This window comes from Corythoichthys intestinalis, chromosome 17 (assembly GCF_030265065.1).
Source record: "Corythoichthys intestinalis isolate RoL2023-P3 chromosome 17, ASM3026506v1, whole genome shotgun sequence".
Taxonomy (NCBI): Eukaryota; Metazoa; Chordata; class Actinopteri; order Syngnathiformes; family Syngnathidae; genus Corythoichthys; species Corythoichthys intestinalis.
This window is the reverse complement of record NC_080411.1, coordinates 17,366,625-17,645,000: the sequence shown is the minus strand read 5'-3', so window position 1 is coordinate 17,645,000 and position 278,376 is coordinate 17,366,625. Positions and strand designations below refer to the sequence as shown.

The window sequence follows — 278,376 nt, the reverse complement described above, 5'->3', positions numbered from 1 at the left end:
TACCGTATATCATACAATGTATTATACTTCCAAACTGTCGTATTCAATGCACGGTCATGAATAAAACAAATACACACCAAGTTTTACGGCAGACTACAGTCATTTCCATGGCATTAAACGCATCGTCTGGAAATGTAATACCTTCTGCAATTTTCCATTAGATTTAAGACTATTTAAGACCTTGCGATCCTGGTTTTTTAAATGTAAGGCATTTTAAGACTTTAAGGACCTGCAGGAACCCCGTTCTTTTTTCATTCTAGGGTCTGATTGCGCTGGATGGACGGGGTCATGCTACACACCTGTGGCACATTTGGAGCACATTGTTTTTAAGGACGCTTGTGTCTGTAAGCTGTGTCCGACAATTGCCTATGTGCATCCTCCTCATCATAATATCATTACAGTGATCCCTCGCAACTTCGCAGCCTCAGTCCATCGCTGATTTTTTTTTCAATAAAAAAATAAATAAATGCAGTATTTTATAGAGCTGTCCCGATCCGATCATGTAGTCTCTCACTCTCGCTCCTGCTGCTTTTCTTGTTTAGTCAGTGCACTGGAGTTGCTGATTAAAGTTAACGATGATTGACAGATGTTAAGGTTTGATCTTGCCAGAGACGCACGGAAGCCGAAACTTCAAAACGCCCCATGCGTCAATCATCGTTTAACTTGTTTAACAGTTGCTGTGGCAACTCATTGTGTGTAAGTGAGCAGCTTGAGCAGATTTGAGTGGACTCACTCAATGAAGCATTTAATAAAGACAAGCATTGTTCTGCTTTATTCTTGTTAAAAAAAATAATTCGGTGGGACAGTAACATGTTTGAAACTTATCACAATTATTACATTTGAAGTGCTTTAAAACTATTAATATATATATATATATATATATATATATATACATATATATATGGCTGAAAACACTCTAACACACTGACTTTAAGTTCCGCTCTGAGACCCCCAATTTGGCCAAATTTCAGAATTGTCCGATTTGCATGTGTGATACAACAATGGAAAACTTAAAGTCTCCATTTTCTGGGAGAAGAAAAATTTTGAACAGGAGGACATTTAAAAAAAAATTATTTTTTTTTTTTTCAACAGCAAAACCCTATCTGGAGGCGAGAGCACACGAGAGCAGAATTACAGACAGCATGACTTTAACGAGATATTATTGCTAACTTACCTTGTTTAGACCCAAAAACTCCATGTAGCATGTATCACTGAGTGTCAAGACACAGCTGTGAATGGCCACAGCTGGATTTATGGGGAATTTTATGGGTGAAACATGGCAATATAACAAGGGTCGCAGAACTTGCAGACATCAAGGAGTGGTCAAGATGTTCTTTTTCATAGATTTACCCTTTTAAACTTTATTTTTCAATTTTTCTTTTTTTTGGATCGATTATTTATCATCTAAAATGTCAGAGAAAATGCGACAGTAACAAAAAAATACAATTAAGCGATAGTTCTGAGGTAGATACCATGACTTTTTTACATACGCCATTTTTTTTCATTGTGACATAATTTGTTTAAAAGTTTAAAATATGTGAGTGAATAATTCTTGAAGTTTTTTTTTTTTTTTTTTTAAATGAAAAGTGAGACATCAATGAATGATTCTAAGGTAGAAACGACAGACATTTTTAATAATAAATATAATTAACTACCTTCTTTTTACGGCTGGGTTGAAACAAAAGCGGTTGCGCGAAGTCTGTAAACGGGGGTTTTCAGGGTAAAACGGACAAATTAAAAATGGTTCGGGGGTTTAATGTGCTATGAATCTGCTATGGCAGCATATAGACATATTGTTCTATCAAACACAACAGTTGTTTTGGCTTAAAATACAGCAGTTTCTTTTAAAGAGGAGTGCAAGAGCAGAAACTGCTTTTTCAATCTTGTCTGTGTTTTCCGCCATCAATGTATCTATATCTAGATAGATAGATAGATAGATAGATAGATAGATAGATAGATAGATAGATAGATAGATAGATAGATAGATAGATAGATAGATAGATAGATAGATAGATAGATAGATAGATACACTTACACAGTGAATACACAAAAGTGAGTACACCCCTCGTATTTCTGCAGATATTTAATTATATCTTTTCCTTTCACACAGACAAAATGACACTTAGACACAATGAAAAGTAGTCTGTGTGCAGCTTATATAATAGAGTTCATTTATTTTCCCCTCAAAACAACTCAAAATATAGCCATTAATATCTAAACCCCTGGCAACAAAAGTGAGTACACGCCTATGAAAAAATGTACATCCCTAAATGTCCAAATTGAGTACTGCTTGTCATTTTCCCTCCAAAATGTCATGTGACTTGTTACATCTGCGTTGTCAGCATTGCTGCATAAATTGAAGAGGTGGGGGGTCAGCCTGTTAGTGCTCAGACCATACGCCGCACTCTACATAAAATTGGTGTGCATGACTGTCACCCCAGGAGGAAGATTCTTCTGAAGACCTTGCACAAGAAAGCCTACCCGTCTCATCAGACCATAGGACATGGTTCCAGTAATCCATGAGCTTTGTTCACATATTTTCAGCAAACTGTTTGCCGGGGGGGGCACTTCGTAGTTTTTCACTTATCGTGGCGGATTCTCGTCCCAACCGTGAAAAACAAGAGATTACTCTATTAATATTTGTGCTCCCCGACCTTTCCATGGTTGTATTCAAGTTTTGATTTGCTCTAATTTTTTGTGTCATTTTCTGTTGGACTTTGTGATTGTTTACATGGTGACGCCGCAACACCAAGTGTGTGGTGCGATGGCCTCACCTATCCATAGAGAAAGCGCAAACTTTTGATTCCGGCCTCCAAAGCGGAATAATTCGATTGCGGGTATTGCTCCCCAACCATATGAATGGTACGCTCTCGCTCCGATGACGTCAGCACTCGCACATGTCACTTTGAGCGTGCGCAGTCGCTGCTAGCAAACATTCAAAACAGCAAACATGGCGGAATGTTGGCTTTAATTGACTGTTTTTATAATATATTTAATTCAAATATATTTGATGTATGCTTTTTGTGCCTATTGAAGCAAAAGAATAAAACATGTGGACACCATTGCTTCAAGCGGGCGGGTATGTTGTCTTCCAGGCTTAGGGAGGTGAGTCTGACTATAGCCCAGAACCAAGCGACAGCCGCTACAAACCACGCCTGCTGTTGGTACGGTGGCATGAAGAATTTGTTTACTATGTAAAGTTCAAAGGGTTTTTGGGACAATAGACCTTAGTCCAATTCCTTACCCTAAACTTAAGTAGACAGAGGGGCATGCCTAAACATAACTAGATTGTAACCTTTGCTATGTTTGGAACTTGAAAGTCATTTAATGTTGTGAGTCAACCGTTAAAGTTGTTAAAATTGCTCCCGTTATTGCATTATTGCTTTATTTCCCTTCTGTTTACTTTCGACATGTCAAAGTGTTAAAATTGTTTCAGCATTAAACAATATATTCAAGTCAAGATTTTGCCGATTTAGGAATATTTTAGATTAAAAGTGACTAACCTTTAGTTCGCAACAGCAGAACCTGCCTGAGGAGTCTACTGCTTTAAGATGGCGGCTGTTTACTAACGCCGCCTGTGATATATTTATGTCACACTGCTGTTGCCATAGTGTGCACTTCCTGTGGGTTCGGTATTACAGTACAAAAGGGGATCTCTGTTATGTCTCTGTGACATATATGCTGAAAAGCACACTAAATAAAGAAGTGTTGTTCCATTCAAGTCTCGGCCTTACATGTACTTAGATTAAGGAAGTACATAACACCGACGAGTCTGTCATTTCGCATCTAGTTCTATAAACATGTGATATCTATGTGACATCATGTGGGCGTAGTTTGTAGGGGCGTGGTTTGTAGTGGCTGTCTCTTGGCCCTTAACTGCAATCAGGTATTATTGGGCTGAGGTTGTTGCTGTCAAAGAAGTGCATCATTGGTTGTCGCTTTCTAAAACTGCAATGCCCCCTCGGCCCTGGCATGAATACTAAATCGTATTCACGCAGAATTGCGTCATCGTTCGAATGGAGACGGAACTATGTAAATGCAAACATGAAATGTGACGTATTCTCGGAGCGTAACCATGTAAACATCTCTCAGTTATACTCGCGTTTTTCGGCGTGCTCCTTCGGTTTTACTTCTTTTTATAAACTCATTTGCTCCCAAAAACGTATAAATAAGTTCTATTTTTAATTGTTTCAGTATCCCAAAGACGTATTTATACGTCTTTTACGTTCTATAAAAAAAAAAAAAAGACACCTCTGGGTCTTGATTCAATTTTGCTCCGAAGCACAGAGCTGAAAATCCATTTTAAAGCAATACAACTTGCCACTGGAGGGCAGTAGCGCATTTGGTAAGATGATTCAACAACAACGAACGGCCAAGCCGCACGGCCAGGTGCCGGCGGAAGACAACCAAATGGATGCCAGGCAGCGGACGACTGAGCAGAACAACCGGTAGGACGCCCGAGATGCCAGGCACTGGATGACCGAGCTGAACGACCGGGACCACTAGTGCAGTGGACGTAGCCTTTGAGTCTGTGCTGCTCGCGAGCAAAGCCCGCAGAGATTAAAAAAAATTCATCTTTATGAGACGGACGGCGATGAGGGAAAGGTTTAACCAGCTGTCGCGGCCAGAACAGCGTCATCTTTCAGTTAGTTATGTGTAAATAAATTGTTACTTTGCTATCAAAACCTCTATTTGTCTTGTTTATCTTATTTTGTAAAAGGAAAACATTATTCAGATGTTTGGGATGTAACGAAAGCAAAAAATAGCGGTGTGTAAGTCAAAGTTATGTTTGAAATGTATGCTTTCACAAAAAGCTCAATGTCTCCGTTTTTTTCATCACAAATTGGTAAATTGCTCAAACTAAGCTATTTTCTAATGCTGATTTCTAAAGAATGGAAAAAGATATGAACCAGCTTTTTTTTCTGCTGAAAGAAGAGAGTCTAATCTTTCTTTTGGTGGGTTCCATGTTTATATAGCAATAGAAAAGAATTTTCTGTGGGCCTTGCAAAATCAGTCAAAATCCAGTAAAACGGCCGGGAACGAAGGGCCTTGTTCCAGTGAAAATGGCTGGGAGTGAATGAGTTAAAAACAAGCATATTAACTAATCCTTGCCTCTGATTCTGTGATTGGGATCCATATCAACGGCTTGCCGTTCTTTACAAAGAAGGGGGGAACAATCCAACCTAATGATAACTTCTGAATAGATGCCCACTGTCGTGCAGCCTTGCAAGCAAGACGGTACTTCCTGATTCATTGATTTATCAAGCAGTACCATCTTGCAAACCTGTCCAAACGCTTCTCCATCTGATGTTCCAGTCAATCAGATAGGCGTGACCAGGAAGCAACTAGCTGCATGAATACAATATCAGAGTGTAAAGCGGTTCCATTTCAGAAGTTTTGTCGGAAATACACTTCATTAAAAGAAGAAGAAAGAGCGTCACCAAAAGCTTTTTTTGACGGGAAACCATGTTTTTGCTCTTCCGCAAACCAATATGTCATACTATGGCTTTGTGCGGAATGGTCACTTTCTAGTAGCGAGCCAATCAGGGGAAAGACGCGGGAGCTTCAGAGGTGACCAGGAAGAAACTATCTGTTTGAATTCTATGGCCAAAGAAGTCAATTTCCCAAGTTTTGTCTGAAATACAATACATTTCATCATTATAAGAAGAGCAAAGAACATCACTAAAGGCTTTTTTTTTTGTGACGAGAAGCGCCATCGTTCAATCAGATCATTCCCAGATTGATATGTGCAATATATTCATGACGGATACATGGAACAATTAATATGGCGTGCTAGGTTAACTGTAGTGACCACTGTCCCTGAAAGGGTTGAATAATTTTTTTTTTAAATTCTGTCCATTTTCCTGTTAATATTAATAACGCAGCATGAACAGAGCAGTAGTATGTCAAAAAACACACACACACACTCTGTTGAACTTTTTTTTTCTTTTTTTGGTATCCTTTCCTTCTTTATTTGTAATTTTCACACCGAAAGGGTTGATTGAATGGATGTTTGAATAGAAATAATGTACCCCTGAGTCTGTCAGAGTGACCTTGAGAAGAGGCGACGAGCTAGCGCGGAAAGGGGGGGGGCGGTGGTATAAAGGCGAGTCAGCCCACCACAAAAGAAAGCGAGCCGCAGATGAAGGGTTTTGTCCTCAGTGTGTACCAAGAGAGACTCATTGAAGACTTGAAATTGTCTTCCGTGTTAACGACAACAAAACGCCCACTTCAGGTGCATTCAGGAGGAAAAGCAGTCTTTGATGTTTGCAAACACATGGACATCAAGTTCTAAGATTCGATTGTCTTCTGTTGATAAAAACAACACGAGCATGTTGGATCAGGGCTAAATTAAATCTTTACAAAAATGGACACTAGGTCAATCTAAGACTTGAATTTAGACAGATGTCCGGCCCATTTGCAATGGGAGGGTTGTCAGTATCGCCATCAGTGGCACTGAAACGTCATCATGAGTGTCAAAACCTGTCCAGTCTTTTTGAATTAAAATGAAAAGCTCGTTAAATGAAAATTATGATCTTTAATGAATTAATCTAATGAACCTTAATTTTAATCTCACCCAAAAATTGTTGAAAAGCAGCCTAAATTTGAGGTCACTTTCAATTATCAATGACCGCCTTGGATGACAATGGACATCCAATACATTTGGAATTTTAAAAAAAATTTAATCTAATTAATCTCATTTTTTTTAATTCACCTAAAAACTGATGAAAAGCGCCCTCAAATTGAGCTCAATTTTATGTAACTCATTGGCTGCCAAAGTCATATCCATTTAGGCATCCCTTACAACTTTGTGCTTCAAACGTCATGCCCTCAGTCCATCGCAGATTTTTTTCAATAAATTAAAAAAAAAAAAAAAAAAAAAAAAAAAAAGGTATTTTATTTTAAAATGTGAAGATAAATGCATGTATAGATGTACAAATTTTTATGGGGCGTTTAGGTCCCTCCTTAACCGCAAAAAATGAAAGATCACTGTAAACCGGAATAAAAATGACCTAATATTTAAAATCCGTAAAGAATTATTGTAATCATTTCTAATCTTACCTAACAATTATCTTCAATTTAAGAAAAAAAAAAAACCAACTAATTTGCTTCCATTCACGCTGATGGACATCCACTCCATTTGTATTAAAAAGACAAAAATGTATGGCCCAGAATGATTAGTTAATCCAATTAATCTCAATTTTAATCGCACGTAAAAATGGCTGATAAGTGTCCTCAAACTGAGGACATTTTATTTTTAACTCTGCGATGGCGACCCAGTCCTTTTGAATTGAGATGGAAAAAAAGAATAAATCATGAAAATAAATAAATAATAATTATCTGTAATGAAAACTAATCTCATTTTTAATCTCACCAGAAATTTGCTAAGAAACACCCTCTACTTGAGGTCATTTTCTAAAACATAATTGCTCCAAAAATTAGCACCACGAGTGAGCGGCATCAAAAGCGTTTCCTTCCGGATTTGTTTACAGAAAGACTGATTGGAATAAACAGGTTCATCCTCTCAACTGTGACAGGTGACAGTGACAAACGGTAAATGTATTTTTTTTTTTTTATATATGACAGGGTTTTGCTTGCATCTGTTTTGTCACTCGTGACATTTTGTTGTTGTTTTTTTTCCCCAAGACATAAAAATTCCGTTTTTACCTCCGTAGTAGCCGTAGGCAGCAGGTCCCAGGATGTCGGGGTCCTCCAGCCGGCCCCCCAAGGTTCTCATCCTCCGGGGTCCCCGGAAGAAGGCGTGTCTGCGGGCCCCCAAAGCGCTCAGTTGCTTCATCCGTCGCTCTTTGGATCTTCGGTTCTGGAACCAAACCTGCAAACAGAGAGTCGCATTTGAAAACGTATGCTTTTATTTTGAAAGTGACGCTTTTGTAAACTCTACGAGTGTCATGCACATAGGCGGAGTTTGACTACTGGGGCAGGGGGAGGCACAACATGTTGATGACCCCAAAACGCAGTGTCAGCAATAAAATTACCCGACAAGAATATTTATAATAATAAGTTGACAATGAGCGTTTTTGTTTCCCATCATTCTTGAGTGGAATTCTAAATCAGGGTGCTTAGGCAATGGCCAATGGGCCGAGCCATAAGGAGGTAGATTTGTGTCTTTATTATTCAATCAAAATTAGGGCTGTCAAACGATTAAAATTTTTTAATCGAGTTAATTACAGCTTAAAAATTAATTAATCGTAATTAATCGCAATTAATCGCAATTCAAACCATCTATAAAATATGCCATATTTTTCTGTAAATTATATATATATTCTGTAAAATAAATTGTTGGAATGGAAAGATAAGACACAAGATGGATATATACATTCAACATACGGTATATAAGGACTGTAGTGGGCATTTCACTCTACTGTCATTTAAATCTGTCTATGCTGTCCTCACTCCGAAGCGTCTACTTTTTCCAAAGCTAGACAGCTAGTGAACGACGCCTTAATAATCAGACTTCTTCCTTTTTCATCTGATCTATTAATGAAATGGCCTCAAACCATTGTTCTCTTTAGACCGTAGTGAAACTACAAAAAAAAAAGTACACAAGCATTGCATTAGCAACAACGTTAGCTTAGCACGCTATACTGGTTCACTAAACATAAACAAAAAGCGTCTCATACAAAAAATATAACATTTCGCTTACTAACATAATATGTAAATTCTTTACAACAACCATACTTACGGACAAATCTTGTCCAAGGATCATATAAGCACAACATTACAACGTAGGCGTCAGCCCGAGACGTCATGCAGCCATACTGAACTGGCAAGAAAGCAATAAACCATGTCGCAAAGCGACCACAAGAGTTCGCTGTTAGACAGCACAAAAAACCTTGCTGTAAAACTTACCAAAAGGCAGAATACTGTCTGACATGGGACAGTGCGGGACATGTGCGTTAATTGCGTCAAATACTTTAACGTGATTAATTTTAAAAAATAATTACCGCGCGTTAACGCGATAATTTTGACAGCCCTAATCAAAATATATATATTTTTTTTTTAAAAAGTCGCTTCAATAAAAAAAAAATGTGTTTGGATGCAAAAATAAATTTTAAACAAAAAAAAAAAAAAAAATGCATGTGAAAGCTATTTTCCCTTGATTTATTTATTTATTTTGGATTGGAGTCAAGTTTTTTTTGATTGAAGCAATTTTTTTGATTGAAGTAATGTTGATATGTGTCTGGGCCACATTTCGGCTAGGACGTTTTTGTCTTTATGATTCAATCAAAAAATAAGTTTCTTCAAAAAATGTATATTTTCAAAAAGAAAAATCACTTCAATCAAAAACAGATTATAACTTTTAACCATAGAAAACATTTTTGAACGCTAAAAAATATTTGAGATTGAAAAATTTGCATTCGAACACACACATTTTTCATTGAAAAAGTTTTCTTTGATTGAAGCTTTTTGTGTTTGGGCCATTTATGGGTAGGACATTTGTGTCTAAATCATTCAATCCCCCCTAAAAAAGTTGCTTCAATAAAAAAAAAAGTATTTTCCATCAGAGAAAAAAAATCATTTGAAAAAAAAAAATTGCCCTCCCCTAATTTTATTTTATTTTTTTATTTTATGCAAAGCAAATGATTGTCTAAGGTGCTAGTCACGTGATCTGTTCGAAAAATAATTTTGACCCATTGTGAAAATATGTATTTTTGTTTTACTGCTTTATTTTATTGCTTTACATCTTTTATTTACTGTATTGGCCCGAATATAAGACGGTGTTTTTTGCATTGAAATAAGACTGAAAAAGTAGGGGTTGTCTTATATTCGCAGTCAAGACATTAGACCCATTCACGACGCTAGATGGCGCCAGATATCATTGAAGCGAATGCTAAACTTGAGGAGTAATGTTCTGTCATGACAGATCCCAGCTACTCTCAAGTTTAACCAGTTTGCATTATTTTATTGCAATGTTTTTCTTTATTCAGAATTTCAGATTTGTTTCAAGACTACAGTTACAGTTAGACCTCACTTTGATGGTTATTGCAGTTATTGAAATTTTGTTGTTTTATCACAATAGATTGGTTTATTTACATTTCAAAAACCAGAAGCCATTCATTTACGAATGTGATTGCACTTTAGTTTACATATTTAAAGGTTCAGATATTAAGATTTGAACGAGGCAGAATAACATGCTTTTTCTCTCAAATATATTGTTATAATCATTTTTTTTTTCCAGATGTACTGTAATTATTTTCTGTATAAAAATTAATTTTGTGTTCAAAAAGTTTTTTTTCCAACTTGAGTCTTGAAAAAGAGGGGGTCGTCTTATAAACAGGGCCATCTTATATTCGGGCCAACAGGTATATAGGAAAGTCAGTTTTATGCAATGACACTTTTCGGCTACCGGGGGGCTATCCCCCCCCCCCCCCCCCCTTAAAATCTGCTTATGGTCATGCAATGAATAAAAATGCCAGTATATTCTTCCTTACTATTGGATTTGTCCTTCGATGAGATTGACATATAGGTAAAGCAGTGTTAGCGGAGGAACCATTGTTGGAGCCCCTTTAGCCTATTACCAACCCTCGTGTGATGGACAAGCAAGACAGCAAGTCAGAGCCCGTTTTTGAATTTTAGTAATTTTCCGCCATATTGTGGGTAAAAAGTGTTTAGCAAATTTATCACTTCCTAAATTACCTCACCAACACAATGTCATATTGGGGTGTTAGACTTTTCATAACAGATGACACTAAGAGAGCTGACATAGAGACGGGTGAAAATCATGCATGTCCAGACAGCAGTCAATCTCTTTTATCGGGACTGACTTTTTGAATATATTCATTCCAAGTGAGTTTAAGGTCGTCACAGCAAAAGTATTCTCAAATATTGCAAAATACAATATATTGCAGTTATTCTCAAAGTATGGTACAAGTGCCACCATCTCTCTCTTAAGAGTCGCACTAAAGTAAATACAGTTATCACAATTGATCTTTGCCATTGAAATGGAGAATAGAGGAGGTTTAACAAAAAAAACCCCAGTACATTTGTTACTTTTCAAGTAGTACATGAGTTTGATTATACAGTGGTACCGCTACTCACGAAATGAATTGGTTCTGTAAGTAGTTTCGTAACTTGAAAATTCTGTGAGAAGAGACGTTTTCCATGTAAATGCCCTAATCTGTTCCAAGGCCCCCACAATTCAGACAGGAATCTTTTATAATGCATAAAAATGCATCAAAACATGTAGATTATTGCACAATAAACATAAAATCAGAGTTGTGCATCATGTAAAAAACCATGAATAGAGTAAAGAGAAGTTAATACACATATGTTAAGGTGTCAGAAGATGAGGGGCGAATGAAGAGGACGCTGGGATACATACATACACATACAGTAAAGGTGCCTCTTAGCCAAGTGAATGCCAGGAATGCTAGGCAATAGATAGCCAATGGCAGAATATAAATCTTACATTCATTAGACTCTGGGGGCTGCGAGTACCAGCTATACTGTATTTTTGTCTTTCATATCCTGAAATTTCTTTCATAACAAGAGGCAATATTTTCTCGTTGAGGCGTGTCTTAACCAGAAAATTCTGTATGTAGAGACTTTCGTAAGTAAAGGTACCACTGTATTTCAGTACAATTCAAGACATTTAATCTTTAATTTAAACATTTTTTTTCATAAAGTGTAACTATTGATAAAGATGTGAAAATATAATGTTCAGTACTTTTTTTTTTTTTTTTTAAATAAAAGTACAGTTTTAATGTTCCTGTGCCTTGAAATAATAAATATGGATTTAATGAAGTCCCAGGTCTACTACTATATATTAATGTACTGTTGATCTTTTATGGTAATACTAGGAGAGTTAAGTACTTTTTAAAGTGGTACTTTGTGTATAATGCTTGAGAACAACATGGTATATTGTATCTACAGTCAATACATAGTGATATATACAGTCATGTGTTGCATGGAGTTTGGTACATGCAGTAAAATATTACAAAAAAAAAACGTTTTTTGGAGGATAACTCACACTTGAGTATAAGTTGCACCAGACAAAGAATACACAATGAAGAGGGGGAAAAAGGACGTATAAGTCACATTTTTCGGGGCAATTTTTTATTTGATCCGCAGAAACCAAAAACCGTTAACGTATTAATAGTGAAATGCAGAACAACAGGCTAAATAGGCATCTACTCCCAAAACATGAACAGTTACTGTATTCAGATAACTATACCCAGATAGCACACCGACGTTGAAAAGATGTTGGATCAACATTCCGCTGTCGATCGTATATTGTCAAATCAACGTCACTTTTGCACCCTCAATTAATGTTGTTTCAACGTTGAAATCCTAACAAATTTAAACGTCATTTCGATTATCAATAATATTGGAACAATGCTGAATCTAGGGCTGCAACGATTAATCGATTAACTCGAGTATTTGATTAGAAAAAAAGATTCAAATTAAATTATGCTGCTTCGAGTATTCGTTTAATGAAAGTGGCATTGCAATGGTTTATTTTGAAAAGTATTTGCATTTAGTTTTATTGATTTGGCTGGATACACTGCCCTCTAGTCTGCCTCATTTCACATGGCTGAATCCAGCTGCTCTATGTTAAGACCAACATAAGCTAAGTTTTTGTTTGAGGTAATTATTTTTTTATGCATTCGTAATTTAGTTTATAGGTATATTTAGCCATTTATTGTGGGAATATGTGTCTGAACCATTTGTTAAGAGCTTGGTACAAAAAAAAAAAAAAGTTAGCATTTCATAGCATTTAAACTAGCGGACTTTTGCTACGTAAGTTAGCCAGTTGTTCTATTGTTGTACATATATTCGTATTTATTTATTTATTTATTTTTAGGGCTGTCAAAATTATCGCGTTAAAGGGCGGTAATTAATTTTAAAAATTAATCACATTAAAAGATTTGACGCAATTAACGCACATGCCCCGCTCAAACAGATTAAAATGACAGCACAGTATCATGTCTACTTTTTACTTGTGTTTTTTGGTGTTTTGTCGCCCTCTGCTGGCGCTTGGGTGCGACTGATTTTATGGGTTTCAGCACCATGACCATTGTGTTATTATTGACATCAACAATGGCGACCTACTAGTTTACTTTTTTGACTGAAAATTTTACAAATTTTATTAAAACGAAAACATTAAGAGCGGTTTTAATATAAAATTTCTATAACTTGTACTAACATTTATCTTTTAAGGACTACAAGTCTTTCTATCCATGGATCTCTTTAACAGAATGTTAATAATGTTAATGCCATCTTGTTGATTTATTGTTATAATAAGCAGATACACTACTTATGTACAGTATGTTAAATGTATATATCCGTTTGTGTCTTATCTATCCATTGCAACAATAATTTACAGAAAAATGTGGCATATTTTATAGATGGTTTGAATTGCGATTAATTATGATTAATTAATTTTTAGGCTATAATTAACTCGATTAAAATTTTTAATCGTTTGACAGCCCTAGTTTTAATATAAAATTTCGATAACTTGTACTCAAATTTATTTTTTAAGAACTACAAGTCGTTCTATCCGTGGATCCCTTTAACAGAAAGAATGTTAATAATGTTGACGCCATCTTGTTGATTTATTGTTATAATTAACAACAGTACTTATGTACAGTATGTTGAATGTATATATCCATCTTGTGTCTTATCTTTCCATTCCAACAATAATTTACAGAAAAATATGGCATATTTTAGAGATGGTTTGAATTGCGATTAATTACGATTAATTCATTTTTAAGCTGTGATTAACTCGATTAAATATTTTAATCGTTTAACAGCCCTATTTTTTTTTTTATACCATTTGAAGCTCAGCTCAGGTATTTAAATTTTTCATGTTCCTTATCCGATTACTCGATTATTCGAACTAAGTGGATCATCGATTAATCGACTACTAAAATAATCGATAGCTGCAGCCCTGGCTGAATCAATGTTATGATATTGACCAAAATTCCCGCTCATCCATAAGTCAATGAATTTTCAATCATATTGAATCATAAATCAACTATTTGTCAACATTAGTTCATCAACTATAAAACAATGTTAACCCAACCATCGCCTGACATACCATAGAAAAACGTTGTTTCAACGACTCTTGACGTCGAAAATTTCGCAGTCAACCATATTGATGATTTTGATGGAAAATCAACGTTTATTCAAGGTCGCTCTGCTATCTGGGTAGCCTCCAAAACACAATAAAACAGGCTTTGCGACTTATAGTCCGGAAAATACACTACGTGCAAAGAAAAGGAAAATAACGGCATCGAATCCAAGTGCCAATCCTTATCTCGCTTTGGCCTATGTCGCGAAATCAGCCCGCTGCGATGCACATTAACAAAACGCAGGCATAAGGCAGCACGCGGAGGCAACACCTGCTTATTGAGAACAATCGTCAACGTGTTGGGTACATTTTTATGGAAATGCTCTCGCTCCCCTCGAGACGCACACGCACGCACACGCTGGGGGAGCGTTGCTATTTAACACAAGCGGCGAGGCCCAAACAGCGCCTCCATTTTGGCTCACGCTGCCATAAACACGAGGCTACAAACACACGGATGGACGCACGCGCGCGTACGGGTGGATGGAGTTGCGCACATGCACGCACGTATGTGTGAGGTGGGAAAATGGGAGGGTGCATGGGGCATATGTAAATGTGTGAAATCAGCGATAATCACAGCCAGCGCACAAAAAGCCACATCACACTTGGCAGAGACGGCGCTAATCATCCCGACATTGTGCACGCACGCGATCGCGCGCACGCGGGAGGGGTTCCCGCATGCGTGCGGTGGCCCCTCAGCTAAAACAAGACCACCACCTATGACTAATTTCACGGCTGTGTGACTGAAACAAACACGAGAGGGGGGGCGCATTAAAAAAAAACACATATTGTGTCGTAATTGTGTGTTTTTGTCAAGCCGGGTGTGTAGATGGTAATTGGAAAAAAAATGAAATGGAATGCCTGGAGACATGGAGATGCATGGCGGAAAGAACCAGACGATGTGTTCAGGAAAGGTCAGAAAAATGAGATTGCGTGTGAAGAAACAATTCAGACAAATGTTGCCTTTATGTTATCGGCATGACTGCATTTATGGCATAATTTAGTAGCTAGAATTTTTGTTCATTAAGTCATTAGCTGCCATTGACGGTGAGAGACGTCCTATCCATTTTGACTGGGAGGGACTGGCAGTGATTGATCACTATCAATAGCACTGAAACACGATCATCCGATACAAAACTTCTATCCAAGCATGAAGAAAACATACGTTTTTGGAGGATTATAATGATTTTGAAGGAGTTTTTCGAAGCGAAGTGCCAAATATTTTAAAAATAAAACGATGTTTTTCCTATTCATGCATGATTAAAAAAAAAAAAAAAAGAGTAAAAGATTGATGCAAAATTTGTATGGGTGTGAATTATTGCTTCTGTCAGAAATATTAGAAACAATAAAATGTGTGGTTAGTTCTTGTTTTCTAAACAAACATAATTGTCACCATATTTTGGGGTAAAATACACAAAAGAAATATTTATATTTGTAGGATTGTCATGATTTTAAAAGAGTTTTCCCAAACAAAGTGTAATATATTTAAAAAGAGAAAATGATGTTTTTCTATTTAAAGCATGAAGCAAAAGGTCACATTTTCCCACATAAGGTGGTTTTATGTTATATGTGTATATGTGTGTGAATTATTGCCTGAGTCAAAAAAATATAATAAATGATCAAATTTGTGGTTAAGTGTTGTTTCTTTAAGCAAACATTATTCTAGCCACTGTTTTGTAAAATATACAAATGAAATATTCATCTTTGGACTACGATCATGATTTTAAAGTTCTCAATATAATTTGAGGTTCGTTTTTTCCCAGGCAACAAAAGCTCATTTTATTTTTCGCAAACAATAATCGCATCTGGAATGACTATTTTTATGTATGTGAAAACAAAGCATATACGAATGAGTGAGGCGTTTATTGGTTGTATTTTTCCCAGTCAAAGCATGGAGCAAATTGGGCGTCTATCATCGTCAATGGGAGCAATTGAGTTAATGACTCTCAAAGACAAATGCAAAGTGTTAAATATATATATATATATAAAAAAAAAAATCCTGAAAATGTAGAAAACGAATAGGCTAAAAATTAGGAATCGTATTGACACAATCAAATTAATCTCATTTTTAATCTCGCCTAAAAACAACAGTATAGACCTTCAATTTGAGGTCATTTCCCTTTAACTCATAGGCTGCCATTAACAACGATGGATGTGCAATCCATTTGAACTGAAATGAAATAATGATTTAACTATAATCTGTAATGAAATAATCGAATTAATCAGATTTTTAGTCCCACTTTCAAATTGCATAAAGTGCCCTCAATTTGAAGTCATTTTCATTTAACTCATTGGCTGCCATGAAGTATGTCCAATCCATTTGTAACAAAATGAAAAACAATAATTAACTAATCATTATGATCCGTAATTTATCGAATTCATCTCATTTTTTTAACCCCACCTACAATTTGCCAAGAAAACGCGCCCTCAATTTGAGGTTATTTTCATGTATCTCATTTGCTGCTGTTGACGTTGATGGGTACTAAAAATAATGAAATGAAATAATCATGACAATTAACCTCGCTTTTAATGAAAACCTAAATTATGTCATGTTTCAGTGCCATTGACAGTGATAGACATCCCAGCGATCATTCAATTCCAGTTTAAATGCATCGGACGTCTATCAACGTCAGTGGCAGCCAGTGAGTTCTTGAGTTTCAAACAAACAAAAAGAGGAACAAAAACTATAAGGTAAAACAAAGCCGCACGTGTATGTAAAAATATATTTTAAAGTCATTTTAAAAGAAGGCAAGAAAATCCAATTTTCCTGAATGCGTCTCCTTACCTGGATGACCCTCATATTGAGGCCGGTCTCTTGCGCCAGCTGCTCCCGGATGTGTCGCGTCGGTTTGGGCGTGGCGACGAAGGCGGCCTTGAGGGTCTCCAACTGCTTGGCCTTGATGGTGGTCCGGGGGCCCCTCCGCTTGGCGCCCGAGTTCTGCTCCTCGTTCTCGATGTTGTTGGTCTCCTTATCCGAGGACGTGCAGTTGTCCGTCTCCTTCAGCTCGTCGTGCAGGCCGCCGTCCTGGAGGTCCGGCGAGAGGCTGCGGTCCGTGCATGACGACACTACAATACACATTGACGTCATTTATACATGCATTTTATTTGGTGTGCTATATGATTGATTTTTTTATTTATTTATGAGTTTTTCTTGGTCCTTACCCGAGTTGAGGCTGACCTCTTTGATAGTGGCCGAGCTCAGGTAGTCGTCTTTGCAGACGAATTTGTTCTCGTCGATGACGTAGAGCTCCTCGCCGGTGGACAGCTGCTTGTGGCACACCATGCACGTGAAGCAGTTGAGGTGGAAGACCTTGCTGCGCGCCTTGCGCACCAGGTCGCTGGGCGAGATGCCCTGCAGGCACCCGGCGCACTTGGTACCGAACCGCCTGCAAAGCGCACGAGGAACAAGAGGGAGAAATGTTTTGGTAGAGTGACAAGGATCTGATTTAGTCTTTGTTTGCGTCGCCGATTGTTTATTAGTGAGCGGGCTGACCCAAACGGCACCAAGGCGGGAAACATTGCAGGATAGTGCAGGCGAGGGACAAGCGACATGAAGTTGAATTTTCAAGCAAAATAAACAAAAAGAGATTTCATTTATCGCTGATAAAATACGTTCAAAATATGCATTTTAGGGAATGAATGAAAGCACAAATACGTCAAATGAAAGTGTGTTTATCAAATGCGACATACAAATCAGAGAATTAAAATAACCTTAACGTTTGTTGATATTGAATCCTTTTAGTAATCCATATATTCTAACTAAATATTTCAGATGTGCAGTTTTAATTTTGCACCATATGTTCACACCTTTAAAATAAAATGATCTAACATATGTATAATAATTTTTTTAAAAAAATGTATACGGGGAACGCCGATTAAAAATATTACTATGATGTAGGAAAAGCCTTGAGCATTATATTTAACTTTATACATCAAATTCAAATTTTATACTTGTATACACATATACGACATATATACGCGTCTTCCCTTATTTAAACAACACACACATAGATGAAATACACATATGAACTAATAAAAATAATCTCTTTTTTTGGGGTGAAAATCCAGTTTGGTTGCCAATCAAACCACGCGAAAGACATTAGTGGCAATCAGCACATTGTAGCCAAGGATATGAGACGGGATTAAGCAGAGTGGGATGTATTTTAGGCGTGGAAATCTTCTCTTAATCCATCCAAGACGTGCGTGGGAGGACTTTCACCCACCCTCGCCCCCCTTCCCAATCTCTTTCAAAATGCCCTCAAAACAGCCAAAATAAATAAAGCAGCTGTTTCAGGCCCACCTGTGTGTGTATGCGCGCGCGTGAAGTGGGGGTGCGAATGCAACCCCCCTTTCTATTGTTTTAACACTAATGCGGGCCGTGCATGGTATCGCCTTTCACATGCACGCAAGTCCACTATACACAACAAATGGATACATTAGCCTGATTAGTCTTGCCGTTCGCTAATGGGACGCTCATTTGCATGCGTGCAGGTACGCCGGTCCGGGCTGGCCCGGGACGAGCCCCACTTGGCTCATTCACAATACGTGACGTGTTTGGGGAGGGCGACATATTTACAGCAAACGAAAATGAAGCTGCTTAATGGATTATTTGCTAGTCTGAATATGCATTTCTGGAAATAGGAAAAGTCGTCAATTAAAAAATTCGATTTGGATTTCTTAAGGATTACTTTTTTTAAGCTGATTACGGGATCGCCTGGGTGGAGAATAAGCATAAATATGCATTTTTAAAAATGTAACGCTCAAATGATTTGGATTACATTTTGTTTTGAAATCGTTTGAGTGATTTGTAAACACACGTGCCTTTAAAAAAAAACGTGTTAATTGCGTTGGTTGGTCGATTTTCGTGGCTGTTTTTTCCCCCCATTTAAATAAGGATAAAAGGATTAAATTGGTTTAAAAAAAAAAAAAAAAGAAATTACGAATTTAGCACAAGAATGGCCCATGACTACTTTTTTTTTGTTAAATTGGAAAATGATAAATTATTACGTGTTCAAATGATCAAGCAGTTTGTCTTGAATTATAACGAGTTATCAAGGTGACGTCATCCAATTATGTTTATATTTGTATTTAAGGATCAGAAATTTAAAAAACTGAATATAGTTTGATGTCAAACAATGTGTTGATTTCCTATTGCTTTCAACAGAAACGCCAACATTGGAAATACTACTTCCTCAATAACAACAACAAAAATATATATACGTAATAAAAAATGAAGGTTTATATGCTCTACATACAAAACCTACTTTTTTCCTCGCTTCTTAGTCCTTTTAAATGATATTTTTATATTTTAAAAAAACAAACAGTAAATTTGTTTTTAAGAAATGATTTCTATGATAAAAAAAAAAAAAACGAATAATAAATAAAGAATAATAATTTTGAGATCACTTTCTCCTAAATTGTTTTTTTGTTTTTTGTTTTTTTTTTTGCGCCTACCGGAAGAAGTCCACCTTGCAGTAGAGCTTTCCGTCCCGCGAGAAGCACTTGTCCGTGAGCTTGCATCCGCACTCGCAGCACTGCACGCACTTGGCGTGCCAGGCCCGGTCGAGCACGTTGAGCAGGAAGCGGTCCAGGATGGGCCGCTCGCAGCCGGCGCAGTGGACCATCATGTCTGCCTGCGGCCCGCGGAGAGCCGACGGCCGACCTCCGCCTTCGTAGGACTGCTTCGGCTCGGCTCCACACGGAAGCCCGTCTCGGATCCTCCTGCCCCCCGTGGGCTGTCAAAAAAAAAAGTCCCGGTACCGGCTCGGTTCTATATCCGCAATCCACACTTGTTTGGCCCCGATCAGGCGCGCGCACCTGACTTGCTCCAAAGCATAACAAGAAGAATATCCCGCAAAAGTGCGCGTGCTCGTGAGTTTTTTGGACAGCGGGGGTTCCGCGCGTGTCCTGCGGGCTCCTCGCCACCACTGTGGCCGCTTGTCACGCGGTGTGGAGCAGCAAGGCACCCCTCCACCTCGACACCTTCGTCGCCGCCATCACCAAGCGACCATCCCCGCGAACGCACATTGGCTGACGCGCGCCTTAATTCCCTCGCAGGGAGAGCCAATCACGGCCTGGCTTTGGTTGGCATGGATACCGAGCTCACGGCTTCTCAGCTGGACCTGGATGGTACGGGCCAGGACCATTTGCCACTTTAAAATATACCCATTCGCCACCGTTGACGGTAATACACGTCCGATTTGGACTAGGGAGCTCCCAGTCCAAATGGATCGGACGTCTATTGCCGTCAACGGCACCAGCCCCACTCAGTTCTAATGGCAAGGGCGTAGGTTAGCCTAGGGACGGTAGGGACATAACACTAGCAACTTTTCAGGATGCTCAAATTGTCCCCACCAACTTTTAAGCAACCTTATTTGCATTATACAATGAGTTCAGCTATAAAGGTCATTTAGATTGTCTTCCCTTGTGTTGTTCGGATTGCATTGACCCTATCATTATTAAGTGAATTACTTTCATTATGTTCAGACTTACCCCTTTTCACTTGCGGAATGTGCCGGTCCATTTTTTCCCTCTAATGCACGTTTGATTGGCTGATGACTAGAACCCCCACAGTCACACAATCCCGATAGAAATACATGTCAATATGACGACTCCTCTGCCCCCTTTGAAGAGGAGGGATATTAGATTTTTTTTTTTTTCCGGCCAGCAGCAGCAGCCACTGTCATGTAAAAAGCTGTCAATGTTGTGGAGGTGGGGAACACACCACACATTTTTCGACTGAAAGTCCAACCTGCATCATTTAGCATAACATTAAACTGTGTGAACTAGAGCTGAAACGAATACTCGAGCAACTCGAGTTTAAAAATTGATCCGAGTAATTTTATTCACCTCGAGTAATCGTTTGACAGCTCTAAGCATCACGTTTTGCTCGGACTACTTTTAATGCGGGACAACGCGCTGATTTCACATGCGTAGAGGAAGAAACAAAAAAAAAACAACCAAACAAACAAAATTTACTGCAGCCGACAGCCGCTACAAACGACGCCGATGTTGCTAAATACTAGCCCGCACGATGCTACGTTGGTAGCAGTTAGCATCTGATGAGTCTCATAGAGATCACATGTATGTTGAACTAGATGCGAAATGACAGACTCGGCCGCGTCTGGGCAGCGTTAGTAAACAGCCGCCATCTTAAAGCAGTAGAGCGCTAAGCGCTAATAATTGATCGGCATCCCGATCGATCGGGACATCTCTAATTGAAACCAATAGACGTCAAATTAATGATCATGCTTCACTACCCATAACGGAAATAGATTTGGACTTCTGTCGCTGTTCATGCCAGCTAATAAGTAAATAGAAATTCTTTGACGCTTTGTTACATTTTGCTCTGAAATCTGCAGAAACGCGTGAAAACATATGGATCCGTGAAATAGTGCAAACAAGGACAAATAGTGCAATAGTACAGGGTTTTCTTTTTAATCTCCCAATTAACTAAAAAACAATCCCAGAGCCTGAAAATTAGGGACTTAATTAAAAAAAAAAAAATCACACAAGGAACCAAAACCTTTCTTTGGATAGGTAAACAGTCTTTTTTTTTTCTTTTAAAGGGGATTGTTAATTTTTGGAACTTGTTTTTCTGAAGATAAGATTTTGAATGCTCTTAATGCCAGCTTTAAGTAAAGTACGAGTAAATTGATATCATAGAGTAAGTTTTATTTTATTTATCTTTTAAAGATAAATAATTGTGTATTTTTGGGGGCTTGTCACACCGTGGTCAGGTTTGCTGTGTGGTGGCGTCATTTCCTTCTTTATTTTGACGGTTTACCCTCCTACCAGGGATGAGTTGTTTGACCGAATGTGACCATATCGTAGACGCTGACACCTCTTTGTGTGATACCATATTTGAATGATGGTCCCAACAAAATAGGCATTCATTCAACTTCCATGCCGCTTATTCTCATGAGGGTCACAGGGGTGCTGGAGCCTCTCTCAGCTAACTACAGCACATAGGCAGAGCATACCCTGAATTGGTTGCCAGCCAATTGCGGGGAGTAGAAAGTCTAAAACAAAGCGAACTTATAAGAAATACCGCACGTATGCAAATACGAGGAAAGGAGGTTCCAAACAAGGGCTAAGGCAACAGTGACCGCATGACATTACGCACAGTGGCCGCTGAGGTGACTGGAGGGGGCCCTTTTCACATGCGCGAGCGCTATTTACAGGGAAATGCCATGCACGGATTAGTCAGCAGCTTCATCAATAAAAGGGGAGAGGCCGGGGGCCGCTCCAAGGACCCAATCTCAATATTTACAGAGCGGACATACGCGTGGGGTTAGTTTGCACTATTTGCCCTTTGCGTCAATGAAGACAGACAAATATTCAACGTCATTCTCACTCCTGTCAGCGAAGGGAGATGCGTTCAGGTGTGAACGAGTGGTAAGAATTTATTGATGAATCTGCAAATGGCATATTATTCGGACGATTTTTCCCTCCATTTGAACGCTAACGCTAAATAACTCAGGGGCTAATTCAGGGGTGTCCAAACTTTTTGCAAAGGGGGCCAGATTTGGCGTGGTAAAAATGTGGGGCGCTGACCTTGGCTGACGTCCTTTACATAGAACAATATATTTTAGCAAATTTAGCAAGCCATTCAGTGTGTCACATTTGCTTTATTATTTTTTTTTTAATGAATAATTTCAACAATCTCGCATCTAGCCTTTGCGGCATTCTCTTTCGACTCTCGGGCTCTTGCGAAATACTACTGCTGTGCAATTAAACTGGCTTCAAGTTGCTTCAATTTCTCACTGCGTATCTTCCCTGTAATCTTGTCGTACATGTCAGCGTGTCTTGTTTGGTAATATTGCCTCACATTGAAATCTTTAAAAACAGCGACTGTCTCTTTGCAAATGAGGCAAGACACAGTTGTTGCATATTTAGTGAAGAGATATAGAGAGTCCAATTTCCACCTATCCTTGAAGCGTCGGCCGTCACAGTCAACTTTTTTTTGTTGATTGTCGCCATTTTAGAAAATTTGAAGTAGAGGGTCACACGGAGTAATGTTGCTTAGCCCTTAAATACCTGCAACATGAAGCAATTATCAGAGAATCCCAAAATTTGAAAAATAAGGTCCTAACGAAACCTTTTTTTCAAATTTGTGAAAAGTCAAAATGAATGTGTGTAATAAGCGCTGTAATATCTATGCTAAATACCCATGCTAAATCATGTTTTTTTCTCATGGAACCTGCAGATGCATGTGTCGACTTGCAGCCATCATTTTTTTTTTCAAAAAGAAATGTCAAAATTCTAAATTAGTCTGAAAATCATAAATTTTAAGTGTATGAAATGTGATACATTTTGCAAAAAAGGGTTAAAGTGCTGCTGCCTTTTAGTGGGTAAATGAGGATTAGCATTTCGTGTGTAAGCTACTTCATTTGCTGGTTGCAGTACTGCTGACCAATTTATTAAGTCTGTGTGCGGGCCAGATGTTATTGATTTTATGATAGAGGCTGGGGGCCGGATGAAATTTGACCACGGGCCGCATTTGGCCCCCGGGCCGGACTCTGGACATGTCTGGGCTAATTCATAGAACTTTATGAGGTAACTAGCGTCATTTAGCTGAGCGTCGCAGTGACGATCAGGGTATTAAAATGTATTGATGAATTTTTTTTTCAAGAATGAACTCATTGACGGCGATAGACGTCCAATGTATTTTAACTGGGAGGAAATACGAATAACTGAGGCTAACCATTGGTAGTTTGTCAATTTTTTCAATTAAAAAAGGATGCTGTTTGCTACAAAGAAGCTGTTGTGCTAACTAGAATGCTGCTAGGCACTATTTTATAGCCACATAAGGTATTATCCCAGGCCTGTTGGCATGACAGTCAAACAAATTAAGCCTATCATGAGTGCTTTGACAGATGAAAAATAATATGCACAGTGTGCTACTGCTTTGCTAGCACTGACAACCATTAATCAATAGTTCATCAAGCACTATGAAGAGGACTCTGTCCAGAGCAAGCTATGAAATTAAGGTAGAGTGAATTTGATTTTTGTCTTCTTTGTAATTGTAGTGATCTGCTTTTTTAAAGTGAAGTCCTCTTTTGGTTTCAGACTGCTTGTGACCACACCAGCGGGGCTTGTGACACTGTTTGACTACATACGATTCAGGACGTAACTTGGCTTGTTGGCAATGTTAATGTTTCTGTGCAACAACATTTCATGGCTGTATCTCACATTAGAATGTGTCTTATGTGTGCATTTTTTTCTTCAATTTGATTAAATTTGGGTAGTGCGGCTTGTAGTTAGGTGTTTCCTATTGACAAGTTTCTGATGTACTTCCACTTTACTTTGTTATGTCTGCTAGCAACTTCCGTTTTAGAATTTCACCACCCAAAACAACAGTGGAGCTGGAGTAGCATTACCCATCAAAATCCCCTAAATTTGGAAATACCGCATACATCTGCCATCGTCACAACAGGGAACGACAACATGTTGCCACCACAAAGACTATGGAAGGTATGTTCTTGCTATCCCTGCATTTTCGTGTGTCCGGAGCTCAAAAAATACTAAAGCTAAAATCTTACGCATGAAACGACTTGTTGCCTTTGATATTGTTATTACGATGATGATTGTAATTATGATGATCTTTAATAGTATTTACTACAACTACTCGGGGGCGGCCGAGAGGCTGGGACTGACGGTGGCTCGCGGCAGACCGTCAGCTCGATCCCGAAATCCAACTACGAGCTTTTTTTACTGCACCAACTTTAAGATACCCTATTGGAGCTGGAGTTACTGAGGACAGCGGGAGAAAACCCGTCTGTAGGCCGCCGAGGGTCTGCGATAATGTTGGGTCAAAGTTTGGCGAAGATCTCAAGCCACTCCGGATCTCTACTGTCTGATATCACAATTTCGTATACAATTTTTTTGTAATAATTTTATAAATTGTGATTTATTGACCGGTTTTGAACATGCACTAATCGTGTTAAATAAAACAAGAAATGGAATCAAATGTTTTATTGCGATCAATATCTGCAATAAAAAAGAATGACATACTATTTTTGTTTATATGTAAATACCTTGTAGTATTTCCTTGTAACAACCAAATCCGTGTCAGCCCTTCTGCATTCGGCAAATGTAATAATAATTTGGAATTTCACCTCATTTTGGCCACTCAAGTGGCCCGCGTATCGGTCTATAACTCACGTCAACACAGGCTGACAGGTTGCTATAATTTTGTCCATGAATGATCAACGAAGTGATAAGAACAATCATACAATCTCATCTACGTCTCATCTACGTCGTGCTGAATCCATTTTTGGAGATTCTGTGGTTTCCTCTGGCTTGATTTTGCAGTTTTAACTTTGTCAACACACTGCTTACTTCAACCGCAATTCATGTTGTTCTTTCTAAACCGGATGTTCATAGCAGACATTTTGCAAAATGGCGCTGCCCATACTTCGCTCAGGAAACTTGTCTATAGAGCGGAATTTACAATACGTACAATGTTCAGAGCAATGTTGTTTTCGTCAATGATGGTGACAACGAAAAATATTTAGTCAACGAACCATTTGTTCATGACGAGGCAGCAAAGAGCTATAATCGTGTCTTGGGAAACTAAGCCATTACGGGAAGAATGCCACTTTTTGTCTGACGAGACAAAAATGCGCCATAGTTTCCGGTGGCAGTGTTTGGTTCGTGCCACTCATGTGACATATCCTGCGCCTCCCTCCCATCCTGACTGTTACCGGTGACTGGTGGTTAATTAATTCATTACCAACGACATATAAAAAATGTCCAGGCTTGCTTGATTTTGCAGCAAATTTTGTCTTTCTTTTTTTTTTTTCTTTCTCTACATCGACAGTTGCCAGAGAGAAAATAACACCACGTTTTACCACTGCTAGACACACTAAACACACTCGAGTTAACTGTAGCTGCTGGGAAACATTCAAGATAGAAGATAGGAGGATAGAAGATAAGTTTTAGTTTTGTATAAATGCGAAACCATATTGAAGGTATTGCCTCCACGGCAGCCACCGTCCGCAAACATGTTTCACTAGTCGGTTGGCCCTCCTCCTCAAAGCCGCCGCCGTCTGTCAGTTTTCTGTAGTCGAAGTATTCCCATACCAGCAATTTCATTTCAAAACACACAGCTAGATTTTTTTAACTTGGCAAGAGACAATATGCAATGCTGCTTTAGCCTTGTGCTTAATCACGATCACTCAATAAATGTAACCTGTAGCATTAGCATAGCATTCACTTTAGCACTATGAGCATTAACTTTAGCGTAGCGAGGGTCCTCTTTATACCTGCAATGATTAATCGATTAACTCGAGTAATTCGATTAGAAAAAAAGGTTCAAATCAAATTTTGCTGTTTCGAAGATTGGTTTGATTAGAGTTGCGTTGTAATGGTTTGTTTTGAAAGTGTTTGCATTTTGATTTATTGATTTGGGTTGATACACTGCCCTCTAGGGCCAACAGTGAATATGACATAACTCATCTAACATGGCTGGATCCAGCTGCTCCCTGTTAAGACCAACATAAGGTTGTAAGTTTTTGTTTGAGCTAATATGAATGTTTATGCATTCGTAATTTAGTTTGGAGATATATTAACTTTTTTTTTTTTTTTTTGTGGGAATATGTGTTTGAACGATTTGTTACGAGCAATGTAAAAAGAGTTAGCATTTTATAGCATTTAAGCTAGTGGACTTTTGCAATGTAAATTAGCCAACTATTCTTTTGTTGTATTTTGATTCTCATTTATCAAGACTAAGCTCAGGTATTTGAATTTATTTTTAAACGCATGTATTGCTTATTTGAAATGAAAGTGCAACTCTGCATATTTTGCAAAAAATACTCTGGAATTTTATTTTGTATTTGCTAGTAAGGGGACAAAAACCTTTGAATTTCAATGGAAGAAAAAATTTTGAGTATTCGTTAACTAAAATTAGATGTAGACGAAAACATTTTTAATGACTAAAATATGACTAAAAAGTATTTCATTTAGAAGACTAAGATAAAAATTTAAAGGGCTGCTAAAAGCAAGACTGGTTCAGAACCATTTTTTTAACTGAAAACTCCCCACATCCGCCGATTCAGTCCCGCAACAATAAATATGGTCACATATTTGAAGTCCATCCTAAAAGCAGAATGAATTATGCTTTGTATTTAACCCTTTCAGTGAGAATGCCGAGAAAACTTGTCAACCATGGTGATACGAGTCAAGAAACTGTCGGTCGGAGGTGTTATTCCTCCACGCCGGAACCAAGGCCGCTGCTTTTCAACGCCTTGAAAGGAGGCTTGCTTCTGTTTCTGACTGACAGCTTGGCGGCGACCTGGCAGTAGCTGAGAAAAAAAAAAAGGACCTAAACACTTTTTTCTTTGACTTCATTCAAGGACGCCATTTCTGCACTTCTATTTGAATGGAAACTCGAGCCCCCCGGACGTGAGATGGCGAGACTCCGATTCCAGTTTTATGGCGATCGATAGTAGGCCAATGATTGTGAGTAACACCTGGGAAAGTTGTGGCACTTGAAAGAAAGAGAACCTGACCACAGGCGAATAAAAGACATGATTTTGATAACGCGGAGAAAATTGTCACTTGGCTGAAATCATTACTTGAAGCATTTTCTTGTGCCTGTGTACCCAGAAGGAAACCACATCGAATAAACGCTTGCCTCAGAAACCTTCACAACATTGTATTTAAACATGCTTTTCATCGATGATGTTTATTCGGCACTGTCCATTGGAAGTAAAGCAATATTTTTCAATTTAATGATGGCAATGTAAATATTTTTAATATTTAACTTGTTGCTTGCCCCTGACTCACGGTCAAAATGGATTGGACATCCATTGCCGTCAATGGCAGCCAATTAGCATATTAAAAAACAACGATAGATTAATCTATTATAAAATCAATCATTAGTTTCAGTTGGTTTTACGAACAAAAAATTAAGAGCGATGCGCAGTTTATTAGACGCTAATGCTAATCTGTGAATTTCAGCAAATATCAGCGCAGCTCTGCTTACCTATTGTCTCTGACACCAGAAGAGGGGCGATTGACATTTTGGATATATAGAAGGCATTTTTTTATTCACAATTAAGACATAATTCCGGCCGAAACAAAAGCAAAGTCACGTTAAGAGGGAGCCAGATTTCAAGTGCACTCAAAGGAAATGCTTGTGTAAGAATGTAGTACATTACTTGCACTGTGTAGTAGTGCCGTGCTTCACAAAAGCGTCTTCTCAGGAGAGTTGACACCATGTAGGAAAGGATGGCCGCCATTCAGAACGTGATAAAAACAAAGAAAGCCCTCCATTGAGTCCAAGTAAAGTTTGATAGTTCATAATTAAGAATCACAACGGCCAAGGTCCATATCAGACTTTAGGAAAACAAAACGGCAAGGTTACTTGGTGAACAATCAAAAATTTAGCCCCGTAACCCCAAAAATTGCAGGAATTGTCTCAATTTGAGATCATTAAGAGCGATTTTCAGCATTCTGACTTTGAAACATTCCAAAAATTCAAACGACTCTTTTACTTTTGGAGTTTTTCAACACAAAAAAAAGCCTTATTCATTTCCAATGGATCTATTGCAAAGCCCCGCCCCCATGTAAAATTCACTGACAGTGATTGAGTGAATGGATGATGGCGGGAGTTCAAATTTCTGAATTTGCACTACCACAGCTTGCAGTTAAAACAGTTTTTTGTTTTTATTTTTTAATTAATTTTGCCGTGTGGTTAATGCAGTGGAGCGCAGTCTTGTTTATGGCACCCCCTTTAATTTTTGTCTTTGTCTAATGGAAGAAAATATTCATTAGAGATATTTTAGACATTTCAAAAGGTTTTCGTCTTTGTCTAGTTTTAGTTGTCAGTCGACAGTTACTCAAATGTTTCCGTCTGTAAAATTCAAACGTTTTAATCAGTTTCCAACAATTTTGAATGAACATAGACGGATGAACACATATTGTAGCGTCTACAAGGACAATGCCAACTTTGTGATGATAACACACTCAGCAGGAAAAGCAGTACATCATTTTCAATTAAACCTACCTAGAAGCCACGAATTGTATGTAAAAAATAATTGTCTGAGAGTTTAACATCGTCTAGACTTACTGACCAGAAAAGCCAAGTGGCTCTGCTTTAGACTAGCCAGTGTTTTAAGAGGACACTCGCCATACTGAAGCTAATGCTAATGTAACTAATACGCCAATGCTAAGAGTGACATTTAGCATCTGAGGTTCACTCAGCAGAGATCTTTAAAAGCTAAAACAACATTGCGTATTCTCTCTTGCCAAGATAAGAAAACAAATCTTACCGTGTTTCCAAACAAGCAAGATGGAGCTGAGCCTAGCTTGAGATACATCTAAACTCCGGTGAGGAGGAAGCGACGCAGCACAATTCACATGAGTGACATGACCCAAACACTGGTAAGATGCAAGGTGACGTACTCCATGTACAATATGGAAATATCAAGCATTGTAAACATATGACGGAAAAGATGTTGCATTTTCGTCTCGTCAGATAAAAACTGGTATTCGTCCCGTTATGTTCTAGTCTCCCGAGCCACATTTTTAGCCCGTCATCGTCATGTCATCGAAAAAATTTATCGTCGACGAAATATTTTCGTCATTGTTGACGAAATATTTTCGTCATTGTTGACGAAAACAACACTGGTGGAGCGGTATGTCCATGGTATTAAACTGTACTGAGAGGAGACCATTATTATAATCGAGTGAAATTCTACCACTCGCAGCTTAAAAACGAGAAACCCCCCACAGGCCGAATATCTATCCAGCAAGAACGTTAGCTACTTATTAATGTTATGTCACGTGTTCTGTCAAATTTTTCTCCCGAAGTTCTTGTGGCAATGAATGCCTTTTACATTCAGTTGTATTCTCAATATTATCCATAAGTGCTAAATAAACAGCTTACATCATAAACATACATACACAACATGAATACGAAAAAAAAAAAGAAAAAAAAATGCTCAACGTTGAGAGAGTGGCGTGCATTTGAGTTGACCACAGCCAAATTCTACAAAAGGTGTGTGCGTGAGGAGAACTTTCCTTCGTGTGCGTCTGTGACCATATATATATATATCTTCCTTTTCTATTTTTATATATGGCGGAAAACACTCAGGTGACTTGAAGTTCCGCTCTGAGACCCCCAATTTGACCAAATTTTCAAAATTGTCCTATATGCATGTGTGATACATCATTGGAAAGCTTAAAATCTATTTTCTGGAGGAAGACAAATTTTGAACAAGAGGACATTTTAAAAAACTAACATTTTTTTTAAACAGCAAAACCCTAACTGGAGGCAAGAGCACGCGAGAGCAGAATTAAAGACGCCATGATTCTAACGAGATATTATCGCGTACTTACCTTGTTTCAATCCAAAAACTCCATGTAGCATGTATCATCGAGTGTCAAGAAACAGATGTGAATGGCCACAGCCGGATTTTTGGGGGTTTTATGGGTGAAATATGGGAATATAACAAGGGTCGCGATGCAGAAATCGCAGACATCAAGGAGCGGTCGAGATGTTCTTATTCATATATTTACCCTTTAAAATGTTTTTTTTTTTCCAAATTTTCTTTGTTTGGATCGATTATTTATAATCTAACATATTGGGGGAAATGTGACAGTAACAAAAAAATACAATTAATCGATAGTTATGAGGTAGATATCCGTGACTTTTACAGACACCATTTTTTTCATTGTGATGTAATTTGTTTAAAAGTTTAAAATATGCGATTGAAGAATTTTTAAAAGTCTTTTTTTTTTAAATGAAATATTAGACATCGATTAATGATTCTAAGCTAAAAACTACATTTTGAAAAATAAATATAATTATTTCCATAGACATATTGTTCTATCAAACACAACAGTTCTTTTGACTTAAAATACAGCAGTTTATTTTAAAGAGGGGTGCAAGAGCAGAAACTGCTTTTTCAGTCTTGTCTGTGTTTTCTGCCATATAGAAAGTTTGTGGTGTTTACTTTGGATTTTCAGTGCTGTGGTCTTGACAGCATAGATTAGTTATATTTTATTCTATTTGTGTAGTGACAGGCTAGTAAAAAAGTAGGCAGTCAAATGTAGTTAAAGTGGAAGTTCAGGATTTTTGACATTAGGCTTAATCTTCCGAGGTAGTAGGGGTTTAGCTAGTTGGTGGAGTTGATTTCAACAAATTCTGTGTCGTTTGCAAGTTATTTGTTAGTGTCAGGGCTCTGGAGTGGCTAAGCTAGCGCAAGTCAATGGCACCATTATAGCATGCCAATAAAAAACAACAATACACATCTACGAACGTATCCAACATAGTCAAAATAATTCAAAACACAGATCATTTTTTTCAAAACACCCATTCAGCCAAAACAAACAAATCACACCAAACTACTGTAATTCATTTCATTCTGCAGGACTATTTTTTTAGATGCGTAATTCGCCCCCAATAAAGAGGAGTGCTTCGGTCACTCGTTCTCACGCTGCATTCAAGGAAGGTGGGAAGTCGGAATTATCCCGTTCAGAGGGTACCAGTTGCGACCTTAAAGACTTCCTGGCGAATGCAAACAGCAAAGATGGCTGATCGTCACAAGTTGTTTTTTATTTTGGCCTTCAAAAGACATTTTGACCTCCAGTGAACCTGACTTCTCATAAGCGATTAAATAGCGGAGGCATACTAATGATATTTTTCCAGATCAGAGGTTGGACACTCTGACTTCCCACCTTCCTCGAATGCAGCATTAGTCTACTGAGTTAACTGACGGCTGGCAACATAGCGAAATGTGGATTTAGAGGCTGTGGAAACATACAGGAGAAACGGGCAAAGGAATGTTTTCACAAATCCCCTGAAAAAACAAGGAAAAATATAAACTGTTCACTTGCTGCTGGCTACGACTTGAAAAATCAGCTGTGAAAAAAAAACTGATGTGATATTACTGTGCCCCGCTCCTCTGCAGAGCTTCTGGATTACAAATGTTGCTGTTCATACTGCAGTTATTGACATGCAATGGTAAATTTTAATAACTTTATCCTGAAAACATAGCCAAAACTATTGATTACATGGGTCATCGATGATTTTCATGTGTACATATGTTGTTTTTTATTGGAATGCTATAATGATGCCATTGACTCGCGCTAGCTTAGCCACTCCGGAGCCCTGGAACTAACAAATAACTTCATAACAATCTAAATGGAATTTGATGAAATCAACTCTACCAACTAACTAAACCCAGATAACTCAAAGATTAAGCCTAATGTCAAAAATCCTGAACTTCAGCTTTAAGTCTACGTTTTTACTTCATGTAAATATATATGGCGGAAAACACTCAGGTGACTTGAAGTTCTGCTCTGAGACCCCCAATTTGACCAAATTTCAAAATTGTCTTATATGCACATGTGATGCATCCTTGGAAAGCTTTAAATCTCTATTTCCTGGGGGAAGAAAAATTTTGAACAGGAGGGCATTTAAAAAACAAAAACAAAAAAAAAACATTAAACCGCAAAACCCTACCAGGAGGCAAGAGCACGCAAGTGCAGAATTAAAGACGCCATGATTTTAACGAGATATTATCGCGTACTTACCTAGTTTCGATCCAAAAACTCCATGTCGCATGTATCATCGAGTATCAAGACACAGATGCGAATGGCCGCAGCCAGATTTTTGGGGGATTTTATGGGTGAAACATGGTAATATAACAAGGGTCGTGATGCAGAAATCGCAGACATCAAGGAGTATTCGAGATGTTGTTTTTCATATATTTACCCTTTTTTTCAATTTTTCTTTGTTTGGATTGATTATTTATCATCTAACATATTGGGGGAAATGTGACAGTAACAAAAAAATACAATTAATCGATAGTTATGAGGTACATATCGGTGACTTTTTTACAGACGCCATTTTTTTCATTGTGACGTAATTTGTTTAAAAGTTTAAAATATGCAAGTGAATAATTTTTTAAAGTCATTTTTTGTTAAACGAAATATTAGATATCAATTAATGATTCTAAGCTATGACATTTTGATTAATAAATATAATTACCTTCTTTTTATGGCTGGGTTGAAACAAAAGCGGTTGCGCGACGTCTGTAAACGGGGGTTTCCAGGGTAAAAGGGACACATTAAAAATAGTTTGGGGGCTTAATGTGCCACGAATCTGCTATGGCAGCATATAGAGATATTGTTCTATCAAACACAACTGTTCTTTTGGCTTAAAATACAGCAGTTTATTTTAAAGAGGAGTGCAAGAGCAGAAACTGCTTTTTCAGTCTTGTCTGTGTTTTCCGCCATATATATTTACAAATGGATCATTAACTTACCTTTGAGCAAGCATAAATGTCCTTGGGTGTCTGTCTTGACATTCAGTTGTTTATGTGGTCGACGACAGAGCCTTATTCATAACATAGTATGCATTTGGTGAGCCTTCTTTTAGGCTTTGAAAGGACACCAAAAAGATTCCTCCCCCCAATCTTTCAGGGTACCTGGTGTCGGAATGACAGGTACCCCATGCAAACAATCAGGTTTTTGCTATTTTAAAGTTAGAAAAAAAGATGTTTAAAATAACGACCACACAGTATTCCTATTGAACTCTACGGCCAGGTGTGCTACTTTTGTGATTTGGGGCCGTGGTTTCACGGTAGGTCCACTGCAAATACATTGAAAATTTTAACATTTCAAAATGTATCTCATCCTACATTTCTGATCCAATTCACCATTAGTTACTCATCCAAAAATTCAGGAAAGGTTTTTGCCAAAAACATGCGATTCCATCTAAATTTGACGAAACCATCCACATTTATTTCAAATGGGCCTATTCTTTTCCAACAATAGACAACATTAGACATTAGGGTTGTTCCGATCATGTTTTTTTGCTCCCGATCCCGATCGTTTTAGTTTGAGTATCTGCCGATCCCGATATTTCCCGATCCGATTGCTTTTTTTTTTTTGCTCCCAATTCAATTCCAATCATTCTCGATAATTTTTCCCGATCATATACATTTTGGCAATGCATTAAGAAAAAAATGAATAAAACTCGGACGAATATATACATTCAACATACAGTACATAAGTACTGTATTTGTTTATTATGACAATAAATCCTCAAGATGGCATTTACATTATTAACATTATTTCTGTGAGAGGGATCCACGGATAGAAAGACTTGTGACTTTGTATATTGTGACTAAATGTTGCCATGTAGTGTATTTGTTGAGCTTCCAGTAAATGATACTGTAGCCATGCCCAAAGGCAGGATGGGAAGTGGAACCATGACTGTGCGTAGTGCTACCAATTGATATATCTTCTCTGCGTTGGGAAATAACATACGGTGTTAAGAAAAAGATCAATTGCTACCTTGCTTCCCCACATTGCTTCCCATGATATTTCTAATCGTAGGGAGAGGGATTGTAAGGCTTTAGCCAATTAAAAAAAGGCGCCAAAGGCTGCCAAAATTCACTCTACTCATTTTACGCTGCCTTTTGTCTCTCTTTATAGGTAAACCGGCTTAATTACCGCCGTTATCGGGATAAATTTGATAACCCTACCTTAAGCCTTAACTAAAGACTCTGGATAAGTGTAACATATTATGTCTGTAATGCTAAATACAATTAGAAAACGATTTAATAAAAAAAAAAAAAAATATATATATATATATATATATATAATTTTAAAAAAAGGCATGGCCGATATTTTTTTGCCGATTCCGATACTTTCGATCGATCGGGACATCTCTATTAGACATCCAATTTATTGAAACCAGAGAACTGACTGTGAACGCTCATGTTTTAGTGCCATTGACGGCCCTAGATGTCCAATCAATGTTGACTGGGAGGAGCGAATGAACAATTGTCAATGGCACTCAAACATGAGTTAACAATGACGAGAACTGATGATGCTTCAAAATGAATTTCTAGTATAAGTTTTTGCAGAGGATAAAGAATCTATGCCTGTACTGTTGATGGTTATCTGTCTAAATTCACTCCACAATGTGGCCACGACGTAAAAGATGGCGGCGTGCGCGCTCACGCACGGCTCCGACCACCTTCAGGGCACCTCTTTTGGCAGGGCCACTCCCAAGGGAGAGGTTAGCGTGATGGATGTCTGATTGGTAGCCCTCCCCCGGGGCCTCCCTCGCCGTCACCTCTCCGCGCTCTGAATTAAAAGGCCGTTTGTCTCCTGCGAGTCCTCAGCTGTAGAGCGCCGGTCGGCAATTTCACAGCACTCAGAGAGCGAGAGGGGAAGGGGAAAGAGGGGGGGCGCCATTACACGGGAGCTTGTCAGGGGAGCCATCAGAACCCGGACACGCCTGAGGGACTCTCTCTTTCCCGCCTCCTCCTCCCGCCGCTCACCTCCATCCCCACCGACCTCACCGGGGGAAAAAAAAAATAAAGGCATCAATATTCAAGCCCCGCGCGAAGGCACAGCGCCACCTCGCTCTCGTTAACACCCAAATCAGGAGTGCGGCGACGAGGGTCCGCCCGGGCCGGCGTTGTTGCTTTTAACGGCCGCCCGAACGCACGCGCGAGCCGCTTTATTGGGACATTTGTCATGTTGGCGGCCCGTGAGCTGCTTTGAAAGCGATCAGTCAGGCGTCGGTCACTCATTTGAATATAAAGGTACAGATTTGGAAAAGTGCTCAAGGTATTTTGAGGCCTTAAAAGAGTGGAGAACTGGAGGGAAGATAACTCTTTCCACACGTTGAAAGGGCTTGCAAAATGTCTGGGAATGACTTTGCTTGGACTTTTCATATTCGCGTGGGATTATTATGACCTGTGGACCTTTGGTGATTTATAATAATTGCGGAGGATGCCGGAGGATGCATTGTTAAAGCTGTGTGACCATATACTGTCTGCTGCAAATGACATACTACAGTAGTTCTCAAGTGCGGTAAAGTACCGCAGGTGATAGGCAGGCTCCCTCCAGTGGTATGTGAAAATAAACTGAATTAAATGTTATTATTATGTTATAATCATAGGCGGAGTTTGACTTTTGGGGCAGGGGGGGCACAACATGTTGATGAACCTGAAACGCAAAAACATCGGTTACAAAGTAAACCCTACAAACTTAAAGGAATATTTACTTACGTTTGATCATGGACGGACATGTAGTAAAGTTCTCCTCAGACACATTCTGCCATGTTAGCTGCACACAACAACTGCACGCCGCTCTCTTACTGTTTACGTCTTTGCTGTGTAGTTAAGCATTAATTTACGCTATATTCGTATAGAACATGTACGTTTACGATGTTACGTGTTAATTTAGCACCTGTGGATAAGATTAAGAATCCAGTTGAATGTAGAAGAGCAGAATATGATAAGGGTGCAAAATTTGTTGTACAATTAGCATTTTTGGTGGGGCAAATTGAAACTCCGCTCACAATTCTTGGCGGTTGCTCTGGCCTTTCATGGTCCACATTTTCAATCCTATACTACCTTAATCGAGTTAATTACAGCTTAAAAATTAATTAATCGTAATTAATCGCAATTCAAACCATCTAAAATAAAAATAAAATATGCCATATTTTTCTGTAAATTATTGTTGGAATGGAAAGATGAGACACAAGATGGATATATACATTCAACATACGGTACATAAGTACTGTATTTGTTTGTCATAACAATAAATCAATAAGATGGCATTACCATTATTAACATTCTGTTAAAGCTAACCTTGGATAGAAAGACTTGTAGTTCTTAAAAGATAAATGCTAGTACAAGTTATAGAAATTTTATTTTAAAACCCTTCTTAATGTTTTCGTTTTAATAAAATTTGTAAAATTTTCAATAAAAAAATTAATTAGTAGCCAATAATTACTTACACAATGCTCATGGGTGCTGAAGCCTATAAAATCAGTCGCACCCAAGCGCCAGCAGAGGGCGACAAAACTCCGAAAAACACAACAAGTACACATTTCACTGTGCTGTCATTTTAATGTTTGAGCGGGGCATGTGCGTTAATTACGTCAAATATTTTAACGTGATTAATTAAAAAACTTAATTACCGCTTGTTAACGCGATAATTTTGACAGCCCTAAAATATATATTATAATACAGTGGTACCTCTACATACGAATTTAATTCGTTCCAGGACCTTGTTTGTAAGTCGAAATGGTCGTATGTCGAGCAGGATTTTCCCATAGGAATACATTATAATTCCATTAATTCGTTCCAAAGCCTAAAAACATACACTAAATTCTTAATAAATACTGCTGGCACTGTTACAAATGGCAATTAAACATAGAAAAACAAATAAGTTATAAATAAATAAGTCAGAATAATATAATAAGAAGAAGAATAATTAATAATTATTCCTGTAAATAATGTAACGAATTGGATTCTAATATGGCGGACACTTTTTACTGTCCCTGAACGCACCGCAAAGCTGACGTCACGGTGAGATAGGTCGGTGCGGTAGAGATAATACTTTCGTTTTCTTGAGAGCAGTCAACTGCTTAAGACAATGGGCGTTTTGTGTTGGATAAGTTCTTAAATAAATGATAAAAACGTGACGAAGCTGGCGATTTCCTTGGCAATGTTACCACAATAATAATTGTCACCTTAACTTATAAATAGTGGCGAACGGTGGTCGGAAGAGGACCATGGAGCTGTATTGTTGAGCCAGTTCAGGGACGCGCACACCAAGCTCATATTTTTCTATAACTTGCATCTTCATTTCAAAGGTAAGCATCACTTTTTTCCTTGTTTCTCCAACTGTATCAACTTTTTTTTAAAAACTGTGTTGATTTCTCACACAAGAAAATCCACCGTGCGTTCGTTTGCAGTGCTGTCATGTCGTCGTATTTCGAGCAACTCGTCGGATGTAGAAACAAATGGCGGCTCAAATTTTACGTCGGATGTCGAAAAGATCGTGTGTCGAAGTGATCGTATGTAGAGGTACCACTGTATACTAATCATATACTGTATATACCAACATCAACATGAACTGTCCACTGGCAGGCTGTTTATCAGCTGTCTCGAGCTTGCTGCGTATCTCTGACTTCAGTGTGCTGTGACGAGCAGACATTAATAATCAAACATTCAGATACAATTTGCTTATATCATTACAATAGTTACATGATCTGTTCGAAAAATAATTTTGACCCATTATATATTTTTTTTGTTCATTTCATTCGTTTTTTTTTGTTTGTTTGTTTGTTTGTTTTATTGCTTTACAACTTTTATAGACAATATTTTACCGGATTTTTTTTTTTTTTTTTTTTAAATCATACGGCAAAGTCAATTACATGCAATGACACTTTTCAGCCACCAGTGGGGCCTGGCCCCTCTGCCCCCCCCCCCCCCCCTTAAAATCCACTTATGGTTATAATTAAACAATCTTTAATCCACTACAGCACTTATCAAGTACAGTTCAATTCTAATCAGTGTTCTTTTTAGCAACCCTTTTTCATTTTTGTCTTAGGGCGCTTTCACACCTAACACTGTTTAGTCCGTTTTAAATAGACCCGAGTTCTTTTTCCAATATAGTCTGCTTCGTCTTGTAAATGTGAACGTGCATCCGAACTCTCTAGTTTGGATCAAACACACAAACTCTGGTCCGCTCAAAAATTGTGGGTCTCGGTCCCGATTAAGAGTACCCTGCTGTGCTTGTGAATGCAACCGGAGCAGGGTGCGCTTTTGCTACTTTATGTGCAGCGACACAGCCTGGAGCTGTGATGCTCCAAGCTGTGACGCTACTGCATACGCGGGGCATCCTTGGAAGCGGAAGTACAGTGTGCACGCTATAAATCAACAATGGCAAGATGACAGATGATTACCCATGGCCAAATGTTGTTGTGTTGCGCTAAGCAGTTGCATTTGATGCACAGAATCGGGTTCTAATGTGGGTATTGTGTTTTGCATGCTGTTCCTAAACGCACCATTTGAGAGTGACAGTGGCTGAGGCAGGCGGAGCCTCTCGGGGCGGCTGTTTCGTGAGTGTCGCTCTCCTGGAAGTGGCGACAATTTGACAGTCCCAAAAGTCAAAGTGAGAGCGATCGTGCGCCTGTGTGACTTGGGGTACCACGCGGTTTTCTTTCTTAGTTTAATTAGTCGCTTATTCATTTTTTTATATACTCCAGTTTGCTCGGCATCGAGTCGGGAGGGAGCGATCCCGGTGATGGCCGAGCGGCAACGTAATTTATGATACACTACGTCACGCTGTAACTGGTCCTCTTAGTCTAATGTGAACGCGCTTTTAGTCTTTTGGACGAAAATGCTTCTTAGTCTTACTCAAATGCTTCTTAGTCTTAGTCCTATTTTAGTCATTTCAAAATGTGCTCATCTTCATCTAGTTTTAGTCGACCAATACTGAAAATATTACCACCTGGAAAATTCAAGCTTTAGTCCCAAAGATGAATTATTAAAGGTTTCCAACAATTTGGAATGAACATTGACGGACGAGCACATATTGGTAATGATAAGCCACTCAGCAGGAAAACAGCATATTATTGTAAATGAATTACACCCACCTGGACACTACCAACTGTGTGTAAAAAAAAAAAAAAAAGGTACAGGGTTTTAATGCTAATGTTAATGCTACAAGTTACATTTACTGTGTGATGATGACTCAGCACAGACCTTAAAAGGCTAACGCAACATTGCATATTCTCTTTTGCCAAGATACAATAACAAATCTTACCATGTGTTCCAAAACAAGCAAGCCCAGAGCCTGGAGAGGACACTGGTGAGTGTGTGTAGGGGGTTGCAGCACTTCACATGAGTGACACAACAAAACACTCGTACGATGCAAGCTAACTACACATACAATAAGAAAATGTTACACATTGTGAACATATGACGGGAACTATGGCGCATTTTCATTTGTCAAAACTGGCATTGTTCTCTTTATGGTTTTGTCTCCCAAGACACGTTTTTAGCTCGTATTATCACGAAAAAATTGTTACTATTGTCACTGTTGATGATAACAATAATGGTTGTAATCCATTTACACTACATATAATTCAAATTTAATGGACAATTTGAGATACTCACATTTGATTGGCTAAAAGTGTACCAGCATTTAAGTCATTGCTTGCAATTGGTGCTGATAGGCATCCAATTAATTTCAACTGGAAAGACTGGCTATCAATGCTCTTGACCATGCTAGACGTCCGATTGGACATCAAGCGCTCCAAATGGCAAACAGGAGAGATCGGACGATTTCTCCATAATACGCGAATGGTTACGAAAACCACTCCAGATGAGTTTTTAATGTAGGAATGACCACAAAACACAACTAAAAGCTCAAAAAGTCATTTTTGCGTCACTTTAAAGTACCTGTGACAGCATCAAAAAATCTTAAATAGCATTATTATGTGAATTACAATCATATTTTGAGACAAATCAACTACATACAACAATTTGGTGAAGCGCAGATGATGAGAAATTAGTCATTTAATCTGCTGTTTAGCCCTGCCTGCCATTATAGAGCTCTATGCTCCCCCGCTGGAGGATGACGTCGGCTGGGTCACGATTTCTTCTGATTTAGAATTCAGCCCATTGAGGGGGAATTATTCAAAACGAGGAAAATGGGACGAAGGGAGCAGCAAAATGTCATAGTTTCAATCTCTCTACGCCAATATTTTCACAGGATATTCTTTTTATGTAAGTATTTTCCCCAATTGCTAAATAAATGGTATGGTCATGACATGGCAAAATTACTCCATAATGGTTATAACTGTCGGCTTCTTGCACCTCCCGAACGATATGCCATCGGAGTTAGTCAGGCTTTTGTCATTTCCCTGCCCCGGCTTCGGAGAGCGTAAACAAACCAGGAGACATGGCAACTAGCCAACATGCTAACCTGAACCGAGCGGCGTTTCTAAGTCTTATTCTCGCCTTTCGAAGGAAAAAAAAATCACACAAAACTTCCCCAGATCATGTCACGCGGCGGTGGAGTTGTCGATTGTCTTCGCCGATTGGCAATCCCTGTGACGGCGAGCATGTTGCAGCTCGTCGTTCCCCTGCTGCGGGCAGGAGAGCTCATTTGCCGGGGAAGCAGCTGGAGAATGACTGCCGGACAAACCGGCCGACGTCGGAGGAGCGTGTAGCTGCCTGAGCCCAACCCGATTATAGTGGTCTCTTGCCGGGCACACGAAGAGGGCAGAGGGGGCTGGAAGTCTGGAAAATATGGAGACCCGCACGAGCATAAGCCGAGTATAGCGCTCTCCCGGTAGGCACGCGAAGAGGACCGAAGGGAGTGTGCGACAAGCCGCCAGTCGTCGGCCGAGTGGCCTTCTCGGTGAACAGGAAGCATTGTCACCCACAAAATGCAAGCCACCTCCTTATTAAAACGTGTGCCATGATCCCAGTATTTGACATCATACAAAAGCACGATGTTTACTCACTTCCTAGTAAGTCCAATGGTCCCACATTTGTCAGACTTATTTTGGCCAATCTTAGCGATTAATGAGAATTTTTGAAACCCAAAATGGCTTACATGCCTCTCCATGGTGCAGCAACAAAACCCTGCAGCACATTTGGCTGGCATGATGCGAAAAATAAACGAATTAATCCGCAAAATCAGCTGAATCCGTATACTATAAACCAATGCTGTATTGTTAGATGCTGACCCGGGTGACGTCACATTAGCATTCCTCCTTAATACATCACTTCCACACACATCCAAGCGGTCCATTTAATTCAGGAGCATAAAATACCACGTGAAATATGAAATAAACATGCTTTTTGCTGTCATAGGTACTTTCAGCGGGAATCTCGAGTCGCGAAGTCGCTGCTCTTGCGTTAACAGCTAATTGGGGCTTTATTTATCTACAGCTGAACAAAAATCCACATGTTTAATCTTACCAGGAAGGAAAAAAAAAACTCACACTCACCCTGCATCACACTGTTCAGGTGACATACAGGTGCGCGTTGTCACTATTCACTATTCTCCATTGGTGTATAATGAGGAAACTCACCTCACACCACGCCGGGCCTTCTAATGAGGTAATGCAAGGGGAGTGGGGGGAGGGGGGTACTTGGGCACCTTTGGCCATACCTACTCTATTAATCAGAGTGGGGTCACACGCCAGGCAGCTGCCAGCGCTAATAGAGAACAGGCAGTGCTAAGGAGGGCTGGAGAATGAGGAAGGTAGAAGAGCAAGTTGGAGGCGAGAGGAAAAGATGATTTGCATTTTTTTTTTTTTTTTTTTAAAAACACTTTTTGCAAAGACAATTTGAGAAAATAAAGTATTCGTCCCAAAAAAAAAACAGAAAAAAAAAAAAAAAAAAGAACTCATTGACCGCCATTGACGGCGATAGACATCTAATCTATTTTGACTGGAAAAGGCTGCCAGCGATGGATCATTGAAATATGATCATGAATTAGATGTCTATTGCTGTGAATAGCACTGAAATATCATATGCTGCTGGCAACTCTTATTTCAATGGCAGCCTGTGATGGGTCCCTTCCCAGTCAATTGATTTGGACATCTAACACCGTCAATGGCACTGAAAAATGAGCATTCGAAGCCATTCTCCCAGTTTAAATGAATTGGACGTCTATCGTTTTCAATATCTGACAAGGTCCAAGTCCAAAATAGTATCAAATGTCAACCAAAATGTCAATGTCGGTAAATAAAAATAAATAAATTCAAGAAGTCACCATTTTTAGCCTAATTGCTAAAACATCTTCTTGGCGAAATGACAAATAGAGTTGAGCCATATGAGTAATAATTGTGAAAACCTTTCCCCGAACCTTTCAGCCATCTTGTCTTCTTCTTTCCTCGAGGAGGAGCTTGTCGGGGTGCGATGTGGGGGAGGAGGCGGCGAAAAAAATATATATAATCTGAGGCGCGTATGTGTTGTCAGCGTCGCGGCCACGGCGGCCACTTGAATTAGCAGCGGAGGATTATGGGCCGAGAGCCTCATTAATCTGGCCAACAAACATGGGCCGCTGAGGATATTTGCACCCCGAAATTGAAAAGATTAAGTTCTATTTGGCCGTGACTGGCGGACCTCCGCGTGCACGCCGCTCTTCAATATTCATGGACGCCCAAATGCACGAAGGGCAGGTGAGCTTGGCATCAAATGTACGCAATGTGCAAATATTTTGGGACAACACTACACCCCCAAAAAAAAAAAAAAGTATATATATAAATATATCGCAGTGTTTTTGCGACATAAGCACTGCTGATTTACTTGACTTGGATCATATATTCAAAATGGATGCTGTCATCAAATTTAGCTTCCACAGGTTGAGAAAAAAACTGCAATGTAGTGGTCCACGTCCCAACGTTTGGCAGATCTATTTATAGTTCATGAATGACGGTCAATAAGCATGGTTTACCTGCTAATGTCAATTTCTGGGATGCTGTTGCAGGAGGTGAAGAATAGGAGTTAGCCCAGTGACCAGGTGTAATAAAGTAATGGCAAATGAGGAGATTTAGACCAGTTGACCGATAATATTGGCCTACAACAGCATTTGTATGAAAATATAATGAATGTCATGCCTGTAGCCTGGCACTTTTGTGGCACTTTTTCTATAACTTCAGTTAAAGTTAATATTTTACAGAATGTTTATTTGGACAAACCTTGAAGTTGTTACTTTTATCATTATTAAAGCATCCTGATGGCTGATGGTGATGGCTGCAAGCCGGGAACCTGGCAGCCACGGTAATAGGGTGGTAGGTGGGTCCCACACTTTTTCCCTATGGCGTGGCTCCTGGGGCGTGGCCTCCCCTCTGCGTGGGGTGGATGGTGCGTCCCCTCTTGCCATCCCTGAAGGCCGGTTGATGGGTGCGCGGGTGGCCCAGGGGACCGCCCTGGATCCCGGGGTGTTGGGGGATGATGGCTCCTTTGCTGGGCTGCAGGAGGAGTGATGGGCTGTGCTGAACCCCCTGACCGCCCGCCCTCCCCGGGCTGGCTAGGTGGGGGCTGTGGCCCTGGGTTGGTGGAGCTCGCGTGCGGCTGGATGAGATAGGGTGCGCTCGGATGGGGGGTCCCAGTGCCGGATTGGCGATGGGGCGGTGTAGGGTTGGTCACCAACGGGCTTACATTCACAAGGGATTCACTCGATTACTGGGTTCTAGATCACGGAGCTGACTTGTGTACACAGTACCCCTTGCAATGATTTAGTTTATAGCAGGGGTCCCCAAACTTTTTCCTGTGAGGGCCACATAACTTTTCCCTTCTCCAATGGGGGGCCGGGGTCAGTTTGTAACAGAAAAGGTGTGACGATTGCAGGAGTGCTTAAATGTAAAAATTAGGGCTGTCAAACGATTATAATTTTTAATCGAGTTAATTACAGATTAAAAATTAATTAATCGTAATTAACCGCAATTCAAACCATCTCTAAAATATGCCATATTTTTCTGTAAATTATTGTTGGAATGGAAAGATAAAACACAAGATGGATATATGCATTCAACATACGGTACATAAGTACTGTATTTGTTTATTATAACAGTAAATCAACAAGATGGCATTAACATTATTAACATTCTGTTAAAGAGATCCATGGATAGAAAGACTTGTAGTTCTTAAAAAAATGTTCGTACAAGTTATAGAAATTTTATATTAAAACCCCTCTTAAGTTTTTTGTTTTAATAAAATTTGTAAAACTTCCAATTAAATAATAAACTAGTAGCCCGCCATTGTTGATTTCAATAATTACACAATGCTCATGGGTGCTTAAGACCATAAAATCAGTCGCACCCAAGCACCAGCAGAGGGCGACAAAACTCCAAAAAACACAAGTAGCACGTTGACATTGCACTGTGCTGTCATTTTAATCTGTTTGAGCCGGGCATGTGCGTTAATTGCGTCAAATATTTTAAAGTGATTAATTAATTACCGCCCGTTAACGCGATAATTTTGACAGCCCTAGTAAAAATGGATTGTTTTTCAGAAAGCCACAATCAAATAACCCTTTCTGATTTCTTCACGGAACAAAAGTAAATATAAATAAACAAATGAATAAAGAAATAAATAATAATAAAACTATTAATTAAATAGATAATAACCAACTAACCCTCTCTGGGATCTTCACAGAAAAAGCCAGGAAATAAATAACACTATTTTTAACACAATTTTTGTTTTTGTTTTTTTTGTTCAGGGGGCCGGACCAAATGTGGCCGCGGGCTGTAGTTTGGGGACCCCTGGCTTATAGACTCCCCCATCCCCCTCTTTCCCTGGTCAACAGGCCCTCCACATGGTGTCAACAGGAAATACATCTAGCTGACGATAGCACCAACATATTAGTAGTTAGTCTAGATGTTCAATGTATTTCTTGTTTTAGTTCGTGGTTTTCTTTCTTCTCTTGTGTTTCTTTTCTGCTGTTCCCCCATAAACTCTTCCTGTTCGCTGCTTTGTCATAATAAACGAGGTATGTTGAATGATCACAATGGGAGTATGTCAGACTCTCAATGTGAAACATTAAACTCTTCAGACCATCCGGGCACTAAGACTTCCATTCTCTGTGTCAAACAGTTGAACAGGACAGGTTTTAAAAAAATAATTAAATAAATAAAACTATTAAAGCATCCTGTGGGGCATCACAATACAATTAGCAATAATAAATTCAGTCCACGACCGCATATATCGGTTATCGGTTGGATATCATATCTGCTTTTCGACAACACTGAGATATCGGTTAAAAAGTCATTATTGGCTAACCTTAGTTTTGAGCACAAGAGTAATTTATATTTAGTGTAAACAGAATATGCACTGAGTAATGAGGTAGGACAACGTGGGAAAAGTGAGAAAAGAACTTGCACCTACTGTGCTATTCATATGGTGGCAGAAAGCATATTTAGCCGCCTCTAGCCTGGCCTGTCGCTAATGTTTCCCCTTCTGCAGGAGATCAATATGTTTGGAAGCAGACAAACAGCCTCTCTCCGGCAAGCCCCCCCCCCCCCCGCCTCAAATCACATCCACTTCCCCTCACCCATGCACCATCACAGCAGACCACCGCCGGAGGCCTCGACAGCACGCGAGCAGCCGAGCAAACAAGCCGCCTTGCTTCTCCAGAGTCAACAGTGCACACTATCAAGTGCGCCATCTACTGTATTGACAATAAGTCCACCATGTGCGCCCGGGAGCCCGATCGGGTCAGCGCCGTCGATTTGAGCGAGCTCGGCCGGGAACAAAGTGACGGCACCAGAGCGCGACGTTTACGGCTGACATAAGCCTGAGTAAACAGCGGTATACAGTGCAGACAACCCAAACACGGCAGAGCCAGACTAAACCAACAATCGGGACCCTCGGGGGGACCCTCCGCTCCCCTCCTCAATTCATCATTTATTCCAAACCTTATTTGAAGGTTTTTTTTCATATAGAAAAGCTGGTGTGCTGCAAATAATGTTTGCATTTCTGTTTGCTTCATGAAATTTTAAAAATGATTGAAATAAAGAAAAATATTAGCACAAATGATGAGGTGGAATCTATACAGATGAGGAAAAAAATAAATCAAAACAGAAAGCTATTGGGGGGAAAAAAGTTGGATGAACATATCGGATTATATTGACCAACACAGGATAAAAAAGTACGAAACCCAAAATGATTTGGCATAAAAACGAAAATAATGATTTAGAACAGTACTTCTCAAATAGTGGGGCGTGCCCCCCTGGGGGGGCGCAGAGCAATGCCAGGGGGGGGGCGCATGTGACCTCGGGGAACATGTTTTTTTTTGTTTCGTTTTTTGCCGTACTGGAATAAAGTGTATTTGCTCATCCACTCAGTAGGTGGCGGTGGCGCTCTCATTTTCAGAGTGCGCGCAGTATTTTTGAACTAAGGAAGAGCACTCAGCGCACACAGACAACAGATATGAAGATCAGTGTGCCGCCGCCGTTTTCGAAAGCCGTTTTCCGACCTGACTCACTCACGCAGCGACCCACTGTCTTGTCCGGTTCTCACGACGACGCCCGAGAAGTGCCATTTTCGGCTTGGGATCGTCACGACGACCGCCTTCACCTACGGTTCTACCTCGGCCACCGTGAATGCGCTTTTTTCGTGCCGTTTGCCTTTTAGCTTTGACTTTTAATACAGTGGGTGATGATGAAAGACCACTGTTTGCTGTGTCTAAAAATAATTATAGCAGACAGCCAGAAGCCAAATCAATTAAGACGCCACTTAAAGACATTAGACCCCAATCTCATTGTTAAGCCGCTTGATTTTTTCAGTGAAAACGTGCCGAATATTGCCAACAATCATCCTGCTTTGTCAATGTTATATCAGTAAACCAGTGAGCATTGTTAGCATGCTCATTGTAAAATAACTCCACACCATTGCAAAGGAGGTAAATACTGTGAGCAGCAAAAATAAAAACTGTCCTGTCCCAGGACACTTTTTTTTTCTCTTTTATTCAGTTTTGTTTTTTCGGTCAAATTTTTTGGCATATTGTCCTCATGAGAGAATGTTTCTAATGAATTTTAATTTGTTATTATTTACTGATTTTATTACATTTTATTTTTCTGTATCAAATGGTCAAAAATGTACCTTGAGTGTATTTTTTAGTTTGGATGTGAATTTTGCACGTCAAGTCTTCTCTGTTACAAACAAAACAATGTTAATAAAGTTATACTTCATTATAAGTTGATCTATGTGACTTTTTTTCTTTATTAGAAAAAAAGGACACAATGTTAGGCAGATGCGTATTTATAATAGTAATTTTATAGACAAATGATACTATTTACAGTGGTGGCAGAGAGTTTGGGGGGGCGCGAAACATTTACGTCTTCCTTGGGGGGGCGTGACAGAAAATAATTGAGAAGCACTGATTTAGAAAAAAAATCTGAAATTATTTGATGACAAAAAAAATGTAACACTTAAAAAAAAAAATACAAACATACAAAGGATACAAAAGACTTCAAATACATTATCGGTTGTTAGTCGCTACTCCTGAATGTAACATAACTATAGCTGCTCTGCCATTGGCTATTGCCTAGCATCTTCCTGGCATCCAATTAGTTAAGAGGGACCTCTACTGTATGTGTATATGTGTATCCCAGCGTCCTCTACATTCGCCTCTTGTGTCCCGAAAGCTTTACATTAGTGTATTAACTTTTATTATTTACTCAATCCTTTGTCTTTTACAGTCTCTCATTTCATATTTATTGTGCATTAATTCAAGTGTAACATGTATTTGTTACAAACTTAACAAAAGATTTATGTCTGAATTTTTGGGGCTTGGAACGGATTACGGCATTTCCATGGAAAATACGCCGACTTACGGAATTTTCAGTTTAGTAGCAGTTAGAGGTAGCACTGTAAAAGTTTTACGAATATTAATTGAAAAATTCTTGACTTTATAACGTAGGTAGGAAGAAATAATGCGCAATTCTCGCAGTCGGGCTGGGCATTAATGATGTCACCAGCCACAACAAAGTGTCGCCATATTGAAATGGGGGTAAAACACGAGTCACAAGCAGTTGCTATGTCGTGTATTGTTGTACAAACGCGTTGAACTTTTGTCTTATTTGCGGTCTTTTTTTCAGTCGGAATGACTAAAAGTTACCGTGTTGCGGGTTGTAACACAACTTCATTGTTATCGTGAGAAGAAAAGGACAATCAAATGGCTGAAAGCAATCAATCCAGGAACAGTAAAAGAAGACGGTTCCGTGGACCATTCTCACCAGTGGGAACCTAAATCCAGGCACATTTACGTTTGCAGCCGACATTTTATTACTGGTGAGCAGTGTTGGGAGTAACGCCGTTATAAATAACGCCGTTACGTAACGGCGTTATTTTTTCAGTAACGGGGTAATCTAACTAATTACTTTTTCCGCCGTTACAACGCCGTTACCGTTGCTGACGGTCAAAAGCGGTGCGTTACTTACTCTGAATAAATTGGAGAAACTACCAGCCGTGTCTAGTGACTCTCTGCTCTGTTGATTTGCCATCCAAGACTTGGGGTGCGTTCAGGTTCGAGAATAGCGCACGTACTTCTGACTCCAAGATGTTTGTCCCTGCTCATTCAATTAGACAATGCTTTCCAAAGTTTGGTAACGTTTCTCTGTTTGCTACACCTGATGCTAGCCTTGTTCCCATGTCAGCCAGCAATAATTCTGCTTCCATCTTGAGGACGGCAGACGCTTTGAAGGTGACATGAATTGTCGGGAAACGAGCCTACCTAAATGCATCCCCTCAAGAGATGCGATGGAAGTGATTGTGATTGGCGGAGGGTTAGAGTCATGTGTCGTAGTAAGCCAATCAGAGCCGGTGATTTCACAAGGAAACCGGATCAGCGAGTGCGGCAAACACACACACGCAAAACAGATGCACAGGGTCGGGATGGCAGAGCATTCAGAAGAAAAATTGTCCTTTAAGAGGTGGAGATATAGACACTATTTCAAGTTTGTCGAAATTAAAGGAAAGAACCTACATGTAATGTGTAATTTATGTCCCGGGGCAAAGCTTTTGTCGACATCTGTGGTAAGCAATTCAAATCTGCTGAAGCACCTAACAAGTTAACTACCTGTCTGTTTTTGAACCAAACCTACACCCTTGTGATAATGTGAAAGTCCTTAAATAAAATCATGATACTTATGTAAAAACGTGAAAACCCTCATGTAAAAGCTGGAAAAGCGTAAAAACTAACGTCAAAACGTATCATATTCATGTAGAAATGTGTAATCTGTCATGTAAAAAAGTGACAATTATCATGCAAAAACAATAATAATCATGTAAACACATGATAATTATCATGTAAAAATGCGAAAACTATCATGTAAAAACATGAAAAATGTAAAAACTATCATGTCAAAATGTGATCATTATGTAAAAAAACATTAAATCTATCATGTAAAAATGTGACAAATATCATGTAAAAACCTAATAATTACCTTGTAAACACGTGATAATTATCATGTAAAAATATAAAAAACGTAAAAACTATCATGTCAAAAAATGATCATTATCATGTAAAAAGAACATTAAATTTATCATGTAAAAATGTGACAGTTATCATGTGAAACCAACATAATTATCATGTAAAAACGTAAAAACTAACATGTCAAAACATGAAAAACGTAAAAACTATCATGTCAAAACATGATCATTATCATGTAAAAAATGTGAAATCTATCATGTAAGAATCTCACAATTATCATGTAAAACCAACATGATAATTATCATGTAAAAACGTGAAAACTATCATGTAAAAACATGAAAAATGTAAAAACTATCATGTCGAAATGTGATCATTATCATATTAAAAAAACGTGAAATCTATCATGTAAAAATGTGACAATTATCATGTAAAAACATAATAATTACCTTGCAAACAAGTGATAATTATCATGTAAAAACGATCATGCAAAAACAAGAAAAACGTAAAAACTAACGTCAAAACGTATCATTTTCATGTAGAAACGTGAAATCTGTCATGTAAAAATGTGACAAATATGTAAAAAAAGATCATTATTATGTCAGCACATAATTATCGTGTAAAAAGGTGAAAACTATCATGTCATAACATGAAAAACGTAAAAACTATCATGTAAAAACGTGATCATTATCATGTAAAAAAAATGTGAAATCTATCAGGTAAAAATGTGCCAATTATCATGTCAAAACAATAACTATCCTGTAATCACGTGATAATTATCATGTAAAAACTATCATGTAAAGACACGAAAAACAGAAAAACTGACGTCAAAACGTATCATTTTCATGTACAAACGTGTAATCTATCATGTACAAATGTGACAAATATCATGTAAAAAAGATAATCATCATGTAAACACATGATAATTATCATGCAAAAACATGAAAACTATCATGTAAAAAATGAAAATGTAAAAGCTATCATTCCGAAACGTGATTATTATCATGTAAGAACGTGAAATCTATCATGTAAAAATATGACAAATATAATGTAAAGAAATGAAAAACGTAAAAACTGTCATTTCGAAACGTGATCATTATCATGTAAAAGCGTGAAATCTATCATGTAAAAATGTAAAAATATGAAAAACGTGTAATCTATCATGTACAAATGTGACAAATATCATGTAAAAAAGATAATCATCACATAAACATGATGATAATCATGGAAAAACGTGAAAACTATCATGTAAAAAAATGAAAAACGTAAAAACTATCATTTGGAAACGTGATCATTATCATGTAAAAGCTTGAAATCTATCATGTAAAAATGTAAAAATATAAAAAACGTGAACTCTATCATGTAAAACTGTGACAATTATGTAAAAACAATAATTACCTTGCAAACACGTGATAATTATCATGTAAAAACTATCATGCAAAAACATGAAAAACGTAAAAATTAACGCCAAAACGTATCATTTTCATGTAGAAACGTGAAATCTGTCATGTAAAAATGTGATAAAATATCATGTAAAAAAGATAATTATCATGTAAGCACAAAATTATTCTGTATAAAGGTGAAAACTATCATGTAAAAACGTGATCATTATCATGTTAAAAAAAAACGTGAAATCTATCATGTAAAAATGTGACAATTATCATGTCAAAACATAATTATCCTGTAAACGTGATAATTATCATGTAAAAACTATCATGTAAAGACATGAAAAATGTAAAAACTAAGGTCAAAACCTATCATTTTCATGTAGAAACGTGAAACCTATCATGTACAAATGTGACAAATATCATCAAATATCATCAATGATCATCATGTAAACACATGATAATCATGTAAAAATGTAAAAACTATCATTTGGAAACGTGATCATTATCATGTAAAAGCTTGAAATCTATCATGTAAAAATGTAAAAATATAAAAAACGTGAACTCTATCATGTAAAACTGTGACAATTACGTAAAAACAATAATTACCTTGCAAACACGTGATAATTATCATGTAAAAACTATCATGCAAAAACATGAAAAACGTAAAAATTAACGCCAAAACGTATCATTTTCATGTAGAAACGTGAAATCTGTCATGTAAAAATGTGACAAAATATCATGTAAAAAAGATAATTATCATGTAAGCACAAAATTATTCTGTATAAAGGTGAAAACTATCATGTAAAAACGTGATCATTATCATGTTAAAAAAAAACGTGAAATCTATCATGTAAAAATGTGACAATTATCATGTCAAAACATAATTATCCTGTAAACGTGATAATTATCATGTAAAAACTATCATGTAAAGACATGAAAAATGTAAAAACTAAGGTCAAAACCTATCATTTTCATGTAGAAATGTGAAACCTATCATGTACAAATGTGACAAATATCATCAAATATCATCAATGATCATCATGTAAACACATGATAATCATGTAAAAATATAAAAACTATCATTTCGGAACATGATCATTATCATGTAAAAACGTTAAATCTCTCATGTAAAAATGTGACAAATATGGAAAAACAATAATAATGACCTTGTAAACATGTGATAATTATCATGTAAAAACTATCATGTAAAAATATGAAAAACGTAAAAACTATCATGTCAAAACGTTATCATTATGTAGAAAAATGTGAAATCTATTATAGAAAAATGACCATTTTCATGTAGAAACATGAAAACTATCATGTAAAAACATGACAGTTATAATGTAAACATGCAAAAACTACCATGTAAAAACATGAAAACAATCTTGAAAAAATGTGAAAACTATCAAATTAAAACGTGAAAACGTGATGCTGGACGTTGTTTTTTTTTTATCATTCTTTCGGTGTGGCAGCAACACATATACGCAACCATTGTTTGCATATATTGTTATTTTCAGGTCCCGTAAAGTGACGCCGGGTGGCCAAAGGAACCCACCACAGCATCCCAAGAGGTCAGCGGGACAGCCGGGTGCATGGTATGTAAACATCACAGCGCATTAGCTCTCCAGTCATCAGCTGACCTGAAGCCTCAAATGAGGATAAATGAGAAAGGGGGCGCTAACAATCGAGTGATCGAACGCCTGCTCCTCCCTCAGCAGTTGGGAAAAGGGGGGAAAAAAACACGAACGTACATGACGCGAAGAAGCAGCTGTGTGCAAAATGTGCTCACGGTGTATGTGTATGCGTGTGTGGCAGAGATAAGGCATCCCTATCTGCAGCATCAGGGAGGGGGCTTAAGATCCCGATGGGCGTGAGGAGAGAATGAGTTTTCCTCGCCACTCTGCATATTCCAGGATTACAGCGCACCTTTAGATACGCTGCGGCTCAACCCGGCCGCGCCTTCGGGCGACACGCGTGTAGATTATTGAAATACGCTGTCGCGCGCACGCAGGCGAAGGAATGGAAAGCCACACCACGGGCGAGGAGAATAAAACACACGGCTCTCGGATAAGCCTGATGGGATTTCTTGGTGACATTGTTGGGGAAGAACTAAATCAAATGTCCAAAGTGTACTTTGGAGGAAAGATGTTGGAATGTCAAAGCGAAGAAACAACAATTCGACAAATCTATTTGCTGTTATTTGGAAAACTCCTTTTTGTTGGAGGGAGGATTTATTTAAAAAATAAAAAATAAAATATCATGGCAGTTATGCGAGTTTGGCACTTGTTCACAGATTTTTGCTATTTGTACTCGGGCCTGAAAAATAATGACATGAATGAAATAATGACATTCATGTCATTTGGCCAATCAATCTGGCCTGGGAGGTCTAGAAGCGAATGATCACTAACTAATAATTATGATCTGTAATTAATCTCATTATCACTATCACCTAAAAAATGGCTGAATAGTGTCCCTAATTTAAGGAAAATGCACTAATTCCATGCCATTGATGCCGATAGATGTCCAATCAATTTGATTTGAAATGGAAAAACTGAATTAATAATCTGTAATGAATTCATCTAATTAATCTAGTTTTTATTCTCAACCCATAAAATTGCTAAAAAGTGCCCTAAATTTGAGGAAAAATTAAACACTGACGATGAAAAGAGTCCAGTCTAATTTGTTTTGAAATTTAAAAAAATGAACTGAGAAATATGATCTGTAATGGATTATTCTAATTAATCTCATTTTTAATCTCAAACAAAAATGTGTCTGAAAAGCGGCCCTAATTTGACAGGAACTAGTTCATTCCCCGCCGTTGATGCCAATAAACATCCAAAACATTTTTAATTGAAATTAAAAAATGAGTTATTGATCTGTGATGAATTAATTTCATTAATCTCAACCAAAATGTGTTTGAAAAGTGGCCTGAATTTAGGGAAAACTCACTCATTCCCTGCCAGTGATGCCAACAAATGGCTCATCCATTTGATTTGAAATGAAAAAGGGAATTATTGACCTATAGTGATTTTATCTAATTATTCTAATTTTAATCTCAACCCGAAAAACTACTGAAAAGTGCTCCTAATTTCAGGAAAACTCACTCATTCCCAGCCATCGATGCCACAAAACGTGCAATCCATTTGAAGTGAAATTAAAAAATGAATTAAATGATAAATATGATCTAAAATTGAATTATCTAATTAATGTCATTTTTAATCTCAACTGAAAATTTGTTTGAAAGGTGTCCCTACTTTGAGGAAAACTCACTCATTCCCTGCCAGTGATCCCAATAAACATCCAATCCATCTGATTTGAAATGAAAAACGGAATTATTGATCGATAATGAATTCATCTAATTGTTCTCATTTTAATCTCATCCCGAAAAACTGCTGAAAAGTGCTCATAATTTCATAAAAACTCACTCAGTCCCATCCATTAATGCCAATATACGCCCAGTCAAATTGAAAAGAATATAGAAAATTAATTAAATGATAAATACGATTTATAATGGATTCACATAATTAATCTCATTTTTAATCTCAACCAAAAATGTTTCAAAAATGCCCTTACTTTGAAGAAAACTCTCATTCCCTGCCAGTGATGCCAATAAATGTCCAATCCATGAGATTTAAAATTTTAATTGAAATTAGAAAATGAATTAAATGATAAATATGATCTATAATGCATTAATCTAATTAATCTCATTGTTAATTTGACCTAAAATGGCTTTAAAAGTGCTCACAATTTGAAGAAAGTGATGCCAATTAATGTCTCATCCATTTAATTTGAAATGAATCGAGAATATCGATCTACGGTATAGTGAATTAATGTAATTTATCTTATTTTAACCTCAACCTGAAAAATTGCTGAAAAGTGCTTCTAATTTCAGCAAACCCACTCATTCCCAGCCATCGATGCCAAGAAACGTCCAATTCATTTGAATTTAAATTAGTAAATATATGGAATGATAAATATAATGTAAAATTGAATAATCTAATTAATCTCATATTTAATCTCAACCAAAAATGGGTTTGAAAAGTGCCCCTACTTTGTGGAAAACTCACTCATTCTCTGCCAGTGATGCTAATAATCGTCCAATTTATCTGATTTGAAATGAAAAACTGAATTATTGATCTATAATAAATTTACCTAATTAATCAAATTTTAATCTCAACCTGAAAAACTGCTTAAAAGTGCTCCTAATTTAAGGAAAACTCGCTCATTCCAAGCCATCAATGCCATTAATGTCCAATCCATTTCAGTTGAAATTAGAAAATAAATAAATGAAAAATATTATCTTTAATGGATTAATCTAATTAATCTCATTTTAAATGACACCTAAAAATGGCTTTAAAGTGCTCTCAATTTGAAGAAAGTGATGGCAATAAATGTCTTATCTGTTTAATTTTAAATTAAATAAGGAATTAATGAGCTATAGTGAATTTATCTAATTAATCTTACTTTAATCTCAACCCGAGATATTGCTGAAAAGTGCTCATAATTTCAGCGCTCACTTATTCCTAGCCATCGATGCCAATAAACAGCCAAGCCATTTGAATTGAAATTAGAAAAATGAATGAAATGATAAATACGATCTATAATTGATTAATCTAACTAATCGAATTTTTAATCTCAACTGAAAATGTGCTTGAAAAGTGCCCCTGCTTTCAGGAAAACGTCCAAGCCATCTGATTTGAAATGAAAAACGGAATTATTGATCTTTAATAAACTTATCTAATTAATCTATTTTAATCTCAACCCGAAAAAGTGCTGAAAACTCACTGCCATCAATGCCAATAATTTAAACGTCCAATCCACTTGAAATGAAATTAGAAAATGAAATAAATGATACATCTGATCTACAATGGATTAATCTAATCAATCTCATTAGTAATTTCACCTAAAAATGGCTTTAAACTGCTCACAATTTAAAGAAAAGGAACTCTTTCGCTGCCATTGACTCCGAAAGACATCCAGTCCATTTAAACTTAAATGAAAACAATGAATTCGGTCATAATCTTAGTTTTAATCCCTCCTAGAATTTGCGGAAAAGCGCTGTTTGACCAATCAAATAGATTGGACATCTGTCGATGTCAGTGAAAAAACATGTTCAGGCAGCGCCCTCACTCGCAGTTCAAACGGATTGGACGTATACCGGGTCACGTCATTCCTTGGGCATTTAATAGATGTAAACAGGACAGAAGGAAGCGGGTGGGCGACCGGCCCTCCTGCATCGTACAAGGAAGTAGAGGCCCCCGGTTCGGGCCTGGCGCAACTTCCCCGTCCCCGCATGCAGCCTCTGGCTAATTACGTCCTCTTTCAAATGCAAAGCAGTGACAGAAAGTGAGATGATTTCTGGGCGCTTTGGGGACGCGGTAAGGAGCGGCGAGCGAGTGGATGAATGGAAGAAAGAGGTGACTTTCTTTGCTCGGTCGGTGGGGACCTTTGAAGTCGGGAACGTCGGCGAGAGGGCGGAGGAACGGGGGCAGGGGGGGTCTCGGGTTCTTCTTTTCTGCCAGAGAAGATCGTGTTAACGAGATGGCCTCTAAAGACGAATTAAATGGTGGGAGAAAAGAAACACGATCGGGCCCGGCCCTACTTAGAGTCGCCCTCCTTTCAGCGCCGGCTGAATTCCTCAGCTCAGCTCTTTGGAGGGCCTGGAGTGCGGGGGTCCAAATGTGTGCGCGGAGGGGGTCACCCGTCCTTTAGTCACACATCCCCACGCCTGAATGGGGAGGTCGGGGACTTACGCGGCGACGGCGGGTCAGAAGTGGCGAGGATTACACGTCGGGTCTAAGCCGCCCGCGCGCCAGTGTTTTCATGTTTGTTGTTTGGCGGCCAAGAAAAGGAGACGGCAGGGGGAATTAGTGTAAAGCTCGGGAGATGAATGGCCATCTTATTCGCACCTCTTCTTGGCTGTTTTTCAGTGCGCGCACCCCCCAAAAACAGAGCTCTCATTTGTTGCGGCGGTGAAAGCGCGTTAGGGTCGCCTTTGTGCGCACAAAAGCCGACTCCCCTCGTGGCTTTCACGCCCCTGCTGGAGCAACAAGGGGATTTACGTCGCCCCCCGCCTTTGATTGGAGAGTTGTGCTTCTTTTTCTTGATTAATCAACTGAGTCCAGCACCTTCTACGTCTCTATAATCCCCGACCTCGCTGAAGCCAATACGGCAGTCGGCATCTTCAGACCGACAGGTTCTAGCTTGTGCTTTTCACACACACACTCACAAAAACATGGCAAAACTTAATTAGTTTCTGATTTTACCTCAGGGCACAACAAACAATACGAGTCAACACGAAACGGCTTCTGGAGAAAAAATGTCGCGTCTTTTTTGTCCCTTGAGGGCCAACGTACCTTCCGCTCGTGTTATCTGTTGGCGCTCACGTGATGTAAATGTCTCTCCGGGAGGGAGGACAATTTACATTTGCAGGCAACGGAGAGCTTGTAGCTTCTGACATTTCTCCTACACATGATGACAATCACTTGTGTCTCCTGAAAGCAAAATATTTTTGGACCTTGCACACCTTGGGAATAACTGGCCGGTTCCCACCGCATGCTACACATGACAACTTTCTCCCATTTTCTTCAAAGAGACAGCCTGTATTGTTCAAAAAGATGGGAACAGGAGGGGAAAACAAACATATAAACTTGCTACAAGTACTGTGCAAGTGCAAGTACTGACTGTGTCCAAATCAGAGACCTCATAGTTGAAGGGATTTCTGACAAGAACTGGTTGTTTCCTAACATGGCAAACCAGATTGATTGCTCTATATATCCACTATTTAAAAAAATATTCCACATATCAATCTGGGAAAAATTAAACTGAGAGCTGTTTCATGGGGGGAACCTTAAAAAAATATATACGGCAGCTGATTGGACGATGGCTTTTCTCGTCGCACTCGCAAAAATGCTGTTTCTCATCAAAAAAAAAAAAAAAGAATTTTGTGATGTTCTTTGCTCCTCTTTTAATGATGAAATGAAGTGTTTTTCAGACAAAACTTGGAAAATTGACCTACCTACAATAACCAGTGGAGCAGTGGTTCATAACGTGGGTTCGATCGAACCCCAGGGGTTCGGTGAGTGAGACTAAGGGGTTCGGCGAAGGTAAAGAAACGCAGAGCCCTACCCCAATAGCAGGCGACTATGCGGATCTGGTCAGCTGGCCAGATCCGCATAACAATCAGACCCGCTTAACGTCAGTGCGCCAGATGCGGCCCGGATCAGCACTATGACATTCCAAATGATAGGTCACGCACTGTTCCGGGGCGGATTGTGCACACCAGACTTACTCAAACTCCCGCTTAACGTCAGTGCGTCAGATGCGGCCCGGATCAGCACTACGACTGTTTTGCCTTGATTGCATAGATGGGTGAGCCTGGGACCAGGTGCCGCTGATCATCTTCAGCAGCTAACTTAAACTGGTCCTTGGCCTCACATCATCGCCAGATCAACAACTCACCTACAGGTATGTGACTTTCAGCTAACAAAGAATCTTGTAATCCTGATACTGAGCTCATTTTTGTGTTTTTTCCCCCCTCCTGTACTGCTTGTCTGGCGAAACGCCTGCCTGCCCGTTCACCTGTTCTATCACCAAACCGCCCACCGAATTCTTTGGACACTATCTACCTTTCCATTTCATCGTCAATGAATAAGGTCCCGCGTTACCCCAGCACCTTAACAAATACAATATGTTGTCTACAGTCGAAAAATGGCTCATCTTTAATGTTGAGTTGCTTGTTCCGATTAAAATATTTTGTGAAAAAACAATGTTATATTTTTATGTTGTTGTATGTTGCATTAATATGTTAGCATAAGAAGTGTTGTCAATATTGCTTTAAATAGACAAATTTAATTTGCAATATAAACACATTACAGTATGATACACTGAACAAAATGGAATCCAAATATAATACTGAAAACTGTTTTGAGACAAATCTGGCCCGGATTGGGTAACATGTGTGCCATATCCGGGCCATACATTAGTGTTGTGTCTGCTACTCTGGACCAGATCTGGCCCAAAACTGGTTACTGATCTAGCAAGTGACTTCTTACCGAGTTTGGGCCATTGTCCAAAAAGACACTGGGGCGGATCCGTTTAAGAAGTTGGCCAAAATTTGCAGTACATCTGGCCCATGTCCGCTCCAGTTATATTTTGCTATCTGGGTACTTTCGAACGCTGATTAAAGCGGGTTTTTAGACCAGGTTAATCATTATTAACTTGGTATACAGTCTGAAGTGCGCTGTGGCAACTCATTTGTTTGTAAGTGAGAGTCTGTTCTCGGCAGCGTGAGCGTCAAAGCGAAACACCCAAAAACTTTTTTTCGTATTGGATCAGAACTCTGTATCGGCAGATTCTCAAAATCCGGAGACTCCAACTCAGGTGCAAAAATATGCAATCAGGACATCCCTATCATATAATACAGGCTAAGGGGGTTTATCTTTGAATGATGAAGATTGGTGTAAATAAAAGGGATCCAGGAAGCCATGTCTCTGTACAATTGCTACTTTTATGAAGCAAAACAAAAGACACAAACAAAAGCAAACCAAAACAAAATATCATACGTCCTTCGATGGGACTATTGTGCATTTGCGATGGCAATGTTCATACCAGTGTTGTTGTTGGCAGCCCTTTTAAATTTCATCTTGGTCTTTTGGACGATATTACTTATTAGTCATATTTTAGTCATCACAAAATGCGTTTGTCTTTGTCTAGTTTTTGTTAACAAAAACCCATGACTAATTTCGTCTAGTTTTAGTCGACGTTGACTACAAATGTTTTCTTCTGTAAAATTAAAAATATTTACTCCAAAAATAAATAAAGGTTTCCAACTATTTCAAATGAACATTGACAGACAATCAAATATCGTGGCGTCTAGAAAGACACTGCAAACTTGGTGATAATACACTCTCATTATTTTCAATTAATTATCCCCACCTGGACGCCACAAACTGTATGTAAAATAAGTTGTCCGAGAATTTAAGAGGATGCTCTCCGTTAGCATTAGGCTAATGCTAACAAATTAACAATGCTATTCTAACACTACGAGTTACATTTAGTGAGTGATGATTACTCAACACAGACCTTAAAACAACATTTCATATTTTCTCTGGGCCAGATACGAAAACCTTACCTCTTACTGTGTGTGCAAGCCTTGAGAGGAGAGGACACTGGCGAATTGGGAGTGGGGGGGGGGCTGCATGTCACATGAGTGACACAACTAGTCACTGCTAAAATGCAAATTAACTACACATAAAATCTCACACATTGTGAACATGTGACGAAAACTATTGCACATTTTTGTGGCAAAACTGGCACTCATCTCGTTATGTTTTAGTCTCCCAAAACTCGTGATCGTCTTGTCATCGTCATGAAAAAACGTGTTTGTTGACGAAATATTTTCGTTGTTGTCATAGTTGACGAAAACAACACTAGTTCATACGATATGTTGTGTAGGCCTACTGCCCGGCAATGCTTGAAAAATCAACAGGAAATGATCCAAAATTTACAGGAAGTGACCAGTAAGTATCTTAAAATTAGGGCTGTCAAACGATCAAAATTTTTAATCGAGTTAATCACAGCTTAAAAATTAATTAATCTTAATTAATCGCAATTCAAACCATCTCTAAAATATGCCATATTTTTCTGTAAATAATTGTTGGAATGGAAAGATAAGACACAAGACGGATATATACATTCGGCATAATGTACATAAGTACTATATGTGTTTATTATAACAATAAAGCCACAAGATGGTATTAACATTATTAACCCCCTTTCTGTTAAAGGGATCCACGCTCCACGGATCGAAAGACTTGTAGTTCTTAAAAGATAAATGTAAGTACAAGTTAAAGTAATTTATTATTAAATCCCCTCAATGTTTTCATTTTAATATAATTTGTAAAATTTTCAATCAAAAAATAAACTAGTAGCTCGCCATTGTTGACGTCACCGTTCTTCCACAGTGTCTTTAACTACGTAAGATAGTGATTGAAATACACCACAAGGTGTCAATGGCGAGTTTTAAATAACTTAGAAATCAAGCCAAATAGTGTGTTTTGTCCCTCAACTGACGCCGTAGTTTCCTGTTTACTGGTCCATCCATTGTAATTTACGTCATTTGAGTACTGGCTTCACAACGTATGAGACTTCTGATAGTTTGTATATCGTGACTAAATATTGCCATCCAGTGTATTTGTTGAACTAAACAAAATGTTTGAATAGAGTCTGACCAAAGTCTGAGCAAGATTTATGTGTATTTTGCATAGCTATTTTGATTAGGAATGCCAGTTCTCTTTGCAGTGTTGTTTAACTGTGCCGTTAATACAGATTGAAGCACTTTTTTTTTTGAGAGATATTGTTTTTGTTGTGCTTCACTAAATGATAATGTCCACTCGCCTTTCGTAATATTCTGATACAGAATTATCCGAGGCACCCTGAAGTACACGCGGCGCCAATGTTTACTCACATGATGATGGAGTGAGTTAGAGTTACAGCCTGCCAAGAGCCGTAAGGTGTGTTAATGTTGAAGCTGAATGTGCTAATAAAGAAACAAAGTGCCAGCACGTCACATGTGGTATACCTTTGTTAAGAAAAAGCACAAAACAAGACACCTTTCTCTGCCTCTTAGCTCTCAAGTGCGTCATTGTAATCTGTTGAGGCAATGCATGAGCAGGTCATTCCATGCATACGTTAAATGTGTCAAATATTTTAACGTGATTAATTTTAAAAATTAATTACCGCCCGTTAACGCGATAAATTTGCCAGCACTACTTAAAATTACAAGAAAGTCACACAAAATGAACTGCCATTGAGAACAACAGACGTCCAGTTCGCTTACACAGGAAGGACTGGCTGTGAACGCCAGTGAGTTACCTTATTTGTTCAAAAATAAACTAGTCCGGCTCACATGAAATCTAATTGCCATAAATGTGACTCACCTTCTAGATGAGTTTGACACACTTGTCTGTGAAGACAACAATCTATTTTCTATTTTTGTCATTTCTTATTGAAAAAAAAAACAGCTAACTATTTAGCCATTGGAGATTGTTTTAAAGGTAGGCTTCAAATGAATTTATAATTGATGCTGGTGTGTTTGTGAATGTTTTGCTACAGATCATGATGGCTGGCAAAAAAGTCTTAGAAGCACGCTGGTTTTAAAACGCCCCCTCCTCCCCTAAAGTTCCTCGAACCTTTATCAGCTCGGTGGCTTTTGATGGGTCCCGTGCGGGTTTTCATTGAGCGTTCTATAGCATCTCCACTGACAAGTGCCTTGGGGGGTGTCAGAGGGTTGTGATAAACTGGTAGATGGGGGTGCGCCAAGCGGCGACGATAAATCAGGTTCCGGGGCTAATCTATTTAGCGCGCTGTCGCCATTATCCCGTGGCAGAAACAGCTAATTAATGAAGTCATTCCACAATGAAGAGGTTTGGAAGGAGCCCATTTGAGATGGCGACGGCCAGAAAAGTCCCTTCGGAACAGCGTTGTTTTTTGCAGCCCTTTTCAATTTTGTTTGTCTTTTGGATGAAAATACTTATTAGTCATGTTTGAGTCATTTCAAAATGTGTTTGTGTGTTGCAAAATTCAAAGGTAGTTTTAGTCCAAAATTTACTACAGGTTTCCAACAATTTGGAATGAACGTTGACAGATGAGCACATATAGTAGCATCATAGACAAATATTTTCTAAACCAAAGCCGCTAGCGACCTAAAACCAAAACAGGCACCTCCCTTTGGAATATATGAATCTCCGTGAGCAGCGGCATCAAAAAATTCAAAGTCGATCCCTAATCAAATCCCAAATTAATTATTTTTTATATAAGTACAACAAAACTTGAAATGGCTATACACGTCGCAGATTTTACGCTAGACGCACAAAAATCACCAAATGCAGAGGTAATCACCTATAGTTTTAGGATCAAGAGCAATATTTAACATATCATATAAGTTGTTGCCCGAAATAGCGACTGGGAGGCGAACATTCAGTCTTTCATTGAACGTCTAATGCCGGTAATGACAGCCAATGCCAGGTAATGAGGTAATTTTGGGCCATTTAAGGTCATTTACCTGTTGATTTTCAGTTACTTCCTGTTGGTTTTGGGGTATTTTATTGATCACTTCCTGTTTATTTTGAGTAACAGAACAGGAAGTGACCTGGGAATCACCCAAATGAATAGGCAGTGACTCAAACGCAACGGGAAATGACCTGTAAATGCACTAAAATGAACAACAAGCGACCTGTAAATGCCCTGAAAATTGGACAGAATGACTGTGAATGCTCTGGTTTCGAAAGAACGAACGTTCCCAGTCTAAATGGATTGGGCGTCGAGCGCCGTCAATGCAGCCTTAGAGTTAACTGAGACACTGTTATGGTGGAAGATTTTGGTGGCAACTTGTTGGTTAATTTTTATTTTATTTTTTTTAGACATTGACACCTTTTTAAAACGATATCTCGATTCTTGGCAGGAAGATATCGATACCCTTTTGGGATACAAAGTATCACGATACAGTGGGGCAAATAAGTAGTTAGTCAACCACCAATTGTGCAAGTTCTCCTACTTGAAAAGATTAGAGAGGCCTGTAATTGTCAAAATGGGTAAACCTCAACCATGAGAGACAGAATGTGGAAAAAAAAGAGAAAATTACATTGTTTGATTTTTAAAGAATTTATTTCCAAATCACAGTGGAAAAAGAGTATTTGGTCACCTACAAACAAGCAAGATTTCTGGCTGTCAAAGAGTCCTAACTTCTTCTAAAGAGGCCTAACGAGGTCTGACGGGGCTCCACTCGTTACCTGTATTAATGGCACCTGTTTTTAACTCATGATCGGTATAAAAGACACCTGTCCACAACCTCAGTCAGTCAGTCAGACTCCAAACTCCACTATGGCCAAGACCAAAGAGCTGTTGAAGGACACCAGAGACAAAATTGTAGACCTGCACCAGGCTGGGAAGACTGAATCTGCAATAGGTAAAAAAAAAAAAAAAAAAAAAAAAAAAAAAAAAAAAAAAAAAAAAAAAAAAACGCTTGGTGTAAAGAAATAACTGTGGGAGCAATTATTAGAAAATGGAAGACATACAAGACCACTGATAATCTCCCTCGATCTGGGGCTCCATGCAAGATCTCACAACATGGCGTCAAAATGATAACAAGAATGGTGAACAAAAGTCCCAGAACCACGGGGGGACCTAGTCAATGAAATACAGAGAGCTGGGACCACAGTATCAAAGGCTACTATCAGTAACACAATGCGCCGCCAGGGACTCAAATCCTGCACTGCCAGACGTGTCCCCCTGCTGAAGCCAGTACACGTCCAGGCCCGTCTGGGGTTCGCTAGAGAGCATTTGGATGCTCCACAAGAGGACTGGGAGAATGTGTTATGGTCAGATGAAACCAAAATAGAACTTTTTGGTAGAAACACAGGTTCTCGTGTTTGGAGGAGAAAGAATGCTGAATTGCATCCGAAGAACACCATACCCACTGTGAAGCATGGGGGTGGAAACATCATGCTTTAGGGCTGTTTTTCTGCAAAGGGACCAGGATGACGGATCTGTGTAAAGGAAATAAATGGGGCCATGTATCGAGAGATTTGGAGTGAAAATCTCCTTCCATCAGCAAGGGCATTTAAGATGAGATGTGGCTGGGTCTTTCAGCATGACAATGATCCCAAACACACAGCCAGGGCAACAAAGGAGTGGCTTCGTAAGAAGCATTTCAAGGTCCTGGAGTGGCCTAGCCAGTCTCCAGATCTCAACCTCATAGATAATCTGTGGAGGGAGTTGAAAAATCTATGTTGCCCAACGACAGCGCCAAAACATCACTGCTCCAGAGGAGATCTGCATGGAGGAATGGGTCAAAATACCAGCAACAGTGTGTGAAAAGCTTGTAAAGAGTTACTGATAATGTTTGGCCTCCGTTATTGCCAACAAAGGGTACATAACAAAGTATTGAGATGAACTTTTGGTATTAACCAAAGACTTATTTTCCACTATGATTTGCAAATAAATTCTTTAAAAATCAAACAATGTGATTTTCTGGGTTTTTTTTCCACATTCTGTCGCTCATGGTTGAGGTTTACCAATTGTTGACAATTACAGGCCTCTGTAATATTTTCAAGTGGGAGAACTTGCACGATTAGTGGTTGACTAAATACTTATTTGCCCCACTGTATATCACCATTTCGATATTTTGTCACACCCCTAGTTTTATCATTGGTCTCGCTTCCCTCTTTGTTTTACCACAGATTCAACTAACAGGCTCAAAAAAGGTGCCGTTGCGGCTTTTCACACAGGTGACAACAGATGCCGCCGTCTTTTGTCGTTGCTATTTCTTTCTTCCCACCTTCCCCAACAGATGTTGTCGTTAATTTTGCCGTCTTGTTTTTGCTCTCTGCTCCTGCTTATCTCCTCGCCCGTCCCCAAGCGAGGTGTTCTTTTTACTATTGTTTGACCAAACTATTCCGAAGAAAGCTCCTGCTAACTGAGAAGAGCCGAGATGGTCCCGCTGACATCGTGCTCCCATTCCTAAGAATAAAAACTCCCAATAGGCAAAAAGTACTAAATGATGTGCGAGAGACGAGCAGCTAAAAAAAGAACAGCCTAGCTCCTCTCACCCACGAGGGATGAAGCGGTCGTGAGGAATTAAGGAAGAAGAAGAAGGGAAAAAAACGCCACCGTGGAAGGAGGTTAATTAGCTTGGCAGCCGTGGATAGCAGCGGAGATACCGGGGCATAAACAATTACTCCGTCGCTTGTATTTGATTAAAACAACACATGGAGTTTTTATCCCTGACTGCCTTTGACCTAGTCTTTAGTGTGTTTTGTCAAAACATTCACGAGACTGACACGTGTGATTGTCGAGTAAAAATGAAGAAAAATAACTCTACAAGGGCGCTTATTCCGAGTTCACCAAAAGGCTACTCGGGCTATTCTTGAAACCGCGCGTTTTAAAGATGCAACGATGTCACGTAACAGAAAAATTTTGACCGCGCTATTGCTTTAATGGTCTTTCTGCGAGTGACAAAATGAAGCACAATACCACACCGAGAAGAGTTGATGATCCCCACCCACTCGGGTCACCTGTCACAGTGTGGGAACGACCTGGCCCGGGAAAGAAAGCAGGGAAAAAAAACAAAAAAGTCAGCACGGCTGATCGGGTTTTTGTGTCGTCCGCCTTATTTTCTCTTCAGTGGACGCGGCTCAGACGACTCAATCCACTCCATCAGATCACAGCTCATTCTGCAAATCCTCCTTTTGGCCTCCCTTTCTCCCCTTAATGCTCAATCTCGCGTAGGTACACAAGGCCTCCTTTCAGCCCCCGTGTTCCTGGAGGTGGCCTCATTAGCCCCAAATGTTTTGTTTGTTTGTTCCTCTCTTAAAGAAGCTCAATTGAGCAGCAGGCAGCAAGACCCAAAAAGACGGGGGTATCGCGAAGGAGGAGGGACGGGTGGTCGGGGTTACGAGGTGGAGCCAAGGACCGGGGCTCTAATGCTGCATTCCAGAAAACCGAAAAGCGGGAAATGAAAAATATCTCTGGCAATTGGGCTACACGTTCAGAAACAAACTTCAGACGTGACCCTAAAAATGGCCGACCTCCTGTGCCTTTTCGGTCATGGGTTCTTGAGACTTTTTGGGTATCTATTCATGATAGATATGTCAAACAAATTTAAAGGTGCTGAGTGAAAGTGGCTCCCCGGGCTGAATTTTTTTTTTTAAATGACAGGGCCAGTTTTTTGGAAGGCATTGGGAAAATGAGTGCAAAACACTTACGTCCAACGAAAATGAAAACCATTTCAGAATCGGTTGTCAAATATTATCAAGTGGTTGACAATATCGGCTGATAAAAGCATTTAAAACTAATATCGGAAAATATCCGTTTTGCAGCAGTATGTACGTTGGCTTAAAGGTTAATGTACAAGCCAGCAATCTTAGTACATGGACTGGTCACAGTTTAGCACAGCAGCTATGCTTAGAATGACCTCTAGAGGTCACCAAACTAAGATGCTTGGGACCATTTGCATTCATGGTGCACAAATATAATGAACAATAATGAATTAACTCATCACAAATAACTACTATGTTACCAGAAAGAAATAGTCCCTAAGAAAAGTTATAAAACACATCATCTATCAAGAGGTCGTCCTGTATGGGATTTTCTATGGCTCATGCCGATACTGATAAATATATATTTAAAACTAAAAAAATCCCAAAGTCTAAGGCCAATTTTGCAAGCCGATATGCTTTTTAAAAATTTAAATAAAGAAGCAGATTGACTATAAAGGGTCATTGAAACCTTGATATAAGGCTCAGTTTTTGTTTTTTTTTTTGCTACTATTTTAACACTGGCCACTAGGTGGTGCAAAATCACAATCATAGACTTCATAATGTATTGACGGGACACAGGGACGATTCATTGGGGGGGGGCTATCTCCGTTAAAGCTAATTGAGTGGAAACACAAAGAGCTTTTTGCTTTGAAAATTATTGTGAACAAATGCTTAAATCCCATAATTATAGAAATTGACGTAAAACAGTCTCGATTATTGGTTAAAAGCAAAAAAACGTGCACTTAGAATTTATTTTACGTAAATATTGCGAAATATGATGCTAGTCCGTAAGCAAATTAGCGGCCGCCATATCACAGACAAAGAGCTTTTTCCGTTGAAAATTCTTGTGAATAAATACTTCAAATTCCTGAATTGTTTATAGATGTGGATATAAAACAGTCTCGATTCTTGGTTAAAAGCCAAAAAAAAAAAAAAAAATGAAGCGGGAAGTTAGCATTTATTTCACGTAAATATTGCAAAATTTAATGCCAGTGCTGTAGCGGCTAATTTCTCCCATTGATTTTTTTCACAACATTTCAGAATGCATGCATGGTACGAAAAATATATTACCTTGAATCCTTGAACAAATCACTCCTGAGACAATCCTTCCTATTTGTATGCAGTACAGCTTTCGTACTTTTTCAACCTAAATCCCGGGTTAAGATTGTTGCATGTCCGACTGCTAATAAATGCCTTCGGGAAGGCGTGACCCAGTGAATGGGGAATGTGTCATGTCATTATGAAGTCCAAGTCACAATTAACAAAGGTCATCACCCAAACGGATATCGTAACAGTTATTCTATTACATCGGCCGTATATCAGCTCATATCGGCCGATCTTGAAAAAAGTCCATCGATCAGCCGGCCATCATATCGGTCGACCTTTATAAGAAAGTTTATTAACCAAACAGTGAACACAACAGTTATCCCATTATGTCAGCTGATATCAGCCGTTTTAATTTTTTTTCTTCTAAAGTCCATATATTGGTCCGATATATCTGTCGACCTTTATAAGAAAGATCGGCACCCAAACAGCTAACATAACTTCTTCTATTATATCGGCAATATACAGTGCCTTGCAAAAGTATTCGGCCCCCTTGAATCTTGCAACCTTTCGCCACATTTCAGGCTTCAAACATGAAGATATGAAATTTAATTTTTTTGTCAAGAATCAACAACAAGTGGGACACAATCGTGAAGTGGAACAACATTTATTGGATAATTTAAACTTTTTTAACAAATAAAAAACTGAAAAGTGGGGCGTGCAGTATTATTTGGCCCCTTTACTTTCAGTGCAGCAAACTCACTCCAGAAGTTCAGTGAGGATCTCTGAATGATCCAATGTTGTCCTAAATGACCGATGATGATAAATAGAATCCACCTGTGTGTAATCAAGTCTCCGTATAAATGCACCTGCTCTGTGATAGTCTCAGGGTTCTGTTTAAAGTGCAGAGAGCATTATGAAAACCAAGGAACACACCAGGCAGGTCCGAGATACTGTTATGGAGAAGTTTAAAGCCGGATTTGGATACAAAAAGATTTCCCAAGCTTTAAACATCTCAAGGAGCACTGTGCAAGCCATCATATTAAAATGGAAGGAGCATCAGACTACTGCAAATCTACCAAGACCCGGCCGTCCTTCCAAAGTTTCTTCTCAAACAAGGAGAAAACTGATCAGAGATGCAGCCAAGAGGCCCATGATCACTCTAGATGAACTGCAGAGATCTACAGCTGAGGTGGGAGGGTCTGTCCATAAGACAACAATCAGTCGTACACTGCACAAATCTGGCCTTTATGGAAGAGTGGCAAGAAGAAAGCCATTTCTCAAAGATATCCATAAAAAGTCTCATTTAAAGTTTGCCACAAGCCACCTGGGAGACACACCAAACATGTGGAAGAAGGTGCTCTGGTCAGATGAAACCAAAATTGAACTTTTTGGCCACAATGCAAAACGATATGTTTGGCGTAAAAGCAACACAGCTCATCACCCTGAACACACCATCTCCACTGTCAAACATGGTGGTGGCAGCATCATGGTTTGGGCCTGCTTTTCTTCAGCAGGGACAGGGAAGATGGTTAAAACTGACGGGAAGATGGATGCAGCCAAATACAGGAACATTCTGGAAGAAATCCTGTTGGTATCTGCACAAGACCTGAGACTGGGACGGAGATTTATCTTCCAACAGGACAATGATCCTAAACATAAAGCCAAATCTACAATGGAATGGTTCAAAAATAAACGTATCCAGGTGTTAAAATGGCCAAGTCAAAGTCCAGACCTGAATCCAATCGAGAATCTGTGGAAAGAGCTGAAGACTGCTGTTCACAAACACTCTCCATCCAAGCTCACTGAGCTCGAGCTGTTTTGCAAGGAAGAATGGGCAAGAATGTCAGTCTCTCGATGTGCAAAACTGATAGAAACATACCCCAAGCGACTTGCAGCTGTAATTGGAGCAAAAGGTGGCGCTTCAAAGTATTAACGCAAGGGGTCGAATAATATTGCACGCCCCACTTTTCAGTTTTTTATTTGTTAAAAAAGTTTAAATTATCCAATAAATTTTATTCCACTTCACGATTGTGTCCCACTTGTTGTTGATTCTTGACAAAAAATTAAAATTTTATATCTTTATGTTTGAAGCCTGAAATGTGGCGAAAGGTTGCAAGGTTCAAGGGGGCCGAATACTTTTGCAAGGCACTGTATTGTCCGATGACCAATCTTGGAAAAAGCCATATATCGGCTGACCGATATATCGGTCGAACTTTACATTTATCATTAAAAATCTGCGACAAAAACCCAGCAAAATGCATCTCTGGAATGGTCGCTCATTGGCTTTGACTAGACACTGGTTCTATATTTGCCTGCCTGTAAGCCCTGTGTAAGCCATATGTCATATGGGAGTGTCTTATTGACACTTTGCACTTGCTCGTATTAATCTAAGCAAGAACATGATCCAAAAACTGATGTTTGCACTATTTTGAACTGAATATAGGGCTGTCAAACGATTAAAATTTTTAATCGAGTTAATCACAGCTTAAAAATTAATTAATCGTAATTAATCGCAATTCAAACCATCTATAAAATATACCATATTTTTCTGTAAATTATTGTTGGAATGGAAAGATAAGACACAAGACGGAGATATACATTCAACATACTGTACATAAGTACTGTATTTGTTTATTATAACAATAAATCAACAAGATGGCATTAACATTAACATTCTGTTAAAGCGATCCATGGATCGAAAGAATTGTAGTTCTTAAAAGATAAATGTTAGTACAAGTTATAGAAATGTTATATTAAAACTAAGGCTGTCAAAATTATCGCGTTAGCGCGCGGTAATTAATTTTTTAAATTAATCACGTTAAAATATTTGACGCAATTAACGCACATGTGCCGCTCAGACAGTATTCTGCCTTTTGGTAAGTTTTACAGCAAGGCTTTATGTGCTGTCTAACAGCGAACTCTTATGGTCGCTTTGCGACATGGTTTATTTTTTTCTATCCAGTTCAATATCGCTGCAGGACGTCTCGGGCTGATGCCTACGTTGTAATGTTGTGCTTATATGATCCTTGGACAAGATTTGTCCGTAAGTATGGTTGTTGTAAAGAATGTACATATTATGTTAGTAATCGAAATGTTCTATTTTTTGTATGAGACGCTTTTTGTTTATGTTTAGTGAACCTGTATAGCGTGCTAAGCTAACGTTGTTGCTAATGCAATGCTTGTGTACTTTTTTTTTGTAGTTTTACGATGGTCTAAAGAGGACAATGGTTTGAGGCTATTTTATTAATTAATCAGATGAAAAAGGAAAAAGTCTGATTATTAAGGCGTCGTTCACTAGCTGTCTAGCTTTGGAAAAAGTAGACGCTTCGGAGTGAGGACAGCATAGACAGATTTAAATGACAGTAGAGTGAAATGCCCACTACAGTCCTTATGTACCGTATGTTGAATGTACAGTGGGGAGAACACTGTATATATCCATCTTGTGTCTTATCTTTCCATTCCAACAATTTATTTTACAGAATATATATATAATTTACAGAAAAATATGGCATATGGCTTTTATAGATGGTTTGAATTGCGATTAATTGCGATTAATTACAATTAATTAATTTTTAAACTGTAATTAACTCGATTAAAAATTTTAATCGTTTGACAGCCCTAATTAAAAGCCCTCTTAATGTTTTCGTTTTAATAAAATGTGTAAAATTTTCAATCAAAAAAATAAACTAGTAGCTCACCATTGTTGATGTCAATAATTACACAATGCTCATGGTGCTTAAACCCATAAAATCAGTCGCACCCAAGCACCAACAGAGGGCGACAAAACACCAAAAACACAAGTAACAAGTGGACACGACACTGTGCTGTCATTTTAATCTGTTTGAGCGGGGCATGTGCATTAATTGCGTAAATATTTTACTGTGATTAATTTAAAAAATTAATTACCGCCCGTTAACGTGGTAATTTTGACAGCCCTAGTTGAATAATAAATATAGTTGGCACTTTTTCCATAACTTTAGTTAAAGTTGTTCCCTTATTTTTTTCCAGAATGTTTATTAGGAAAACCTTTTATGACATTTTTACATTTATCATTATTAAAGCATCCACTTGGGCATCACAATACAATTAGCCATCATATGTTAAATCCACGACCGCACTTCGGTGTGATATCGGTATCGGATTTTTGAAGTTGGACAAATTTGGGTTCTCGGTTAAAAGGTTATTATGGTACAACCCTACTTTCGGACTTACGATAAAGTCTGGTAATGTACCGGACAGTACAATTAATGAACTACAGTGATCCCTCGTTTTTCGCAGTCTATGCGAAAATCGAAAATCTGCAAAGTAGAGGCAAAGCTTATTTACATTAAAAAATGAATGTTTTTTTTTTGGGATGTGTTCAGTGTATTTATTCAGATTTAACAGCATTTGAAAGAGATACATAAAATACTTTTTGGGGTTTTAAGCACTGCAAACACAGTAATTATGATATAAATGACATATATAAAAATAATATGTATAAAAAAAAAAAAATCTTTTTAAACTGAAAAAAAAATCGGCAATGGACTGAGGGGGCAAAGTTTGAAGCGTGACGTAGCGAGGTATCACTGTATTTCTTCAGCGGAATCTAAAAAAAGTAAACTGAAATGAGATATTTCCTGTGTCTTTTCAGGTTTCCTGAGACACATGATGGTAGCGTCTACCAAATTTCATACTGCTCGGTAAGATTGGCTCTGAGCGTAATTGTACAAAATGGGCGTAAAATGGCTGCTTCAAACCAGAATAAGACATTTTCTGTGTCTTTTCGGGCTGCTTGAGACTTTTTGGGGATAAACGATATCGCTACTAAATTTCATATTGCTAAGTGAAAATCGCTCCAGGGGCCAAATTAAAAAATATATGTACATCAAAAGGACAATGTTGAAGCAAAATGGACAAACTGAGCGTGAAATGGCCAAAATACGAGACAACTCATAATCTAGCAAAAATTCAATCTGGCCAGTGAAACTGTCTTCTGGCTCCGAATTAAAAGTAAAAATCATATGACATGTTTTCAGGCCCTAACAATAAACACATTGTCAAATGCAAACTTTGTGTGTCACAAACATTCACACCTTAGTCTTTCACGAGGGACGATATTTCCGGCTGTGATATTTATTTAGAAGTAGTAAATGTCATCTTGCTATTTCCTCTCGCAAAGTCAACTGAGCCCATCACGGAACTAGAAGATGCCGTTTCTGGAAAAATCGCGTGGAGATGCTTCGTTCACTCGTGGGTCATTTCCTTGTCAACTCATGGACGGCGCTAGACGTCCAATTCATTTGGACTGGGATGACTACTAAACAGCTTTCTGTGTTTTTTTCTTGCAGGTTTTTTTTCTGCAGTTGTGGCAAATTTTTGCAAAAGTGCAACATACAGTATATACTAAAGGTGGAAATCTTGGGGCACCTAACAATTCGATTATGATTCAGAGGCTACGATTCGATTATAAATCAATTATTGATGCACAGGCCCAGCTATTAGCTGCTTTTGATGTTTCGTACATTAGTTCCAAAATTGTACAAAAATCCTCTCAGGCTTAAATAAACTACTATTTAAGTATCAAGTTAACAGTTCAAAACAGTAAATAGAATACTTAAGTCCCCATTCTGTATTAGCATCTTTAAACTACATTCAATTAATTTAATGTTGTGAATCAACCGTTAAAGTTCTTACAATTGCTCCCGTTATTCCATAATTTCCCTTCTGTCTACTTTCGACATGTGAAAGTTTTACAACTGTTTCATCATTTAAAGATTGATGCAAGTCAAGATTTTGCCGATTTAGGAGTATTTTAGATAAAAAGTTAATCAGGTTCGCTGGAAAGGTTCGCTACAACAGCCTTTCAGAGAAGTCTACTGCTTTAGGATGGCGGCTGTTTACGAACGCCGGCAAGCCTGTCATTTTGCATATAGTTCTCTATACATGTGGTGTTAATGCCGCCGAGTCCGTCATTTTGCATCTAGTTCTATATACATGTGATATCTATCGTAGCATTATGTGGACGTAGTTTGTAGCAACGTTGTTTGGCCGTTGTTTGAAGCGGCTGTCGGCCGCAGTCAGGTATTATTGTTTTTTCATCTAGCAGCATAAATTGTCGGTCCGTTCCTCATTGCGTCCCGAAGACTGCACTGTGATTTAGTTCCGCTTTATTTGGCATATTTCAATAATTGAAATTTGGATGTTTGTGAATCGTTCTCGAATTTTCCATGACCAAATCGCGAATAATCTAAGAATCTGAAATTTTGCACACATCTAGTATATACACACTATAAACACTAAAACTAAACCTAACAGTTAAGTTTTGTTTGTTTTTTTTCGCAGTTTTTCTTATTAACACTAAAAGTAAACCTCAATATATGTTTTTATTTTGTTTTTTTAAAGTTTTTCATAGTTTTAGTTTTTATTCTACTTTCCCCCCCTGGTTTTTGTGTTTTCCTTCCATCCATCCATCCATCCATCCATCCATCCATCCATCAGACGCTGCACCGATTCGCCTTTCAATGTCCCACTCTCCCTACTACCCTCACTCGTGAACAAGACCCCAAGATACTTGAACTCCTCCACTTGGGGCAGGATCTCATCCCTGACCCGGAGAGGGCACGCCACCCTTTTCCGGCTGATGACCATGGTCTCGGATTTGGAGGTGCTGATCTTTATCCCGACCGCTTCTCACTCGGCTGCGAACCGCTCCAGTGAGAGTTGAAGGTCACGGCTTGATGAAGCCAACATCATCTGCAAAAAGCAGAGACGGAATGCTGAGGCCACCAAACCGGACACCCTCAACGCTTCGGCTTCGGCTAGAAATTCTGTCCATGAAAATTATCAACAGAATCACTGACAAAGGGCAGCCTTGGCGGAGTCCAACCATCACAGGAAACGAATTCGACCAAACTCTGACACCGGCCGTACAGGGACTTAACAGCCCTTGCCAAGGGCTCAGTACCCCGTACACCCGAAGCCCCCCCCCCCCCCCCCCACACACACACACAGGACTCTCCGAGGCACACGGTCGTACGCCCTCTCCAAAAAACACATGTTGACTGGTTGAGCGAACTCCCATGCATCCTCGAGGATCCTGCCGAGGGTGTAGAGCTCCACGGCTGGGACGAAAACCATACTGCTCCTCCTAAATCCAAGATTCAACTTCGCGAAGGACCCTCCTCTCCAGCACCCCTGAACAAACTTTACCAGGGAGGTTGAGACGTGGGATCCCTGTATAATTGGAAACACCCTCCGGTCCCCCTTTTCCACCACCCCGGTCTGCCAATCCAGCGGCACGTTTTTGTGTTTTTTTGCAGTTTTTTTTTTCACCTGTTTTGGTGTTCGCAATGAATTTCTGACATTTTTTTCCCGATTTTTCGAGATTTTTTGTGGTTTTCAAAGGGGGGGTTGATTGTAGGGCATTTCTGAGTGGCTTCCTGTGAATTTGTCACTTCCTGTAGATATGGGGGATTTTTCAGGTCACTTCCCTTCAGTATAGGGTCTTTTTTCCCCCCGTTGGAAATCTCAAATTTTGGTAGGCAAAAACTGGATTTTACTTCTATGTGTCTCGAATCAATTTTTTTTTTTTTTATTCCAGCGACTCAGATTAAAAAAAGGTATACAGGTATACGATATACAGTGGGGGAAATAAGTATTTAGTCAACCACCAAATGTGCAAGTTCTCCTACTTGAAAAGATTAGAGAGGCCTGTAATTGTCAACATGGGTAAATCTCAACATGAGAGACAGAATGTGGGAAAAAAAAAAAGCTGAAAATCACATTGTTTGATTTTTAAAGAATTTATTTCCAAATTACAGTGGAAAAAGAGTATTTGGTCACCTACGAACAAGCAAGATTTCTGGCTGTCAAAGAAACTCAACAAACTTTTTCTAACGAGGTCTAACGGGGCTCCACTCGTTACCTGTATTAATGGCACCTGTTTTTAACTCATGATCGGTATAAAAGACACCTGTCCACAGCCTCAGTCAGTCACACTCCAATCTCCACTATGGCCAAGACCAAAGAGCTGTCGAAGGACACCAGAGACAAAATTGTAGACCTGCACCAGGCAGGGAGGACTGAATCTGCAATAGGTAAAACGCTTGGTATAAAGAAATCAACTGTGGGAGCAATTATTAGAAAATGGAAGACATACAAGACCACTGATAATCTCTCTCGATCTGTGGAGCTGGGACCACAGTAACAAAGGCTACTATCAGTAACACAATGCGCCGCCAGGGACTCAAATCCTGCACTGCTAGACGTGTCCCCCTGCTGAAGCCAGTACACGTCCAGGCCCGTCTGTGGTTCGCTAGAGAGCATTTGGATGATCCATAAGAGGACTGGGAGAATGTGTTATGGTCAGATGAAACCAAAATAGAACTTTTTGGTAGAAACACAGGTTCTCGTGTTTAGAGGAGAAAGAATACTGAATTTCATCCGAAGAACACGACATCCACTGTAAAGCATGGTGGTGGAAACATCATGCTTTGGGGCTGTTTTTCTGCAAAGGGACCAGGACGACTGATCTGTGTAAAGGAAAGAATGAATGGGGCCATGTATCGAGAGATTTTGAGTGAAAATCTCCTTCCATCAGCAAGGGCATTGAAGATGAGACGTGGCTGGGTCTTTCAGCATGACAATGATGCCAAACACACAGCCAGGGCAACAAAGGAGTGGCTTCGTAAGAAGCATTTCAAGGTCCTGGAGTGGCCTAGCAAGTCTCCAGATCTCAACCCCATAGAAAATCTGTGGGGGGAGTTGAAAGTCCATGTTGCCCAACGACAGCCCCAAAACATCACTGCTCAAGAGGAGATCTGCATGGAGGAATGGTTCAAAATACCAGCAACAGTGTGTGAAAAGCTTGTGAAGAGTTACAGAAAATGTTTGGCCTCCGTTATTGCCAACAAAGGGTACGTAAAAAAGTATTGAGATGAACTTTTGGTATTGACCAAATACTTATTTTCCACCATGATTTTCAAAAAAATTCTTTAAAAATCAAACAATGTAATTTTCTGTTTTTTTTTTCTCCACATTCTGTCGCTCATAGTTGAGGTTTACCCATGTTGACAATTACATGCCTCTCTAATATTTTAAAGTGGGAGAACTTGCACAATTAGTGGTTGACTAAATACTTATTTGCTCCACCGTACATTTTGTAATGGGAAATGTGGAATTTTTTTTTGCCATGGAAATGAATAGGGCCTTTTTTTCCCCTCCAAAAAACGTGTTTCTTCCGCAACCGTAAGCGTTATGGGACAAAATCCAAAAAAGCCTGCGTCTTGTGAATTTTTGGAATGTTTCGAAGCTGAACGGTGAGAATTGGTAAAAGCATGCTGGCTCTGCAGAAGAAAATTAGATTATGATATTTGGGGAGCTCTGCTTTGAAAAACATCCCCACAAAAGTAGTTCGCATTCTTTACAAGACCCAAAAAATATTTTCCCGCTTAGGAATGGGCTAACAATATTCGCTCAAATGCAAACTTGAAGGACGCACGGGCCGATTAATTACAGGGCTGGTTTTAAATTTGGCGGAAGGACAGCCTGCTGTTGCTGCCGAACGGCTTTGTAATTAAAAGGAGCCGAGCCGAGCTGAGCTACGGCGATGGCGGCAAAGGCCACACATCACACGGCGGACGGACCTCGGCGTCCACGCGGCGAGGAACATCAGGCCCGCCGCGCCATTAAGTTGATTGCGCAGATGCGTTTATTCGCCGCGAGTTGTAAAGATTACTCGACTATTCTCTGGCAGAAGTACCGCTACTGCTTTTTAATGTGCACTTAGTCGGCTGATTTAATGAGTCGCTGTCACTTCGCGCGTGCCAAAAGGACAAGCGCGCACTTAAAGTCGTTGGTTTGTTACCTCGTCGGCTGCCATCGACAGTGACAGACGTCCAATTCATTTTGCCCGGGAGGGAACGGAACTGACGTCAATCGCATTCATAGTTAGAGATTGAGGGGAGGCAGGCAGGGCAGTGCTCCACTGGGGACCGGAAAATGTCATTGCACGTAATTGACTTTCCTATACTGTATATGAATGTCATTGCACGTAATTGACTTTCCTATACTGTATATGAATTTAAAATAAAGACCTAGTCGGTAAAATTTTGTCTCTTAAAGTTGTAAACAGTGTTGTTTTCGTCAACTATGACGACAAAGAAAATATTTCGTCAACAAACACTTTTTTCATGACGATGACGAGATGATAACGAGCTAAAAATGTGTTTTGGGAGACTAAAACATAACAAGATGAGTGCCAGTTTTCATCTGGCGAGACGAGAACGAGGCGAACATGTGTAAGTAAATAGTTTTTGTGACATGTTAACAATGTGTGACATTTTGTGTGTAGTTAATTTGCATCTTAGCAATGACAAGTTGTGTCACTAATGTGACATGCTGCCCCCCCCCCCCCCCCCCCGCACACACGGTAAGAGGTAAGGTTTTTTTATCTTGCCCAGAGAAAATATGCTATGTTGTTTTAAAGTCTGTGTTGAATGATCATCACACAATAAATGTAATTGTAGCGTTAGGATAGTTCCTGTTAGCATTAGCCTAATGCTAACAGCGAGCGTCCTCTTAAATTCGTGGACAACTTATTTTACATACAGTTCGTGGCGTCCAGGTGGGGATAATTAATTGAAAATAATGAGTATGTATTATCACCTAGATGGCGGTGTCTTTCTAGGCGCCACAATATGTGCTTGTCTGTCAATGTTCATTCGAAATAATTGAAACCTTTATTTATTTTTGGAGTAAAAATGTTTAATTTCACAGACGACAACATTTTTAGCAAACGTCGACTAAAACAAGACGAAATTAGTCTTGGGTTTTTTTATGAACAAAAACTAGACAAAGACAAACACATTTTGTGATGACTAAAATATGACTAAATATAAAAAGTATTACCGCCCAAAAGACTAAGACTAAGATGGAATTTAAAAGGGCTGCCAAAAACAACACTGTTTGTAAAGCAATAAAACAAACAACAAAAATGAATGAAATGAACAAGAATCCTACAAAGTATTTCATAATAGGTCAAAATTACAAAATTACAGTGCCTTGCAAAAGTATTCGGCCCCCTTGAATCTTGCAACCTTTCGCCACATTTCAGGCAACAAGTGGGACACAATCGTGAAGTGGAACAACATTTATTGGATAATTTAAACTTTTTTAACAAATAAAAAACTGAAAAGTGGGGCGTGCAATATTATTCGGCCCCTTTACTTTCAGTGCAGCAAACTCACTCCAGAAGTTCAGTGAGGATCTCTGAATGATCCAATGTTGTCCTAAATGACCGATGATGATAAATACAATCCACGTGTGTGTAATCAAGTCTCCGTATAAATGCACCTGCTCTGTGATAGTCTCAGGGTTCTGTTTAAAGTGCAGAGAGCATTATGAAAACCAAGGAACACACCAGGCAGGTCCGAGATATTGTTGTGGAGAAGTTTAAAGCCGGATTTGGATACAAAAAGATTTCCCAAGCTTTAAACATCTCAAGGAGCACTGTGCAAGCCATCATATTGAAATGGAAGGACCACTGCAAATTTACCAAGACCCGGCCGTCCTTCCAAACTTTCTTCTCAAACAAGGAGAAAACTGATCAGAGATGCAGTCAAGAGGCCCATGATCACTCTGGATGAACTGCAGAGATCTACAGCTGAGGTGGGAGAGTCTGTCCATAGGACAACAATCAGTCGTACACTGCACAAATCTGGCCTTTATGGAAGAGTGGCAAGAAGAAAGCCATTTCTCAAAGATATCCATAAAAAGTCTCGTTTAAAGTTTGCCACAAGCCACCTGGGAGACACACCAAACATGTGGAAGAAGGTGCTCTGGTCAGATGAAACCAAAATTGAACTTTTTGGCCACAATGCAAAACGATATGTTTGGCGTAAAAGCAACACAGCTCATCACCCTGAACACACCATCCCCACTGTCAAACATGTTGGTGGCAGCATCATGGTTTGGGCCTGCTTTTCTTCAGCAGGGACAGGGAAGATGGTTAAAATTGACGGGAAGATGGATGCAGCCAAATACAGGAACATTCTGGAAGAAAACCTGTTGGTATCTGCACAAGACCTGAGACTGGGACGGAGATTTATCTTCCAACAGGACAATGATCCAAAACATAAAGCCAAATCTACAATGGAATGGTTAAAAAATAAACGTATCCAGGTGTTAGAATGGCCAAGTCAAAGTCCAGACCTGAATCCAATGGAGAATCTGTGGAAAGAGCTGAAGACTGCTGTTCACAAACACTGTCCATCCAACCTCACTGAGCTCGAGCTGTTTTGCAAGGAAGAATGGGCAAGAATGTCAGTCTCTCGATGTGCAAAACTGATAGAAACATACCCCAAGCGACTTGCAGCTGTAATTGGAGCAAAAGGTGGCGCTACAAAGTATTAACGCAAGGGGGCCGAATAATATTGCACGCCCCACCTTTCAGTTTTTTATTTGTTAAAAAAGTTTAAATTATCCAATAAATTTTGTTCCACTTCACGATTGTGTCCCACTTGTTGTTGATTCATGACAAAAAATTAAAATTTTATATCTTTATGTTTGAAGCCTGAAATGTGGCGATTTTATTTTTAAAAGAAAAAATGTGATTGGACAAATTTAGCTGTGCTTTTATAACTCTAAATTAGGGCTGTCAAACGATTAAAATTTTTAATCAAGTTAATCACAGCTTAAAAATTAATTAATCCTAATTAGTCGCAATTCAAACCATCTATAAAATATGCCATATTTTTTTCTGTAAATTATTGTTGGAATGGAAAGATAAGACACAAGACGGATATATGGCGGAAAACACTCAGGTGACTTGAAGTTCCGCTCTGAGACCCCCAATTTAGCCAACTTTCAAAATTGTCCAATGTGATACATCATTGGAAAGCTTAAAATCTCCATTTTCTGGGGGAAGAAAAAGTTTGAACAGTTTCATCTATTTAGGCTTTTAAATGTTTATTTTTAATTTTTTTTGTTTGTATCGATTATTTATCATCTAACATATTCAGGAAAATGCAACAGTAACAAAAAAAAAATACAATTTAGCGATAGTTATGAAGTAGATATCCGTAACTTTTTTGCAGACGTCATTCTTTTCATTGTGATGTCATTTGTTTAAAAATTTAAAATACGCAAGTGAATAATTAAAAAAAAAATTTTTTTTAAATATTACACATCAATTAATCATTCTAAGCTAAAAATGATAGACATTTTGAATAATAGATATAATTACTGAGCTTCTTTTTATGGCTGGGTTAAAACAAAAACGGTTGCGCGACGTCTGTAAACGGGGGTTATGAGGGTAAAACGGGCAAATTAAAAATAGTTCGGGGGCTTAATGCGCCATGAATCTGCTATGGCAGCATATAGACATATAGTTCTATCAAACACAACAGTTGTTTTGGCTTAAAATACAGCAGTTTCTTTTAAAGAGGAGTGCAAGAGCAGAAACTGCTTTTTCAGTCTTGTCTGTGTTTTCCGCCATATACATTCAACATACTGTACATAAGTACTGTATTTGTTTATTATAACAATAAATCAACAAGATGGCATTAACATTAACATTCTGTTAAAGCGATCCATGGAAAGAAAGACTTGTAGTTCTTAAAAGATAAATCTTAGTACAGGTTATAGAAATTTTATATTAAAACCCCTCATAATGTTTTCGTTTTAATAAAATGTGTAAAGTTTTCAATAAAAAAATAAACTAGTAGCTCGCCACTGTTGATGTCAATAATTACACAATGCTCATGGTGCTGAATCCCATAAAATCAGTCGCACCCAAGCACCAACAGAGGGCAAAAAAACACCAAAAAAACACAAGTAACAAGTGGACATGAAACTGTGCTGTCATTTTAATCTGTTTGAGCGGGGCATGTGCGTTAGTTGCGTCAAATATTTTAACGTGATTAATTTAAAAAATTAATTACCGCCCGTTAACGCGATAATTTTTACAGCCCTACTCTAAATATATGTTTGCGGTGTCATTCCTATGATTTGGAGTCGTTAGACGACATTTTCGGTCGAGTTAGGATTGAGATTCTTTTTTGGGGGGAATGGATGGCCATTGTGCAAAATGCAACAGCAAGACTTTTAAGGACTTGAAATGAATTCCGACGCCGAACAAAGCGTAGACATGGCGTCTGAATTGATTTGATATGACCGGAGACGTTGTCTACCTCCCTGGGCAATGACAACGGGATACCTCTTTTTTTTTTTTTTTGCTAAGCCTTAAAAATGATTTTTTTGGAGCCCATTTTCTTGCTTTCACTGCTGTTCTTCTTCAAACAAACTCCCTCCCTCCCTCCCGCCTCCGTTGCTATCTCCTTTAGCCCGAGTGTACGCCTGCCTGCCTGCTGCCTGCACACCTCCATCCTGCTTTTTTTCCCTCCCTATCGCCGCCTCCTCTTTCTCTACTTTCTTCTCCATCCATCCCCCGCCCCTTTGCAAGCGGCAAGCACCTCGCTCCACTCCATTTTTCTGCACATGCGATTTGCCTAACAATAAGTGGCTCTGCCCAAGGTCAGATAAGAGAAGCACAGCCCAGGAAGCCACAGCTACTGTTTCTTTCATCCCCCTTTTTTTTTACCCCCCCCTCCTCCCTTCGACTCTCTCTCTCGCCCTCCTCGCGGCTTGCGAATTATCTCGCCGGCACATAATAATAATTACTGGGGACGGCAACAGCGAGATAAGGGCGAGGCAGCTGAAATGGCGTGAGAGAAAGAGGGAGTGAGGGAGGAGGACAGGTTGGAAAGAAAAAGTGACGGAATGATGGGAAAAAGGAGAATTTTGAGGAGAAATGGATCAAATTAAAAAAAAAAAGTTGGGCGAAAGGAGGGGAAAAAAGGGTTGTTATGACTTTTTAAGGTGAGCTAAAACCAATGTGTTCTATTGGGAGAAATTCATATACTGTTACTATTACCGGACAGGTAATGTATCAGGGTTCTTGCACCCTTTTAAAAGTCAAATTGAATACTTTTAAGGACATTTTTAAGACTTAAGAAATATAATTTAAGGCCAAAACATGTTTTTCTGCTGTGATATTGTTAGAGTATCATTAGTAGACATCCAATCCATTTGAAGTGGGAGGGTTCATTCGCTACCACAGCTCCAACAGTTGCTAACGTCATGAATATTAATGAGAAAAGGTGACGTGTTACGTGGGGTACGCTGATAAAGCGGCGTTATAATGGTTTGTTTTGAAAGTGTTTCTATTTAGTTTTATTGATTTGGGTGGATACACTGCCCTCTAGTGGCAACAGTGAATAGACGTAACTCATTTCACATGGCTGAATCCAGCTGCTCCCTGTTAAGACCAATATAAGGTATGGTTTTGTTTGAGCTAATGTTTTTTATTGCATTCGTAATTTAGTTTATAGGTATATTTTGTCGTTTTTTTTGTGTGGGAATATGTGTTTGAACCTTTGTTTAAGAGCATTGCAACAAAACAAAAAAAGTTAGCATTTTATAGCATTTAAGCTAGCAGACTTTTGCTGTATAAGTTAGCCAATTGTTCTTTTGTTGTACTTATGTCCTCATTTATTTCAACTTTCTGTTGATTTTGGGGCATTTACAGGTCACTTCTTATGGATTTTGAGTCACTTCCTTTTCACACTAACTCAAAATCCAAGTGAGTCACTTCCTTTTCACACTAACTCAAAATCCATAGGAAGTGACCTGTAAATGCAATGTAAATTTTGAGTTAGTGAAAACGAAGTGACTCAAAATCCACAGGAAGTGACCTGTAAATGCCCTAAAAAGAACTGGAAGTGACCTGTAAATGCCACTGACGGCGATAGATGTCCGATCCAGTTCAAATGAATTGTATGTCTAGAGCCGTCAGTGGCACCCAGTGAGCTAACGTTTTGGATATCTATGGGCTTAAGTTGCAGCCAATGCCAGGCAACGAGTTCATTTTGGCATATTTAAGGTTATTTCCTGTTGATTTTGGTCACTTAATTTTCCATTGACTTTCTTTTGATTTTGGTGCATTTACAGGTCACATCCTGTTGATTTTGAGTTACTGAAAAGGAAGTGACTGAAGAATGTCCCCAAATGAATAGAAAGTGACTCAAAATCAACAGGACATGACCTGTAAATGCCATTAAAACAATTGGAAGTGACCTTTAAATGCCATTGACAACGCTAGATGTCCAATCCAATCAAAATGAATTGGACGTCTAGCGCCGTCAGTGGCAGCCAGTGAGCTACAGTGGTATGAAAAACCTTTTGGAATTTCTCACATTTCTGCATAAAATCACAAGGAAATGTGATCTGATCTGTGTCAAAATCACACAGGTGAAAATACAGTGTCTGATTTAACTAAAACCACATGAATAGATCGTCATATTTTAATGAGGATAGCAAGCAAACAAAGCAAAAAAAATAAGTAAGTGCCTAAGGAGACTTAAAGAGTAATTGAAAACAATTTTTACCAAACATTTTAAGTCATGTGTGTGTCCAATCACTGATGAGTGGTTTAAAGACGCCCTGCCCACTATAAAACACACACCTGGTAAGAAATGTCTTGATGAGAAGCATTGTCTGATGTGCATCTCGGCTTGGTCAAAAGAGCTGTCTGAAGACCTGTGATCAAAGAGTGTTGATTTGTATAAAGCTGGGAAAGGATACAAAATCATCTCCAAAAGTCTAGATGTTCATCAATCGACATTTAGAGAAGTTGTCTACAAATGGAGAGAATTTGGCACTGTTGCCTCTCTCCCAAGGAGTGGCCAAGAGGCCAAAGTGACCAAAGTTTAACACCAAGAGTTCAGTGCAGAATACACTGAGAAGTAAAAAAGAACCCTAGAGTGTCTGCTAAAGACTTAAAAACTGGCACAGTCCAATATCTCTTTGCACACATCAACTAGATGTAAAACTATGGCCAAGAATGGTGTTCTTGGGAGGACTCCACCGAGGAAGCCACTCGCTTAATGTTCGCAAAAAGGCACTTGGACACTCCACAGAAGTTTTGGCAAAAATATTTTGTGGACTGATGAAACCAAAGTTGAATTATTTGGGAGTAACACACAACGTTATGTGTGGAGGGAAAAATGGAACAGCTCACCAACATCAACACCTCATCCCCACCGTGAAGCATGGTGGAGTGAGCATCATGATTTGGGGCTGTTTTGCTGCTTCAGGGCTTGTACAACTTGCAATAATTAATGGAAGAATGAATTCAAAAGTTAAACAGGATGTTTCTGACAGGCCCTCTGTCAGACAGTTGAAGCTAAAAAGAGGACGGATGTTGCACTAAGACAACGATCCAAAGCACAGATGTGAGTCAACTTCAGAATGGTTTCAGAAGAACAAAATACACGTTCTAGATTGGCCAAGTCAAAGTCCAGCCTTGGACCCCATTGAGATGCTGTGGCATGACCTAAAGACAGGGATTCATGCCAGACATCCAAGGAATCTGAACTACAGTAGTTTTGTAGAGAAGAATGGGCCAAGATTAGTCCTGATTGATGTGCAAGACTGATCTGCAGCTACTGCAAATGTCTGGTTGAAGTTTTTGCTGCCAAAGGGTAACCTGTCATTTTTTGCATACTATCCTTAGTTAAAGCAGACACTGCTTTTTCATCTTTGTGATTTTGACAAATATCAGATCACATTTGATGGTGATTTTACTTATTTATACCACTGTAATGTATTTGATGTCTATGGCCTTAAGTGGCAGCTAATGCCAGGCAACGAGTTCATTTTGGGGCATTTAACGTTATTTCTTGTTGATTTACGGTCACTTCGTTTTCCTTTTTGAGGCATTTGCGGATCACTTTCTGTTGATTTGGAGTTACTGAAAAGAAAGTGATTCAAAAATGTCCCCAAATCAACAGCAAGTGACTTATAAATGCCCTAAAACATTGGTCTCCAACCCGGTCCTCAAAGGCCCGCTGTGGGTGCAGGATTTCATTCCAACCAGACAAATGACAACACTTTTCACCTATCTGGTGTTGTACAAGTGCAATCAGATGATTGCAGTCAGGTGCTGCTTGTTTTAGCAGAAACTTCATTGGTTCAACTATCTGTGCTGGATCGGCAGGAATAAAAACCATGACCCACAGCGGGCCTTTGAGGATTGGGTTGGAGACCACTGCCCTAAAAAGAACAGGAACTGACCTGTAAATGCCCATAAGACATGTTCTGGTTTCAGTGCCACTGACGGCGCTAAACGTCCAATCTAATCAAAATTAATTGGATGTCCAGCGCCGTGTCACCCAGTGAGTTAACGTATTCTAATGGAAGATTTTGTTAGCAACTAGGGCTGCAGCTATCGTTTATTTTAGTTTTCGATTAATAAATGAACTAGTTAGTTGGAATAATCGAGAAATCGGATAAGGAACAAAAAAAAATTAAAATACCTGAGCTGAGCCTCAAGAGGTATAAAATAAAGGAGGATAAAAGTACAACAAAAGAACAATTGGCTAACTTATATAGCAAAAGTCAGCTAACTTAAATGCAATAAAATGCTAACATTTTTTTTTTTTTACAATGCTCTTTCCAAATGGTTCAAACACATATTCCCACAAAAAACGGCAAAATATACCTAGAAACTAAATTACGAATGCAATAAAAAGACATTAGCTCAAACAAAACCATACCTTATGTTGGTCTTAACAGCAAGCAGCTGTATTCGGCCATGTTGGACGAGTTATGACATATTCACTGCTGCCACTAGAAGGGAGTGTATCCACCCAAATCATTAAAACTAAATTGAAACACTTTCAAAACAAACCATTACGACGCCACTTTAATAGTGTACCGCACGTAACACATCACCTTTGCTCATTAATCTTCATGACGTTAGCAACTGTTGCTAGGCTGGTCAAACTCATGCTAGCTGCATGTAAATAGTGAGATGTTTACTGAGCTAAACCTACCAATTATGTCCGAAAATGATGTCCCCTTTGCCAAATTCACTGGTAAAGATGTGGAAGAACATACAAATGTTTCGTTAAAGAGATGGCTTAAGTGCGAGGGCTGAAAAAGACGGGGAAAAGTGCTGACGTGATCCAGAGGTACGTAGCTTTTTTATCGATACCTATTTCTTGTGTGCATTGCCTTACACTACTGACAATTACATTCTCCCGTTCCAACAAGCTAGCCATTACCACCACATGCCCTGACTTTCTGATATTTATATTCTCTTGTTGTTTTACATCTCTCTACGACCGTTCTTGCGGATAATTTATATTGCTGTTTTTGTGTAGCGATCGCAAATGCTACTTAGTGACAGCCAACGAACACTTTTAATTTTTTTCATTAATAACAAATCTTAACTCTATTAATTTATTTACACTTCCCCCTTACTAAGGTTGTTTCTTTACAACAGAAAAGGTAAAGCTGTTAAATCTAGAGCCTATCTGTAGGCATTAACAGGCATGCTACAAAAAGACCAAGGCCAAACATGGCTAATTTTTTAAAATATTCGTATTTTAGAAAAATAGGCCTACATGACTGTTGTGATATATAAATAAATTTAAAAAAAAAAATTTTCAGGTGATTTATTGTCAGGCAGAAGCAGCACGGCGAAACTCCACACTAAAAAATAAGTAAAAATATCAAAATGGGTTACCGCTTCGTGGCAGGTAATGGATCGGGATTTTCATCTGTAGGACCATGGCCCCCAAACAAAATGTTTAATGCATATGAAGGTGAATGGCTTCACCTAGCTGGCGTTAAACTGGACTTTTGGACATCCGCACAAGTTGATCCATTGTTAAATTTTTTTTTTTCTTTTCTTTTTTTTTTTTTTAACAGTTTTTTGGTTTCAGGAAAAACATACTTCATATATGGACGGTTGTAATGTCTAGAGTCATTTGTACAAGTTCCATAGCAGCAGTGTTTACTCGGCATGTTTTTTTTTAAAAAAGATTACCTGCAGAAAACAAGCAGTATGAGCATGGGTTGTGTGCAAGCGTGCTTCTGGTGGCGTCACGCAGCCTTGTGGTCTAAAAATAGCATTCGTGCGGTACGCTATTAAACGAATACTCGAAGCAGCAAAATTTGATTAGAATCTTTTTTCTAATCAACATACTCGAGTTATTCGATTAATCGTTCCAGCACTAGGAGAAACCTGTTGTTCCTTTTTTAAATAGTGACATCTTTTTAAAACGATATATCGATTTGTGGTGAGGGCCTATCGATAACCTTTTGGGCTACTAAGTCCCGCGATATATCACCTTTTCAATATATTGTCACATCCCTACTTTGCACCTTGCACTGATGTTATTTTCACCAGGGGCCAACCATCTCTTAAATAATGAATCCATTTTTGATTAAATTTACACTTCCCCATCTCTGCATATTCTTGTTCACCTCTACCGCCAGAATAACCAGGGATTGGCGTCATGGCAACATACTGTATAACCAGGGGTGCACATAAGTGGTCCGCATGCGTGCATGCGTACTGGACGTAGACAAACGCGCTGGCCCTCAACGGCTTAGATACGCTTTTGCGTACCGATGGCTGACCACTGTATTTGCAGCGGACACGAGAAAATAACTTCTCAAAATGTCGAAGAGGCAGGCAACACTGAGTAATTACTTCCGTGTTCCCCCACCCCCGTCAAAAGACAGACGACAGAGACGTCACCGGAGCTACCGAAAAAAGGACTTTTGCTGAAAAGTGGCTACAGGATGTACCATGGCTAGAAGCAAATGATGCTCGCGCGGAAATGCGGTACAAAATGTGCCGTGAAAATCCCAATGTCGCTGATAAGAGCAGCGCATTTTATGTTGGGTCAAAGAATTTCAGCCATCCAAACTTTGAAAAGCACGAAAAAACAGAGCGCATGTGGCAATTACGCAAAATATCGATGTCAAACAGGACCCCACTCGCCCTATGGACAAGTGGCGAAATAAAGGTAATGAACAGCGAAATGCACAGAAAAACGTGTTTTTGCTCGCATTTCACAAAGCTAAACATGCACGTTCAATGAGGTCTTATGAGGAGGACATCCCACTTTTAAAAAGGCTTGGAGTCAATGTGGGAGCCGCATAATGCCCTTTATTTTGAATAGGTGCTTTTTATTTCTTTACATTTCACTTCAAAGTAATGGCAATTTTGTTGTGCCAGTTGATTTTAATCAAGCATTAATTGTTAATATAATTAATTAAAGTTAATTGGCTCTAAGTGAAGCTTGTCATAAATTTATCGCATCGGGCATCTCCAGGTCCTCCTCTGAGAACCTGGGCAAAAAAATTATGTGCACCCCTGTGTATAACATATAATAATCGCAAACTTTTGTATTTAGTGCACGGCCATTAATGAAACAAATACACACCATTAAATGTTTTACAGCAGACTACAGTGATTTCCCTGGTATTGAACGCATCGTTTGGAAATTTAATACCTGCTGCAATTTTCCATAAAATTGAAGATTTTGATTATCAAGATTTTAAATTTAAGGCATTTTAAGACTTTTTAAGGACCCCGCGGGAACCCTGGCACACTTTTGAGAAAATGGACGGCTATTAGGAGCGCCTTATCGTGCAAAAAATACCGAACTGTGACTTGCAGTTAATGAATTCAATGATAACTTCATTTTCCTATCTTAGCTATCAATTATGAAAAACAATGAAAATAAATCAAGAATTATAGAAAAAAGAATCAACAAATGGAGATACTTACAGTAGGTATCTATTCATGAATACTGTACAATGAATACTGTACATCTAGATAGTTCTTTTTGGTCCGACTTGAGCGCACTCTTGTATTTTTATGACCTCTTAGAAAATTGTCGGAACAGCATCACAACACATAAATGTGTGAGCTTGTTAAAAAAAAAAAAGTCATCAAGAAACAAATGATCTCCCTCCATTTTTGCATGATGGGAGCGCCATTTTTTTGGCGGGGGCGCGCTCGGCGTGGCGGCAAAGTGACAATTTGCCGCCCGCCGAGAAGCGCTCTCACGCGGGCGACTTGTCTCAGGTGCAAAAATGCCGGCGAGCCACACGGCGGCATTAACCAGGGAAAAAAAGCAATTTCCGTTATTTAGCGTCGATGTCCGACGCGGCGGGAGGAGGGGGGAAAAAAATGTTGTTTGCCGCAAAATCAAAGGAAATAAGACGATTTTCTGGAGCTTGTTTGCTCGAGTTTTTACACTTCAATTACGCTGCATCCTATTACACAGTAATTGCTTGCAATCACTTTAATTGTTTTTTTTTTCATTCTTTTTTTCCACAGGGACTAAATTGCACCGCGATTGGTTACATCTCACCAGCAAGTGATGTGACGGCAGGTATCTGCATCGTGAGTAAACAACTATTGTTCAACTTTTCAACGATTTTTTTGGGAGACTTTTTCAAGCAGGTGGGCCACAACTTTTCCCATCTTCATATTCAATGTCTATTTTTTTTGTATTAAAGCTTTGTTTGTTTTAGCACAGTAGTGTCAAAACTTTTTTCTCTAAGGGCCGCTTTCAGCAAAATAGGACACAAGAGCCAACTTGACGTAGTTTGTTCCCGATGTCCCGATCCGATTACGTAACTGGAAATCAGGCCCCATCACGTCATTTTCAGGGGAGCGGTATTGGGTAGAAAAAAACAAGATCCAGTTTTCAAAATGTACTTATTTAACTCATTGACTGCCATAGATGGCGATAGATGTCCAATCTAGTTTGACTGGTAGGGCTGGCTCCCAGCCCCCTTGTCAAATTGGCAGTGAAAGATGATCACACACTGGTTACGTTTACATGAAGAAAATTTCCTTAATCCGATCAATATTAGGATTAAAATTATGATCGGATGCACTGTTTTCATAGAAACTAAAAATTAGAGATGCCAATCGATCGGGTCCGATCACGTCATTTTCAAAGTATCGGAATCGGCAAAAAAATATCAGCCATGCCTTTTTTAATATGTATATTTTTTAATTACATTTTCTAATTGTATTTAACGTTACAGACATGTTACACTCATCCAGAGTCTTTAGTTTAGGCTTAAGGTAGGGTTATCAAATTTATCCAGATAATGGCGGTAATTAATTTTTAAAAAAATGTATCACGTTACAATATTTAACGCAATTAATGCATGCACTGCACGACCCACTCACGCATTGTTGCGCTCAATTTGTAATGGCGCCGTTTTACCTATATAGAGAGATTAAAGGCAGCATAAAATGAGTAAAGTGAATTTTGGCAGCCTTTGGAGCCTTTTTTTAATTGACTAAAGCCTTACAATCCCTCTCCCTACGATTAGAAATATCATGGGAAGCAATGTGGGGAAGCAAGGTAGCAATTGATCTTTTTCTTAACTCCTTATGTTATATCCCATCGCAGAGAAGATATATGAATTGGTAGCACTACGCACAGTCATGGTTCCACTTGGTAAATGGTGGTAAATGGTGTTATACTTATATAGCGCTTTTCCACCTTTCAAGGCGCTCAAAGCGCTTTACGCTATCTCGCCATCCACCTACTGGTGACGCAGCACCAGGAGCAATGTGGGGTTCAGTGTCTTGCTCAAGGACACTTAGACGAGTTGTCATGGTTCCACTTCCCATCATGCATTTGGGCATGGCCTTCAGTATCATTTACTGAAAGCTCAACAAATACACTAGATTGCAACATTTAGTCACAATATACAAAGTCACAAGTCTTTCTATCCGTGGATCCCTCTCACAGAAAGAATGTTAATAATGTAAATGCCATCTTGAGGATTTATTGTCATAATAAACAATTACAGTACTTATGTACTGTATGTTGAATGTATATATTCGTCCGAGTTTTATTCATTTTTTTCTTATTGCATTGCCAAAATGTATATGATCGGGAAAAATTATCGGGAATGATTGGAATTGAATCGGGAGCAAAAAAAAAAAGCAATCGGATCGGGAAATATCGGGATCGGCAGATACTCAAACTAAAACGATCGGGAACAAAAAAACATGATCGGAACAACCCTACTAAAAATATTAACACTAAAAAACATGTTCATGCATCAGAATTTACACAACAAATTATTTTTACAGGCTCAGATTGATGCTACCTTCATGGCTAAAATTTGATAGCCATCTAAAGTCCGTCACTAAATCCGCTTATTACCACCTAAAAAATATAACCAGAATTAAGGGGCTTCTGACTCAACAAGACATGGAAAAACTTATGCATGCATTCATTTTCAGCAGACTGGACTATTGCAACGGTATATTTACGGGTCTTGATAAAAAATCAGTCAGGAAGCTGCAGCTAGTACAGAATGCTGCAGCCAGAGTCCTCACAAATACAAGGAAGCTGGACCACATTACACCGGTTTTGAAATCGCTACACTGGCTTCCAGTGAGTCAAAGGATAGACTATAAAATACTACTGCTCGTCTACCAAACACTTAATGGCCTTGGACCAAAATACATGCTTGACTTGTTAGATTCCTATGAAACATCTAGACCCCTAAGGTCGTCTGGAACCGGTCTTCTGCATATTCCAAGAAGAAGAACCAAGTAGGGTGAGGCAGCATTTAGTTATTATGCTCCTCACCTCTGGAACAAGTTACCTGAACGTCTGAAGTATGCTCAAACTGTTAGCTCTTTTAAATCAGGCTAAAAACGCTTTTGTTTAGCACTGCATATCCATAATTGGCTATATATTTCAATCTACCTGCTTTCTATTCCTCTTGTGCTTATCTCCATTGCTGATTTCAATTATTATTAGTAGTAGTAGTTTTTGTTTTATTTTTGTTTTATTTTTATTTATTTATTTTTATTCCATTTGTGATTAAATGCGATCTTTTGTCTTGGTTTTTACGTTGTATTGATTTAAATGTGATTTTAATGATCTTTATGTGATGTAAAGCACTTTGAATTGCCTTGTGTTGAATTGTGCTATATAAATAAATTTGCCTTGCCTTGCCATGTGGTGTCGTAATTACGGTAAGATGATTTTTTTTTTGTCAATTTGCACATCTTTTTAACACCATCATACCAATGTACTTTACACATTTATTAAAAATCTTTTTTGAACCAAGTGTTTGGGAAAATGTTCATTTACAAACAAAAAGTTAATATAAAGTTAGTTAAAATAAAGATTTTACTATGCAACAAACTAAAATGAGGTCTGCTGTTTTTTTTTTTGGCTATGACAACAAAACACATGAACAGGAAGTACTCGTAATTACCAATGCTTTAGGTTCATCTTTCCCATAGCATGTGAAGGCAGCATGATCAAATACACCGGAAAAAGCAGTAGAAGAAGAGGAAGCTGTGCAGACTTACAGTGGGGCAAATAAGTATTTTGTCAACCACTAATTGTGCAAGTTCTCCCACTTGAAAATATTAGAGAGGCCTGTAATTGTCAACATGGTTAAACCTCAACCATGAGAGACCGAATGTGGGAAAAAAAAAAAAAAGAAAATCACACTGTTTGATTTTTCAAGAATTTATTTGCAAATCATGGTGGAAAATAAGTATTTTGTCAGCACCAAAAGTTCATCTCAATACTTTGTTATGTACCCTTTGTTGGCAATAACGGAGGCCAAACATTTTCTGTAACTCTTCACAAGCTTTTCACACACTGTAGCTGGTATTTTTGGCCCATTCCTCCATGCAGATCTCCTCTAGAGCAGTGATGTTTTGGGGCTGTCGTTGGGCAACACTACCGGTAGCTAGGATCGGGCAAACCGGAAGTCACTCGTGTAAAAATACTGTGGATCCGGTCGATTTTCAAACTAATATGCAATCGTAACCCACTTTTTGAGTCCATCAGATCTCTTGAGTGGTAGATCGGGGCACAGTTGACTTGTCTTTGTTGATTTACTACAGTCTTCTCTGCTATAATAATAACCAACACGGCCCCGTGTTCAATACAAAACCCTCCTACCACAACAAAACAAGTAGGAACTAATATTCACATAGGAACTAAAGTTATACAACATAAAATATACAACATAAATGAATACTACATCACATTTGTAAAATATAAACACATAATAAAATAATTAATAGCCCATTTAAATAAAATAAATTGAAATGAGCTAAAACACCTGTAATTAAATAATAGGAATAATACACAGATCCTGCTTACACATTTAAATTTATTAATTTCTGCGTGGCGCCTTAACTTGAGAAAATACACCAATAAAGCTTTTGAAAACCGTTCATAAGAAAAAAAAAAAAGATTCATTCAGGCATTTTATTTGTAAAATACATGTCAAAATCTTTGTCATTGGGATTGCTTTTCTCTTTAGCCCAGGACTTCTTTTTTCCTCTTTCTTTCAGAAAGAAAGCTGACCAATACGCGGGGTCTGAAAGGCAAATTGTTGTTGGATTATCTTTAAATACCCGCTACTTTTTGAGCAGAATCCTAGCTTTGTATAGGCTAATGTTCTTATTGTTGAAAGCACAAAGGTGTGTAATAAACAACTAGCACATTTATCTTTTGCATTTTGTTTTCTTACTGTACCGAAAATGAACCGAACCGTGACCTCAAACCCGAGGTACTTACCGAACCGAGATTTTTGTGTACCGTTACACCCCTAATATACTGTATAAGCATTCCCACAATTACTTATTCAAATTTGGTACAAAAAAAAATGTTGAGTTGGATTTGGAACAACCACAAGCAAAAAAGCTTTTTGATGATGTGATCATTCACATTTTTGTGTGGAATCTAGCGTCTTTTTTTTTTTCATTGCATAACGACAATTAATGACACAAAGACAGACCCACCCACACACACGCACTCACACATAAAGGTGCACAGATCGACAAGCAAAAAAAAAAAAAAAAAAAAACCCATCGCAAGTGTCGGTCCGCATCTCGCCAGCCACCTGACCCTTGAACTCTATATCTGAGAGTGCACGGTAAGCTGGCGTAGCCTCAACCTAGCCGTGCCCCGCCCGCCCCTCTCCGCGTTCCGCCCCCCAACCCCCAGAGGACCCGCTATCAGCCGGCCCGAGCACTTCTGCAGAGGCCTGATATCCAGGCTGGATTGAGAGGGAGCGGGGACGGAGAAGGGGGGGGGGCATGTGATTTACAGCGCGAGACGACGCGGGAATAAAAATGAGCTCGGCCTGTGTATTTGTGTTTGCTGGATGTCTTTGAACGCGGCGCCCCCTCCTTCTCGGCCTGCGTGTCGTGATGACTATCAGCAATGTATTATTACTTCAAACCGTGGCAGATTAGCCCCCCCCTCCCCTTTCCCCGAGTCGTCTTCTGGGTTCGTCCGTGCAGCGGCCTTCTTCCCTTCCTCCCTCCCTCCGTCCGTCAGCGCTTGCCGTAAAGCCATTCTGGCCTCCTCTTATCTCCCGACTCAGGCCCTGTCACTCGGATGACCCGTGAACTCCGCTTCCTGAGTGAGGGTGGGGGAGGAGGAAGGAGGCAGTCTTCCTCCTGTTTAGTCTACGAGATTAACATTGGCTGCCATTGACGGCCAGAGATGTCAAATCCATTTGGACTGGGAGGAAATTCAGATCACGGCGCACAAAAGTTGTTCACAGTTTTTTTTTCCATATACAGTGTATCACAAAAGTGAGTACACCTCTCGCATTTCTGCAGATATTTGAGACGGGCGGGCTTTCTTGTGTACCGTCTTCAGAAGAGGCTTCCTCCTGGGGTGACAGCCATGCACACCAATTTTATGTAGTGTGCGGCGTATGGTCTGAGCACTAACAGGCTGACCCCCCACCTCTTCAATCTCTGCAGCAATGCTGAGAGCACTCCTGTAACGAGTCTAGGGCTGCAGCTATCGAATATTTTAGTAATCGAGTAATCGACTAAAAATTCTATCGATTAATCGAGTAATCAGATAAAACTTTTTTTTTTTTAGGTAAAGAGCAATTATAAATATAGATGGGAAAATAAGACATCTCATCTAATATTGAACCATTTTCAGTCAATCAATACTTTATTTTCTATGTACACTGTTGAAATAAGCCAACAATTGAGTCTCAAATGTGACTTAAAAATGTGACTTAAAAAAAAAAAAAAAAAAAAAGACTAATTCACTGCTTTCACTCAAAAAACTTCTAGATCTTATTAAAAAAACATATTTCTTACCTAAAAATGTAATTACGCTTGATAACACACATCACTTAAAAGTTAGGTGTTTTTCCCACGTGTTTCAATTGAATTTCCACCTGTGTCAAGCTATAAATTCGAGTTAAGTTTCAAGTTATTCTAAACTGTAAGTCATGATACGATTTTGAGTTTTTGCAGTGTTCAAAACAAATTTTTTGCTGTATTGGAGCACATTAGGCACCAGTGCTACTTGGTGTTTTATCCAGCAATGACTACTAAGCTCAAATTGACAGTTAGCATTATTAAGTTTTTATTTTACACCCTAATCACTCTACAGCGCTGTTTTCACAGATGAAATAAAGCGTGTATGTAAGAGTTAGCCACGCATCGACAGTAGTCATAATGAATAGAAACCTAGCCCTCCGCAGGGATAACGTTACGTTAGCGAGTGACAGTAATGTTAATCCTATTTATGAGCGCTGAGAAGTGTACTGCTTTAAGATGGCGGCTGTTTTATTAACGCCGCCGAGTCGGTCATTTCGCATCTAGTTCTACATACATGTGATATCTATGACACGCATACAGACGCTACCTGCTACCACGTAGCAACATGCGGGCGTAGTTTTTAGCAACGTCGGCGCAGTTTGTAACAGCTGTCGGCTGCAGTAAGGCATTTTTTTTTTTTATTGCTTCTTCCTCGACGCACGTGACGTCAGCGCGTTGTCGCGCATTAAAAGTAGTCCGGGCAAAACGTGATGCTTAGAGCTGGCAAAATTAAACAATTCCTAGAGGTGAATAAAATTACTCGGATCGGTTTTTAAACTCGAGTTACTCGAGTATTTGTTTTAGCTCTAAACGGGTTACATGACATTTTGGAGGGAAAACGACAAGCAGTACTCAATTTGGACATTTAGGGATGTACGTAGTTTCTAAGAGGTGTACTCACTTCTGTTGCCAGGGGTTTAGATATTAATGGCTACATTTTGAGTTATTTTGAGGGGAAAATAAATGAACTCTGTTATATAAGCTGCACACAGACTACTTTTTATTGTGTCAAAGTGTCATTTTGTCAGTGTTGTCCCATGAAAAGATATACTTAAATATCTGCAGAAATGCGAGATGTGTACTCACTTCTGTGATTCACTGTATTTGATCTTTTTTCAAGAGTTCTATATTTTACTACTTTGCACTTTTACTATTTGCACTGTAAAAGAGCACCTCACTTTTGTTGTACAATTAATAATTACAACAAAAAAATCTAGACATATGTGAAACGCTGGTCCTGAGCAAGAAGTATGTGATGCAAATTTCCTGAACTTTCCGTATTTCGGTAACAAACCTCTGTGAAGTTGGCCCCCCATCAGAAGCAATTGATAGAAAAATTATGTCATTCGTTTGTGCAAGGTTTGTGGTAGTTTGTGCTCCTTTGTGCTGAAAAAATCATTTTTGAGGTATTAACAATTCTTTTACATGTCAATCTGAGGTCAACCAGGCCCCCATTTTTATTAAAAATAGCTAAAAATGGTGTCAATCGTTTGTGCTGCAAAAATTTTCGTTTGTGCTGCTATCGTTTTTGAGATATTGAGATACTAATTCCGAGTGATGACGTGACAGATCCCCCCATTTGTTGCAAAAGGGACCCAAAATGGTGCTATTCGTTTACGCTACGTTTGTGCTGCTCTCATTTTATAAATAATGAAATATTACTTTCGAGTGATGACGTCACTCGCAGTTTTTCCGTATCAATCTCCTCCGGCTGACGAAACATACCAACTCTCTCAGCAACATAGGAGTGTCTTCACAACTAGTGCAAACGTAGCACATACAAACAGAGGCGTACCAAGGGTCCCTGGGGGCCTCAGGCAACAAGCAACATGGGGCCCTTCAAGTGTGTGCAAGTAAGGGGGACAGTTGGACTTGGAGTAATAAACATTCAATAAAAGTACAATAACGCCTCGGTCTCATAGAACACTTTTTAGGACACTCAAAGTGCCCGGCTTCTACTACATTAGGACATAAAACTACAGTAACATAGTACACTCACCGCTGTATTGCTTCCTTTTCTCCTCTTTTGCTTTTCATTCTTTTGTCGCTTTCAGAAAGATAACTTGTCTTCATTTTGGATATACGCCAATTTAAAAAAAAGCCAAATCGCCGCTCACTCTCACTCTGAGTCACGTGAGGGGTTGGGGGGGGGGGGGGGGGTAGAGTGAGTGAAGGGGCCCCAGACACAAGGCTTTCACTGGCGCAGCGATAAGTGCGACAGTGCAGTAAAGCTGTGTGCGCTAAATCTGTTGGCCCTCTGGGGGCCCCTGCTGGCTGGGGGCCCTAGGCAATTGCCTGGTTTGCCTAATGGGATGTGACGTCTCTGCATACAAATGGCATCCCTTCGGGTCCATTTTGCAGTAAATGGAGGGCTAGAGATATTAATTTCTAGGGATGATGTGACTCGCATCCCCACCATTTACTGCAAAATGGACCCGAAGGGGTGCCATCCGTTTGTGGTATGTTTGCGCTAGTTGTTGGGACACCCCTCCATTATTGAGAGAGTTGGTACGCTCCGTCAGCCGCGACAGAAGGGCTGCGATTGACGTCATCACTCGAAATTACGCACTGACGTCACGTACATACAATAAGAAGACAGAGGCGGCGGATATATTTGATTTCATCTATGGATGAATATAGAAGTAAGGTACGAAGAAGTCGACGAAAGCGAAGAGAAAGGCACCAAGAAAAAGCAGAAAATATCTTAAGTGTGGGAGCATTTAAAGCTGGACACCAAGGCGAACACTGTTTATGTATTCACTGTAAGACAGCACTTGTATACCACTACAGCACGTCTTAAATGTGGCAGCTCCACCAAAGGCACCTTGTTTACACCGAGGGGGGAGTAGCGATACTCGAAACACGGTAAAATTAAGCGAATGTAGCAATAATAAATAAGACTAATTTCACTGTACCTTGCTAACGTACCGTTAGCCCTGTGGAGGGCTAGGTTTCTATTAATTGTGACTACTGTCAATGAGTGGCTAACTTGTTTTTCATACAGGCTTTGTTTAAACTGTAAAAACAGTGTTGTAGAGTGATGAGGTTGTAAAATAAAAACATGATAAAGCTAACTGTCAATTTTAGCTCAGTAATCAATGATGGATAAAACCACCAAGTAGCACTGGTGTCTAATGTGCTCCAATACAGCAGGTATGATACGTTTATTTTGAACACTGCAAAAACTCCAAATCTTATCAGAACTCACAATTTAGACTAGAACCTAAAATTAGCTTGACACAAATGGAAATTCAATTGAAACACGTGGGAAAAAACACCTTTAAGTGATGTGTGCTTTCAAGCGTAATGTCATTTTTTTTTGGTAAGGAATAAGAATTTAAATTTTTATTTTTTTTATAAGATTTTTTAAGGTTTTTGGAAAAAAAGCTGTTTTTTTTTCTAGTCACATCTGAGATGCAGTTGGTGGCTGTTTTTAACGATGTACATCTAAAATACATTGATTGTCTAAAAATGGTTCAATATTAGGTGAAATGTCTTGTTTTGTCATGTATACTTGTAATTGCGCTTTACCTAAAAAAAAATTTTTTTTTTTTTTTTTTTTTTTAAATCCTATTACTCGATTATTTATGGAATTATAGGTAGAATGCTCGATTATTAAAATATTCAATAGCTGCAGCCCTACAAACGAATGACACAATTTTTAGTCAAAATGGGAGGCTGGTTGATCTCAGGTTGATCTATAAAAGAATTGTAAATATCTTAAAAACAATAGCAGCACAAACGAAAATTTTTACAGCACAAACGTAGCATAAACGAATGGCACCATTTTGGGGTCCATTTTGCAATAAATGGGGCGCTGCGTGACAACATCACTCTAAATTAATATCTTAATATATCTAAAAAATGATAGCAGCATAAATGAAAATGTTTATAGCACAAACGTAGCACAGACAATTGACCATTTTTAGCCATTTTTAATCAAAATTGGGGGCTGGTTGACCTTAGATTGACCTATAAAAGAATTGCTAATATCTCAAAAAACGATAGCAACACTAATGAAAAAAAATTCTGCACAAACGGGCACAAACCTAGCACAAACGAATGACATAATTTTTCTATAAATTTGCGTCTGATGAGGGGCAAACTTCAGGCCGGTTCCCCCTCCCAGTGAAAATGTATTGGACGTCTAGCACGTCAATGGCAGCTAATGTGTTAATAAGGAAGTGACCCAAAGCCAGCAAGTAGCCTGAAAATGCCTGACAAAGCAACAGTAACTGATCCAAAATTTACAGGAAATGTGCCTGTAAGTAGGTATGGGAATCAAAATCCGATTCCAATTCCGAACCGGTTCCGAGTGTTTCGAGGCCTCGACATCACAATGAAAAAGCCTTAACGATCCCTTTAACGATTCCTAAAGACATATATTGCGTCGTGACGTGTCTTGTTATCCAGACGCATCAAACTAGCATGGCGCCAAGAACCACTCACTCCAAAGTTTGGCTACACTTCACCAGGAAAGAGGGTGAACATGAAAGGTTACGATGGTTTAGCACGAGCTTTGCAGCCGTAAACATAACAATGACAGCATGTAGGTTCAAATGCTCAAAGGTGTGTCTTTACTTCACGAGGAAAAATTACAACAAAGCGACTTGCGGTCATTGCAAGGGGGAGATAACTGCATTGGGAGGGAATACGACTGCACTGTCCTCACCGAGACCCTAAGGCTCAGCCCTTGCTATACAGCTAGCTAAACTCCCAAATGACGATGCAGAAGACGTTGGTATAATTTGCTGACTTTATTCAACCATCACTTGAAGAGTGAAACTAAAAATAGAAATGAAACAAATCAATTTCGTCCCCAATAACAAACAGGTTTGCATCAACGTAAATCAGCAATGATTAGCTGCTAATACAATAATAACACAAACTGTTAGCATGCGTCTGCTAGCATTTGCACATCGATCAAACCACTACACAACTGGATTTAAGTGTCCGATCGCGAGTGGAAACACACAACAACCACATAAAAGATGATACATACAGGCGTTGCCTCTGTATATATTTTATAAACATTAACAAAGAACGTAGGCTCGTAGCAGTATTTCCCTCTCTCACTAACTCGCTCACTCGCTTGTAAGCGCGCTCTTCTTCACATGAGCGCGTTTTTCTTCGCGTGAGGAAGCGCAAGGGCGCCCCCACATGAGCGTGAAAGCACCATAAAAACTAAAAGGCATGCATTTCAATATAATGGTAAATAATAGACTTTAACTGTTAAAGTGTATTATTTCCCCAAACTACGGCCCGCGGGCCGGATACGGCCAGCCCACCTCCACATTTGGTCCGGCCCACTGAACAATACCAGAGAGCATTTTGATTTTTTTTTTTTTTCTCAACAGTGTTATTTATTTCCTGGCTATTTTCTGTGAAGAACTCAGAAAGGGTTATTCGGTTATATTATATTATATTATATTATATTATATTATATTATATTATATTATATTATATTATAATTTGTATTTTATTTACTTTTGTTCCGTGAAGAATCGAGAAAGGGTTATTTGATTGTGGCTTTCTGAAAAACAATGATTTTTTACATTTAGGCACTCCTGCTATCATCACACTTTTTCTGTTAAAAACTGACCCCGGCCCCTCATCAGAGAAGGAAAAGTTATGTGGCCCTAACAGGAAAAAGTTTGGGAACCCCTGCTTTAACACATATTGCCAAAGGCAGAACAACGACCTATATACCAATATATACCAATATTTTTTATTTATATTAAAAAAATGTTTCAGTAAAATGTTACACACTCTTGTGCATTTGCCACTTATTGCCACAGTTAGCATTGAGACTTTGGGCCTCTTTTGACCTCGTCGTGAGTTGGTAAGGTTTTGACTTCTGATTAAACAAACTCGATGCCAATCAAAAGGTTTGTTCTTTTTCACCAAATTAGAATGGATAAGAGAATCGACAAAGAATCGAATTGTTAAGCAATATCGATAATGGAATCGGAATTAGGGTTGTTGCGATCATGTTTTTTTGCTCCTGATTGTTTTAGTTTGAGTATCTGCCGATCCCGACATTTCCCGATCCGACTGCTTTTTTTTGCTCCCGATTCAATTCCAATCATTCCCGATAATTTTTCCCGATCATATACATTTTGGCAATGCATTAAGAAAAAAATGAATAAAACTAGGATGAATATATACATTCAACATACAGTACATATGTACTGTATTTGTTTATTATGACAATACATCCTCAAGATGGCATTTACATTACTAACATTCTTTCTGTCAGAGGGATCCACGGATAGAAAGACTTGTGACTTTGTATATTGTGACTAAATATTGCCATCTAGTGTATTTGTTGAGCTTTCAGTAAATGGTACTGCAGCCATGCCCCAATGCATGATGGGAAGTGGAACCATGATGGGAAGTGGAACCATGACTGTGCGTAGTGCTAGCATTTGATATATCTTCTCTGCGTTGGGAAATTAAATAAGGTGTTAAGAAAAAATCAAATGCGACCTTGCTTCCCCACATTGCTTCCCATGATATTTCTCATCGTAGGGAGAGGGATTGTAAGGCTTTAGCCAATTAAAATAAGCCTCCAAAGGCTGCCAAAATTCACTCTACTTACTTTATGCTGCGTTTTATCTCTCTCTATTTAGGTAAAATGGCACCATTACAGATTGAGCGCGACAATGCGTGAGTGGGTCATGCAACGCATGCATTAATTGCGTTACATTTTTTAACGTGATACATTTAAAAAAACTTATTACCGCCGTTATTGGGATAAATTTGATAACCCTACCTTAAGCCTAAACTAAAGACTCTGGATGAGTGTAACATATTATGTCTGTAACGTTAAATACAATTAGAAAACGATTTAATTTAAAAAAAAATATATATATATATATATATATATATATATATGGAAAAAAAAGCATGGCCGATATTTTTTTGCCGATTCCGATACTTTGAAAATGACGTGATCGGACCCGATCGATCGGGATCGGGACATCTCCAATCGGAATTGTAATAATCATGTCAATTCCCATCCCTACCTGTAAGTATCTTAAAATGACATGTAAGTGACCCAATATTTACTCATTGCTTACTATTGACAACTAAAGAAATACTGGCTGTGAATGCTCATCCTCCAGTGCCATTGATGTTCGTTCATTCGCCCCCCCCCCCCCAGTCAAAATGGATTAGATGTTGAGCACCGTCAATGGCAGCCAGTGAGTTCACTTATTTGCCCAAAAATAAATTAGTCCAGCCCACATGAGATCTAATTAGCATGAATGTGGCCTGCCAACCAAAATGAGTTTGACACCCCTCATCTATCGCCTGTAATGAGTTAATAGAAAATTTTTAAACATTAAAAACCCGATCTTTATTTACCCGATTAGGATCCTCTAACAAATGAATGTGAAAGGATTTCATCTTTTTTTTTTTTTTTTTTTTTGAAAGCGGCCCTCGGAGGAAAAAAGTTTGGACACCCCTGTTGTCGCTTGTCCTATTTTCCCAGTCAAAATGGTGTAATATGAAGTGCGAGTCTGCCATGGCAGGTCGGGAGGAGGAGAAGGAGGAGGTCGGTCAGCGCCCGCCTTCGCCGCAACAGGCCGGCGGGAAGAGAGACAGATTGCGTTTTAACAGCCATCGCTGTCATCTCCAACAGCTGTCCTCTTCCCATTCGCCATTCACGCGGCCCGTGTTTGCATTGTCTCCCTCGTGACCTCCCCTCTAGAGGAGGGGAAGAAAGAAAGGAGCTGGACCAGTGGACAGTGGCGAATGGAATAGAGGCAAATGCAAATGAGGGGGAAAAAGGGAGAGTGAGTGATGGGGAGAAAAAAACATTAGCGCCTTCCTACGCCGTCACCGCCGCCCTCTCCATCTGCAGCGCCGCCGTGTTGCGTCTTATCAGGTAGAGTGGCAGATAAGGCGGCTATCTGGCCCTGCCAGGGCGTTGACACCACGCTCTAATGCATAATAAGTTCACTCGCCGTTCCAATCAATGTTACCAAATGATGCGCTTTTTTCCCAGAAAGGGTTAACAGTCAGCCGCCGGCAGGTGTGCGGCTACCCACGCCGAGATAAGAGCGGCCTTTTAGCGACTGCGCGGGGATGCAAATCAAGCCGTTTGGCCCGACGCTGAATGTTTTCGATTCCCTGACATTGACGGTAAAGAGTAGAGGTGTCCGATATTCTCGGCTACCCGATAATAAAAGCATTTTAAAAAGACATCGGATAATATCGAATTTTCATGATATTTTGGTTTTGGGCCAATATGTGTCTTGCCTTCAAAGTGAATGTAGAAGAAGCCTACTGCCTTTGTACAAGGCCTGGTCACAGTTTAGCACAACAGTTATGCTTATTGAACATTGAATGTCTCCAAACCAGTGTTGTTTTTGCCAGCCCTTTTAATTTTCTCAAAATGTGTTATTTTTCGTCTAGATTTTGTTGCAAAAACTCAAAACTCATTTGATCTCGTTTTAGTCGACGTTTACCAAAAATGTCTCTGTTTGAAAATTTGAAAAACTGTATTCCATAGGGGTGTAACCGTACAAAAAATCTCGGTTCGGTACGTACCGCGGTTTTGAGGTCACGGTTCGGTTCATTTTCGGTACAAAATGCAAAATACAAAAGTGCTAGTTGTTTATTACACACTTTTGTGCTTTCAACAATAGAAACAGTAGACTATACAAAGCTAGAATTCTGCTCAAAAACTAGCGGGTATTTAAAGATACAGTAATAATCCAACAACAATTTGCCTTTCTGACCCCGCGTATTGATCAGCTTTCTTTCTGAAAGAAAGAAGAAAAAAGAAGTCCTGTGCTAAAGAGAAAAGCAATCCCAGTGGCAAAGATTTTAACATGTATTTTACAAATGAAAAGCCTTAATGATTTTTTTTTTCTTATGAACGGTTTTCAAAAGCTTTATTGGTGGATTTTCTCAAGTTAAAGCCCCACACAGAAATTAATAAATTTAATTGTGTAAGCAGGATCTGTGTATTATTTTTATTATTTAATTACAGGTGTTTTAGCTCATTTAAATGTATTTTATCTAAATGGGCGATTATTTATTTTATTATGTGTTTGTATTTTACAAATGTGATATAGTATTCATTTATATTGTATACCGTAAATTCCGGATTACAAGCCGCTACTTTTTCCCCTCATTTTGAATCCTGCGGCGTATGCAATGATGCGGCCAATTTATCAATTTTTCTAACGACCGCCAGGAGCGCTCGAGCATAAAATGCAAGCATAAGGCACGTGGAATATGTGTGTCGAGGAAGACCCTAGTCGGCACTCTTACCCGTATTTGAAGTTTGTGCTTTGTGCACGAATAAAAGTAGCAGACCCTCATCTTTGTGCATTAGTAGAATTAGCATAGCCTGGTACTCCAGACTCACCGCTGTTCCAGCTATTGAGTCTGGCCACCATTAAGCGGATAAAATTTTCAGAGCGGAGCAAGCCACAGCAAACAGACAGCGGAGTGGACCAATCAGCGACGGGCGGGACGAGGGACTTGCGCGCGGAAGTAAACATACGAGAAGAGCGGAGTTTATTCAACATGGCTAGCGCGAGACAGACTGTTGTCACTGACTTGTGTCGATATGTTTTTGGTAATTTAAAACTGATTTTACCGTGGATTGGAACATATTTTCGGCTCTCCTGTTCGCCATCTGTGTTGTGGAGACGACTTCCGACGCGGAAGAGTGACACCGCTCGTTAAGAGCACGTCACGCAAATAAACGAATCTGATTTATCGATTGATTTTGTACTTGCTCGAGAGGGCGTTAATGGGCTGGGTCTCAGACTATTCTCTCACACGGAGAACAGTCTGGCCGTGCCAGGCAAGAATTAGCATACCCGCATCATGCTAGAAGAAATGGATATGATGTGCCGAGTTGAATTGAAGGCTTGGATGGCCAGCGGCGTCAGATCGTTTACAAAAGTGGTCGTATGCGAAGAGCAACTTTTGCAAAAGTCTGACAGCGTGGAGCAGCGTGATGAAGAGGACGACACGCTAAGGAGTGAGCTTGAGGAGTCAGCTAAGTGCCGTGTTGCTGGCGCTGTTTGGAAAGAAAAGTTAAGGTATTGTAACAATGACAAATAGTAACCCGTTAAGTTAAGTTGCAATTCTTTATTTTGGAAACTCGTCGAACAACACACGACTGCTGCCTCTAGCAGCCGACGCACACACACAGACACACCCGCAACAACAACGACAGCACGTCTCTTGCTCTTCCGCACCTCCCTTACCTGTAAGTCACGCGCTGTATCATAACCCGATTTGTTAAAATATGGTATTTAAACTTGGAAAACTGTGTATTTCTTTATAAATATTTCAGTTTAATATGTGGGCACACGCGGCTTATAGGCAGGAGAGGCTTATGTATGCACAAAATGCTTTTTCCTTTAAAAATGTACTTGGTGAGGCTTGTAATCCGGGGCGCTCAATGGTCCGGAATTTACGGTAGTTTATGTTGTATAACTTTAGTTTCTATGTGAATATTAGTTCCTACTTGTTTTGTTGTGGTAGGAGGATTTTGTATTGAACACGTGGCCATGTTGGTGGTTATTATGGCAGAGAAGACAACTGTAAATCAACAAAGACAAGTCAACTGTGCCCCGATCAACCACTCAAGAGATCTGATGGACTCAAAAAGTGGGTTACGATTGCATATTAGTTTAAAAATCGAGCGGATCCACCGTATTTTTACACGAGTAACTTCCGGTATGCCCGGTCTGCTAGCTAGTAGTGTTGACGCAGGAGGGCCGCGTCTCGCGTCAAATAATAAACTCTGCCGTTCTTTTCGCGTGCATTGCGTTGAGCCACTTCTGGGACGCGTCTAACACGTGGCCGCACTGCGACTGGTGTGCATTGGCTGATTGACTTTGACGGCCGGGTTTCACTGCGTTCTCGCGGCGGCCACGTTGTCGCGCCGTTGACGTTTCTTACTGTCCTAACGTGTTGGTCCTCATTATAGTAGAGAAGACGGAGTAAATACAGTATAATCTACACAAAGAAACTGTAACCCGATCGACTCACAGCCTCGAAAAGTAAGGGTTATATTACTTCAGAAACTCGTTCGGGACGCATCCGTCCCGAACCGACCACCAAGTACCGAAACGGTTCAATACGAATAAATGTACCGTTATACCCTTAGTATTCCATAAATAAATAAAGGTTTCCAACTATTTCGAATGAACATTGACAGACGAGCACATATTGTAGCATCTGCAGTACAAGGACAACACCAACTTGGTGATTATAAATCCAGCAAGAAGTAATGAATCACCAGTCTCGGAGTCAAGAATCTGCATTGGACAAGGTGTCACGAGTCAAAAATCTGGATTGGACAAGGTGATGATGCTGGAACTTTTGTTTGGTGCTGTTCCAGTACGATTTACAAAGCTGACTGCCTGAAGAAAACATCAAAATTCCCTCAGTCCTTAATGATATGGGGGTGCATGTCAGACAAAGGCACTGGGGAGATGGCTGTGGTTAAATCTTCAATAAATGCATAAGTTTACATTGAAATTTTAGACAGCTTTCTTATCCCTTCAATTGAAAATATGTTTGTCATTTTCCAAGATGACAATGCATTATGCCACAGAGCTAAAACTGTTAAAGCATTCCTTGGAGAAAGACTTAGCCAGTCAATGTCATGGTCTGCGAATAGTCCAGATCTCAACCCTATTGAAAACATGTGGTGTAAATTGAGAAAAATGGTCTACAGCAACGCTCCGACCTGCAAGGATGATCTGGCAACTGTAATCAAAGAGATTGTTCTACATGATAAAATGTCTGAGTGAGTGCTCAACCGAGACTGGTGATTCCATCCTTTTTGCTAGGGGTTGTACACACCCAGCAGTAAAACATTAATTTCAAATAATTATAGCCACCTGAACGCCACGAAATGTATGTAAAAATAAGTTGTCCGAGAGTTTAGCGTACGTTCACCATTAGCATTAGCCTAATGGGTAACACTTTATAATAACTATCCATTATAACTAGTTAATACAATATTACTAAACTGTTAATATATTATTTATTGTTGAATTGTTAAGTGTTTGCTAACTGTTTGCTGTGATGTATGGACATTAAATGCCCCTCATAAATTCATTTTATTCTGTGTTTAGCAAAACAAAAACAAAAACAAAAAAAAAGGGTCCCAAACTCATGGGTTTGTACAATACTGCTGTATTTTGTTGTTCTGTGATGCCTCAGTATGTATGTTTCTATGCATTAAATAAAATGTTCAACATTTGATCTGTGGTGTTTCTTTGGCAATGTACAGCACACAGAAACGCCTATGGGCAGAACTATCTATAAGGCATCATTATAAACGCTGAACAAACTGTTAACAAACACTTAACAAAGCAACAATAAATCATTTATTAACAATTTACTAAAGATCTTTTAACTAGTTGTAACTAATAGTTATTATAAAGTGTTACCGCCTAATGTTAACGCAAATGCTATGCTAACACTATGAGTTACATTTAGTGTGTGATGATCACTCAGCAAAGACTTTAAATGTTGCTAAAGCAACATTGCATATTCTCTCCGGCCAAGAAAACAAATCTTACCGTGTGTGCAAGCCTGCATGGAGACTGGAGACGACACACTCATGAGTCGGGAAGGGGGTTAGGGGGCGCAGCATGTCACGAGTAACACAACAAGACACTGCTACATCCAGGCTAACTACACATAAAATGTCACACATTGTGAACATGTGACAGAAATTATTGCGCATTTTCGTCTCGTTTTCATCCCCTCTGACAAAAACTGGCATTTGTCTCGTTATGTTTTATTCTCCCAAAACATGTTTTTATCTAGGTTATCGTCTTGTCATCATCATGAAAAGTGTTTGGATTAAATATTTTCATTGTCGTCATTGTTGACAAAAACAACACTGCTCCAAACTTAGGGGCTGGTTTCATGGTGACACTCCAAGAATACAACAAATGTCATATTTGCATTTATGTACATGGGTCCATCTTCGTTCCGTTTCCCAATCGAACAATGTCGCAATTCCGCGTGAAAACGATAGAGTATTCATGCCAGGCTTTAGAGGACAGTGCAGTTTTACAAGGCGACAGCCAATGATGCACTTGCTTGACAACAACCTCCTCAGCCCGGAAGACAACACACCCATCAAGTTGAACCAATGGCGTTTCTGAGTTTTGGCACCCCTGCAATTCTGTTAGAAAATGCTCAGTTTCTCCCAGAAAATGATTGCAACTACAAATGCTTTGGTAGTAATATCTTCATTTATTTTGCTTGCAGTGAAAAAAACACAAAAGGGAATGACATCTTTTTTTTTTTTTTTAAATCATTATCTTTATACACAAAACTCCAAAAGTGAGCCGGAAAAAGTATTGGCACCCTCAGCCTAACAGACAAAATAACTGCGAAAAACCGCTTTCAGTATCCATCAATGAGTTTCTTACAATTCTCTGCTGGAATTTTAGACCTTCTTTGGCCAATTGCTCCAGGTCTCTGAGATTTGAAGGGTGCCTTCTCCAAACTGCCATTTTCAGATCTCTTCACAGGTGTTCTATGGGATTCAGGTCTGGACTCATTGCTGGCCACTTTAGAACTCTCCAGCACTTTCTCTCAAACCATTTTCTAGTGATTTTTGACGTATGTTTTGTGTCATTGTCCTGCTGGAAGACTCATGACTTCTGAGGGAGACCCAGCTTTCTCACACTGGGCCCTACATTATGCTGCAAAACGTGTCGGTAGTCTTCAGACTTCATAATGCCATGCACATGGTCAAGCAGTCCAGTGCCAGAGGCAGCAAAGCAACCGCAAAACATCAGGGAACCTCCGCTATGTTTGACTCTGGGGACCGTGTTCTGTTCTTTGAAGGCCTCGTTTTTTTCCTGTAAACTCTATGTTGATGCCTTTTCCCAAAAAGCTCTACTTTTTTTCTCAGAGAACCAGAGAACATTTTTTCAAAACTTTTTTGTCTTTCGCCGGTGAGTTTTGGCAAACTCCAACCTGGCTTTTTTATGTCTCTGGGTCAGAAGTGGGGTCTTCCTGGGTATCCTACCATAGAGTACCTTTTTATTCAGACTCCGACAGATAGTATGGGTTGACACTGTTGTACCCACGGACTGCAGGATTGCTTGAACTCGTTTGGATGTTATTCGATGTTCTTTATCCACCATCAGCACAATCTTTCATTGAAATCTCTCGTCAATTTTTCTTTTCCGTCCACATCTAGGGAGGTTAGCCACAGTGCCATGGACTTTACACACAGGTAGACACAGGAACATTCAGGTCTTTGGAGATGGACATGTAGCCTTGAGATTGCCCATGCTTCCTCACAATTTTGCTTCTCAAGTCTTCAGACAGATCTTTGGTCTTCTTTCCTTTCTCCACGCTCAATGTGGTACACACAAAAACACAGGACAGAGGTTGAGTCACATTTAATCCATTTTAACTGGCTGCAAGTGTGATTGAGTTATTGCCACCACCTGTTATGTGCCACAGGTAAGTAAAAGGTGCTGTTAATTACACAAATTGCAGAAGCATCACAGGATTTTTCAAAGGGTGCCAATACTTTTGTTTTGTGTAAAATTATAATGATTTGAATTTTTCCCCCATTCTCTTTTGTGTTTTTTTTTTTTCATTGCAAGCAAAATATATGAAGACGTTACTACCAAAGCACTTTGGTTGCAATCATGTTCTGAGAGAAATTGAGCATTATCAGACAAAATTGCAGGGGTGCCAATACTTTTGGCCAGCAGTGTATATCAGTATCAGATTTTCGGAGTTGGACAACATTGGGATAACTGTTATCAGTTAAAAAGTCTTTATTGGACAACTGTTGTAAATAGACGCCCAATCAATTAGACGTCCACCGCCGTCAATGGCAGCCAATATCAAAGGTGCTATGAAATGCGACAGCAAGTGACTTTAAAATGATAGCGGAGCATATTTTGGAAACAAGTCTATCCAGAAAAGTCTTCATAATGAATTTTACTCTCAAGTTAACATTTTTATATTTGACAAAAAAAAAGTGTTTCTTTTCCTCACAGAAAATTAGTTTTTTATTTTTTTCTTGCAAAAAAAAAAAATTTCAGAAACTACTTTGTTGGTAGGATTACTCAATCACTAAAGTCATGAGTCATTTTTTTAATGGCATTAATTAAAATTTTTGTGTGCTAATTGTTTTTTCTTTGCGTGGTATGTAAGCGAGCGTAAAAAGGCAGCGCCATCAACTCAAGTGTTGATTAAAACCCGGCGTCGGGCAGAGTTGGGCGGTCAAGTGAGCACTCCACCACGACGTGATCGGTCGTTAATAACAAAATATTGATTTTAACGGATAAGGCCGGCCGAACGCGACTAAATAAACCACTAAAAAGACCGTCGCTCATCCGTCGCTCACTTTCCCGTCTGCGTTATTAACCTTAGTGGACCTACGCCGTGACTCTGATTTCCCGCCCCCCCTGAACGCACCTGCCACTCATTTCTATTCAAACCTCTTCTCTGTCTCCTCCTCTGTTTCCACGCGGCCTGTCGCGGCAGATGGCCGCTCACCCAGAGCTGGGCATTTCGCATTAAAAAGGGTTCCGCGCGGGTGCGACAACGGGCGGAACGGCAAGAGCGTGCTCCAGAAACTCGGAGAGCTTGGGGAAGATGCGAAATTTTGTGGCCTGCTACGCAGATGGTTGCCATGAAAACAGATTCAAGGACACACCTTTCAGGACATTGCACCCAAGGATGAACCCAATATGTGCCAATCCGAAATCCCGGTATCCCGATATCGTTACTTGATGTCATGAGCGTTTTTAGACATATTTCACTGGGGCAATGCCTCAGGATTGATATGCAGTGCCACAGTATAAATTTCATCGCAAAAAAAAAAACAAAAACAAAAAAAATAAAAACTTTTGAGTTTTAAATCTACATAGCATAATCTATAGCAGGGGTCCCCAACCGCCGGGCCGCAGACCGGGACCGGTAAACCTCAACCATGAGAGACAGAATGTGGAAAAAAAAACTGAAAATCACATTGTTTGATTTTTAAAGAATATATTTGCAAATCACGGTGGAAAATAAGTATTTGGTCAATACCAAAAGTTCATCTCAATACTTTATTATGTACCCTTTGTTGGCAATAACGGAGGCCAAACGTTTTCTGTAACTCTTCATAAGTTTTTCACACACTGTTGCTGGTATTTTGGCCCATTCCTCCATGCAGATCTCCTCTAGAGCAGTGATGTTTTGGGGCTGTCATTGGGCAACACGGACTTTCAACTCCCTCCACAGATTTTCTATGGGGTTGAGATCTGGAGACTGGCTAGGCCACTCCAGGACCTTGAAAAGGTTGCTTACAAAGCCACTCCTTTGTTGCCCTGGCTGTGTGTTTGGGATCATTGTCATGCTGAAAGACCCAGCCACATCTCATCTTCAATGCCCTTGCTGATGGAATGAGCAAGGGCAAAATCTCACTCAAAATTGATTGATTCCCCATGGATTCTTTCCTTTACACAGATCCGTCGTCCTGGTCCCTTTGCAGAAAAACAGCCCCAAAGCATGATGTTGCCACCCCCATGCTTCACAGTGGGTATGGTGTTCTTCGGATGCAATTCAGTATTCTTTCTCCTCCAAACACGAGAACCTGTGTTTCTACCAAAAAGTTCTATTTTGGTTTCATCTGACCATAACACATTCTTCCAGTCCTCTTCTGGATCATCCAAATGCTCTCTAGCGAACCGCAGACGGGCCTGGAAGTGTACTTTCTTCAGCAGGGGGACACGTCTGGCAGTGCAGGATTTGAGTCCCTGGCGGCGCATTGTGTTACTCATAGTAGCCTTTATTACTGTTGTCCTAGCTCTCTGTAGCTCTTTCACTAGGTCGCCCTGTGTGGTTCTAGGATTTTTGCTCACCGTTCTTGTTATTACTTTGACGCCACAGGGTGAGATCTTGCATGGAGCCCCAGATCGAGGGAGATTATCAGCGGTCTTGTATGTCTTCCATTTTCTAATAATTGCTCCCACAGTTGATTTCTTTACATCAAGCGTTTTACCTATTGCAGATTCAGTCTTCCCAGCCTGGCGCAGGTCTACAATTTTGTCTCTGGTGTCCTTCGACAGCTCTTTGGTCTTGGCCATAGTGTAGTTTGGAGTGTGACTGACTGAGATTGTGGACAGGTGTCTTTTATACCGGGAATGAGTTAAAACAGGTGCCATTAATACAGGTAATGAGTGGAGCCTCATTAGAAGAAGTTAGACCTCTTTGACAGCCAGAAATCTTGATTTTGTAGGTGACCAAATACTTATTTTCCAGTCTGATTTGGAAATAAATTCTTTAAAAAATCAAACAATTTGTTTTTCTGTTTTTTTTCCCCCACATTCTGTCTCTCATGGTTGAGGTTTACCCATGTTGACAGTTACAGGCCTCTCTAATCTTTCAAGTAGGAGAACTTGCACAATTGGTGGATGACTAAATTCTTATTTGCCCTTATTTATCTATGTGTGCTTGTCCTCGATAATAACGTATGACGAAGGGCAGGCGCATCACATTTGTTCCTGGAAATAATTAGCCCCAGCACTAGAATGACTGAAAAAAAGATGTCTTTGCACAGATTTTTTATGAGGAAAAGGGCACTTGACAAGCCAGAAGATGAGACTACAACTTCGAAGAAATCAAAATCTACGCTACTTCCCAATACCTAAAGATCCACGAACTGCGAAGGAGTGGATTCATGACTCGTTTGTAAATAAACCGAGGTATTCGAGCATTTGTACTGTATCGATACATACCGTATTTTTTGGACTCGCACCAGCCATAAAATGCCCAACGAAGAGGAAAAAAAACATATATATGTCGCACTGGAGTATAAGTCGCATTTTTGGGGGAAATTTACTTGATAAAATCAAACACATAGAACAGATGTCATCTTGAAAGGCAAAATAACATAAAAATACAATACAGAACAACATGTTGAATAAGTGTACAGTATGATGTTACATGATGCATGAACAACGAAATGTGAACGTGGCCGGTATGTTAACGTAACATAGCTCTTAAAAATTATTCAGATACTGTAACTATAGCATAAAGAACATCCTAACAAGTTTACCAAACCATCAGTGTCACTTCAAAACACCAAAATAACATGTGAAATGACATAATAATGTGTTAATAATTTCACACATAAATCGCTCCTGAGTATAAGTCGCACCCCCAGCCAATCTATGAAAAAAAACTGCGATTTATAGTCCGAAAACTACGGTAATAATAATAATGGTCTGAAATATGAAGTAATCTCACTTTTAATCTCACCTAAAAATTGTCGATTAGAACCCACCGTTTGCGGAAAACAAACTGATTGGATGCCACTAAAGGCTACGCACACTATTATCTAACTAACTCATTAGCTGCCATTGACGGCGACAGACGTCCAATCCATTTTGACCAAGAGGAACCCCCAGTCAGAATCAATTGGACGTCTATCGCCGCCAAGGGCAGTAAAAGATGCCAGCATCTCTGCTGAAATGAATTTGACATCCAGAACGGTGAACGATGACAAGCAACAAAAAATTCCAGAGGCTGGCAGCACAGTTGAAATTGACTGGACGCCTATCGCCGTCAGTAGCGCCGAATAACTAAATTGAATTGAGAATGGTGTTATTGTTTGACGGCGGGATTAATGCCTTGAATGTACCGGAGGAAAGGGACTTTATTAATGAAGCTCTAATCAAGACAAACAGACTGGATTTTCTGGCTGGACTATCGCTGGACTCCACACATAGCACATGTAAGAAAGTCAGGTAGCCTACTGTGGGTTCATGTGTGTGTGTGTGTGTGTGTGCGTGATATCGCAGGCTCCATGCTCCACTGACAGCTGGAGATAAACACAAGGCTGAACAGAGGATATGATTTATCAACATGAAGGACCCCCCCTCTCCCACTCCAACTAGCAATCTCTGTCTCGACCCTTCACTTGCTGGTGGAGCTTCAGAGTGCAGGAGAGGATGCTTTGTTTTTTTTTTTAAAATGACTCGTTTGTTTGTTAAAAGACAATTATCCTCGCAGCAATAAAAGCTTCCTTTTCATTGAAAACACTGACTTTTCTTAAAAGAGCATGATCTTTTGTAATTAGAGCTTTATCGTCAAAAATCAGTATGATTTTCTTTATCATCAATCTTTATAGTTTTCTTTTGCTGACTTTTTCAATGTGACTTTATTCTTAGAATATAAAAATTTCATTTTCAATTCTTAGAATATTTTTTTCTCCAAATACCATAATTCCAGTGATAATACTAGTTTTTAGTTTATATGTTTTTTTCCAAGAAAAACAAATTTTATAATCAGCGAATTAAGAAAAATAGTATGTTTTTTTTTTTTTTTAATCGATCTCTTTCTCAAAAATTGACCGTTTGTGATCATTATCGGACCAAAACAATATTTTAATGAACTATGACTGAGGAAAAAAAGAAAAACACATTTTTATCTCTTTTCTTAAAAAACCAAAACAAAAGAAAAAAAAAACATTTCATGCAGTAATGAGATTCCCCAAACTACAAAAAAATGAGACTAGTTTCATAATATAATGATTTTTTTAACCCCGCCCCCGAAAAAAATACAACTTAATTCTTATGAACTTGTATTTTTTCCCACTGTATTCATTTTTTAAATAAATTACTTCAATCTACTAATATGACTTCATATGAATATGAAGTATGAAAAAAAATATATGAATATATGGAAAAACAACAACTACAACCTCACTTCATTATTGCTATTATTGAAAAGGCTAATTTTTATTTACTTAAAAAAAAAAAAAAAAAGAATAATTTGATTATTATTAAAATTCCATATATATATATATATATATATATATATATATATATATATATATATATATATAATATAAATTATTATTATTAGGGCTGTCAAAATTATCGCGTTAACGCGCGGTAATTAATTTTTTTAATTAATCACGTTAAAATATTTGACGCAATTAACGCACATGTCCCGCTCAGACAGTATTCTGCCTTTTGGTAAGTTTTACAGCAAGGCTTTTTGTGCTGTTTAACAGCGAACTCTTGTGGTCACTTTGCCACATGGTTTATTTTTTTCTTGCCAGTTCAATATGGCTGCACGACGTCTCGGGCTGACGCCTACGTTGTAATGTTGTGCTTATATGATCCTTGGACAAGATTTGTCCGTAAGTATGGTTGTTGTAAAGAATGTACATATTATGTTAGTAAGCGAAATGTTCTATTTTTTGTATGAGACGCTTTTTGTTTATGTTTAGTGAACCTGTATAGCGTGCTAAGCTAACGTTGTTGCTAATGCAATGCTTGTGTACTTTTTTTTTTGTAGTTTTACGACGGTCTAAAGAGGACAATGGTTTGAGGCTATTTTATTAATAAATCAGATGAAAAAGGAAGAAGTCTGATTATTAAGGCGTCGTTCACTAGCTGTCTAGCTTTGGAAAAAGTAGACGCTTCGGAGTGAGGACAGCATAGACCAGGGGTGGGCAAACCGGTCCTCGAGGGCGGCAGTGGGTCCTGGTCTTTGTTCCAACTGACCCAGCACAGATAGTATAACCAATGAGTTTTCAGCAGAAATGAGAAGCACTTGACTGCAATCAACTGATTGCACTTGTAAAACAGCAGATTGGTGAAAATGTGTCCTCTTAATGGGTTGCAACAAAAACCCGCACCCACTGCGGCCCGTTGTGGAATAGTTTGCCCACCCCTGGCATAGACAGATTTAAATGACAGTAGAGTGAAATGCCCACTACAGTCCTTATGTACCGTATGTTGAATGTATATATCCATCTTGTGTCTTATCTTTCCATTCCAACATTTTACAGAATATATATATAATTTACAGAAAAATATGGCATATTTTATGATGGTTTGAATTGCGATTAATTGCGATTAATTACGATTAATTAATTTTTAAGCTGTAATTAACTCGATTAAAGATTTTAATCGTTTGACAGCCCTAATTATTATATTTTATATATATATATTACATATGTTATATATATATTTAATATAATAGGTCCATTATGACCTGATTCATATATTTCATTCCCTAAAGGCGAAATACAAATAATTCTTATATTATTGACTTTAACTTATTCGGGTAAAAAAAAAAAAAAAGGTCAAAGTTATAATATTAGAGAGTCTTTTTTGTTTCTTATACAAGTCCTCCTTTTTATTCCCAATGTACATATCTTCTTACATTTGACCTTTTTTTCATATCATAATATTAGGATTTTTATGTGGGCACAAATGAGTTGCCTCCTCCCAAAACATGCACTGGCTCGTCACATACATACACACACACACGGACACACATACCTCACAATTAAAGCACAGCTTGGCTGTTGCGGCGCGTCTGAGAGGGTGTTAGCGCCTTGTCTGCACGCTTCCTCGCCCCCACCGGAGAGCCCGTTTCAAGGCCAGAAGGTGTCAGACGCCCAGGAGTGGACCCTGCTGGAGAGAAAGAACAAATAATGATGGCGGGCACGATCTGTGCATGCGTGTTTTGTTGTTTGTTTTGTTTTTATGCTGTTGATTGTGCCCTGGAAGCTCCGTGTCGTGCGATGATTGTGACCTTGTCAAGGCGCTAACAAGATTTCCACTCGCAAATATGGGCTTCTAGCCCAAAATGAGGATTTGAACCAGGAAGTAAAAGAGAAACAATCATATTTTGTTTTAAATAACTGCCACAAACCATTTGAAATGGGAAAGTTGACAACGGTCTTTCTGCTGTGTTTTGCATTGAATGGTAACACTGTGCAAGCATTTAACTTAAAAACTGCTAGCCATAGGTCCACTTCTAGGCAGGACGTCACGACGGTTCATTTGAATGCTTGCTTCGTCGGGTGCAACCTCAAGTAGGAAGCTTCTTTGTGCTCCGTTTTGGAGTTGTACTCAAATCCAACACACACCAGTGTGTTCGCGAGTGCTTTTTGCATTGAGAGCTTCTACAGGTGGCCAATGTTAACCACTTATCAAATAGTAATACTTCCAACATTTGATATGCTGTCATCAAGGATGCACCGCTGCCACAGATGGGGTAAACGAAGTGACTGTTAACAAGAAGGAATTGACGAGTTGAATTCAAAATTTGTCGTTTGTGTAAGCATTGATTGTTTTTTTGGGGGGGGTTTGTTTTTTTGATTGCACATGTTTACAAATATTCAATACATAAGTACCATTAATCAGTGACAATAATCAAATAAAAGAAGAACAAAATATGAGTATTCGAAAAGGAGTGAGAAGAAGTAAAAACTTATTTACTCCCACTCCTTTGATAAGTTCATTTAAACATATACAGTGGGGCAAATAAGTATTTAGTCAACCACCAATTGTGCAAGTTCTCCTTGAAAAGATTAGAGAGGCCTGTAACATGGGTAAACCTCAACCATGAGAGCAAGACAGAATGTGGAAAAAAAAAACAGAAAATCACATTGTTTGATTTTGAAAGAATTTATTCCCAAATTAGAGTGTAAGTATTTGGTCACCTACAAACAAGCAAGATTTCTGGCTGTCAAAGAGGTCTAACTTTATCTAACGAGGTCTAAAAAGGCCCCACTCGTTACCTGTGTTAATGGCAACTGTTTTAAGTCATTACTGGTATAAAAGACACTTGTCCACAACCTCAGTCAGTCACACTCCAAACGCCACTACGGCCAAGACCAAAGAGCTGTCGAAGGACACCAGAGACAAAATTGTAGACCTGCACCAGGCTGGGAAGACTGAATCTGCAATAGGTAAAACGCTTGGTGTAAAGAAACCCACTCTGCGAGCAATTATTAGAAAATGGGAGACATACAAGACCACTGATAATCTCCCTCGATCTGGGGTCCATGCAAGATCACACACCGTGGCGTCAAAATGATAACAAGAACGGTGAGCAAAAATCCCAGAACCACACGGGGTGACCTAGTGAATGACCTACAGAGAGCTGGGACCACAGTAACAAAGGCTACTATCAGTAACGCAATGCACCGCCAGAGACTCAAATCCTGCACTGCCAGACGTGTCCCCCTGATGAAGATAGTACACTTACAGGCCCATCTGCGGTTCGCTAGAGAGCATTTGGATGATCCAGAAGAGGACTAGGAGAATGTGTTATGGTCAGATGAAACCAAAATAGAACTTTTTGGTAGAAACACAGGTTCTCGTGTTTGGAGGAGAAAGAATACTGAATTGCATCCGAAGAACACCATATCCACTATGAAGCATCGGGGTGGAAACATCATGCTTTGGGGCTGTTTTTCTACAAAGGGACCAGGATGACTGATCTGTGTAAAGGAAAGAATGAATGTGGCCATGTATCCAGAGATTTGGAGTGAAAATCTCCTTTCATCAGCAAGGGCATTGAAGATGAGATGTGGCTGGGTCTTTCAGCGTGACAATGATCCCAAACACACAGCCAGGGCAACAAAGGAGTGGCTTTGTAAGAAGCATTTCAAGGTCCTGGAGTGGCCTCGCCAGTCTCCAGATCTCAACCCCATAGAAAATCTGTGGAGGGAGTTGAAAGTCCGTGTTGCCCAACGGCAGCCCAAAAACATCATTGCTCGAGAGGAGATCTGCATGGAGGCATGGGCCAAAATACCAGCAACAGTGTGTGGAAAGCTTGTGAAGAGTTACAGAAAACGTTTGGCCTCCGTTATTGCCAACAAAGGGTACATGACAATGTATTGAGACGAACCTTTGGTATTGACCACATTGATTTGCAAATAAATTCTTTAAAAATCAAACAATGTGATTTTTTCGGGTTTTTTTTCTTTCCCCACATTCTGTCTCTCATGGTTGAGGTTTACCCATGTTGACAATTACAGGCCTCTCTAATATTTCAAGTGGGAGAACTAGCACAATTAGTGGTTGAATACTTATTTGCTCCACTGTATACAATCCCACCATATAAGCCTACATGTTACCTATACACAAGTGTCCATAATTCAAACCCAGAAAACATAATTAACCCGAATATCCCATATCCAAATATGTGTCCCAATTATCACAACATTCCAGGTGTTATCAACATCTCCCTTATCCTTATATATATTTTTTTAAATCATACCTTTATACAGTTTCTTAAATTGTCCCATATTTGTACATTATTTTAAATTCACACTAAATTCCTTCAGGAGTCTCACATCATATACAGATAAGCAAAAACTTTTCCTTGTTGTTTGATATCTGGGTTCTTTGAAGTCTCAATACGCATGCTAGTAGTTAGGGGCTTACCACATTAGACGTGGTAGTAGTTGTTGATGCTAGACTCATGTTTTGTAAATATTGTGAATACAAGCGTCATTTTATGCACCTGTTGCTTTTGTTTATTTGCACATCGAAAGCCATAAATGTTCTGCTTTGTGGCACTCTTCTCTTCAAGTAGGATGCATTGACAGAATCAAAATACCGTGAAAAAGTAATGACTGCCTTCTCCCCCAATTTTCTTTCCTATAAATTGTCAACATTTCTTAGAATCACAGTAATAGGCAGAGGTAGGTAGAGTAGCCAAAAGTTGGACTCAAGTAATAGTTGTGCTACTTCAAAATGATATTACTCAAGTCAAAGCAATCATCCAAAAATTTGACTCAAGTACAAGTAAAAAGTATTCCGTGAAATGAATACTCAAGTCATGAGTAAGATTGTGAGTAAAAGCTTAAAGATTGATTTTTTTAAAACAATGGCATATTTATTTTCTCTGCACAACGTCATCTATTATTGTACTGTACAAAAATCAATGACATATCGGTATTGGGCAAAAACAAAAAAACACACAATAATCATCTCATTCAAACGAGAAAAATAAATTAAACATCACCCGTCCAAAGAGCATGAGTGCCTGCTAGTGGAGAAAATATTTCCTACCGCGAGATGAAAACGATTGTATTCTTGGTACTTGGAATCGGCACTTTTGACTAATATTGACTATATCAAATATTTTTATTTCTATGGCACTTTAAAGACGCCACATGATTGAACATGGATGTCTAATTATTGGACTTCCGACAGCAAGCTCGTGTGTGGTTATGTGACTGTATTGTTACATCTGATTGGTGTCATGGAGTAATGTGATTATTGTTGTTACGTCTCATTGCTGAAAATGGTAGAGTCACTGTGCTGGCAATATCAAATCTAATAAAGTGGTACCTCTACTTACGAAATTAATTGGTTTTGTTAGTTTCGTAACCTGAAAATTCTGCATGTAGAGACGCGTTTTCCAAGCCACCCGAAATTCAGACATAAATCTTTTATAATGCATAAAAGTGCATCAAAACATGAAACAAATACATGTTACAATTGGCACAATAAACATAAAATCAGATAATGTTAACATAACAATGTTAAAAACCAAGAATAGAGAATAGATTAAAGTGAATACGCTCATGTAAAGCTGTCGGAACACGAAGGGCGAGGAAGTCCGTTAGCATGTGGTAGCGTCAATGAACTGTTAGGTAAGCAAGTCATTAAAAACACACTTTTTCTGAAATCCTCACTCAGGCTGAGGTATACGCTACTAAATGCTAACGCTGCTAGCCAGACTCCACGATCCAGCCAATCACCTAAGAGACTCCGCCTTAGGTATTTGACTGACAGCACACGCTTTATTATGTTGAAAAACGACATTATGAAATAAAAAGGCAGTTGTGTAAAAAGGCATTGTGAAATTTAAAAAATGCTTTGTGAAAAACGCATTTTATCTTTTAATCAGGACTGTCAAACGATTAAAATTTTTAATCGAGTTAATTACAGCTTAAAAATGAATCGTAATTAATCGTAATTAATCGCAATCCAAACCATCTATAAAATATGCCATATTTTTCTGTAAATTATTGTTGGAATGGAAAGATAAGACACAAGATGGATATATACATTCAACATACGGTACATAAGGACTAGGCCTGAACGATATATCGTTTAAACATCGCCATCGCGATGTGCGCATGTGCAATAGTCCCATCGCAAGGACGTGCGATAGTTTTTTAATTTCATTTTTTTTAATCCACAAACGTTTGTTTTGAGGAAGGAGAGGGGAAAAAAGCGCACAGTTTCTCTTTCTCTCCAGCAAGTCATCGGCTCCTCCCCCTCCCCCTGCAACAGCGGAGTGGAGGGAGGAGGGGCCGAACAGCAGAGCGGAGGGAGGAGGGCCCGTTCTCAAAGTGAAAGCAAGCAATCAACACGTTGGAGGAGCAAGGAAGACTGTATCCAAAAGGAGTTTTGGAAGTATTTTGGCAAGAACAAGACTATAAGGGACAAAAAACAGCCCTGTCGACAGTGCCTCGCCATGGTTGCCTCAACAAGAAGTAATCTGTCAAACATGTGGGACCATTTAAAACGCAGGTATCTATGCATTCCTGCTACGAGCTCCCCATCAGAGGCTTTTTAGCACAGGTGGGAACATTGTTAAATGCCAACGTTCTTGTCTCAAGCCTGCTATAGTGGATAAACTAATAGTCTTGGCCAAAAACCTATGAGACCCAGTTGAGAATTGCTGAGCAAGGAAGGTGGACGATATGCAGACAAATACATAACACAGCTGAAGGAATGTCTTTTCTTTCTATTCATGTGACAGCTATCAGGAAGGCAGGAAATTTGGGAGTTAAAATGGTTCTGTTATTCATCACAGTTATTTGCAGTTATTCAGTTCAATTATTTATAGGTTCAATTGAGTTTATTTCTTTTATATTTAAATTTATTGTAAACCGTATTTTTCAAATAACTATAGTACAGCTGCACATAAAGTTTTGATACTTAATATTTTTGTTGAAATATTTTTACAACTTTGTTGCCGTTTTGCAGTTTTATATTGTTATATTTTGTGTAAACAACTCAGGGGACTAATGCACTTGCACTTTTATTAGTCAGATTTAATATTTAAGTTCAAATATGTTGACAACTTTGTTGTTTAACTGAGGTTTTTATGTATTGTTATAGTTTGTGAACTCTTTTGTCATATTTAATATTTTTGTTCAAATATGTTGACAAATTTGTTGTTTTACTGAGGTTTTTATTTATTGTTATAGTTTGTGAACAACTCTTTTATTTGTCATATTTAATATTTTTGTTCAAATATGTTGACAACTTTGTTGTTATTTTACAGAAGTTTTTATTTATTGTTATATTTTGTCAAAAACTTAGGGGACTAATGCACCTGCTCTTTTATTTATCATTTAATGTATTTGCTGCTGTTGAAGTGTAAAATATTGTATTCAATAAATGATCTATTTTGTGCAGACATGACTTCCTGGATACCTTCATACAGAAATCTTCATCATTCACAAATTAAACGGTATTATATGAATACACTGTGGTCACGGTGTGTTATGTAAAGTATTTCCAAACAGCTATTCAAGTCATTTATTGAAAATTTCTTTAAAAAAGATAGATCTTTTTTTTTTTTAAATATCGCAATATAATATCGCAATATATTGCAAACCTAAAAAAAAATCGCAACAATAGTTTTTTCCAATATCGTTCAGGCCTAATAAGGACTGTATTTGTTTATTATAACATTAAATCAACAAGATGGCATTAACATTATTAACATTCTGTTAAAGCGATCCATGGATAGAAAGACTTGTAGTTCTTAAAAGATAAATGTTAGTACAAGTTATAGAAATTTTATATTAAAACCCCTCTTAATGTTTTCGTTTTAATAAAATTTGCAAAATTTTCAATCAAAAACTAAACTAGTAGCCCGCCATTGTTGATGTCAATGATTACTTACACAATGCTCATGGGTGCTGAAGCCTATAAAATCAGTCGCACCCAAGCGCCAGCAGAGGGCGGCAAAACTCCATAAAACACAACAAGTGAGCGTTTCACTGTACTGTCATTTAAATCTGTTTGAGCGGGGCATCTGCGTTAATTGCGTCAAATATTTTAACATGATTAATTTAAAAAATAATTAACGCCCGTTAACGCGATAATTTTGACAGCCCTACTTGTAATATCTTTTTCATAATAATACAGTGGTACCTCGACATACGATCGCTTCGACATACGATCCTTTCAACATCCAATGTAAAATTTGACTCGTCATTTGTCTCGACATTTCCCTGCACGGCGGATTTTCTTGTGAGAGCAATCAATGATAGAAAAATATGAGTGTGATGTGCGCGTCGGTGAACTAGCTCGACAATACGGCCGGAATATGTATATATAAGATCTCGAGGACGACTCTCATTATTATTACTATTCGTATTAATTGTAACATCGGCAAGGAAGTCGCCAGCTTCGTCAGGTTTTTAGTCATTTTAGAACTTGCGCAACACAACACGGCTACCGTCTGCCGTAGCTGACGCCAACAACAACAACAGAACATGAAAAGAGAAGTTAAAAGCTTCCCACTCTAACGCACCTTTCTCACTCTGTCGTCAGTCACAAGGTGCATTCAGGAACAGCCTGGAAAACACAACTGCCACATTAGAACCCGATGATTTACATTATTATCATAATATCATTTCTATTTGTATTTATAATTTATGTTTTGTTATGTGTAACTACTATTTGTAATTGCACCTGTAGTATTTATGAAGAATTTAGTGTAGGTTTTTGGGCTGTGGAACAAATTCACTGAATAATAATGTATTCTTATGGGAAAATCCCACTCGACATACGACCATTTCCACTTACAAACCAGCTCCTGGAATGAATTAAATTCATATGTAGAGGTACCACTGTATCTTATTTTACAATTTAAGGGCCATATTACACATTTGTCTGTTATTGATCAAAATTGTATTTATTTTAAAGTATTATTTTCATTTATTTAATTTTGACCCTTACGGGGTTCCATAGTAGCCCGTCCTTGAAATCATTGTTTTCTATCCGCCAAATTGCTGCGTTCAGATTTTTTGCTCTCAAGTTAAAGCAGAAAATCAGTATTTTGTATCGCACACCTTGCAAGTCAGGTCACTTTTGTTTCCTCTTTGAACCTTTTGAAGTAGTTTTAAACATTTTTATTATCGCATTTCCTCCCCCAAAAGCAGGCTTGTTCTTTTACACACGCACACAGAGAGTGTGTATTGATCAGGGTTACTTTTAACAGACTGCTGTGAGGTCCATTAACCTGCGCTGATGACAAAGCATTAAGAGACTGATGTGTCTCTGGGGGGCCGGCGGGGGTCTTTTGTGGCAAACATAATGACTCATCATGAGTGACGTCTCCAAATGATGTTTGCTACTTTTCACATTACACACCGCCAGGCCTTTGTTGTCGCCGTTCGGCCCGTTCGCGTCACTTTGGAAGCGCTCGACGTTGTAATTGACACTCGTCTTCCGTAACCACGGCAACAAAATACCCCCCTTAATCAAGTCGGGAGACAAAGTAGAAAATCAACAATTAATGTGCTTCATGTCAATGACCCCAGTGCGAAAAACCCAAGGACAGCTCGTCTTATTTTCAGCGCCTGTTTTGTTTGTTACCATGGTGACCGAGCTCTTCCAGGTGGTCTTTCCCACACCGAACCCATGACCAAGAAAAAAAAAAAACGTTACTAACATTGCATTGTATATTAGAATCCCTCATCCAATCATGACAGAGAGGAGGCATATGAAGGAAAAGGATTGTCGTTGACTAGGATTAAGTCATTGGCTGCCATTGACATCTAATCCAAGGGTTTCCAACGTATAGCCTGCCAGGGGGTCAAATTCGGCCCACGGGGTTATTCTGCCTGACAGCTGTATTTTAGCCCGTACATACCAAATCGCATGTTCAGTTGCGTTTCTAGCCTACATAGTGCCCTGCACGACAGAACGCTTTGGTACCCCCCCCACCCAAATAAACCTCAAAACAAAACAATAATTGCAAAAAAAAAAACAACAACGGTTGACCCACAAAATACAGTTATTCCGATCATGTTTTTTTGCTCCCGATCCGATCCCGATCGTTTTAGTTTGAGTATCTGCCGATCCCGATATTTCCCGATCCGATTGCTTTTCTTTGCTCCCGATTCAATTCCAATCATTCCCGATAATTTTTCCCGATCATATACATTTTGGCAATGCATTAAGAAAAAAATGAATAAAACTCGGACGAATATATACATTCAACATACAGTACATAAGTACTGTATTTGTTTATTATGACAATAAATCCTCAAGATGGCATTTACATTATTAACATTCTTTCTGTGAGAGGGATCCACGGATAGAAAGACTTGTGACTTTGTATATTGTGACTAAATATTGCCATCTAGTGTATTTGTTGAGCTTTCAGTAAATGATACTGCAGCCATTCAACCCAAATGCATGATGGGAAGTGGACCCATGACTGTGCGTTGATATATCTTCTCTCCGTTGGGAAACAACATAAGGTGTTAAGAAAAGGATCAATTGCTACATTGCTTCCCCACATTGTTTCCCAAGATATTTCTAATCGTAGGGAGAGGGATTGTAAGGCTAGCCTATTAAAAAAAGGCTCCAAAGGCTGCCAAAATTCACTCTACTCATTTTACACTGCCTTTTATCTCTCTAAATGGGTAAAACGGCGCCATTATAGATTGAGCGTGACAATGCGTGAGTGGGTCGTGCAACTCATGCATTAATTGCGTTAAATATTTAACGTGATACATTTCAAAAAAATTAATTACCGCTGTCATCGGTACCTTAAGCCTAAAGTAATGACTCTGGATGAATGTAACATATTATGTCTGTAACGTTAAATACATTTAGAAAACGATTTAATTAAAAAATATACATATATTAAAAAAAGGGATGGCCGATATTTTTTTGCCGATTCCGATAGTTTGAAAATGACGTGATCGATCGAGACATCTCTACTTTACAAGGCATATTCACATCATCATTGAAGAAGCAAACGCATGAACTGGGAATTGCAGTACTGTAAATAAAAGCATGAGCACTTTTCAAAATAAAAGTGCTGCTCTAAATAGAAAGTAAATGATTTAAACCTACCTGGATTACGTCCGCAAAGAGCATGAGCAGCAGGCAGGGCAGCAGCGATAGCTGTGCATCAGCGTTAGTGCCTAGCTTGAACTCTGTTTTTACGCAGAAGGAAGGCTTGACCACAGTCATAAAAAAAATAATAAAATAAAATAAAGAAAAGGATAAGCCTGATAATGCTCGGTTTTCTTTCTGTGCGCCAAAAAAGCAATATTTCAGTATTGCTTACATGGCTGAGTCAGGGCAAACTGACAAACACCCGTAAGGCTTATATGTGTGCGTCATGCACGCACTGTCAAGCCATATAAACTTTGAATATAAGACTAAACGGGGATTATTAATGTCTGTTATTTGTGTCCTCTTTTTGGAAATCAAAATATGATGACCCTGGAATGACGTACAGCAAGCATGTGTCGTCATTTGTTTTGATTCTTCTGCGCATGCGGGTCAGTTTGCTCAGCGCGTTTCGGACCGCTAATTAGTGCGCATACCTAATACTTGAACGGGCTCAATGGACAAAGGCTGTCTGAACGTGCACGCCGAAAAAACATATGAAAAAAAATCGGATTGTGCATTAAAAGACCTGCAGTATGAATCTAGCCTAATAAGTATTTTCGTCCAAAAGACTAAGACAAAAATTTAAAGGACTGCCAAAAACAACACTAGAGGAAAGGTAGGGTTTTTTTTTTTTTTTTTTTAACCTGATCTTTGATAGCTTCACCATTGACAAGTTAACCACTCGCCAGTAAAACTCTCCAAACTCGCCATCTCTTTATGTCGCATTCCGGTTGGCACAGTGAGGAAAGGGAAGTCGGCGCCAGAAAACAATGAAAAAGTAATACCCTTGTCAGAATGAGCTTCAAGTTGTCTTTTGTCTGGAAAGTGTGAAAAGTGGCACACGGAGTCCTCCGGGGAGGCTGGCGCTCTCTCACTCAGTCATTCCTCGTTTCTCCCTTAGCAGCCACCCCCAAACAGACTTCCTCCCTCCATAATTACCACTTATTAATTTTAAATGAGAGCCCTAACACGTCGCGCGGTATTAATACGGCCTGTTAATTCGCTAGGGTAATTTATGGGGTGTAGGTAGGGATGATAGGATGATGGAACGAGCCTCGTCCATCACATCATTAGGAACACCCGAGGATGTCTTTTGTCGGGGTCTACGAGAAGAAACATTTTGGGCTTGGCAAAAAAATCTCAGGGAACCCGTTGGACCACACTCATAAAAAATAGTTTAAAATAAAATTGTAATTCGTGCATGGAAGGGTTAATTCATTGACTGGTATTGACAGCTATAGATGTCAAATCCACATGGACTGAGAGAGTTTGCGGCAATCCAAAATCAAATGGATTGGACCACTGTCGCTGTGAGTGGCAACCACTAAGTTAAATAAGAATAACGTCAAATTTAGGGTCTTTTTTGTTGAGATTAAATATTAGATTAATTTGTTACAGATCAGAATTCTTAGTTATTTTTCAGACTATAAGTCACAGTTTTTTTCATAGTTTGGCGGGGGGTGCGACTTATACTCAGGAGCGACTTCTGTGTGAAATTATTAACACATTATTACATCATTTCACATGTTATTTTGGTGTTTTGGTGTGACACTGATGGTTTGGTAAACTTGTTAGCATGTTCTTTATGCTATAGTGTAAGATATGCTTGATTGTATGACCATTATACAAGTTTGCTCTCCCACAGCGATTATACGCGCTTTCCCAAGCTATTATGAAGAATACAGTCTTAGCCCATAGTCATGTGCTTACATTTTTATTACCGGCAATTGCTCACATTCTGCTGATAAATAGATACACACACATATGTTGATTCATCACACAACGTCTCAGTACTTTTCCACCAAGCTACTTCGAGTGCAAATGTGTGTTAAAAACAAAGTTATCTTGCTCGCTCAAGAGTGTGACTGTTAATTTAATCAATGAGTGTGACTGTTAATTTAATCAATGACTAGAATAAGGAACTTGCCCGATCGAAACTGCCACGTTGGACAACAGTGTTGTAACTATATTCTAGGCCTGAACGATATTGGAAAAAACTATTGCTGCGATTTTTTTGAGGTTTGCGATATTATATTGCGATATTAAAACATTTTTTTTTTTTTTTTTTTTTCAAAAGAAATTTTCACTAGATGACTTGAATAGCTGTTTGGAAAGACTTTGGATGACTCTCAATGACCAGTATACAGTGATCCCTTGTTTCCCTTGGTTAATGGGGACCAGAACCTGCCGCGATAAGTGAAAAACCGCGAAGTTGCGCACCCCGCCCCCCAAATTTTTATTTTTTTGTGTGTGTGTGCTCAATGTATTTATTCAGATTTAGCATTGGAAAGAGATACATATAAGGCATGTTTTTTTCTCACCTTTTCCCCAAAGTATGATTTTAAAAAAAAATAGTTCTATGTGTTGGATTTTATCAAGTAATTTCCCCCCAAAAATGCGACATATATGTTGTTTTTCCTCTTCGTTGGGCATTTTATGGCTGGTGCGACTTATACTCAGGTATGACTTATAGTCCGAAAAATACAGTAATTTATTTCTAATTTTAAACGTATTGGGCGTCCATTGCTGTCAATGAGTTTCGTCAAATTGAGAGGGACTTTTCACCATTGGAATAATAACAAGATTATTTGGTTGAAGTCATTACAGAATTATTGGTTGATTCATTTTTGGGAAATTTCATTTCGAATAGAGTAGACGCCCATTGCCATTAACCGAGGTGAACAAAATAGTTTCCTGCACTTTGGGGCAGTTTTTCAATAATTTTAGGCAAGATGAAAAATTAAACTTCAATTTTAGGGCTGCAGCTATCGAATATTTTAGTAATCGAGTAATCGACTGAAAATTCTATCGATTAATCGAGTAATCGGATAAAACAAATATATTTTTAGGTGAAGAGCAATTATAGATATACATGAGAAAACAAGACATTTTATCATTTTCAGTCAATCAATGTCTTTATTTTTGATGTATATTGTTGAAAACAGCCAACAATTGCATCTCAGATGTAACTAGAATTTTAAAAAATGACTAATTCACTGCTTTCACTCAAAAAACCTTTAGATCTTATTTTTAAAAAGTATATATATATATATATATATATATATATATATATATATATATATATAAACACACCTAAAAATGCCTTTACGCTTGATAACACACATCACTTAAAAGTTAGGATTTTTTCCTACGTTTTTCAATTAAATTTCTATTTGTGTCAAGCCATTTTTAAGTTCTAGTTAAGTTTTAAGTTAGTCTAAACTGTAAGTCCTGATAGGATTTTGAGTTTTTGCACTGTTCAAAATAAATGTATGATACAGGCTGTATTGGAGCACATCAGGGACTAGTGCTACTTGGTGTTTTATCCAGCAATGATTACTGAGCTAAAATTGATAGTTAGCATTATTGAGTTTTTATTTGACACGCTCATCACTCCACAACGCTATGTTATGTTATAGCCTGTATGTAAGACACGTTAGCCACGCATCGAAAGCGGTCTTAATTAATTGAAACCTAGCCCTCCGCAGTGCTAACGTAAGGTGAGCTAGTAGTGACAGTAACGTTAATCTTATACAGTATATTAGCGTTTAGCGCTCTTTATTAGCGCTTAGCGCTCTACTGCTTTAAGATGGCGGCTGTTTGCTAACGCTGCCCAGACGCGGCCTAGTCTGTCATTGTGCATCTAGTTCAACATACATGTGATCTCTATGAGACTCACTGGACGCCACCTGCAACTAACGTAGCATGAGCGGGCTAGTATTTAGCAACGTCGGCGTCGTTTGTAGCGGTTGTCGGCTGCAGTAAGTTTTTTTTTTTTTTGCTTCTTCCTCTACGCACGTGACATCAGCGCGTTGTCCCGCATTAAAAGTAGTCCGAGCAAAACGTGATGCTTAGAGCTGTCAAAATAAACGATTACTCGAGGTGAATAAAATTACTCGGATCAGTTTTTAAACTCGAGTTACTCGAGTTGCTCGAGTATTCGTTTCAGCTCTATTCAATTTATATATGGCGGAAAACACTTAGGTGACAAGTTCCGCTCTGACACCCCCAATTTGGCCAAATTGTAAAACTATCCGATATGCATGTGTGATACTTCATTGGAAAGTTTAAAATCTCAATTTTCTGGGGGAAGAAACATTTTGACCAGGAGGGCATTAAAAAAAAAAAAAAAATGAAAAGAGCGAAACCATAACAGGAGGTGAGCGCATGAGAGAGCATAATTAAAGATGCCATGATTTTAACGAGCTATCATCAGGTACGTACCTTGTTTCGTTCCAAAAACATTAAACATGTAGCATGTATCACCGAGTGTCAAGACACAGCTGTGAATGGCCACCGCCGGATTTTTGGGGGATTTTATTGGTGGAACATGGTAATATAACAAGGGTCGCGATGCGACAGACATCAAGGAGTGGTCGTGATTTTCTTTTTCATATATTTAGGGCCCGAGCACTAGACGTGCGAAGGCCCTATTGTTTTGCAAAGGATTTTTTTTTTTATTTTTATTTTTCAGGGCAAATGAAAACGGCCAATTTGGAGGCCTGAACATGCACGAAAAGTCACCAAAATTTGCACATACGTCCGGAAAATTGTAAATTTCGATAATTTTGCAACGTTGCAAAAAAATATAACAAAATGGCTCAGTGGCGCCCCCTTGAAATTTTAAAATTGGCCTATAACATTAGGGTCTGTCAGCGTAGAGCAATGAAATTTGGGGGGTCTATACCTTGTCCAAAACCGCTCCAAAAAAGCATTTACATGCATATTCCAAACCCAACAGGAAATCGGTTATTTTGGATCAAATATGAAATTTTTATCGATTTACAGGGTGCACATTTGAGACCTTTTCGCCGAGGGAGTTAGTTGGATCATCTTCAAAATTGGTGAGACTGTTCAGGAGACATATGAGATCTTAAGTTTCTAAAATGGTGTGTTTTCATTCACGGGTCTGACCTGGGCGTGGTGCCAAAGTCGGCCATTTTTTCGGCAAAACACCGAATTCAGTAAATGGCTAATAATTCCTTGACACAACTTTCAATCTTTTTCATATCTGCCATGTATATGCGGTATCCCACCCTTAACACGAGTGCATTGAAATATTACCCATTAGGTCTAGCGCCCCCTAGTGAGAACAGGAAATGCCTTTTTTTACGAGACAGGTTCCTCCTCCAAGGGAAAAAAATCTGTTGACCTCAAACCTGCATCAGGGGAGCCTTAAGACCTGTGTTCAGATGCCTGATGAAAAATATTGAGGTTTCGTTGAGGCGGAGGGGTCCAAACAGGAAAGTGAAAATGAACGTCAACAATTTGTCACGCAAAAAACTTTGAACAGTCATAACTCGGCAGATATACAACATATCTGCGCCAAACTTCCCGTGTTTGTTGAGAGTCATACCCTGAAGGTTCTTGTAGGGGTCATTTGCATCAACTCTACAGTGCCAACTAGTGGCGACAGAAAGAAGTTTTAAAAAAGGCCTTTCCTATTGGGTTTTTTCAACATAGAGCAAGGAAATTTGGGGAGTAGATACCTTATGCAAAACTGCTCCAAAAAGTCTCTTGCACCCATATTCCAAATCCAACAGGAAATCGGGTATTTTGGATCGAATGTGAAATTTTCATGGGTTCACAGTAGGAGTTTACATTTGGAGGCTTGAATATGCACAAAAACTCGTAAAAATTTGCACATACATGCGGCTTTAGATAACGTTCGATAATCTTGCAATGTTACGAAAAAATGTAGCAAAATGCCTCAGTGGCGCCCCCTTGAATTTTTCAAAAAGGCGTTTCCTATTAGGTTTTTTTAACAGAGAGTGATGAAATTTGGGGAGTCGATACCTTGTGCAAAACTGCTCCAAAAAGTCTCTTGCACCCGTATTCCAAATCCAACAGGAAATCGGGTATTTTTGATCGAATGTGAAATTTTTATCGGTTCACAGTAGGAGTTTACATTTGGAGGCTTGAACATGCATAAAAACTCACCAAAATTTGCACATACATGCGGCTTTGGATAACGTTCGATAATCTTGCAACGTTACGAAAAAATTTTAACAAAATGGCTCAGTGGCGCCCCCTTGAAATTTTCAAAAAGGTCTCTCCATTTAGGTTTTTCTAACATAGAGTGATGAAATTTGGAGAGTCAAAACTTTGTGCAAAACTGCTCCAAAAAGTCTCTTGCACACACATTCCAAATCCTACAGGAAATCGGGTATTTTGGATTGAATGTGAACTTTTTATCGATTTACAGTGTGCACATTTTACACCTTGGCACCTAGGGAATTAGTTTGATCATTCTCAAAATTGGCGAGACTGTTCATGAGGCATATGAAATCTTAAGTTATAAAAATGGTGTGTTTTCATTCACGGGCCTGACCTGGGCGGGGCGCCAAATTCTTCCATTTTTTCGCCAAAACACCGAATTCGGAAAATGACTGATAACTCCCTCATACAATGTTCAATCTATTTTAAATCTGGCATGTGTGTGAGGTATACCAGCCTGAGCAGGACTGGATTGAAAATTTACCATTTGTGCCTGGCGCCTCCTAGTGGGAACAGGAAATGCCCTTTTTTACGGGACACACTCCTCCTCTAAAGGGAAAAAATCAATCTACCTCAAACCTGCATAAGGGAAGCCTTAAGACCTGTGTTCAGGTGCCTGATGAAAAATATTGAAGTTTCGTTGAAGCGGAGGAGTCCAAACAGGAAAGTGAAAATGACTGTCAACAATTTTTCTCTCCAAAAACTTTGAACAGTCATAACTCGGCAGATATACAACATATCTGCGCCAAACTTCCCGTGCTTGTTGAGAGTCATACCCTGAAGGGCCTTGTAGGGGTCATTTGCATCAACCCTACAGCGCCAACTAGTGGCAATAGAAAGTCACTCGTTTTTCCAATACATGTCCAGTTCTTTTCAGGTTGGTCATTGTAGTTTCAAGACCTATTAAAATACTTATTTACGGCCCATGTCCACGTGTCTCTGTCTGTTGCCGTGACGACCCTTTGTTCGCCATTTAAAGGAAATATTTTTTTTCAGAGACTCAGGCAGCTTATAGAGCCACAATATTTGGCACACTTGGTTGAAATGGCCCAGTTAGAATATTAATTTTGGTTTTGAATAAGGGCTTGGCTGCACAGCTCAGTAGTGGCTCCTTTTTTGTAGTACTCTCTCCAATAGGGGGTTTTATCTCTTGGGTGTGGGAATGTAAATAGGCGACTTTCGAGCATGTTAGGTTCTAATGAGATGATTAGAGAAGAGGATCTGCCACCACCCTGACCTGCACACAGTCCGAGTTGCGTGACGTCCGAGTTGCGCTAGATTGCGAGGGCCCGTTCAGTCCTGCTTGCAGGCCTAGTTACCCACTGAAACGTTTTTTTTTTCTTTTCAATTTTTCTTGTTTGGATCGATTATTTATCATCTAACATATCGAGGAAAATGTGACAGTAACGAAAGAAATACGATTAAGCGATAGTTATGAGGTAGATATCTGTAACTTATTTAAAAAGTTTAAAATATGCGAGTGAATAATTTTTTTAACTTTTTTTTTTCTTATACTAAATATTAGACATCAATTAATGATTCTAAGCTAAAAATGACATTTTGAATAATAAATATAATTACTTACCTTCTATTTATGGTTGGGTTGAAACAAAAGCGGTTGCGCGACGTCTGTAAATGGGGGTCTCCAGGGTAAAACGGACAAATTAAAAATAGTTCGGGGGTTTAACGCGCCATGAATCTACTATGGCAGCATATAGACATATTGTTCTATCAAACACAACAGTTCTTTTGGCATATAATACAGTAGTTTATTTTAAAGAGGGGTGCAAGAGCAGAAACTGCTTTTTCAGTCTTGTCTGGATTTTCCGCCCTATATCAATATATATCATTTTTTCATTCGACTTTAAATGGATTGGATGTCCATTGCTGTCAATGTGAGTTGGTTTTCCTCAAATAAATGGCACTTTCTAGGTGAGATTAACCATGATATTAATTAGATTAATTCAGTGTCCAACATAATTACATATAGTTATGAATGTTGCCAACAGATGTCCCGTTGCAAATGAATTGGACACCTATCACCATCAACACCAGCAAGATGTTAGTTTGTCTTCAAATAGGTGGCACATTCTAGGTCAGGGTTCACTAAATCCGGACCTCGGTGCCACTTTTCCTGTCGTGTTTTCCATGTTTCCCTCCTCCAACACACCTGAATCAAAATAATCAGGATCATTATCAGGCTTCTAGAGAGTTTGCTGATGACATAATCATTTGATTCAGGTGTGTTAGGGGAGAGAGACGTGGAAAACACGACAGGAAAAGTGGCACCGAGGTCCGGATTTAGTGAACCCCAAGTGATATTAAAAATAAGATCAATTGTCAAACATAATTACGATTGGTTGTGAATGATTGCCGCCAGATGTCCCGTTGCAAATGAATTGGAAGCCTATCGCCATCAATGGCAGCAAGTGAGTTGGTTTTCCTCAAATTGGTGGCACATTCTACGTGAGATTAAAAATGAGATAAATTCATTGTCAACGCCTATCGACATCAATGGCAGCAGGATGTTAGTTTTATTCAAATTGGTGGCACATTGTAGGTGAGATTAAAAATTAGATTAATTCATTGTCTCACAATTACGACTGGTTATGAATGATTGATGCCAGCCGTCCCATTGCAAATGAATTGGACGCCTATCAGCATCAACGGCAGCAAGATGTTAGTGTTCGTCAAATTGGTGGCACATTCTACGTGAGATTAAAAATGAGATAAATTCATTGTCAACGCCTATCGACATCAATGGCAGCAAGATGTTAGTTTTATTCAAATTGGTGGCACATTCTGGGTGAGATTAAAAATTAGATTAATTCATTGTCAAATATAATTACGATTGGTTATGAATGATTGCCGCCAGCCATCCCGTTGTAAAATAATTGGACGCCTATCGCCATCAATGGCAGCAAATGAGTTGGTTATCCCCAAAATGTTGGCACTTTCTAGGTGAGATTAAAAATTTGAATAATTAGATTAATTAATTGCCGAACATAATTCCAAATCGTTATAATTGCCGCCAGCCGTCCCGTCGCAAGTGGATTGGACGCCTATCGTCATGGATGGCAGCCAATGAGTTCATTTTGTGATATATTTTTGAGCTGGATGAAAAGCATATTCCTGCTTCTCGCACTTGCAGCGGTTCCCATCGTTCTCCTTTCTCTGTCCCTCTTTTGAGGGGGGCTTTTCAGGGCTGAAGTGGCGCTTGGCTCTGCTCGAGTGTCTTGGGGGCTGCGACCGGGCCTTTCATTCACTCACTGTATACGTGTGTGTGTGTCCGAGCCTGCAATTCACCAATTTCACCACTAATTAGCCCACAAAGACAAGCGGCGGGGAGGTGCGGAGGAGAGGGGTGGCATATGCGGGAGGTCCGGGCCTGAGGGGTGTGTGCGTGGGGGGGCTGACAGTGGTACAGCTGAGACACATGGCACGGGACCAGACAGACGTCTTTGTGTGCGTGGAAAGCGTATGTCACGGTGTGTGTGTGTGTCTGTCTCTCACTTGGTCCAGTTCTAACTGGGGAGGCTGGTCCCAGCATGTCCAGCGCTCCCACGACGCCCACTGGCATCGGCAGTTTTGGGATACTGCCATCACCGCTCTTCCTTGCGTGTGTGCGTAGTGTCGCCTGCCAATATTTTTACTGCTCACGAGCTGGTGGAGTTCCCGAGAAGGCAGGCTGCCTGGCGTGCAGCCCATCGGAAACGAGGGCTTTTTTCCCCTCCCTGCAAAACACAGTTTTTGTTTGTCGTTTAATTAGCGTTTAATTCTTTAGCCCACGTACGTGAACGCGTGTTCCATATTCTGCCGTTTGCCAGATGAGTTATTGAAAATGTACGGATTGTCATTTGTCGTCTTGAAATGTACCTAATACGGTAAAGCGACACAAAAAGACACACGTGGTTAAGATTGAAATTTGGATTAATTGTAGATTCCATCACCAGACGGCGTTATTTTTGTCATTCAAAGCATGAAGCAAATCGTCAGCCTTTATGTATGTCACTTGCAATGTTTCCCTCTAATTTTTCCATGTGTCTGAGCAGACACACAAGCTCTCTGAGCACACACCGGACCACGGTGAGCAACATCAAATGTGTACCGTATTTTTCGGACTATACGTCGCACCTGAGTATAAGTCACACCAGCCAAAAAATGCGAAATGAAAGGCAAGGCAAGGCAAATTCATTTATATAGCACAATTCAACACAAGGCAATTCAAAGTGCTCTACATCACATGAAGCTCATAAAAATCACATTTAAATCAATACAACGTAAAAACCAAGACAATCAAAATCGGAAATAAAATTATACATAAAAATCGCATTTAATCACAAATAGAATAAAAATAAATAAGCATAATAACTAAATGCTGCCTCACCCTGCTTGGTTCTTGTTCTTGGAACATGCAGGAGACCGGTTCCAGACAATCTTAGGGGTCTAGATGTCTCATAGGAATCTAACAAATCAAGCATGTATTTTGGTCCAAGGCCATTAAGTGTTTTGTAGACGAGCAGTAGTATTTTATAGTCTATCCTTTGACTCACTGGAAGCCAGTGTAGCGATTTCAAAACCGGTGTACTGTGGTCCAGCTTCCTTGTATTTGTGAGGACTCTGGCTGCAGCATTCTGTACTAGCTGCAGCTTCCTGACTGATTTTTTATCAAGACCCGTAAATATATCGTTGCAATAGTCCAATCTGCTGAAAATGAATGCATGCATAAGTTTTTCCATGTCTTGTTGAGTCAGAAGCCCCTTAATTCTTGTTATATTTTTTAGGTGGTAATAAACAGATTTAGTGACAGATTTAAGACGGCTATCAAATTTTAGGTCTGAGTCAATAATTACGCCAAGGTTTCTGACTTGATTTGTAGCTGTAAGTGACATTGTGCTAAGTTGCCTGCTTATCTTTGACCTTTCCTTTTTTGGCCCAAAAATGATCACCTCTGTCTTCTCCACATTTAACTGGAGAAAATGAAAAGGAAAACAACATATATAAGTCGCACCGAAGTATAAGTCGCATTTTTGGGGGGAAATTTATTTGATAGAATCCTGCACCAAGAACAGACATGTCATCTTGAAAGGCAATTTAAAATACAATAGAGAACAACAGGCTGAATAGGTGTACAGTATGCTAACATTACACGACGCTAGAAGTTAGATCGAGCCTAAAAAAATCCAGCCCGACCTGACCGGGCAGCAGGTATTAAAGCCCGATGCGGCCCGAGCTTGATCAATCAACTTTATTTGCTTGCCTGATCCCGAAAAAACCCGAAATTTTTTTTTATCTGTAGACTCGAGCCCGAAAAACAAAAACTAAATTTTATGTTTTATTTGTGAGGATTCAGGAGGAGGAGGAAATCCGGGGATGCGATGCGTGGTTGCGTTTTGTGTGAACACGTTTGTGACGATGCCGGTGCATATATGCATAATGATAACAAATTAAAGCCTGTCTTTTGTAACGAATTCTCCCAGTTAAACAAGGCTGTAGGATGTATATTCAATAAACATTTATATCTTTTATATTTGCGTGTCTGTTCTAACAGGTGGATTGTGGAATGTTGTATCTCTATATCGTGAGATCATAGTTATCGTGAGCATCGCATCTCAAGTCGTTTCGTATCGTGAGGTACCCAGAGGTTACAACCCCTACAGTATATACTAAATCACATGTTCTTATTTTAACATCGGCGCCGTTAAACTGTAGATTTGTGATTTGCTTTATCGAGTGCGTGCACTACTGTATTCAATTCACTTTGTGTCCGTGGTTGCATTCGTTCATTCGCCTCCTCCCTGCCATAATGGATTGGACGTCTAGCACCGTCAATGGCTGCCAATGAGTTAACAAGAAACTGACTCAAAAATGCCCCAAACCCAACAAGAAGTTACACCAAACAAGCAACTTGGAAATGACCTAAGGTCAACAGGGAGCAGGGTGCGTGTACCTGTGGCCTTCGTACATTTCTCTCTGAAAACCCTCTTGTAGGGGCAAATTGGCTAGACAATTGAGCAGCTATTTCGAAGACATGGAGGACCCATGCTAATATTAGCACCAGGGGGCGACAAGGGACCTTAAGGGGCAGCCAGTCTACATGTGTTTTGTGGATTTGGTGAAGGTGTTCAGCCGCGTCCCTCAGGAGTCCTACGAGGGGTGCTTCAGTAGTACGGTGTACAGAACTCCTAGATAAGGGCTCTTTGGTCCCCGTACAACCGGTGTCAGAGTTTGGTCCACATTGCCAGCAGTAAGTCGATCGTTCCCAGTGAGGGTTGGATTACGCCGAGGTTGCCCTTTGTCACCGATACTGTTAATAACTTTCATGGACAGAATTTCTAGGCGCAGCTGAAGCATTGAGGGGGTCCGTTTAGTGGCATCGGCATTGCATCTCTGCTTTTTGCAGATGATGTGGTGATGTTGGCTTCATCAAGCAGTGATCTCCAACTCTCATTGGAGCGGTTCGCTGCCAAGTGTGAAGCGGTCAGGATGAAGATCAGCACCTCCAAATCCGAGACCATGGTTCTCAGTCGGAAAAGGGTGGAGTCGGGGTTGAGATTCTGCCCCAAGTGGAGGAGTTCAAGTATCTTGGGGTCTTGTTCACAAGTGAGGGCTGAAGGGAGCGGGAGATCGACAGGTGGATCGGTACAGCTTCTGCAGTGATGCGGAATCTGTACCGGTCCGTTGTGGTGAAGAAGCTGAGCCAAAAGGCAGTCAAGCCAGTCAATCTATGTTCCTACTCTTACCTATGGTCACGAGTTGTTGGTCGTAACCGAAAGAACAAGATCCCGGATACGAGCGGCCGAAATGAGTATCCTCCGCAGGGGGTCTGTGCTCTTCCTTAGAGATAGGGTGAGAAGATCGGTCATCTGGGAGGGACTCCGAGTCGAGCCGCTACTCCTCCGTGTTGAGAGGAGCCATCTGAAGTGGCTCAGGCATCTGGTTCGGATGCTTCCTGGACGCCTCTCTGGAGAAGTGTTCCGGGCATATCCCACTGGGAGGAGGCCCCCGGAAGAACCTAGGACACAGGAGAGCCTATGTCTCTCAGCTGGCCTGGGAACGCTTTGGGATCACGCCGGAGGCGTTGGTTGAAGTAACTGGGCTTCCCTGCTAAAGCTGCTGCCCCCGCGACCCGACCTCAGATTAAAAGGTAGATAATTGAATGGGGCGACAAGAACCTGCTGCAGCTGCATGATATTAACTTAGAAAAAGAAGAAGAACATCGTTTTCCGGGTCACAGCTCATTGTAAAAGCGAAATTGATGAGAAACAAATATTGGGCGTATTCAGTTTTTCGACTTCAGTTCAATTAATTGCTAATGGGAAAAACGGATTAAGGCATGATTTCTGTTTTTGAATTACCTACCAGCTTTTAATCTCGAAAGGAGAGATGATTCATTTCTTGTTTTTTTTTCTTTGTTAACGCACATAAAAACTAGGGCTGTCAAAGGTTAAAATTTTTAATCGAGTTAATCACAGCTTAAAAATAAATAAATCGTAATTAATCGCAATTCAAACCATCTATAAGATATGCCATATTTTTCTGTAAATTATTGTTGGAATGGAAAGATAAGACACAAGACGGATATATACATTCAACATTCTGTACATAAATACTGTATTTGTTTATTATAACAATAAATCAACAAGATGGCATTAACATTAACATTCTGTTAAAGCGATCCATGAATAGAAAGACTTGTAGTTCTTAAAAGATAAATGTTAGTACAAGTTATAGAAATTTTATATTAAAACCCCTCTTAATGTTTTCGTTTAAATAAAATTTGTAAAATTTTCAATAAAAAATAAACTAGTAGCTCGCCATTGTTGATGTAAATAATTACACAATGCTCATGGTGCTGAAACCCATAAAATCAGTCGCACCCAAGCGCCAGCAGAGGGCGACAAAACACCAAAAAACACAAGTAATACGTGGACATGACACTGTGCTGTCATTTTAATCTGTTTGAGCGGGGCATGTGCGTTAATTGCGTCAAATATTTTAACGTGATTAATTTAAAAAATCAATTACCGCCCGTTAACGCAATAATTTTGACAGCCCTAATAAAAACAAAAAATGGTTTTCCAAAATTAGAAAGAAAAACAAATGTCCGAAAGGTACACGGATCGAGCAGCCTAAAAATGCTGCAAAAATCAACATTAAATGATCTAAAATTTGCAGGAAGTGACACAAATCAACAGGCAGTCACCTGGAAATGCCCCAAAATCAACAGGAAGCAGCCCGCAAATGCCCCAAAAATCAAGAGCTGACTTGTAAGTATCCCAAAATGACATGCAAGTGACGCAAAATGCCACTGACAACGATGGATGTCCAATTCACTTATACTGGAAGGACTGGCTGTGAATGCTCATCTTCCAGTGCCACTGACGGCGCTCCAAGTCCAATCCATTGTGACTGGGAAGGGTTCGCCAGTCAAAATGGAATTTCATTTGAAATGAAAAAAAAAAACTAATAGATAAATCTCATTAATCTCATTTCTAATCTCATCTAAAAAAACATGACTGAACAGCGGCCTCAATTTAAGAAACGCTACATTCTGAACTCATACATAAAGAGTTGCAAATATTTATCCAGTATACATCTATTTGAAGGTTGACTCGTACAAAGTGAACAAAAATGTCATTTTTATGAGCAATATTTACAGCATAAAACAACCTGGCCACAACTTTATCACCTTTAGTGTGACATGAAAAAAAGTCAGAACAGCGAGGATCACTTTTTGAGATGTCAGGAGAATTTGAATGCGATCCACGCAAAATGCTGACCCGCGTTCAATGGCAAAAAATAGGAATAATAATAGGGTTACATATTTAAAATGTGTGGCAAGAAGGTCGTATACTGAACAAATATGTGTAATTGAAGATTTGCGCGGCAGGTCTATTTGTTGGCCGAGCGCATACTGTAAATTCCGTCTCCCTGTCATTTTTCCGTTTTTGTTGATGCGGCGAGAAGGTGCAATATTTCAACTTGATGTTTATTACGCCGGAGCGCGCCGGGCTTGAAGGACGAGTGGAATAAAAGACTAAATACCGGATAGTCCTCCGGTTTCTCTTAAACCTTGATCGTAAAGACGGCGGCGAGCGACGGTCGCAAAGCGAGTGGCCTGATTGAATTAAGTGAGCGACTGTCGGATAATCTGTCAATAATTAAAGATTGCTTGTCATTGTCTTGTCTTTAAACACAATACACCTCTTAATTTGTCACCAAGAAAGTGTTAAGTTAAACATGAAACAAAAAATGAACAAATAAAATTGGTTGGATCGAGTTTATATCAATAAATGGCGGAGGCTATTGTATGCTTTCAGAAAGCAGAAAGGCGAAACCTTGAGCATGTTAAACATCAAGTTGCATAAACATGTATTCTGGAGGAATTGGGTAATTTATTTTGCAATTGTAGAAAGAGTGAATAACCTTGATGCTTATGACAATTTTTACCATTGCTTCATAGTGTAGAGAGCAACCAATATGGACCTACTGTCAAAAAAAAGCTATCAAGATTATCATAATTTTCGGACTAAGACTCACCTACAGTGGTATGAAAACGCACCTGAACCTTTTGGAATTTCTCACATTTCCGCATAAAACCACCATCAAATGTGATCTGATCTTTGTCAAAATCACACAGATGAAAATACAGTGTCTGCTTTAACTAAAACCACCCAAACATTTATAGGTTTTCATATTTAAATGAAAATAGCATGACATCAATGACAGAAGGGAGAAAAATAAGTGAACCCTTTGCCTAAGGATGGCTTAAAGAGCAACTGAAACCAACTTTTACCAAACATTTTAAGTCAGGTGTGTGCCCAATCACTGATGAGTTAAAGCTGCCCTGTCCACTAAAAAAACACACACCGAGTAAGAATTGTCTTGATGAGACGCATGTTCTGATGTGCATCACGGCTTGGTCAAAAGAGCTATCTGAAGACCTGTGATCAAGGATTGTTGATTTATATAAAGCTAAGAAAGGATAAAAAACCATGTCTAAAAGTCTGGATGTTCATCAATCAACAGTCAGAGAAGTTGTCTACAAATGGAGAGAGTTTGTCACTGTTGCTTCTCTCCCAAGGAGCAGCAGTCCACCAAAGATGACGCCAAGAGTTCAGCGCAGAATACTCAGAGAGGTATTACAACAACAACAAAAAAAAGGACCCTAGAGTCTCTGCTAATGACTTACAGAAATCACTGGCACCCTGCAATATCTATCTCTGTGCACACATCAACTATATCTAAAACTATGGCCAAGAACGGTGTTAATGGGAGGACTCCAAGGAGGAATTCACTGCTGTCTAAAAAAACATTGTTGCTCATTTAATGTTCACAAAAGGCACTTGGACACTCCAAAATATTTTGTAGACTGATGAAACCAAAGTTGAATTGTTTAGGAGTAACACACAATGTCATGTGTGGAGGAAAAATGGAACAGCTCACCAACATCAACACCTCATCCCCACCGTGAAGCATGGTGGAGGGAGCATCATGATTTGGGGCTGTTTTGCTACCTCAGGGCTTGGACAACTTGCAATCATTAATGGAAGAATGAATTCAAAAGTTTATCAGGATGTTTTGCAGGAAAACCTGACGCCGTCTGTCAGACAGTTGAAGCTAACAAGAGGATGGACGCTGCAACAAGACAATGATCCAAAAAACCGAAGTAAATCAACTTCAGAATGGTTTGAGATGAACAAAATACATGTTCTGGAGTGGCCAAGTCAAGTCCAGACTTGAACCCCATTGAGATGCTGTGGCATGACCTAAAAACAGCGATTCATGCCAGACATCCCAGGAATCTGACGGAACTACAGCAGTTTTGTGAGAGCAATGGGCAAAGATCGATGTGCCATACTGATCTGCAGCTACAGGAAGCGTCTGGTTGAAGCTATTGCTGCCAAAGGGGTGGAGGGGCACAAAATATTAAATTTGATGGTTTCATTACTTATTTTTCCCCCTTCTGTCATTGTTTGCATACTATCCTCATTAAAATCTGAAAACCTAAAAATGGGTGGTTTTAGTTAAAGCACTTTTTTCATCTGTGTGATTTCGACAAAGATCAGATCACATTTGATGTCGATTATGTGTAGAAATGTGAGAAATTCCAAAAAGTTCAGATACTTTTTCATACCACTGTACCTATAAACCGCCACCCACCAAATTTGATACAAAAACGGCATTTCTCATTTGATAAGCAGCACCGGACAATAAGCCGCAGCTGTCCTCACTGTATTATGTGATATTTACACCAAAAGATATTAACTGGTGTTCTACCAAAATGTGCTACATGGGCAAAACATTCTACAAGAGGCTAATTTGACACCCGAAGTACTACCGTGCGCTTTCAACTTGATTTGTTTCGATGCAGACCGGCAGAACGTACTAAAAAAATGCTTTAAGAAAATACCTAAATGTAGTTATATCGAATAAGGGCGGTTGAAATACTCTACGTGACTAATATGATCAACAGCTCAACACTAGACTCTGCTTTAAAGCTAGCACAAGAAAACACAATGGTATGAGAGGGAAATACATGCAAGAAGTATTTTTGAGGCAATGAAAAGGTAATATGGGACCCAATAAAAACAAAAATAGTGAGTACTCACAGCTTTTAACCAATGTGCGCAAGCAAGGCGTCATAAGACTGTCATGAGACCGTCATAATTATGACATGACACTGTCATGAGTATGAATGAGTGCTTATGACAAATGTCATCTAGTGTCATCCAACAAATGACCTCACTTTTGAACGAGTGTAAAAGATCCGAGCCGGACTTAAATAGAGTTAAGTGACAAAATTTGGAGGATGACACTTAATGACATCCGTCATGAGAGTTCATTAATCCCCATGACAGTGTCATGTCATAATTATGACAGTCTTATGACGCGAGTTTCCTATTAACCCGAACAAATCAACAAATAAGCCACACTGGACTATAAGCCGCAGGATTCAAAATGAGGGGGAAAAAGTAGCGGCTTTAGACTGAAAATACGGTATTATTACAGTTATGACTCACTTTACATTAGACAATAGGGGGAAATAGCATTGGATTTAAGCACCCAATGAATCTGAGACAAAAAGGGTTTTCAGTTTACAAACAATCTTAGGTAACACAATCCTGGCAGGTTAGAGATCAATTTTCTGGCACGGCAAGTTGGAGCCCAATTTTGTGGCTGGACGAGTTGGAACAAAAATAAAGTTTGTGGTTAGAGCTCCATTTTAAAAAGGAAATTTGGGGCTCAATTTTTCGGGAATGAGTTGAGGAAGGGCTAGAATAGATAGAACTGTTTGGGATAGGCCTGAACAATATTGGAAAAATATTAACATTGCGATATACTGTGGGGCAAATAAGTATTTAGTCAACCACCAATTGTGCAAGTTCTCCTACTCGAAAAGATTAGACAGGCCTGTAATTGTCAACATGGGTAAACCTCAACCATGAGAGACAGAATATGGGGGGGGGACGACAAAAAATCACATTGTTTGATTTTTAAAGAATTCATTTCCAAATCAGACTGGAAAATAAGTATTTGGTCACCTACAAACAAGCAAGATTTCTGGCTGTTAAAGAGGTCTAACTTCTTCTAAAAAGGTCTAACGGGGCTCCACTCGTTACCTGTATTAATGGCACCTGTTTTAACTCATTATCAGTATAAAAGACACCTGTCCACAACTTCAGTCAGTCACACTCCAAACTCCACTATAGCCAAGACCAAAGAGCTGTCGAAGGACAGCAGAGACAAAATTGTAGACCTGTACCAGGTGGGGAAGACTGAATCTGCAATAGGTAAAACGCCTGGTGTAAAGAAATCAACTGTGGGAGCAATTATTAGAAAATAGAGGACATACAAAACCACTGATAATCTCCCTCAATCTGGGGCTCCATGCAAGATCTCACCCCGTGGCGTCAAAATGATAACATGAACGGTGAGCAAAAATCTCAGAACCACACGGGGGGACCTCGTGAATGACCTACAGAGAGCTGGGACCACAGTAACAAAGGCTACTATCAGTAACACAATGCGCCGCCAGGGACTCAAATCGTGCACTGCCAGACGTGTCCCCCTGTTGATGAAAGTCCAAGTCCAGGCCCGTCTGCGGTTCGCAAGTGAGCATTTGGATGATCCAGAAGAGGACTGGGAGAATGTGTTATGGTCGGATGAAACAAAAATAGAACTTTTTGGTAGAAACACAGGTTCTCGTGTTTGGAGGAGAAAGAATACTGAATTGCATCCGAAGAACACCATACCCACTGTGAAGCATGGGAGTGGAAACATCATTCTTTGGGGTTGTTTTTCTGCAAAGGGACCAGGACGACTGATCTGTGTAAAGGAAAGAATGAATGGGGCCATGTATCGAGAGATTTTGAGTGAAAATCTCCTTCCATCAGCAAGGGCATTGAAGATGAGACGTGGCTGGGTCTTTCAGCATGACAATGATCCCAAACACACAGCCAAGGCAACAAAGGAGTGGCTTCGTCAGAAGCATTTCAAGGTCCTGGAGTGGCCTAGCCAGTCTCCAGATCTCAACCCCATAGAAAATCTGTGGAGGGAGTTGAAAGTCCCTGTTGCCCAACGACAGCCCCAAAACATCATTGCTCTAGAGGAGATCTGCATGGAGGAATGGGCCAAAATACCAGCAACAGTGTGTGAAAAGCTTGTGAAGAGTTACAGAAAACGTTCGGCCTCCGTTATTGCCAACAAAGGGTACATAACAAAGTATTGAGATGAACTTTTGGTATAGACCAAATACTTATTTTCTGCCATGATTTGCAAATAAATTCTTTAAAAACCAAACAATGTGATTTCCTGTTTTTTGTTTTTTTTCACATTCTGTCTCTCATGGTTGAGGTTTACCCATGTTGACAATTACAGGACTCTCTAATATTTTCAAGAGGGAGAACTTGCACAATTACTGGTTGAGTAAATACTTATTTGCCCCACTGTATGTCGATGCGATCATATGTCTAGGTACCACTGTATTTTCATCATTTGCTGCGGGCTGATAAAAACCGGGCAGCTTGCCGCGGGCCGTAGTTTGGACACCCCTGAATTTAACAGTACCTCTACTTGAGTCGATTTTGCGGGTACTTTTCCCACCCGTGCTTAAGGATTCACCCGAATGGTGCGAGTGCATTCCCTCTCAAATCCATCAAATCCGCACACATTTGATTCATGGCCAGTGTCAGCAAAATGCCGTTTATACTCGATCCAGAGCGATATATCTGCGGTACCCCAACAGCCTCAGCGACCAGACGGCAAATCAAGACACCGCTGTCGAGACGGGATAGTCGAGGGTATATTTCTTCGATGAAAGAATTGTGAGAGAAGAATTTTTTTTTTTTTTTTTTTTTTATTAGCATTTGAACCAAAGCCCCGTCTTTTTATTATGTTCTCATTTGAATTATTTACCGGGCAAGATAAAGAGCTCGTTGCCGTAAACTCGGGTCCGCCGCTTGCTAATGTTCCGCCGGAGCCCATTTAGCAGGTCGCCGCGGCAAAAGGCGGGAACGCCTCGGCGTGGGCGTGCACGTGACTGATGGCCGCCGTCCACCGGTCGCTGATGAATGAACGTCGTGGACGGGTTTGGGGCCGTATTGATCGTGGCTGTCATTGCTGCTAGCGTCAGTGGTTTGGAGAAGGGGAGGAGAGGAGAGGCTTGATGAAGGGCCGTGCTATGGCATGTTTGCACACTCAACGTTTTTGTGACGTTTTTTTTCCGAGCGGTGATTAAGTAACGCGTCCCGTCGTTACGGAGCGCTCGATGAAACGTTAAAGAAAAACAAGTCGATGGCCACGCGGGCCGTTTTTCACGCAGAGATTCAGCAAAATTGGCATATCGGTTGAGTATGTCTTTCACCCTGACGCCAGTGAGGGGGAACGTCGCCATTTTTGCACAGATATTCACGAAAGGATTTTATTCTGATCTTGACGGAACCCTTTTGTATGTATGATTATAAAAATGACTTACCATATTTTCTGGACAATAAGTCTTAGTCTTTTTTTCATAATTTGGCCAAGGGTGCAACTTATACTTTGGAGTGACTTAGGTGTGAAATTATTAACATTATTATATCATTCACGTTATTTTCATGCTAAACCGCAAGACGGTGCTCAAAAGCAAAATGAACATCAAAAATGGGATGAGAGGACTAGCGTACATGTGTCAAGTTCGCTAGTGACAGCTAGCACTCCTGCTCTAGTGACAAAGCCGGAGAGTGATGTGAAAAAATGTTTGCAGATCTTCACGGTAAACTATTGTGTGATCTAACTTATTCCAATATTATTGTAACGTTTAAAAAGTGTCGTCCGATTAGTAAAAGTGCAATTCTTTATTTTGGGAACTTGTACAACACACGGCTGCTGTCTGCCGCACCTCCGTAAGTCACGCGGTGCATTCAGGAACGCAAGCAAATACCCCCACTATAGTATAACCTGATTCGTTACATTATTATGGAGATAGTTAGCATCCAGAGCTGTCGTGTGGCTGGCATCAGTAGTACACAGCGGCTTGATTTTTTTTGGCTTCACCTTATTTTTGTCACGTAAATGCGCTGTCCACGTCGTCGATGATCAGCCTGCCTGTGTCTCAGTTTATAAAATGTTGCTCCCGAGAGTCCGGAAGCTTGCTTAAAAACGAATGAATACGTATGTTAAACTTACTCTGATTGCTGGCTATTCGCATCATTTTATGCCCAACAGATTGCCCCAACAGGTTATAATGATGCGTTATTTTCCACTCCGCACTGGCGCTGCAATAAGGGAGCGTTCAAGACCACACTTTTGGCAACAATCAGGAAACACCACAATGACGATGTTATTTTTTTCTTCATCGATAGTTTGTGTATTGTTTATCGATCAATTAGCTGCAAAAGTAACTCAAGGCCTCAGATGAAAAGCAACAAATGGTTGGCGAATACGGAAGCGAGGCTTGACCACTGATAAGACAACAAATGCAGAGGGGTTGTGTACAACGGTTTATTGAACACATACAAAAAACACGCGATCGCGAAACGGTAGACAATAGAAAAAAACACAGAGGGAAAACTGCGGTGAGAAGCCGTATAATTGAGGTGGACTTTCAGGAGCAACATCTTATAAACAGAACAGGATGATCATCGACGACGTGAACAGCGCCTTTACATACAAATATAAGGTAAGGTGATGCAAAAAAAAAAAAATAATAATCAAACCAGTGTGTGGATACTAACAATCTCCATAATAATATTGGAATAGGTTGGATCACACAATAGTTTACTGTGAAGATCTGCAAACATTTTTTGACATCAAACACTCTCCTTCTCCATCACTAGAGCAGGAGAGTGCTAGCTCTCACTCGCCAATTTGACACATGTAAGCTACTTCTCTCATCCCATTTTTGATGTACATTTTGCTTTTGCTGCTCGTTTTTTGAAATATCGACAGGGCTATCCTTGTCATTAATATTACATTCGGGTTATAATTTGGAAGGGCAGAACCAACGACATGTTTATGTAGTTCACGAGTGACACTGTGGAAGTCTGGCAGCGAGCCCATGTGATGTCACAGCGCCGCGACGTCAACAACAATAAGGGTGACCTACTGGTTCATTTTTTGGCTTAAAATTTTACAAATTTTATTAAAACGAAAACATTAAGAGGGGTTTTAATTAGGGCTGTCAAACGATTAAAATTTGTAATCGAGTTCATTACAGCTTAAAAATTAATTAATCGTAATTAATCGCAATTAATCGCAATTAAGATTCAAACAATCTATAAAATATGCCATATTTTTCTGTAAATTATTGTTGGAATGGAAATATAAGACACATGACGGATATATACATACAACATACTGTACATAAGTGCAGTATTTGTTTATTATAACAATAAATCCACAAATGGCATTATTAACATTCTTTCTGTTTAAGTGATCCACGGATAGTAAGACTTGTAGTTCATAAAAGATAAATGTTATAGTTACAAGTAATAGTAATTTTATAGTAAAACCCCTCTTCATATTTTCGTTTTAATAAAATTTGTACAATTTTCAATCAAAAGTAGAGTTAATATAATAATAATAAGAATAAAAATAACAATAATAAGAATTGAGGTACCAAACTGAGTAATGCCAGTTCACTTTGCATTGTTGTTTAGCTGTGTGAGAATAGGGCCTCATTACTACAGACTGAAGTGCTTTTCTTTTTGTGAACATTTTTTTTTGAGAGATAGCAATATTATTTTTGTTGTGCTTTCACTAAATAATACTTCTGTTTGTTGTGAAGGAGTTGCAGAAGCTTATGCCAATAAACGGCGCAGCCCAAAGAACGCCTGTGTCCACTCGCCTTTATAACAAATATATCTTACCTATCTTACCCAAAATACAATAAGAGACACATAATTGCCACTAAAAGAAAGCAAACTTACCAAAATATGTGTGGAGCACAAAGCAACAGCTAATACGTCTCACAACTACTAATTCTCCCACTATCAGAAGGAATAACATTAGTATGGAACGGCGCTGCGCTGCCCCCAAGCGGCCGGTGGCATTCTCTTCACGCTTAATGTCCATAAACGGCATCATTGAAATCTGTTTGAGGCAATGCGAGAGCGGCTCATTCAGTGCATGCGTTAATTGCGTCAAATATTTTAACGTGATTAATTAAAAAAATTAACGGCCGTTAACGCGATAATTTTGACAGCCCTAGTTTTAATATAAAATCATTGTAACTCGTATTAACATTTATCTTTTAAGAACTACGTCTTTTTATCCAAGGTTCCCTTTAAGCAAACATAATGGGCACGTTCTCAGTTCGTTGTTTATGAGTCATGTAATGTTAGCGTACCGTATACTATTCAATTTTTATTTTGAACTGCCTTTAAGATGACGTGTCTGTTATGTCAGGGCATAATATCAAATAAATCTTCCCTCAAAATATGAGTTATACTCGGTCCGACTTGTATATTTTTTTCCCTCTTCATTTTTTTGCCTGGTATGACTTATAGTCCGAAAAATACTGTACCTAAATTCAGGATTTATGAATAGGCCGAATGGATTGGACGTCTATTGCCGGTAATTGCACTAAAACATGATGATTAAAAAAGTTAATAAAAAACAGAACTTTATTCCCGCATTCATAAGCATAATTATGCTAATTTTTTGTCCACTCTGGGATGTACACGAAACAATAATAGACGTGTCATGTTTGCCATCTCGCAGGGAGACAGCGCATTTATGTTTCTTTTTTTTTGTAGCACCGGACGATAGCCGAGGTAGCTGAAAACCCTGAGGCATGACATCTGTTAAAAAAAAAAAAGTCATAAATTGCAACAACAACAAAAAATGATATGACGAACACTTCGGGAAACAGAAAAGAACACTTTCTGTAGCTAGTTATGAACTTGAACTACTTGTAGCCAAAAACCTGTATGACAATGTTATATGTCTGTCACAATAATTTTAGTTAGTAGTAATTAGTAATTTTGTAATTTTGTTACAAAGCTGTGGGAGGCGTTCCCGGTGTCATACCTGCATCCAATTCCAACTCATCAGGAGTCTCTTTAAAACGATCCTAGGCGGGTTGCAGAGATATACTGTAGGTAGTCCCCGGGTTACGACGGACCGACTTACGCAATTTCGACTTTACAACGCTTCAGTCTCGTTGTTTTTTTGTTTGTTTTTTTTAATGTTGACTTTTGTTTTGTGATGCATGCTTTTATTTTGGCTTTAATGTCGTCTCAAACGATATGCCAGTATGCGATTTTATTGTCAAAAAAAAAAAAAAAATTGTGCTGCAAATTCAGCGACAACACAGTGATTCCACTTTTTTGTGGGTGTGTTCAATGTGTAGGGGGCAGATTTAACAACATTAGATATACTGTATATATAAATAAGACATGTTTTTTTCCCTTTTTTCCCCAAAGTATAATTTAAAAATATTCCACACTATAAAGAACATCGGATTATAAGATGCACCTTTAATGAATGGCCTATTTTAAAACTGTTTTGATATATAGGCCGCACCGCATTATAAAGCACAGTAGTCTTAGTAGTAGCAGCAGTGGTTGGGTTTGTGTTATACATCCACTAGATGGTGCTGCGTGAAATGGAAAGTCATGCCATGATTAACCAATATTGATCCACAAGGCGCATCGATTATAAAGCGCACTGTCTGCTTTTGAGAAAATTGAAGGCTTACAGGTGCGCCTTATAGTGCGGAAAATACTGTATGTTTATGTATAGTTTTATAAATGTTTTTAAGCACTGCAAATATAATAATTATGATATAAAAGATATATATATATATATACACTGTACATAACAAAACAATTATTTGCACATGTATACGTGCATATATCTTAACATTTTTATTTATGTATTTATTTTTTTAATCCACGACGGACTGAGAGCTCGAAGTTTGAAGCGCAAAGTAGCAAAGTATCACTGTTCATCCTAATAAATCACCCATTCAAACGCAATAATGTTTATTATCTTATTGATTCTCTTATCAACACACAAATTACATTAAAAATAATAATAGAAATCCAACGCCTTTATTGTTTTCTGACAATTAGAGCCCATCAAAAGCATTGATTTGATCCAAAATGAATGTCATCTTGGCCCGCCAAGTTAGCAAATTGGAACCAAATACTGTATTTATTGCCAATCTGATTTTTCATAATGGGTGTCATTTGAAAGCTATTTTAGTGTAGAGTGTAAAATAACTGCAAACATTTGTATTTGAGTATTGAACATGACAAGCTTTTATTTTGAAATTTCAGAGGAAATCCGCGTGCTAAGCTGCTAGCCGTAAACTTAACTCTTGGTTAAAAAAAAACAACAACAACAAAAACACTTGGGCTCTATTTTCCTCTCGCATTGTTCAGTTGTACATTTTTTCCATTTTTTGCATAATTTGCAACTAAAGTGGTTTGTAGCTATACATTCTTTCGCAATTAGCCTCAATGTAGCAATGCTAACGCTGTACAATGTTTAAAGGGTATTACAACACCTGGGGAAATGCTGATATTCCATCATTTATCCATAAACGCATGCCTTTTGGATTCATATCATGCCACTTCGTGTAATTACATACATAGCAACACCAAGAAAATGATAGAAATTTGGATCGATTGCCAAGGTAAAACAACCGGCGCCCGAGATCCCAGAAATCTAGCACATTGTGTTACGTGCTTAATACTGAATAGCGGCGATGATGGCGGACAATTTTGTTCCTAGTTGCAGCGACGTATCCGACGGAACGAACGTTCTTCTAATGGTGACGAGGAGAGTTATGAACCTTTCTTTGGTGTTTTGGGTTATCAATTTGAGCCCAAACGAAAGCCAATGCAGCCTAATGAAAGGATCATTGAGGAGAGCAATCACACTGATGAAACACCGGCAACAGATCGTGTGGGAAACACCGAATGGTTTGCCTTTTTTTTGTGTGAAGCTGATACACCGTGATCGCAAAATAAAGTAATATATAGAACTAGGCCTGCAAGCAGGACTGAACGGGCCCTCGCAATCTAGCGCAACTCGGACGTCACGCAAGTCGGACTGTGTGCAGGTCAGGGTGGTGGCAGATCCTCCTCTCTAATCATCTCATTAGAACCTAACATGCTCGAAAGTCGCCTAATTACATTCCCACACCCAAGAGATAAAAACCCCTATTGGAGAGAGTACTACAAAAAAGGAGCCACTACTGAGCTGTGCAGCCAAGCCCTTATTCAAAACCAAAATTAATCTTCTAACTTGGCCAATTCGACCAAGTGTGCCAAATATTGTGGCTCTATAAGCTGCCTGAGTCTCTGAAAAAAAATATTTCCTTTAAATGGCGAACAAAGGGTCGTCACGGCAACAGACAGAGACACGTGGACATGGGCCGTAAAAAAGTATTTTAATAGGTCTTGAAACTACAATGACCAACATGAAAAGAACTGGACATGTTTTGGAAAAACGAGTGACTTCCTATCGCCACTAGTTGGCGCTGTAGGGTTGATGCAAATGACCCCTACAAGTTCCTTCAGGGTATGACTCTCAACAAGCACGGGAAGTTTGGCGCAGATATGTTCTATATCTGCCGAGTTATGATTGTTCAAAGTTTTTGGAGAGAAAAATTGTTGACAGTCATTTTCACTTTCCTGTTTGGACCCCTCCGCTTCAACGAAACTTCAATATTTTTCATCAGGCACCTGAAGACAGGTCTTAAGGCTTCCCTTATGCAGGTTTGAGGTAGATTGGTTTTTTCCCTTTAGAGGAGGAGTGTGTCCCGTAAAAAAGGGCATTTCCTGTTTCCACTAGGAGGCGCCAGGCACAAATGGTAAATTTTCAATCCAGTCCTGCTCAGGCTGGTATACCTCACACACATGCCAGATTTAAAATAGATTTAACATTGTATGAGGGTGTTATCAGTCATTTTCCGAATTTGGTGTTTTGGCGAAAAAATGGAAGAATTTGGCGCCCCGCCCAGGTCAGGCCCGTGAATGAAAACACACCATTTTTATAACTTAAGATTTCATATGCCTCATGAACAGTCTCGCCAATTTTGAGAATGATCAAACTAATTCCCTAGGTGTCAAGGTGTAAAATGTGCACACTGTAAATCGATAAAAAGTTCACATTCAATCCAAAATACCCGATTTCCTGTAGGATTTGGAATGTGTGTGCAAGAGACTTTTTGGAGCAGTTTTGCACAAAGTTTTGACTCTCCAAATTTCATCACTCTATGTTAGAAAAACCTAAATGGAGAGGCCTTTTTGAAAATTTCAAGGGGGCGCCACTGAGCCATTTTCTTAAATTGTTTCGTAACGTTGCAAGATTATCGAACGTTATCCAAAGCCGCATGTATGTGCAAATTTTGGTGAGTTTTTATGCATATTCAAGCCTCCAAATGTAAACTCTTACTGTGAACCCATGAAAATTTCACATTCGATCCAAAATACCCGATTTCCTGTTGGATCTGGAATATGGGTGCAAGAGACTTTTTGGAGCAGTTTTGCATAAGGTATCTACTCCCCAAATTTCCTTGCTCTATGTTGAAAAAACCCAATAGGAAAGGCCTTTTTTAAAACTTCTTTCTGTCGCCACTAGTTGGCACTGTAGAGTTGATGCAAATGACCCCTACAAGAACCTTCAGGGTATGACTCTCAACAAACACGGAAAGTTTGGCGCAGATATGTTGCATATCTGCCGAGTTATGACTGTTCAAAATTTTTGGCGAGACAAATTGTTGACGGTCATTTTCACTTCCAGTTTGGACCTCTCCGCTTCAACGAAACCTCAATATTTTTCATCAGGGACCTGAACACATGTCTTGAGGCTCCCCTGAAACAGGTTTGAGGTCAATAGATTTTTTTCCCTTGGAGGAGGAGCCTGTCTCGTAAAGAAGGCCATTTCCTGTTCCCACTAGGGGGCGCCAGGCCTAATGGGTAATATTTCAATGCAGTCGTGTTCAGGCTGGGATATCTCATATACATGCTAGAAATGAAAAAGATTGAACGTTGTATCACGGAGTTTTTAATCATTTTCTGAATTTGGTATTTTGCCCAAAAATGGCCGACTTTGGGACCACGCCCAGGTCAGACCCTTGAGTGAAAACTCACCATTTTGAAAACTTAAGATCTCATATGTCTCCTGAATAGTCTGACCAATTTTGAAGACTATCCAACTATTTTCTTCAGCGACAAGGTCTCAAATGTAAATCGATAAAATTTCACATTTGATCCAAAATTTCCGGCTTCCTGTTGGGTTTGGAATATGGGTGCAAGAGACTTTTTGGAGCAGTTTTGCACAATGTATCGACTTGCCAAATTTCATCGTTCTACGTTGAAAAAACCTAATAGGAAAGGCCTTTTTGAAAATTTCAAGGGGGCGCCACTGAGCCATTTTGTTAAATTTTTTTGTAGATTATCAAAATTTACGCAAATTTGCATGTATGTGCAAATTTTGGTGAGTTTTCGTGCATGTTCAGGCCTCCAAATGTAAACTCAAACTGTGAACCGATAAAAATTTCACATTTGATCCAAAATATCCGATTTCCTGTTGGATTTGGAATATGGGTGCAAGAGGCTTTTTTGAACAGTTAGGCATAAGGTATCTACTCCCCAAATTTCATTGCTCTACGTTGAAAACCTGAGAGGAGAGGCCTTTTTGAAAATTTTAAGGGTCAAGGGGGCGCCACTGAGCCATTTTTTGACATTTTTTCAAAACGACACAAGATTATCGAAATTTACGCAAAGCCGCACGTTTGTGCAAATTTTGGTGACTTTTCGTGCATGTTCAGGCCTCCAAATTGGCCATTTTCATTTGCCCTGAAAAAAGAATAATAATAATAACTAGGCCTGCAAGCAGGACTGAACGGGCCCTCGCAATCTAGCGCAACTCGGACGTCACGCAACTCGGACTGTGTGCAGGTCAGGGTGGTGGCAGATCCTCCTCTCTAATCATCTCATTAGAACCTAACATGCTCGAAAGTCGCCTATTTACATTCCCACACCCAAGAGATAAAAACCCCTATTGGAGAGAGTACTACAAAAAAGGAGCCACTACTGAGCTGTGCAGCCAAGCCCTTATTCAAAACCCAAAATTAATCTTCTAACTCGGCCAATTCGACCAAGTGTGCCAAATACTGTGGCTCTATAAGCTGCCTGAGTCTCTGAAAAAAAATATTTCCTTTAAATGGCGAACAAAGGGTCGTCACGGCAACAGACAGAGACACGTGGACATGGGCCGTAAAAAAGTATTTTAATAGGTCTTGAAACTACAATGACCAACCTGAAAAGAACTGAACATGTATTGGAAAAACGAGTGACTTTCTATTGCCACTAGTTGGCGCTGTAGGTTTGATGCAAATGACCCCTACAAGGCCCTTCAGGGTATGACTCTCAACAAGCACGGGAAGTTTGCCGCAGATATGTTGTATATCTGCCGAGTTATGACTGTTCAAAATTTTTGGAGAGAAAAATTATTGACAGTCATTTTCACTTTCCTGTTTGGACCCCTCCGCTTCAACGAAACTTCAATATTTTTCATCAGGCACCTGAAGACAGGTCTTAAGGCTTCCCTTATGCAGGTTTGAGGTCGATTAATTTTTTCCCTTGGAGGAGGAGTGTGTCACCGTAAAAAAGGGCATTTCCTGTTCCCACTAGGAGGCGCCAGGCACAAATGGTAAATTTTCAATCCAGTCCTGCTCAGGCTGGTATACCTCACACACATGGCAGATTTAAAATAGATTGAACGTTGTATGAGGGAGTTATCAGTCATTTTCCGAATTCGGTGTTTTGGCGAAAAAATGGCCGACTTTGGCACCCCGCCCAGGTCAGGCCCGTGAATGAAAACACACCATTTTGATAACTTAAGATTTCATATGCCTCATGAACAGTCTCGCCAATTTTGAGAATGATCAAACTAATTCCCTAGGTGCCAAGGTGTAAAATGTGCACACTGTAAATCGATAAAAAATTCACATTCAATCCAAAATACCCGATTTCCTGTTGGGTTTGGAATACGCATGCAAGAGACTTTTTGGAGCAGTTTTGTACAAGGTATTGACTCTCCGAATTTCATCCATCTACGTTGAAAAAACCTAAATGGAGAGGCCTTTTTGAAAACTTCAAGGGGGCGCCACTGAGCCATTTTGTTACATTTTTTCGTAACGTTGCAAGATTATTGAACGTTATGCAAAGCCGCAGGTATGTCGAAATTTTTGTGAGTTTTCGTGCATGTTCAAGCCTCCAAATGTAAACTCCTACTGTTAACCGATAAAAATTTCACATTTGATCCAAAATACCCGATTTCCTGTTGGATTTGGAAAATGGGTGCAAGAGACTTTTTGGAGCAGTTTTGCACAAGGTATCAACTCCCCAAATTTCCTCACTCTATGTTGGAAAACCCAATAGGAAAGGCCTTTTTTAAAACTTCTTTCTGTCGCCACTAGTTGGCACTGTAGAGTTGATGCAAATGACCCCTACACGAACCTTCAGGGTATGACTCTCAACAAACACGGGAAGTTTGGCGCAGATATGTTGTATATCTGCCGAGTTATGACTGTTCAAAGTTTTTGGCGAGACAAATTGTTGACGGTCATTTTCACTTCCAGTTTGTACCTCTCCGCTTCTACAAAACCTCAATATTTTTCATTAGGCACCTGAACACATGTCTTGAGGCTCCCCTGAAACAGGTTTGAGGTCAATAGATTTTTTTCCCTTGGAGGAGGAGCCTGTCTCGTAAAGAAGGCCATTTCCTGTTCCCACTAGGGGGCGCCAAGCCTAATGGGTAAAATTTAAATGCAGTCGTGTTCAGGCTGGGATATCTCATATACTTGCTAGAAATGAAAAAGATTGAACGTTGTATCACGGAGTTTTTAATCATTTTCTGAATTTGGTGTTTTGCCCAAAAATGGCCAACTTTGGGACTACGCCCAGGCCAGACCCTTGGATGAAAACTCACCATTTTGAAAACTTAAGATCTCATATGTCTCCTGTATAGTCTGACCAATTTTGAAGACGATCCAACTATTTTCTTCAGCGACAAGGTCTCAAATGTAAATCGATAAAGTTTCGCATTTGATCCAAAATTTCCGACTTCCTGTTGGATTTGGAATATAGGTGCAAGAGACTTTTTGGAGCAGTTTTACGCAATGTATCGACTCACCAAATTTCATCATTCTACGTTGAAAAAACCTAATAGGAAAGGCCTTTTTGAAAATTTCAAGGGGGCGCCACTGAGCGATTTTGTTAAATTTTTTTGTAGATTATCAAAATTTACGCAAAGTTGCATGTATGTGCAAATTTTGGTGAGTTTTCGTGCATGTTCAGGCCTCCAAACGTAAACTCCAACTGTGAACCGAAAAAATTTCACATTTGATCCAAAATATCCGATTTCCTGTCGGATTTGGAATATGGGTGCAAGAGGCTTTTTTGAACAGTTAGGCATAAGGTATCTACTCCCCAAATTTCATCGCTCTACGTTGAAAACCTGAGAGGAGAAGCCTTTTTGAAAATTTTAAGGGTCAAGGGGGCGCCACTGAGCCATTTTTTGAAATTTTTTCAAAACGACGCAAGATTATCAAATTTTACGCGAATCTGCACGTATGTGCAAATTTTGGTGACTTTTCGTGCATGTTCAGGCCTCCAAATTGGCCATTTTCATTTGCCATGAAGAAAGAAGAAGAATAATAATAATAACTAGGCCTGCAAGCAGGACTGAACGGGCCCTCGCAATCTAGCGCAACTCGGACGTCACGCAACTCGGACTGTGTGCAGGTCAGGGTGTTGGCAGATGCTCCTCTCTAATCATCTCATTAGAACATAACATGCTCGAAAGTCGCCTATTTACATTCCCACACCCAAGAGATAAAAACCCCTATTGGAGAGAGTACTACAAAAAAGGAGCCACTACTGAGCTGTGCAGCCAAGCCCTTATTCAAAACCAAAATTAATCTTCTAACTGGGCCAATTCGACGAAGTGTGCCAAATATTGTGGCTATATAAGCTGCCTGAGTCTTTGAAAAAAAATATTTCCTTTAAATGGCGAATAAAGGGTCGTCACGGCAACAGACAGAGACACGTGGACATGGGCTGTAAATAAGTATTACAATAGGTCTTCAAATTACAATGACCAACCTGAAAAGAACTGGACATGTATTGGAAAAACGAGTGACTTTCTATTGCCACTAGTTGGCGCTGTAGGGTTGATGCAAATGATCTCTACAAGGCCCTTCAGGGTATGACTCTCAACAAGCACGGGAAGTTTGGCGCAGATATGTTGTATATCTGCCGAGTTATGACTGTTCAAAGTTTTTGGAGAGAAAAATTGTTGACAGTCATTTTCACTTTCCTGTTTGGACCCCTCCGCTTCAACGAAACTTCAATATTTTTCATCAGGCACCTGAAGACAGGTCTTAAGCCTTCCCTTATGCAGGTTTGAGGTCAACAGATTTTTTTTCCTTGGAGGAGGAACCTGTCTCGTAAAAAAAGGCATTTCCTGTTCTCACTAGGGGGCGCTAGGCCTAATGGGTAATATTTCAATGCACTCGTGTTAAGGGTGGGATGTCGCACATACATGCCAGATATGAAAAAGATGGAACGTTGTGTGAAGGAACTATTAGTCATTTACTGAATTTGTCATTTTGCCGAAAAAATGGCCGACTTTGGCACCCCGCCCAGGTCAGGCCCGTGAATGAAAACACACCATTTTGATAACTTAAGATTTCATAAGCCTCATGAACAGTCTCGCCAATTTTGAGAATGATCAAACTAATTCCCTAGGTGCCAAGGTGTAAAATGTGCACACTGTAAATCGATAAAAATTTCACATTCAATCCAAAATACCCGATTTCCTGTTGGGTTTGGAATATGCATGCAAGAGACTTTTTGGAGCAGTTTTGTACAAGGTATCGACTCTCCGAATTTCATCCCTCTACGTTGAAAAAACCTAAATGGAGAGGCCTTTTTGAAAATTTCAAGGGGGCGCCACTGAGCCATTTTGTTACATGTTTTCGTAACGTTGCAAGATTATTGAACGTTATGCAAAGCCACATGTATGTCCAAATTTTTGTGAGTTTTCGTGCATGTTCAAGCCTCCAAATGTAAACTCCTACTGTGAACCGATAAAAATTTCACATTCGATCCAAAATACCCGATTTCCTGTTGGATTTGGAATACGGGTGCAAGAGACTTTTTGGAGCAGTTTTGCACAAGGTATCGACTCCCCAAATTTCATCACTCTCTGTTAAAAAAACCTAATAGGAAACGCCTTTTTGAAAAATTCAAGGGGGCGCCACTGAGGCATTTTGCTACATTTTTTCGTAACATTGCAAGATTATCGAACGTTATCTAAAGCCGCATGTATGTGCAAATTTGTACAAGTTTTTGTGCATATTCAAGCCTCCAAATGTAAACTCCTACTGTGAACCCATGAAAATTTCACATTCGATCCAAAATACCCGATTTCCTGTTGGATTTGGAATATGGGTGCAAGAGACTTTTTGGATCAGTTTTGCATAAGGTATCTACTCCCCAAATTTCCTTGCTCTATGTTGAAAAAACCCAATAGGAAAGGCCTTTTTTAAAACTTCTTTCTGTCGCCACTAGTTGGCACTGTAGAGTTGATGCAAATGACCCCTACAAGAACCTTCAGGGTATGACTCTCAACAAACACGGGAAGTTTGGCGCAGATATGTTGTATATCTGCCGAGTTATGACTGTTCAAAGTTTTTTGCGTGACAAATTGTTGACGTTCATTTTCACTTTCCTGTTTGGACCCCTCCGCCTCAACGAAACCTCAATATTTTTCATCAGGCACCTGAACACAGGTCTTAAGGCTCCCCTGATGCAGGTTTGAGGTCAACAGATTTTTTTCCCTTGGAGGAGGAACCTGTCTCGTAAAAAAAGGCATTTCCTGTTCTCACTAGGGGGCGCTAGACCTAATGGGTAATATTTCAATGCACTCGTGTTAAGGGTGGGATACCACACATACATGCCAAATATGAAAAAGATTGAACGTTGTGTCAAGGAACTATAAGTCATTTACTGAATTTGTCATTTTGCCGAAAAAATGGTCGACTTTGGCACCACGCCCAGGTCAGACCCGTGAATGAAAACGCACCATTTTCAAAACTTAAGATTTCATATGTCTCCTGAACAGTCTCACCAATTTTGAAGATGATCCAACTAACTCCCTCGGCGAAAAGGTCTCAAATGTGCACCCTGTAAATCGATAAAAATTTCATATTTGATCCAAAATAACCGATTTCCTGTTGGGTTTGGAATATGCGTGTAAATGCTTTTTTGGAGCGGTTTTGGACAAGGTATAGACCCCCCAAATTTCATTGCTCTACGCTGACAGACCCTAATGTTATAGGCCAATTTTAAAATTTCAAGGGGGCGCCACTGAGCCATTTTGTTATATTTTTTTGCAACGTTGCAAAATTATCGAAATTTACAATTTTTCGGACGTATGTGCAAATTTTGGTGACTTTTCGTGCATGTTCAGGCCTCCAAATTGGCCGTTTTCATTTGCCCTGAAAAAAAAAAAAAATAAAAAAAATAAAAAAAAAAATAATCCTTTGCAAAACAATAGGGCCTTCGCACGCTTAGTGCTCGGGCCCTAATAATAATAATCCTTTGCATTACAATAGGGCCTTCGCACGCCTAGTGCTCGGGCCCTAATAATAATAACTAGGCCTGCAAGCAGGACTGAACGGGCCCTCGCAATCTAGCGCAACTCGGACGTCACGCAACTCGGACTGTGTGCAGGTCAGGGTGGTGGCAGATCCTCCTCTCTAATCATCTCATTAGAACCTAACATGCTCGAAAGTCGCCTATTTACATTCCCACACCCAAGAGATAAAAACCCCGATTGGAGAGAGTACTACAAAAAAGGAGGTACTACTGAGCTGTGCAGCCAAGCCCTTATTAAAAACCAAAATTAATATTCTAACTGGGCCAATTCGACCAAGTGTGCCAAATATTGTGGCTCTGTAAGCTCCCTGAGTCTCTGAAAAAAAATATTTCCTTTAAATGGCGAACAAAGGGTCGTCACGGCAACAGACAGAGACACGTGGACATGGGCCGTAAAAAAGTATTTTAATAGGTCTTGAAACTACAATGACCAACATGAAAAGAACTGGACATGTTTTGGAAAAACGAGTGACTTTCTATCGCCATTAGTTGGCGCTGTAGGGTTGATGCAAATGACCCCTACAAGGCCCTTCAGAGTATGACTCTAAACAAGCACGGGAAGTTTGGCGCAGATATCTTGTATATCTGCCGAGTTATGACTGTTCAAAGTTTTTGGAGAGAAAAATTGTTGACAGTCATTTTCACTTTCCTGTTTGGACCCCTCCGCTTCAACGAAACTTCAATATTTTTCATCAGGCACCTGAAGACAGGTCTTAAGGTTTCCCTTATGCAGGTTTGAGGTAGATTGATTTTTTCCCTTTAGAGGAGGAGTGTGTCCTGTAAAAAGGGCATTTCCTGTTCCCACTAGGAGGCGCCAGGACAAATGGTAAATTTTCAATCCAGTCCTGCTCAGGCTGGTATACCTCACACACATGCCAGATTTAAAATAGATTTAACGTTGTATGAGGGTGTTATCAGTCATTTTCCGAATTCGGTGTTTTGGCGAAAAAATGGAAGAATTTGGCGCCCCGCCCAGGTCAGGCCCGTGAATGAAAACACACCATTTTTATAACTTAAGATTTCATATGCCTCATGAACAGTCTCGCTAATTTTGAGAATGATCAAACTAATTCCCTAAGTGCCAAGGTGTAAAATGTGCACACTGTAAATCGATAAAAAGTTCACATTCAATCCAAAATACCCGATTTCCTGTAGGATTTGGAATGTGTGTGCAAGAGACTTTTTGGAGCAGTTTTGCACAAAGTTTTGACTCTCCAAATTTCATCACTCTATGTTAGAAAAACCTAAATGGAGAGGCCTTTTTGAAAATTTCAAGGGGGCGCCACTGAGCCATTTTGTTAAATTTTTTCGTAACGTTGCAAGGTTATCGAACGTTATCCAAAGCCGCATGTATGTGCAAATTTTGGTGAGTTTTTATGCATATTCAAGCCTCCAAATGTAAACTCTTACTGTGAACCCATGAAAATTTCACATTCGACCCAAAATACCCGATTTCCTGTTGGATTTGGAATATGGGTGCAAGAGACTTTTTGGAGCAGTTTTGCATAAGGTATCTACTCCCCAAATTTCCTTGCTCTATGTTGAAAAAACCCAATAGGAAAGGCCTTTTTTAAAACTTCTTTCTGTCGCCACTAGTTGGCACTGTAGAGTTGATGCAAATGACCCCTACAAGAACCTTCAGGGTATGACTCTCAACAAACACGGAAAGTTTGGCGCAGATATGTTGCATATCTGCCGAGTTATGACTGTTCAAAGTTTTTGGCGAGACAAATTGTTGACGGTCATTTTCACTTCCAGTTTGGACCTCTCCGCTTCAACGAAACCTCAATATTTTTCATCAGGGACCTGAACACATGTCTTGAGGCTCCCCTGAAACAGGTTTGAGGTCAATAGATTTTTTTCCCTTGGAGGAGGAGCCTGTCTCGTAAAGAAGGCCATTTCCTGTTTCCACTAGGGGGCGCCAGGCCTAATGGGTAATATTTCAATGCAGTCGTGTTCAGGCTGGGATATCTCATATACATGCTAGAAATGAAAAAGATTGAACGTTGTATCACCGAGTTTTTAATCATATTCTGAATTTGGTATTTTGCCCAAAAATGGCCGACTTTGGGACCACGCCCAGGTCAGACCCTTGAGTGAAAACTCACCATTTTGAAAACTTAAGATCTCATATGTCTCCTGAATAGTCTGACCAATTTTGAAGACGATCCAACTATTTTCTTCAGCGACAAGGTCTCAAATGTAAATCGATAAAATTTCACATTTGATCCAAAATTTCCGGCTTCCTGTTGGGTTTGGAATATTGGTGCAAGAGACTTTTTGGAGCAGTTTTACACAATGTATCGACTCACCAAATTTCATCATTCTACGTTGAAAAAACCTAATAGGACAGGCCTTTTTGAAAATTTCAAGGGGGCGCCACTGAGCGATTTTGTTAAATTTTTTTGTAGATTATCAAAATTTACACAAAGTTGCATGTATGTGCAAATTTTGGTGAGTTTTCGTGCATGTTCAGGCCTCCAAACGTAAACTCCAACTGTGAACCGAAAAAATTTCACATTTGATCCAAAATATCCGATTTCCTGTCAGATTTGGAATATGGGTGCAAGAGGCTTTTTTGAACAGTTAGGCATAAGGTATCTACTCCCCAAATTTCATCGCTCTACGTTGAAAACCTGAGAGGAAAGGCCTTTTTGAAAATTTTAAGGGTCAAGGGGGCGCCACTGAGCCATTTTTTGAAATTTTTTCAAAACGACGCTAGATTATCAAATTTTACGCGAATCTGCACGTATGTGCAAATTTTGGTGACTTTTCGTGCATGTTCAGGCCTCCAAATTGGCCATTTTCATTTGCCATGAAGAAAGAATAATAATAATAATAATAATAATAATAACTAGGCCTGCAAGCAGGACTGAACGGGCCCTCGCAATCTAGCGCAACTCGGACGTCACGCAACTCGGACTGTGTGCAGGTCAGGGTGGTGGCAGATCCTCCTCTCTAATCATCTCATTAGAACCTAACATGCTCGAAAGTCGCCTAATTACATTCCCACACCCAAGAGATAAAAACCCCTATTGGAGAGAGTACTACAAAAAAGGAGCCACTACTGAGCTGTGCAGCCAAGCCCTTATTCAAAACCAAAATTAATCTTCTAACTTGGCCAATTCGACCAAGTGTGCCAAATATTGTGGCTCTATAAGCTGCCTGAGTCTCTGAAAAAAAATATTTCCTTTAAATGGCGGACAAAGGGTCGTCACGGCAACAGACAGAGACACGTGGACATGGGCCGTAAAAAAGTATTTTAATAGGTCTTGAAACTACAATGACCAACATGAAAAGAACTGGACATGTTTTGGAAAAACGAGTGACTTCCTATCGCCACGAGTTGGCGCTGTAGGGTTGATGCAAATGACCCCTACAAGTTCCTTCAGGGTATGACTCTCAACAAGCACGGGAAGTTTGGCGCAGATATGTTCTATATCTGCCGAGTTATGATTGTTCAAAGTTTTTGGAGAGAAAAATTGTTGACAGTCATTTTCACTTTCCTGTTTGGACCCCTCCGCTTCAACGAAACTTCAATATTTTTCATCAGGCACCTGAAGACAGGTCTTAAGGCTTCCCTTATGCAGGTTTGAGGTAGATTGGTTTTTTCCCTTTAGAGGAGGAGTGTGTCCCGTAAAAAAGGGCATTTCCTGTTTCCACTAGGAGGCGCCAGGCACAAATGGTAAATTTTCAATCCAGTCCTGCTCAGGCTGGTATACCTCACACACATGCCAGATTTAAAATAGATTTAACATTGTATGAGGGTGTTATCAGTCATTTTCCGAATTTGGTGTTTTGGCGAAAAAATGGAAGAATTTGGCGCCCCGCCCAGGTCAGGCCCGTGAATGAAAACACACCATTTTTATAACTTAAGATTTCATATGCCTCATGAACAGTCTCGCCAATTTTGAGAATGATCAAACTAATTCCCTAGGTGCCAAGGTGTAAAATGTGCACACTGTAAATCGATAAAAAGTTCACATTCAATCCAAAATACCCGATTTCCTGTAGGATTTGGAATGTGTGTGCAAGAGACTTTTTGGAGCAGTTTTGCACAAAGTTTTGACTCTCCAAATTTCATCACTCTATGTTAGAAAAACCTAAATGGAGAGGCCTTTTTGAAAATTTCAAGGGGGCGCCACTGAGCCATTTTCTTAAATTGTTTCGTAACGTTGCAAGATTATTGAACGTTATCCAAAGCCGCATGTATGTGCAAATTTTGGTGAGTTTTTATGCATATTCAAGCCTCCAAATGTAAACTCTTACTGTGAACCCATGAAAATTTCACATTCGATCCAAAATACCCGATTTCCTGTTGGATTTGGAATATGGGTGCAAGAGACTTTTTGGAGCAGTTTTGCATAAGGTATCTACTCCCCAAATTTCCTTGCTCTATGTTGAAAAAACCCAATAGGAAAGGCCTTTTTTAAAACTTCTTTCTGTCGCCACTAGTTGGCACTGTAGAGTTGATGCAAATGACCCCTACAAGAACCTTCAGGGTATGACTCTCAACAAACACGGAAAGTTTGGCGCAGATATGTTGCATATCTGCCGAGTTATGACTGTTCAAAATTTTTGGCGAGACAAATTGTTGACGGTCATTTTCACTTCCAGTTTGGACCTCTCCGCTTCAACGAAACCTCAATATTTTTCATCAGGGACCTGAACACATGTCTTGAGGCTCCCCTGAAACAGGTTTGAGGTCAATAGATTTTTTTCCCTTGGAGGAGGAGCCTGTCTCGTAAAGAAGGCCATTTCCTGTTCCCACTAGGGGGCGCCAGGCCTAATGGGTAATATTTCAATGCAGTCGTGTTCAGGCTGGGATATCTCATATACATGCTAGAAATGAAAAAGATTGAACGTTGTATCACGGAGTTTTTAATCATTTTCTGAATTTGGTATTTTGCCCAAAAATGGCCGACTTTGGGACCACGCCCAGGTCAGACCCTTGAGTGAAAACTCACCATTTTGAAAACTTAAGATCTCATATGTCTCCTGAATAGTCTGACCAATTTTGAAGACTATCCAACTATTTTCTTCAGCGACAAGGTCTCAAATGTAAATCGATAAAATTTCACATTTGATCCAAAATTTCCGGCTTCCTGTTGGGTTTGGAATATGAGTGCAAGAGACTTTTTGGAGCAGTTTTGCACAATGTATCGACTTGCCAAATTTCATCGTTCTACGTTGAAAAAACCTAATAGGAAAGGCCTTTTTGAAAATTTCAAGGGGGCGCCACTGAGCCATTTTGTTAAATTTTTTTGTAGATTATCAAAATTTACGCAAAGTTGCATGTATGTGCAAATTTTGGTGAGTTTTCATGCATGTTCAGGCCTCCAAATGTAAACTCAAACTGTGAACCGATAAAAATTTCACATTTGATCCAAAATATCCGATTTCCTGTTGGATTTGGAATATGGGTGCAAGAGGCTTTTTTGAACAGTTAGGCATAAGGTATCTACTCCCCAAATTTCATTGCTCTACGTTGAAAACCTGAGAGGAGAGGCCTTTTTGAAAATTTTAAGGGTCAAGGGGGCGCCACTGAGCCATTTTTTGACATTTTTTCAAAACGACACAAGATTATCGAAATTTACGCAAAGCCGCACGTTTGTGCAAATTTTGGTGACTTTTCGTGCATGTTCAGGCCTCCAAATTGGCCATTTTCATTTGCCCTGAAAAAAGAATAATAATAATAACTAGGCCTGCAAGCAGGACTGAACGGGCCCTCGCAATCTAGCGCAACTCGGACGTCACGCAACTCGGACTGTGTGCAGGTCAGGGTGGTGGCAGATCCTCCTCTCTAATCATCTCATTAGAACCTAACATGCTCAAAAGTCGCCTATTTACATTCCCACACCAAAGAGATAAAAACCCTTATTGGAGAGAGTACTACAAAAAAGGAGCCACTACTGAGCTGTGCAGTCAAGCCCTTATTCAAAACCAAAATTAATCTTCTAACTGGGCCAATTCGACCAAGTGTGCCAAATATTGTGGCTCTATAAACTGCCTGAGTCTCTGAAAAAAAATATTTCCTTTAAATGGCGAACAAAGGGTCGTCATGGCAACAGACAGAGACACGTGGACATGGGCTGTAAATAAGTATTTTAATAGGTCTTGAAACTACAATGATCAAACTGAAAAGAACTGGACATGTATTGGAAAACCGAGTGACTTTCTATTGCCGCTAGTTGGCGCTGTAGGGTTGATGCAAATGACCCCTACAAGGCCCTTCAGGGTAAGACTCTCAACAAGCACGGGAAGTTTGGCGCAGATATGTTGTATATCTGCCGTGTTATGACTGTTCAAAGTTTTTGGAGAGAAAAATTGTTGACAGTCATTTTCACTTTCCTGTTTGGACCCCTCCGCTTCAACGAAACTTCAATATTTTTCATCAGGCACCTGAAGACAGGTCTTAAGGCTTCCCTTATGCAGGTTTGAGGTTGATTGATTTTTTTTTTTCCCTTAGAGGAGGAGTGTCTCCCGTAAAAAAGGGCATTTCCTGTTCCCACTAGGAGGCGCCAGGCACAAATGGTAAATTTTCAATCCAGTCCTGCTCAGGCTGGTATACCTCACACACATGGCAGATTTAAAATAGATTGAACGTTGTATGAGGGAGTTATCAGTCATTTTCCGAATTCGATGTTTTGGCGAAAAAATGGCCGACTTTGGCACCCCGCCCAGGTCAGGCCCGTGAATGAAAACACACCATTTTTATAACTTAAGATTTCATATGCCTCATGAACAGTCTCGCCAATTTTGAGAATGATCAAACTAATTCCCTAGGTGCCAAGGTGTAAAATGTGCACACTGTAAATCGATAAAAAATTCACATTCAATCCAAAATACCCGATTTCCTGTTGGGTTTGGAATACGCATGCAAGAGACTTTTTGGAGCAGTTTTGTACAAGGTATTGACTCTCCGAATTTCATCCCTCTACGTTGAAAAAACCTAAATGGAGAGGCCTTTTTGAAAATTTCAAGGGGGCGCCACTGAGCCATTTTGTTACATGTTTTCGTAACGTTGCAAGATTATTGAACGTTATGCAAAGCCGCATGTATGTCGAAATTTTTGTGAGTTTTCGTGCATGTTCAAGCCTCCAAATGTAAACTCCTACTGTGAACCGATAAAAATTTCACATTTGATCCAAATTACCCGATTTCCTGTTGGATTTGGAATATGGGTGCAAGAGACTTTTTGGAGCAGTTTTGCATAAGGTATCTACTCCCCAAATTTCCTTGCTCTATGTTGAAAAAACCCAATAGGAAAGGCCTTTTTTAAAACTTCTTTCTGTCGCCACTAGTTGGCACTGTAGAGTTGATGCAAATGACCCCTACAAGAACCTTCAGGGTATGACTCTCAACAAACACGGAAAGTTTGGCGCAGATATGTTGCATATCTGCCGAGTTATGACTGTTCAAAGTTTTTGGCGAGACAAATTGTTGACGGTCATTTTCACTTCCAGTTTGGACCTCTCCGCTTCAACGAAAACTCAATATTTTTCATCAGGCACCTGAACACATGTCTTGAGGCTCCCCTGAAACAGGTTTGAGGTCAATAGATTTTTTTCCCTTGGAGGAGGAGCCTGTCTCGTAAAGAAGGCCATTTCCTGTTTCCACTAGGGGCGCCAGGCCTAATGGGTAATATTTCAATGCAGTCGTGTTCAGGCTGGGATATCTCATAAACATGCTAGAAATGAAAAAGATTGAACGTTGGATCACGGAGTTTTTAATCATTTTCTGAATTTGGTATTTTGCCTAAAAATGGCCGACTTTGGGACCACGCCCAGGCCAGACCCTTGAATGAAAACACACCATTTTGAAAACTTAAGATCTCATAGGTCTCCTGAATAGTCTGACCAATTTTGAAGACGATCCAACTTTATCCTTCAGCGACAAGGTCTCAAATGTAAATCGATAAAATTTCGCATTTGACCCAAAATTTCCGGCTTCCTGTTGGGTTTGGAATATGGGTGCAAGAGACTTTTTGGAGCAGTTTTGTACAATGTATCGACTCACTAAATTTCATTGTTTTACGTTGAAAAAACCTAATAGGAAAGGCCTTTTTGAAAATTTCAAGGGGGCGCCACTGAGCCATTTTGTTAATTTTTTTTATAGATTATCAAAATCTACGCAAAGTTGAATGTATGTGCAAATTTTGGTGAGTTTTCATGCATGTTCAAGCCTCCAAACGTAAACTCCAACTGTGAACCGAAAAAATTTCACATTCAATCCAAAATACCCGATTTCCTGTTGGATTTGGAATATGGGTGCAAGAGGCTTTTTTGAACAGTTAGGCATAAGGTATCTACTCCCCAAATTTCATTGCTCTACGTTGAAAACCTGAGAGGAGAGGCCTTTTTGAAAATTTTAAGGGTCAAGGGGGCGCCACTGAGCCATTTTTTGACATTTTTTCAAAACGACGCAAGATTATCAAAATTTACGCGAATCTGCACGTATGTGCAAATTTTGGTGACTTTTCGTGCATGTTCAGGCCTCCAAATTGGCCATTTTCATTTGCCATGAAAAAAGAAGAATAATAATAATAATCCTTTGCATTACAATAGGGCCTTCGCACGTCTAGTGCTCGGGCCCTAATAATAATAATAATAATAATCCTTTGCAAAACAATAGGGCCTTCGCACGCTTAGTGCTCGGGCCCTAATAATAACTAGGCCTGCAAGCAGGACTGAACGGGCCCTCGCAATCTAGCGCAACTCGGACGTCACGCAACTCGGACTGTGTGCAGGTCAGGGTGGTGGCAGATCCTCCTCTCTAATCATCTCATTAGAACCTAACAAGCTCGAAAGTCGCCTCTTTACATTCCCACACCCAAGAGATAAAAACCCCTATTGGAGAGAGTACTACAAAAAAGGAGCCACTACTGAGCTGTGCAGCCAAGCCCTTATTCAAAACCAAATTAATCTTCTAACTGGGCCAATTCGACCAAGTGTGCCAACTATTGTGGCTCTATAAGCTCCCTGAGTCTCTGAAAAAAATATATTTCCTTTAAATGGCGAACAAAGGGTCGTCACGGCAACAGACAGAGACACGTGGACATGGGCCGTAAAAAAGTATTTTAATAGGTCTTGAAACTACAATGACCAACATGAAAAGAACTGGACATGTTTTGGAAAAACGAGTGACTTTCTATCGCCACTAGTTGGCGCTGTAGGGTTGATGCAAATGACCCCTACAAGGCCCTTCAGGGTATGACTCTCAACAAGCACGGGAAGTTTGGCGCAGATATCTTGTATATCTTCCGAGTTATGACTGTTCAAAGTTTTTGGAGAGAAAAATTGTTGACAGTCATTTTCACTTTCCTGTTTGGACCCCTCCGCTTCAACGAAACTTCAATATTTTTCATCAGGCACCTGAAGACAGGTCTTAAGGTTTCCCTTATGCAGGTTTGAGGTAGATTGATTTTTTCCCTTTAGAGGAGGAGTGTGTCCCGTAAAAAAGGGCATTTCCTGTTCCCACTAGGAGGCGCCAGGCACAAATGGTAAATTTTCAATCCAGTCCTGCTCAGGCTGGTATACCTCACACACATGCCAGATTTAAAATAGATTGAACGTTGTATGAGGGAGTTATCAGTCATTTTCCGAATTCGGTGTTTTGGCGAAAAAATGGAAGAATTTGGCGCCCCGCCCAGGTCAGGCCCGTGAATGAAAACACACCATTTTTATAACTTAAGATTTCATATGCCTCATGAACAGTCTCACCAATTTTGAGAATGATCAAACTAATTCCCTAGGTGCCAAGGTGTAAAATGTGCACACTGTAAATCGATAAAAAGTTCACATTCAATCCAAAATACCCGATTTCCTGTAGGATTTGGAATGTGTGTGCAAGAGACTTTTTGGAGCAGTTTTGCACAAAGTTTTGACTCTCCAAATTTCATCACTCTATGTTAGAAAAACCTAAATGGAGAGGCCTTTTTGAAAATTTCAAGGGGGCGCCACTGAGCCATTTTGTTAAATTGTTTCGTAACGTTGCAAGATTATCGAACGTTATCCAAAGCCGCATGTATGTGCAAATTTTGGTGAGTTTTTATGCATATTCAAGCCTCCAAATGTAAACTCTTACTGTGAACCCATGAAAATTTCACATTCGATCCAAAATACCCGATTTCCTGTTGGATTTGGAATATGGGTGCAAGAGACTTTTTGGAGCAGTTTTGCATAATGTATCTACTCCCCAAATTTCCTTGCTCTATGTTGAAAAAACCCAATAGGAAAGGCCTTTTTTAAAACTTCTTTCTGTCGCCACTAGTTGGCACTGTAGAGTTGATGCAAATGACCCCTACAAGAACCTTCAGGGTATGACTCTCAACAAACACGGAAAGTTTGGCGCAGATATGTTGCATATCTGCCGAGTTATGACTGTTCAAAATTTTTGGCGAGACAAATTGTTGACGGTCATTTTCACTTCCAGTTTGGACCTCTCCGCTTCAACGAAACCTCAATATTTTTCATCAGGGACCTGAACACATGTCTTGAGGCTCCCCTGAAACAGGTTTGAGGTCAATAGATTTTTTTCCCTTGGAGGAGGAGCCTGTCTCGTAAAGAAGGCCATTTCCTGTTCCCACTAGGGGGCGCCAGGCCTAATGGGTAATATTTCAATGCAGTCGTGTTCAGGCTGGGATATCTCATATACATGCTAGAAATGAAAAAGATTGAACGTTGTATCACGGAGTTTTTAATCATTTTCTGAATTTGGTATTTTGCCCAAAAATGGCCGACTTTGGGACCACGCCCAGGTCAGACCCTTGAGTGAAAACTCACCATTTTCAAAACTTAAGATCTCATATGTCTCCTGAATAGTCTGACCAATTTTGAAGACGATCCAACTATTTTCTTCAGCGACAAGGTCTCAAATGTAAATCGATAAAATTTCACATTTGATCCAAAATTTCCGGCTTCCTGTTGGGTTTGGAATATGGGTGCAAGAGACTTTTTGGAGCAGTTTTGCACAATGTATCGACTCGCCAAATTTCATCGTTCTACGTTGAAAAAACCTAATAGGAAAGGCCTTTTTGAAAATTTCAAGGGGGCGCCACTGAGCCATTTTGTTAAATTTTTTTGTAGATTATCAAAATTTACGTAAAGTTGCATGTATGTGCAAATTTTGGTGAGTTTTCGTGCATGTTCAGGCCTCCAAATGTAAACTCCAACTGTGAACCGATAAAAATTTCACATTTGATCCAAAATATCCGATTTCCTGTTGGATTTGGAATATGGGTGCAAGAGGCTTTTTTGAACAGTTAGGCATAAGGTATCTACTCCCCAAATTTCATTGCTCTACGTTGAAAACCTGAGAGGAGAGGCCTTTTTGAAAATTTTAAGGGTAAAGGGGGCGCCACTGAGCCATTTTTTGACATTTTTTCAAAACGACACAAGATTATCGAAATTTACGCAAAGCCGCACGTATGTGCAAATTTTGGTGACTTTTCGTGCATGTTCAGGCCTCCAAATTGGCCATTTTCATTTGCCCTGAAAAAAGAATAATAATAATAATAATAACTAGGCCTGCAAGCAGGACTGAACGGGCCCTCGCAATCTAGCGCAACTCGGACGTCACGCAACTCGGACTGTGTGCAGGTCAGGGTGGTGGCAGATCCTCCTCTCTAATCATCTCATTAGAACCTAACATGCTCGAAAGTCGCCTAATTACATTCCCACACCCAAGAGATAAAAACCCCTATTGGAGAGAGTACTACAAAAAAGGAGCCACTACTGAGCTGTGCAGCCAAGCCCTTATTCAAAACCAAAATTAATCTTCTAACTTGGCCAATTCGACCAAGTGTGCCAAATATTGTGGCTCTATAAGCTGCCTGAGTCTCTGAAAAAAAATATTTCCTTTAAATGGCGAACAAAGGGTCGTCATGGCAACAGACAGAGACACGTGGACATGGGCCGTAAAAAAGTATTTTAATAGGTCTTGAAACTACAATGACCAACATGAAAAGAACTGGACATGTTTTGGAAAAACGAGTGACTTCCTATCGCCACTAGTTGGCGCTGTAGGGTTGATGCAAATGACCCCTACAAGTTCCTTCAGGGTATGACTCTCAACAAGCACGGGAAGTTTGGCGCAGATATGTTCTATATCTGCCGAGTTATGATTGTTCAAAGTTTTTGGAGAGAAAAATTGTTGACAGTCATTTTCACTTTCCTGTTTGGACCCCTCCGCTTCAACGAAACTTCAATATTTTTCATCAGGCACCTGAAGACAGGTCTTAAGGCTTCCCTTATGCAGGTTTGAGGTAGATTGGTTTTTTCCCTTTAGAGGAGGAGTGTGTCCCGTAAAAAAGGGCATTTCCTGTTTCCACTAGGAGGCGCCAGGCACAAATGGTAAATTTTCAATCCAGTCCTGCTCAGGCTGGTATACCTCACACACATGCCAGATTTAAAATAGATTTAACATTGTATGAGGGTGTTATCAGTCATTTTCCGAATTTGGTGTTTTGGCGAAAAAATGGAAGAATTTGGCGCCCCGCCCAGGTCAGGCCCGTGAATGAAAACACACCATTTTTATAACTTAAGATTTCATATGCCTCATGAACAGTCTCGCCAATTTTGAGAATGATCAAACTAATTCCCTAGGTGCCAAGGTGTAAAATGTGCACACTGTAAATCGATAAAAAGTTCACATTCAATCCAAAATACCCGATTTCCTGTAGGATTTGGAATGTGTGTGCAAGAGACTTTTTGGAGCAGTTTTGCACAAAGTTTTGACTCTCCAAATTTCATCACTCTATGTTAGAAAAACCTAAATGGAGAGGCCTTTTTGAAAATTTCAAGGGGGCGCCACTGAGCCATTTTCTTAAATTGTTTCGTAACGTTGCAAGATTATCGAACGTTATCCAAAGCCGCATGTATGTGCAAATTTTGGTGAGTTTTTATGCATATTCAAGCCTCCAAATGTAAACTCTTACTGTGAACCCATGAAAATTTCACATTCGATCCAAAATACCCGATTTCCTGTTGGATTTGGAATATGGGTGCAAGAGACTTTTTGGAGCAGTTTTGCATAAGGTATCTACTCCCCAAATTTCCTTGCTCTATGTTGAAAAAACCCAATAGGAAAGGCCTTTTTTAAAACTTCTTTCTGTCGCCACTAGTTGGCACTGTAGAGTTGATGCAAATGACCCCTACAAGAACCTTCAGGGTATGACTCTCAACAAACACGGAAAGTTTGGCGCAGATATGTTGCATATCTGCCGAGTTATGACTGTTCAAAATTTTTGGCGAGACAAATTGTTGACGGTCATTTTCACTTCCAGTTTGGACCTCTCCGCTTCAACGAAACCTCAATATTTTTCATCAGGGACCTGAACACATGTCTTGAGGCTCCCCTGAAACAGGTTTGAGGTCAATAGATTTTTTTCCCTTGGAGGAGGAGCCTGTCTCGTAAAGAAGGCCATTTCCTGTTCCCACTAGGGGGCGCCAGGCCTAATGGGTAATATTTCAATGCAGTCGTGTTCAGGCTGGGATATCTCATATACATGCTAGAAATGAAAAAGATTGAACGTTGTATCACGGAGTTTTTAATCATTTTCTGAATTTGGTATTTTGCCCAAAAATGGCCGACTTTGGGACCACGCCCAGGTCAGACCCTTGAGTGAAAACTCCCCATTTTGAAAACTTAAGATCTCATATGTCTCCTGAATAGTCTGACCAATTTTGAAGACTATCCAACTATTTTCTTCAGCGACAAGGTCTCAAATGTAAATCGATAAAATTTCACATTTGATCCAAAATTTCCGGCTTCCTGTTGGGTTTGGAATATGGGTGCAAGAGACTTTTTGGAGCAGTTTTGCACAATGTATCGACTTGCCAAATTTCATCGTTCTACGTTGAAAAAACCTAATAGGAAAGGCCTTTTTGAAAATTTCAAGGGGGCGCCACTGAGCCATTTTGTTAAATTTTTTTGTAGATTATCAAAATTTACGCAAAGTTGCATGTATGTGCAAATTTTGGTGAGTTTTCGTGCATGTTCAGGCCTCCAAATGTAAACTCAAACTGTGAACCGATAAAAATTTCACATTTGATCCAAAATATCCGATTTCCTGTTGGATTTGGAATATGGGTGCAAGAGGCTTTTTTGAGCAGTTAGGCATAAGGTATCTACTCCCCAAATTTCATTGCTCTACGTTGAAAACCTGAGAGGAGAGGCCTTTTTGAAAATTTTAAGGGTCAAGGGGGCGCCACTGAGCCATTTTTTGACATTTTTTCAAAACGACACAAGATTATCGAAATTTACGCAAAGCCGCACGTTTGTGCAAATTTTGGTGACTTTTCGTGCATGTTCAGGCCTCCAAATTGGCCATTTTCATTTGCCCTGAAAAAAGAAGAATAATAATAATAATAATAATAATAATAATAATAATAATAATAATAATAATAATAATAATCCTTTGCAAAACAATAGGGCCTTCGCACGCTTAGTGCTCGGGCCCTAACTAGGCCTGCAAGCAGGACTGAACGGGCCCTCGCAATCTAGCGCAACTCGGACGTCACGCAACTCGGACTGTGTGCAGGTCAGGGTGGTGGCAGATCCTCCTCTCTAATCATCTCATTAGAACCTAACATGCTCGAAAGTCGCCTATTTACATTCCCACACCCAAGAGATAAAAACCCCTATTGGAGAGAGTACTACAAAAAAGGAGCCACTACTGAGCTGTGCAGCCAAGCCCTTATTCAAAACCAAAATTAATCTTCTAACTGGGCCAATTCGACCAAGTGTGCCAACTATTGTGGCTCTATAAGCTCCCTGAGTCTCTGAAAAAAAATATTTCCTTTAAATGGCGAACAAAGGGTCGTCACGGCAACAGACAGAGACACGTGGACATGGGCCGTAAAAAAAGTATTTTAATAGGTCTTGAAACTACAATGACCAACATGAAAAGAACTGGACATGTTTTGGAAAAACGAGTGACTTTCTATCGCCACTAGTTGGCGCTGTAGGGTTGATGCAAATGACCCCTACAAGGCCCTTCAGGGTATGACTCTCAACAAGCACGGGAAGTTTGGCGCAGATATCTTGTATATCTGCCGAGTTATGACTGTTCAAAGTTTTTGGAGAGAAAAATTGTTGACAGTCATTTTCACTTTCCTGTTTGGACCCCTCCGCTTCAACGAAACTTCAATATTTTTCATCAGGCACCTGAAGACAGGTCTTAAGGTTTCCCTTATGCAGGTTTGAAGTAGATTGATTTTTTCCCTTTAGAGGAGGAGTGTGTCCCGTAAAAAAGGGCATTTCCTGTTCCCACTAGGAGGCGCCAGGCACAAATGGTAAATTTTCAATCCAGTCCTGCTCAGGCTGGTATACCTCACACACATGCCAGATTTAAAATAGATTGAACGTTGTATGAGGGAGTTATCAGTCATTTTCCGAATTCGGTGTTTTGGCGAAAAAATGGAAGAATTTGGCGCCCCGCCCAGGTCAGGCCCGTGAATGAAAACACACCATTTTTATAACTTAAGATTTCATATGCCTCATGAACAGTCTCACCAATTTTGAGAATGATCAAACTAATTCCCTAGGTGCCAAGGTGTAAAATGTGCACACTGTAAATCGATAAAAAGTTCACATTCAATCCAAAATACCTGATTTCCTGTAGGATTTGGAATGTGTGTGCAAGAGACTTTTTGGAGCAGTTTTGCACAAAGTTTTGACTCTCCAAATTTCATCACTCTATGTTAGAAAAACCTAAATGGAGAGGCCTTTTTGAAAATTTCAAGGGGGCGCCACTGAGCCATTTTGTTAAATTGTTTCGTAACGTTGCAAGATTATCGAACGTTATCCAAAGCCGCATGTATGTGCAAATTTTGGTGAGTTTTTATGCATATTCAAGCCTCCAAATGTAAACTCTTACTGTGAACCCATGAAAATTTCACATTCGACCCAAAATACCCGATTTCCTGTTGGATTTGGAATATGGGTGCAAGAGACTTTTTGGAGCAGTTTTGCATAAGGTATCTACTCCCCAAATTTCCTTGCTCTATGTTGAAAAAACCCAATAGGAAAGGCCTTTTTTAAAACTTCTTTCTGTCGCCACTAGTTGGCACTGTAGAGTTGATGCAAATGACCCCTACAAGAACCTTCAGGGTATGACTCTCAACAAACACGGAAAGTTTGGCGCAGATATGTTGCATATCTGCTGAGTTATGACTGTTCAAAATTTTTGGCGAGACAAATTGTTGACGGTCATTTTCACTTCCAGTTTGGACCTCTCCGCTTCAACGAAACCTCAATATTTTTCATCAGGGACCTGAACACATGTCTTGAGGCTCCCCTGAAACAGGTTTGAGGTCAATAGATTTTTTTCCCTTGGAGGAGGAGCCTGTCTCGTAAAGAAGGCCATTTCCTGTTCCCACTAGGGGGCGCCAGGCCTAATGGGTAATATTTCAATGCAGTCGTGTTCAGGCTGGGATATCTCATATACATGCTAGAAATGAAAAAGATTGAACGTTGTATCACGGAGTTTTTAATCATTTTCTGAATTTGGTATTTTGCCCAAAAATGGCCGACTTTGGGACCACGCCCAGGTCAGACCCTTGAGTGAAAACTCACCATTTTGAAAACTTAAGATCTCATATGTCTCCTGAATAGTCTGACCAATTTTGAAGACGATCCAACTATTTTCTTCAGCGACAAGGTCTCAAATGTAAATCGATAAAATTTCACATTTGATCCAAAATTTCTGGCTTCCAGTTGGGTTTGGAATATGGGTGCAAGAGACTTTTTGGAGCAGTTTTGCACAATGTATCGACTCGCCAAATTTCATTGTTCTACGTTGAAAAAACCTAATAGGAAAGGCCTTTTTGAAAATTTCAAGGGGGCGCCACTGAGCCATTTTGTTAAATTTTTTTGTAGATTATCAAAATTTACGCAAAGTTGCATGTATGTGCAAATTTTGGTGAGTTTTCGTGCATGTTCAGGCCTCCAAATGTAAACTCAAACTGTGAACCGATAAAAATTTCACATTTGATCCAAAATATCCGATTTCCTGTTGGATTTGGAATATGGGTGCAAGAGGCTTTTTTGAACAGTTAGGCATAAGGTATCTACTCCCCAAATTTCATTGCTCTACGTTGAAAACCTGAGAGGAGAGGCCTTTTTGAAAATTTTAAGGGTCAAGGGGGCGCCACTGAGCCATTTTTTGACATTTTTTCAAAACGACACAAGATTATCGAAATTTACGCAAAGCCGCACGTTTGTGCAAATTTTGGTGACTTTTCGTGCATGTTCAGGCCTCCAAATTGGCCATTTTCATTTGCCCTGAAAAAAGAATAATAATAACTAGGCCTGCAAGCAGGACTGAACGGGCCCTCGCAATCTAGCGCAACTCGGACGTCACGCAACTCGGACTGTGTGCAGGTCAGGGTGGTGGCAGATCCTCCTCTCTAATCATCTCATTAGAACCTAACATGCTCGAAAGTCGCCTATTTACATTCCCACACCCAAGAGATAAAAACCCCTATTGGAGAGAGTACTACAAAAAAGGAGCCACTACTGAGCTGTGCAGCCAAGCCCTTATTCAAAACCAAAATTAATCTTCTAACTGGGCCAATTCGACCAAGTGTGCCAACTATTGTGGCTCTATAAGCTCCCTGAATCTCTGAAAAAAAATATTTCCTTGAAATGGCGAACAAAGGGTCGTCACGGCAACAGACAGAGACACGTGGACATGGGCCGTAAAAAAGTATTTTAATAGGTCTTGAAACTACAATGACCAACATGAAAAGAACTGGACATGTTTTGGAAAAACGAGTGACTTTCTATCGCCACTAGTTGGCGCTGTAGGGTTGATGCAAATGACCCCTACAAGGCCCTTCAGGGTATGACTCTCAACAAGCACGGGAAGTTTGGCGCAGATATCTTGTATATCTGCCGAGTTATGACTGTTCAAAGTTTTTGGAGAGAAAAATTGTTGACAGTCATTTTCACTTTCCTGTTTGGACCCCTCCGCTTCAACGAAACTTCAATATTTTTCATCAGGCACCTGAAGACAGGTCTTAAGGTTTCCCTTATGCAGGTTTGAGGTAGATTGATTTTTTCCTTTAGAGGAGGAGTGTGTCCCGTAAAAAAGGGCATTTCCTGTTCCCACTAGGAGGCGCCAGGCACAAATGGTAAATTTTCAATCCAGTCCTGCTCAGGCTGGTATACCTCACACACATGCCAGATTTAAAATAGATTGAACGTTGTATGAGGGAGTTATCAGTCATTTTCCGAATTCGGTGTTTTGGCGAAAAAATGGAAGAATTTGGCGCCCCGCCCAGGTCAGGCCCGTGAATGAAAACACACCATTTTTATAACTTAAGATTTCATATGCCTCATGAACAGTCTCACCAATTTTGAGAATGATCAAACTAATTCCCTAGGTGCCAAGGTGTAAAATGTGCACACTGTAAATCGATAAAAAGTTCACATTCAATCCAAAATACCCGATTTCCTGTAGGATTTGGAATGTGTGTGCAAGAGACTTTTTGGAGCAGTTTTGCACAAAGTTTTGACTCTCCAAATTTCATCACTCTATGTGAGAAAAACCTAAATGGAGAGGCCTTTTTGAAAAATTCAAGGGGGCGCCACTGAGCCATTTTGTTAAATTGTTTCGTAACGTTGCAAGATTATCGAACGTTATCCAAAGCCGCATGTATGTGCAAATTTTGGTGAGTTTTTATGCATATTCAAGCCTCCAAATGTAAACTCTTACTGTGAACCCATGAAAATTTCACATTCGATCCAAAATACCCGATTTCCTGTTGGATTTGGAATATGGGTGCAAGAGACTTTTTGGAGCAGTTTTGCATAAGGTATCTACTCCCCAAATTTCCTTGCTCTATGTTGAAAAAACCCAATAGGAAAGGCCTTTTTTAAAACTTCTTTCTGTCGCCACTAGTTGGCACTGTAGAGTTGATGCAAATGACCCCTACACGAACCTTCAGGGTATGACTCTCAACAAACACGGGAAGTTTGGCGCAGATATGTTGTATATCTGCCGAGTTATGACTGTTCAAAGTTTTTGGCGAGACAAATTGTTGACGGTTATTTTCACTTCCAGTTTGTACCTCTCCGCTTCTACAAAACCTCAATATTTTTCATTAGGCACCTGAACACATGTCTTGAGGCTCCCCTGAAACAGGTTTGAGGTCAATAGATTTTTTTCCCTTGGAGGAGGAGCCTGTCTCGTAAAGAAGGCCATTTCCTGTTCCCACTAGGGGGCGCCAAGCCTAATGGGTAAAATTTAAATGCAGTCGTGTTCAGGCTGGGATATCTCATATACTTGCTAGAAATGAAAAAGATTGAACGTTGTATCACGGAGTTTTTAATCATTTTCTGAATTTGGTGTTTTGCCCAAAAATGGCCAACTTTGGGACTACGCCCAGGCCAGACCCTTGGATGAAAACTCACCATTTTGAAAACTTAAGATCTCATATGTCTCCTGTATAGTCTGACCAATTTTGAAGACGATCCAACTATTTTCTTCAGCGACAAGGTCTCAAATGTAAATCGATAAAATTTCGCATTTGATCCAAAATTTCCGACTTCCTGTTGGATTTGGAATATAGGTGCAAGAGACTTTTTGGAGCAGTTTTACGCAATGTATCGACTCACCAAATTTCATCATTCTACGTTGAAAAAACCTAATAGGAAAGGCCTTTTTGAAAATTTCAAGGGGGCGCCACTGAGCGATTTTGTTAAATTTTTTTGTAGATTATCAAAATTTACGCAAAGTTGCATGTATGTGCAAATTTTGGTGAGTTTTCGTGCATGTTCAGGCCTCCAAACGTAAACTCCAACTGTGAACCGAAAAAATTTCACATTTGATCCAAAATATCCGATTTCCTGTCGGATTTGGAATATGGGTGCAAGAGGCTTTTTTGAACAGTTAGGCATAAGGTATCTACTCCCCAAATTTCATCGCTCTACGTTGAAAACCTGAGAGGAGAGGCCTTTTTGAAAATTTTAAGGGTCAAGGGGGCGCCACTGAGCCATTTTTTGAAATGTTTTCAAAACGACGCAAGATTATCAAATTTTACGCGAATCTGCACGTATGTGCAAATTTTGGTGACTTTTCGTGCATGTTCAGGCCTCCAAATTGGCCATTTTCATTTGCCATGAAGAAAGAAGAATAATAATAATAATAATAATAATAATCCTTTGCATTACAATAGGGCCTTCGCACGCCTAGTGCTCGGGCCCTAATAATAATAATAATAACTAGGCCTGCAAGCAGGACTGAACGGGCCCTCGCAATCTAGCGCAACTCGGACGTCACGCAACTCGGACTGTGTGCAGGTCAGGGTGGTGGCAGATCCTCCTCTCTAATCATCTCATTAGAACCTAACATGCTCGAAAATCGCCTATTTACATTCCCACACCCAAGAGATAAAAACTCCTATTGGAGAGAGTACTACAAAAAAGGAGCCACTACTGAGCTGTGCAGCCAAGCCCTTATTCAAAACCAAAATTAATCTTCTAACTGGGCCAATTCGACCAAGTGTGCCAAATATTGTGGCTCTATAAGCTGCCTGAGTCTCTGAAAAAAAAGATTTCCTTTAAATGGCGAACAAAGGGTCATCACGGCAACAGACAAAGACACGTGGACATTGGCCGTAAATAAGTATTTTAATAGGTCTTGAAACTACAATGACCAACCTGAAAAGAACTGGACATGTTTTGGAAAAACGAGTGACTTTCTATCGCCACTAGTTGGCGCTGTAGGGTTGATGCAAATGACCCCTACAAGGCCCTTCAGGGTATGACTCTCAACAAGCACGGGAAGTTTGGCGCAGATATCTTGTATATCTGCCGAGTTATGACTGTTCAAAGTTTTTGGAGAGAAAAATTGTTAACAGTCATTTTCACTTTCCTGTTTGGACCCTTCCGCTTCAACGAAACTTCAATATTTTTCATCAGGCAGCTGAAGACAGGTCTTAAGGCTTCCCTTATGCAGGTTTGAGGTAGATTGATTTTTTCTTTTAGAGGAGGAGTGTGTCCCGTAAAAAAGGGCATTTCCTGTTCCCACTAGGAGGCGCCAGGCACAAATGGTAAATGTTCAATCCAGTCCTGCTCAGGCTGGTATACCTCACACACATGCCAGATTTAAAATAGATTGAACGTTGTATGAGGGAGTTATCAGTCATTTTGCGAATTTGGTGTTTTGGCGAAAAAATGGCCGACTTTGGCACCCCGCCCAGGTCAGGCCCGTGAATGAAAACACACCATTTTGATAACTTAAGATTTCATATGCCTCATGAACAGTCTCGCCAATTTTGAGAATGATCAAACTAATTCCCTAGGTGCCAAGGTGTAAAATGTGCACACTGTAAATCGATAAAAATTTCACATTCAATCCAAAATACCCGATTTCCTGTTGGGTTTGGAATATGCATGCAAGAGACTTTTTGGAGCAGTTTTGTACAAGGTATCGACTCTCCGAATTTCATCCCTCTACGTTGAAAAAACCTAAAAGGAGAGGCCTTTTTGAAAATTTCAAGGGGGCGCCACTGAGCCATTTTGTTACATGTGTTCGTAACGTTGCAAGATTATTGAACGTTATGCAAAGCCGCATGTATGTGCAAATTTTGGTGAGTTTTTATGCATATTCAAGCCTCAAAATGTAAACTCTTACTGTGAACCCATGAAAATTTCACATTCGATCCAAAATACCCGATTTCCTGTTGGATTTGGAATATGGGTGCAAGAGACTTTTTAGAGCAGTTTTGCATAAGGTATCTACTCCCCAAATTTCCTCGCTCTATGTTGAAAAAACCCAGTAGGAAAGGCCTTTTTTAAAACTTCTTTCTGTCGCCACTAGTTGGCACTGTAGAGTTGATGCAAATGACCCCTACAAGAACCTTCAGGGTATGACTCTCAACAAACACGGAAAGTTTGGCGCAGATATGTTGCATATCTGCCGAGTTATGACTGTTCAAAGTTTTTGGCGAGACAAATTGTTGACGGTCATTTTCACTTCCAGTTTGGACCTCTCCGCTTCAACGAAACCTCAATATTTTTCATCAGGCACCTGAACACATGTCTTGAGGCTCCCCTGAAACAGGTTTGAGGTCAATAGATTTTTTTCCCTTGGAGGAGGAGCCTGTCTCGTAAAGAAGGCCATTTCCTGTTTCCACTAGGGGCGCTAGGCCTAATGGGTAATATTTCAATGCAGTCATGTTCAGGCTGGGATATCTCATAAACATGGTAAAAATGAAAAAGATTGAACGTTGGATCACGGAGTTTTTAATCATTTTCTGAATTTGGTGTTTTGCCCAAAAATGGCCAACTTTGGGACTACGCCCAGGCCAGACCCTTGGATGAAAACTCACCATTTTGAAAACTTAAGATCTCATATGTCTCCTGTATAGTCTGACCAATTTTGAAGACGATCCAACTATTTTCTTCAGCGACAAGGTCTCAAATGTAAATCGATAAAATTTCACATTTGATCCAAAATTTCCGACTTCCTGTTGGATTTGGAATATAGGTGCAAGAGACTTTTTGGAGCAGTTTTACGCAATGTATCGACTCACCAAATTTCATCGTTCTACGTTGAAAAAACCTAATAGGAAAGGCCTTTTTGAAAATTTCAAGGGGGCGCCACTGAGCGATTTTGTTACATTTTTTTGTAGATTATCAAAATTTACGCAAAGTTGCATGTAAGTGCAAATTTTGGTGAGTTTTCGTGCATGTTAAGGCCTCCAAACGTAAACTCCAACTGTGAACCGAAAAAATTTCACATTTGATCCAAAATATCCGATTTCCTGTCGGATTTGGAATATGGGTGCAAGAGGCTTTTTTGAACAGTTAGGCATAAGGTATCTACTCCCCAAATTTCATCGCTCTACGTTGAAAACCTGAGAGGAGAGGCCTTTTTGAAAATTTTAAGGGTCAAGGGGGCGCCACTGAGCCATTTTTTGAAATTTTTTCAAAACGAAGCAAGATTATCAAATTTTACGCGAATCTGCACGTATGTGCAAATTTTGGTGACTTTTCGTGCATGTTCAGGCCTCCAAATTGGCCATTTTCATTTGCCCTGAAAAAAGAAGAATAATAATAATAATAATCCTTTGCATTACAATAGGGCCTTCGCACGCCTAGTGCTCGGGCCCTAATAATAATCCTTTGCAAAACAATAGGGCCTTCGCACGCTGAGTGCTCGGGCCCTAATAATAATAATCCTTTGCATTACAATAGGGCCTTCGCACGCCTAGTGCTCGGGCCCTAATAATTATCATTTATTGTACTATCATAGGTTTTCGCTCTGCCAACAGACACAAATATGAATGGGATTAGAGGATTTGTTCTGTATATTTTACGCGCGATAATTTGTACATGTGTCCAGTCCTATATCCAATGCGTGATATGTTTTTTGTTAAAAAAGAGCACTCACTCTGGCCATTTCCCTCCTTTGCTTTGCCTGGGGTGGTGGGGTGGTCTCATCAGAGCCAGTCATCGTCCTCTTTATTGATATCTCGGGACATTTATGTGGCTGCGCGTGTATGGTGGGCACCGCATCTGCTTTCATCAGCAATTTCTTCGCAAAATCTGATTTCATTTGTCCATAGTTCGAATAGCTTTCAAGTGTAAAATGCGCACCACACAAAACCGTGCCGGAGGCTGGGTCTGCAAAATTAGCCCTCTTAGCACGGACGAACTTTACTCATTGTCTGCGTAGTTCAGCTCTTTTTCTCGTGTTCGGGAACTCATGGGTACTACATTGTGACAAATGGCTATTTGTACACCACATAGCATGACAGGTTTGAACCATTTTAGCGATTTTTTGATCAAACACGAACGCAACTCTCTCATCGATAAACAACGAGGGCACCTGCCTCGACCTTTTGTTTCCTTTCTGTGACGTCAAAGCCCCATTCGGCTGTTTCTGGAATACTTTCGGAAATGTTCGTAATTTTCGATCTATTTTGGATAATTGCTCATGAATGTGATTTCTTTTTTTGTTAACTTTATTAATATTTGTTATCTTGCACATAACGGTTCTATTGATATCTCACAGCCCCTTAGTATTATAATACCCTTTAATATACGTGTGTTTTCTTAACACTTGTTCTACAGTGTGTTGATGACCAATAGACATCTGTGAGTCGTATGCAATCAGTGGGCAAAGTTTTAACACATACGTTTGCCGCGATAAATTACCGACTTCAGTTTTAATTTCCCGTGTGATTAATTGAGTTTTCCCGTATCGTGACCAGCACACAATTTTTTTTAATGAACAAACACACAACTAGCACATTTGTACTATAAAGCCAACCTTTGCATTTAGTATTAACTAGCATACTTGGCACCCATTTTTTCCCAAGGTTAGTACAAAAAAACAATAAAACACGGTATCCGAAAACCTGGCCGCTTAATTTTCCTATAACTAACCGATAAACTGGAGCGTGCGTCGCTGCGATAACAAGGTCAATGGGACCGAGCGGCCGGCGGCCATCTTTTTTCTCGCCCGCAGCCACGTGACGCCTTGCTGTAAGCGCTGACCTCTGCGCTAATGAACAAAACACAGAGACAGAGGAAAGTCGGGAGGGGGGGGTGAATATGAATGAAAGGCAAATCTATCCCAAACACGCCTCCCTTAAATAACCCCCCCCCTCCTCCTTCGCACCCTCCCCCGCCTTATATTTTATTCTCCGCCGCGCGGCGAATTTAATAAATATATGCAAATGTGTGCTGTGGAACATGACGAGTGTAAATCAGGCGAGGATGTTCTTTGAGCGCCGCTGAGATTGAGGCTGAGAGCTGACCTCGGGTTAATCATTTTTCACTTCCCTATCGCATTCAATGCTGCTGCCTCAGTGTGTGTGCGCGCGTGTGTGTGTAGTAGTAGAATGTGTGCCGCGCTGGTGGAGGCAATTCTTTATAAACTTTGTACACATGACTGTGTTTACTTGACAATTTATGCAAAGCACGATCAACTGCGTTGTGGAGAGAGAAAAAAAAGGGAAATTTCGGTGTTCCGCTGGCTTGTTCGGGAGGAGACTTCCCATTTTTTTGAAGGCGCTGTTAAAAATACATGTCCTTTATTACTGTAAAAAACATTTTTAAAAGTTTGGTGTTTTGCTAGTTTGCTATTAGTTATCGCAAAGTGTGCCACAAGGAACATTGATGGTACTAGGGTTCCCTCTTGTGGTAAGCAAAAGAATCACTGTAGGGCTGCAGCTATCGAATATTTTAGTAATCGAGTAATCGAGTGAAAATTCTATCAATTAATCGAGGAATTGGATAAAACATTTTTTTTTAGGTGAAGAGCAATTATAAATATACATGAGAAAAAAATACATTTAATCCAATATTGAACCATTTTCAGTCAATCAATATCTTTACTTTCGATGTACATTGTTGAAAACAGCCAACAATTGCATCTCAGATATGACTAGGAAGAAAAATTCACTGCTTTCACGCAAAAAAACTTCTAGATCTTATTAAAAAAAAAATATTTATATAAATTATATACAGTATGTCTTACTTAAAAATGTAATTACGCTTGATAACGCACATCACTTGAAAGCTACGTGTTTTTCCCACGTGTTTCAATTAGGGCTGTCAAACGATTAAAATTTTTAATCGAGTTAATTACAGCTTAAAAATTAATTAATCGTAATTAATCGCAATTAATCGCAATTCAAACCATCTATAAAATATGCCATATTTTTCTGTAAATTATATATATATTCTGTAAAATAAATTGTTGGAATGGAAAGATAAGACACAAGATGGATATATACATTCAACATACGGTACATAAGGACTGTAGTGGGCATTTCACTCTACTGTCATTTAAATCTGTCTATGCTGTCCTCACTCCGAAGCGACCACTTTTTCCAAAGCTAAACAGCTAGTGAACGACGCCTTAATAATCAGACTGCTTCCTTTTTCATCTGATTTGTTAATAAAATGGCCTCAAACCATTGTCCTCTTTAGACCGTCGTAAAACTACAAAAAAAAGTACACAAGCATTGCATTAGCAACAACGTTAGCTTAGCACGCTATACAGGTTCACTAAACATAAACAAAAAGCGTCTCATACAAAAAATATAACATTTTGCTTACTAACATAATATGTACATTCTTTACAACAACCATACTTACGGACAAATCTTGTCCAAGGATCATATAAGCACAACATTACAACGTAGGTGTCAGCCCGAGACATCGTGCAGCCATATTGAACTGGCAAGAAAACAATAAACCATGTTGCAAAGCGACCACAAGAGTTCGCTGTTAGACAGCACAAAAAGCCTTGCTGTAAAACTTACCAAAAGGCAGAATACTGTCTGAGCGGGACATGTGCGTTAATTGCGTCAAATATTTTAACGTGATTAATTTTAAAAAATTAATTACCACGCGTTAACGCGATAATTTTGACAGCCCTAGTTTCAATTGAATTTCCGTTTGTGTCAAGCTATTTCTAAGTTCTAGTTAAGTTTTAAGTTAGTCTAAACTGTAAGTACTGATAGGATTTTGAGTTTTTGCAGTGTTCAAAATAAATGTATGATACCTGCTGTATTGGAGCACATTAGGGACCAGTGCTACTTTGTGTTTTATTCACCAATGACTACTGAGCTATAACTGACAGTTAGCTTTATTATGTTTTAATTTTACACCCTCATCACTCTACAGCGCTGTGTTTTTACAGATTAAATAAAGACTGTATGTAAGACACGTTAGCCACACATCGACAGTGGTCATAATCAATAGAAACCTAGCCCTCCGAAGGGCTAAGGTTACGTGAGCGAGTGACAGTAACGTTATATTTCTTAGCGCTGAGAAGTTTACTGCTTAAAGATGGTGGCTGTTTGCTAACGCTGCCCAGACTCGGCCGAGTCTGTCATTTCGCATCATGTCCTAAATGCATGCGATATCTATAAGACGCATCGGACACTACCTGCTACCACACTAGCATCATGCGGGCGTAGTTTTTAGCAACTCGGCGTGGTTTGTAGCGGCTGTCGGGCGTTGTCCCGCATTAAAAGTAGTCCGGGCAAAACGTGATGCTTAGAGCTGGCAAAATTAAACGATTCCTCGAGGTGAATAAAATTACTCGGATCAGTTTTTAAACTCTCGAGTTGCTCGAGTATTCGTTTCAGCTCTACAGTGTTGTACGTGCTTTTCAATAATTCACAGGTGGGGTTAAAATGAAATTAAAATTCATTCATTCATGGCCATCCACGTTGATGGCAGTAAATGATTTACTTTTCCTCAAAACTAGGCTGCTTTTCAGATATTTTATGTGGGATTAAAAACTAGTATATCAGATCAATTAGGATTGGACAACCATCGCCGCCATCTACAAAAAATGAGCGATTTTTAGGTGACATTAAAACATTAGATTCATTAGATTAACTTATTTAAGATCACAATTACTTATACAAGCGGTGACAAACATATGGTCGCAATCCAGACCACTGGTGGGATGTTCTGCCTGACAGGCACGTTGTGGCTCATTCATACTGTAAATAATAGATCACTTTTATTTTGACATTGCCTCCATAAAACTGTAGATTTGTGATTTGCGTGATCAAGTACGTGTTTGGTTTACTTTCATGTCGTGCAGTTACAGCTGTTCGTTCAGCCCCTCCCAGTCAAAATGGATTGGACGTCGAGCAATGTAAATGGCAGCCAGTGGTTTAAAAAGACAGTGGCCTGAAAACCAACAGGAAGTGACATCAAGTCAACAGGAAAGTCACCTGGAAATGCCCGAAAATTATCCAAAATATACAGGGAGTGACCTGTAAGCAGAGGTGGGTAGAGTAGCCTACAATTTGACTCAGTAAAGTAGCGTTACTTCAAAAATAATATTACTCAAGTAAAAGTAGATATCCAAAAAATTTACTCAAGTACAAGTAACAAGTAAAACATTATTTGGAGAAAAGAATATACAAGTCATGAGTAACGTTGTGAGTAACTGCTTAAGCCACTGTTGGCATCTGGCAAAAAAAAAAAAAGTAAAATCTAATCCAGTGGTACATCAACATACAATCGCTTCGACACATCATCTTTTCGACATCTGACGTAAAATTTGACTCGCCATTTGTTTCTACATCCGACGACATGCTCAAAATACGACGATTTATGACAGCACTGCAGTTTCTTTGTTTTGCCGCAAGACGGATGCACGGCGGATTTGCTTGAGAGAAATCATTATTGTTTCCAAGAATGTTGGTGGAGGTGGTGGAAAAAAGGTGAGGCTTACCAATGAAATGAAAATGGAAATGATAGAAAAATATGAGCGTGGTGTGCCGTCCGTGAACTGGCTCGACAACACGGCCATAGAATGTCTAAGAACTCTACGGACAGGTTTTCAATCATTTATTTCACTTGTGCAACACAACATGCCTACTGTCCGCCGCAGCTGACAAAGTGAAAATAAAATGTACTCTCTCACTCTGTCAAGTCAGCCTAGCGGTGAGTTCAGGTACACTTCGCAAAGCACGTCTGCCACATTAGAACCCGATGCGTTACATTATTAGTACTATTATTAAATTGTAATTCCGATTTTTATTCATAATTTATTTGTTTTGCTCTGTGTAATTGCTATTTGCAATAGTACCAGCAGAATTTATCAAGGATGTAGTGTAGGTTTTCAGACTGTGGAACGAATTAAAAAAATTATGATGTATTTTTATTGGAAAATCCTGCTCGACATAGGACCATTTTGACTTACAAACAAGGTCCTGGAACGAATTAACTTCGTATGTAGAGGTACCACTGTATGTAGAATAAAGAGGAAAAATGTAATGACGAGTGCTGCCCAAAGAAGCAGAGTAAGAGTAGCGTTTCTTCGTCACAAACGCACCCAAGTAAAATGAAAACGTATGGCTTTGTAAAACTACTCTTAGAAGTACATTCTTCTCAAAAAGTTACTCAAGTAAATGTAGCGGAGTACATGTGATGCGTTACTACCCACCACTGCCCGTAAGTAACTTAAAATGACAAGGAAGTGACGCAAAATTAAATCATTGCCTGTCATTGGCAATAATAGACGTCCAATTTACTTAGATAGGAAGGACTGGCTTTGAATGCTCATCTTTAAGTGCCATTGACGGCACTCGACCTCCAATCCATTTTCATTGGCAAAGGGTGAATAAACGAACGTCCATACAAGTTAATTTTTTTGGGCCAAAAAAAAAGCCCAGCCCACATGAGATCTACAGTGGGGCAAATAAGTATTTAGTCAACCACTAAATGTGCAAGTTCTCCCACTTGAAAATATTAGAGAGGCCTGTAATTGTAAACATGGGTAAACCCTTAAGTATGAGAGACAGAATGTGGAAAAAAAAAACAGAAAATCACATTGTTTAATTTTTAAAGAATTTATTTGCAAATCATGGGGGAAAATAAGTATTTGGTCAATACCAAAAGTTCATCTCAATACTTTGTTATGTACCCTTTGTTGGCAATAACGGAGGCCAAACGTTTTCTGTAACTTTTCACAAGCTTTTCACACACTGTTGCTGGTATTTTGGCCCATTCCTCCATGCACATCTCCTCTAGAACAGTGATGTTTTGGGGTTGTCGTTGGGCAACATGGACTTTCAACTCCCTCCACAGATTTTCTATGGGGTTGAGACCTGGAGACTGGCTAGGCCACTCCAGGACCTTGAAATGCTTCTTACGAAGCCACTCCTTTGTTGCCCTGGCTGTGTGTTTGGGATCATTCTCATGCTGAAAGACCCAGCCACGTTTCATCTTCAATGCCCTTGCTGATGGAAGGAGATTTTCACTCACAATCTCTCGATACATGGCCCCATTCATTCTTTCCTTTACACAGATCAGTCGTCCTGGTCCCTTTGCAGAAAAACATCTCCAAAGCATGATGTTTCCACCCCCATGCTTCACAGTGGGTATGGTGTTCTTCGGATGCAATTCAGTATTCTTTCCAAATTTTATCCAAATGCTCTCTAGCGAACCGCAGACGGGCCTGGACGTGTACTTTCTTCAGCAGGGGGACACGTCTGGCAGTGCAGGATTTGGGTCCCTGGCGGCGCATTGTGTTACTGATAGTAGCCTTTGTTACTGTGGTCCAAGTTCTCTGTAGGTCATTCACTAGGTCCCCCAGTGTGGTTCTGGGATTTTTCCTCACCGTTCTTGTTATCATTTTGACGCCACGGGGTGAGATCTTGCATTGAGCCCCAGATCGAGGGAGTTTATCAGTGGTCTTGTATGTCTTCCATTTTCTAATAATGGCTTCCACAAATTATTTCTTTACACCAAGCGTTTTACCTATTGCAGATTCAGTCTTCCCAGCCTGGTGCAGGTCTACAGTTTTGTCTCGGGTGTCCTTCGACAGCTCTTTGCTCTTGGCCATACTGGAGTTTGGAGTGTGACTGACTGAGTTGTGGACAGGTGTCTTTTATACTGATAAGGAGTTAAAACAGGTGCCATTAATACAGGTAATGAGTGGAGCCTCATTAGAAGAAGTTAGACCTCTTTGACAGCCAGAAATCTTGATTGTTTGTCGGTGACCAAATACTTATATTCCACTCTAATTTGGAAATAAACTCTTTAAAAATCAAACAATGTGATTATCAGTTTTTTTTTCTCCACATTCTGTCTCTCATGGTTGAGGTTTACCCATGTTGACAATTACAGGCATCTCTAATCTTTTCAAGTAGGAGAACTTGCACAACTGGTGGTTGACTAAATACTTAGTATTTGCCCCACTGTAACTGCCATAAATGTGGCTCGCGAACCAAAATGAGTTTGACACCCTTGACTTAAATTGTGTATATTTTTTTGTCCAGTCCAAAGGGTTTGAACATCTATCATGGCCAATGGCAGCGGTTATAACCATGTTTCAGCACCATTGACGACGACAGACGTCCAATCCAATTCCCGTCAATGACACTGGTATCATTCCCATCAACAGTATGACTATTTTTGTGAGCAAAGCCTATGAGACGTGAACAAATATAGGAATGGAAACACAATTAAAGGACAAATTTGTTTTGCTGGAGGCTAAGAAGCCCCCCACCCCCTCCCCAGGCAGGCAAACATCAGGCGTGAATAACCCCCTCCCCTCCGCAGAGTCCAGCAATCCATCGGGACCGCAATCCCGTCCTGAAGGCTCCTCTGGTCCGACAACGGGGCTTCTGATCAAACATCATTTACTCGCTATCTGGCTCTCCTTCGCCCCCTGCACCCCGCTCGCCCCTCGCCCGGGGACTGTTGCCAAGACGACCGGCTTCTCATTTCTGAAGTGTCACATTGCATTATTGTCTTCACGCTTTCCAGCAACAAGCTCTCGCTCTACCTCGCTCTCTCTCCGTGGTTCTTTCTCGCTTCACCACAAATACATCTCTCTCTCTCTATAAATATATATATATATATATTTGGTGTCATTGTCTCTCCTCCTCGTCCCGTGCGATGCAATTTTCCCGTTCAGACATGTATAATGCAGAGCAAACAGCGGGCGTGCGCTCAATATGCAAAGTATTGTCGTGGAATACCTGAGCTTTCCTGCTGAGAAGGTATCAAAAAAGTGTTTTTGGACAGCGGGCAGAGCAGAGAAAGATGAAAAATGGTGGAAAACAAATGAGTCGTTCGGGGTTCTCGTTTATATGCAAAAATGAGTTCCATTCAAACTAATCTGTGTAGCATTTGGTCTTTACGTTTTAAATTGGCAACAGAAAATCTTGAAACGGGATTTAGTCTTGCGAGCGAGACAGTATTTCCTGAATTATCACGCAGCACCGTCTTGTAAACCTCCCGGTCATCTGGTGGTCGAGCCAATCAGGGGGATGAGGTGGAAGCAGCAGACGTGACCAGTAAGCAATGATCTGCTTGAATGCAATGTCGGAGTTCAAAGCTGTTCCATTTCTGAAGTTTTGTGTGAAATACATTGCATTTCTTCATTAAAAGAGGAGCGAAGAACATCGCTAATAGCAGTATTGTTTTTATATAATTTTATAAATATTTCGTCAACGAACACTTTTTCATGATGATGACGGGACAATAACGAACCAAATAGTGTTTTGGAAGACTAAATCATAACAAGACGAGTGCCAGTTTTCATCTGACAAGACAAGAACGCGACGAAAATGCGCAACATTTTCTGTCACATGTACACAATGTGTGACATTTTATGTGTAGTTAGCCTGCATCTTAGCAGTATCCGGTTGTGTCACTTAAAGAGTATTAAAACACCTGGGGAAATGCTAATATTCTGTCATTTATCCATAAACGCATGCCTTTTAGATTCATATCATGCAACTTCGTGTAATTAAACACATCGCAAAACCAAGAAAATGATAGAAATTTGCATCGATTGTCAAGCTGAAACGACCGGCGCCAGAGATCCCGGAAAGCTAGCATATTGTGTGCGTGACGTCAAAATTAGGAAACACCCACTCAGTGCTTGGGTCCTGACAAAGTACTGAATGGCGGCGATGATGGCGGACACTTTTGTTTCTAGTTGCAGCGACGAATCAGACGTAACGAACGTTCTTCTAATGGTGACGAGGAGAGTTATGAACCTTTCTTTGATGTTTTGGGTTATCAATTTGAGCCCAAACAAAATCAAATGCAGCCTCATGAAACGATCATTGAGGGGAGCAATCACACTGATGAAACACCGGCAACAGATCGTATGGGAAACACAGAATGTTTTGTTTTGCATTTCTTTTTGTGAAGCTGATACAGCGTGACCGCAAAATAATGTATAGAATAATTATCATTTATTGTGCTATCATAGGTTTTCGCTCTGCCAACAGACACAAATATGAATTGGATTAAAGGATGTGTTGTATATATTTTACGAGCAATAATTTATACATGTGTTCAGTCTTATATCCAATGCTCTTTCTTGATATCTCGGGACATTTAGGTGGCTGCACGTGTATGGTGGGCACCGCATCTGCTTTCAGCAGCAATTTCTTAGCAAAACCTGATTTCATTTGTCCATAGTTCGAATAGCTTTCAGGTGTAAAATGCGCACCACACAAAACCGTGCCGGAGGCTGGGTCTGCATAATTAGCCCTCTTAGCACGGACGAACTTTACTCATTGTCTGCGTAGTCCAGCTCTTTTTCTCACGTTTGGGAAATCATGGGTACTACATTGCGACAAATGGTTATTTGTACACCACATAGCACGACAGGTTTGAACCATTTTAGCGATTTTTTGATAAAATACGAACGCAACTCTCTCGTCGATAAACAACGATGGCACCTGCCTCGACCTTTTGTTTCCTTTCTGTGACATCAAAGCCCCATTCGGCTGTTTCCGGAATACTTCCGGAAATGTTCATAATTTTCGATCTATTTTCGATAACTGCTCATGAATGCGATTTTTTTTTTGGGTTAACTTTATTAATATTTTTTATCTTGCCACATAATTGTTCTATTGATATCTCACAGCCCCTTAGTATTATAATTCTCTTTAAGGGACACAACCCGTGCTGTGCCTCCCCCACCCTCAACTCCTGTCCTCTCCTGTCAAGGCGGTAAGATTTGTCTTCTTATCTTGCCCAGAGAGAATATGCAATGTTGCTTTAGCCTGTAAAGTCTGTCCTGAGTGATTATCACACACTAAATGTAACTCGTAGTGTTAGCATAGCATTCACGTTAGCATTAGGCTAATCTTGACAGCGAGCCTCTTGAACTCTCGGACAACTTTTTACAAGCTTAAAACTGCTTTCCTGCTGAGTGTGTATCATCACAAAGTTGTCCCTGTAGACCAGGGGTCGCGTTAACCGAATATTTTCCTTCGTTGACCGGTTTTTTAAAACAGTGACGGAAAAAACTGAAGTTCGTCCGTCATTTTGACAGGTTGCAATTCACACCCCAGACCACAGGGTGGCGAGTGAGCATATTAATTAGCTATTGTCTCTCTTAATGCATGACGTCGTTGGCTATTCTGTCAGAATATTGTAGCGTCACCGGGGTCTGGCGGCGGCACCGTGATTGACACATCGACGCGAGGTTCTTATTGGTGCACCCGGTGTGCCAGCGCGTCATCCAATTGGTGGACTAGATTGCCGCCTGTGTATAGACTCCAATCACATGACGTCACAACTGCGCCCCCCCGTCTGGAGCCGCCATATTGTGTGTCAGCTCGTCGTGTTTACACATTACCGCTACGTACATGCCTCCTATTACGCCGTGTTTTTCTGCTCGTTAACATTAATAATCAAAATGGTGAAGGCGTGTGTGGCGGTTGGTTGCAGTAACAGAGAAGATAGACGGAGAGACTTGAAGTTCTACCCTATTCTGAGAGACCCGAAGAGGAGAGCGAGATGGACTGCTGTAATTCGACAAGAAATCTAGGCACCAAACGATCACCACAGACTATGTAGTAGTCATTTTATATCTGGTAAGATGCATTTAATATATATTTAGAAGATTTTGGGCTGACAACCACAATTAAGATCATTGTGTGACGTTGGTGATTGGGGTCTATGTAGTTGCCTCTTTTTCTTTGGGGGCGGAGTTGTTGTTTTGTCGGTGTTGTTGGCGGTAAGCAGAGTAAAAAGAGGGAGAAAAATACCACGACTTCCGTGTAATTTTTCGCCGCCAAGCAAGCGTTACAATATTAATTAAAAATGAATGAAAACTAAATACTATTGAATATGTCATCATTATCATTTCAAAAATTTAAGTGACGGGTAAAAATAGATTATGACCGGATTTTTATGACCCTGTCAGTCAAAATGACAGACAACGAAAATGTCTAGCACAACCTCTGCTGTAGACCCTACAATACGTGCTGTTCTGTTCATGTTCATTCGAAATAGTTGGTATTTAGGAGTACTTAAAAGGTTCATTCCGATTTAAATGAAAATTCGGGTTACTTTGCCAGCATAGGAACAGAAATCGTCCGTAAACCGAGGACCTGTATTGGTCGACAAAAACTAGACGATGACAAACCCATTTTACAACTAACTCAAATGTGACTAAGACGAAGTATTTTCATTCAAAAGAAAATCAAATGTTTGCCAAAAACAACACTAGTGTAATCAATTAATCATGTCAAACTTATCATGTTAATTCCAATCAACTTGGACTGGGAGAGCTCTGATCGGACGCCATCAATGGCACTGAACAATGATGGCTGCTGAAGTGTACATTTGATCATTTTCTTTTAACACAGCGAACGGGTCCATTTGGCAGCCGCCTCATGACACAAATTCATGGATCGGCGCCACGAAATGTCAAAGCTGGGAATTGAAGAACTCGGCTAATAAGTGACAGCCGGTTGAAGACGAGCCAGGCGTTTCCGCAAAATGAGCACGGTTGCAGTCGGCAGCTATGTCGAGTGGGGAGCGTCGGGAGGGTCTGAAGTGAGCATTACCTGTGATCTCATTTGAAGTGGCAGCGCGTTGCACAGATCTCGACAAGCGCCCGAAACTGTGAATACCGGCAGAGAGCGAAAACGCCAGCTAAGCAGTGGAATGAGGAACTGCGATACTGTATACAGAACAATGTTTTCTGGTACAATTAGGGTTTGATACAGCTGACGAGACGACGCAAAAGTACATAAAATTGGAGCGTCATTAGCCAAGAAATTGCACATTCACGTTAAACTTTTTTTAAACACAAATTCGATGCAATTCGGCCTCATCTGGCCGTCGAGTATCCGTAGTTCAAGTCTGGTAGCAATCAGACAAAATCTCTCGGACACATTTGAAGGACCCCTGAAAAAAAATTACGGTAAAATGGCCACTTCAAACCAAAATGGCGGACTCCCAGGGTCTTTTCACGCACAGTATCAAATTGGTTCCCCACTCTGAAATAAACAAAAAAAAAGTCCCGACACAAGTTAGCTTGAAAAAATGGCAGCTCCAAACTACAATGGCAGACTTTATCTAATTAAGGCTTGGCTTGGCTAGAAAAATGTGGCTATCAAATTTGCTGGTGATCCCAAACGCAATGTCAGCAATAAAATTAACTTACAAGATATATGCTCGCATAGTAGCTTAGCCAATGCTCGAAAATACAGGCATCCCAGCTGCGTGTGTGCGTGCGTGTGTGAGCACGTGGGTTTTTATGTCTTACCCAGTGGAGAAGTAGACGCCGCATCCTTTTTGACTGAATATTCCAGCTTGAAATATGTATAATCATACGTTGAAAATGAGTGGGTTTTTTTCCCATCATTTTTTAGGCGAATTCTAAATCAGGGTGCTTAAGACTGCTATGCTTTTGGCCAAGGTCTTCGTCCATTGAATATGGTACGTCCGGTGGGGGCTCTGTTGTACAAAAATAACGTCTTTAGTGGGGCAAACTGAAACCCCGCTCACCATTTTCGCAGTGCTCTCCAGCATTTCATGGTCTACATCTTCAATCCTTGGTTCTCGCTCAGTAGTTGCTGTTGCTTTTGAAAGCTTAGGTTTGAAAAAAATTATGTATATCCATCTAGCATCTTCTGTCCTAAGGTGGTTTTGGCTGAGCAAAGCAAATGACCGTCCCTAAGGTGCTAGTCACATGATCTGTTCGAAAAAATAATTTTGACCCATTATTATTTAAAAAAAAAAAAAAACAAAAAAAACAAAAAAAAACATTAATTTCGTTCATTTTTGTTGTTTTATTGCTTTACAACTGCGACAACATTTTACCGGCAAAGTCTTATTTTTAAATTCATGTACTAGTTCTTCTAAAAAAAATTGCATATTGTGATAAAGTTCATTATTTTCTGTATTGTACTGATAAACATTAGACTTTCATATATTTTAGATTCATTGCACACATGTGAAGTAGTTCAAGCCTTTATTGTTTTAATATTGATGATTTTGAAAAAAAAAAAAGTGAAGAAAAACCAAAAATCCCTATCTCAAAAAAAAAAAAAAAAAAAAAAAAAAAAAGGATATTTCATCCGACCAATAAAAAAAAAAAAGTGTTTTTAAATTTAAAAAAAAAAAAGTCAACCTTCAATTAATTATATCAGCAATGCACTCAATACTTGGTCGGGATTCCTTTTGCAGAAATGACTGCTTCAATGCGGCGTGGCATGGAGGCAATCAGCCTGTGGCGCTGCAAAGGTGTTATGGAGGCCCAGGATGCTTCGTTAGCGGCCTTAAGGTCATCCACAGTGTTGGGTCTGGTGTCTCTCAACTTCTTCACAATATCCCACAGATTCTCTATGGGGTTCAGGTCAGGAGAGTTGGCAGGCCAATTGAGCACAGTAATGCCATGGTCAGTAAATCATTTACCAGTGGTTTTGGCACTGTGAACAGGTGCCAGGTCCTGCTGAAAAATGAAATCTTCATCTCCATAAAGTTTTTCAGCAGATGGAAGCATGAAGTGCTCAAAAAACTCCTGAAAGCTAGCTGCATTGACCCTGCCCTTGATAAAACACAGTAGACCAACACCAGCAGCTGACATGGCACCCCAGACCATCACTGACTGTGGGTACTTGACACTGGACTTCAGTCATTTTGGCATTTCCTTCTTCCCAGTCTTCCTCCAAACTTTGGCAACTTGATTTCCGAATGACATGCAAAATTTGATTTCATCTGAAAAAAGTACTTTGGACCACTGAGCAACAGTCCAGTGCTGCTTCTCTGTAGCCCAGGTTAGGCGCTTCTGCCGCTGTTTCAGGTTCAAAAGTGGCTTGACCTGGGGAATGCGGCACCTGTAGCCCATTTCCAGGTTTCTGCAGGTCCCCTAAGGTCTGGAATCGGCCCTTCTCCATAATCTTTCTCAGGGTGCGGTCACCTCTTCTGGTTGTGCAGCGTTTCCTGCCACACTTTTTCCTTCCCACAGACTTCCCACTGAAGTGCCTTGATACAGCAGTCAGGGAACAGCCTATTCGCTCAGAAATTTCTTTCTGTGTCTTAGCCTCTTGCTTGAGGGTGTCAATGATGGCATTCTGGACAGCAGTAAGGTCGGCAGTCTTGCCCATGATCGCGGTTTTGAGTAATGAACCAGGCTGGGAGTTTTCAAAAGCCTCAGGAATCTTTCGCAGGAGTTTTGAGTTAATTCGTTGATTCAGATGATTAGGTTAGTATCTTCTTTAGAGTACCTTTTCATCATATGCAATTTTTTTTTTTAGATAGATTTTTGCCAAAATCATCAATGTTAAATCAATAAAAGGCTTGAACTACTTTACTTGTGTGTAATAACTCTAAAATATATGAAAGTCTAATGTTTATCAGTACATTGCAGAAAATAATGAACTTTATCACAATATGCTAATTCTTTGAGAATGACTAGTACAGGGTTCACTAAATCCGGACCTCGGAGCCACTTTTCCTGTCGTGTTTTCCATGTCTCCCTCCTCCAACATACCTCAATCAAATAATCATGATCATTATCAGGCTTCTGGAGAGGTTGCTGATGACAATCATTTGATTCAGGTGTGTTAGGGGAGAGAGACGCAGAAAACACGACAGGATTGATGGCATCGAGGTCCAGATTTAGTGAACCCTGGACTAGTATATACTGTAGGAAAGCCAATTACATTTTCGGTCACCAGGGGGCCCCCCAAATCTCCGCGTATGCGTGACGAATTGCTACTGCGCATGGCCGAACTGGCGTCACTTCCTCTTGAGTGTTGACGGCAGATGCAGATACTGAATATACGAAAGAAATTGCGATGGTAACTTTGCTGTGTCGTTGGTATGTCGGGTCACTTCCTGTTGATACGGGGGCATTTAATTCATTTTGGATAAATTGGCCGATCGAAACCAAAATGACACTTTTCAGACATCCCCAGCAAGTTTAGCGCTGCTAACTTATTGCCCGACATTGACAGCTATGGACGTCAAATCCATTTACACTGGGAGGGGTGGGAGCAATCAAACAAAATGATCATTCGCTAGCCCTCCTAGTTCATAGTAATGCAGTACGACTTCCTCCAGCTGGCCCGTCCGGCTTGGTCTCACTCATCCCGAGGCCTCCGAGGACCCGGAAGGTTAATATTTGAAGGAAGGATGGCCCATAAATACGAGCAAGGGGACTATTAATTAAATAAGCACTTCTTAAATATTCTCTCGGGGCTGCTGCTTTTGTTTAAAGATGATTGATCGACTTCTATTTCTCTAGGCAGGACCATTAGTTTCGCCACAGCGTAGCCACACTCCTCCTCCTTCCTGACAACGCCCCCCTCCTCTTACCTCTTTTTTTTCCCCTCCACGCCCATTTCCCCGCCTTGTCCATGCATCTGCTGTCAAGTCGCCTTTCCCGGCTCTCATTTCATCAGTCGCCGGCCCTGAGACGTTCTCTCAGGAGTCCCATATTTCTCCCGGCCCGTGACAAGCTAATGAGGCCGGGCTAAATCCCAGCGCGCCCCGGAGCTACGTCCAAAACGGGGGGCCGAGGACGGGGCGGCTTTCTCTGCCCACTTCAGTCCGGTAGCATCTGCCACAGTGCCCCAAAGTCGGAAGAAAAATATGCCTGTTGAGTTGCAAATCACTCTACTGTTTCTGGCTGTGTTCAAAGACAATCTAACGAAGAGAAGTTTAAGAGTGAAATGTAAAAAAAAAAAAAAAAAAAAAAAAAGGGTTGCCCAAGGAGCCTCAGGAATTGGTGGCCACATTAAACAATTTGGAAAAAAATAAAACATTGCTAAGTTCGATTTTTAGTGAATCTAAAAAAAAGGCGTGCCGATTCCAGTTTTTTGTCTAACATATCTAAGTTTTTCTCCTCAGCTTACCTACTTACTAAGTTGTTATTACTAGGGTTGTTCCGATCATGTTTTTTTTGCTCCCGATCCGATCGTTTTAGTTTGAGTATCTGCCGATCCCGATATTTCCCGATCTGATTGCTTTTTTTTGCTCCCGATTCAATTCCAATCATTCCCGATAATTTTTCCCCGATCATATACATTTTGGCAATGCATTAAGAAAAAAATGAATAAAACTCGGACGAATATATACATTCAACATACAGTACATAAGTACTGTATTTGTTTATTGTGACAATAAATCCTCAAGATGGCATTTACATTATTAACATTCTTTCTGTGAGGGGGATCCACGGATAGAAAGACTTGTGACTTTGTATATTGTGACTAAATATTGCCATCTAGTGTATTTGTTGAGCTTTCAGTAAATGATACTGTAGCCATGCCCGAATGTATGATGGGAAGTGCAACCATGACTGTGCGTAGTGCTACCAATTGATATATCTTCTCTGCATTGGGAAATAACATAAGGTGTTAAGAAAAAGATCAATTGCTACCTTGCTTCCCCACAATGCTTCCCATTATATTTCTAATCGTAGGGAGAGGGATTGTAAGGCTTTAGCCAATTAAAAAAAGGCTCCAAAGGCTACCAAAATTCACTCTACTCATTTTACCCTGCCTTTTAGCTCTCTATATAGATAAGACGGCGCCATTACAGATTGAGCGCGATAATGCGTGAGTGGGTTGTGCAGCGCATTCATTCATTGCGTTAACAACAACCAAGCGCCAGCTGAGGGCGACAAAACTCCCCAAAACACAAGTAACAAGTTGGCATTGCACTGTGCTATCATTTTAATCTGTTTGAGCGGGGAATGTGCGTTGATTGCGTCCAATATTTTAACGTGATTAATTTTAAAAATTAATTACGTTAAAATATTTGACGCAATTAACGCACATGTCCCGCTCAGACAGTATTCTGCCTTTTGGTAAGTTTTACAGCAAGGCTTTTTGTGCTGTAACTGCGAACTCTTGTGGTCGCTTTGCGACATGGTTTATTGTTTTCTTGCCAGTTGAGTATGGCTGCACGACGTCTCGGGCTGACGCCTACGTTGTAATGTTGTGCTTATATGATACTTGGACAAGATTTGTCCGTAAGTATGGTTGTTGTAAAGAATGTACATATTATGTTAGTAAGCGAAATGTTATATTTTTTGTATGAGATGCTTTTTGTTTATGTTTAGTGAACCTGTATAGCGTGCTAAGCTAGCGTTGTTGCTAATGCAATGCTTGTGTACTTTTTTTTGTAGTTTTACGACGGTCTAAAGAAGACAATGGTTTGAGGCCATTTTATTAATAAATCAGATGAAAAAGGAAGAAGTCTGATTATTAAGGCGTCGTTCACTAGCTGTCTAGCTTTGGAAAAAGTAGGCGCTTCGGAGTGAGGACAGCATAGACAGATTTAAATGACAGTAGAGTGAAATGCCCACTACAGTCCTTATGTACCGTATGTTGAATGTATATGTCCATCTTGTGTCTTATCTTTCCATTCCAACAATTTATTTTACAGAATATATATATAATTCACAGAAAAATATGGCATATTTTATAGATGGTTTGAATTGCGATTAATTGCGATTAATTACGATTAATCCATTTTTAAGCTGTAATTAACTCGATTAAAATTTTTAATCGTTTGACAGCCCTAATATATATATATCTCATTTATATCATACGTATTACATTTGCAGTGCTTAAAAACAATTTACTATCATTTACCATCAGTGTAGTACCTTTAAGGTAAGAAAAGAACAATAAAAGGTCTCTAAACGACTGTTTTTTCAAATACTAGCCCTTTTTTATTTTGACACATCGAAAGAGGCTGCAGGGAATTGATGGCCTAGTCCTACACATGACAATCTCTGTCCACATCCTGGAACCAATTGTGTTCTATCTTTAAGGTGGCAGTCTTTCCTCTCTCTCACTCACTCTCCCTCTCTCTTCTACCTGCCATGCTTGGCTGAGTTCTAGCTGGAAGACAGGGATCGGCGGGGGAGCGCTGTCTGGCTGTGGATGGGTCTCGCGAGCACACACAAAAACTTGAGGGGGAAAAAAAAAAAAAACTTCTGAAGCGAGAAAGGTATCAGAAAAAAATGATCACCTACTATAATGTGGCTGCATGATTTTTACATGAAACAAGCTTACAAAATCAAATGGTGGCTGATGGCTGCCAGAACTCCCACTTCAAATGGATTCAATGTGTTTTGCCGTGACTGGCACTGAAACATTAGCATCGCCCCAAACTCAATACCTTGACCAAGAGTCAGAAGTTCGAAGTAGATTCCGAGATCAGTATTTTATATTTTCATAATTGGTATTTCCTCATTTAATGTTGCAAAAAAAGTGTGCCATTATTATTTTCTTCTGCCAAAATGTCCTACCTCTGTGAAACATCCTACCAGGGGCAAATTTGACACCACAAGTACTACTTCTCGCTTTTGTTCCGATGCATACAGGAAGAATGTACTACAAAATTCCATAACGAAATACTTAAACGTAATATGGTAATATCAAACAAGGGTAGTATGCATGCGCTACGTAACTAATGTTGTTCAGAGATTGCGACTCTGCTTTAAAGCTAACACAAGAAAGCACAATGCATGAAAACGATGAGGAAAACACACGCCCAAAGTATTTGGAGGCAATGAAAATGTAAAAAAAAGATGCGATAAAAACGAAAATTATAAGTACTCACTGCTTTTAATTGATGTTTGCATGCGTCAGAGGCGCAACTACCCATTCTTGCCAGAGTATGCGAAATGAAAAATGGGGCCACCCACCCCAATGTCCCAAACGGCCCGAACCCTGCAGACACACACACACTTTTTTTTTTGAATGCATCTTTGCTGCTTTTTTAGGATGTTACTGTTTTGGCTGCAACTAACGATTATATTTATAATCAATTAATCAGACGATTAATTGGATAAATGTCACTTTTTTTTCAATCACCTTAACAATTTCACTTGAAGTCGTCTTTGGCATAATGTAAGTAAAAAAGACAAAATGGATGACTATATCCTTCAAAAATAATATTTTAATAACGCTTCTTGACCTAACTGTAGTCTACATCTGTACTGTTTTAAGTACATAAAAAAGTTTTTAACAAAGGTTCTGAGTATAAAACAAATACAATTTCTCAGTCCACAAATCAGATAAAAGGCCTGTTCATTCAAATTAAAACCAGTGATTGACTTTTTTTCCCTTGTTGGCAAAGCAGATATAAATTGTGTCAAAGAGTCACTTATTTTCTTTAAACAAATTAAACAACAAAATCGAAGACTGAGGCGGCAGACTGTAATGAATCTGTTTTCTTTATCAAAAACTTGTTCATAAATGCAATCCAAATCCAATTTCAAAGCATAAATTATATGAATGGATTAATGTGTGTGGTTTCTTTTAAAAATGAAATGAGAGAACTATACTATCTATTAGAGCTGGGAATCTTTGGGCACCTAACGATTCGATTACGATTACGATTCAGATGGTCCGATTCGATTCTAAAACGATTATTGATGCACCCTTTTTTTTTTTTTTTTAATAAATATTTTGTACATTTGTTCCAAAATTGTTCAAAAATACTCTCAGGCTAAACCAAACTACTATTTCAGTATCAAGTTAACATATAGCAGTAAACAAATATACAAAAATAACAGTAAATAAAAAACTCCAGTCCCCATTCTGTATCAGCAGCTTTAAACTACATTCAATTAATTTAATGTTGTGAATCAACCGTTAAAGTTGTTAAAATTGCTCCCGTTAATCCATAATTTCCCTTTTGTCAACTTTCGACATGTGAAAGTTTTAAAACTATTTTAAAGATAGATTCAAGTCAATATTTTACCGATTTAGGAGTATTTTAGATAAAAAGTTAATTAGGTTTGCTTGGAAGGTTCGCTACAACAGCCTTGCAGAGAAGTGTACTGCTTTAAGATGGCGGCCGTTTACTACGTCTGCATCTAGCTTTTTGTAGATGTGCTGCAAACGCTACCGCTACCGTAGTGCATCTAGTCTTATATAAATGATATCTACCGTAACATTATGTGGATGACGTACTTTTGTAGCAGCTTCAGGTATGTTGTTGTGTGTTTTTTATCTCGTGGCATGAGTTGAGCTAGAGCCGTGAGTTGAGCATTGGCATTACCCGAGGGGCCGGGTAATGAGAAGCATGATGTTTAGCTACTCTCGCTCCGTTGCTCATTGACCGCGCGGCGCGCTGAGTGTGTTGTACTTCCGCTTTACTTGGCATATTTCAATAATCGGAATTTGGATGTTTGTGAATCGTTCTCGAATCTTCCACGGCCGAATCGCGAATAATCTAAGAATCGGAAATTTTGCACACCTCTACTATCTATCAATAAATAAAACACAATACAAACCGACACTTAAGACACTGACGAGCATCATCGCTAACTAGCTTAGTGCTAAATGCTAAGAAGTAGCGTCTCATCAACAAAGATTACAAACAATACAATTGGCTTCATTTACTCACCTATGGAGGCACACTGGATCTATCAACACACAAGGCAATCTAACTCTCAACACATTGTAATATTATTGATCCAGCAACCCAACCTGAGTGTAGCAGTGAACTCTTTCTCTCTTGCTCTAATCCATGGCGAGCTCGCAGCCTCAAATTACGCACAAACAAGGACCCAAACGGCCTGCTCATAGCTGCCGGTAAAAAACGATAATCACATTTGTTGGCAACAATCCATTGACTTTGCTAATGAATAATTTAAAGGTGTAGGTTTAAAAAAAATACAAAAAAATTAGGGCTGTCAAAATTAAACTAATCACGTTAAAATATTTGACGCAATTAACGCACAAATGCCCCGCTCAAACAGATTGAAATGACAGCACAGTGAAAGGTGTACTTGTTGTGTTTTTCGGAGTTTTGCCGCCCTCTGCTGGCGCTTGGGTGCGACTGATTTTATAGGCTTCTGCACCCATGAGCATTGTGTAAGTAATTATTGACATCAACAATAACGGGCTACTAGTTTATTTTTTGATTGAAAATTTTACAAATTTTATTAAAACGAAAACATGAAGAGAGGTTTTAATATAAAATTTCTATAACTTGTACTAACATTTATCTTTTAAGAACTACAAGTCTTTCTATCCATGGATCGCTTTAACAGAATGTTAATAATGGTACTTCCATTTTGTTGATTTATTGTTATAATAAACAAATACAGTACTTATGTACCGTATGTTGAATGTATATATCCATCTTGTCTTATCTTTCCATTCCAACAATAATTTACAGAAAAATAAAGCATATTTTAGATGGTTTGAATTGCGATTAATTGCGATTAATTACGATTAATTAATTTCTCAGCTGTAATTAACTCGATTAAAAATTTTAATCGTTTTGACACCCCTATAAAAAAATAAAAAATAAAAAATAAAAAAAAGGTAGAGGGAGTCATTTTTACAGTTGAGTCCTTGTGACCGCGCCCCCTGCTGGCTCATGCCCATATGCGGCGAATTCGCTGCTCAACTTGTAGTTGTGCCACTAGCATACGTTGGTTGCTGGGCATTGGTAGGAATTCCAGAACATAAAAAACCTTACTTTTCATTTTCGAAATCCACATTTTGTTAAAAGTTTCTGATATTATCGAGTGGCCAATAATATCGTAACATGTCGGTTCAAATAAATTGTTCCTTGTTACATCCTGAGTTTAAAAGGTTTTTGCTAAGAACAAGTCTAGGATTTTTCGCAACATTTTCCAACTCTGTTTTCTCCTGATTTTGAAAAATCCAAGACCACCAACTTTAAGTGGATATTCTGAGATACACTTGATACCTCATTGGAAAACTGAGATTACACTTTTGATTATTCCAAAACCTCCATTTTGAAAATGAGGTCACTGTGACTCATTTTGCAATACCGGGTCACACATTCAGCAGAAGCCGCTGAAGTGCTTTTGTCCCATTTACTAACAATAGCTACAATTAAGAGCGCAGCACTACTTTTTAATCGATTTTTTTTCTTTTTTTTCACCCTCGCTATTGTTAGTCACGCAAACAATAAAAATTAAAAAAAAAAAAAAAAAAAACGCAATGCCAAACATGTGAAAAGCGCGTCACGGGACCCCGCGGCCGCTCGCTTGCCAGCGCTCATTAGCGCGCATTGATCACCCGAAGCCGACGACGTGTTTACCAAACAGTCCGAATGGAGACGACAAAGCAAACAGCCGGATTGACACGGAGGTGGGATGGAGTGACACTCCGGCGCGGAGGAGAGCTGATGGTGTGATAATGGAGAGAAAACACTACGGGGAGGGCGAGCTGTAGGATATGGAGACGATGAGCTCGCACTCCCAAGTGTCGGGATGAGATGCAGGTGAAGCAGGTGAACGGGCGTGTGTATGTACATGTGTGGATGGAAGGGTTGGAGATGCTGGAGTGGGTGCATGGGTTGGGGGGGGGGTGCATATTAAAAATGCAGCAGTGGGGAGCAGGCCGGGGATTCACAGTAATTAGATGACAAAACGGCGGCAGGCTGGAGATGAGAGAGAGGGGTCACACACAATGCCACTGCCGCCGGGTAATTTGTAAGTGTCAATCACCAGCCTGCCGGGGGGAAAAGGAAAAGGGAGGGAAGTGGGATGAGGAGGGGTGTTGTGGCGTCTGGAAATAGAGGCGGAATATGAGGCTGAAGATGGGGAGGAAATGGAAAGTCACCAGAGTGAAATGGAAAAAGATGGATGAAAGAAGACAAAAATCACTGCTTGGTGATTACTGTCAGAACTGCGCTCGCGAATATGACGTGCGGAGACAAAAATACCAGAGAGCTGGGTACAACATGAAGAAGACGACGACGACAAACAAAGTAGTTGATTTGAGTTTGTATGTTGACTCATTGACAGTAATAGATAGGTTGCCATTAAAGCTAACAGGTGGCCCCATTTAACTCATTGGCTGCCATTTACGGTGATAGATGTGCAATTTGGACTAGTATGAGGGGAATCGACGGTCAATAAGAACAAAAATGTGATTAATAATTGACTTGGTTGTGGTTGTCCTTATTTATAATAACAAATTATATCAATTTAAATGATTCTAAATCATTGGTTTCAGCCTCATTTTCACATATCACTAACTCCGTGCTTCTCAAATATTTTGTTTCGCACCCCCCAACTCTATGCCACCACTGTAAATAGTATAATTTGTCTATAAAATGATTTTGATGGAATGATATACGTATTTAGTTGTTATAAATATCCATGCATAGCATTGTGTCCTTTTTAATATCAAAGAAAAAAGTAATATACAGTGTATCACAAAAGTGAGTAGACCCCTCGCATTTCTGCAGATATTTAAGTATAGCTTTTCATGGGACAACACTGACAAAATGACACTTTGACACAATGAAAAGTTGTCTGTTTGCAGCTTATATAATAGCATTAATTTATTTTCCCCTCAAAATAACTCAAAATATAGCCATTAATATCTAAACCCTTTGCAACAAAAGTGAGACACCGCATGGGAACTACATACATCCCGAAATGTCCAAATTGAGTACTGCTTGTCATTTTCCCTCCAAAATGTCATGTGACTCGTTACAGGAGTGCTGTCAGCATTGCTGCAGAGATTGAAGAGGTGGGGGGTCAGCCTGTTAGTGCTCAGACCATACGCCGTACTCTACATCAAATTGGTGTGTATGGCTGTCCCCCCCAGGAGGAAGCCTCTTCTGAAGACAGTACCGAAGAAAACCTACAAACTGTTTACTGAAGACATGTCAACAAAGCACATGGATTACTGGAACCATGTCCTATGGTCTGACGAGACAAGATTAATTTGTTTGGTTCCGATGGTATCCTGCATGCGTGGCGGCGACCAGGTGAGGAGTACAAAGATAAGTGTGTCATGCCTAAAGTCAAGCATGGTGGTGGGAATGACATCCCCCCCACCACCTCTTCAATCTCTGCAGCAATGCTGACAGCACTCCTGTAACGAGTCACATGACATTTTGGAGGGAAAATGACAAGCAGTACTCAATTTGGACATTTAGGGATGTATGTAGTTCCCATGCAGTGTACTCACTTGTGTTACCAGGAGTTTAGATATTAATTGCTATATTTTGAGTTATTTTGAGGGGAAAATAAACTAACTCTATAATATAAGCTGCACACAGACTACTTTTCATTGTGTCAAAGTGTCATTACGCAGTGTTGCCCCATGAAAATATATACTTAAATATCTACAGAAATGCGAGGAGTGTACTCAATTTTGTGATACACTGTAGATCAATATACAATTAAGTATTACTTTAGTAACATTGTTTGTTTTTTTGTAACAGAAAAGACTTAAAGCGCATGAAAAATTCACATCCAAACAGTGAAAAATACACTCAAGGTACATTTTTTGATCATTTGACACTGAAAAATAAAATTTAATAAAACCAATAAGTAATAATAAAGTCAAATTGATTAGTAACATTAACTCAATGAGGATAACATGCCAAACAATTTGACAGAAAAAACAAAAATTAACAGAACAAAAACAACAGTGTCATTGAACAGAGGGACAGTTTATATTTTTGCTGCATGCAGTACCTTTGCTATGGTGTGGGGTTACTTTACACTGAGCAACTTGGTGTGCCACCATATATGATGCTAACACTGGTTTACTGACGTAACGCCAACAAAGCGGGTCGATTGGTGGCAATATTCGGCACGTTTTTGCTTTAAAAAAAAAAAAAAAAAAAAAATCAAGCAGCTCATCAATGTGACGTCTTCAATAAATTGGCTTCCTGCTGTCCGCCGCAAACATTTTCAGAAACAGTTAGCAGACTGGTCTTTCCTCGTCTCCCACTGTAGACAAACCAATCGCTATATACGTATGTCATAATTCCTTCCTCGTCTTAGCTCTTCATATCTCCAGTGCTATTTGCTGTGTGCTCTTGTTAAGTTAAAAATACTGCGCACACTCTGAAAATGAGAGAATATAACTCACTGGCTCCCATTGATAATGCCAGTCCATTTTGACTGCTCTGTCAATGACACTGAAAGATGAGCATCCAAAGCCATTTCTTCCAGTGGAAGTAAATTTACCGTCTATGGCTGTCAGTGGCAGGCAATGAGTTCATTTTGCGTCACTTCTTCATAATGTTAAGATACTTATTGGTAATTTCCTGTAAATTCATCATTTCCTGTTGACTTTTCGAATATTTCCGGGCTGATTCTGTTGATTTTGGGGCATTTCCAGGTGACGTGCTGTTGATTTTGCTATCACTTCCGGAAAAGCTGCGAGTGACGTCATCACTCGAAATATCTCAATATCTATAAAACAATGACAGTACCAAAAAAAATTTTGCAGCATAAACGAAACGTAGCATAAACGAATGTCACCATTTAGGGTCCATTATGCAATAAATGGGGGGATGCGTGACATCATCACTCGAAATTAATGTCGCAGTATCTTGAAAACTAGACTGATGTGCTGTAGTGTGTGTCTGTAATAGGGGTGTGACAAAATATCGAAATGGTGATATATCATGATACTTTGTATCCCAAAAGGTTATCGATATGCTCCTGCAAGAATCAAGATATCATTTTAAAAAGGTGTCAATGTCTAAAAAAAAAAAAAAAAAAGAACCAACAAGGTCCTACCAAAATCTTCCACCATAATATTGTCTCAGTTAACCCGAAGGCTGCCTTGACGGTACTCGACACCCAATCCATTTAGACTGGGAACGTTCGTTCATTCGAAACCAGAGCATTCACAGATTTTCAGGGCATTTATAGGTCACATGCTGTTCATTTTAGGGCATTTCAGGTCATTTCCTGTTGAATTTGAGTCACTGCCTATTCATTTGGGTGTTTCCCAGGTCACTTCCTGTTCTGCAACACAAAATGAACAGGAAGTGACCCATAACATACCCCAAAATCAACAGGAAGTAACTGAAAATCAACAGGTAAATGACCATTAATGGCCCAAAATGACCTCATTGCCTGGCATCGGCTGCCACTGATGGCCATAGACATTCAATCCGTTTGAAGTGGGAGGTATGGCCCCTGCTGCCACCCTCCCAGTTCAGATTGATTGGACGTCTACTAGTGATAAACTCATTCCAATTCACAGCAGAAACTTGTTTTTCTGTTTATTAGTTGTTAGTAGAAAATCTTACAAGGATTTCCTAACCAATATATCGATAATCTTTGTACCATCAGATCATCGTTATCGTGAGCTTTGTATCGCAACCAGTATCGTATCTTGGGTACCAAAAGGTTCCCACTAGAGATGTCCCAATCGATCGGGTCCGATCACGTCATTTTCAAAATATCGGAATCGGCAAAAAAATATCGGCCATGCCTTTTTTTAAAAAATATATATTTTTTAATTAAATCATTTTCTAATTGTATTTAACGTTACAGACATGATATGTTACACTCATCCAGAGTCTTTAGTTTAGGCTTAAGGTAGGGCTATCAAAACTATCCCGATAACGGCGGTCATTTTTAAAAAATGTATCACGTTAAATATTTAACGCAATTAATGCATGCGTTGCACGACCCTCTCACGCATTGTCGCGCTCAATCTGTAATGGCGCCGTTTTACCCATTTAGAGAGATAAAGGGCAGCGTAAAATGAGTAGAGTGAATTTTGGCAGCCTTTGGAGCCTTTTTTTTAATAGGCTAAAGCCTTACAATCCCTCTCACTACGATTAGAAATATCATGGGAAGCAATGTGGGGAAGCAAGGTAGCAAATGATCTTTTTCTTAACACCTTATGTTATTTCCCAACGCAGAGAAGATATATCAATTGGTAGCACTACGCACAGTCATGGTTCCACTTCCCATCATGCATTTGGGCATGGCCTTCAGTATCATTTACTGAAACTTCAACAAATACACAGATGGCAATATTTAGTCACAATATACAAAGTCACAAGTCTTCCTATTCGTGGATCCCTCTCACAGAAAGAATGTTAATAATGTAAATGCCATCTTGAGGATTTATTGTCATAATAAACAAATACAGTACTTATGTTGAATGTATATATTCGTCCGAGTTTTATTAATTTTTTTCTTAATGCATTGCCAAAATGTATATGATCGGGGAAAATTATCAGGAATGATTGGAATTGAATTGGGAGCAAAAAAAAGCAATCGGATCGGGAAATATGGGGATCGGCAGATACTCAAACTAAAACGATCGGGATCGGATTGGGAGCAAAAAAACATGATCGGAACAACCCTAGTTCCCACTCCTAGTCTGTAATGTGTGTGTGTATTGTTTGGGGAAAAAAATAAATTAAAAAAATCTCGAAAACGATAGCAGCACAAACCAAACCTTTGACAGCATAAACAATTTACACCATTTTAAATCAAAATGGGGGGGGGGGGGGGCTGGTTGTCCTCAGATTGAGCTATAAAAGAATTGTTAAAATGTCAAAAACAATAGCAGCACAAGTTTTTTCAACAGAAACGAATTACATAATTTTTATATAAATTTGTGTCTGATGGTCGGCCAACTTAACGGTGGTCAATTTTCCCCTTCAGAATTGAAAACAACCCGACTGTGTCTGTAAGTGCGTGTGTAAAAAGTCAAATATTGACAGCGGCAGGTCGGGGGGAGGTGTATGCAAATACTGGTAGCAGCGCTTCCTAAACTTGGGTGACGGACAGGTGAATGCGCACACCGGCACGTCGCCGACAATGGGGGTCGTCGGCTTAGACAATGCCGGCAGACGACACAATAGGCGTGCGCTCATGCATGCATAAACGCCGCCGACTGCAAGCATGTGGCAGAAAAATGTAGATAATCTGTCTTTACACATGCAGAGGAGTCGGGGCGCTGACATGACATAACACGACAACGCTGATATTTGGCTCATTCTTCAAAAGGGGAGGCGGGCGACGTGCCAGGAAGTGTCCGCAAGTGACGCCTGTTGTGGCACTTCTGGGATTGGTCGGGTCAGACGGGGTTGACTTCAATATCTACCCGCCTTTTTTGGAGACGTGCTTTTCCAACATGTCTTTCTATCGCAAGACCTGTAGTTATAGGAACCGAGTATTGAGGTTCCAAAAGCAGCTACTGTCTGCTTTTGACTGTGATAAATGTCCAATCTATTTATAATGATTGCTGCCAACCAAGGGCGTAGGTTTGGTCTCAAAACTGGTAGGGACGCTAGAACAGCATAACCTGCCTATACACCTTTTGCTGGGGACGGGACATTAACAAGACCAAAAAGATTAGGTGAACGGAGGTCAGGGCTACATTTCTTACAAATATGCTGTGTGTAAAAATGAAAAAAAGTTAAAACTGATATTTTGGGGTAAATCCACCTTTCTTCATACAAAGGAAATTTAGAGTAGCTGTGTTTTTGTGTTCTTTTTTTGGGGGGGGGGGTTAAAGAAACGTCTGCGTAGGCTGCAAAAAATTATTTTTAAATGAAAGATGGAGAAAATAAATATATTTTAATTAATGAATAAATGCACAGATAATTAACGTTAACGGTAGAAAACGCATACAGTCCAGGAGGATTGTAAGCTGCAGGTTGGCAAGTTCACACAGTTTAATGTAATGCTAACTGTCAGACTTTCAGTAGCAAAATTGGTGGCGTTTTCCCCACGTCCCAACATTGACGTCTACTTACAGTGGCTGCTGCTACTGCGGCTGGCCCCCCAAAAAAATCTAATATCCCTCGTCTTTAAAGGGGGTGGAGGAGACGTCATGTTGACATGTATTTCTGTTGCAGTTGTGCGAGTGTGCGTGTTTGTTTGTTCTAGTCATCATTCATCATCCAATCAAACGTGCGTTTGCGGGAGAAAAAAATGGACCGGCACATTCAGCAAGTGAAAAAGGGTCAATATAATTCTGAACATAATGAAAATAAATTAATTCACTGAATAATGGAAGGGTCAATTCTATTCTTACAACATATGGGAAGACAAATTTTATCATTAATAATTATCATAATTATAATCATTATATAATTCAAATAAAGTTGCTTAAAAGTTGGTGGGGACAATCTGAGCATCCTGAAAAGTTGGGAGTGTTATGTCCCTACCGCCCCTATGCAAACCTACGCCCTTGCTGCCAACCCTTCCCAACAGAGCAAAGCGGTAGCTGTTTTCTCACCTATTTGGCCGTTTTCTCAAATGAACGCATGACCGAAATGAAGCTAACTAACCGGTAACCGGTCAAACGTTAAGTTGTAAAGTTAATGTAGTTCAACTATCTTTGTGGGTTTTACGCAGACGAACGACGTTAAGTGTTTGCGTTTCTTATCTTTGGGTTTTGAACTTTGCATAAAGTTGTTTTTCCCAATTTGATCACATTCGCTATTTCGTCTTCTTTGTCACAGCGCCGCAAAGTTAGCCCAAAAATGGTCGATTGAAGGCCGTTTTTTGCAACGGACATTGTTTCGCCTCACGCCGCCTGTATATGAAAAATTATTTTTATATGCGGTGGTGCATTGTCGCTCCGGCATGAATACAAGTCTGTGAAGACGAGCGCGCCGCTAATTGGCAACTAAATAATCGTAGAATCGTCATCATTTCTATGTGTTCTTGTTGTTTGTGGGAGTGTGTGTCATTGGGGTACGTGTGACACGTTTCCTAATTCCTATTAATTAAGCCAAAGGCAGTTTGCTTGCCGTCTTTGTCTTGGTAATTTGCACACTTTCTTTTGTGTTTGTTTTTTTCCCCACTGTGACGCTTTTCATTGCTTCTAATTGGCTACGTTTAACTCCTAAATGAGAAGACATCCAGACAGTGGTTGTTGTTACGCATGTAGGATGCTAATTGATGGCAAAGACTGATAAAACGCAATTAAAACTTTAATTTTTTTTTCCCATTTGTGTTGTCGAGGTTTAATTTTATAAATCTATTTTTAACGCATTCACTGCCGTCAAGAGGGATAGAAGTCCAATTTATTTTAACGAAGAGGGCAGGCAGCGAGTGATGTTTCAGTGCCATTGACAGCAATTGACGTCCAATCCATTTGAAGTGAGAGTCTAAAACGTGATCATTTATTCATAAAGTACATAAATGTCCAAAATATGTGGTCGTTCAAGCACTTTTCAAGGAATGCAGCACAGTGCCAAGGATTCATTTACAGTATATGCAACTTTGTTTTTAATTTAATGATCAAATTAATGGTCTATTAGTTAATCAGTTTATCCTTTTGGGATCTTGATAGACCTCTCAAATTTCTGTCATGTTTCGGAAAAGCAAACTCAAGTCATCTGAAAAAATAAATCCGTCACTATTGTGAGAAAACAATTGAAATTTTTGCCGGCTATTATGGACCAAAAAAATAACAATCAGAATTTAAGCAAATTATGAAAAGATTAGGGCTGTCAAACGATTAAAAATTTTAATCGAGTTAATTACAGCTTAAAAATTAATTAATCGTAATTAATCGCAATTCAAACCATCTCTAAAATATGCCAATTTTTCTTTAAATTATTGTTGGAATGGAAAGATAAGACACAAGACGGATATATACATTCAACATACGGTACATAAGTAATGTATTTGTTTATTACAGCAATAAATCAACAAGATGGCATTAACATTATTAACATTCTGTTAAAGCGATCCATGGATAGAAAGACTTGTGGTCCTTAAAAGATACATGTTAGTACAAGTTCTAGAAATTTTATATTAAAGCCCCTCTTAATGTTTTCGTTTTAATAAAATTTGTAAAATTTTCAATCAAAAAATAAACTAGTAGCCCGCCATTGTTGATGTCAATAATTACACAATGCTCATGGGTGCTGAAGCCCATAAAATCAGTTGCACCCAAGCGCCAGCAGAGGGCGACAAAACTCCAAAAAACACAAATAACAAGTGGACATTGCACTGTGCTGTCAGTTTAATCTGTTTGAGCGGGGCATGTGCGTTAATTGCGTCAAATATTTTAACGAGATTAATTACAAAAATTAATTATCGCCCGTTAACGCGATAATTTTGAGAGCCCTAGAAAATATCATTGAATTTGACCCCGCACAGGAAGCTTGAGTTAAGCCTACAACTTCTGCACTTCTCAGCTTTAACACCAGATGGCAGTGGGGTTTTTTTGTTGTTGTTTTTTTTTGCAGCCTATTAATTTTTGTCTTAGTATTTTGGACGAAAATACTTATTAGTCTTAGTTATATTTTAGTCTTTCAAAATGTGGTCACCTTCGTCCAGTTTTAGTCGACGAAAATCTCATACAAATTTTGTCTAGTTGGCAATTACTCAAAAAACCTTCATCCTGAAATTTCAAACGTTTTAGTCCAGAAAGAGGTAAAGGTTTCTAACAAATTAGAATTAACATAGAAAGACGACCACATATTGTAGCGTCAACAAGGACAATGCTAACTTAGTGATGGAAATACACACTCAGCAGGAAAAGGAGAACAGCATTTTCAATTAAACCCACCTAGAAGCCATGAACTGTATGTAAAAAACATCTGAGGGTTTAACCCTGGGAAGTCTGGGATTTTTTGACTATGCTTAAGGTCTAGTCAGAGCCATTTGGTAAACACATTCCAAGGTGACGACGACTATGCTGGTTATAATTAGCCTCCGGTAGGTGACTATAAAGAGCATCTAATAAATGTCATTTTGCCAACTGGCTCTCCTCTAGACTTATACAGACCAGAAAAGCCAAGTGGCTGTGCTTTTTAGACTGGCCAGCCTCAGAGTAGGACCTAAAATGGTAGTATGAACTCGAGGTTCTGGTCTTTAGTTCTTTTATGTGGAACACCGCAAACTACGTCATCGGCCCCCAAAAGGAACTGCAGATGGTTTAAACAGTGCGAAAGCGCCTAATGAGCCAAACAAAAGTCCACATACTGGTTGAAAAGCAGCTAATAAGTATGATTGTGTCATTTTGAATTACACTTTGTCTAACTGCACTTGCTTGATTGGTATTTTTAACAAGGTAACCTCCAGACCTCTACTTACTTAAGATAAATGAAATAATGAGGTGTAAAGCTATTTTTGTTTTTCTATCAAATTCACATCTGTGACATTACAATATCTGATGTCTACAATATCATATTTTAGATATGCTATTTTGTTTATATTGTCCTGAAATTGGTGATTGCCTACCCTATCAGTGAACATACATCCCCACTTAAAATGATTCCAAGCAAGTGTGTATATTGCCGAAGGGGTTTTGCCAGTGAATTTGAACTCCATTGGTCTCCACATCTGCCGCTAACAGACGGAGCCAACAGCCTCTCGTTAATAAAGCGGATAAATAAATAAAGCTTAAGGAGGCCGTGTTTACCTGCTTGGGTTCTGTCTATTTGAGCTGCTTACAATGCCAGCGGGGGCCGGTCCGTTATGTGTGGACATTACATATTGCCGCCGCAGCGTGAAGTGTACCCCTTTCACGCAGCCGACGCATGCACACGTACGACGTGTCGAGTGTTAAACTGCTTTCCGCTGGAAAATTGCCGCATTGCACGACTTATTCCAGCATCTGTTACGACATCCTGAGCCAGAAAATTGCCGCGTCTGTACATTTTACAGAAAAAAAGCCAGCTTAGTGAAAGGGGCTCGCCATGAAATAGCCAGCGTCTGGCCTCTGTTCGTTTTGTACACGTCCAGAAAAATCAGTGAGTCACGTTGGCTCACTGCTCTTCCATATCATTCAGGACAGCGACATGGAAGGGAAAAAACAGGGTTAACGATGGTATCTTTGACTGGCAGGCCATATAAATTATTGACTATCACTGACAGTGATAGACTAAAACTTTTTGTTTTTTGCAGTTTTTTGTGAATTTGCAATTTTTTATTTTTATTTTTTAAACCTTTTATCACAGTTTTCCAGCCATGGTCCATATTAGAGGTCGGCCGATATTAGAGGTCGGCCGATATATCGGGTCGATGCATGGACTTTTTTTTCCAACGTCGACCATCAAACAAAAAAATTAGCCGATTAAAAAACACAAAAATAAGCCAATGAAAAGGATTTTGATCAAGCATTTGTGTTGGGCAACTGTGGCCGCCTTTGGCTGACGGTAGGACCACTGAAGGACCCTGCAGCAGCTTGAAGGCAGGCTTCGACAGGAGGCTTCAGGCTTGCCTGTTTTGTAAATATTGTAAGACATTTTATTATCTTGCATAAGGGAATATGCAATGTAGCTTTAGCCTTTTAAGGTGTTGACTGAGTAATCCGAAAATTCACTACCAGTATGAACGCATTCGTACAGTTTCTTCGTAGATGACATTTTCTATGACATGACGGAACACATGTCACTGCTTCACTGGCAAGCTGAGTCTTAAGTCATTGTGTGCTGCTTAAGGCAAAACACTTCCAATCCATTTGGACAGGGAGCCTTCCCGATCCATATGGATTAGTGTTGTTTAAAAGGACGCTTGCTACGTTAAAGTTAATGGTGCTAAAGCGAATGCTATGCTTACGCTATCCGTTACATTTAGTGTGTGATGATCACTCAGCACAGACCTTTAAAAGCTAACGCGCAACATATTCTATTTTGCCAAGATAAGAACACAAATATTTTCATGCGTTTCAAAATAAGCAAGCCTGGAGCACATCCTAGCTTGAAGGACTACCTAAACACCGGTGAGGGGAGTGAGGGAGAGGCGCAGTACACGTCACACGAGTGACACAACCCAAACGCTGCTAAAATGCAGGCTGACCTACTTCACGTACATTAAGACAATGTTACATATTGTGAACATATGACAGAAAATACAGCTAATCCCTGGGTTACGACGTATCCGACTAACATGATTTCGACTTTACGACGAGTCTCGTCCGCCACTTTGTCTACAGTCGTCTTTTTTTGCTTGTTTCATCAACAGTACCTTATTGTACCTCACAGCATCTTTTTTTTTTTTTTTACTTTGTTTTATTGATATTGTTCTGCCCTTTGGAGAAATGTGAATTTGACTATAATGTTGACTTTTGTTTTGTTACACATGCTTTTATTTTGGCGCAGGAAGCGTAGAGCAGGTAGTACTTCCGCGCGCAAGTAAGAGCGCATGTACTCACGAAGAAAATATTTGCGCACACAAAGAACAGCGCATTTGCTCCCACAAATAAGTCGCGCAGCCGAGTGACATAGAGAGAGAGGGGAAAGATTATAGCTTTGCTCGCTGTCTAGCAAGGACTTAGTTCCAACGTCTTGGTGAGGACAGTACAATGGCGTATAATACATGTTTTTGGATGCCTATTTTGAGATTTATTCAGAGGTACTTAAAGGAATAATTACAATTCACGCAGAAATTCCGGTTACATCGCCAGCGAAGGAACAATACTTATTCGTAACCCCGTGGACTACCTGCATGTCACATTTTCGTCTTGGTGTCGTCTCGTCAGACGAAAACTAGCATTAGTCTTGTTTTGTTTCAGTCTTCCAAGACACGATTTTAGCTCATCATCTCATCGTCATGTATTCCAAGATACGATTTTAGCTCATCATCTCATCGTCATGTAAAAATGGTCGCCGTAATATTTTCGTTACCGTCATCATTGACGAAAACAACGTCCTGTTCCATATGGATTGGACATTTATCATCGTCAATGGCAGTGAAACATGTTCTTCACTACCGGCCTTTGCATACATAGTATATGGAATAGCGAGAGGCAGACAGGAGCGGATAAAGAGCGTATAGAGTGCGGGCGGGGCGGTGTAGGGTCCCCAAACCAATCCTCCGCAAGATGGAGCGAGACTGCCGGCGCACACTGTCAAGGCAGTTAATATAAGCGGCGCAGATAAGGCGGTGCAGACAAACACTGACCAAATCAGCCATTTCAGCAGCCAGCGCGCCAACTGTCAGTCAGCCTGAGAGACACAGCAACAATCAGCACTCGGCCGGCTGATAAGAGCTCGGCCGGCCGGGCGCGGGAAATAGCCAATCTGCCGCTGAGGAGGAAGGATGGAAGGAAGAAAGGAGGGAGGGAGAGAACGGGCAAGAGAGAGGGGGAGGAGGGGAAGAAGCACTGAGCGAGAAAACAGGATTCCGATGCACTTGGCTGCACACAGGGAATACTATACACGAACCGACCAGCCATAATATTAAGGACACCTGCCCAATGGCATTGATTGATGTCGCGCGATACGCGTATCACACGGGGTGTTCAAACTGCGGATCGCTTCTCAGTTTTTACTGGCCCGCACCAAAAGTCATTGAATATGGGCCGCAGAAGAAGCTTGAGTTTAATGTAGTTTCTACTGTACCTCTAAGCTTCAACACTAGATGGCGCTAGTCACTTAATCAGCTCCTCTCCATTAGCTCAGGGGGCAACATAATAGAATATCAGATTTTAAAAAAAAAAAATTTTTTTTTTTACATGAATAAACCTTTACATAAAAAAATAATCAAATGTGATAAATTGAGATATTGACTTTGGTCCTGGACTTTTTGGGGGTTTAGGTTCTGATAGCTCTAGATTAGTGGTTCTTAACCTGGGTTCGATCAAACCCCAGCGGTTCAATAAGTCTAAGGGGCTACAGGGATCTCGACATTGATTAAAATGAAAACAATAAACATAAAATGTTGACCCGTTTAAAAACAGGCTACCAAAATGAGAAGAAATTTGAGCGTGAATTCGCTAACAGTATATAGCTTGTTAGCTTAGCTACATCGGTTTTGGATTTGAATGAAATTGCTTCATTATCTCATTCCAAAAGGTTCGGTGAATGTGAAACTCTTGTGGTACCGTTAGCAAGGTTAAGACCCACTGCTCTAGATTTTGTTGCTTGCATCTCTTATTTAAATTACTGCCATTAACAGTTACAGACATCAAATCCATTTAAACTGAGGCTAGTTTCGAGTAATCGAATTTGACTACCATTGATGGCGATCGACATCCAAAAATTATGGGGGGGGGGGGAGTACTAAACATATAAACATACAAAAACAAATATGAAAGAAATACGGCATGCTGCAATGAGTTTTTCCAAAGAATATAGCACTGACATCATAATTTGTGGCCACTAGTCATAACATACGACAAAGGCTAGGTTCATAGTACCGCAGGTCTTAATGCACAGATCCAATTTTTTCGTGTTTTTCCAACTTGAGTGAGGCATTAGCTTGACAGTGTGAATGCGACGAGTCGCATAGAAGTGGACCATTTAAAATCCATCTAGTTCACTTTCGCATGTGGTTAAAATCCGCTCTGGGCCACATTTGTGTGCCTGCTGTTTGTGCTCTCAAGTCTCCAAAATCGGAATTAGTGCAGCAATTACCTCAGCAAAAAATGAGAGCGACAAGGAGATACGGCAGCGATAGAGCTGTGCATTAGCGTCAGCAGCTAGCTTAAACTCAGCTTTCAAGCAGTCGGCGGGCTTGACCACAGTCATTTAAAAAAAAATCAAATAAAATGACAAAAAAAAAAAAAAGACATGCCCGAGAATGCTCAGCTTTCTTTCTGTGCACCAAATAAGAAATATTTCAATATTGCTTAAATGGCCAAGAGTCTGCGCCAACTGGGTGACGCACACACATACCGTCAGTGCATTAGTTCTATCAATCGATATAAACTTTGAATATCAGACTAAACGGAGATTATAATGTCTGTTATTTGCGTCCGCTTTTTCGGAATCAAAATATCACCCAAGAATGACGTAGAGCCAGCTCAGATCAGTTTGCTCAGCAGGTGTCGGACTGCGAATTAGTGCGCATGCATAATACTTGGATGGGCTCAATGGACAAAGGCAGTCTGAACAGGCACGCCAAAAAATCAGATGACAAAAAAAAATCGGAATTGAGCATTAAGAACTGCGGTCTGAATCTAGCTAAAGTGAGGGGGGGGGGGGGGGGGGGGTCTTCAAGTGGTTGGAAAAACGTGACTGCCATTTTGCTAATTTCAGCTTTAAACAGGATGAAAATCTAACTGAAATTGTTCTAAAGTAGGGCTGTCCCGATACAATCACATGATCAGAAATCGGGCCAATCAGGTCATTATTCAGAAGATCGGAATCGGTTGAAAAGGATCCGGTTTTTAACTTATGCTATATGTAATTTAAAAAAAAAAGTAGGGCTGTCAAAATTATCGCGTTAACGGGCGTTAATTAATTTTTTTAATTAATCACGTTAAAATATTTGACGCAATTAACGCAGATGCCCCGCTCAGAGAGTTTTAAATGACTTGTTGTGTTTTATGGAGTTTTGCCGCCCTCTGCTGGCGCTTGGGTGCGACTGATTTTATAGGCATCCATGAGCATTGAGTAAGTCATTATTGACATCAACAATGGCGGGCTACTAGTTTATTTTTTGATTGAAAATTTTACAAATTTTATTAAAACGAAAACATTAAGAGGGGTTTTAATACAAAATTTCTATAACTTGTACTAACATTTTTCTATTAAGAACTACAAGTCTTTCTATCCATGGATCGCTTTAACAGAATGTTAATAATGTTAATGCCATCTTGTTGATTTATTGTTATAATAAACAAACAGTCCTTATGTACCGTATGTTGAATGTATATATCCATCTTGTGTCTTATCTTTCCATTCCAACAATAATTTACAGAAAAATATGGCATATTTTATAGATGGTTTGAATTGCGATTAATTGCGATTAATTACGATTAATTAATTTCTAAGCTGTAATTAACTCGATTAAAATTTTCAATCGTTTGACAGCCCTAAAAAAAAGGAAAACTATTGTGCTGGCTGGAGTCGCCATGGTTTAGGGCCAGTTAACATTTTACAGTATGTTACTGCCACCTTGTGGTCATGATAATTCACTGCATCCACAGTGTGAAGCAGACTGGAACACAAGCTCATTCACTTTTAGTGAAGTACACAGCCTGTCGGTCACATTGACGCTGTTGAGTGCTGCTACCTGTTTGCCTTGGAAACTGCAGGATATGTTGGTTTATGGGGAAAAGCTATATGAACGAAATTTGTTAATAAGTCCAGCAGTACAGAAGCTAATCTATACTTATAGCTTGCAGCTCAAGTGAAGTGTGGTGTCTACATGGTATTTGTAAACCGGCGTGTATTGTGCAGTTGTGTTGAATGCATGCATGTTTCTTTGTTACAGTTTCACAAACTCAAATGAATTACTTCATATAAAAACAACACCAAGACTTGTGTTTATTGAAGGAGATACAATGTTAGCCGGCTGTCAGGCAGTGCAAAAGGAAACGCACTGTGTTGGGCAGTACACATATACATATACTGTGTGTGTGTGTGTATATATATATGTATATATATATATATATATATATACACACACACACACACACACAGTCATGTGAAAAAATTAGGACACCCCATTAAATATTCAGTTCTTTATTAAGAAATGTTGACATATCAATGTCTGATTTTGTTTTTCTTTATCTCTGGAAAAGAATGATTTAATTGCAGGTAAACAACAAAAATAAACATTGTTTTACTCATTAAACCAAAAGTATTGTCAAAAAGGCATATTGTAACTGAGGAAAAAGTTAGGACACCCTGCCACCTAATAGCTAGTGTTACATATTTTGTAGGGGTGTAAGGGTACACAAAAATCTCGGTTCGGTACGTACCTCGTTTTAGAGGTCACGGTTCGATTCATTTTCGGTACAGTAAGAAAACAAAATGCAAAATATAAATGTGCTAGTTGTTTATTACACACCTTTGTGCTTTCAACAATAGGAATATTAGCCTATACAAAGCAAGAATTCTGCTCAAAAAGTAGCGGGAATTTAAAGATAATCCAACAACAATTTGCCTTTCAGACCCCGCGTATTGGTCAGCTTTCTTTCTGAAAGAAAGAAGAAAAAAGAAGTCCTGTGCTAAAGCGAAAAGCAATCCCAATGACAAAGATTTTAACATGTAGTTTACTAATGAAATGCCTCAATGAATCTTTTTTTTCTTATGAACGGTTTTCAAAATCTTTAATGGTGGATTTTTTCAAGTTAAAGCGCCACACAGAAATTAAAAAAATTTATTGTGTAAGTTGGATCTGTGTATTATTATTATTTATTACAGGTGTTTTAGCTAATTTTATTTAAATGGGCTATTATTTAATTATGTGTTTATATTTTACAAATGTGATGTAGTATTCATTTATATTGTATATTTTATGTTGTATAACTTTAGTTCCTACGTGAATATTAGTTCCTACTTGTTTTGTTGTGGTAGGAGGGTTTTGTATTGAACACGGAGCCGTGTTGGTTATTATTATAGCAGAGAAAACAGCAGTAAATCAACAAAGACAACTCAACTGTGCCCCGATCTACCACTCAAGAGATCTGATGGACTCAAAAAGTGGGTTACGATTGCATATTAGTTTGAAAATCGACCGAATCCACCGTATTTTTACACGAGTGACTTCCAGTCTGCCCGATCCTAGCTACCGGTAGTAGTATTGACGCAATAGGGTCGCATCTCGTGTAAAATAATAAATTCTGCCGTTCTTTTCGCGTGCGCCATGTTGAGCCGCTTCTGGGACGCGTCTAACATGCGGCCGCACTGCGACTGGTGTGCATTGGCTGATTGACTTTAATGCCCGCGTTTCACTGCGTTCTCGCGGCGGCCACGTTGTCGCGCCGTTGATGTTTCTGGGTTATACTGTCCTACCGTGTTGGTCCTCATTATAGTAGAGAAGACTGAGTAAATATAATCTACACAAAGAATGAGGCCACACTGCGACTGGTATGCATTGGCTGATTGACTTTAATGCCCGCGTTTCACTGCGTTCTCGCGGCGGCCACGTTGTCACGCCGTTGACGTTTCTGGGTTATACTGTCCTAACGTGTTGGTCCTCATTATAGTAGAGACGACGGAGTAAATATAATCTACTCAAAGAAACTGTAACCCGATCGACTCACAGCCTCGAATAGTAAGGGTTACATTACGTCGGAAACTCGTTCGGTACGCCTCCGTTCCGAACCAAGCACTGTGTACCGAAATGGTTCAATACAAATACATGTACCGTTACACCCGTAATCTTTTGGCAGAGATATCTTCAGTGAGACGCTTTTGTGACTTGGACGCAAAAATATGTGATCAGGACATCCCTACTCCAAAGTGTAATCAGTCTGCTTTCTTCGAGGACTACAGAAATCAGAGAATATTTACGGATAAGAGGCTTAATGATTAAGATTTGATCATTTTAACAAAGACCAAAGCTAGGTGTTGCCAGTATGTATTAAAATCAACAAATTTTAACGCATTGACCATGACAGATGCCAAAAAAATGTCATAATGAACTGTACGTCTATTGTCGTCAATAGCCCATCTAGTCCCGCATTACTCAATGTCTGTTTCGATACCATTACGACGGACAAAATGGCGGCTTCTCTGCGCTGGTCAAAGCGCTGACGTTAACGATTTGAACGCCTCATTTTTTAACGCGCCGCCTCGCTTGCTTTGCACAATACGGCCGAGCCGCGCAGTTTGCTCGTATCTATTGATTAATGGCGCATATAGCGTGCGGACGCAGGCACACGCTCTCTAGTTTGTCTGAATGTGAGAGAGGGATAGTGCTCTCCATTTAATGGAAGAGTGAAATTCCCTCATAAGAAAATAAACACATCCAAAAAGGCCAGGCAGGGTGGATGCAGCGAGCTTCAGGGGGCCAGCGAGGGGGGAGGGGCACAGTCCCACAACGTCGGGGCCACACTGCCCCCTAGAGGTGACATGCATAAGCTCGGCACAAATTCCCCGTCGTTTACCGGCTTTGTCAAACACGTTTAGGCCGCCCGCAAGCAACAACAGAGGCGAGCGGCGACAGCTGGCGACTGTTTATTCTTGGAAGTGGAGTCAGAGGGGCGTCTGCGCTTCCTTGATCAGGAAGCAAGCGGCCATCACGGTGAGCAGCGGCACGCTAATCGCCCCAGTTTGGTGCCGAGGCGCGGGAAGGGTTAAGCTAGTCCCGCGCCGCCGTCCCCTTTTGCTCCGTCAAGGCCCATTAAACAGGCTACGCCGCAGCAATATGGCACCATCAATTACAGGCGCGCCGCTATCAATGCGCGCAGGCAGGGCCGTATAAACAGGATGGACGGCCACATAAAAGGCGGGCGGCCCGTGGCCTTTAAAATGACCCCTAAAGCGGCATGCCGCCTCTCCGTTTACGCTCTCACATGCTAACGCACGCAGATATACAAACAAAACGTGCAGTTTAGCACCACGTTGACTACAATCAACATGGATCCCTGCAACAATTTGGACATATAAGGTTTTTTTTTGGGGGGGGGGGGGGGGTATTCTAAGCATCGTACTACTGCCCCCATGTGGCTCCAGATCAACAATTCAGTTTACACAAGAATACAGTAAATCTGTGGTTTTTGAGCATTTTACATCAGTGGTGACCATGCATGACACTCTTTCAAATTAAATTAAAACTCTTAAAATGACTATCAGTTGTAGAAGTCCAATCCATTCCATTTAACTGGTCTAGTGCCATCAATGTTGGCCGATGAGAAATTGGTGGGCAGACTTTGACACGTTTTAACCCATTCTTAAGATTAATCGCTTCCTTAATCGATATATATTACAGGAAAATGAGATCAAGATTATTATATATTATTATGGTATCACTGGTCTCATATTCATCAAGTTAAATTCTACAAATTTTCCGATTTCCAATTCAACATGTTCATTTATGGGTTTGGGATTTGTAGCATGTTCTCTTAACTCTCTTGTTACCTGAGTTTTGTTGGGTCAGTTTGACCCAAGGAATGTACAAGTGTCCAAAATTTATTAAAAAATTAAAGTTAAAAAAATTAAGCTCAGACTCATTGGCTGCCATTGTCAGCGACAGACGTCTGATGCATTTTTGACTGGTAGAGGGCGAATGAACCTCACAATCAAAAATGGATCGTCAACTACAATGAATGTTAAATGTTTTTTTTTTTTTTTAAACACCAAAGAATGGGTACATTTGACCTCTACTAGTAAATATCCTGAAATAACCCAAATAACAATTTCACAGCAAAATGTGTTGAAATGTTTCATAAATAAAAATTTGACCTCTGTGAGTCAACATCCAAATGGAAAAAAACATCACAAATAGCAATTTCACTTTAAAAGATCTGGTAAAATTTAAAACGGGTTAATTTGAGCCATCGACATAACCGGAAGGTTAAAGCTGTTTGTCAAAGGTTTGCTGTAAAACTTCACAAAGACAAAAGACTAGGAATCACTCTGTCCTCGCAGCTAAATGCAGAGGCACTGTTTAAGTGAATAGCTCCATCAAGTGTTGAAACTGAAAAGTGCAATAGAAAGTAACGGTAAACTTAAGCTTCTTGTGCTGGACATAATGACTTTTTGTAATTTGCTGCGGGCCAAGAAAAACTGGCTCGCAGGCCATACTACTGACACCATTACTTTACATTAAGAAAAAGTACCATCTCAAAAATTACATAGCTCTCCAAGTACGACTATGGCTAACGTTACACACAGTTGTGTAAAAGCACATATTGTTTAAAATTAGAGTTGTCCGATATTATCGGTGAGCCGAAAATATCGGCTGTTTAAAGCATTTTAAAATATCGGATAATATCGACACTGGTTTGGGGCAAATATGCATATTGCAGCTGCCTGTGTTTCTGGTGTTTTTTCACCCTTCTGGTGTTTAGGTGTAATTACTTTCCATAATTTTCAGCACTTTCTGCTGACGTCATCAGATGTTGACCGAGCTCATTGCTAATTGAAAGATCTAAATGGACAAGCCAACATTTGCAGCCAGAGTACTGTAGCAGTTCTTGCCATCTCACCACCTTGTTTGTGCCTTACACAAGCATCGTTGTTATATTTCTTTGTTTTATATTCATGAGCATTGTGTAGTTTATTGGAAATATGCATACTGTATAGCTCTTAGAGGCAATGAATTAAGTTTTTCATTTCAGTTATCAAAGTTCAAAAACATTAAAACTTACTAACTAGCATAATTTGGAAAGATGTCATCACCTGCAATTCTAATTAAAGAAATGACAAAATGAAAATTTGTTGAAAAATGTTGGAAGTTTATTCTAGGAAATATTGCACAACAGGTAAGGACGCACACACAGCATCTGCTTCCAGAGCGAAAACATGATTGTTTTTATACATGATTTTCAAATTTGATTACCATTATTTTGAGAGGAGGAAGCAAATGGGGTGACCCAGTAAAATTGGGAGCTGAAATTTTACAAATAAATGTAGGTAATCTTTCCCTTCCTACAAATATTTACATTTAATAACCCAATTTGATCTATGCAGATTGCCTTACAGGAAATTTCACCTGCACTGTCCAGGTTGAATAACGGGTCTAAAAGCTACTAAATAGATATTAACAAACCAAGATCATAACTTGCTAAACCAATTATTACACTAAACTGTAACGTATCATTCACGTCGAATGTCTATTAAGTGATTTGTGTGCATTAGAAAAAGCTAAGCATAAAGGAAATATTAGTGTAATATTTACAGAAAATACAGTAGTTAATAGTTTTATGATCATTACATCTGCGAGGAGGAGCTGCTGCTTCCTGAGCTTTTTGTCTTCTGCCCTCTGCTGGCGCTCGGCTGCCGCTGCACCCGCTGGCCAGAGGCCTCGCGCATCTTGTCGGTGCCGGTCGATGACGCCGCCGCCGCTTTGCTTCGCACGGCTGCTGAACCGTAAGAGAATATGGAAAAAGTGAAGCCACGATGCCAGGAGGAGAGCCGCAAACATTCCGGAGGGAAAGAAAATGCTTCCATGTGGAACGTTGTCATTCAGCGAAAGACTATCGAGGGAATAAAATAGTACTGATGCAACGCAGTGCGTTTACCAGTCTTCCCTTTTTAAACACACACACCAAGATAGACCATTTTACTTATAGTCCTTTAAATGTGTGGTTTTTCTTTTCTTGTAAGCTGTTTTTATGTCCTAATATTAATATTAGTAGCAGTGGAGGCGTATGTCGTAGTAGTAGTAATAGTACTGGACGAAAAGTAATATTGCTTTTAGGGATTTTCCGAACGGTGCACACATGCTTTATCAAGACCACAACCTTTAAATGACATTTTAGAGTGAATCTGGACACGCAACTACGCAGTGGCAGTAAATGCACGCCATCACGAAAATAAGGATACACATTTGCCAGACAAAAACACATTACAACCATTTCTGCAACACTGGGGTGTCGAACTCATTTTGGTTGGTGGGCCACATTCACTGTAATTTGATCTCATGTGGGTCGGACTAGTTTAATTTTAGTCAAATAACTTAACTCACTGACTGCCTTTGACTGCATTTGGCGTCCACTCCATTTTGACTGTTGAGTGGTCAAATGAATTGGACGTCTATTGTTGTCAATGACAGGCAATTACTTAATTTTGTGTCACTTCCTCCTCTTTCTAAGATGCTTGCAGGTCACTTCCTGTAAATTTTGGATCAGTTCCTTTTGATTTTTCAAGCATTTCCAGGCTGTTTCCTATTAATTTGGGGGCATTTTCAGGCGACTTCTTGTTGATTTGTTGTTTTAGGGCAGGGGTACCCAACCTTTTTTGCACAACGGACCGGTGTGATTTGGGTCTTTTTTTTCACGGACCGGTGTTCAGTCAAATTTTGCTCCCTTCTAAAATTTTGCTCCCAAAGCTTTTATGGCAGTGAAAAAAGCCCTCTTTTATATTCAGTTGGGACTCTCAATGTTATCCAACGGTGCTAAAAAACGATTTACATCATAAACATACATGTGCAACACAAAAATGGCGTAAATTAATGCTTAATGACACGGCGAAGTTGTTAAGTGAGAGAGCTGCGTGCAGTTGTTGTGTGCAGCTAACATGGCAAACATAAGTTAATATTCCTTTCTTTAAAGAAAGTTTGTAGTGTTCACTTTGGAATCGCTCTATTCGCGGTCATTTTTAACGTTACGCGCATGCCAAATTTGTCAGAACACCGGCAATGTGCGGCAGAAAAATATAGCAAATATAAAATAACATTTGTTTTTAGCCCCGTCGTGTTAAGTGCAGGAAAAATACAACTCACCCGCTGAATCAGTGGGAGGCCTGAGCATGTTTCATTGAGACGAGATGGGAGAGTTGGAGAAGACCGCTTCACAAAGATACGAAGTTGGAAATTGTAGCACAGTTTTCAGTGCTCTCCTAGCGATGTCAGGATATTCCGAAATGACTTTAATCCAGAACCTCCGTAGAGGAGTTGTCTCAAATGTACGTTTAAGGTTGCCGTCATTTGTGATCTCTACAAGCTGATATTCCTGTTGCACAGACATGCTCTAATCACTCGGTTTATTCACATACGGGTCACGAATCCACTCTTTCGCAGTTCGTGGGTCTTTAGTGATTGGGAAGTAGCATAGATTGTTTTTTTCGAGGTTGTAGGCTCATCTTCTGGCTCGTCAGGTTCCCTTTTCCCCTTAAAAAATCTGTCCAAAGACGTCTGTTTTTCAGTGATTCTAGTGTGGGGGCTAATTATTTCCGGGAACAAATGTGATGGGCGACGACCTACAGTACGTCATACGTTATTATCGAGGCCAAGCACACATAGATATACAAAAAAAGATGTACTGCTAACAGTCCAATCAATGCATTTCTATGACGACCTCCTAGCCTGTAGTTGTATATCTAGAGTAGACAGGGATATTGGTGTGTTAAGCGGCACAGGCCAAAGTCAATCGGCCAGAATGCAGTCGTTAATTATTTATTATTTCTCCGGTACCAAATGCACTACGACGGTCCGTGGCCCGGTCGTCGGGGACCCCTGTTTTAGGGCATTTTTGGGTCACTATCTCATTAACTAATTGACTGCTATTGACGGTGCTAAACGTCCAGTTCATTTTGACTGGGCAAATGAACGAATGTAAATTGCAGACATGAAAGTAAGCCAAGCGCAGTAGTGCATGCATTCGATTACACAAATCTACGGTTTTACAGTACCAATGTCAAAATAAGAGCATCTGATTTTATTACGTACAGTATGAATGAGCTACAACGTGCCCGTCGGGCAGAACAACCCCTCGGGCTGTACATTTGACACGCCTGATGTAACAAACACAAAATATAAACATAACACCCATGTCAAGTAAAACTTCAACACTCAGTAACAGACACTAAGGCTATGGGGCCGTTTACATGGTGACTCTCCGAGAAGACGAAAAATTTCATTTTTGCATCTATATGGTTCCGTCTCTATTCGACCACTGTCGCAATTCTGCATCAAAACAATGTAGTATTCATACCAGGTACTAGGGGGCAGTGCAGATTTATAAGGCAACAGTGAATGATGCACTTTGATCCCAACAACCTCCTCAGCCCGGAAGACAACATGCCCGCCCACTCCAAGCAATGCCATTTTTCTTTTGCTCCAAAAGGCATACAAATGGAAACATTTAACATATTTAAATTAAAAATATTATTAAAACAGTGAATTAAAGCAGACATGCCGCCATTTGCCGTTTTTAATGTTTAGTAGCACCACTGCGCACAGCCAATGTGACGTGTGCGAGTGCTGACATTATCAGCGCAGGAGCTTTCCAATGATACGGATGCAGAGCAAGCCCCCCCCAATCAAATCATTCCACTTTGGAGGCAGGATTCCAAGTTTTAGGTCTTTGCCTTCAGTCTTCGCCAACACCATATGAACTAGACGAGTTCCAAAAAATCGATTATTAAATGCATCACGATTCGACACGTGACGATTCGATACTGATTCATAAAGGCTCAAAAACGATGATTTTCCCTCATAACTTTATGACAGCCGCTCGTAGCGGAACGAAATTCCAGACACGTCTGCTGCCCGGACACCTTTAACGGACGCAAGCATGTTATAATGGATGCTGCCTGTAACTGAGTGAGGGATTTAATCTTTTTCAAAAGACTGGAAAATAAATTTGTGTATGAGACAGGCAGGAACAGATTGGCTGGCTGGGTCGAGCTTCTGTGCGTACATTATTTTTTAGAGCGAAGGGGAAAGAGAGATAGTTCAATGCTCCTCGTCTTTCCAGCTGTAGTTTCAAGTCATATCAATTGAAAAATGTCCTGAGTCTGTTGCTAAGACCCGTGAGCATCTATAACTGGTGAGTACACTAACCCTCTTGTTCTGTTCAGCCTTTATAGTTGTTGTTTTTGAGGTGTTAATAGTTAGCGCAGAGCGCTAAGCTAATTAGTTAACGTGTATTTCATATGCAGAACGTCTAAAACCATGATTAAGTACAGCGGTAACACTACAAACATGCGAAATAGTACACAAATCTTTGAAAACAAAGTATATTGCTTAAAAGAAGGCTAATTCCAAAAACACTTTGTTTCCAGAAAATGTGGAATTCATTCCACCTGTGTAAATTTTATTGTTTTGTTGAGTGAAATAAGTTGTATGTTTTTGCACTTTCTTGTAAAAATAAATTTAAAAAAGCAGCTTATGGGCAGCTTTTTGTTGTATGGGCATGTTACCATCGTTCCTATTGAATCATTAGGATATTTTAAATAAATGATGGACAAAAATTTGTTTGTCTACTTTATTAATTCGTGATGTACGATGCATCGATAATCGTGATAATAGTGATCATCGTCAATACCGTGATTATCGTTCAAGAATCGAATCGTAGCACCCTGAATCGTAATCGAATCATGGGGTGCCTAAGATGGCACACCCCTAATATGAACGTGAGGCCACTCCGCAACACAGTCATTGCGTCTTGGTGGCGCAGTCACCATGTAAACTGCCCCTATGTTTACACTTGGATGGATAAGGTAATACCGTCTATTTTGCACCTGACATACCTGGCCAAGAAGGCCTTGGGCTATTTGCTAAATAATTATGTTATCCATCCAAGAGTGGATGTAGCATAAGTAACACACACTCAGTAAGTAACACAGACAATAATCAAAGCTATGAGGAAAAAAGAAAGCAAATACTTGAACAAGACCTTGTGCGTGAGGAGCGCTGCCCACATCTTGGGCGGCATATGCCGCCATCTTGGCATTGACCCTGGTGGCTCGGGGTCCGAGGGCCGTGGGGGCACCTGCGGGGACCTTTACACTCTTCCCTGAGCTCAAACCTTCATCTTGTTGAGAGGGGGAACCAAAAAAAAATGCAGGAATTAAAATAAAAGTCATGCTAAGTTAGGATGATGAATCTGATTTTTTTCTCCCTTAAAAATGTAATTGTCAATCGGTGTTGCGAAGCACAGTCTGATGAGTTTTGAAGCATTTGACTAAATCTGAGAAGATATTTGACGTAACACACACAAAAATACTAACCTCTGGCCTCAGCCTTGGTGGAGGGGATGCCACCACCGTGGGAAACGGAGGAGGCGTCCCCGCCACAGCTTTCGGAGACCCTTTGCCCGGCGCACATGGCCTTCAAAGTCTGTAAGACCACTTGAGGAGCCACGTCCATTTTCAGCAAGTCCACTATGATCCTATAACGGCAAAACCGTCTCAACTGAAGTGTATTGTGAGCCGTTATGGCCACATGGAAGCCTAATCTTGACATTTTTAGTATGTTTTCAAGAACATGAGGACATTTTCGAGATTTACTTCTGAATGATCATTATTTAAAAGGTTGATACAACATTGTGCCCAAGTAATCATCCTCACTTGAACACCTCCTGATCCAGGGTGATCCCAGCAGCCTGGGTCAGCTCGTACAGCTCACTTTCCTCAGCGTTCAGGATCTTCTTCTTCTTCATGGCGTATTTCTGCACGTTAGCGGTGACCACCACTGCCGGGGAGTCCGGAGCGGAAGGTCCCACTGGGTGGGACATTGTTGCAGGGACGTCTATTAAGTGAAAGCGAACTGCAAGACAGTGTAATAAGGAGAACAAGCAAAAAAACGTTAGGCCAGTGTTTCACTGCTACTTGTTAGCTAGCTTTGTGCGGAGAGCGCATGTGACTCGCGTCGTGAATTAGCATCGCGGTGACTTCCGACAAATAACCTTCCGTTCAACAGAATTACGTATAGCAAAGAATACGTACCGCGGAATAAACTTTTAGAGCCGTTTTCATCGACAGGATGCAAACGAGAGACAAACTAGGCGCGTTTCATACGTCATCATCATGCGGCGCAACGCACAGCACTATGGGATGTGAAGTCCGCGCAGTTTATTTCTAGTACAGTCCATCAAAAAGAATCGCTGTTATTAATTACGGCCAAAACACTATATATTATTAGTGATTTGTATTAAAACAACTGTAACTTTTAAACGAGTGATCTCTGACTAAATAATGTAGAAAATAGCTCACCAAGTGCAACTCATCCGACACTATAGTTAGTAGGGCTGCAACTAACGATTTTTTTTATAATTGATGAATGGGACGATAAATTAAATGATTAATTGGATGAATGTCACTTTTTTTCAATTACATTCACAATTTAACTTATTAGGCATGTTGTAAATAACACTGACGACAAAATAAATGACTATTTCCTTCAAAAAATATTTTATTGCAGCTTCCTGATTTAACTGTAGTCGACAACTGTACTGTTTTAAGTAAATAAAGCTTTTTATAGTTTTTATGCAGCTTCTGAATATAAAACATGAAAAGAATTTCTCAGTACACAAGACAAAATTCCTGTTCATTCAAGTAAAAAAAATGCTGCTGATTGACATTTTTTATCTTATGGGAAAAGCGCTGTCATAAATTGTGTCAATGACTCATTTATTTTCTTTACCTCATTTGCTCCCAAAAACGCATTAATACGTTCTATTTTTAATTGTTTCAATTTCCCAAAGACGTATTTTTACTTATTTTACGTTTTTGTTTTGTTTTTTTAAAAGACATCTCTGGGTCGTGATTCAATTTAGCTCCAAAGCACAAAGCTGAAAATCCATTTTAAGGCAATAAAATTGGCCACTCGAGGGCAGTAGCGCATTTGGTAAGACCCGCAACCCGATTCAATGGCAACGAACGGCCAAGCCACACGGCCGGACACTGGCGGAAGACGACCGAATGGATGCCAGGCGGCGACGACCGAGCAGAACAACCAGTAGGACGCCCGGGATTCCAGGCACTGGACGACCGAGCAGAACGACCGTGACCACTAGTGCAGCGGACAATGCCTTTGAGTCGGTGCTGCTCGCGAGCAGAGCCCGCAGAGACTCAAAAAAATTCATCTTTATGAGACAGACGGCGATGAGTGAAAAGTTTAACCGGCTGTCGTGGCCAGAACAGCGTCATCTTTCAGTTAGCTCTGTGTAAATAAATTGTTACTTTGCTATCAAAAGCTCAATTTGTCTTGTTGTTTATCTTATTTTGTAAAAGGAAAAGATTATTCAGATGTTTGGGATGTAACTAAAGAAAAAAATGGCTGTGTATAAGTCAAAGTTATGTTTGTAATGTATGCTTTCACAAAAAGCTCAATTTCTTTGTTTTTTCATCAGAAATTGGAAAATTGCTCAAACTAAGCTATTTTCTAATGCTGATTTCTAAAGAATGGAAAAAGATATGAACCAACTTTTTTTTCTGCTGAAAGAAGAGAGTCTAATCTTTCTTTTGGTGGGTTCCATGTTTATATAGCAGTAGAACAGAATTTTCTGTGGGCCTTGCAAAATCTGCAAAATCCAGTAACGGCCGGGAGCGAAGGGCCTTGCTCCGGTGAAAATGGCTAGAAGTGAGTAAGTTGAACAAACTGAAAAACAAAATCGAACAAGGAGGAGGCAGGCTGTAATGAATCAATTTTTCTTATTTCAATCCAAATTTCAAAGCACACTCTCCTGTATGACAATTTACAGTTTGAATGGGAGTGTTGAAAGAAGACTGTTATTTGAATGGGTTCATCTGTGTGATTTCTTTAGAAGAAGAAATGAGACAACTCTAATATCTAACAATGATTTCAGTACTAATATGCTTCTCCAAAACACAATACAAACGGACACTTAAGACACGAATTAGCATAATCGCTAACTAGTTTAGTGCTCGGTGCTAAGTCGTAATGTCTTATCAATAACAAATACAAACAATACAATTGGGTTCATTTACTCACCTCTGACGGATTTACACTGGCTCTAACAACATAAAAGACAATCTAACTCTTGACACTTTGTAATATTATTGATTCAGCAACCCAACCTGAGTGTAGCAGTTAACTTTCTCTCTCTTGCTGTAATCATTGGCACCCGTGCGCAGCCTCACATTACACACAAACAAGGACCCAAACGGGACTACTCAGAGCTGCCGGCAAAAATCGATTATCAAATTCGTTGGTCACTAATTTATTGATCGATTTAATCGATTGGTTGTTGCAGCCTTATTGGTTAACAGTCCTTGACAATGTGGTTCAATTAACCTCCTCGACTAATTTTCTTGTAATATACCATTTTAGTCATCTATGAAAATGATAAAGTTACATTAAAACACCTTTGCAACACTTTGGGATGTCTTTTTTTACTGTACAATATGAGCACAATTTCTTCTAAAGTACTGATTCTTCAAATAAAAGGCAAGCACTGACTCAAAGTGAAGGTTAAAATGTATAAACTTTGAAATGTAATGTTTGACTGTAAATTCCGCTAAATGCTGCATAACTATTTTGGCGTGACATTAAATTTTTTTAAATTCTTTATTTTTGTCTTTTTATCTTCTGCTGTGACTAAAAAAAGTAACAAAAGATGATCTGAATGAGGAATAAGAACATACAAACACTGATTTAAAACAGGAAGACAACAAAAACAGCTCAATGAAAGAACAGTACATGATACTTGAAAAATCCCCTTGATTGCTGTATTGAAGTACAAATACTAGTTGCCACCACTGTTGTTGAGTAAGTGATTACTCATTGATAGTATAGCATTTCCTTCTTATCAACATTGCTCACTTAGCTCCATTTAACTGCAGAATGTGCCTTCTGTGTGCATATGTAACGGAGTGACAGAAAGACACAAGGATTGAAAGTGAAATGTTTTTACCGCACTATAGTGATCCGTAAAGATGAGCACGTACCGATATTGCATTGCTATGCATGGCTCTTTGTGGGTAGCAAGAGGACAGGCTGTTGAAATGTCCTCATGGCGCAAAGTGGCTTCGACTTTAACAATGATTCAGGTAACAATGACTTTTTCTTTGGCTTTTGTGTGTTCTAGCTTGTATAGACATAAACAAAAAGAGTATACTCTTCTCCAATCGAAGCAAGTGCTATTTTTTGTTCTTTTGTACATTCAACAGTTCAGAAATGCCTCTTCCAAACTTTGTGGTGAAAAGAAGAGCCAAGAATGGCAGCTGGCATTTAGAGGGAAACTTGAGCAGTAATTACAGTGTAAGTCAGGTTCATGTAGCGAGACATGAAATTTCAGGGATAGTTCTTGCCGAAGATTGCTTGTGCAGGATGGCCAAACCTCAACTCGTTGTCCCTCCTCTATGAGTGGGAAGGTCTAGGTCAAAAGCATTGCAATAGACAAAATGAACATTTATAACAGAGAGAGTGAAGAGTCCTGAGGTAAGTCGCTCGAAACTGCGTAATGGAGCATTCGTATTGAATCTGAGGCTTATTCTTTTTTCTTTTGTAAGAGTCGTAACATATAGGTTCTCCATTTAAGATTGTCTTAGCTACCTGGAAGCTGACCACAGTCGTCAAGTGGACTTCTCCAAGAGTCTTAAAAAGAGCATCAATATTAAGCGACTAAGCCTCAAGAGGAGGCCTCGAGCGGCCGTCGACAATGCGGAAAAAACGCAAAGCTGCATTTCGTCCAGTCAGTGGCATTCTGTGGAGTCCCTGTCTTCCTCGAGCAGTGATGACACGAGACTCTTGGGTCGACCTCCTCTCCCTCCCCCGCATGGCTCCACCGCAGATAAACATCTTTCCAAGAATGAAGGACCAGATCGCCGTGATCAACTCAAGTCATTACCTGCTACGAGATCACCTACTTTGCAAAAACAAAATCTCTCATTGGAGCAGACCATCGCTGAGCAACAACTAAACTTGGAACAGGAAGCGATGATCCATCTCGGTGCCCGCCGCAGACTAGCCAGCTTCGGAGGAGTGAGCTCCCCTGGTTCTCCTTCTCGCTACACTGGTTTCTGTGCGTACGACAACAAGAATGGTGGCAAGGCAGCTGGCGTCGGCAATGACATGCATGGGCTTCTTGGTTCCTCACTAGGAAGCAGTGGTAGTACAAGCTGCCTACAGTCAAGCCCTCAGGGTTCTGGAAGAAGCACCCCAGTTTTGGGTTTCGGCCCAACGCAGTTGCTGAATGTCCGTGAACAAATGCTGGTGGCCCTACAGAAGCTGAGGGAGCTGGAGGAGCAAGTGAAGATCATTCCTCTACTCAAGGTGAAAATCTCAGTTCTTCAGGAAGAAAAGAAGCAACTGGCCTCTCAGATCCAGAATAATAATGACTCAGCGGGAAGCACCGAGGAAGAACATCAGGCCAAAGACAAGGACTGCTATGACTTCAACAACAAAGATGAGGAGATGCTGGCACTTGAGAGAGCCATCGAGACTGGCCATTATCCAACCTGGCAAAGAAGAAGCCATCGGAATAACAAGACAGTTGGTGGAGAAGCCATAAAAGAACAAAGACGTAGCACAGAATTAGAACAAGATATACAGGCCCAACAACAAGTTATTGTATCCTTAAAGCAGAAAACCATTCACCTGGAGGCAGAGTTGAAAGAATCCTCTCTCCAGGCTGAGATGAGCAGACTGAAACTGGAGCTTCAAGCTGCAGAAGCGAGAAACCGAGTGGACAAAGCGTGTTCAGCCCGGCCAGCTACTGCGAGCTGCAGCACCGAGGCCAGGCCCACCACCACAAGCCAAGGGGTGGGCAACCACACCGAGCTGAAAGATGCAAGCACGGGTAATAACATAGAGGTGAAGAACGTGGCCGTATCATGTTTCTCCCCTGAGTCAAAAAGTGTCTGTATCGGCCCAGATCTAGCCATGAGCCGCTGGGAGGTCAGAGAGCGACTGGAAACCAGGGAGAAGGCAGTGGGGGTCCACGTTTTTACAAACTCCCAAGGAGTTGGAGTAGAATTGAAATTAAGTGATGCAGAAAGCAACACAGATACACCCTGCCAGACTGTGGAGAGGAAGGACTTTCGGTCAGTTGCATGTGGCGATTGTTCTGTGAATGTAATCATCCGCCAAGCAAAGGACATGGTTTCTTGTGGCACAATGACAGAGTCGGTAAAAGGAGTCACTCTCATGGCGCCATCTCAGATTAGCTCCCAGCGTACCAACACCACTTTCAGCCCAGTTTCTCGTTTAACAAATACAAGACATGCCGCCAGCACAGACTCCAGTGCAAATACCGTCCTCAGAAGCCAGCAGAAGCACACCAACACCACCAAAGCCGCTGTGGCAAGGACAGCATCAGTCGGGAACAGGCTGAAAGACGTCAAATGCATTCCTAAGACACGCACAGTTGCTGTCGAAACCATCCCTCTGGAAGGAATTTCACCTAAACCAAATACCCGAGACATTGGTGTCGGATTCACAAGTATTCATGAGAACTACCTGGTTGGCCTTAAAACTCAAAACATGGCCTCTGGACCATCCCATCTTCCTGATCCAGAAAAGACCAGGAGCATTGGTGTTGGGGAAGGAAAGATACGAGATCTGTTGGTTTCGAACGGGCAACAGAGTGCATCGTCTCATTGCAGTCCTGCGGTGGACAGTCATATAGAGAAGATACCGGGAGTCATTAAGCGACGCAGTGGCTCTCAAATGGAGGGCTTCACTGAGCAGAAAACTGACCCATCCCTGTCTATCGGTATCAAAGCTGGGACTCAAGGAGGTCCATCGGTCCCAGGTAGACCTTTTCCTTTCGGGCTATCCATTCATGCATGTACAGGGGTTCCTCAGTTTACCTTAACCACCTTAACCTCCAAACATCTTAACCAACGACACCCTGTGACATCGCAAGGCTGAGACTAGAGTCACATGATTTCCCTCCAATCAGGTCGAAGTTGCCAAATTCATTGGGACTTGGGACTTGCTAGAAATTTGAAAGTGAAAACAGAGCTATGACTTCCTCATTTGTGAGTTACTCCCACCTCTGCCACTATGGTGATTCTCATAAAAACCATGTATTACAATATCGAAGGACATTTATCAAAGCTAGCTTAAAATAGCAGAATGCTATGATGACTTTTTTTTTTTTTTTTTTCCATCAAAAGTTTCAACTCCCTATTATTTTATTTACAGTAAAATATCTAATTGGTTCATGTCTCAAAACATGTAATATTATGTAATGATCACCTATGGTGGAGAAGTAGGCATATAATTTTAACTATTAACAATATTATAAAAAGGCAAAACAATCTTACGTTGAAGCCATCTTTGTGGGGAATTATGGGTCAGAATAACTTAATTGAAAAAATACTGCGATTATGATGGTACTATGAACACAGTGCAAGGGTAAAGCAAGGTTTTCTTGGAAGCATTACAGCAAATAAGTTATGACTCTAAAATCAGTTAAATAACCATCTTTCAGGTGAAAATGTACTATTTCATGACTATATCCCGAAGATCTTCAAGGACATACTATAGGTTAGCTTCCTGAGAATCCCCCACGAGGTGTATAAACTTTTCTTCTTGCCTTTCAAAAATCCTCTTGATGACTTTTCTTCACCGCAGCCAGCAGAGAACTTCAAGTGCCGGCTGATTCCAGCAACTCCTGTCAGCAGGGTGGACACGACTCAGAGGTGAAACGAATGATACAGCTGTTGGAACAACAGACATCATCTGCAGTAAGAGGTAAACAACCGTAAATTCCTACAAAATATGGCAACAATATAACATGAAGGTCTAAAATTCTGCCTGTGTGGTCGCGCCTCCTGTTTGTTCTCACGCCTGAGCTAAACTTACCATTTTAGCTTCGGAGGAAGTGGCTGCCTAGAAAACACTCACAATGTTAGGAATGTTATCTGGTTTTGGACGTCGTCTTGCTGCACAGCAATTTGTGGTTGAGGGTCTAAAATTGAACGCCTCGGTCAGGAGAAAGAATCAGTGTGAGTGGAAAGGAGCTCTTTTGCTGTGCGCATGTCTGATTTTGAATGACGACAAGAAAAACAAGTCTTATATGAGTGAAACCAGCAAATGTTAGAGTTATATACAGCAGGGGTGTCAAATGTATGGCCCGAGGGCTTGAAGTGGCCCGTGGAGTTGTTCTGCCTGACAAGTGTCAAGTTGTAGCTCATTCATACTGTACATACAAAATCACAATTTTTTGGGAGGGGCGTGGGGGGGGACTTGCCGCCACAAAACTAGATTTGTGTGGCTCTTGGCTCACTCTCGTGTCTGCAGTCACATTCGTTTAGTTGCCCCCGCCAGACAAAATGGATTGACATCTGGCACTGTCAATGGCAGCCAAGGAGTTAACAAGGAAGTGACCCAAAAATGTCCCCTAACCAACAGAAAATGACACAAAAGCAACAGGAAGTCACCTGGAAATGCCTGAAAAATCAACAGGAAATGATCCCAAATTTACAAGAAGTGACCTGTAAGTATCTTAAAATGACATGGAAGTGATGCAAAATAAACTCTTTGCCTGCCATTGATAAAGATGGATATCCAATTCACTTATCCTGGAAGGGCTGACTGTGAATGTTCATCTTTCAGTGCCATTGATGGCACTCGACGTCCATTACATTGACTGGGAGGGGCACATAAACTAATAGTCATTCACCCCCCAATGGCAGCCAGTGAGTTAACTTATTTGGCCAAAAATAAACTAGTGTGACTCACATGAAATCTTAATTACCATAAATGTGGCCCAGGAACTTAATGAGTTTGACACCTCGGATATACAGTATAATAAAAATGTTCAAATTTGATCTTTTGTATGTCTAGATGGCTCAAATCATTTAGGTGTCCCACGCAAGGCGATCAAGAAGGACAATAGCGAGCAAGGCTGCAGCAACACCAGGAAAAACATGAGATTCATGAAGGCTGCCAGCGGGTAGATACCTCCTATATCGTATACAGTGTATCACAAAAGTTAGTACACCCCTCGCATTTCTGCAGATATATAAGCATATCTTTTCATGGGACAGCACTGACAAAATGACACTTTGACACAATGAAAAGCAGTCTGTGTGCAGCTTAGATAATAGAGTTGATTTATTTTACCCTCAAAATAACTCAACATATTGCCATTAATATCTAAACCCCTGGCAACAAAAGTAAGTACGCCCCTTAGCAACTACGTACATGCCTAAATGTCCAAATTGAGTACTGCTTGTCATTTTCCCTCCAAAATGTCATGTGACACGTTACAGGAGTGCTGTCAGCATTGCTACAGAGATTGAAGAGGTGGGGGGTCAGCCTGTTAGTGCTCAGGCCATACGCCGCACTGTACATCAAATTGGTGTGCATGGCCGTCACCCCAGGAGGAAGCCTCTTCTGAAGACGGTACTCAAGAAAGCCCGCAAACAGTTTGCTGAAGACATGTCAACAAAGCACATGGATTACTGGAACTATGTCCTATGGTCTGATGAGACGGGCAGGCTTTCTTGTGTACCGTCTTCAGAAGAGGCTTCTTCCTGGGGTGACAGCCATGCACACCAATTTGATGTAGAGTGTGACGTATGGTCTGGGCACTAAGAGGCTGACCCCATACCTCTTCAATCTCTGCAGCAATGCTGACAGCACTCCTGCAACGAGTCACATGACATTTTGGAGGGAAAATGACAAGCAGTACTCAATTTGGACATTTAGGGATGTACGTAGTTTCTGAGGGGTGTACTCACTTTTGTTGCCAGGGGTTTGGACATTAATGGCTATATTTTGAGTTATTTTGAGGGGAAAATAAATCAACTATATTATCTATGCTGCACACAGACTACTTTTCATTGTGTCAAAGTGTCATTTTGTCAGTGTTGTCCCATGAAAAGATATAGTTAAATATCTGCAGAAATGCGAGGGGTGTACTCACTTTTGTGATACACTGTACATTTTACTGTAGCATCATTTATCAGTGGGGGGAAGTATCTCTACTCTTCACAGTGTGACAACCTTTCCTAGCTTAGCCATGTATTCATTTTTATCATTTCTTTATGAAGGTTGAACCCTTCTCACAAGCTGTCTGTAGCTGACAAGTCAGAGGAGGCGGACCGGAGCTCGAACAGAAAGTCGAGAGAGGCGGATCCGACGCCAGCGAGACGGCTCAAAAACACAGTCACCTGCAAGCCGTCAAAAGGGTCGACAAAATCACAATTCACCAAGAGGTAGCGCTGAAGTTCTTTTCTAGAGGGCGCTGTTGTATGCACTAACAAGAAGTTGCTGGTCCATTCAGTACCTGGGCCTTCAGTTCGATCTTATCCATAAATGTTGATTAATTTACATGAACGTGTACTACGATTCTGACACCCATGGTCTACGAAATGAATAAGGATCATGTTGGGAATGGATAAAATGTATACGTTATGTCGTTTCCAGGTGCAGGTTCAGCGAAAAGATGATGTCGGCTTGCCAGGCCTTGAAGACGCACCTGAGTGAAGGCAAGCGCCTACCAAGCAGAGAACTGGTGAGGTTATGCTAAATTTCCTAACTAGCTCTAAAACGTCAGCACTTAACAACACGATTGTGTTTGTTTCCCTTTAGCGCGACTGCTTGCAGACTGTGCAGCAGGAGTGGTTCTCTGTGTCCAGCCCAAAGTCGGCCTCTGTCGAGTCTGTGGAGGACTACTTGTCAGGCTTCCGTGTCATCTCGCCCTCGCTGCTGCGGCACGTTGCCAACATGGCCGACAGCAACGGCAACACAGCGCTGCACTACAGCGTGTCGCACTCGAATTTTGGCGTGGTCCAGAAGTTGCTGGACGCCGGTACGATCTGAACATTCACTCTCTTATTTCAGCCTGTCCGAGAAATGGGGATTATCTTTATTGTGCGGGACATCGTTTACAGCTTAGTGGTGTTGAATGCAGATCAGGGAATGACTAACTTCTCTAAACCATAAGTAAGACTTGTAATTTTAAGGTGTGTGTGTTGACTGTGCAGTTATACTGTGTGAAGGAAAGTATAACTTTAGGAGCAAAATTATTGGGTTTATAAATTTCTATCAGAAGCGGGTACCTATGCAACGGGTGCAAGCAGGTGTGTTGGATGCCTTGGAAACCTCCTTCCCACTGCCTTCAAGTAAGCCTGCTAGCGGCTATAGCTGCTAGCCTGGGCTTTTAGCCCAGTGGTTATCCTGTTCTCCTACCGCGTGGGTTCGAGTCCTGACCTGGTCAAGGGCGACAGATTACACCTAGTAACTTTGCTTAACACTTCAAACCGTCTTTTTGGATATTGGTTCTACAGCCATTTTTATGTCTACTCATGACAGACATAAGTCCCTTCCAGATATACACTGAACTCCATTTAAATCCCAGGATTTAAATGGGTAGCCCTTATGTCGAAAGCAATTTCCCGGGTTGACTGACATGGGGATGACACGGACATTTACCGGGTTGCGTCCTTGTATAATATCCAGGACTTAACTCGAGACGTGGCATGTGTGAAAACAGCCGTTTCAATCTCGGGTCACAGCATGAAGCCTGATGAATTCAATTCAATTCAATTTTATTTGTATAGCCCTCAATCACAACAGATGTCTCAAAGGACTTTACAGAGGCAATATGATACACAATTAGAAATGAAGCAACAAAGATGAATAGATACAGTTCAAGTCCTGGGTATCCCCTATCCTTAAGACCCTCCATGCCGGCAAGGAAAAACTCCAAAAACTCCAGAGTCAATTGGGAGAAAAATGAGAAACCTCAGGGAGTACCACAGTCAGGAGAGATCCACTCCCAGGACGGATAGACAGGAACCCCAGAACTGCTAATGGGAATTAGCAGGCGAAATTACAGTCCGTAAAAATGCAGTGGAGTAAAGGAGCAAGAAGAGGTCCAGCTAGCCAGATGAGACGGGGGTAGCAGCGAGGACGTCTATCCAGCCAGGGGTCCGGACAGTCAGGAGGCTGCAGCTGAAAAATAGCCCCTCCCCAGAGGGGAGGGGGGAAAGGGGACACCTGGTGACTAGTGATGAAGAGACTAGACAACTAGATATTAACATTGGAAAATAGAAATAAAGTAAGACAGGTGGTAGGTAGAGTAAGAAAAGGAGATAGAACTCAGCGGCTGTACTTCCCCCAGCATTATAGCTTCTAGTGCAGCTTAGACTAAACTGTGAGTCTACTCCGACTTCAACTAGCCTAACCATAAGCTTTGTCGAATAGGAACGTTTTTAATCTAATCTTAAATGTGCAGACTGTCTCGGTTTCTTTGATACTAGCTGGAAGCTGATTCCATAAAACAGAGGCTTGGTGGCTAAAGGCTCTAGCTCCGACAGTACTTTTACGTCGTAAATTTCATGGTGGGCCGATCGTCATTTCTTCGCAGTAAGAGGAAAAGCGGTAAACAAACATCGCAATTATCAACATGCCAAACTGGAAATAGCAAAATGAAAATGGAAACATAATGAAATTAAATTGCCACTAGATCGTAGAGCCGAGGAAGAGACAGTCCATCGTCCATCTTTGGAAATGTGTAGTTTATTTTGTTGCCGATGCCGACCAAAAATTACGTAACGTCCGGGTTATAAAATCCCGCCAGCCCCCCTCCCCATACAGAGAGCGTCGAGTCGCCAACACGGGACAAGTCTGAAAGTGTACAACCCGGGTAATTTCCAGGACATCCCCCCATGTCTGAAAGCCATGTCACTGGTAAATCCCATGTCAACTTACATGGGAATTTACCAGGATATAAGTCTGAAAGGGGCTATAAATATCAAGTGAAACTGGCATGACTTAAAATGAGTTATCATCTATAGACGTGTGCGATGCCAACAAGCAAAACAAAGCGGGGTACACTCCCATCATGCTGGCCGCACTCGCCGCCGTGGACCGCCCGGAGGACATGAAAGTAGTGGAGCAGCTTTTTGATAAAGGGGACGTCAACGCCAAAGCTAGCCAGGTCACCCGACCTTTTACTTAATGCGGCGCAGCCATTTACCTGTCTGTGCTGAATTATTTTGGTTCCCTCCGCCAAGCAGGCCGGACAGACGGTGCTGATGCTTGCTGTGAGCCACGGCCGGGTAGAGATGGTTCGGGCACTGCTGGCCCGCGGCGCCGTGGTCAACGCGCAGGACGACGAGGGCTCCACGGCGCTGATGTGCGCTAGCGAGCACGGTCATGCCGCCATCGTGAAGCTGCTACTGGACCAGCCGGACTGTGATACTGAATTAACGGATGGCGTGAGTATCACTTACTGTAGTAGTAAGAGAACTATTCTTTCTGAGACTATTTTGTACTGCTCCCCATTGGCCAAGGCAGGCTGAGCAGAGGGAGCAGCACAATGAAATTATGTGTAACATTAAGTCAAGATCTGCAAACTTGAATTTTTACGTTAATTTATATTATTATTATACATTTCAAGAACTAAGCTATATAGTGTTAATTGCACACATTTTTTTTTCATTTTATAACCTATTGCCTGTCGTTAGACACCCAATCCATTTTTCCTGCGAGGTGCTCATTCGCATCCCGATGTGATCATTCAGACACTACTTCCTGTTTTTATTCTTCTTTTTGCATCAACTTTACACTGTGTCAGTGCCATTCCACTGCTTAAAGCCAAAATAAAATAAGGGGAGAAAAACTATCTGGGGGGAAAAAATGCATTTTTTGTTTCCAGGATGACAGTACAGCCTTATCGATTGCTTTGGAAGCGGGACACAATGACATCGCCGTGCTTCTCTACGCACACGCTAACGTCTCAAACACACGCTGACGTGAGCACATTCATCAATTAAAAAATGAGTCATTTAAACGGAAAAAGACAAATATCTTCTGTCTGTCTCTTACAGGTACATCACTGTGGAGGATCCTGATACACTTCTGGATTTTCCGCGTTTCGAGTCGGTTTGAGTATATACATAAGTAACACTAAAATGGTCGCAAATGTCACTATCTGTCTGTCTGGAGCGTTTTATAATGACCACCATTTTATAAAATGGGAATTACGGGAAAGACCAGAAATAATCTATTCTATCAGTGTAATATAATACTAATGTTACTTCCACAATGATTGCAAAAACTCCCCTTGCCAGTTTGTCAGGCTGACCGCCATCTTCCACAATAGAAATAAACACAAGTACAAATGCTGCGTTTTCTGTCTTGTGTGTGCTCGTGAGCGCTTTCCCAGCAAGTGCAATCAAATCAAATCATATACAAGCACCGCCAACCATCAATTTGCTGTTGCCACGGCAACAGGCAGCGGTTTTGAGCGGTTCTCGGGAAAACGCATTGGTTTCATCTCGAGGGGACGACGCTGGGACTCGATTAGAATGTTGTCAGATGTCGGGTTGACCTGAAAAATATCTTTCATATCTATTCGTCTACTATTTTAACAAGTTAGCATTGCTGGGGTTTGTGGTAGCATTACAAACCTGCCTGGAATCCTTGAAATCTCAGTCAATCGGGTACTTGCTGAATTTCTCTGGAAAATCGGCCCAGTTATTTGTTTGGGTACCGGGAAAAACTCATCTCTTTTATGAGGCTCTTAATAATCAGGTTAACACAGGAAGATAATTGGCCTGATTCATCCCCTCTTACCAAATTCAGGGAAGGACTTATTAGCAAGGACCTCGTGAATATGACCAGGAGTCCATCAAAAGTTCATTGTGTTCACTTACATTTTAAAAATCGGTTAATATTCAGTACATGTGTAGAACACTTGAATTATAGTGTACAGTGGGGCAAAGAAGTATTTAGTCAACCACTAATTGTGCAAGTTCTCCCACTTGAAAATATTAGAGAGGCCTGTAATTGTAAACATGGGTAAACCTCAACTAAGAGAGACAGAATGTGGAAAAACGAAACCAGAAAATCACATTGTTTGATTTTTAAAGAATTTTATTTGCAAATCATTCTGGAAAATAAGTATTTGGTCAATACCAAAAGTTCATCTCAATACTTTGTTACGTACCCTTTGTTGGCAATAACGGAGGCCAAACGTTTTCTGTAACTCTTCACAAGCTTTTCACACACTGTTGCTGGTATTTTGGCCCATTCCTCCATGCAGATCTCCTCTAGAGCAGTGATGTTTTGGGGTTGTCGTTGGGCAACACAGACTTTCAACTCCCTCCACAGATTTTCTATGGAGTTGAGATCTGGAGACTGGCTAAGCCACTCCAGGACCTTGAAATGCTTCTTACGACGCCACTGCTTTGTTGCCCTGGCTGTGTGTTTGGGATCATTGTCATGCTGAAAGACACACCCACATCTCATATTCAATGCCCTTGCTGATGGAAGGAGATTTTCACTCAAAATCTCTCGATACATGGCCCCATTCATTCTTTCCTTTTACTCAGATCAGTCGTCCTGGTCCATTTGCAGAAAAACAGCCTCAAAGCATGATGTTTCCACCCCCATGCTTCACAGTGGGTATGGTGTTCTTCGGATGCAATTCAGTATTCTTTGTACTCCAAACACGAGAACCTGAAAAAAAGTTCTATTTTGGTTTCATCTGACCATAACACATTCTCCCAGTCTTCTGGATCATCCAAGTGCTCTATAGCGAACCGCAGACGGGCCTGGACGTGTACTGGCTTCAGCAGGGGGACACATCTGGCAGTGCAGGATTTGAGCCCTTGGCGGCGCATTGTGTTACTGATAGTAGCCTTTGTTACTGTGGTCCCAGCTCTCTGTAGGTCATTCACTAGGTCCCCCCGTGTTGTTCTGGGATTTTTGCTCACCGTTCTTGTTATCATTTTGACGCCACGGGGTGAGATCTTGCATGGAGCCCCAGATCCAAGGAGATTATCATGGTCTTGTATGTCTTCCATTTTCTAATAATTGCTCCCACAATTGATTTCTTTACACTAAGCATTTTACCTATTGCAGATTCAGTCTTCCCAGCCTGGTGCAGGTTTACAATTTTGTTTCAGGTGTCCTTCGACAGCTCTTTGGTCTTGGCCATAGTGGAGTTTGGAGTGTGACTGACTGGGGTTCAGGTCTTTTATACCGATAATGAGTTAACACAGGTGCCGTTAATATTGATAACGAGTGGAGCCTCGTTAGACCTCGTTAGAAGCAGTTAGACCTCTTTGACAGCCACAAATCTTGTTGATATCTTGTTTGTGACCAAACAAATGACCAAATATTTATTTTCCACTCTAATTTGGAAATAAATTCTTTAAAAATCAAACAATGTCATTCTGTTTTATTTTTACACATTTTGTCTTTCATTGTTGAGGTTTACCCATGTTGACAATTACAGGCCACTCTAATCCTTTCAAGTAGGAGAACTTGCACAATTGGTGGTTGACTAAATACTTATTCGCCCCACTGTACATAAACGATAATTAGGATCATTTTGATCTTGACTTCTCCCTTCTAGTGTTGTACCAGTGTAATCGGTGCGCGCAGGTCCGTTGTAAGCGTTGTGTGCTGTCGAAACTTCCCTCCCGAATGCTTCAACAGCGCTCGCTACCAGCTAGAGCTGCTAGCCTGGGCTTTTAGCCTGGCAGTTGTCACGCTGAATGTGCCGTGCGGACGAGATTACATGAAGACCTGTAACACCAATAAGGTTTTGGTCTGGTCCTGGACCTGAATGCCAAAAGACTCAGTATTGGTGTCGGTATTAGTCTTGATCCTGAACCTGGTCTCAGTCTAGATTCCTAAAAGTCTTCATCTGGATTTGATCGCAGTGATATCATGTAAAGGGAACTTGATAGTCAACCCTAATAATCATTCCTTATCCACCATTAGAAGAACTGAGAAATCGGGCTAAAATCAGGTGATTACTGGTTTGTATGTACCATGACCTGAAAGAGGTCGCCATTTTTAGAAATCAGGCAAAACTGACGCGATTAATGGTTTCCATGCGGGACTTCCAGTTTGTTCGGATGCTAATTTTCGTCACTACGCTTATACAGAGGCGTCGCGTCCCATTAGGCAAACCAGGCAATTGCCTAGGGCCCCCAGCCAGCAGGGGCCCCCAGAGGGCCAACAGATTTAGCACAAGCAGCTTTACTGCACTGTCGCAGCGACAAGTGTACGGAGTGTTTCAATACCATGGAATCATTTGGCAAATAATCTAACGAATCTATTATCAATCCCAATCAGCACTAACCATGTCACGTAGATTATACATGTTTAAGAAAGCCCAATCAGATATTAATACCACATGATTGTTTAATAACACACCAAGTCCTCTCTGGAAAATCCTTCCCGAGGTTTCCTTTGTTGATTTTCACAGGCCACCTCATTATTCATGTGACTACTTAAAGAAATGGGGATTTTTCCAAAAAAGTCTATTAATGGGTTTTTCGTATTTCTCGTTGAATACTCTATAAGAAAAATATAACATATATGCATCTAAAATAATCCTAAACAATTTTATTAACAAATTTAATACTCATTTCGGTTGGTGGTCCACCAATCAGTGGTTTTTACAGAATAATTTGAATTTGGTGGGTTGTAGGGCCAATCTGACTACTGATTTCACACGAAGGTATATACCTCCGCATCAGACGGTGGTATTTTTGTGTTGCTACTCTTTCTTCTATTGCTCCAAGTCCAACTGTCCCCCTTACTTGCACACTCTCGAAGGGCCCCATGTTGCTTGTTGCCTGGGGCCCCCGGGGACCCTTGCTACGCCTGTGCGCTTATAGGTGCTCTGTCAAAATCCATTTGCAGCCGGATTTTTTTCCAAATGCAAACTGCTAGAACTGCACGCAGTCCACCTTTTTGTGTGTCCCGCTGGAAAAATCTGACAAATGGCTTAACGGCAACCAGATGTCGCCCGAAGTCAACTTCGTCTCGGCCGTTTCCGTCGGTTTTTCCTCGCTTGTAATACGAGTCTTTGTGTTTACGCGGCGAGGAGCGCGTCCGCGCTAAACTGTCTGGAATGCAAAGTAAAAAGCGGACCTTTGTGGGGAGGGAGGGTGTGAGCGAAGAGAAGAGAAGAAAAGGACTCCGGATGTTGAAAGCATGCGGAGGGAGAGGGAAACGCGCTCGCGGCCTGGCACAGACGTCGGGAAGCCATGCAGACGGGAGCGTCCGCATTGCCCCCCCTCATTGATTATTATATGAAAACATAGTGCCCCCCACGCCCCTCTCCTCTATGCTCCCCCTTTCTGCTTCCCGTTGAGTGATCAGCTGATGAAGAGACTAGCAGCTCGCTGCTATGCGGGCTTGCTAATTCTCTCCCCCGCCGCTGCCGTCGCCGCGCTGGATCCTGCAGACCGCACTCAGGTAAACATCTCGCCGTTCCCCAATGGATGTGCGCGGGAGTGGGAGCGTTTCATGTGTGTGTGTGTAATCTCGAGCAGATTAGTCAAGGAAGAGGCAAGGCGTCGGTGCCAGGGGGATTACGCTTTCATTCCTCCAGGGGGATGCTGCAGACACCCCTCAACCCTCCACCTAATCGCCTACTTGTGTGCATTTAGTTTGTTTACCAACATCGCAGCATGCCGCCAGCCGTGTCCTTGATGATCCGTGGTGAGCGCGTAGCATGCAGCACTCCATCAGAATTCTGTCTGCTCTGCTCTCATGCGGCATGCGTTCACACCGGCGTCCCCTAAAAACCTTCAATTGGATCGGGGGCCTGAACAAAAAAAAAAATAAAATAAAAAAAAAAAAAAGCAACGACTGCAGCACAAGATGGAAGGCAAGCGACAGTGTGGTTGAAAAGAAAAGGATAAACGACCGCGAGGGATTAGTGAGGGAAATGTGGTTTGAAGAAAAAAATGGAACCACAAAAGAGATGGTGGACTGAAGCACTTTTAGTTAGTGTTGTGCTCAAGACTGGACTACTTGAGCCCAGGGCATGGGGGACCTAGCCGGTTGCCTAGGGCGCCATCTAGCGGAGGGGGCGCCAAATTGCTTTGAAGAAAAAAAACATACTCTGAAAAAAATTCTTATGTTATGCTTCCCGAATGTTTTCTATTACATCAAGTACATTTCAACAGGCTACCGTAAAAAAAAATATTGGATCGGATTAGCCACCTGCTATCTTGTGGCACTCACAAGGCAGAGAGAGGAACTATTCACGCTTACAGTATACTTTATAAGCATATCCAGTTCACGAAAAATGACAAATCATGGCATTAAATAAAGAGTCATTCAAACAGTTTCCGAACTAAAATGATCACATAATAACAAAATAAACAGCATAACTAGGAATTAATGAAACAACTAGAACAGTAACTGAAGAAACAATTACCACAGAAATGAACTATGTACTTTATTCAGATCTGATGCGCCACACTGCATGCAGGGAGGCATGAGGCACGATAGCAATATGTTGTAAGACAACAGTGTTGACAGTAGGTGGAAATGGGTTGTTTATAAGAGGTTGTTAATCTCTTCCAAGTGAAGTGAGGGGTTACATTGATGGCCAAATGTAACTTGGTGAAACAATAAAGCTTTGTAGCCAACTGGTTCAAAGCTTCATGGTGGCTCATTTGCTCTATGGCGCCATCAATTGGTCTTGAAGCCCAAGAAGCAACAGGGTTGATCATTGTATGGCTATTTAAACCTGAAGGAGGCATTTGCTGCAACTCTCCCAGTCAAAATGGATTGGACATCTTTCGTCATCAATGTCCATGAATCATGATCATTCACTGCAAAACTCTCAGTTCAAACAGATTGGACATCCATCACTGTGAATTACATCCAATGATTTAAAACACCAAGTACCGGATGTAGCAAAGCAGCTAGGGTTGTTCCAATCATGCTTTTTTGCTCCCGATCCGATCCCGATCGTTTTAGTTTGAGTATCTGCCAATCCCGATATTTCCCGTATCTGATTGCTTTTTTTTTTTCTTTGCTCCCGATTCAATTCCAATCATTCCTGATAATTTTTCCCGATCATATACATTTTGGCAATGCATTAAGAAAAAAATGAATAAAACTTGGATGAATATATACATTCAACATACAGTACATAAGTACTGTATTTGATTATTATGACAATAAATCCTCAAGATGGCATTTACATTATTAACATTCTTTCTGTGAGAGGGATCCACGGATAGAAAGACTTGTAATTCTTAAAGGATAAATGTGACTTTGTATATTGTGACTAAATATTGCCATCTAGTGTATTTGTTGAGCTTTCAGTAAATGATAATGTAGCCATTTAACTATTCTGCCCAAATGCATGATGGGAAGTGCAACCATGACTGTGCGTGTTGGCAACAATTGATATATCTTCTGCGCTGCGTTGGGAAGTAACATAGGGTGTAAAGAAAAGGATCAACTACTACCTTTCTTCCTCACATTGTTTTCCCACGATATTTGTAATTGTTGAGAGAGGGATTTTAAGGCTTTAGCCAATAAAAAAAGGCCCCAAAGATTGCCAAAATTCACTCTACTCATTTCCAGACCTGTTAAGTTTCACGATTTGGTCGGGAGACTCCCGATTTTGACCCCAATGCTCACGCCTCACGATTAGAAAGCCAAATCTCCCGATTTTCCAAAAATGTCAATTTTTTTTTTTTTTTTAACGTTTTTGTTTGTCACCGTTTTGTAACGATACCATTCGGCCCGATTCGGAAAGTGACCAACAACGAATAGCCTGGCCGTCTCCGACTTCCCTGCCCTCACTCCCCTTCAGAGCTGGAAAAGCCCAACCAATCATCTGACAGGGAGGGAAGAGGCGAAGCACCACCAACTTCCCAAGATGCTGGCACTAATAAACCGGCTTTTAGATTGGTTCAAGTCTTTATTTTGGAAGGAAGAGATGGAGCTGACCCTGGTCGGCCTCCAGTATTCGGGAAAAAACGACGTTCGTCAACGTAATTGCCGTAAGTCTTACCTGCCAGCGATAGCTAACTAGCCTAATGCTAATAGCATTAGAGCTAATGATGGGAGAACGATGAGGAAGAAGTCGCTGCTTTACTCTGTGTTTTCATGGATCAAACATCATGGAATATTAAACCACTGCGGTCCTACCCCCACAATATATGAATTTAAGTGAGAAAGCATATCGTTACTTACTTGAAGTTTAATCATTTAGATTCGCTATTATGCTAAAGCTAAAGTGTATACTATACACTTTATTACATTATATCATTATTACTGTGCTGAAACAAAAAATATAAAGTTTCAATTCTAGGTTACAATTCAATTAAAAAACTGCAATGACAAAGATACTTTTAAAAACAAATATGATAAATTTTCTAAATGATGTAATTAATGTTTTTAATCTTGCTGATTTAGTCTGACGAAACCCTAATTGGAGTGATGGTTGATGAGATGAAGAGGCTGCTGAGGAAGCTGATGTCCAAATATTAAATAAATTTCTGCAAATGGATGTGATCAGGAAAGCTGACGATATCCTAGATGTTGATTACAGGAACAAGGAGAACTGGCATGACACAGGCAACATAGCAGTATCACATGATGCCAGACAATACATGGAGCAAGTTGAAGACTATCTCTGATGCCACCAAAAAGAGGCTCTTTGACAGTGTAGTTAATTTTTACACAAGTGTTGTGACCAAAATGAACTTGAAAAAAAATGGTTGCATTTTGTCTTAGCGATTGTCGCGCGCGCGCACGTCATCGGGATTGGCAAACAGAAATCTCCCTATTTGCAATTTCTACAACTTAACAGGTATGCATTTCACGCTGCCTTTTAGCTCTAAATATTGGTAAATTGGCGCCATTATAGACTGAACGCGACAATGCGTGAGTGGGTCGTGCAGCGCATGCGTTAATTGCGTTTAATATTTTAACGTGATTCTTTTTTTTTTTTTTAATGAATTACCGCCGTTAACGCGATAAATTTGATAGCCCTACTTTAAGCCAAAACTAAAGACTCTGGATGAGTGTAAGACATTTTGTCTGTAACGTTAAATACAATTAGAGAGCGATTTAATTAAAAAAAATATATATACTAAAAAATGGCATGTCCGATATTTTTTTGCCGATTCCGATACTTTGAAAATGACGTGGCCGATCGATCGGGACATCTTTAAAAGCAGCCCCAGAACATAAATTAGGGGAGTGTACATTTCTATGACAAAAACCTTTGAGCACAAGTGTAAGCAGAAATGATGTATACTCCTCTCTACAAATGACATTCAAACCCAAAAGTACTTGAAATTGGGACTGTGCTTTCTTACCACAGCCGGAAACCGGCGGGAAGATGGAGGAAGACAGCGGCGGTCTGAAGAAGCGCAAACACGCCGAACCGTGCGACAAGGATCCGCCGCCGGCGGTAGAGGCCGCACACGACACTCCTGGCGAACAAGTCAAACGGAAACGAGGGCGACCGCCCGCCGAGAAGCTCCCTCCGAATCCACCTGAGCTCACTCGGCAACTGAGCACGCTGGTGGACATGGTGGTCAACTACAAGGACGGGTGAGGAAGCCACTCACTCCATCGCATTTCTTGATGAAATGCTGACTTTCGTTATCCTTCCAGTTTGGGTCGCCAGATCAGCAAAGGTTTTGTCCAGCTCCCCTCCAGGAAGGAAGCCCCGGAGTATTACGAGTTGATCCGAAAGCCAGTGGACTTCCGACGCATCAGGGTGAGACTTCGTCTACTCGCGCAAATCCCGAATCCCGGCATTGACGTCTTTTCTTTCAGGAGCGGGTACGAAATCACAAGTACAGAAGTGTGGGAGACCTTCAGAAGGATATTTTCCTACTGTGTCACAACGCACAAACCTACAACTTGGAAGGATCGCAGGTGAACACCCAGAATTGGAATCTTCCCAAAGCAAAGTAATTCCATTACAATAAAATTGGTTTTTATAATCTTGTCTGGCGTTCAACTCCCAAAAGTCTTGTCCTGGTGAGTTCTGGTTCCAGGGCCGGTCTTAGTCCCTGACAGCAGATGGTCAGAGTTGGATGATTATTTCAAGGATTGAGCGTGATTGCCGCTCGGTATGTTGTGTTTTCCGCGGCAGATCTACGAGGACTCCATCGTCATCAAGTCGGTCTTCGAGAGCGCCCGACTTCGAATCGTGACCAACAAGGAGCCCGAGCAGACGGTCGCCACCCACAGTGACAATGGTGGTGCCGCCGAACACCCGTTAGGAGGTAAAGCAGACCCGCTGGACCGTCCCCTCTTCAAATTGGAGCAAAATCTTCAATTTTCCATGATTGTCTCTCCTTCTGCAGCACTGGAAAACGAGGAGAAGAATCGAAATTTCACAGCAATGAGGCCTTTATACCAAGACCAGGATGCCGAGGAAAACGCCTCCAAGGATTAAGGTTGAACTGTTGTTTGGGAAGATATTTTTAGATGAAAACATTTTGAAGGCTTCACCCAACTAAAAAAAAAAATCTTATTTGTGGGACGACTAAAAAAAAAAATACTACCCACAATGTTTTTTTTTTTTTTTTTCAACTTTCATGTAGCAACATGTTAAGAAGCGTCCATTTCTTGGTCTTCAGAAACAGACTACGATTGCGATGGACGGCCAATCGGTTTGAACTCCTAAGTGGATCGGCCATCCTTTGCCGTCAAAGCCACTGAAATGATCTGAACTTCTTGATAAGTGATTCATTAGTGTTTTCTCGGCGAAACGGTTCTCTCATTCTCTTGTTGTTTACCATTCATCTGCTGCAGATATGATGTAAAACAAACAAAAACATGCTTTAAGGACTGTTTTTACTGTGTATGAAATATATTTAATGGGCTGGTGAAACCATATGGACTTAAGTACTGGGACTCGTGCCACCTACTGGAAGATCTCGCCGGAACGTCTCAATATTTTTGTCTACATCGACAAGCTTTAGATGTGTGAGAATGCGGAACTTGATCTTTTTTTCTAGAGGAGTTTTTCTCTTTGGACTCTGAATGTGAATACTGCGCAGATACATCTTGTACACATTGTATGTGAAGCGCGTTGTCGGCGACGACAATCCCTGGAACATGTACTGTATCTATTCAACTTTACTGTTAATACATTTTGTCAAAAACCTCTCAGGGTCTTGCTGAATGGCTCAATACTCAATGGACCTTTGACAAAAGTTCAGCCCCCAATTTGGGCACTGTTACTGTCACCGTCATTAGACCAGGGGTCTGCCGCCCTGGTCTTCGAGAGTCGCTATTGTATATTGTTTTCCATGTCTCCCTCCTTTAAAACACCTAAATCAAATGATCAGCTCATCAGCAAGCTCTGCAGGAGCCTGATAGCGATCCTGATCATTTGATTCAGGTGTGTTAAAGGAGGGAGACATGGAAAACAAGCTGGATAGCGGCTCTAAAGCAGGGGTCCCCAACCTTTTTTGCACCACGGACCGGTGTTATTTGGGTCTTTTTTTCATGGACTGGTGTTTTGACAAATTTTCCAACCCATCAAAAATTGCAACAATGCGGTCCTGCGCATGCGTGTAATGTTAAACATGGCCGCAAATGCAGCGATTCCAAAGTAACGCTACAAACTTTCTTTGAAGAAAGGAATATTAACTTACGTTTGATCATGGAAGGACATGTAGAAAAGTTCTCCTCAGATACATCCTGCCATGTTAGCTGCACACAACAACTTCACACTGCTCTCTCAGCATTAACGACTTCGCCTTGTCGTTAATCATTAATTAAGATGCCCGCTTCACAAAGATACGATGTTGGAAATTGTAGCAAGGTTTTCAATGCTCTCGTAGCAATGTCAGGATATTCCGGAATGACTTTAATCCAGAACCTCGGTAGAGTTGTTGTCTCAAATGTACGTTTAAGGTCGCCGTCATTTTCGATCTCTACAAGCTGATCCTCCTGTTGGACAGACATGCTTGAATCACTCGGTTTATTCACAAACGGGTTACGAATCCACTCCTTTGCAGTTCGTAGGTCTTCGAGGTTGTACGCTCATCTTCTGGCTCGTCAGGTGCCCTTTTTGCCGTAAAAAATATCTCCAAAAACGTCTGTTTTCCAGTCATCTTCGCTCGTGCGGGGGCTAATTATTTCCGGAACAAATGTGATGCGCCCGCGGCCTTGTAATACGTTATTATCGAGGACAAGCGCACAAAAATATATTATATACACAAAACAAGATGTACTGCTAACAGTCCAATCAATGGATTTCTATGACGACATTCTAATCTATCCTGTTGTATAATATCTAGAGTAGACAGGGATATTGGTGTGTTAAACAGGAGCACAGGGTTAATTCAGCCAGAATGCGCTCATTAATCAGGCATGAAAATCTCTCACCTTTCGGCGAAATTCGCCGTTTTGAAGTCAAAAAGGGCGACCTGCGTGAATTGTGTAGATCCGAGGAGAAATTCTTTTTGGGAGGAGGGGGGGGGTCGGGAGGTTTTATTAAATTATTATTATTATTATCATCATGTAATTAACTTAGTACGTAAACTGATCGGTTCTTTAAAAAAGTGACACGGACAGTCAGCAAATCTTTCTAGATGCTTCGCTGACGAGAACCAATCATCGGCCCAAGCTGCGGGCCATTATTCCAAACGCGCGCACTCCTTACGTGAAACAAGGAGTGCTCGGCGAGCCTTTGGTTGCATTGCAAAGCTGCGAAAACAAAAAAGCAGGCCTTATCCACACCGGGGCAGACCAGAGCGCAGCATACACACTTGCCTGTATTTGCCAGCAGATTGAATTTGGTGAGTAATGGTTTCAATTGTTTTCATATTTTGCGATATAAAAAAGTTAATGCCATTCGTTGCAGCTTGCGTTGAACACTGCCAGAGCTAGCCAAATCTCCCATGAAAAAAAATAGCTCCCGTTAAATTGGCGTCAAGCTTGTGTATTTAGCGGTAATATAAACGAAGAAACACACTGTTGAGTCAAATTAAGCGGCATGCTCTCGGATTGAGGGGTCGCCTCGCATCGCATCGCTCCCGTCGTCTGCCTTAGACGCGTTATTTTCGGCTGGGACTTGGGCTGACGGCCGGTGTCGGCACAACACCGGCCCGACGAATGGTGGGAATGACTCTTGCTTCTTAAAGCATTTCAAAAATACAGGGATCCCTCGTTTTTCGCGGTTAATGGGGACCAGAACCCGCCGCAATAAGTGAAAACCGCGAAGTAGCACCCCCCCCCCCCCCATTTTTTTGGTGTGTGTTCAATGTATTTATTCAGATTTTACATTGGAAAAAAGATACATACATATAAGACATGTTTTTTCACTTTTTTCACCAAAGTATCATTTATAAATGGTTTTCAAGCACTTCAAAATGTAAGAATTATGATAAGTTTTAAACATGTTACTGCTCCACCGAATTATTTTTAAACAAGAATAAAGTAGTAAGAAAATGCTTGGCTTTATTAAATGCTTCATACTGAGTCTACTCAAACCCTCTCAGGCTTTGTCAAACGGTGATTGACACATGTGCAAAGTTTTTCTTTTTATATATATTTTTTGTTTGAAGCAACTTATTTGATTGAATAATAAAACCACAAATGTCCTAGCCAAAATGTGGCCCAAATGCAAAACAACACTACTTCAATGGAAAAATTTGTTTCAATCAAGAAAAATAGTTTTCAAATGCTAATGCTTTTTTTTGTCTCAAATTTATTTTGCAATCAAAAACATTTTTTTTTATTGAAGTGACTTTTGGGATTAAAAGTATAACTGTATTTTGATTGAAGCAACTTTGTTTTTGATAGAAGTAACTTTGTTTTTTGATTGAATAATAACACAAATCTACCTCCATCGTTATTGAGAGAAAGAAATTAAGAAAGCTTTCAAACTAAAAGCCACCGGGGAGTCTGTTTTTTTTTTTTTTTTTTAATATTTATATTTCATTACATAGACATGCCTCGTAGGGAAAGGAGATTGAGGGATTAAAAAAAAGGAGTTGGATGAGGCTGCTAAAGGCAGCGGATACCTCATCAGCTGGGTGAATAGCAGACCTGGTAAGAACAGGTTTGCAAGGATAGTCGGGTATTAAATACAATTATAAACACATTACAATGTTATTTTTCTATTAGATTTTATGTCATTGCTTTATTAAGCATTAGGTGCTAGAGTTGTTAAGTATGGATAATAATGAAATAATAGTTTTGAGAAAACTGTGCTGTTGGTGGCTCAGTGACAGTCTGATGTGGTTTGTTCTCAGATGAACAAGTTGAGGAAGGAAGTTTTGATGCAGAGGTTGAAGGAAGAAAAGAGCTAGACTGACTGAGTCACAGCCAGAAAGTGTGGATGACAGTTTTGATTTCTATTCACTGTTGTCCCCTCCCAATTAAAGTATGTCACAGTCGCAGCCAATTATTATCTAAAGCTGGTTAAAACTGAAGTTATGTTGTTTTAAGGTGTATTAAATACTTGTTCATGTGCCCCTTTTGATCTACGAGCACCCGCCCCTCCACCGGTCTCTGCACGGCCCTGCTGAAACACAGTGTGGGTCGACAGAGCTCAATATTTTGCTGGGGTGTACAGTGTACTGGAACATATTTCCTCCACACCCTTCTCACCTTTTTAACCCCTGACCCATTTTCATGCCTGATTAATAAATGATCATTTCTGTGCGGCCCGGGAGCAAATGCTAGGCTGCGGACCGGACCGGCAGATGGGGACCCCTGCTCTAGAGGACCAAGGTTGCAGACCCCTGCATTAAACCAAGAGGACCAGGGTCCGGTTGGAGAGCTACCTCGCAACAACACTTGCAAATGACTTGTTGATAAGGTTCAGTATTCACACTGCGTCAACCGAACTTTCCAAGTAGCATCACATGAACGAAAGGTGCAATCATTGATTGTACAAATTTACATACCTGTCAACCCGAGGCCGTTGGCAATCTTACAAATAGTGACATATGCCCTTACAAATTGGTGACTAATTTTACAACGTTGTATATAGCGTGCAATATGAAACAAAATTAAACTCAATTTTTAAAATAATATTAATTTATTGGTAATATTGTAGCATATAACCTGGTGCAATCAAAGAACAATCAATATCTTCAGCTACATCGTGATTACTAAAATTTAACAGTGATTTTGTTATAATTGTAGGTAGCACTTTTGGCAATTTCTATCATGCCTTTTGATGGCTGCACTTCATGGCACTTCAGCTCGCAATTCAGTTTGACTTGAAGGTAGTTCGTTAGTGTGTCCAATTATAAATTAAAAAGGTCAATTGATAAAATTAACTTACCGATGCAATCTTTGAGTCAGGGAACATTTGTTTTGCTAATTCTGAGAAGTGATCAGCAATAGTTGCAGGCAAATTGTGTTCGGCAACAAATTGGCAGATAAAATCTCCGCTTTCGTCACAGCGTAGCTTTTCATTCTGCAGACTGCATTTTTATGACCAGTGTTGTTAATTTTACTTCTAAAAAGTAATTAATTAGTTACAAATTACTTCTCCCAAAAAGTAATTGAGTTAGTAACTCACTTACCTGAATGTAAGGGTAATTAGTTACTTGTCAAAGTAACTGGTGTTACCTTTCATGTTTTTTTTTTCCCCCATTAAAAAGATAAATAAATAAATAAAATAAAACAAAAAACATTGTAACCATTGCTATGTTTGGAAGTCATTTAATGTTGTGAATCAACTGTTACAATTGTTAAAATGGCTCCCGTTTTTGCATTAGTTCCCTTCTGTCTACTTTCGACATGTGAAAGATTTAAAACTGTTTCATCATTTAAAAATAGATTCAAGTCAAGAATTTGCCGATTTAGGAGTATTTTAGATAAAAAGTTACTTAGGTTCGCCAGGAAGGTTCACTACAACAGAGCCTTTCTGAGAAGTCTACTGCTTTAAAATGGCGGCTGTTTACCAACGCCGCCGAGTCTGTCATTTCGCATGTAGTTCTATATACATGTGATATCTAGGCGTAGATTGTAGGCTGTCGGCTACAGTCAGGAAATATTGGAGTCATCTAGCCTAGCATCGCGTCACAACAAACAGTCTTCCCTTTCCGTGTCTCTGTCTTTTCTCGCGTCATTCAACCAACGTAGTAACGTATAGTAACGCACATTGTCTTATTGCTGAAACGGTGACAAAATCTAAACGGAGAAAAAAAAACATAATGCACGAAAAACGTACAGATTTTGAACGTACGGCGTACACATTTAAAAATCAGTGCTCACTTGTACAAATTAAGTCGAAACAGTACAACTTGACAGGTGAATTTAGAAGAGGAAGTGTGAAGCATTACAGCAGCTGCACGTCTGCTTGCATTCACAAGCGAAGCAGGGTGCGCTCGGACAGTGACCCACGATTTTTGAAGGGGCCAGAGTGCGTGCGACTAATGCGCATTCACATTTGCAAAACGAAGCGGACTGTCAGAAAAAAAGAACTCTGATCCAAACAGTGATAGTTGGAAAGCACCTATAGACCCTACCCACGTGACATCACAACTCCGCCCTCCTGACTGGTGCCGCCCAACTGTCCGTCAACACATCGTGTTTGCCTGTTACGGCTACGTACATTCCTCCTATTTACGGCGTGTTTTTCTGCTCGTTAACATTAATAATCAAAATGGTGAAGGCGTGTGTGGCGGTCGGTTGCAATAACAGAGAAGATAGACGGAGAGACTTGAAGTTCTACCGGATTCCGAGAGACCCGGAGAGGAGAGAGCGAGATGGGCTGCTGCAATTCGACGAGAAAACTGGGCTCCAAACAATTACCACAGATTATGTAGTAGTCATTTTATATCTGGTAAGATGCATTTAATATATATTTAGAGGGTTTTGGGCTGACAACCACAACTGAGATCATTGCTAGGCTAATCGCCGACAACATACACGTATGTACGTAGTGAGAGTGCTATCGCTAAACCATATAAACATTAAAAGCCCTAGCTCCATTGACAAATGACATGAAATACATTAGACTTGACAGTGGATGTTAGCAAGAACAAAAGATTTTGAATTGAAAATTTCGTAACTCACCTTTCCAAGCACAAGATAGATTCCTGCCGAATTTTCGTGGATGAGGACCTGTTTCACCCAACCAGCAACGAAGTATTTATAAGCCTCCAAGCTCTTAAAGTTTTTCAAACTTTCGTGAGAATAGGCTGATTTTGTGTGGACAAGATAGTTGTACATATCAGGGTAGCTAGCAGATGTCAGGCAAATACGGCGGAGACAGCGGGTCGAAAAACATCGATTTAGGCATCAAATATGGAACTGGCGAATGGATAAACTGAAGCTTTTCCACATAAGGTCTTTTATGCAACGCATCAAGTGAGTTTACGGCATCCGAAAGCACCGGGTCTTCCATGAAATGCATTATAAATTGCTCGATCAATTGAGACCACTGATAATACAGACACAAAATGACGGACAGGGGGGCGGAACAATACAGCGATCACGTGATTTTGTGACGTCGGTGGGTAGGGTCTATACTTACTGTTGCTATTCCATCAAGCTTCGTGACTCCGTTGACAGGGAGACTTTTACCAAAGTGTGTTCGCGAATTATTATGGAGCAATACAACTGCAATACACTCCAGATGGAGGTTACAATATGCATTAAACATATAAAAATTAAATGGATCTGGATTCCTTGGGGACCAACCCTGATTGTATGGATGGGGAATGCCAGGAGTCAAATTCAGATCGACAAAATGTAAGTCTTAGTAGACACTAGTTGAATTTCACATGATTGGCTATTAAGAACAACCAGTTGCAGGGTGCCTATTAGACAGCTGCTGGCGGATGTTCTAATGGCAGATTAACAAATCCACAAAGACACTTTTAATCTTTACTCAAAGGACTTCATTAGAACCGTCCAGTTCCTTTGGGTCGCCTCTAATTGCAGCGGATCGCATTAAAGAAATGGCCAGGTACTCTCCCTAAAGGTTAAAACCGGCACTCCTCTTTAGTCCACAGGAAGACTTTTTGCCCGGGGGATAATTGACTGGACTGCGTAAACCAACGGGAGTTCATTTGCAAGGTTAGAGCAATTAAACTTTATTAACGAAAGTACGCATACAGTACATGTTCCGTAACAGATTAATCAACAAAGAGTATACTATCATTCTAAATACTGTGATGTACACAAACATAGTGTTTGATAGACTTGGCAAAAAATGTCCAGCATAAGAAAGAAGCTGCAACTGGATTCATTTCATGAAAACACTTTGAACACTAATAGTTAACATGTAGCAATACATAGTCAACATGACGAGTCTAGATTGACTTGCGTGCCAAGGGGGTCCGTGTCTCTTTTGGTAATTGGATATTACGTTTTGAAACAGGTTTAAAAAAAACAGAAAAACAGCTGGTTATTTGGTTTTCGTTTTGAAACAGAAAAAAATTGAAATATAGCTTGATTTACTTGTTTCTTATCTGAAACGAGTAAAGAAAAGTCCCAAAACGGTTTGATTTTTTAATTTTAAATTCTTTAACCAAAATAGAATTCAGCGCAAGAAAAAAAATCGAAAAATGGTCCATATATTTGTTTTTAGTTACCGGAAGTTGTCACCGGCAAGAATATGTTCTCGTACTGACTGGGAGCTGGCGACAGCTTGACGCCTACACATATACCTGCCATCCGAAAACAGGGTAGAGACGAAGAGTGTGCAATGGCGTACCGCAAGCAACACGTCACTTCCGTTCATTAATATTCATGACATTAGCTACTGTTGCTAAGTAGGGACAAGCCACCGGTTGTCCTTAATAGGAAATGAATGGAAATCGTGTACGAAGGAGATGTTTACAGAGCTAAACCTATCAATTCTCTCCGAAAATGATGTGCCTGGTGCCAAATTCACTGGCAAAGATGTGGAAGAACATAAAAATGTTCAGTTAAAGAGATGGCTTGAGTGTCGAAGGCTGAAAAAGACGAAAAAAATGAGCCGACCTAAGTTTAACTCTATTACCAAATTTAAAAATTTAAAAACAGATTACCAAATAACCAGCCGTTTTTCTGTTTTTCAAACCCATTTCAAAACGTAATATCCAATTACCAAAAGAGACACGGACCCAAGGGAGTGACGGGTTACCTATACATACTAACAAAATAAAAATTGACTGATGAAAAACCGTGAATCCGGACTACTCACTGGGAAGTCAAGACTGAGTGGGAGTTACTTAAGTGCTGAAACTGGATTGTGCAGTGTACACAGTGTAGTCTAAGTGTTGTTCCCTCAAAATCTGTGTTGTTTTCAGCAGCCTTTTTAATCTTGATCTTGGGCAAAGTCTTTTGGAGGAAAATACTTGTTAGTCTTAGTCATATTTTAGTCATTTCAAAATGGGTTAGTCTTCGTCTAGTTTTAGTCAACAAATATTCAAGATGTTTTTGTCCCTCAAAATTAAAAAGTTTTAGTCTAAAAGAGTAAAAGTTTTCGAACAATTTTGACAGCATACGTTTCGAAGGGGAGTATACAGCACACCACATGAGTGACACAACCAAACACTGCTACGATCAGTGTTGTCACAGATTACTTGAAAAAATGATTTATTTACTGATTACTGATTACGCCTCCAAAAAGTAATCTAGTTACTTTACTGATTACTTCATTATCAAAGTAACTAAGTTACTTTAAAAGTAATCTGTCAGTTACTTTTTACCCATTTTTCTCCCTTTGCCGCCTCAACATAAGAATGACAAACGGAAAAATGTCATCACATGTAATTGACTTTCCAATGATTGAATTTTAAGGGGAATATCAAAATTTCGCGCTAGCTTAGCCACTCCCGAGCCCTGAAACTAACAAATATCTGACAAACTGCTTGGAATTTGTTGAAATCAACTCCACCGACCAATTAAACCTCGCTAACTCTAAGATTAAGTCTAATGTCAAAACTTCTGAATTTCGGCTGATGGTAAACAGCATATCAGTGCCAATGTAAAACAATGCAAACTGACTGTACAAAATTGTAAAGGTGGTGGGCGCGGATGTGCGTCCACAACCCGGAAGTAGTCCTCTCAACACACACGCGGTCAATTTGGCCACAAAACGTGGCAGCAACTAAGCACTTTACACTCAATCGAACTTACAACACATCCCACAGATGCTAAACGAACACATCATCTCACGGCATAAATGTGCAACACGCATATGATGTAAACAAAGCTTGCCAACTTGGAGCGATGCAGGCCCGTCGTTGCTACAGCAAAGCTACGAAGTGGCCGCGCATGTAGGAAGTCCAACCTTTTGCTGATACCCTCCAGAATACAGGAAAAATACTCACCTTCATTCATGGATATCCACAGATCAACATTCCCTCGCAACACTTGGCTCCAATGTCCACCCACCTGGCCCGCGCCTTCAGTCCCACAACACATGTGACACGAGACCAAAATAGGAAATAGCTAAGAGGCTGTCATGGAAACACATACCGGGAACCTTTTATTTTAGCATTTTCTATTCAAAATGCTCTTCGTACATGACTACAATAATCTTCATTTTACATACGTTATGAGGCAATGAAAAAATAGTAACGCAGAGACACTAAGGAAACTAACTTTAATCAGATTACTGGTGTAGAAAAATGAACGCGTTAGATTACTCGTTACTGAAAAAAGTAATCAGATTACAGTAACGCGTTACTAACTAACGCATTACTGACAACACTGGCTACGATGCAGGCTAACTAGACACAAAATATGAAAACATCATGCATTGTGAACGTAAGACAGAAACTGTGGCCCATTTTCGTATCGTTCTCCTCTCGTCAGACAAAAACTGTGATTGGTGTTTTAGTCACCCAAGACACATTGTTAGGTCTTGTCATCGTCATGAAAAAAATGGTTGGTCGTCGAAATATTTCGTTATGGTCATCGTTGACAAAAAAGAATGGTCAAAACAGAGCTTCCCTGCAACTTAAATATGGATGCTTACATGACAACGTCAAGCCTTTTACCAATCCTCCGCCATCAGGTCCTAGTCTCCGACAATGCCCTTTTAGGTCTCCGGACACCTGGCTTGCACACAGATAGCTCATTCCTCTCCGATCCCGATCCCCCAACGTCGGCTGGCCGAAAAGGGAGGACACGAAGGGAAAAGCTCCTCTGGTGCTCAGTGACTGCGTCGCACAGCTGAAGTTTGAAGGCGGCCCGAAAACCCCGCCGGAAGTTCTCGTTGAAGAAGCCATAAATGATGGGGTTGACGCTGCTGTTGAAGAAGGCCAGCCAGTGAGCCAGCGGGTACAGATAGATGTTAACCACGCGGTACTGGCTCTCGCTCAGTCTGGCGTAGTCGCTCAACATCATCAGAGTCCACAATGGCAGCCAAGACAGGACGAAGAGCAGCGCCACCACCAGGAGCATCGCGATCACGCGTTTTTTCTTCCTGGAGACAGCCCGCTGGGCCTCAGTCCCAGGCCCGAGGCCTCGGAGGGACGCAGACGGTTTGGAGCTTCTGAACAGCACCAAACCGATGCGGGCATACATGATGACGATGAGAGCCAACGGGGCAAGGTAGATATTGACAAAGAGCACCGTGGTGTAAACTTTGCGCATGTCTGGACCGGGCCAGTTCTCCCGGCACCAGTAGAAGGGGCGGCTTTCCTGGCGACGCCGCAGGACAATGCGCACGCTGGGCTCCTGCGCTACATGCAGCATGACGCCCGACGGGCACGATATGGACGCCGCCAGGACCCAGATGACGGCGATGATGCGCTTGGACGTGGCAATGGTCAACTTCTGCTTGAAAGGATACACGATGCAACGGAACCTGAACACCGCAATAAAACGGCCACAATCAGTCGACCTCAGTTTAACCCTTAACTTAGTACCTGTATTTTGTTTTTCAATTGAAGCATACTCTCCTATTTGATTCTTTTCATTAAAAAGGTAGCTCCAATAAAAAAAAAAGTTAAAACTGCAATAATTTTTTTTTCTTTAAAGTGTTAAGTGTGTTAAGTGTAAAAAAAAGCTATTTAAAACAAAAACAAAAAAAGGATTTTTTGAAAATACTATTTCTCATCAATTCTATTTTATTCATTATCAACTTTATTATCGGGGTGTATTTCAGTATTTATGAACATTTTTATCATTTTAAATATTTATCAAAAAAACTATATAAAAAATTACAGGCCATATATTTTAAAATGTAATTATAATAATGATCTGCATCCAAATATGTGAACATCACATTTTGGGTCATATTGCAGTCGTATAAATGCGTACGTATCGCATATCCCTAGGATCCTAATGATGATAGACACACCTGTCAACAGCTATAGCCACCAGTGTGAAGACAGATGCCGACACCGAGATTCCCTGAACCATCCCGCTTAGTTTGCAGACCGTGTTCCCAAAAGGCCATCCTGTGCACAAACCAAAGAAAATCAATATTTTGTTTCAGTAAGTATGCTTTGAAACACATCCACGCCAAAGTGTTTGTCATTGGAAAGATTTATATATATATAAAAGACATGTTTTTTCACTTTTTTCCCCGAAGTATAATAAAAAAAAAATACATATATATATATTAGGGCTGTCAAACGATTAAAATTTTTTAATCGGGTTAATTACAGCTTAAAAACTAATTAATCGTAATTAATCGCAATTCAAACCATCTATAAAATATGCCATATTTTTCTGTAAATTATTTTTGGAATGGAAAGACAAGACAAGATGGATATATACATTCAACATACGGTACATAAGGACTGTATTTGTTTATTATAACAATAAATCAACAAGATGGCATTAACATTATTAACATTCTGTTAAAGCGATCCATGGATAATTTTAGTACAATTTATAGAAATTTTATATTAAAACCCCTCTTAATGTTTTCGTTTTTAATGAAATTTGGAAAATTGTCAATCAAAAAATAAACTAGTAGCCCGCCATTGTTGATGTCAATAATTACTTACACAATGCTCATGGGTGGCTGAAGCCTATAAAATCAGTCGCACCCAAGCGCCAGCAGAGGGCGGCAAAACTCCATAAAACACAATTAACAAGTAGTGTTTCACTGTACCGTCATTTAAATCTGCGTTAATTGCGTCAAATATTTTAACGTGATTCATTTAAAAAATTAATTAACGCCCGTTAACGCGATAATTTTGAAAGCCCTAATATATATATATATATATATATAATTATTATTTAATAAATGTTTTTTAAGCACTTCAAAAGTAATAATTATAAGTTTTAAACATGTTAATGTCCCACAAAATTATTTTTAAACAAGAATAAAGCAGAGAAATGCTTGGCTTTATTAACTCATTCACTCCCAGCCATTTTCACCGGCGCAACCCCCTTCGCTCCCGGCTGTTTTACTGGATTTTGACTGATTTTGCAAGGCGCACAGAAAATTCTGTTCTATTGCTATATAAACATGGAACCCACCATAAGAAAGATTAGACTCGCTTCTTTCAGCAGGAAAAAAAAAATGAATTCATCTTTTTCCATTTTTTTAGAAATCAGCTTTAAAAAATAGCTTAGTTTGAGCAATTTTCCAATTTCTGATGAAAAAAAAAAACAGAAAAATTGAGCTTTTTGTAAAAGCATACATTTCAAACATAACTTTGACTGTGACATCCCAAACATCTGAATAATGTTTTTCTTCTACAAAATAACATAAACAACAAGACAAATAGAGGTTTTGATAGCAAAGTAACAATTATTTACACATAACTAAACTTGTGAACTGAGAGATGATGCTGTTGTGGCCGTGACAGCCGGGGTAAACTTTTCCCTCATCGCCGTCTGTCTCATCAAGATAGACTGATGGGGTGGTTCGCCAGGACCGCCACTGTGACCACTGCCTCGTGGCGAAGTTCGCCTGGGAAATTGTTTGGGGCATGTTCTGTTCCTGTAGGGGAACTGGTTTGGCCGTGTGCGTTTCCAGCTGAGTTGCGGGACACTGGAGGGTAGCGGGGGACATGAGCGACCGAGCACGGCGGCGCGGGCTCTGCTCGGCGAGCAGCAAGGACTGAACGGCATTATCCGCTGCACTGGTGGTCCCAGTCGCTCTGCTTGGTCGTCCGCCGCCTGGCCTCCTGGTCGTCCATTCGGTCGTCATCCGCCGGTGCCCCGGCCGTTCGTTCTGTTGCTCCCAAAAATATAATTATAATTATACGTCTTTTGCGTTTTTTTTTTTTTTTTTTTTTACAAAGCAATAAAACTGGCCACTGAAGGTCAGTAGCGCATTTGCTAAGAACTCATCTCCTCATCTCGGGTTGAGTTGGTGGGGTCTTGTGAAGACGCATGAGAATTTGAGAAAAATGTGGAGAACGATCGGGGAAAAAAAGGCAAACGACTGGAGGAGTGTTTTGAAAAGAAAATGAAACCATCGTCAAAGAAGGATTAAAAAAAATCTATCTTATTGAGACAGACGGTGATGTCCATAACAGCGTCAAGTTCCACATGCGTTCTGCGGAGCTCACGTTGCGTACCTCCTTAGCCCGAGGTTGAAACCAACGATGAAGATGATGAAAAAAGTGCGACCGATCTTGATCCAGACTCATCAGATTAGCCACGGGAGCAGCTGAGAGCCTTCCCCGTTGTTATGTGCGCAAATAGTTCAACAGTTCAATAGTTTAGTTATGTGTAAATAAATTGTGACTTCGCGATCAAAAGATCAATTTGTCTTATTGTTTGTTATTTTGTAGAACGAAAACATTATTCAGATGTTTGGGATATAACTAAAGCAAAATATAGCTGTGTATAAGTCAAAATTATGTTTGAAATGTATGCTTTCACAAAAAGCTCCATTTCTCAGTTTTTTCATCAGAAATTGGAAAATTGCGCAAGCTAAGCTATTTTCTAATGCGGATTTTTAAAGAATGGAAAAAGATATTAACTTTTTTTTCTGCTGAAAGAAGAGAGTCTAATCTTTCTTTTGGTGGGTTCCTTGTTTATATAGCAATAGAACAGAATTTTCTGTGGGCCTTGCAAAATCAGTCAAAATTCAGTAAAATGGCCGGGAGCGAAGGGCCTTGCTCTGGTGGAAACGGCTGGGAGTGAATGAATTAATTATTGACGCATGTGGTGCTTTGAAATCCGCTTCTCTCAATCATGGTTACTTTTGATAAGCAACTCCGCTGCACTCACTGCCTCACCAATAAAGAGCAGGGAGAGGGAGGGCGGGAGGGAGGGTGCGTGAGATTGCACGATTGGCTCGGGACAGCTCATTAGGTATTGTTTTTTTTTTTTTTTAAATTAAAAAAAAAATCCGCGATGGACTGAGGGTGCGAAGTTTGAAGGGCGAAGTAGCAAGGGATCACTGTACTCCCAATATTTGTATTCCACAAGTTCGCTTTTAAAATGAGCCTTGGCCTGGCAGATATTCTTCTTCTTATAAATAGACAAGACCCTGCAGTAGCCGCATAATATAATAATAAGAACATCGTCTTGGAGGTCATGTCTCATTGCAAAAGTGAACTTGGTGGAAAACATATTAGGCGTATTTTGTTTTTCAATTTTAATTCAATAAGCTCGTATTGGAAAAAACGCACAAAGGCTCATTTTCAAATTTCCAGTGTTTAATCGGGAAACAATTCATTTTCCGATTTTTGGTAACCACATAAAAACAAAAAACGGAAGTGGGCTCATTTTCAGTTTTTTGTCTTCCAATATTAGAAGGAAAAAAAATGGCCGAAAGGTACACGGACTCCGGTACCAGTCAGTGGTTCATTTACTACAGGGCCGCAGAGAAATAATTTGTTTATGACCGCAGTCTGGCCTGTGCCTCTTAAACTAATCAGAGTAGAGATTTGTGTATGCCGCCCTCTAGTAGTTGGCTGCCAACACGGGCCCAGTCTGAAAATGTTCAACCCAAGAAATTCCCGGTACATTTCCCCATGTCTGAAAGCCATAACACGGGTAAATTCAGAGTCACATTAAACGGGAATTTAGAGGGATATAAGTCTGAAAGGGGCTTTGGTCTTCGAGTCTCTGCCACTTTGTAAACAGGTTAAGCAGCCAGGGAGAGAAATCGTATCGTGAGGTACCAAGAGGTTCCCACCGCTAGAGGTGACCGCGATGGAGAGATTGTTTAGGAAACCTTTGCACATTTTAAGTCAAAGTGTACCTTACCTGTGATGATGTTGTCCACCAGCGTGGTGGGCATGCAGAAGATGCCCACCAGTAAGTCACTGACAGCAAGGTTGAGGATGAACAAGTTGGTCACTGTCCGCATGCCCCTGCGCCGCAGCACCATGAAACAAACCACACCGTTACCCAGCATGCACAGCAGGAAGATGAGCAGGTACGACGCGGCAAAAACCGCCGCCACCGACGGCCGGTGGAGGTAAAAGTCCACGTAGGTCACGTTGTCCTGGCGACCCCGCGGCGCGACCGCCCATGATGAGTTCCTGGTGGCACTGAGGTTTTGCTTCATCTTTTTGACTTTACCAAAGATAAAAATCCATACATTGACCACAAATTGACCCCATGTTAATTTGTGAACGCATGATACAAATTCTTAGTCTATATAGTGAAAACGTTCAATAAATACATTAAAATTGTATATGAAATGCATGCAATGCATATCAATAATGAATGGAGATTACCTGTCAGTCCGTTCAGCATCCCCTCCTGGTGAATGTCACTCAATGACTGCTGAGGCGAAGCTTCGCACATAGAAGTTAAGTGCGTGTTTGCGCCGCAGCGTTGGTGTCCAAACTATGGCCCGCTAGCCAACTGCGGCACGCTGGCCAATTTTTGGGGGGTCAGCAGCAAATGATTAAATTATCCCGCAAAAAAAGCTTCAATTCAGCCTACATTCTGTTGCGCTTCTCAGCTTTATCACTCGATGGAGTTAGTCACTTTAACAGTTCAGCAGTTAACAATTAGCACAGGGTCAAAACTTGACATGTTGAAATTCAATGTAGGAAACAAAAGTATTTCAGGATTTTGTTTGACATAAACAAAAATATAATCCAATGTGATCGATTGATCTTGGTTGTGCTTTGGACTTTTTTCGCCTTCTCTGGACATTTTCAACCCTTTTTCTGGATCCCTCGTTTTTTTGCGGTTAATGGGGATGAAAATCCTCGAAGTAGCGGTGGAGCTTGTTTACAAATTTTTATTTTTTGGGGTGTATTCCATGTATTCAGATGTTACAGCATTGGAAAGAGATACATACAAGACATCTTTTTCCCCTTTCCCCCCCCCCAAATTAAAAAAAACAAAAAAAACACACAGTGATACCTCTACATACGAAGTTGTAGGACCTTGTTTGTAAGTCGAAATAGTCGAATTTTGAGTAGGATTTTCCCATAAAAATTCCATTAATTCATTCCACAGCTCAAAAACCCACACTAAATCCTTGATAAATACTGCTGGTGCTATTACAGATGGCAATTACACATAGCAAAACAAATAAACTACAAATAAAAATCGGATTAATAATATAACGATAATTTCTGTAATAATGTAACGAATTGGGTTCCAATGTCGCGGATGTGTCTTGTGTGCTGTACCTGAACGCACAGCATGACTGAAGTGACAGTGAGAAAGGTGCATTCGAGCTTTTAGTTTTGCTATTTTTTAATTTTTTTAAAGGCCCTCCTGTTCAAAAATTTTCTTCCTCCAGAAAATTGAGATTTTAAGCTTTCCAATGATGTATCACACATGCATATAGGACAATTTTGAAATTTGGTTAAATTGGGGGTCTCAGAACAGAACTTCAAGTCACCTAAGTGTTTTCCGCCATATATATTTTTTGCACTAACCATATACCTCTGGATTATCTTGTAGCCTTTAAACTGCCAATGACTGTTCTAGACAACAAAGCCATTTCAAATGTGAATCTTGACATTGATCTTTCAGTTCTATTGACGGCGATAGGTGTCCAATTTGACAGGGGGTCAGGCAGCGATCGAACGAGGGATCATTGGCTCCCAGTCAATGGCAGCCAATGGGTTGATACTTACAGTAAAGGGGAGGGGCATACCAAGTTTAACAGACATCCATTCCATTTGAACTGCGATAAAACTAGAGACAAGTGATAAAATGAGTTGGTTTTTTTCCCCGATCCACTTGGACTGAAATGACGAACCGATATAGGCGGACTTTGACTTTGGGGGGCAAAATGTGTTGATGACCCTGAAACTGAGTGTCAGCAATAAAATGAACAAGATACTGTATACAGTATGCTCATGCTCGTAAATACAAACATCCCAGCTACTGTATGTGCGTGTGGGTGTGCGCGCTCACGCACGTATTTCTGTAGAAAAGTAGACTGATATTTGCATTCCGTGTCGATATCCAATTTAATGCCAAGTTTTTCCAGTCACTCACACACTTGCGTAACGAATCCTCACCGTGGTGAGTTTGAATGGCGGCAGGCAAAACAGGAGGCGGCATCCTTTTTGACTGAATGAGTGGTTTTTTTTTAGGGCTGTCAAACGATTAAAATTTTTAATCGAGTTAATTACAGCTTAAAAATTAATTAATCGTAATTAATCGCGATTAATCGCAATTCAAACTATCTATAAAATATGCTGAATTTTTTTGTAAATTATTGTTGGAATGGAAAGATAAGACACAAGATGGATATATACATTCAACATACGGTACATAAGGACTGTATTTGTTTATTATAACAATAAATCAACAAGATGGCATTAACATTATTAACATTCTGTTAAAGCGATCCATGAATAGAAAGACTTGTAGTTCTTAAAAGAAAAATGTTAGGACAAGCTATAGAAATTTTATATTAAAACCCCTCGTAATGTTTTCGTTTTAATAAAATTTGTAAAATTTTCAATCAAAAAATAAACTAGTAGCCCGCCATTGTTGATGTCAATAATTACTTACACAATGCTCATGGGTGCTGAAGCCTATAAAATCAGTCGCACCCAAGTGCCAGCAGAGGGCGGCAAAACCCCATAAAACACAACAAGTGAGCGTTTCACTGTACTGTCATTTAAATCTGTCTGAGCGGGACATCTGCGTTAATTGCGTCAAATATTTTAACGTGATTAATTTAAAAAATTAATTAACGCCCGTTAACGCGATAATTTTGACAGCCCTAGTTTTTTTTGTTTCGCATCATTTATGAGGGGAATTCTAAAATAGGCTGTTTAGGACTACTATTCTTTTAGCCAAGATCGTCAATCCATTGAATATGGTACGCACGGTTGTGACTCTGTTTTACAATTAGCATCTTAGGTGGGACAAACTGAAACCCCGCTCACCATTTTGGCGGTGTTCTCCAGCGTTTCATGGTCCACATCTTCTATCCTTGGTTCTCGCTCAGTAGTTGCTGTCGCTTTTGAAAGCTTAGGTTTGAACAAAGTACTTATATCCATCTTGCCTCTACTGTCCTCGGGTGGTTTTGGCTAAGCAAAGCAAATGACAGTCTCTCAGATGCTAGTCACATTTTTGTTTATTTAATTCATTTTTGTAGTTTTATTGCTTTACTACTTTTATAGACAACATTTTACCGGCAAAGTCTTAATTTTAAATTAATATATCTACCGTATTGGCCCGAATATAAGACTGTTTTTTGTAGTGATGCACGATAATACATTTTTCAACCAATATCGATAACCGATAATTACCTGCCCCTTCCACCCGATAACAGATAATGTCACGCTGATAATTCTATGCAAATACGTATGTAAAATTTTAAAGTATACAAAGATAAATGTTACTGTGCAAAAATGTAATTTAATGCTATTTTTTTCCACATCAAATGTGAACAAGTAGTAAATTCCAACAACTAAATAATGGCAATGACATTGTGTAATAGTAAGCTTTTGGCAACAATTACTTAAGGAGTAAACACAAGTTGCACAAAAATGCATTTAAAAGTAAGCCATTCCTAACATATATCACATTACTACACTGCAAAAACACCTCCTTAAAACTAGCAGAATCTGACAAAACTGTTGATTGCGCACATTTGAAGTCTAAATCAAGTATATAATTATCGGATTGCATTATCGGTTGAATTTCGTTTTATCTGGATTATCTGTGTGACGTCATAATTGCCATTATCAACCGATTATTATCGGTGACCGATATTATCGTGCATCTCTAGTTTTTTGCATTGAAATATGACTGAAAAAGTGGGAGTCATCTTATATTCAAGGTCTAGATATTATACCCATTCAGGACGCTAGATGGGGCCAGATATCATTGAAGCGAATGCTGAACTTGAGGAGTAATGTTCTGTCATGACAGATCTCAGCTACTCTCAAGATTAACCAGTTTGCATTATTTTATTGCAATGTTTTGCAATGTTTTTCCTTATTCAGATTTGTTTCAAGACTACAGTTAGTTAGACCTCACTTTGATGGTAAATGCAGTTATTGCAATTTTGTTGTTTTATCACAATAGATTGGTTTATGTACATTACAAAAACCAGAAGCCATTCATTTACGAATGTGATTGCGCTTTAGTTTACATATTTAAATGTTCAGATATTAAGATTTTAATGAGGCAAAATAACATGTTTTTTCTCTCAAATATATTGTTATAATCATTTTTTTCAGATGTACTGTAAATATTTTCTGTGTAAAATTTAATTTGGTGTTCAAAAAGTCTTTTTTTAAACTTGAGTATTGAAAAAGAGGGGGCCGTCTTATATTCGGGCCAATACGGTATATCGGAAAGTCGATTACATGCAATTTAATTTTTCGGCCAAAAGGGGGTGGGGTGCTGTGCCCATCGGCCCCCCTTAGTCTCCGAGTATGCGAACTGAATTAGCTAAAAATTCAGATCTGTGAATAATATCATTTTTAATCTCAACTCAAAATGGATGAAAAGCAGCCTCCATTTGAGCAAAATTAAACCATTCGTTGCCATTGATGGATGATTGGCGGAAATTTGAATTCAAATGGCAAAAAAAAAAAATAATAAATCTTCTTAATTTTTAATCTCACCTACAAAATGCTGAAAATGAACCAATTTGCTGCCATTGACAGTGATAGATGCCCAATCCATTTGAATTGTAATGGAAAAAAATATTTATGTTCATCTAATTAATCTCATTTTAACTCTCATCTAAAAAATTCACTGATTAAACGCCTATTGCTGTCAATGGCAGTGAAGGAGTTTGGAGAACGAACTTTTTTTTTTTTTTTTTTTTTTTTAAATTTTTTAAACAAACCACAAATGCAGTCTCTTATTTACAAATAATTTAAAGTGTTTTATTTGCTCATTCAAAAACACACCACCATAAAAAAGGTTTCTTCTGTCTGGATTATTTCAATAATATAGAGCCCATAAGGTGCATGTAGAAAATTGCCTAAACGTCTCAAAAACACACAAACAAACAAACAAACAAACAAACAAAAAAAGACATTCTGAAATAAGACGGAAAAGACGTCAAAACACCAACATTTACATGGAAGACTGTTTTTGGTGTTTAAAGCATCTTAAACAACAATCTTGTTTGTGCATCAAATTTTTTGCATAGATTGTCCCCACCGCCTTGTGGATTTTGGATTCACCAACACTGAAGGATGATTTCGTAGGATCACATTTCAAAGGATGAACAAAATGAAGATGAAAAAAAAAAAAAAAACTTGTTTGGGAAGAAAAAAATGATTCGGAGACTGATGCGGTGTCAGTGTTTTGATCACACACATAATTGCACATGATGATAAATGTCTGGCACCTACAGAGAAATTAGAGGTAGAACTACATTATTAATAAGAAAAAAATAAATCATACTCAGGAGAGAGCAAAACTCTCTTGGAGTAGAGAAATAAATATGAGGGAAGAAGATTCAATCATGCTCTGAAAATATTGCCAGCTGGAGTTTCAAGGAGGCCCAAGAAATTATTTGAATCATTTTTGTAGATTAGATGATAAAAAGACCATTAAATTCAGTTATGAACATGTATTTTGGTGGAGTTTTAACTCCAGATTGAAAAACTAAAAAAAAAAAAAAAAAAAGTTTATTAAATCATTGGCTGCCATTGACGGCAATAGACGTCCAAATTTTTCGTCATCAACTGACGGCAATAGACGTCCAAAT

The 278,376-nt window shown here is 39.9% G+C and overlaps 5 protein-coding genes across 10 annotated transcripts in view; 2 read left to right on the top strand and 3 right to left on the bottom strand.

Annotated features, from left to right (window-relative positions):
• The window catches only part of lhx5 (LIM homeobox 5), a 22,392-nt gene extending 2,333 nt beyond the window's left edge, over positions 1 to 20,059 (bottom strand). The window contains exons 1-4 of the mRNA XM_057819220.1: positions 19,547 to 20,059; positions 17,255 to 17,478; positions 16,878 to 17,158; positions 7,669 to 7,834 (exon numbers count right to left, since the gene is read on the bottom strand). Of these exons, the coding sequence (XP_057675203.1) occupies positions 7,669 to 7,834; positions 16,878 to 17,158; positions 17,255 to 17,478; positions 19,547 to 19,719 (844 nt within the window). The 5' untranslated portion in view covers positions 19,720 to 20,059. The remainder of the gene's footprint in view (positions 1 to 7,668; positions 7,835 to 16,877; positions 17,159 to 17,254; positions 17,479 to 19,546) is intronic.
• Positions 20,060 to 117,325: 97,266 nt separating this feature from the next.
• Positions 117,326 to 234,768, bottom strand: mzt2b (mitotic spindle organizing protein 2B). 4 transcript variants are annotated; one of them, XM_057818980.1, is made up of 7 exons: positions 234,653 to 234,768; positions 234,275 to 234,473; positions 233,936 to 234,096; positions 233,602 to 233,739; positions 136,521 to 136,741; positions 124,408 to 124,451; positions 117,326 to 117,515 (listed from the first exon to the last, which is right to left on the bottom strand). In XM_057818980.1, exons 2-6 carry the CDS (start codon positions 234,439 to 234,441, stop codon positions 124,428 to 124,430), a joined length of 711 nt encoding a protein of 236 aa, XP_057674963.1. In that variant the 5' UTR covers positions 234,442 to 234,473; positions 234,653 to 234,768; the 3' UTR covers positions 117,326 to 117,515; positions 124,408 to 124,427. The 4 variants fall into 4 exon arrangements, with proteins under 4 accessions (XP_057674963.1, XP_057674964.1, XP_057674965.1 ...); XM_057818981.1 differs by lacking the exon at positions 124,408 to 124,451 and having other exon boundaries at positions 117,327 to 117,518; XM_057818982.1 differs by lacking the exons at positions 117,326 to 117,515; positions 124,408 to 124,451; positions 136,521 to 136,741 and adding an exon at positions 224,138 to 229,344.
• Positions 234,769 to 237,681: 2,913 nt separating this feature from the next.
• LOC130905867 (KN motif and ankyrin repeat domain-containing protein 1-like) lies at positions 237,682 to 247,988 on the top strand. The gene is made up of 12 exons (XM_057819615.1): positions 237,682 to 237,718; positions 238,210 to 239,606; positions 239,691 to 240,423; positions 241,236 to 241,370; positions 242,466 to 242,574; positions 243,677 to 243,841; positions 244,053 to 244,140; positions 244,218 to 244,437; positions 246,428 to 246,570; positions 246,650 to 246,850; positions 247,291 to 247,387; positions 247,463 to 247,988. The coding sequence occupies exons 1-11, from the start codon at positions 237,682 to 237,684 to the stop codon at positions 247,384 to 247,386; spliced, it is 3,324 nt and encodes a 1,107-aa protein (XP_057675598.1). The 3' UTR covers position 247,387; positions 247,463 to 247,988.
• Positions 247,989 to 251,397: 3,409 nt separating this feature from the next.
• Positions 251,398 to 257,541, top strand: LOC130905689 (probable global transcription activator SNF2L2). 3 transcript variants are annotated; one of them, XM_057819291.1, is made up of 7 exons: positions 251,399 to 251,855; positions 255,739 to 255,971; positions 256,035 to 256,140; positions 256,200 to 256,301; positions 256,522 to 256,654; positions 256,736 to 256,828; positions 257,012 to 257,541. In XM_057819291.1, exons 1-6 carry the CDS (start codon positions 251,763 to 251,765, stop codon positions 256,825 to 256,827), a joined length of 759 nt encoding a protein of 252 aa, XP_057675274.1. In that variant the 5' UTR covers positions 251,399 to 251,762; the 3' UTR covers position 256,828; positions 257,012 to 257,541. The 3 variants fall into 3 exon arrangements, 2 of the variants coding, with proteins under 2 accessions (XP_057675274.1, XP_057675272.1); XR_009061142.1 differs by lacking the exon at positions 257,012 to 257,541 and having other exon boundaries at positions 251,398 to 251,855; positions 256,200 to 256,336; XM_057819289.1 differs by having other exon boundaries at positions 251,402 to 251,855; positions 256,736 to 257,541.
• Positions 257,542 to 267,257: 9,716 nt separating this feature from the next.
• On the bottom strand, positions 267,258 to 275,252 carry LOC130905866 (neuropeptide FF receptor 2-like). Its single transcript, XM_057819614.1, has 4 exons — positions 272,475 to 275,252; positions 268,651 to 268,750; positions 267,474 to 268,155; positions 267,258 to 267,302 (listed from the first exon to the last, which is right to left on the bottom strand). Exons 1-4 carry the CDS (start codon positions 272,776 to 272,778, stop codon positions 267,258 to 267,260), a joined length of 1,131 nt encoding a protein of 376 aa, XP_057675597.1. The 5' UTR covers positions 272,779 to 275,252.
• Positions 275,253 to 278,376: the final 3,124 nt, after the last annotated feature.

Bases quoted from the DNA above. Each gene is read 5' to 3' on its own strand.
- LOC130905866 (XM_057819614.1), bottom strand. From the start codon at position 272,778: ATGAAGCAAAACCTCAGTGCCACCAGGAACTCATCATGGGCGGTCGCG. The intron at 268,156-268,650 runs GTGTGTCTATCA...TGCGGTGTTCAG, and splicing joins GTGGCTATAGCTGTTGACAG to GTTCCGTTGCATCGTGTATC. The intron at 267,303-267,473 runs GTCCTCCCTTTT...TCCATATTTAAG, and splicing joins AGAGGAGCTTTTCCCTTCGT to TTGCAGGGAAGCTCTGTTTT.
- mzt2b (XM_057818980.1), bottom strand. From the start codon at position 234,441: ATGTCCCACCCAGTGGGACCTTCCGCTCCGGACTCCCCGGCAGTGGTG. The intron at 234,097-234,274 runs GTGAGGATGATT...TTGCCGTTATAG, and splicing joins CTGGATCAGGAGGTGTTCAA to GATCATAGTGGACTTGCTGA. The intron at 233,740-233,935 runs GTTAGTATTTTT...CCTCTCAACAAG, and splicing joins CACCAAGGCTGAGGCCAGAG to ATGAAGGTTTGAGCTCAGGG.
- LOC130905867 (XM_057819615.1), top strand. From the start codon at position 237,682: ATGGCGCAAAGTGGCTTCGACTTTAACAATGATTCAG. The intron at 242,575-243,676 runs GTAGATACCTCC...TTCTTTATGAAG, and splicing joins TTCATGAAGGCTGCCAGCGG to GTTGAACCCTTCTCACAAGC. The intron at 246,571-246,649 runs GTCACCCGACCT...TCCGCCAAGCAG, and splicing joins TCAACGCCAAAGCTAGCCAG to GCCGGACAGACGGTGCTGAT.
- LOC130905689 (XM_057819291.1), top strand. From the start codon at position 251,763: ATGAAGAGACTAGCAGCTCGCTGCTATGCGGGCTTGCTAATTCTCTCC. The intron at 256,302-256,521 runs GTGAACACCCAG...TTTCCGCGGCAG, and splicing joins ACAACTTGGAAGGATCGCAG to ATCTACGAGGACTCCATCGT. The intron at 256,655-256,735 runs GTAAAGCAGACC...CTCCTTCTGCAG, and splicing joins CGCCGAACACCCGTTAGGAG to CACTGGAAAACGAGGAGAAG.